Source organism: Meleagris gallopavo, chromosome 1 (genome assembly GCF_905368555.1).
Source record: "Meleagris gallopavo chromosome 1, MGAL_WU_HG_1.1, whole genome shotgun sequence".
Classification (NCBI taxonomy): Eukaryota; Metazoa; Chordata; class Aves; order Galliformes; family Phasianidae; genus Meleagris; species Meleagris gallopavo.
The window spans coordinates 87,248,755-87,487,259 of NC_139404.1; the positions used below are offsets into that span (position 1 = coordinate 87,248,755).

Genomic DNA, 238,505 nt, shown 5'->3' on the forward strand with positions numbered 1-238,505 from the left:
AATTGAAAAGTTATTATACAAAGAGTTCACATACTATGCTCCTGCTAACCTCTACCATTTTACGGGAAAACCTTATCATTTACATCATAAATTTACCAGATTTGTTACGCTTGGGAAAGGCTGGTTTTACATAGGTTTGGAAGAGTTATTTGAAAATTTATATTCTACTATTATACCTGAGGAATTACCAATTACTTGTATAGAGAAATTCTGTGTCTTAAATGATGGTAGTGACAGAACATGCACTTTTTTCCCCACTGTACTCAGAAACTGTAAACTTATCCAACCTAATCTAATTTCTATTATCATATTTTCCAATTACATAAGTAATTAAGTGAAGCATTTCATTCTGACAGTTCAGATTATGAAAGTCACAAATCACAGAAGAGTTAAATTTTATTTATTTTTCATTTTCAAATTCTGCTCAAAATAGAAGTATCGATTTTATTCATGGAATCATAGGATCATTAGAGTTGGAAGAGACCCATAAGGGTCATCTAATCCAACTTCACTGCAATGAACAGGGACATCTACAGTTAGATCAGGTTTCTCAGGGCCCAGTCCAGTCTGCCCTTGAGCATCTACAGGATGGGGCCCCCACATACTCTCTGGGCTGCTTACTCCAGTGCTTCATTACTCTTATCATAAAAAAAAAAAACAACAACAACTTCCTCACACCCAATCAAACTCTCCCCTCTTTCTGTTTAAACCATTATCCTATCACAACACACCCCACTAAAGAATCTGTCCCCTTCTATCTTACAGCCCTCCTGTAGATACTGGAAGGCCACTACCAGGTCTCCCCTGAGCCTTCTCTTCCCCAGCTCTCCCAGCTTGTCCTCATAGGGAAGCTTTTGCATCTCTTGGATCATTTTTATTGGCCCTTCCCTGGTTGTGCTCTAACAGGTCCACATCTGGATCCTTTATTGAGGACTCCAGATCTGGATGCAGTCCTCCAGATGAGGTCTTATCAGTGTGGAGTAGAGGGGTAAGATCACTTCTCTCAACCTGCTGACTACTTCATAGTCACTTAGATTCCACTAAATCTTCTGTAAATAGTCTTTCCCATTTAAAGACTACCAGTGAACTCCACAAACTATTGCATTAAACCAGGATAAAATTATCCAGGATGTAACATAATGGAATAATTCTGTATGTGACAGGAAAGTAATGCATTTCCCTTTCTGCCCCTCCCTTTACTCCTTCCCCTAGAATAGATACCTTTCACCTCCAAAATGTTTCCCTTTTTGAAACTGAAAAAAAGTATCTCTGCTATTCAGTCATTATTCTTTGTGATGGAAAAGCTACTACAAACATTCACTATGGTATAGCTCCATCTATGATGTAGAACTTCAAGCATTTGTAATTACTGAACATGTAAAAGCTTCTGTAAGTAAACTCCAATAATATCCCATCTATGGAACAAAACTGTAAACAAATGTTTGTAATTGCAGAGGAGTTCTAAATGGTTTCACTGTAAGAAAAGACAAAGCTCAATCCTCTTTTCCTTAATCTGGCTGTTGGAAAAGTAGCAGAAAATTTTGCTTAGCAACATCCATGTATTTACTCAAGGTGAGTATAATACTTTGTGTCTTATGGGCTACAAATTCCCTATAGCTAATCTGAGAAGTATGTTGTTCTACTTCTAAACTATGTTTAGTTCCACCATAGTTCATACATTTTTGTCCTCCAGAAAATCTCACAAATCTTAATTGTATCTAATGGTCTCACTTGCCTCAAGCAAACAGAATCAGAACCATATGTTTTCTCCTTATTTCCTTGAACTTGTTAACAGTAATGTTCTTGTTCATGCCACTATTAAAAACAACACTATAGTACTGAAACTTTGCCTGATATGTGTTGTCAAATCGATATTTGAAATCTGAACTTGTATAGCTTGCATATGAGTAAATATATAAAGCAATAAACATCTACATTCAGCAAATTGAATCAATGAAAATAAGGCCCAGACATTTTTCTTAAACTGTTAAAACAGTACAAGAGTTACTTTGTAGATGGGGGGAAGAAGTGGAAATGAGTGTTAAAAAGACTTGACAAACTGTGAAAGAAAAGAGTTGTGGTTGGACCTGTAGAAAGTAAGTTTATTTCTTGTGTGAAGCAACTATTCAGGTTAATTTATTTCATAGAAATAGTCATTATCAATATGTGGTATTCAGGAATTTCAAGTGACTTAAATAGTGGTGCAAAGATATTTGAGAATTAAAGTTGCTTTTTCTTTCTCTATTTTATTCTGCTGGATTCATATATTTAACCTTTTAGTACAGTTCAGATAACCCTGGAAAGTTTGTTTGAATTTGGAGTAAAGTTGCATCAAATGTAATTCTGAAAGATTAATGGATAATATTATATAAAACAATGCTGCAACCTTTCTCCTCCATTTCTGAAAAGCAGATTTTTCTTTGTTTGGCTTGCAATTACAAACATTTAATTTCATACATGATCAAAACAAATACATGAAAATAAGTTACTAAAACAGCCAAGGGAATGTTCTTAAAATATAAAAATCCACCGATTCTACCTTAGTGGCTTCTCATATTTTGCCTTCACCAAATAAAAATTTTTACATTTTTATGAAACTTAAGATTTTTGTCTGATTGTTATGCCTCAAATTCCTGAAAACAGGAAAAAAGTGTACCAGTTTTGGCCTAAAATCCAAGCAAGGTTTCATATGACATTTCTGGCTTAATTTCTTGAGGGAACTCAATTTTATGACTGGGGTTTGGACCAATAAAATACAAAGCCAGTTCTGTCCTGAAGCCACCAAATCTCAACCTTTCTTCATAGGAGAGGTGCTTCAGCCCTCTGATCATTTTAGTGGCTCTCCGCTGGCCCTGTTCCAACAGCTCTGTGTCTTTCTTGTACTGGGGGCCCCAGGCCTGGATGCAGTACTTCAGATGGGACCTCACAAGAGCCGAGTAGAGGGGGACAATCATCTCCCTCTCCCTGCTGGCCACTCCTCTTTTAATGTATCCCAGGATATTGTTGGTCTATTGGGCAGCAAGTGCATGCTGCTGGCTCATGTCCAGCTTCTCATCTACCGTGACCCCCCAAGTCCTTCTCCACAGGGCTGCTCTCAAGGGGTTCTTTGCCCAGTCCGTATGAACACCTGGGATTTCCCTGAACCAAGTCCACCACTGTGCACTTAGCTTTGTTGAATCTCATTAGATTCACAGGGGCCCACTTCTCTAGCCTGTCTGGGTCCCTCTGGATGGCTTCCCTTCCTTCCAGTGTATTGACTGTACTGCTCAGCTTCGTGTCATCTGCAAACTTGCTGAGGGTGCATTCAATGCCATCATCCAAGTCATTGATGAAGGTGTTGAAGAGTGCTGGTCCCAAGACTGACCCCTGAGGGACACTGCTTTGTGATAGGCTTCCACCCTGACACAGAACCATTAATCACAACCCTTTGGCTGTGTTCAGCCAGCCAATTCCTAATCCATCAAACAGTCCATCCTTTAAATCCATACTCTAATTTAGAGAGAAGGATGTGGTGGGCACCAGATTGGTCAGGCACAATCTGCCTTTGGTGAAGCCATGCTGACTGTCTCGAACTACCTCTTTATCTTGTATGTGCCTTAACATAGCTTCTTGGAGGACCTGCTCCATGGCCTTCCCAGTCATGAAGGTGAAGGTCATCAGCCTATAGTTCCCTGTAGCTATCAACTGAACATGAAGGTTTTCCCTAATTTACAGTTACATGTGAGAGACTGGTAATGAAACTCAGCAATCAAATTTATTAACAGTAGTAATGAAATTTGATCAAATACAGACAGTGTTACTTTCAGCTAGACTGCCAGCACAAAATATTTTTCTACATAATTTGGCAATTTAAATTTAGAGAGACAAACTAACAAACAGAGCTTTCTGATATTCTAAGGCATTGAAGTACAGCTACATTTCCTTTGTCTCTGATTATCTATTCTGTAGAAAATAGATTATAAAACTTGTCAGATCATTTCAATCAATCATTCCTATTCTTTCTAGATATTCTACTTTCCTTATGAGGTCACAAAAACCACGGCATGAAACTCAGGTCAACAAACAAAGGTTTGAACAAAGAATGTTTAATTTCATAATCTTCACATCTTCAGAGGAAAAAAAAAAAAAGTTAAATATAGTACAGTGAATCTCATACATGGTGATGTGTTATTTAACATGAGGTTAAAAAGGTAATGTTAGTACAAACATCCTTCAGACTACCCAAGGCAGAGGCCACGATACTACTCAGGATACCGACATTTGCAAGACCAACGGCACACAGCCTTGGAAGATCATTGAAATAATCTTTTGCCCCAGGCAGGGCCATACACATCCAAATTATTTCCACAAATGGAAGCATAATTGGTTTCCTCTCTGATATTACTGAAAATTGAACCTGCTCTGTAGAAGGCCTCTGTAGAATTGGTTTTGTCTTTTTTTTTATTAGTGTTATCACTGGGAAGTTTAGCTGGATTCTAACCCAGCTAACCAGAGGATTCTAACTCTTTTACCGTTCTCTACTTCTTGTCTTAAAAGCATGGAAGAGGACACTGCCTTGATCCTCTCAGCAACATATTATACTTATTTGAAGTCTTACACCTCTCCTCAGTCTTTTTCTTGTTTTTGCAGCATTTTCTCATAGCTGCTATCTGGACAGTAATTTGAGCACACCTCTTGAAGCACTGGGAATCAGAAAGGAAGGTCAAATTGAAGTCCTACACGTATCTTGTAAAATGCAAAATTGTCTACTTCTTTAATGCATTCTAGCCTAATGTTTTCTTCTGTAGAAGTGGCAAGACACTGTGTACTTACATTAGTGTGCAATTTTGGACCAGTATATGTAGCAAACACCGCTACAATATTATAAAATAACAAAAATATTCTGCCTCTTCCTGAAAGGGAAGCTCTTAAACAATGCCTGTATAATTATTCTGTAGTAAGGATTGCAGTTATGCAGAAAATTGACAGTAGATAAACATGAATTAACACCACAAATTAAGGATTTTCAGTGTTGCTCCCCACAGAATGTAAGTTATTGTGCATAGCCTGCTTCTGGTTTCAATCAAAGTTTCTGTGGATTTCTTCACTGCATAGCACTTGGCTACTCAGACAGACCTTCAGCTAGCTTATTGGCAAGCTTGTATCCTCAGTAACAGCTTAGACTTTATATGATCTTAATCTAAACTAGTGAAAACCTGTTTGAGTTTCTCACAGTATTCAGTCACAAATAAACAGCAGAATGAAATATTGTGAAGGAACTGGAGGTAAGATTTTCTTTTCCTTGACTTGTTCTGCTCTTAAAGCATAACTTACAGAAAAGAATTGAACAATGTGAAAGATACTGTAGGAAGGCTGAATTATTCCTAATCTCAGAAAGGTTAATCAGATGTCATGAGCTATTGTGAAAACATTTAGAGTTAAATAAATAAATACTACCCCTCAGGATTAATGATCTTGATCATCTCTTTCCTTCCTTGTCCTCAATGTTCATTCTCCATTCCAAAAATAGGTATATTTCTTACTTCAGCTGTACACATACTAAAAAAATGCTGCGCCAGTTTAAAGGAAGGAATATCCACAATAGGTTTCTGACCATGTTGTCCAGATTCCATGCTGTCCATCCTTATCAATATATATTTTTTTGTATGACATCTAAGTTACCAAGAATATTTTTTTAGTAAACACTCAAGGCAATATATTCTGCTGGCTTTTTCCTTCCCACCAATTAGGACTACAGATATTTTTAGGAGCTTTCAAGCTCTTTCTCCGTGTGAACACTATAGTTTATGTACTTATCCTGTAAATACACATTTTTTAACAGAATACTTAGTCAGAAACAGGAGCACCTTGCCAGGACCACACAGTATGTTCGTGATTGTGAGACAGGACAGCTTTATCAGCCTACTACATTTAATGAGAGAAGTAGGGCCTCGTGGCAGGACCACATGCCTTGTACTGATTGGAATTAGGTTAGGGGGCTGTATATTCACAAGACATTTGTTACATTTATGTTTAATATCTTGGCTCATTAGAAAAAGCCCACATTTCAGACTGTTTAATGACAAACTTTACAACATTTTATTTCACTTAACAAAGCTATATGATTTGTCTATTCTGTTCAAATGCTGTACTGTCTACTGTCCAGTTTCTAATTAAGAGCTGCTATACTAAAAGCCAGAATGCAGTCACCAGCTTAAGTAGAAACCACATATTTTGTCTTCTTGTGAGGTCTCTGTTAAATTGTGCATTACTGTTGTTACTCTAGAAATTAACATGGCTTCTTCCATAAGAGATGGAACTATTATAATCATTAGTAATCTGTTATGAATCTGTTGGCATTTTTGAGCAGACGGTAAGTTCCCTCAAATCAACAAGAAGCTGTCATGGAGTAATGTCTTCACAATGAGAAAGCTTGAGTCTTATCAGTCATGCATCTAACATAAAACTAATTTCTTCTCTTACTATTTACCTTAATTCACAATGGTCAGGAAATTTGCCTCCCTCTTGTTCTTCATTCCTTACTGTTTTTTCTACAGGTCATACTATTGCTTGCAGGGATTAAATGCAATTTCAAGTCTTGCTGAACTGGCAACTTCCAGCTTACACAACACAACAAAAGTGGAGATGGGAGTGTACGATTTCTGTTTCAGAAATGACCTGATTGGATTATTGAACTTAACGGTTCTGCTCTTCACATCTTTCGGTGAGATGCCTGCACAAAACAAAGTAAAAGATATTGTCTATATGGAAACTAAGGAGTTGAAAAAAGTGAAGTAAAATATGTTTATATACTATAAAAGCCTTTTTTCCTTCAATAGGCATCCTCTCAAGGATATTTGGGGAAAGAAGGTGAATTATTTAAAGGCATGATCTCTCAGGTTTTAGTTTTGTCTCTAATCACTCTTAACTTGTTCTTTAATGATGGATTTCAGAGGAAACTCCTTGATGCTGCATCTCTTATAGTGGGGAAAAGATATCAATACAAAACTGTTTGTCTTTCTTCCTTATAATCAGATTTCATTTCCTTTATAACCTAATTTCCAGAATGACTTCAAAAGATGACAAATGACACAAATCGTGTTTTGCATCAGTATTTTAACGTATATACTGGTCTACATCTCAAGTGAATGTGCCTGCAACTCCACAAGTACAGCACACTCTGTGACAAGATTATCCTAACTTTCAAGCAACAAACAGAACGTGCATGGAGCAAACCTTGATAGTTCAGGTTAAGTGGCTGCATGTTCTAACTCAATTTCTCTTCTCAGCAAGAACTTTTGGAATAGTTGAAAAGTTTCCATGTTAATATTCGAAAGACCATTAAATGGAAGAAACAACAACAACAACAACAAAAATTCTCATTTCCATATTTGAAATCTGTTTTGCCACTTTCTGATGTTTTCTTTACAGTTGCAATTTTCTTTAAAATGTCTTAGTTTGCACAGCAAAGATTTTTTTTTTAAATAGTGTACAGCATTAGGCCATCAAAATAAGTTTTTCAAATGCTATGTGAAACATACAGACCTTGAACATCTAGAAACAGCATCACAGAAGAGTTATATGGCTTTGTAGCTCTTTCTTGCAGTATTTCCTGTGTCAGGTAAATCACTGGATTCTTAAATATCTTATTTTGTCTTTCTGTCTACTTAAGATTAGTGCTTATGAAATGTAAGGACATTTAAGGAAAAATTTAGCAAAAATGACAGTAAGACTATGAATAATTCTGCAGTGAGTGTAAATTACTCCTCTTTCTTAATTGCTCACCTTCTTTAAAATGCCAACTGCTCTATCAGTTATTAAATTGGAAAAAAAAGATGGACAGAATCGTATTTTTGTTTGTTGCACACACATCTACAAGCTGCATAGACTCTATCATTAATATGGTATATCAACCATAGACCTATCAACTTTTCTTATGTGAAGATAGCATTTATTTATATATTTACATCTTTAACTACTGCTGGCACTTATCGCTTGGAACCATCTTACTTTCCAGATGTAGGTATACATTTTATCATTTCTCTGTACATCAGCTTCTTATCTTTATCTTGTCACTGCAGCAGATAAAAGCGTGAAACAAAAAACCAAACAAACAAAAAACAACAAAAAAGCCCCTCAAAACGAAGAATAACATTTTTTTTCCTCCTCTAGTGTTACAGACATACAAAGATTAAGAAAAAGCAAGAAAAACTGCTTACTAACTGAATAATACTTCCATAGAAGAGCAACTAGAGTTGGAGTGTCTTCCTCAGGTAGTATGCTTGGAAATAGAACCAAATCAAATGGGCTTCCTTCAGTTAATTTAAAAACAAAACAAAACAAAACAAAAAAAACCATATATGCACCTCGAAAGAAAACAAAAAATAAAAATTAAAAAAAAAAAAAATCCACACCAAAACAAAACCACTTCTCTTTTCTAAAGACAGAGTCAAAAGATATGCCAGAAGTCCCAGCCCTCCTTGATGGATTAAATTGCCTTAAGCAAAAAGAGAAGACCAAATGCGGCAAAAAAAAATCTGTGGCAATTATTGCCATGTGCTTCTCTGACTCAAGCTGCAAGCAACAGAAGAAAACTGTGCAGCTGGCAAAGGCATTACAAAGAACAATTATGCTGATGTAGTTAAATATTTTCCAGTTAAGACAGAAAGGAAAAGAGCCAATACATCAAACAACCTAACGTAGTCAACTCAAGTATTACCTTAATCAAGTCTTGAAATGTTTGTTCTGAAATAAACTATCTTCAAACAAAACTATAAAGGTTTTTGTCTGTCAGAGGCACCTATTCATCATTTCATGAACACTTAGAAACTACAGCCATTAAATTAAGAGAGAGTTTTGCGTTATATGTAGCATAATTTACAGGTCAGTTCAACTAGTAATATGTTAAAGCAATAAAAAACCTTCAACTTCAGCGTTTACAGTTGGTGGTAGAACCTCAGTTTCATGTTAACCTAAAGAAACATGATAACAGATAACTAATCTTATTTCAAAGCATAAATTTATCTGTTCTTTAAAGATATTAGTATTGTCCCCCGCGTTCCAAGGGAAACAGTAACTATGAGAAAAAGTGAAACTTAATACAATATTTCCTCCCAAAAATAAAAATAATATTAAAGTGTAAGTTAACACATCTCATTTCCTGAGACATATCAGGAAACCCATTCTTAAGACATTATGAAGAGCGTGTAAACATCTCACTTATTCTTTCATTCTTAAATTCCTACTTGGTGGGGGTGCAGAGGGAGGGCACAGTAAAGGAGAAGGACTTGGAGGTAATCAAAATATGACATGTTTTTTGAGGAGTACAGTGTACTGTGGAACTCATCCTTCTTTTTTGAATGTATGCAGTGCAATAAAATTTAGTTACCAAATCTAAACTCTTAAAGTATCAAATGTTTTCATTGTATATTACTTCAATGCAAAAACTAATACTGGCAAACTATTTTTGGCCTTGAAAATACTTACAAAAGTGGTTCTGCATTCTTTAAAGTAGATTTCGTCATAGGATTTTAAGTAGGTGTGAATCTGGAAACCCTCCAACATAGTATCTGATTAGTTTGGTTCTATACTCAAGCAAGGCTTCTCTTGTCCAAGATAGTGAGATATCCATCACAAAAATAAGATAATAGATCCAGTCAGAAACATTGTCATTTGAGAATGCAGTTTTGAGACTGTATTTCTGGAGTCCTTATCATTCAGTACTATTCGAAAAAGTGCTGAATTTGTTGAATTTAGTCTATGTGCACAGAGAACACTTTGCCACGAAAGAATAGAGCCTGATAAATGCCTCCTTACTACAAATCACTCCTAATTCCATTAAATTACATGAAGATGTCTTACCCGGTGTGTTTCACTGCTAAATCAGAGGCATTCATGAGAGAAAGCCACTGCCAAGTTTTCTTAAAAGAATAGCTAGAAACTAGCAAAAAGGGACCTCGACCAGGCATCCACACTTCAGCTAACAATAATTTCATTTCTAGCTTCTGTCTTTATTGTATAGTGTGATATAAGGTAGCTTGCCAGGTTGCTTGGTCACCTGCAGGACGACTGCTCCTAAACTGATCATTTTGATAGATTTTTAACAGTCATTTAATTTGGATAATTTCACTGTGTCAGTAAATTGCTAAAAGAAATGTTTTACTCATTCTCACTGTATTCCTTGAAGTTTAATGCTGCATTGGCACTTTCATAATATTTATCCCATTTCAGATGCACGCAGTCTGACTATAAAAATTTACCTTTCAGCCACATACCAGCATTAGTTTTTTTAGTTGTTTTTATCTCCTTTATTTTACATTTACATCCACTTAACCATTTTTAAAGAGTCTAACAGAAACAAAACAAAACAAAAAATGTTTCAAATGATAATACACTTTGATTTACTCCATTTTACAACATACTATGCCTGTTTCCATAGGTATCTGAAGGTCAGAGAGCTTAGAAAAGTTCAAAAATCTTTTTATCTACTACAGAGGAAAGCTGTAGCCACCAGCTTACTGCTGATTGAAAACAAAAGCTCGTGGGGTCAGATAAAACTAAAAAGATAAATGCAGGGAAGAATCCCAGTGAGATAACAGTAGTAATGTTTAATTAATTAATTCTAATGTATTTATGGATAAATGCTATTCTATGGTTCCAGTGGACTTTATCATTTACTTGACATGTTGTCACATTTATCACAGGAAAAGGGAGAATTTGTAGTTATTAAATGAGGAAGAGTGTGGATTCCTGTTACTTACAAGCCAGGATTTAATCCCTGTTACACAAAATCTGCCCAAAGATATGGGTACATACTTCAAACCCTTTTATTTCTCATCCATCACAGATGAGTGATAATAGTCAACAATCACAATAAGATCTGAAAAGCCCTTTTAATTCCCACTTCCAACTTTAGATAAACTTGAATGACAGTCAGATTTAGAGATGCAAGAGTGTAATTGCTATCCCATCACTCACTTATCTAAAATAACATTTTTATCCATTCTAATAAAAATAGAGTCAGACTAGTATCACTTCAATGTATATTTTTGTACACATACACAAGCACGTAGGTTCTGCAAGCAACAAAGAGCAACCAATTCAATTTAAGCTGTCCATCAGTAGACACATCTCTGTTTTCATCAAAGACTGTTTCTCCCTGCCCTTTCTCCTTCCTTTTCAGGTACAATGATTTTTACTACCACGGTTTATGCCAGAAACCTGTCAGACAAATAAAGTCTTACCTATTACAAGTTATAAATCTATGGTTTACTTTTCAATCCAATATGAAGCTGTAGAAAAATCTTAGAGGAAGAAGAATTTTTAGTACAAAATGAAATACGAAAATATGTAGGGCATCGTTTTGATATTTGGAGGAATATAAACAAATGGGCAATAGGCCATTTACCCACGGAGTTTCAATAAGAGTTTAGACTTTCAGAATGAAGTGTTATTTAAAGGAACATTTTTTTGTCTTTCCATTGACCCTTTATTAAGTAGCACTATACTTACAGAGAAAGGAAACTAGTAGAGACCTTAATGTACCTTGGAATAATAAAGAAATAACACACATCTTGAATTTTGCTTTCTCTTACAGTCTGTTATCACCTTCTATTTTCACTGAATACCCCTCACTTCATTCACTCTCATCATAAATCAATCAAAAACAGTGGTACATTACTTCTGGTTCTTACGTATTACACTTAGACTTTAAAAAAATAAATTCTCATGTTGCATAAAAATAACACAGAAAATCAACTATTGGTATTCACTGAAAACCTCAAAATTCAGAAAGTTGAATACCTTCATAATTCACCATTAAGTAAACACATAAGATATTTGTCAAGAATTTCTGCTTCAATATAACTGGAAGTTAAAATGAAAATAGAAAGATGTGAAAGAGAAGAATTTACCTTTCAGCAGTAATTGACAGACTCTTGTACAAAACGTAATAGCCATTTTACTGACAAAACAATTTTTCTAGGTGTCTAGCAAATACTTCTAAAAATTTTTTTATACTTCCCTGAAGCCCCAGTTAATTCTTTCTTATTTGTTGCATTGTACACAACCAACTAAATCTATTTTGCAACTATTACTTAGCACTTCTATTTTCATAGAATGGTTTGAGTTGGAAGGGACCATTAAAGGTCATCTTGCCCAACTCCCCTGCAATGAACAGGAACACCTAACATCTAGATCAGATTGCTCAGAATTCCATTCAATCAAACCTTGAGTGTCTCCAGAGGCTGGTCCTCCACCACTTCTGAGCAACCTGTTCCAGTACTTCACCAGTCTTAAAATATTTTGTATCTTATATCCAATCTAAATTTCCCCTCTTTCAGTTTGAAATCCTTCCTCCATCTCCTGTCACAATAGACCCTTCTAAACTATCTGTCCCCTTCTGTCTTACAGACCCCCCTTTAGACATTGAAAGGCTGCTATCAGGTCTCTCTAGAGCCATCTCTTCTCCAGGCTGAAGAGCCTCAGCTCTTTCAGCCTGTCCTCACAGAGGAGGTGTTCCATCCCTTTGGACATTTTTTATGGCCCTCCTCTGGACATTCTCCAACAGATCTATGTCTCTCCTTTACTGATGGCTCCACATCTGGGCACTGTACTCCAGGGAGGCCTTACCAGCACAGAGTAGCTGTGAAGGGCAGGAACATCTCCCTTGACCTGCTGGCCATACCACTTTTAATGCAGCCCAGGATATGGTTGACCTTCTGGGTTACAAAGGAAAATTTCTGGCTCATGTCCAGTTTGCCATTCATCAGTATTCTCCAGTTTATTTTGGCAGGGCTGTGCACATTCCTTTCCTTCCCCAGCTTGTAACAATAGCAGGAATTGCCACAACTCAGGTTCAAAATCTTTCACTTAGATAGTATCTCGTCCTTCATATGTGTTGACTTCCCCACACATCTTGATGTCATACATGAACTTGATGAGTATGCACTCAATCCCACTGTCAACGTCATTGGTGAAAATGTTGAAGAGCATCAGTGCCAATACAGACCCCTGAAGGACATCGCTTGCTACTGATCTTTATCCAGACACTGAGTCACTGACTGTTTCTTTCTGTGTACAATCTTACAACCAGTTCCTCATCCACCTAACAGTCTACCCATCAAGTTCATATCTTTCAAATTTGGAGAGAAGTTTGTTGTGTTTGATGGTGTCAAAGTCTTTACTGAAGTCCAGATAGATGACATCAGCGATTCTTCCTGTATCCATTGATGCAATCACACCATCACAGAAGGCCACCTACCTTTCAGGAAGAAGAGGGACACACCATAATTGTTTATATAATCTGTAAATAAGCAGCTGTATGCCATTGTTTTTTGCTTGGAAAGGGATGCCAAAGGAGCTTCATCATCCTAATAGTGACCTTCTTGAAAATTAAATCAAAAACTTTAGTCTAAGCAGCATCATTCAGTACCTTCTAAAACAAGCTGACTTTTTTTTTTTTTTTCTGCTTGAAGTGCTCCCCAAAGAGGAACACTTCAGTAACCAACATATAGTGGTTCCATTTTCACAAAACATCAGAAATCATAATGAAAATTATGATATACTAGAAACATAACTTAACTTCATGTCATTTAAGCACAAGCACTTTCAACAAAGCAGAGGAACACTGCTGTGATGTTTAGGTAATTCCCTTCCGTATTTTTAGAAAAACATCAGTGTTATTCACTTCCTTTCTACTGAACTACTCAGCACCATCCTCCTCCCAAGGACACATACAGTCCATACAGTATCCCAACTAACTGGTAAGTTAATGTCAGTGAGCACCTTCAGTACAGAAAGCATAGGCTTTGTTCAAACACTTCTGCACAATTCTACAATTCTGATTTTGTTGTTACAGCCTTGTGCAGCAGAATTGCCAGGTTACAGCCTAAACCAATCTTCGAGCACCAGGTGAGAAGTCATGGCTAACCTAGGGAGCTCAGGTGCAAACAATGCAGATGAGCAACTAGAAAGGGCAGAGCCTCAATCTGCCCCTCCTCCTTCATTCAATCCACCTTCATTTAAGAATTAGCAGCCAAAGGAGCGTTATCTTTCTTGAGAGCAGTTATGCTTCTCATGAGTCCTTGCTGGAAGAGGTGAGCTAATTTTCCTTCTTTGTTACCTGCTATTGTCTCTATGGTGCTTTCACTGCATTCCTTTGCTGCATATCATGCAAATTTGTTTCTTATTACTATATGATGCTTTCATCATGTTGTCTTTTCCTACTCTTTGTGTCTATACTGCTAGGTAGCCATCTAAGATTAATTGTGAATGTTTTAAATCAAAATCGCAGAATGTTTTTTCATAGCAAGTTAGGTGACACATGAAAGATAGTCAAGATCCTTTGCTTCTTCTTGTCAGAAGGACAATAGTCATGCAGTGCTTGGTTTGTCTCATTAATGTAATGACTCTAGTATGTATCTTGCAACCTTTGTAACTTAGTTGATAGTATCAACAGATTACAGGAAGCAGTAAGACAAGCAGAGAGAACTTTCAGTTAGAAACATTCAGGAGGACAAATATTTGCTTACCTGCTTGATTATTTAAGTATATTCATCCCACTACAGAATGGTTGGTGTTAGAAGGTACATCTAGAAGTCATCTAGTCCAACCTTCCTCTCCTTAAAGCAGAGCCAGCTAGAGCCAGTTAACCAGTACTGTGTCCAAGTAACCTACTGAATATTGCCAAGGATGGAAATACCTTAATAGTAATCAGTCAACAAATTAAGCTTAAGTACTTACAGCTCTTGCAGGTGCAGATTTTAAAAAAGACTAGACATTCTAACTGCACAATTTTCTATAGTAATTATATTTTTTACTGTTTACTTCAGATATGATCATGGTATCACTTCAAATGTGAAATTATCAGTAAGCATTACTACTCAAAAGGCAAGAGAATAACTAGATAATGTATTCCTGATTTGTTTCAACAGTAGTTTTTTTTTTTTTTTTTTGTATTGAAGACAAAGCTAGGTGAGTTCAGTTAATAACATAACACTTTTGTCTCATCCCTTTTCTTAAGGATTAAGCATTTCTGCAGGCTCCAAGTGTAGAAATGTAAGGACTACCACTTTGTCACTGTTTGGTCTGAAAATGTGTTTGCACAAATGCAATACAGACATTGTTATCTAGTAAATATATTTGTCGTTAACGTCCTAATATTCTAAGACACATTAAAAGGTTAGACATTTCACAATGCTGAACTTATGAAATACACAATGTGTCTTTCCTACCTGGCCATTCAGATTCTAAACCCAGACTTAAAATTTAAATGCTGAGATCTTACATGGGCAAATGATACTGGAGAATTTTCCTGTTGAGGCTTCTATATCTGGCTTTAACCTGCACTCAAGTCATTAATTCAATTTCTACATAACAGTAGAAAAATGCTTCAATCTTCTGAATTCTTGGAAGTTTGGAGAAAATTCACAGTTACTCATGTTTTATTTCCATTGTCTAACATGTTAGAACTGTACTTTGGTTACTGCTTTTGGATTCTGATCTGTTCAGTGTTTTCTCACTGTAAAGCTACCCAGTGGTTACTGAGGAAATCATCATTCTTCTGCTCAAAAGGATTTGAATTTCACCTTTATTCTGCTGCTGGGTATCTTAATACATCCTGCTTAGAATGTGAAGTCACAGTTCATTTCATGCTTCATTAATAGAGCAAGAGAGCTTATGAATTTACAAGATGCAAGTACAGAGCTATCCTAGCCTGTGCTTCTAGCTAATACTTTTTTTTTTTTCTTGTGAGCTCTTATTTCCTCCCTCCTTTATCCCCTTCAAAAGTGTTGCAAGCACAAGTTACAGTAATTGTTACAACTGCATGCCTACGTGCAGTTACTACTGCTATTAAGTACCTCAAATGGTACACCATTTCAATGGTATTGATAATGATCTACAATTAACCAGCTCACTTGCTTTTCTGCTGTTCTTTAATGCAGCAGGAGTAAACATTTCAGTACACAGTACGTCACTGACATTTAATCAATCACAGAACAGTTTGGATGAAAGTATCTTTAAAGATCACCTAGTTCCAGCTCCTGCCCCTCTTGAGGAATGTGGGAAAACTACTGATTCTAAGAAGAAAGATACTCCCAAAATAATAATGGAAGAATTACTTCTCCTCCCCTTGCCCCTCTTTCCTCTCCCTCCCCCCCAACATCGACTGTTCTTGAAGCAAGACAAAAACTTAGATAACGATGAACAGTTTCAGTATAAGGATGAAGCATTTGAAGTTTGAAACAATCTCAAGATCAATTAGAGCTAATGTAATCAGGTAAAAACTATGTGCGTTAAAGAATAGTCCTGTAGAAGGAGGGTGGGAAATAAAGGAAAAATATAGCAAAGAATGCTTCCTTTTCTGTCATTTGTCTGAAACACTGTAAACATCAAGCTGAACATCTTGCAGGTACATTTAAAATGCATGTGTGTATCCATATACACACACAGATGAAATATCTAATGTTTTTTGAAACTTTAAAAACCATTTTTAGATGAGCTAAATTGGTATTTTGGATGTGACAAAGGGAGGGACAAGGGCACTTGTCAGGCAGGAGGAGTACCTTGTGTTTGTCCCTGATCCTGCAGCATCTCCATGAGTGATCCTCACACCAAGGCCCACACCATTTGGGAGCACTGCAACTCCCTACACAGAGGAGCAGGTGACAGCAGCAGGGAACCCACTGGCTCCCTAAGAGATGGGTTGACGAGGACCAGGAGTCACATCAGCCCTATGAGAGGTTGTCCCCTCAGTGGCACTAGCAGGGCTTACACTTCAATTAAATAAACAAAATAGACTAATGTTATTAGAATGGGTGTATTTAGAGTGTCTCCACAAGCCCGCTTTTGACTCATCACTTGTTGCAAAATACCGAAAATGACAGTATGCACTCTTCTATTAGGTCATACTGAATAGGTTGAGAGTTAAGAGCCTCTGAAATGAGGTTAGCTTTTTTTTTTTCCTATTTGTAGCTAGCCAAAGACACTTTGACATAACATAGGAGGGAGCGTTATGTACACAGTAAAGTTCTTAGGCAAAAGGAAGTACTTCACAGGATATTCATCTTGATGTCACTTGTATTCTCTGGAGTAAAAATTTTTACTGGAACTAATAACATATGTTAAAACAAAATGCAATTGTTGCTTTTCTTACTTTCTCTTTTAGCCTTCTGAAAACATACTGCATACTAGAATTAGAATTACTGGTCATGCTGCCATTCATTTCTCATGGGTACTTTCCATCAGACTTTTCAGCCACATCAGTGTCAATATAGCATTACCTTTTTGTTAATTTCACATGGCCATAAACATGGTATTCAGCTCCTGTCTCTAATCATAAATGTTCAAGCAACACAATCATTAATATCTTACAGCACTCTAGTAAACACTAATGGATTAAACTGCTGATCCTGTTGTCTTGGATCTCTGTAACATTGTGACCTTGCTGCTATAGTTTTAGTGGCTGTTCAACCAATCAAGGATAACCACATTGTCATCTTGAAGCTTTACATCCAGTACAATACTTAGAGCTGAATACCTGTTGAATATATGCTGAATTTGGCATTGGTTTTCAAATGTGTTAATATTACTCATCACAAAAAAAAAGAGCTTTCAGCATGCATCTTTTACAGTAATGGAGTGACTTGCTTGTAAGAATGGCACTTAGCTAGTGAAGATACTTCGCATGTAAGATAGCTGTTTCTCACTACAATTTATCCAAGTCTAAGATTCCACGTACAAGCACATAATATCTCCTTCCAATTATTTCTAGATAGCTCCTCTGTCACTGAGTTTATTATGTGTTCATGAAGGTAAGAAACTTTCATTAGTTGGAAAGTGACCTATGTATTTTTTTTGTCAAAATTAAATAAATATTTAAGATATCACTGAGAAGTGTACTATTCGATAATTTTGTACTCTCACTCACCAAGAGTATCACTTCACTCAAGTGAAATTCACTTTAATCTTTGAAGTATAACAAAATTAAACATTTGTGGAAATCACAAATAAATCCATCCAAATAATTTTGAAGTGTTTAATGGTTAAAAACTTTCTACTGTCAGCTGATTTTACTGTAGCTGTCAGCACTATGGAAGGTTTCATTCTCTATTTTGTAAAATTTGTAGGTACTTCTATCAAATGTTCAAAACTAGTGCCAGAAAAATACAAGTTAACTACATTAAAAAGCTTTTATTTGTCACAAGTTACTGCTTGTCTCTTGGTAGTTAACTAGAGTAATAGCAAGGACAGTCATCTTTGTTGCAAGTATAAGCCACCCAGGCTTTAAATCACAATATATTCTGAGGCGTTTACAATGCTATTTAATGCTGTTCCTTTTAAATTGCTGATATTTCAAATACTGCATATAACTACACTTTTGCTAACCTCAATTGTTTACTTTTAATTTTGATGCCATGGAGTAAATGCAAGCTGACCTTAATTGAGTCCATAATGTAATTTCACTGCCATAAGCTGAAACTAATCTACATATCTTCGTGTGCTCCCATTTTATCTTCATCTAGCATTCATCAATATGTAATATACCTCTGCAAGATCTTCATTATTATTTAGCTGTACAAACCTTCTTCATTAGGGTTAAACTAAGAGCCAAGACTCTCAACCATCTTAAAGACATACATGTGATAAATGGGATGCTTCATCATCTTTTAGCCTTCTGATAAAGGCTCAGACTCCTTCTTACAACTTAGATTAGCCTTCATTACTAATTTCTTGCAGCATTTATCCTTTTCTGGAAGGCTTAAATGGCTAAATTGCTTCCTCTCTTCTTTCCCATTACAAACAGGTTTAGTGTTCGTCAGAAGGGCCCAGTGCATTTCATAATGAAACTCAAGGATTCTGTGCAGGGTAAACAAAGCTTACTGAGACATGCTACTTCAAACTGTATCAAAGGAATAACAATATCTAAGATTTAGATCCCATCACAACTAAAAAGAGCACTATCTCTCCATACTTAATCTTGAAGATATTGTCCTCTACTTTAACAGTCATTAGTACAGATGAAGTGTGGAAATAGTGTTAAAGTTAAGAAGATAGGCAGAATCACAGAATCAGCTGCTTACAATCTTCTTAATAAAAGAAAACTCATTGTTATCTTTTAGTTACTGATCATTATCATACAGATTTATTATTCATGTTTAGGAGCGGCAACTAATTCAAATAATTTCTAGTCACCACAAATGCTCTATTATTGGTGTGAAAATATCTTTTGCAGCACAGATATACAATAGGTCTTTCAGTAATTTGCCACAAAATGCCTCTGTAGGTTATTAGCAATTTGTGTTGCAAATACCTTTTGTAACTGCATCTGAAAATTTACCTGCTAGAAACAGAAGTTCTACCTCTTTTTACTTCTATGACAGTGTCATGATTTCCTCTTACTTTGTACTTTTAAGAAGTTTTAGGCCAAGGAGTAAACTGTAGGAATGGTTGGAAAAAATGATTCACACAGGTGAATGTATCCTAGGAATGTCAGGTAAAATATATTAATTTTGCGAAACAAAGCCTGGACTGAATTTCTTCTACCTGTCTAATACCTCTAGTGGCTTAGTAGTTTCACACCTACTTTCAGTGAAAAATAAAGGCAGTTAATGTCTTTAATTTCCACTAGACAAATCAAGAAAAGAGAATACTCTCATCGAAGTTACTAACATTTCTACATCACTTTGCTGCACTTAGATTTAAATACTTTACAAATAAGGAAGCAAACTGGCTGTACTAATACTGCTGCAGTAGGAACTGACCTGAAAACAGTTGGTACAGTTTAAGAGATACTAATGTGCTGACCTCACAATAGTAGATTTTCCGAATGGGACATTCCATTCAAATCAAGTAGCCACTCCAAGCGAATAAGTGCACAAGACAGTAGCCCTTTGAAGACCCTTTGCAACCTTAGCCAAAAAACACTCATAGCTATTAATTAAGTTTATTCTCACCAAAAGGAAAACTAGGTTACAATTATAGGTTTACTGTAAGTTTAATCTGCAGATGTATTGGATCAGCAGTCCTACGCTCCCACACTTTGAGAAGTGTGTATCTCTTTGTACAGACACTTTTTCATTCATTATTTTTATAATTGCAAGTTATTTGGGATTTTGTTAATGACTACTTTCATGTAGTAACTGGAATTAGCATTTAATTGAAATTAAAGCAATCAGTTCTTTTTAGAGATCAATATTTATCATTTTGCATTTGTGCATCCATCTTTATTTTCATTTCCTGCTTTCCTTAAGTCTTTTTTTTAGCCAACTGCTTAAAAATACAAGAAACCACACAAAGTATGATCTATGCTCATCAAAATCAATAGAATGTTCACAGCCTGAAGTCTTACTTCATCTGTTAATATTTCCTCTAGCTTTTATATAAGCCATTGGATATTGTATTCTTTTGGAATCCAGTACTACTATTTTGAGTGAAGGAATGGACATTCATCATATACCAGTGTATACCTGGTTTCAGATTTTGTAAAAGGTCTGCTCTAGAGCTAGTGCTTCCTGTTTTATTATGTTGGCCCATGATGTCAGTAGTATGGCATTACAGGCAGCATGGTAGGATAAGCTGAACCTTCCTGTCAGTATCCTGTTACTGTGTGACAGATGGTAGCAAAGAGGAAGTCTGACAAAACAGCATACAACAATGAAGTTCATATGAAGCAAAGATGTTGGTGAATTCCTCCATGTGGAGAAAATGGCATCATTTGACATTCATCAGTGCTTGCTGAACATCTGTTGAGACCAAACAATGGATGTGAGCACAGTGAGGCAGAGGCTGGTGTGTTTCAGTAGTGGCAGCAGCTAGGTACAAGACAAGTTACACTTGGGATAGCCATTTCCAGCAGCCACACCATGAAGTAAGCATCTCAGTCATCCATACAAGTAGGCTAATGGTGGTCATTGCTTAAAAAACAGCATTTTGTGCCTGAGAATTTACTCTATCAATAGTGTTGTTATTGTTCTTTATATCTGTTGTAGTTTCCATGGAAAAAAAAAACTGGAAAGCATTACTTTTGGAGCAACCTACATATCCTGTTAGGTTTTAATAAGGCAAAAAATAGGCCACGTGCAACTTCATAATTGTTGATTTCAGTGAAGAAATAAGGTTAGGGGATGTATAATTCTGTTTGTTCAATGCTTTTTCTTCATGCAAGAGAATAAGTTTAAAACTTCTATAGATCTCATAGCATGTAGTTGATTTCAGACTCTGAAAAGCAGTGTAATTGCAGATGAGCAATTGCAAAATAACCAAGTCACTTAGAATATTTCATGTGGAAATAGGAATACATAATACCAGTGCTACAGCCCAACATAATTAAGTTTTATTTCAGCTCCTGAGATATGAAAGATATTTAACAGGTAATCAAACATACTATTCAAAAATCAAGTGGCTGAATTTTTATCTTCCTTTTGGATCTTACACACTTACAGCATTTGTCATTTCTCCCTTGTTTCATAGTTATCTAGCTATGAATCTTGTGCAGATCTGTCCCCATCCTGCTATTTTTCACATTTTTTCAAAAAAGTTTTCTTCCATAATTTAGCTAAATAAAGGATACATACAAACAATGTAGTTTGGAGGAAAAAATGCAGAAAAAAATTGGGTTAAGTATATCACTTGCTAAAACTAAACACTTGTTCTATGACCTCAGTGAAGGATACATGATGAATTGCCTTTCAACCACATCAGACTTTCCAATTTGCTTTTGTTTTGTTATCTGACAATCTTAAATTCAAAGTGCAGTTTAGCATACATATCCCAAGTAAAATCAGACATCTAAACCAGAAAATATAAATCTCTCACAATGTTTCAAGATGTATACATTCCTTATTACTATTATATATATATATACACACACACACACTGAACACAATACCTTAGAGAACAAGGGGGGGAAAGGAAGGGAAGTTGTAAATTTCAAGGTTGGAGTGTATTTGCATTTGTACTATTTCCCTCCAGTAAATTTAAATATACTCTTTAAGGATAAAATGTTCTGTAAGAGTCCGTGGTCTGTACAATGTTCTATTTGCTAACAGTTCTTACTCTCTTAGGTCTTCCTTTAAGAACAGGGATATCTATATGCCATGCAGTGCTGCTTACAAGAAGCTCAATCTTCAATTCTGAGAGTCAGTTTTTCATATTCCTTAATTGTCTGTTTGAATTATTATCAAAGTCATTCCATACTCCAGGAGCATTTGTAAGATGATCTGTGATTTTTTTGTTACTTCAAACCAACAATGTAGTTTCAGAACAACTTGAAACTGTACATTCAGTCCAATCTGCATTAGCCAGTAAAGCCAAAGCATTTTCATATTGTATGCTCTCACCCAGATTCTTGAGTTAAAGCTGAAGCTGAGAGAATTGACAGCATTTTCAGACTAAAGGACAATTGAACTGAAGTTTGACAATAATCAAATGTATCTATATAAACATGGTTGCAACATTCACTAGCTCCCTGACTTGACAATGAAGTGCTAGCAGGTGACTACATGATCTGTATGTGTAATTATACCAACTAAATATCATGGTTTATATAAAGATAAACTTTTTGTGAGTTTTTTCCATATTTTAAAAGAATGGAGGTTTTTATGGATGTTTTGGTTTGATTAGACTTAAGCTGAATACAAAGACTTAAATTGCACTGGCTGACTATCAAACAGCCTGTAAATAACCACTTGAATATCAACTACCTGTAGTGTTGGGGTGTTGTTTTTTTTTTTTTTTTTTAAACTATTTCTGTTGCAAAGTACCAGTCTTTCAAGTGACCCAAGTGTCCTTCTACTTCACCTTACTTTCCAGATAGACTTCACTTGTGGAATACAAAAATTTTTCTAATTATTTTTAAATTAATTATTATGAAAATGAGACACTTTTAAACATGTGAAAGCTATTTTCGACTTCTGAGTGTTGAACAAACAGTGGAGAAGTGCAGGAAATTATAATCTTTTCTAGAATATTTCATTTAATAAGCAACAGAAAACTCAATGCTTATTTTAATATTCCTACTACTCCTATCCCTTCATGTTCCACACATGAGAATGACTAGTTTATGATCTTACTTGACAGATGACAGCACTAGACATGGATGAACTGTCTGTACCTGTCCCAGTCTTGGATAAAGTAATTATTTTTAAATATCAGGTCTTTATTGTTTTGTTTCTCCCTTCATGGGTGGGGTATTTTAAGCCAGAAGAATATTGGAATTTTCACTTTTCTAGTATCCATGAATCCTGAACTTTCTTCAAATTTAGTGAAAGCAAAAGATTTCAGAACTTTCATTACATTAGTTTGCATTTTTGTCTGCAATAAATTCTTTAAGTTGTCACTGTACAGATTTTTAGACAGAATTACTCTAAATCTTTACTTTTTTTTTTTAGATGATAACAAAAAGTATCAGGCAAGTACCACAACATACAAGACCTCTTTATTTTAATCATCAAGCACAAGAAGGATAGCATATAGTTTGTTGGCATTCACAATATTTGGCTTTTCATAATAGTTCATTTCCTTCAATATAAATATGTTGTGGTAAGATACTTTTTGGTTTAACGCTGTCTAGACAATGGAAGACTTAAAATGTACTTGAATCTTACATCATTCTGAAGATGTTCATTTCAGTTTTATCTCCAATAAGAAATTATTTCACTTGTCTCTAGAGAGAAAAATCTCCCTAGGTGAGACCCAAATATTTTCTTAATGTGATGGGCAGACAGCAGCCTTAAAACATTTCTTAGTTATATAGCTAAAGACTCCACTGTTGGAGTAGAACTAAGGACAAAACAAAATATTGCTGATGAGAGGCCTTAAATTCTTGCCTGAAAAAGATAGTTGAGTCTGGTTTTTATTATTATTGACTCCTTAAGAATCAAAAGGATAAACATAATTTCTGGGAAGTTGGCATCAAGATTTTTATGGTAAATAGATGTTATCATATGTTACCTGTTTTGGGCTATCCCTCCCTTTCTGTCTCATACATGGAGTTCTAGAGTTATGGCTTAAGACTTCCTTTACTGTAGCTTCCCCACTCTTATGCCTACACAAGTTTTATCTCATTTCTCCCTTATCATTGTAAGCTTTCTCAAACCAGAGCACCTTACAGTTCATGCTACCATGCAAATCAACATTACTTTTACATAAAGTCTAAATATTTTCTTCGTATTTTCCCATTAAGTGACTTTTTATTCCTTTTCTACTTGAACCACAAGAAACAGATGAGCATTAGGAAAGGAATGGTGGCATTGAAGCTCTTCATCCATGGTATTTTTTTTTTTCCTCTCAGAGCAAGTGGTAATCTTGAAGAAATGCTTATCACATTATGCTGACTGTCACAGAAGTTTTGACAATAAAAATCAAAAAGCCTCCTGTACAGCTTGCTAGCACCAATGTCATTCTTGTTCCATGTAGGACATACAGAACTAAGTAAAAGGTGGTGTATGTGCTTCTTGCTGTTGAGTGATTCACAGGAAGCATTCTACACACCTGAACTACAGCAAAATCTAGCTGCCTAGATCTTATAATTTATGAAGTACACACTTAACCAAAAAGAATTGATGTTGATATGGATTTCAAGAAGTTTTCAGCAATGTAATAACACAGATATGCATTTAAGTCAATTCCAACTTACTGTCATGTTTTACATTAAATTCTAGACAATTCTGCCTCCAAGCAATTCTTTCCAGGGGATGCCTGTGTAACTGACACCTTCAGTTTTTAAATTAAGTAATAACATAATTACCTCTGCCTGAAAATTGAACTATTAAATCTATTTTTAGGGCTAAAAAAAAATTATAGTTATTTTTATTTGTTCTACATATCACAGACCTGTTATAGGACCACATTGTTCCCACATCTTGATAAACAAGTGACTGCTAATTGCCAGTAAGCATTAATCACAGGTAATACAACGCTAGATTTTTCAAAAGCTAAGGTTCTTGTTGAAGCACCATATCACAAAGTATTTCTGATGTTTTAAAACAAAGTCAGAGTTTTTCAGACACCACAGTTACTCCTGTTTCCTTATTTTCATATGTTGTTGGCTCCTGTTAGCTCATATTTCTTACTCCAGTAAGTACATTACACAAGACAGGCAAGAACTAGTAGCCTATACTTGAAATAGATAAAAACGCAGGACTGGCACCCAAACTGCACTTTCTGTGCAGTGAGTATTACACCTCCTCTGTCAGCCTCCTTGAACTGCAGCCTTCAGAGTCTTGCAGCATATATTTGCTTCCATCCAGAGCTGCACTGTTCTTGCTACTTGGAAATTACTTGTTTCTTTAAAGAAGCTGAGGTCAGCCTTTAAATACACCAAGATGTGTTCAGACATGAGTGGCCGTGCCTTCTCACTCCATGGAGCAGTTGAAGTTTTCCAGTGTGAATGAGCAATTTCAACTAAATTATTCATCACTTTAAATGAAGTCTTTTGTTACTTGCTTCACAAAAACAAACAGCATTGTTTTTTTTCCCCGGTCTTTTCCTCAAGTTTGCCCTCAAGACTGATCAATAAAGTCACTTACTTACTAACACTTATTAAAGTATTCCACATCCCTAAACTAAAGGAAGTCAAGTAGTCCATATACAAAAAGCCCAAGACACAAATAACAAAAGATTCAGTAGCAGTTTGTCAGGTCCTCTAAAGGGGAAAACCCCAAACTGGATAATAGCTTTAACTGGTGGATATTTGGATTATAAAGGAGTTACATACAGACAGTTGAGCCTTTCAAGAGTCATAAGACCCGTACAAACATGAACAGCTACTCTTTTCCACTCCATTTTTACTTCTCAATTTCAGTAAGACTAACACCGTACATTCTTAAGGCTATCACCTGTAGTCTTCCACTCTCAAGACTCAAAACTTGTTGAAAATTGGTCTAGATAGTACATCCATTTGATAGTACCCGTATCTCATGTCAGAAATCCATATCCCATCTTACATTGCATCCAGGATTTCATAGTCTATTTCATACCTGTTATCTTAGAGAAATAAAGTGGTTCCCTTGTATAGAAGTTACTCCATAAATTATACAGTTCCCTGGTTGATCAGTGATTCATCTTTGAACAATTATTATAACTTTTAAAAGAATTATCCTTAACAACAAGAAAAGGATAAAACACTTGTTTGCTATTTATGTAGTCAGTTAACTTTTCATGACTGTGTAATCAAGACTGGGCAGAACTGTTTGAGCACTGCATATTGTTATTTATTTGGCAAATGGTCAAGAATTAACAGTAGTAGCAAGCAGTACTAATTATTCTTCCAGATTCCACTGTAGAAAGTGTGAACAGGGAACTGCTTTTTAATTGTTTCTGTAAACCAGCACAGATCACCTGAGCCTAGTTAATAACTTGTTGTTGCAAGCCATCTGTCTCCTGTAGAGTTGTTCCCCAACAGAGGGGCAGACATTACAGGACCTATGAAGAAGAATGACTTCACAGCCTTTGGAAATACATTAGGTTGATAATTACTGAACTTCTTATTTGACAGCGCTAAAGTCTTACGCCTGAAGATAAGTTAGAAATAGTATTTCTATCTTCTAGAGCAAGAGATGACTATGTAAAGCACAAACTTGTGAAGATATGACATTGTCCATTTGGCTGATGCATGATATTTTCATACATCTCTACAATTTTGGGGAATAGACCAATGCAGTATATTGATGTGAAAAAGTATCCAACAATAGGGGGAGGAACTAAACTGCTTAATTAATTAGTTCTTTAAGCTCCATCTGGTTGAATAACTCAGAACCAAGGCAGTTTCAAGCTGTCCTTCATATAATATGTCCTAGACATATTATTCTCCCAATTTACAACAAAATTAAATCCCCTGCTACCTGTCAAAAGAACTGTTTTAAGATCATAACATTTATGTGCTTATGATATTATCACTTAAGATATCCTCAATTAATTTTGAAAGCCTCGGACCACTGATCTGTTTTGGATCCTCACTAACATGTTTTAGGAAATATCCTCTTTCAATTCTTTCCTTGACTCTATTCATCTTTGCACACTATCAAAGTCACTAACAAACAGGGAAGAAAATAAAATTGAAGTTAATACATTATTTTCTTCTATTCAGTAGGTTTCTAGTACCTACTGAATATACTTCTTCATGGTCTTCTGAAATCAGAGAGAAGATGTCCTTAAAAGCCAGCAAATATGACACTTTTATGATAAGCATAGCATGCCATGGTTTTAGAGGAACTGTATAATTCTCAGTCTCTAATCATACTGTGAAAAATAAACTACTAATTAATGTAAAATATCACCACGTGGAAAAAATTCCACATATTTCCTTTGAGATAGCACTGGTTTCATTCTGTTAAAGCAAGCCTCTATACACCTTTCCAGCTATATAGACAAAAGCATACAAGTAGTGGCTGACAATGATATAAAGTCTAACACCAACACTCCTCCACTCTAGCTTCAGAAAAGCTATAGCAAAGAAGAGAAAGCATTAAGTTTGCACCAAAGAAAAAAGATCAAGAAAAACAATCCCCACACCCCAGTTACAGTAAGATGTTTTAACATACCATCTGTCCACTTCAAGACAGAAAAGCATCAGTTGGTACATAATTTCTCACTTACAGGATAAAACGTAGCAGTTATTCCTACACATAATAATTTACATCACTTGAGACTTCAAAAGTGAAACATTTATGATTAAGAGACTTCCAATTGTTTATGTTTCTATAAATTCTTTCCACCACTATGTAAAACACTAAGATCAGAGAAAACCAAAATCAGTTATACAGCTTCTAGTCCAAAACGATAATGAAATGATAATCCATCTGCTTTCAGAGGTAGAAAGGATGTACAGGTACTTATGCAGAAAAGTGTTCAATATGCTTTTTTTTTTTAAAAAAAAAAAAAGGACAGCATTCATGATAACTGAAATCTAATAGGGATTTCTTTTGTAATTTGTTGGCCTCACTATAGCAGTGTTAGCTCTTGTCAGAAGAGTAATTGTGCAACTTACATGTGCTTGTTGATAGTTCTGGCTATAAAACTGCACCTCTGCCTTTAGAACTTCTGACATGAGGGACCCCATAACACTGTCAGGGAGATTTTTGTCCCTAGCAGCTTAAGCATTGTATGATACATTATAACTAGGTACAGGCAGCCACACAAGAGACCTTTGAATCTTGTTCTACACTGCTTTATTTCCTTAAAATATGAGTTTCCTCCACATTTTGTTCTCAGAAACCTCTCCTCACTTACACAGTTGAGCATGGAGTATAGCCGATAAGGGATCACAGAGGCACCTGTAACTATTACTGTCCACAGCCTCTGAACTATCTGAAGAGCTAGAAATAGTTCTCCTCATTGAAGTGAACATTCAGTTCTTGAACTCCGCAAGATAGATAAGAAGCACCAAACTCTTATCCTGTAATCAATATAAGGTATCACACTGCTATACTGATATTTACATTAAAGCATATTTAAAAATATATAAAAATTGATATTCAAGCAGTAGTTCTTATTGTTTAACAATATTACTAAATTCTGCTAATAAATTCAAAATCTAACAATCTTGTCTATCACACGGTACTTAAGGGACATTGAGAATAGCATAAAATTTAGTCTTCATTATTACCAGTCACTATTAAATGAGGAATCAGCTAAAAAGTTTGTTTTTTTATGGTGGAGAAGAACTTCATGTCAGAAGAAAATTCATGTTTTGTTTCATGTAATTTTGCATATTAGTAACTTCTCTTCCAGAACCACCATAATTTCCTATTGTCATTCCAAAAATATTAAGTGATATAACAGTTCAAAACCTCTTCCGTGTTTGTTTTTCCTAAATCTTTCTCTAAAATATATTGGTCAAAAGCATTAAAAATTTTTGTGTAATGGAAACTAAGAACCTAGTTAGAACAAGTATCTTTATTATCTTTATTAGAAAATTCAAAGACTCAAGACAACAAAAATTCTGCCTGACATCTTACAAGCAATAGAAAAATCCATAAAGGCTCATTGATGAAGCACATGTGGAAAGCAGATTTCTCTCAATTCTAACATAACAAGTCCTCACTGTAACATATAAGCTTCCACAGTAATATTTTACTGTTAATTAATAGTCCTATAGTGTTTTCCTCTGATTCCTCAGCAATTAATTCTACCCACTTCAACACAGTCAGTACACGGTTAGGAGTCTGACATTTTTCAGAGGAGCATGTTACTCAGGTCAAGTTATGCCTTTCTCATGGCATTCTCTATATATACATTTTTAATAAGAGGATTAATATTAGGGGATTTTTTTTTTTCTTATTTAGCTTTTAAATCTTTGGTCAGTTCCAATTCTAATGCAAGTCTAAAAAATGATAAAGAACTTAAGGTAAAAAATTATTAGAAGCTTGAATGCAGGCATCAGCTAAATATTTAATTCATACTGGACAATATTTGAATGAACCATTCAGGAAAACTAAATAGTTCCTATGTTAAAGAGCTGGGAGCAACTAGAGAAAGAATGTGAATCCAATTATTTTCTAAGTTTAAAGACACCTGAATTCTTACCCAGCTCAGCAAACACTACCCTTCAAGATTTCTTGGAGAAAAAGGAAGGAGGAAAAGCATTCAATTATACAGAGTAAGGGGGGGACTTGCTTACTTTAAAAATGCATGCATGCATGCAGATATATATTTATATATATATATGCACTCTAACATTTCCATTTCTTTTTCATGCTTGTTTAAAGCTTGCTAAGTGACCAGCACATTGTGGTGTTAAACTGATACAAATAGTTGCTAGTTCTTGTTCTTTGAAAATTGAAAAGTGACTGAAAAGTAGTAGGGCTGGCAGTAAGAAGTGTTAGTCTGAAAGTCACTCATTAACATGTAACTCCTACCTCCCTTTGGTAGTAAACATTTCAGAGCAAGTTGAGTTTTTCAGGTCACAACTCTATACCTAAAAAATGAAGTATCATCTTGAGAATAGGTGTTATATTATTATTATTATTTATTTATTTTTAATGAAATGGCAACATTTGCCCACTCCTGGTCAGTACTGTACTGTACTGTCAGTACAGGCTGAACTTTAAGATTGTTAATATCATACAAATTTACTGAAGTAAACCCTTATGATATTACACTGTTTTTCAATCAAAAATTATGATATAGAAATTTGCTGGTATAAAGCTGCATTTTGCAGTTCATTTTTCCTCTGCTTGGGGAGGCTTAGAGATTGAAATAACAGCTCTTCACATGTATTAGTAATTAATAGAACTCCATGTACCAAGACAGTGATATGACATTTAAAAAAAAATTTTGTCTTGTCAAGATTTGGAACAGCTAGTATTAAAGTTTTACAAGTTTGGGAACAACTCATACAGCACCACATTTTTATGGTCTCCAGACTTAGTGCTTAGATTAGACACTTTCTCAAAAGTAATTTTTTGATTGATCAAAGCCTGTTTTCTCTCTGACCATACCATCTCCCCCTACAAGTATGTTCCACCCTAATCCCAGCATGCAAATCCATTTCCACTCACACACCTTGAAAACCAATGCATTGTTTCCAAGCACTGCAATTGTAGCTTGGGTTTACAGGTCGTACTTAAGTTAAACTTCTGAAGCATCCCAGTATCATGTGATAATCTCTTCTAACTCAACTGCAATAAAAGGTGAATCTTTCATTCTGGAACATTTCTTTGGCAAAGAGTAATAATTTTAATATATGTACGTATTTTGGGGAACATAGAGAAAGAAAATTAGTAGAAGTGGATTTTTTCAAGGAGAAAACAATGACTTTTTTGGAGAAATTTCATGAACAGTTTTCAAAACCACAACTAGTACACTTGTACCATAGCCTTTTTTGATTATATTTCAAGTAGCAACAAAAACAAGTAGAAGCATTGCATATGTCACTGAAAGTTTAAGGTTTGCATAACCTACAGTATTTCAAAGATTTTCTTTTTACAAGAACTGTTGCAGAAGAACAACATATAATGTTAAATTCATATTCCTCAGAATCATTTCTGAAAAAAATTAGAAAAAAGGAGGAGACAGAAGAGTTCTGTCTGCATGTTCTGAATACAAAGTTAAATGCTTCCGCAGATGTGTTTTCAACACTTCAGTAGGGTAACTAGTTATAGACTAAGAAAAAAGTTTTGAGTCTATATCAGAGGTAGATCAAACCAAAACATGCGTAAATCCTTTTCCTTGTCTCACCCAGACTAGCTATGCTGTCATCAATAAGATTTTTTTTAAGTGTGTATTTAAGGATAATCTAAGTATTTCATCTTGAATGAAGCCACAAAGTCAGTACCCAATGACATCTTACTTCACCACCTATATGGAATCTAATAGTATTTTAGCACTGCCTTAAAATACAGACTTATAATTAAGTTAGTCTGCCCATGCAGAAAATACTACGCAAAAGTGGCAACTCATTTCTTGGAAATGTTTCTTGAGTCGTGCAGGACAGTTTCCCTGTATTGTTAGCTCAAAGTATTTACCTCTCCCCAAGTACAATCTTCAAAATGCACACTGTTTCACAGAATCAAAGCTGACTTAATTACAACTAGAAAAATCATACACGACATCTATTTTCTAAAGGACAAAGTGGTAGAGTAATTTCACTCCCTTCACCTCAATTCAACACTCTGTTCATCCTCACTGCATACCCAGCACTGGTGAGGTTGCACCTTCAGTACTGTGTTCAGTTCTGGACCCTTCTGTTTTGGGTCTGGTGCACAAAAATCATGAGGAACAGTTGAGCGATCTGAGTTGGCTCAGTCTGGAGAAGAGGAGGCTCAGAGAAGACCTTACAGTTCTCCACAGCTGCCTGAAAGGAGGTTGTGGTGAGGTGGGGTGTTGGCCCCTTCTCACACATATCTAGCAATAGGACTAGTGGGAATAGCCTCAAGTCACATGTGGAAGAGATTCAGGTTGGATGTTAGGAAAGATTCCTTCTCTGAAAGAGTGGTCAGACTCAGGAAAGGGCTGCCCAGAGAGATGGTTGAGACACCATCCTTAGAGGTTTTCAAAGATTATTCAGATGTGGTACTAAGGGATGTGGTTTAGCAGGAAAGTATTGTTGGTAGGTAGACGGTTGGAATGGATGATCTTGGAGGTATTTTCCAACCTTGAAGATTCTTTGATTCTGTGTTGCCAGTGGGCTTGCCGTGGGGAAATTATACATTGGTGTTAATAAGACAAAACATGGACACAGTATCATCATACACTAACACACTGAAAATTACTGACACAAGTGATCATTTAACCTTGTGCCTCTTACACTTGACACTGTTTTCTTTCTCTTGGCTTAGAGAGAAAAGAGCAACCATATTCATAAGCCTAGGAGAAACATTCAAGTGCTCAGAGCACATTATTGCATCACTCATCTAGGTAGACAAATTCCCTTCCAACAATCAACCTGAAGTTTAGTCCATTCTCCAAGCAGCTTGATACAAACATCAGCCTTGGTCAGTCTGTTCTGGACTGCCTCCTACCTACCCTCTTTAAGCATTTACCTACAGCTTTCATTCTGTCTTAATCCACAAGGAACCATAATCACAGAATTTCTCAGGTTGGAAAAGACCCTAATGATCATCAAGTCCTACCACAGTCTCAGCATACTACCCTAACAACCCTCCACTAAATCATATCCCTGAGCACCACATCCAAATGTTTTCTAAATACATTCAGGGATGGTAACTCAACCACCTCCCTGGGGACCTATTCCAGTACTAAATAGGACCTTTCTGTAAAAAGTTTTCCTGGTATCCAACCTAAACCTCCCCTGACACAATTTGAGGACATTACCCCTTGCCACCCGTGAGAATAGACTAGCCCCACTCTCTTTGCATTTGCCTTTCAAGTATTTAAAGGTCTCCCCTCAGCCTCCTCTTCCCCAGACTAAGCAGCTCCAGATCCTTCAGTCACTCCTCATTGGGCATATTCCCCAAGCTCTTCACAAGCCTTATCGCTCTTCTTTGGGCCTGCTCCAGCACCTCAATGTCCTTTCTGTACTGAGGTGCCCAAAACTGAACACAATACTCACGGTGAAGCCTAGCCAGTGCCAAGCACAGGAGCAGGATTTCTTTGCTAGTTCTGTTCACCACATCATTCCTGATACAAGCCAGGATGCCACTAGCCTTCTTGGCCACCTGGGCACACTGCTGGCTCATATTCAGCTAAGTGTCCATCAGGACAGAGTACCTTTCCATCAGGCAGCTTTCCAGACACCCCTCCCCAAACCTGCAGGGCTGTTATGACCAAAATTCAGGACCTGACACTTAGTTTTATTGAACTCATACAGTTAAGCTTGGCCTATTGATCCAGTCTATCTAGGTCTCTCTGTAGTGCCTAACTACCCTACAGCAGATGAACACTCCAGACTTCACGTCATCCATGAACTTATTTGTCTGTAGTCCAATGTGGATATCATCCCAACTCAGTTACTTATGACTCTAAAAGTAGTTTCTTTCTGCTGTATTTCTTAAGAAATGTGTTTTAGGTGATCTAATAGTAGCATAAGAATTACTTGTTTCTCTAACTCTTAAAATAGAGTTTGTACATTCATTTCAAGAACTGGCTTGAAAAATCAGCTATAAGATTAAGTTTGAAAGATCCCTGTCAGATGACAATACGTAGTAAGTTATTTTTCCCCTTCATTTAAAAATACTGTGGACAAGATATAAATTAAATACTGTTTCTGCTTATTTCTCAGTTGAACTGCTAGTGCTGTCTCAGTGTTCATTAATAAAGAATCCTTGATTCCTCAAAGCAAGACATTTTGCTACGCACCTTCCTTTAGATCTTCTGACAGATAGCTGATTCAAGGAATGCTTTCTCTGGAGTAGAGAATATCTTCATACAACAAGACATTTCAGAACCTCCACTTCATTATAAACTCTCTGCCAGATCCTCCCATTTAAATGTACGTTTGAATTTAAAAAACAGTCGAAACAACAGAACAAAACACACAAGGTAGGTAAAATCTTGCAGCTCAATTCCACGTGAAACATTTCCCAGATCTAATTTAAGTATCATATTTAAAAAATGCATGAATTTTTCAACCCACCTTCCTTCAATTCAGAGGAAGTTAACTAGCTCAGAGCAAATAAGTGTCAGAATTGTGTAAGCATAAAAAAACAGGAAGGAAATATTCTGTTGCAATATACAAGGAATAGAATCATATATAGAATGAAAGACAAGTAGTAAAAGCTAGGTTTCGGGGTTTTTTTTCCTGCTATTCATCAGCACTACTTTCTGCCAAGATCTGGCAGCTGGCATAAAAGGTGGCAACACCTGTTTAGATCCTGCAGATGAAAGAATCTATTTTCTCCTTTGGGAATTTTTCATCTCTGTAGTGTGACCCCAAAGCCCCTTGAGCATAAATCATATGTTTTATTTCAAGGAACAGGTGTGACCCTGTAGCCTTCTCTCTTCAGAGACCACAGTAGATACAACAAACACAGAAATTTGACAAAGCTAGGAGGTTTACTTGGAGTTATTCAAAATTTATTTAAAACTAGCAGATGTGTATCTGCTTTCCTAAGCCTTCCTGATAAACTACATTCCTGAAAAAAGAAATCAGGAGAGATTCACAGACGTGTCCTTTAAACCATGGCCAAAAGTACCAAAGAGCACAGATTATTGATCTTATTTGGGGAATGACTTCTTTATAGCACAAAATAAACTTCCTGGAGAATTTTCTCCTTTTTGTAAGCAAAATGCAGAGTCCTCAACTTGTCTATAGTACTTGTTACCAAGGAGACCAGGTTTAAAGTGTTAGACTTGTAATGCTAACAATGAAAAAACAAATATCTACTTATGTCATTTTAACAGTATATCAATAAAATGCTATGGCAACATTTTAAGAAGCCTAGATGGGTCACCCAAAGAATTGACAGATGTATCAGAATGGAAATCTAGAAAACACAAGTTCACTTTGATACACTTGGAGAAAGAGTCTAGAATAATAGATATAGAATTGGTTGGAACTATCTGTTAACTCCTATTGTGTTTTAACAGATCTGGAGGAGAACAATTTACTCCAGACCATAAATTAACTGTGTAGTCCTTTCCAGATAGAAAGATCCTAAACACGAGTCCTGTGCTACTGGATGGCGCAAACGATCACCAGCAGCTCCATTCTTTGCTCTTGAGCATACTCATATTCATCTTTTTAAACAAGATTCTGAATGGTCTTGCTGTGTGTGAGATACCTTCATCTTTTAAGGAGACAATATTTAACAAGCATACCTAAAACAGTCCATTATTTCAGGAAAATGCATCTAACTAATGTTCTCTGACCACTTGGTCTTAACTTGGACAAGTTAAACTTCATTTTTGTCCAGTGCAGAGCAATTTTATATTACTTGACATGCTTAGAAATATCAACTATACTATTCATACTTACTGCAAGTTTTTGCACCAAGATTTAAAAGATATTTCCACAAAGACTCATGTTCTGCACTTTTAATGAGACTCTCATAGAAGGGGCACATGCTTCCATTACTGAAATAATTACGTTTACAAGTTGCCAAACAACTTTCAATACCCCTTTCTAGTAATCTCCAGATGTGAAAAATGTTTCCAGCCTGAGAAGGAAATCAAGTTCCAAAAATCTAGGATTAACATCTACCGCACAATGATAGTATGCATTTGCAACAGAATACACAGATGTAACTTGTAAAGTATGTTGGCTTATTTTTAAAGCTTCAATATTCATAAAGGGAAGAAATTTCTCTTGGGACTGAGAGACTGTGTATAAATAGTGGCTGCAGTCCCACCATGTGTCTTGCATTTCTTCCATAGTGGTAAGGCTGCATTTTAAGAAATAGCTTGACAGCTGTTTCAATCTCCCTATCTGGTTTCAAGATACTTTGTACCATTTTTGTCACTAAAGCACCTATTCGTCTGTTGTAAGCATCATCCTTAACAGATAACATACACACATTACTACACAGTAATTTGCACATATGTGCTGTCACTTCATGTACACTGGTACTTCAATGCAACTTTTTTTTTTTTTTTTTTACATAGTAGTAGTAATGTAACCATAATGACAGCCTCAGACTGGCATCTGTGTAAAGCAAACACAATTGTATCCTAGTTGAAAGGTCTGCAGGAAGAGAAGCAGTTGTTAACCTATATTGGAATCATCTAATCATAGAATGTGAAATACTCTTTTCAAATCATTGTTGATTGATAGACTGAAGTAAAGGTGAGACAGCATGAAACCAACCAGTATTGTCACAGGACATGGAAACAAAGCTAAACACTGTGTGGGCAATACAAGCATTTAGGGTCATAAATGAAAATGACCTTTTGTGTGGGCTCTTCCCCTTTCTGTCCTCAGTCACTCATCCCCATACCATTGCTGCTTCCCTTGTATTAATGCAGCTGACTTCACGGCACTACAGCAAATTGCACTTCAAAAATTATTCACATGGAGTTATAACTTTCACACAAACATGGTCACAAAAAGAAAAATAAATCACAAGACCAACCCAGATTATTTCTCTATTTATCGCATTAACCTTCCTGACCAAAGAACAATAGGCTGAGGTCTAGTAACTGGCAGGGAATTGGACAAGGGAGGGAGACTGTAAGCTTCCTGCAACCTTTAAGTGCTGTTACATTATTCTCCTATTTAAAAAGAGGATAGGATTAAAATTCCTGACCACTCTTAAGGATATATCAGCTTTTAAATACCTAGATGTCTACTGAATATCATATAAATTATGGCCCAACTGAGGGGAGAAATGCAGAAAGAATAGAAGGGAGCAAGTTCAGAACCTAAATTCTATCACTTTGTTATACATTTAATTCAGCTGTTCACAACTCAGGAGAATGCATGTATACGTACACCAATGGTAAGAGGACATGTGGCTGCACTGAACATACAAACTCAAAAATTACTCATTACTTTGTAGCTTGGCTTCTAGTTACTTGCAACAGCATTGAAAACTTCTCACTCCACCTTTCCCTGTATTTAAATACTATTCCTGATTACAATAGTTAAAATATTAATTGCCTTTGCGAGGAGAGTAAGTAAGTGTATACAAGTTAATTCACTTGTATGCTTTATCTTCTAATGACTTGCACCAGAAAAGTATCTGCTTATTATTTGATTATAATTTTCTCAAGGTGCAAACAAGGCTGCATACAGTTTGTTCCAGATAAGAAATTAGAACCATACAGTTAACTTTATTCTAATTGCCATCCTAATTACTGGTAAGGTGTTCCTTCAGATATGAACTAATCAGAAGGAGATCAAGTTAATGGACAATATTCAGTTTCATAAGCAAACTTGGAATTACTTAAATTTAGCCAACTGTGGTGTGAGATCCTCCAAACAAGTTATCTGGCCATCAGATAACTGGTGGTTATTTCCTCGCTCATCATGAATGAGAACAGATAGGAACCTAGACAACAGGAACGAATACACCCATGTTATTTTATGTCATATCACACTCAATTTGAATAGCAACATACAACCAAGTGAGTTGAATACAGAAACAGAGCAGTTACTATTGAAAAGTCACTTTCAAAGCTTTGGCTCAATATTGACACCAATGATTATTTTGATCTAGCAGTTTCCATAAGTGCTATGCAACTCCAACAGCAAGCAGAATGACAGTCTTGAATATAACATCTTTTTCCATCCCCTGGATACGTTTTTGCTTCTTACATTCCCTTCAGTGGAAATTCAAAAAAATGTTGAATATTTTGATCAAATATATTAATTATGAGTTATAATAGACTAGACATTTGTAAGGCAAGTTTGGTATTATATACTACTACAGAACTATAATAAGCAGCAAGTAAATTAAAGGAAATTTCAGCCAAGTCAAATGATCTGACTGTGCCTGATTAGTCAAGGACCTATGTTAAGAACAAAATAAGAATGGTATCTGAACATTAGACTTAAATTAGCAAGTTGCTGCTTTCTCTCACATAGCAACAAAACACGACAGCATTACAAGACAAATACCAGCCTGTGCATTATTAGCTCATGAGTATCATTTCATTCAGTCCCCTACAGCATGAAACTATTTCATATTTTCAAAAACCATAAAGGGACATTCATGAGTATAAGGCTAGGTTAACTTTCAAGTGGTTGTAATCATCTGGAAGAAGAGTGGGCTTAATCTCCATTTTACACTTCATATAACTCTTACCAGCTAGAAACCATTTTCAAATACTATAGTTACAATTTGCTCTCTGAATAAATTCAGACAGTGCATCACAATATAGAACTTCCATGCCCTGTATCAATTATACTAGTTATCATGCACACAAGATTTAGAATTCCAGCATTATGAGCCAACATTCTGTAAAATAAATGCACTTCCATATATCAGTTTGTATTTTCTTAGTAAAGAGAAAGAAAAGGAAAATTTAACTGTTCCAACCATACAAATATCTACAAATTGTGCTTTTACGTATAAAAATCAAAGTTCCTGACACCTTTTAGTTTACAGCAATTTGCAATAGTCTTGATTAGCTACAGATTGTACTGCCTAAGATATGGCTTAAAAAAAAAAGCAACAATTTAACTGTCAAACTAAGAAAGATTCAGTGTTATCTGACTGTGAAACCATCCAAGAGCAAAGAAGTTTAACATCAGCATCTGCATTTCCAGTGCAAGACTCCTGTGTATAGGCTGCACCAAACAAATAAACTACAGTAGCTCATTCAAATTACGGCTATGCGAACATTGCTCTACTTCCTTCTCATTAGTCAAGCCCAAATTAACAAGAAGTTAGTATTTGAAGAGTTTCCACATTGCTATCAGACAGCTGGCACAAAGAATAAAAATATCTTTTGTGAAAATTCAAGCGCTGTTTAGTCATCTAAATCAAGTAAATGAGCTGCAGCTCACTTGCTCATTGTAAGCCCTAGCAACTTTTGTATTGAGTCAAATTAAGTATCTCATTAACAGAAACTATCAACAAATTATTAAGCAAAATAAAAAGCCTAAAACATTATTTGTAGAGTGTATGTACATAGAAAACACACAGGTACAGAGAAGGAGCACTGGTGGAATCATTTCTACTTCCAAGCCTGGGTAAAGGTATATCTAAAGCACCTGCCTGCATCTATGGATGTAAACTCTATGAGGGAAGTAAACAATATTTGAAATTGATTAAATTTTTGGCTTCCAATTCATACCATGGTAGCCACTTTTCTTTGTACCTTTTCAAGATCTATATTATTTGGAAAGAAGGAGGAGTGAAGGCTCAAACTATACAGTTTTTAAGACATAGACAAATAACATGCTCAGCAACTTCAGTAGTAAACACTGTACCCACTTCCTATCAACTCTAATACTCTGTTTCTTTTCTAAGAACATATTCACATTGCCGAGGAACACACAGTAACAACTAAGACCTCTCAAAACAGAAATGAACCCATTTCTGCATGTTTAATTCCAACTGCTTCCTTTGGCCTATCTCCTTTCTCTTCAGAGCACTCTCTGGCTGACCTTGAACCCCTCTACCACATTTGATCAGTCATGATATGACAACACATTGCGAGTTCTTCAGAGAATCCCTCTATCTGAGGATGAGCTTTATTACAGAACTTCCCCCCATTGTGTATATCCACATCTACTCATTTTCTTTAATCTTTCATTCTTAATCCCACCCACAGATCAGCCTCAATTCCATAGTTATTTCGATCTGGAATATATTCAGAAAAACTGTGTCTCCATTTTTTTCTCTGGAATAAAAAATATTTATGCATGATACTGCTTACTATGCAGATTTTACAGTGTCATATTATGGTACCATCTGGTCCTGTTCACTTGGTAAAAATCAGCCAGTGGACTAATGTATTCCCTCCCAGCTGTTCCAGATTATTCTGTCCTAAGGAAATCGTATAGGAATAAGTTAATTGTGTTTCAAGAGCTCAAGAAAGAAGAAAAGACTCATCCATGTTAACAGCAGTTAGCATGAAGTATAGTACAAGTTCATTTTCCAGCATTATATTACAATCCAGACTTTTTCTTATAACTGGTCTGTTCATGGCAAGCATGTCCAACTTCGTATCCCACACTACAAACTGAATCTACTGCTCTAATTAGTCACTAGATGCATAAGCTACAGGCTACACTAAACTGAAGAAAATTATAGTAGTTCACTAAAACCCAGCAGTAACACACACTAATCCTATTATCAACATCTTGACCAAAAAAAAAAAAAATCAAATGAATGAGCATACAATTATTTTAATTGGTTATGTGGGGAAAAAAAAAAAAGAAACCATGTCAAAAGCTATTAAACCAAACCTATTTAAAAAAAACATTTACTGAATTGATAAGATTTCGTGTTCGCAAAAAACATCAAACAAGACAGCAACTACAAACTTAGCCCTTGATGGGCAGCTGGATTTCTGGTTTTCAACCAGAATAGCTTAGTTTGTTACAACAATTCCGTAAGACAATAGTTAGTTCATTCCAAACATTTAGCCCAGGATGGGATTTCAGAACACCGTGCTGTTTATCTGGTTATCATGTAAACATTCAAGTCCCTCTTATTCTCTATGACTCAGGGCAGGCTGAGCCAGTTCTTTCTATTGGAGGTACCAAGTCCACCCCAGTGAACTGCAACTGCACGTAGATCTAAAACACTGTTACAGTGCTTTCCTGCTTTGTTTATAGGATCTAACTCAAATACAAACACCACTATACTGGACAAATATAGGAAGCTACTATCTTCAGCAGTTCACCTAGAAGGATGGAAGGTTTGAAAATGCACCTGAAGTAGCAAGATTGTGTGTCAAGCTTTCAGTTTCTCTTCTCAAAAACTATATTCATTCTACACATATCACATGTTGTCTTCTTTTCAGTAGAGTGCCACATAGTGTGAACACACAAGCTGGAAATTATCCAAGTAGCCCTCAGTGTGTTGAATTCATGTGATGGTAATAAATTCTGGGCCACGAGTATGTGCTTAGGGTGTGTATCAAGTAATTAAGTAATAAAAATTTAAAATAATGGATGGTAACTCAAAGCTTCACTGTTAAGTAAACATTTAATGTGCAAAACAGAAAACCACAAAACAAAAGGACTGAATGTGTCATCGCCTTGTTACCTGCACATCTGAATTCAACTTCCTGCTTCTTATACTGCCCAACTAATTTGGGAACTATTGGATTTTGTCTGTAACAGCTACTCTTGATAGGAAACAAACCTAGTTAAGGTTCACCACTAGGTAAAACTGTTAGTCTGTATTAGTGATCAATTATGAGGTAAGGTGTCTATGCAATGCATTTATGTCATCTCTTGCATATTTATCAAAGTTCGCATAGAATCTTGGTGCAATTTTATATTAAGATATCAGAGGGAGAGCAAGTTTTCTAATACTGAGAGCTCAATACCACTTTTTCTTCTCTTTTGCGATATAAAGACTGCTATTAGATCTATGGCACACATTAACTGGGCATAGGGAAAAAAACCCTCACACTGAGATCCATTGTCACTGAAGCCAAATAATAAATTATGCACAGGGAAAGCTAGTCTACATTAGAAGTTCCTGCACATCTCCTCTAATCATACTGAGGATGTTGGGCAATAAATCTTTGGGCATATCCTTCTACTATGACACATGGATGCATCAACCTCTTAAGACCTTCTACTTCTATGCAAACAAAGTTCATCTACAATCTGAGAGAGCATGCGAAAGCCAACTAGTTGAGAATTTTGGCTAAAAAAAAGTTATTAATCTGTTGTGTACTGCACACTGCTAATAATGGATTCTCTAGGAGAACACAGACAATTCTAGCTGATTCAACCCTCAATAATCTTTTCTCCCACCTGCTACCAAATCCATTATCCAAACGTGCTGACAACCTCAGATGCCATGCTGGCTATCAGTACCAAATGGTAGGAAAAGGTCTAATATTCCTACAACAATCCTCATGTAAACATTTAGAAATGAATCTGTTAGACATCTCTATTGCATGATTATCTTTGTTTTGTCACTTGGCATTAGGTGGTTACAGCTATTAATAAGCTTTATCAGTAAGTATTTTTGTTTAAAATTTTGATATAGAGGCTCCAAAAGCAAGAGGAAAACTTAAGTTCTAAGAAGCAAAATAGCATGGAGAATGGGTTCACTTGGAGTGAAGATACACTCTCCACTGCCATTTCAAAGAAAATTTTCTATTTGTTTGTTCCTTTCACAGTACACTCGAACGCCTCTCTCAGTATTCACAGGTCAGTACTACACTAGCAGAAGCTTTCAGCTGCATTCTAATTTTCCCCATGAACATGAATTCTGAAAGACTGTATTCCTGTTGTGATAGTATAACTGATCAAATTCAGATTTAGAAAGTACACTTCTTTTCTGACATTCTTAGAGAACACTTAAGAAAACTACAGGCAAGTAATTTTGCAGCCTGCAATCATTAACAATTGTGTGCAGCCTGTTGCACGTTAATGATCTTATTCTTCATCGTCACTGCTTACAGGGAACCTGTAAAAGTAACTACTAGTACTAGTTCTACAGCATTTAGAATTTCTCTTATAGTAGACAGGGAAGTTCTGGTATACAGAAACCTAAGGTGGGTGGAACTGGGAGGAAGGGGCACAAATAAGGACTGGGAGAGGAGATATTTGCATTAATGAGCAATTTGGTTGAGAAAAAATATTTTCGGATTGGCTGAATTGAAATGACATCACTTACTCACCAGCTCACAGCCTAGAAAGTCACAAATGGACCTAAATAGAGGTGAAGCTACCATGGGCGTTACTCCTAGAAAAGTTACTTAGCAGTTACCTCCAACACTGAGAAATAAACATATCTGCTTGTAATCAGAAGGTGTTTAATGTTTCTAAAACAAACCTTTTAAAACAGGCAATTGTTACATGTTATTAACCCTCAACAATTTTTCCACATGGCTGCTTTCACTTTCATGAAGTAGACATATTTTACAACTATTGTACTGATTCTAGATGTTCATCTCACCATTTGTATTGATATTCCTGTGAGTCTGAATATATCAGTAAGTACTATCATGTAAAGGTTTGGAACATACTTAGATCTTGACAAGCATTAAACAGAAAGGTTTTTTTCAGCTTAACAAATCAAAAAAAGAACAGTTTGAAACTACCTTATCGCTATTCTCTATCTATAAGTGGTCTATAAATAGAATAATGACTGTTGTATATTAAGGCAGTTAGTAGAGAATACACAGGATAAGATCACTATGAACTGACTGCTTTTTTTTTGCCATACAAGAAACAAAGACTTATATAGAAACATGTTGCCCAGAAAAAATACCTAATCAGTAAATAATATCTTAAATCGATAAGAATACTCACGACTGAAGATAAGCTAAAAAAGTTATTTTCATAGTATTATATGCAACCAAAATATTTCTTGAATGGCATATACTTTCCTACCAGCTTGAAGAAGCTATTTTAAAGACTCGTGCATGTCTACAGTATGCATAGTGGAAAAGGATTTTCAACAGCCCTCTGTGATTTCATGTACTGAAGGGTTATAAGACCTAAAAATTCAATGTTCTATATAAAGAACTGCAAAATACATACACCATATAACTCTCAGTAACTTATTTATGTAGCTCTCCTTGATATTTTAGTTCATTTAGATACAAAATTAAGTGCATTGTATTTCCTTAAACATCCTCCTAACATTTCTTCCTATAACATGGAAATACATGAACATCACTTAATTTGAAAATTTGATAGGTTTTAGCATACTTACAATTTTTTATTTTTAATCAGATGTTCAAATCAGTATGCAGGCATCACAATGTTTTTGTAAGTTGGATTAATATGCTAATTAAGCAGAAATTACATAATTTCAAAGGCAAAGAATAGCTTGAGAGGTAATGCCCTATGCTTATGTAAGGAAAGGACTTCTCATCTTACGGGTACTGGTTCTCACAACTGGTTCTTCATATTACAGTTCATATTAGTCACCTATATTTAGATAAATAAGTTTTTAGGTTGATTTCAAACCGCAGAAGGTTGATGAGCCATTCTTTCTTCTAGAGAGCCTTTGGAATTACTTCAAATATCCCTTATAATGACCATCCAATTTTTTTAATTTTAATTTTTATTTTTTCAATCCATCTCACAAGTAAGTAAAAGCTCACTTGAAAGTTTTGCAGATCAATGCTGTTACACAACACATGATTAGGCAGCACATTCAGCCTGAAGAAGCCGTATGTTCACAAAAGCTCCCTACAGATCTAAAAGCAGCTGAACTTCTGCTACTCTAAATCACATACCTGAAAGAGCTCTGTGGATCTAGTTTTGTGACTGAGGCTCTAAGTATTAAAATACGTTGTATTCACAAGTATTCCATTTCTACATTTGCAGTTCAGCTTCGTAAAAACCTATAAGGAAAGAAAAGAAAAAAGAAAAAAAAAAAATCAGACAAATGAAGAGATCTCTTAGCACTTAGAATAAACATTTCTAGAAGGGAAATCTAGTAGTAGTACTCTTCCTGGAGATTTGCTCAGAAAGGAATATAGAATTGGGCTGAAGGCTTCCTTAAAGCCATTATTAGAAATCCTGCTGAACTGAAGACTTTCCTAGAAGAGGCCACAGGACAAAAACAGTCAGATCAAGATGTAAATGCTCATTCCCCCTAGTGACCTTACAAATGGCTGAGAAACAAATGTTTCACAATCACTTCCTCACAAGCGAGAGCGAAAGGAGATGACAACTGTAACTCCTAACAGGCCATAAGCATCACAAAGCAAAAGCAGATAACAAAGAAGAAAAATTAGCTCACCCTTTCTAAAATTCAGTGATAGTTCAAGAAGACTACAGTCTCCACCCAGAGAGATACTGTTCTCTTTGCTGCCAACCCTTGAGTGAGGATAAGCAGAAGTGGATCAAGGCTCTGACCTTTCTGGTCACTTAGCTTCATTGCTTGCACCTGAGCTCCCTGAATTGAGTTACCCATACCTTCTCACCTGGTACTCAACCATCGGTTCAGGCCGTGGCCTAGCAATTCTGGAGGACCCTTTGGCAAACAGATCTTCCTTCTTGTGGATGTGAAGATTGTGTTTCGAGGTTGTTACATCACAGTTTAATTATGGAAGGAACAACTTGAAGGCGAACATATTTTTAAAGCTGCTTGTGGAGGTATTTCAGAAAGCCTTTTCCAACAGAGACAGCAACACACACAAACACAGCAGGCTAAGGACACAGCAAGGCTAAGCATCCAGTCCAGGAAGACCAGATTTGGTCTGCTTTGTCTCAAGACAAAATGGTATTTTAGTCTTTCCCATGGCCTAACTCACAAGACATCAGCCAGACACAGACAGTGTGTAACAGTGAACACAGCCACATGCCTCTCCTCTTCAGGTGAGCCCAAAGCCATAGCACAATAGGCCATCAGCAACACAGGTATTTCTACCAGGGAAAGAGGCCTCTCTCTGCACTGTGCCAAAGCACTACCAACCCAGCCCACCTCAAACCACCATCGGAATTACTAAACCAGAGCTGAAATGGTGCTCCTGGGCCAGCAGAGTGGAATATAATCCCAGATGAGGCTTGTCAGGGCAGTTAAGTCTATCAGTGCACTTGACACAGCTATTAAAGTATTCACAGTTAAAATAGCATTAAAGGAGTTATTAAAGCACTGGGAGAAGAGGAATATCCCATAGTTCAAACACACACATTCTTAGTAGCTCACCTATTACAGTGCAATGTAAGGATGCAGATTTTTTTTCTACCTGGTTTTACTTGAAAGTAAATCACCACTGTTTCTATATGTGTTAATCCTGGCTTTCCTTCTTTTGTTCACTCTTATTATATATAGAGAAAAATATCGTAAAAATGGCGGAAATCAAAAAGACAAAATCTAGTAATAAATTAGCCTAAAATTCATTTTCATTTATAGATTTTCAAGCTACAGAAATAGTACTGATTACAATTTAGTGACTGTAATTTGCGATATCCATAATAAGCCACAATGAGCTTATAATAAGCGTGGGGTCATGTTAGAGGTCATGAGAAGGGATAGAACAGATCTAACTACTCTATAGTCCCTGAGTTGTGGATGTAACCCCACACCCAGTACTTGTGTGCTCCCACCTGATCTCTTGTTTTCAGTCCTTGTTGTCAAAACTCCCCAGTGCCATCAAAATGGGAGAGAAAGTGATGCTTCTGCCAGACAAATCAAAATTATCAGTAAGAAGCAAGTCTTTGAAAGCTGTCTCTGCCATGGTAGTCTAGACTTGTACCTGCAGTCTTCACTGACCTTTAATTTTAGTGTCTTGGGTAATAATTGTTTACTAGGAGCTTCGTCAGAATCCTACAGACATAGACAATGATGGCCTCATACCACCATGGGTACTAATACCAACAGAAACTCATGAAGTAAGTGCTTTTTTCAGCATTTGTTACGTACAGCAGATAGGTTTTCTGCTGCAATTTAATTACTTTGCATAATATTAAGTGCACAAAATGATAAAACTTCACTCCATAGTTCCAACCAAAAATACACATCTTTCACGCCTCATCTGTGGACTGTCCTTTGCTTGGGTCCAGATTTGTTCCTCTCCCATTCATTATGTCTCTTTAAACTGCGTGCAGCTCCCCATGGCTGTGAAATTTCAATGACAAAATGTAGATTAAATTTCATGCATGATATCCAAAAGGTCTCAAATCATAAGCTATAAATGCTTTTTTTAAGCAGTATGGTCTACCTACTATGATAGGAGCTATCAAATGCAGATAGTAGGACAGTTTGCACAACAGTTTAAACATAATAGTAGCTGTAAGTATCAGATTTAGAAGATTTTTTAAGAATAAGGAAGTTTGAAGTGTTTCTCAGTAACTCCTTTTGATACCAGTAGTGTATTTCCTTTTCTAATTTATGAGTTAAAAAGTACAGTAATTTGATCAAGGTAAAAAATTGACCCAGTTCAAAGAACACAGTTACATAAGCACAGTCTATCTAGCTCTTCATATGCACTAAATGAACAAAGTTTCTTAAGGATTAGCTCTAAAATTATTGTTGAAATTACATCTGATGTTTCTGCTCATTCAATGAAATTACTGTTTTCCTTCTCTGAATGTTACTTGAGATTTTAAGGTTTTCAGACGTCAGGGTTTATCTAGTCATTCATTCCTCAGCTATATTGTGAACAGAGATTACCCAGGTCTCATACAGCCATTAATATTTTAGCAGAATTAAACTGATCCAGTTTTTAAACAAAAAATTTGAAAATAAAAAAATCTGACTGAATCATGTCAAAACATATGAGTCATTTCTTCAGCGTAGTTCAAACACAGCATGGCAGAGCAAATGGCTGAAAAAAAGCTTTATTATCCTGTAGTCTGAAGCTTTTACCTAAAGATACAAACTGTTCATTTAGTAAGTAATTTTTTATACCTATTAATTTATGCATGCATATAGATTAATAAGATAACATGATTGAGTTCATCATTTTCCTTCTGAGACAGTAGTGGGCAACTTGATTGTACTATCTGTGCTGAATTATCTTTAAAGATAGTAGAATAACTTGCCCATCTTATTGTGGAGTTGGAGACACCTGCAATGTAGACAAAATGCATCACATTCTGTGAACTGTGTCAATTCAAATATGCAGGAGAGATGTAATGATATGGACAAATTAGCAATTCTTGTTATTTTGTTTGGAAGAGAGCAGGATTAAACTATTTCACTCAATGTAAGCATGTTTTGTTTTATTGCAAAGTAGGAAGACCATATGTATTTTTCAAAGTACAGCAGATCAATCATACCTACAAGTAGCAACCCCACCAGAGAAGTTCAGCCCCACAGGCTGTAATCCCTGCTGTTGACACTTGCCAAGTTCACCTATTAATTAACTGTCACTTGATAAACCTTCTATGGATATTTATTGTACCTGGATTTATAGAAGATTTTGCTAAGAAATATTTAGTTTTTGATTGCAATATGTTTATAGTAATCATTGTGTTTGCTTAGTCAGTATAGTGTTTTTGGTGGATGTTTATCATCCATAATTTTCCATAAGGGAGTTATGTGTTTAAGAAATTTTAAGTTTATTGTATTAGTGACGCAAAAGGTATATGTTGAATAGTAGGCTTTCTTAGCTATAAGAAAAGCCACAGTTTAAGATTTCCAGGACATATCCCCTTAAATGTGTTGCCTTTAAGCATTTTATGTATCATTATGTATTTGTATCTGTGAGGTAGAGGTTAATCATTTTGCAGCATGTCATAAAAAATGAGATCAATGCACACTCAGTAAGCTGAAATATTACAAATGGAAATTACTTGCTACTTACAGAGTAGTTAAAGATCAGCCTCCAAGTACCTTCTTACTGACAAATAACTTTGAAATGCCAGCAGCAGCTGAAGTTTTTTCCTTCTTCAAAAGTTACTACTTTTCTATGAGTAAAAGAAAAATGACAGTAATCCAAAGTAAGATCATTTTCTTTTCTGCGTTAGCTTGTATTTTTATTCCTCTTTGTTTGTTCATTATGTTATTATCTCACAAGAATGGAAATTTACTTATTTTTATCATTTACATTGCTATTGAGTGCCTACTTTCTTATGCCTATGCAAGGGACTTAGAACCATGGATTCATCTGAGTTGAAATGGACCGTCTAGTCCAACTCCTCTGCAATGAGCAGGGACATCTACAAATAGATCAGGTTGCTCAGAGCCTGTTTCAGCCTGACCAGAAACATCTCCAGGAATGGGGCATCTATCATCTCTCTGAGCAATCTCTTCAAGTGCTTCACAACCTTTATTGTAAAAAACTTTTTTCTTCTATCCAATCTAAATTTTCTCTCTTTTAGTCTGAAACCATTTTCCCTCTTCCTATCTCTGCAGCCTCTGATAAAGAGTACTCCCCCTTCTATCTTATAGCCCCCCTTTATGTATTTAAAGTTTGCTGTCAGGTTTCCCTAGAGCCCTCTTGCAGCTGAACAGCCCCAACTCTCTCAGCCTGTCCTCACAGGGGAAGTGTTCCATCCCTTGGATCACTTTTTTTTGGCCCTCCTCTGGACACACACCAACAGGCCTATGTTTCTTCTGTACAGAGGACTCCACATTTGGACACAGTACTCCAGGTGAGGCCTCACCAGGGAAGAGTAGAAGAGCAGGATCACTTCCCTTGACCTGGCCACACTAATTTTGATGCAGCCCAGAATTTGTTTGACTTTCTGATCTGTGAGGCATACTGCTGACTCACGCCCAGTTTGCCATCCACTAGTATTTCCAAGTCCTTTTGGCAAGACTGTGCATATTCGTTTCCTGCCCAGCTTGTATTAACCTGTGACTCAGGTGCACGATCTTGCATTTGGTTTTGTTGAACCTCATGAGGTTCTCCTGGGCACACTTCTTGAACTTGTCTAGGTCTGTCTGGACAGCAATCTGACCCCTCAAGCATGTCAACTGCACCACGTGGTTGGTGTCATCCACAGTCAAGGGTGCACTTGATTCCACTGTCAGTGTCATTGATGAAGATGCTGAAGAGCATCAGCACCGATATAGATCACAGAGGGACACTACTCATCACCGATCTCCATCTAGGCATTGAGTCTTTGACCACTAGTAGCTGGGTAGAATCTTGCAGTCTGTTCCTCAAATAGTGAAGCCATCAAATTCCTATCTTTCCAATCTGGAGAGAAGGATGTTATGTTTGACAATGTCAAAGACTGTACTAAAGTCCAGATAAGTGACATCAATGGCTTTTCCCTTGTCCACTGACGTATTTATGTGATTATGGCTTGCACATACAGAAGCCATCTTACTAAAACTGTGTCCACTTGTCTGAATGGTCCTGGGCTAAAGGACCATTAATACATTCTTAGTTGCAACTGAGAGAGATCATCCATAATGATGTAAACAGACTCCTTCCTTTTTTAAAGTTGATCAGAGATTGAAGTGAGATGACTTATCTACGAGACCTGAATTGACCTGGGAAGGAGACTGAGGTTCCCCCTGTGTGATATGCCTTTTTTCACTAGTACTGTAGCTTTTTGCTCTCTTTGGATCTCACCTCATGATTTGCAGCAATCCTGAAAATTAACTATTTTTCTTTCCATTTGCTCTACAGATAGATTTTCTTTCTGATTCTAGAACAGACAAGAAGGGCTGCTTCAGACAACATACCCTCTGGCTGAAAAGGAAAATATCACAAACATTTTCATCTGCTTATAGCCCATGTTCAAAGCAAGCAAGACTGGCCAAACTTCGACTCTGAGATTAATATAAACTAAGAAGTGTTCTTGAGTAACTATTCCCTCCAGCATGAAGGACCTGAGAACTGACTAGGTATGCTCTTTTAGAAACATCCTAGTTATAAAGAGTGATCTTTTGCAACTGCAAGGGCAAGCTTGCAATACTGTTGTCTACACTGGCAACATAATAATGTCTTTTTATAAAATCATTTAAATCTAGATTTTTTTTTAATTTATGGAGAGATTTATGCAAAGGTGACAAAGGACTGACACTGTTCTTTTCATCACAGATCATCTGTAATTGAATCAGAGCCCAAAAGCTACAAAAAAGTAAACAAAACAAAACAAAACAAAACAAAAAAAAAAGAAAACCCACCTGAAGAACAAATATTTGAGTAGGTTGTCTTAAGAGGTGTTCTTCAATTACTACATTCTTCAAAGTAACTGAACCTTGATTTAAATATCTCTATATCTAAAGCAGTTTTCTGTAACACTCACAACTGAGATCTTAAAAATTGCTTGTTACAGCTCTTCCCTTTCTTGCTTAAGTGTACTCTACCCTAAAAAGCATTAAAAATGAATTCACCATTGGTTCACATAAAAAAATAATATTTGTTCCTGCAAGATTTTTTTATCTGTTCCCATTTTTAGAGAGCTAGGTGGTAGTCAAAGCCTTTGCAAAAATTGGTCAAGAAAAATAAATTTCTGAGATACCAATAATACATTTTCCTCAGTTACAGAAATCAATAGTCCAGGTAGTACTAGATAAGTACAGTAATTACTAGATTGCACAGTAAATCCTCCTTTTTCTTATAAATAAATAAAAATAAAATTTTAGCTATTGGCTACTATGAGCTCTAAATATGGTACTATGCAGTGAAATAGAATCTGAACATTTCAGTGAATTTGGAGACTTTAACCAAGAGTAGTATCATACTTAGGCAAGTTTGAAAGTGGTGTTACTTGATTATCTTTAACTTCTGGTGTGAAAATAAATTTTATGTAAACAGAACTAAAAGTACCAAACAATTTCCCCTAAAGCTCTGTTCAAGCTGCTACTAGCACTGAAATGAATTCTGTTTTAATTCCTAATCTTTCCTCCAAGAGCCAGGATAAAACCTAAATAACTACATAGCGCATTCACCAGTTAAGAAATGGACACAGCTAATTGACCATTTTATTGTCCACAATGAAGTAAACTTCTTGCTTGGTTTCTGCTGTCAAGGCAGTCTCTCCTTGTTCAGCTTCCAAATTCAAGGTTGTTGTTTCCATTGCCAAAGCTCAGTTATTTCCTTCTAATTGCTTTTGCAGTTGATGAGAAGCAGTCAGGAAGTCTAGGATATATGAATATGAAACCACTGGAATACAAGGTAAGCTCTGGGGTATGATAAAGTTTAGAGAAACCAATCTTCAGATGTGCACACTTAGGGTTAACAGTCAGTTTGCATTTTCTTTTCCCACTCTCAGCTATATATTCATTTAAATAGGTCATCTACTGACATAATTCGACTGAAGTTATCACTTAAACCATGCAAGACCTGAGGGAGAATGGATACCCACTATTTTGGAATGTTGTCCAACAAGATGGTTGTGCTTTGTTCAGCCTTTCTCAGAAGAAACTTTTACTGAGAAAGCAGAGAGTAAATGCAGAAAAACAGGTTACCACTTCCTATTTCTCAGCTTTGAACAACAAACAACTGATTTGATCTATTGAAAACAAAGTACTCCTCAGTTATCCAAGTCTTAACTAGTTTCCAGCAGCCATCCATTATCTAATGTTCCGAGCACAAACACAAAACTGCAAACAATAAGCAAAATAACAGAATTCACAGACATATTAATTCTCATAAACAGTTTTTTTTTTTGTCTTGGTGCTTGTCAGTGCTAAAAGAGGGCCTTATCTGGAGGGAAGGATCCTCAGTGCAACAATACAAATACAGTAAAGCAAATGTTTGCTTCATATAGATTTGGGCAATGGTGAAGAGATAATCTTCAATTAAACTGCACAGGAACGTAGATTATTTTCATTTCAGACTGGATATTTACAGCAAACTTTCTAATGACTGAAAAAAATAAAGGAACACAAGAATAACAAAACCACAAACAAACAAAAGAAAAGATTTCACTGAGCAGCTGTTCAGAATATTTGTTTGAAGTCACATATTGATGCTATTCCAATTTGCCATTACATATCAGTAAAAGCATTGTCACTTTCACGGAATTGATAATTGTATCATCTTTTCATTTTTCAAAAATGAGACTTGCTTCTCCTGTATATTATTATCTGTTGTTTGAATTGTTACTTTATTATTTTACTGCTGTTATGTTTGCAAGGACATATAAACTACAAAGAGAGTTTGCGTCTCAAAGTACTATAAGCATGAATGAGCATGTCAGAGAAAAAGAAGGTAGAATCACATAAGTGGAGATACTTCATGTAATACAAATGATGGTCTGAATTTCTGAACACACCTCTTTTCAAAGATTTACTTCATTATCTCCAAAGTACTGATGATTGAATCTAATTTCACTCTTCATTTTCATTCCTCATTCCCACCATGGTCCATCAAATAGAAAAATGTGTTCTTATGTTTCCTTCAGAGTTGACAGCACAGTGTGTGAGGCTATCCTTAAAGTTATCTTATAATCACAGGGAGGTTCCTCCTGACAGAACAATCATGCACAGCTCCATTCCCATTTAGCACATTCCAACTGCACTCTAGTTAATGTATTCTTTTCCTTTTGCATCCTGTATTTGGCAATGCCAGCAGAAATTTATATTCTTGTAGTAGTCCAACCTTTTGTAATGAATCATCTTCAGACAGAAATCTTTCACAATTTGGCACAACCCAGGCAGTCACAGGACTTGGAGCATAAACACAAAAGGTGTAAATGAAGACACAGCAGTTGCCTCCTTTTTCTTTCTTGGATGAAATGTACTTTGCTTCATCATGTTTGTAGATGGACATTCAATCACAGAAACCTCTTTCAGAAATTACGTTTTAAAAACTCTCCTTCAGTTTTGTTTGGATTAACTGGCTCTTATCCTTATTTCAAGGTGCAATGATTCTTCATAAATTTATGTTGTGATTTCTTAAATGTAGAAACTTGCTTCTACTCTTTTGCCAAGGATGCATATCATGTAAAGACATTTTCTCTGTGATAGCATAAAAGTAATGTAATTTCAGGCTGCTCATTTCAGTTTTGCCTCTCAGCCTCCAAACTGATGCTTAAGGAATGATGATATTTATTTCATTGTTCTAAGAAATTATCCATAATTCAGTGATCAAATTCAGTGATTATATTATGTTTTGATCAAAAGCTATGGTATTAAATTCCAACAAAGTGGTTGTTTGGCAAATAAACTCAGTGCACTGCTTTATTCTATCTGATCTGAACCTGCACAAACACCTTTGCTGTAAGCAATCAACAACAAATTTTTCTACTTTGAAATCCTTAGTCTATTCTCTGCCCCAGACTAAACATGGGACACAGCTTCATGATGCTATTGGAAACTCTCAGAGTGAAGTTATTGCCTGGGTGCTTCGTTCAGTGTCCCTTCCATATTGAAGTATAATATTTAAAATCACAAAATTCAAAACCTATAGTCCTACTGCAGATGAGTACATGTTCATGAATTTATTGACAAGGGCTCATTCTTTCAACTTTTGAGCTGAAATTCCTTTTTGGAAGTCTGTGAACCAGTGTGCATCTCTTCAGTTTTGCATTCTTGGCTGCTGGAAATTACTAAATTGAGTGACTCTCTATCACAGAATTCAGAAAGAACTGTCATGTATGTTCTATGAAAAATCATATCTGTCTTATGCCTACAATAACTTGATGGAGCTTTCATTCCCACCTGTGTTTTCATCATCAATATTCAAGAGCCATCTAGTGAACACAGGATGTGTCACCCTCTATTTTTCTGCTATTAAAGATGATATATTTAGCTAGTTGAAGTAAGAGAGGTTCTGTAATACGTAGTTATGTGCATATAGGGCATCTTCATGAGGTAAGAGGAATGCGTAATATCTAGCATTATAGACATTAAGTGTGATTTCAGGCTATGACAGTACAAGAAAATCATAAAAGTAGTGATCAAGTGCTCTCCATGTGATTTTGAAATGGAAATAGAACCACAAATGAAAGCGCCATATAGTATTTGTCTGCAGCTATAGATATCTCAGCAGTAAAAAAGCAGGCTTTGCCAAGGTCCATGAAAATAGGCCACATTGGCTCTAAAAACCTGAAAGAGAAGTCCAGATAAATATAGAGCTCTGTATTAGTCTCTGTTCACAGTCAGTATAAATTCAGTTTTTCAGGTTTTATTTTTATAGCACACAGGATCTTAACCAATGGAAACTTTCTCTAGTTTCACAAAGGCATCTGAACTGTGACAACTCTGTTATCTGAGTGTGATTTCCTATCTCAGATGGTCTTTAAATACTAAAATAATGTGCATATGGTGTTCCATTGATCAAAATAAAATATTTATCAGATACTATATGGTACAGAAATAAAAATGAAGGAGAACTGAGCAAAATAAATAAATAAATAAATAAATAAATCCAGCAGCACAAATCATATTTTAAAATGCTCAGTTAGTGTGAAATAATGGTTGAATACACTGTGTTGTCCAGTACTCAATTCTGCTGCAAGTTTCAAGTGCATCCACTGGAGGAATAGAGTCCTTTCCATTGCATGCTGCAAATAATGTTTTCACTAGCTCCAGGACAGAGAAACAGTATTTCACACGCAATTCTAAGTCAGAACACATCTGAGATGGTTGTGTGGCTCATCCTGAAAAGAGCTAGTGTCTTTTTGCTATTAAGTGGTCTGCTTTTTCTGCAGTATAATTAATATCCATGCCATCTCTTAGCAGTTGAATGGCAGTATGCCCATTGCTTATTCCATTTTTTTGGGTACCAGATTTTGATACATTTCTGACAGCCAGTGTTAATATGGATAACAGGACATCACACCATCTGTACAGAACTCAGATTTTTATCTGCAAAATCAGTTTGTTGTACAGCTGATTGTTGCCATTTTTTATGTCTAGGATTTTCATATTTCAGCTTTAGCTACGGATACACAAGAAACAGGTATATTATACTGAAAAAAGCAGATGAGCAGTTATTCACTGGATGCAATTTTGTGTTCAAGAAAAGACTTTTCTACCCAGCTCAGCCACCAGTCCTCTGAAACATCTGCTTTCTAGTGATATTGTCAGCTCAACTCCTCCAGATAGAAAATATCATCTAGATTCTATAAGGTTTGGCAGCATTTTTCTGTTTTATCCCTGGAAAATGTTGTTCAGAAGACCATTATGATTTTTCTTCTTTATTAGAAATTATTTCTCAAATTCAAAATATGTTACCAGCAAAATTCAGTGTATACTATAACCCTTTATATAGGTTAAATCATTAACAACTGTTTACATGGGTGAATCGTGATAGGACAAGGTGGAATGGTTTTAAATGAAGGTGGGAGATTTAGGTTGAATAATAGGAGGAAGTTTTTCACTCAGAGCGTGGTGAGATGCTAGAACAGGCTTCCCAAGGAGGTTGTGGATGCCCCATCCCTGGAGGCATTCAAGGCCAGGCTGGATGTGGCTCTGGGCAGCCTGGTCTGGTGGTTGGTGACCCTGCATATAGCACGGGGGTTGAAACTACATGACCATGTAGTCCTTTTCAACCCAGGCCCCTCTACGATTCTATGACTCTTTGATTTAACAGTGATAATATGTATATATCTTGCTCTTCTCCTTTTCCTTACATTTTTAAATTTAAATTTACAGAGACTGTAAACTAAGAACTGTGACTAAGTTCTGATTTTGAAGACTCAGAGGGATAAAATTCTCAGTAAGATTGTCTGAGCAGTATTGGCAATCGCTTGGCACCAGAGAAAACAATAACCAGTCTGTTTTAGTGTATGAATTACCCAGATACACTAATGTAGTATTTTTCCTACCCATCAGTAGGTTATCCCACCTTGTTAATGCCTTTCATTTAGCGTAAGCACAGAAATAATAAAGAACTTGTGCAGCCGGATTGTCATTTACCTTGGATAATCATACATGAAAGATAAAGAGTTTGCCACAAATAGACTCACTCTTTGGAATGGAGCTTGGAGAAGAGGAACTAAATTTCCTTGAACCAAGACTATGAACTCTGTATTCCTGTTACTGCCATATACTAAAAGGTAAATGAACACTTACCATTTAGACTTTTACATATGCTTCATGTTACTTTTATTCTGACAGCAACAATCTTAGCTGTGTATCTTAGCTGGGTGGCAGAAGTGCTGTTACTCTTCAGTCTGTTTCAGAAAACTGATAAAAGCAAGTGAGCTGTACCCTGTGGCAGAAAGTTTTCTTCCTCTTATTAACAGGATTCTTGCTACAGTTTCTTGACTATCCCACAGCCTGTATGCTATAAGCACTCCTCCCACCTTTCCTGAAGTGTAGGAGGAGGACCCTATTGCTACAATTAGTTTCACTGTCACCATCATTTTCTCCCTGGCTGGCATTGTCAAGGAATTTGGAGAATTTCATGCTTTTTTGTTTGTTTGTTTTGTTTTGTTTTGTTTTGTTTTGTTTTGTTTCAGGCCATTCTGTCAACTCAGAACAGACAGATACCTACAGTTTCATCACTGCCAGCAGTGCACTGCTGGGTTGGCATTTACTGATCAAAAGAAACTTTGCCCGAAGAATTTTCTCTGTCCAAAGATAAAAGGGTTACAATACTTCCATGGTAAATTTGTCTGAACATGTTCAGTTACTGCTCTTCAGCCATGAAATAAGAAACAGTTTGTAGAGCTCACATTCCCAAACAAATTGTACTGTGGGAAAAGCCAGATGCTCAAATGTAGTTTAGTAGCATGTCTTTATAGTAGACGTCACAACAGCTAGAATATATTTTTCAGTTTCCCTAGACTGAACTAGTTTCTGCAGCTATTTATCACTTATTGGTCGAGTGCAGTCTCTTCCCTAGAGTGCCTGAGTAAAAAGCCTACAAATGTAGAGTTTGCTTGCACAGTTGGCTTGGTGGGTCTACAAGGGACCCTCGTTAAATACTAATGCAGCTTTTGCTGTGAGAATTTGGAAATCTTCAGCTGAGAGTCAATTTCTGGAGGCAGTGAGAGCTTCTTTTACTGAATTCAAAAGGATTTTGAAAGCCTAGGGGTTGGTATAGCTCATATGGAGACATGGTTCTTAAACCAAGAAGGTTTATTTCCACGTTTAGTATTTGCAACAATTTCAACACATCTGAGGATTGTCTTTTGTTATCTTAGTGATAGGGCTTTGTTGGAGACTCCCAGCTCCCCTTCTGAAAATCCCATTGGTAGGAAACTGAATCAGACATTCATTTCAGGAAGGATTTGGGGGAACGAGCACCTGTCACTCTGCCTCACTATTGTGACTAAAGGGAGCTTTTCTCCTTCAGTATTTTCACATAAGATATATAAGCTCTTGGGTTCACAGCCTTTGAACCTCAGCAATAAGACCAACTGCCTGAGTCATTTAAAACCCACAGCAGAAACAGTATAACCTTCTGCTATTCCATTTAAGCTTTATTTCAGCACACCACATTTTCAGGTAAACCAGTGGTAAAACAAAGTTCATAATTAGTTTTTCTTTTACATCACTTTGATTTTGAGATTCTTCATTCCCCCATTTAAATATTTTAAGAGGTCCTCAGTGCCCACATCTAAGTAAGAGCCCTTGTATGATTGTTTAATATATCTGTCTGTAAAACAGAAGATTGGCTGCTTACAAAAAGTTCATCCGAAAATAGAACCATAATGAGTAGCACAGTTATCGGTGCAACTGCTGCCTAATATCGTAGCAATCTAATTCATATATTTTAACACATTCATAAAGACCTAAAGAGGATCCATTAAGTTTTAAACAGAGCTGTGATAACTATAACTGGGTAAATTCAAACACTTTCCTGATATGTGACCCCTTGACTCTATGATCATATTTAATTTCTTAAAGTATTTCAGGAGATCTAGAAGCTGTCTCCATGTGCACAATCAGTAGATACAAAAGTTGATTCTATAATCTGCCTTTCTAACCTTGTTCCCAGCTTTTCCCAAGTTTTGCTTGTTTTTTTTTTTACCTTCCATCTTCTTGTGTTTAGTTGGCAGATGCATTAAACATGAGGACTAACCAACACAGTCATGTTGATACTGATATTCTCACAAGTATTTTTCTGAGATGCAATTACTTTTATACATATGGTACATACTTGCATGTATCTTGTTCATTTGTACTGAGAAAAATGATGGAAAATAATTTAATTCTTGTCATAATCAGAAACTGAATCAGTACTAGTACTTAAAACATTCTGGTCACAAAGACATATGATGTATCTTACTAAACCCTTCTGTTCCTGCTATTTTTACCTAAAATATAGAAACATATTTCAAGACTTGAATTCTGTCATATTGATGACACCAAATTTCAGCCCTTTGGTGTGTATCGTGTCAGAGGATCTTAAGCCATTTCAGCTGACACACTTATTCAGATGACTGCAACTGACATGCCTTTATCTCCTCTACCTTCTCTTCCCTGTTTAGAAAGAATACATTGCCTTGAAAAATAATACAATACTATTAAATCATGAGAGAATAAGTTCTAAAATCTGGCTGCTGAATGATGATGAACCATTAAGAAAAGAAAGAAATATTCATCCAAACATCAATCACATTTAGGTTAACCCAGGATCAATTTCTAGAACTGTAAACGCTGTATTTCCACAGCTGAAAAATCATGTTTATCTTCTGGGGCAAGCTAAACTTGGATTGCAGCAGCATTTGTTTGAAAATCTCCATGACCTTTTCTCCAATCAGTAGCAATTTCCCAAACTGCAGGTGTTTGGCTCAGACTATCTTTTTTTATTATTTCTGCTCTATTCTTGCCACAATTAATTTAGATAATTACTCTTGCTTCCACTGTCCCACACAATGTATTATTAATTTTCAGCTCACCCTTGCAAATTTGCAGGTGCTGGTAGGACTAAAAACTGTAAAGTAGGCCCAATGCCTATGACAGCTTACTTGCTACTCATGAAGAGCACAAACTATGCACACGTGCCAAGGACACAGGCTGTAAATATCCATCAACTACCACTGAAAAGAGCATGTCAGCAGGTTCTTCCACATCAGGTCCTGTCTAAAAGTAGACCAGGATCTAGACAGATGCTTTTATGTTCTTTAGCACAGACTTGTAACTTAATACAGTATGTGTTTTAGGACACTTGTACATAACTATTTTAGGTACATTATAGTATTATTTCAAGTAGCAGATATAGGTTAAGAAATACAGTACATAAACTTTTACTTCACTCTGCATAGAACCCTCCAACTTTTTTGGAGATTGGAGTATAATCCTTTGGCAAAGTATGCCTGTAACTGGATATTTTCTTCTATTTACATTATGCTTTTCTACTGAATATTATGTTATTTTACGTCTATAGAACTCAGACTACGCTAAAAAATGAGCATATAAGTCTCTGTAAGTCTCTAGCTGACTGTAACTATTGTATCTGCTTTCCTTGTGAGTATCCTTGGCATAATGCTTCCTGAAGGACGCATTCCATCCTGAAGGGTGAAGCAAACAATAGAAGCCATAAGGCTTCCCAAAGAACTCCCAAAGAACATTTTCAGGTTTTGTGGAACAAAGTTTGCATTTTGTTGACCATATAACCAGTAAAATAAATGCCTTCAAGCACTGATTAGCAGTAATGCTCATGAACAGAGTTTACTCTGACATGTGATTTGCTAAAGAACAGGAAACTGTTATTCCCATTTCTTTTGCAAAATCGTTCTTTAATGACCCAGAAAGGGCCATATTTGACACCAAGCACCTTGATTAAAGCCGACTACCCCCTTTGCTCTCTAATGTCTTGTAATTAGTAGTTTCCAAAAATGCAATTTTAGAAGCAGAGCACTACTTTTCACCATTTTTCAGAGTTAGTACAATACCTGTAGAAGTTGTATACTAGTTCTTAAACAAACTAGATCTTTCAGTGTTCAAGGTCTTTCTCCAGAGAGGTAGCGTCTGTGTCTGTGGAGATTTTTCCTACAGAAGAAAGGAATTATTTTTGAATCCTTTGTATTCAAAATCAAAAGTGTCCAAGTCTTAAGATCCGGAATGACTTCATTTTTTAATTAGACATTACCCACCAGAGAGAAAGCTTTCCTTGGAAACATAGTCCAGTTTGTTGTTTTCCCATCAGGGTGCCTCAGAACTAGTGAAGTGAGGGAGGTCCTAATTACAGAGCACAGTGACAAAATATCACTCTTCAAGGCAATGCAGAGGGATGAAAAGGTTAGAATGACCTTTTCATCCCTTTCCTGCATCAGTCTCAGATAACCTCCAAAAATGAGAGTTGAAGTCTGCTCTGCTTCCAAGTGGGACCAAACTGGAGGAAAGCAGCAACCTTAAATGACCTTTTGTTGAGAAAGAGAAAGGTTATCAAACCAAAAGATGAGGCTTTATTTACTCTGAGGTTTGAAACAAAACACATGTAATTGGTTCAAATGGCGCTTACCTCTAGATTGTCTCCACAGTTTACTTAAGGTTCCTTTGATCAGCTCAAGTACTTAACTTTACGTTTACAATGTAGAGTGTTTAATTTGTTGAGAGTTTTTATTTGTGTAGCTAATATTTCATTACAAATAAAATCACTTTTGGTACCTCGTGGCAGCACTTCAAATATATTTTAGCACTAAAATCCTGCCCGTCTCAAGTTTTGATTGGTACAGTATCCTGACCATTTTTGAAGAAGACAGAATTTAAGTAATTAAATAAATAAAATAAATAAATAAATAAAATAAAAATAAAATAAAAATATTGAAGTCTTTACTGCTTTTACATCCAACAGAAGCATTCCCTCAATGTGCCATCTTCAATAGAGATTACAATTGCATTTACAAAAACTCAGACCAGAATGATAATTAAGAAGATGCAATAAAGCTGAAAAAATACTTTGTATTTACTACATAATTATCAGTGTAGCAAATTGTGTGATAGCAAGTGAGTTTGTGAATTATTTCATTTGTGGAGTTTACCAAATAATTAATACAAACTAATATTTCCGTACCTTGTTTTTTGCCTCTCTTTAGGTAACATGCAAGATTTCAATATGTTCATTTTCATACCTGTTTTTCTGACATATTATCATTAATTAGCAGCCACATGAATTTCAAATGGCAGACTGAGAACTAACATGAAAATATGCTCTGTGTAAAAGACGTTCTCCCTCAATGAAAAAACATCTAAGGTATCATATTCAAGAAAAGGGTGCTTGCTAATTCAGCCTTATCAGAACTGTTCATAAGTTCCTGTCTATGTGAGATACAGCTGAAACTTTTATAATTTTTTGTAGCTTAAATTTTCTAATAGCTATAATTAGGAAATAGTTTTTACTATATCATTTATTTATTAAATATACCTGATCCTAAGAAATGCCAGGGAAGCTTGTTACATGGATAATAGTGTTAAACTCAAAATAATTAAAGCTGATAGGGACCTATTAGTATTCACTTTCTAGTGAGACAGTATTTACTCTTATCCTAAGGGCTTCCTAATTCATTTTCTGCATAATATTTTTGATCTGTGGTCTTGCCACTTGGGAACAAGTCTGAGCAGCCAGCTAAGAACACCTCTTATCAAAAGACTCACATCATGTGGCAGCAGAGCTGATTATTTTTTCCTGTTCCTTCTACTGCTTAGAAAAAATGTGATGCGTTACGTAAAGGATCCACCTCTTCAAGTTTCAACAAACAATCTTCAGTATAAGAATAACTCACAGAATAAATTTTCCATTACTATTTCTAGTTCTTGATATTTGCTTCAGGAACTTGTCAGCAACAGTATGGGAAAAAACAATCGACCTTACTGCATATATATTTCTTGATAATACCTTCCAGTAGAGACACTTCAGATGGCCAGTGTTTCTGAAAATAAATAATTTAAACCTTGATCCTGTCCAGATTCACAGAAAAGAAAAAGAAACTGTACAACTAAAGGAATATTTCCCATCACAAACTGAAAACATGAGACCTGTGGCAATATCTTGGGGACTGACTGCAACCAAATGCAACAGGAGTTTGAAACTGTCTTTGAGAAAAATTACTTAAACCATCCTGTAGAGCTGGTGCACTAGCAAGCTGTTCTGAGACACTCCTCCACAAAAGTGAATGGACATCAGCACCTCGCTGTTACAGCTGGCTCTTAGCCAGGGGATCTGCAGTGCCATGAGAGTGCCATCTCTCAGAGAATGTAACCCTGGCTGCTGCCCAAGGAGCATCATCTTCTTTCATGCCACAGGCTGAAATTATGCTCTGAACAGCACAAGGACTGGGTGACTAGATGAGTTACGCCCATGTTCACTCCAGGAGCTTGAATAGATGCAATGATACAATGCCTTTTTGATAAATGTTTGTCAGGTGTCATTCCTGAGAAAATCTGTTGCACCTATAAGGAAATTGGCTTCTCCCTGGTGTAATGTCCATAGGCTGGGTAGACTGGAGTATCGTTACCCCTGCTTCCCAAAAAAAAGTCATTCTAGTGCCAAACATAACAAAAAGTGATGCTTATGGTACATAACTGAACAAGAGGGGAAACCTAACTATCTTTTCAGCTATCTTATGGATTAACTACAACTCATATTTGAAATCTACTTTTTAAAAACCTTGGTTTTTATATATATTTCTCAAATTAGTCATTTTTTTTCTGTTCAAGAGTGAATTCTTAAATCAGATTTTCTTTGGAAAAACATGTGCATGCTAATGAATTTTTTGTTTCTGGGTATTATTCATGTCCAATCAGACACAAGGATATTTTGCACTCCTATTCTATTGCATGGATATAAGATTGTCTGCTGCAAGCTTTTTCACAATGAAGATAAAAAATGCCTGGTCCATATTAGTTGGCACATTGCTATTCATTCACTCACCAATCTAGAAATTCTACTTGTAGCAACATCACAGAATCACAGAATCACAGAATGACAGAATCACAGAATTGTAGGGGTTGGAAGGGACCTCTAGAGATCATCGAGACCAACCCCCCTGCCAAAGCAGGTTCCCTACACCAGGTCGCACAGGTAGGCATTGGCTTTTACAAAAATTTTCATAGGAAAAAAAACAAAACTGAAGTCATATTTAGGGGCTTACCTCTCAGATTTTTCATACAGTTAAATGTCACACCGGTCACACTTAGAAGTTTGCCTAAGAAAAATCATTAACCACAGAAAACTTTCTGAGCTCTCCATGTCTCACTTATAATCTCTATTCAGCAGATCTGTTTCTTCAGACAAGAATAAAAAAGGTAATCATACAGAAATCCAAGTCTAAACAATGCTACTCAAGGACATGGTACAGGACAAACAGTGAATTGTGAATCCCTACATAAATTTTACATATACACTCAAGTCTAAAACATTGAAGACATTGTCTTTAATCTTTCCAATAACATAGGTGAACCTGTTTGTGAAGAGGTACACAGCTTTCATAAAAATGTGTGTAAAGTCTCTACAGAGTCCGTCAGAGCTGACAACACAGATAAGTGAAGAAGGCATAAGAACACAATCATGGTTATAGTAATTCAGATGAAGGATCCATACAAGCTAGTATTCATTTTCTAGCAGTAGTCATAACTGAACACAAAAAACATAAAAAATACAATGTGAGAACTAAAGTCGTAACTGTTTTTCGTTTACTTGCTTATCAATGAACAACTGTGAGAAGGAAAGCACCTCAGCAACTTTCTTGCCATGGATGTTTCCATAACTTCTAAGTGGTCCTTTATTTCCTTATAGAGATACTAAATGTATGCACTATATATTTTTATCTGCTATACTCATTTGATTGTGGATTATGGGACATAAAGTCTGGGACAAGTGATTGCGGTACAGGAGGTGGATACTTTGCTTCTCTTGGTGAATCTTCATCAAACTGAATCTCTTTCCTCATTACTAAGATACTTTATCTGTTGAGTAGATATATTGTTAATGAGACATCTTTTCCTCATTTCATGCTGAGGTTAGTATCACCTGCTCCTACATGATGCTGACAGTAGCAGCACTCTTATTTGCATTACACTCTTTAAGCTTGGATGTAATACTTAGCTTTACCTGAATAGTGCATTATTTTCTTGTTCAATTAGTGAGTGCAAAACACAGCAATTCTGAGCCTTTCACAAACTTAATTAAAAAAAAAAATAAGGTTGGATTTTTCCTCCATAGATGTGATTCTTCTTCCAAGAGTTCCTGATTGAAGTATTAAAAAAAAAAAAAAAAATCACTTCCAAAATCTTCAGTTCATTTTCTAATATATTATGCTGCAAATGCCAAAGACTTGCTTTTACCACTGGATAATCATTTTTTTATTTAAAGGATTGATGTGTTCCCTCTAATTTTTTTTTCTCCATGGAGATTAAATAGAGACAGCTGATTGAAACACAATACAACGAAAAATTATGCATTGTATATTATGTGGTGTATTTTAGCCTTTTATTATAATGTTTGTTCATGACAATGTGCTTTTATATTCTCTGGTTTATTCTAAGTGTAATCTTTGTTAGAGCAATATGCGATACCTTTTAATGTATTTTCTCCAGTAAAAATGTCATTGCAACTTGAAAACAGTAGCTACAATAGTCTCAAGGCTTCTTTAAAATTCTAGTACTTTCTCATTCATAATCAAATTTAAAAAAAAAAAAATCTGCACACTAACTTCAGTTTTGAAACTATTCTCAGAAAGGTCTGCAGAGAGGAAAATCAGTCGTTGCTACATTACAACAGAGTTTGTGATTATAGGCTGCAAAGCTGACTTGAAAGTAATCACCTAGAACTTTCAGAAATAGAGAGGTGAACATGCATAACTTATTCCCCAGGCTGTTCTAGCTGCACTTGTTGTATATTAGACTCTGTATGATTTCCCATTTATTTAATCTAAAAACTGTTCTTCCCTGTAGTTGTGAAGTGGTGTCTCCTGCATATAAGAGTTTTGTATTTGCCAGTTAGGAAAGAGTTTGCTTGTTTAACCAAGTAATATTTTTAAGCTGGAATTTTGTCAGTCAGCATCTCATTAACACATACACAACAAGCTCAGTAGTATACTAGGACAAAAACATGAAGACATTAATTGGTGCTGTTCTTATATCATTAGCCACTTTCTTTGAGACTTACTTTCTGTAAGCCAGTATTATATTCCCACCAAGAGGCATGACAAGATAAAATCTATGTTGCTATTAAAATTGTCAGACTAAATCAAGACACAGGTCTAACATTAATGCTCAGTAGCAAGATAGCATAACAGTTGCTAACCTACTTGTGAGATGTACTGACAATTTTGTGACCTACCCTATAAAATGGCAAAGGCAGCTACTTAAATGCTTCACGTGAATGGTATTTCTCAGAACATCAGACAACAGATAGAACTTGGGTAATTTCTTCATTTTCATTGTCAAGATATTATCCTACTTTAATATAAATTTCTGATAATGCTTTCTTACTTTTAACTACACCAAGAAATCCTGAAGTGTTAATTAAACCATTGTATTTCATTCATGGAATAATCTTATAAATTCTTCAAGCAAAAATCCTTCAAATCATTACAGGATGAGACGAGATTTCCTTCACTTGTGAACTTCCCTTGTCTTTATCAAAAAGCACAATACAATGTTCACCTGGAAACATTGCTCCATATCCTGGTATTCCATGTACTCAGTCTCATGTTTTGGTTTGAAAACTTTGCCCTGTTATTCTCTTATGTTCTTGGGAAACAAGCAAATCTGTTTTCTTCAAAACTTCTGTTTTTTAAGAAACAACTAATGTAAATGATAGGTACCCAGCTTGTCAGGTTACTGCAGCTATTCTGAAAAAAGACAGTCAACGCTACATTTATTCTCAGAAACAGAGGACTGAGCTCTTGATCAAAACTTGGAAATATTACAAAAGTACCTCAAAGCACTTTTTCTCTTAGAGGAAACTTAAATATATAGCTGACATTGATTTCTAACTCCAGCAATCTTTTCTATTTGAGATAACAGTTAGCCATGGAAATAAATGACCAAGTCAACTACAGCCTATCTACAGAGGGCTACTTTTAGACAGGGACTGCTACTTTGGTTTTATAGATCCCATTTGCCTGGGGGCATAAGTTTTAATTGCTACAGGAGCAAACAAATCTTTACATACTTCTTGGCATTTGCAACTATGCTAATGAAATGCTTTTAAAGTTTGTCGGAAACTGATTCCCCTCTCATGTACAAAGGGTTGCTTGTCATGCTGCTACTTCTTCCCACTTATACCTCCTTTTAGTAAGACAACTGACACTGCAAGATTGCTGTTATAATTAACAATCTGCAAAATTGAATGATGCATTTCTCACCATACAACTGATTATATCCTCTTGTCTACTAACTTTCAGAGAAACCAAACATCAAACATGGAAGTGTAATGACGAATAACTAACACTTAATTTTAGAGATTATTTTATCATAGATCTCATCTTGTTTTTTTATTTCCTTTTCTGGCTTTCATTCCTCTCCGTTTTGGTTAGAATTCTACTTCTTAACCATATTCTTACAGTCTTTGTAATTTTTTTAGTTCTCTTCTAAGTTACAGTTGTCTGAAAACCTAATAAGATATTATCTTTCTGAAATCTTGCCACCTTAATTTATTTTTCATCCAAAGAGGCTCAGAGCTAAGAGAACTTGCCATTCGATTTGCCTGTGTCTGAGGTAACAGGGGCCAAAGGTGGTGAGCTCATCTTGTTTTGCAAGTGGGTTTTTTTGTGTCCACTGCACAACCTGACCTACCTTAAATTTTCTTCATTACTTATCTGGTTATAAATCATTTTAATCATATCAAAGAAGAAGTTTTGATTCAGAAAAATCTTTGGTGGGTAATTGGAATGTGTTAAGTTGCCCTAGTTCTGTTTAGATCTTTTTATTAATAATTATGAGGCTGGTTTTTTTTTTTTTTTTTTTTTCCCCCAATAAAATTGAAGTTGTGATTTATTATCAATAGTATGCTTGGAATTGCTTCCCTCTTCTTTCAGTTGGTTATATCTATTACAGAATTCTTATTTATAGGTACCATATTTGAGGTGATTTAAATATATTAATAAATAACATTGATAGTGCTGGGTGCTGGTACTCCTGTAACATTTAGCAACAAGCCCATCAGTTATATTTTTAGACTAGCAAGTACAAAATTAATAAATCCATTTGATTGAAAAATAGCAGCTTGAGTGAGATACTAGACAAATAGCCAAACAGTTTTAAGACATTTGCATTAACAGCAAAGTCTTTCTGTATTACCTAATACTATCAAAGATCTTAAACTAAATTAGAAGCCAGGCATATTTTAAAAATACGTTAACTTGCAGGTGACTTTCACTGTCTGAAATCTTTAAGTGGTTCCAAATAGATTTTCTATCCATTTCTGGGCAGGCTTTCAACTATCATCTTCACTATATGATTTTCCTGTATTCCTCAGATATGGAAGATTGCATTTATTCAGAGGTAATCTTTTCAAAGATTCAGTTCACCAGGCTGATTTTACAAACTTAGACATGGATAGGTATGTACTGTGTGAGGTACTAACTGCCAATCAGCTATGAGCTAATGGATTTCACCGTTTCCAGTTTAATTAAGTATTGTAGGTGTACAGAATTAAGTAATATATTAATAATGAATATTAATGAACTAAGGCCTTCACAGTTTTTAATTTAGCAAGATTATCTCAAAAAATCTTTAAGTATTAACACAAAAACTTGAATGGAAAATAGCCATGAAGGTACCCTTTCAGCTATGCTAGAATACATTCTACCTCTCTCTCAATTTGTTGATATAACTGCAAAGAGATTTCAGAATCACTTCATATTATGTTGAGTAGTTATGCTTTTCATTTGGTTCAGCCCTTGACAGATTTTCCTGTACCAAGAGCACAACTGTTCATCAACATGAGGGACCCTTGCGAGCACAAAACAATTCATCTGGTAGGTTGCACTGTCAACACTGAATAAAATGAAGGCCAGGTACCTCATACCGGTTTTCAGGAAACAGTGTTTGTAAGTCCATAGATAAGGGCTGTTGATTAGTAGTGACTAATTCTCGTCATCCATCCTTCAAACCACAACCTACAGTTTTTTAAAGAAAGTCTTGAACAGCTAGCAGAGAAACGTGTGTGCATATGTTTGTATTGTGAGAGGAGGAGGGAAAAGGTAGAGAATCAGTATTGTAAAAAAACAGAAAGAATAATTAGAAGCAGCACTATAAAAACAAGATTTTTTATTTATATCCTTGCTTACAGCACCTTCTGTACAAAAAGTCAAAAAGCATGCAGGGCTTTTCTGAAAGTTTACAAGTTTTCTAAAAGGTCACCTTCTCAAAGTTGTTCCACAGCTCTCTGAAGCATGAAAAGCATAGAACATAAAGGCTATAATATGAAGGTAATACTGTAAGGGGAAAAGTACAGAATGATCTTTTAAAGTGGTCTGGTTAGACTAGATTCACTGAACTAAAGGAAGGCTTTTATTCAGAAATGGGCTGATACAAAGATACTTAAGTGAAGATTTTGTACGTAGGGCTCTGAGGAGAACTCTTTGTTCCTTATTGTCTAGGAATTCAAATATGAGTATTTGATCAACTAATTTTATAAATGGATACTGCCTTCAGATGTTAGAGTAATTAAGTTAGTTTTCCGGAAGCACAAATATGAAATTCAAATAGATTTAGTCCTCACTTCTTAAAGACACATAAGTGAGGCGATACACTTACCTTAATATGGAGAAGACAAGATACATTTAGAAAGATCTACTTATTTGTACTGCAGTTAACATACCTATAGTTTCTACTTTCCCGAAAGAATGAATGGTGGTGGAGAATATAATGAATATTAATGCAAAAAGAACATGGTATTCAGAAGGAAAGATTAAAGAAGAATAATTCAATGAAATTCTAGATCTCTATAGATGAGAGTTGTTTCCTCAAAGCAGGGATATAACTGGAGCAATAGCAAAACCTTTCTATCTTCAAGCTGCCAAGAATCATGCATCTATTGATAGATGCTGGCAATAAAATAAGGAAAGATAACTATTTGTACATGCATAACACTGAGAGTCCAATTTGGAGATGAGAAATTAATAAAGATTTGGCAAATTGAATCAACCTAAAGGGATATTCACTTGAGTAAAGTTGGGTAAACAGTTTTTACTCTGAAAACAAGCCAAAAGTTAAAGGGACATGGAAAGGAAGTGGTGAAAGACTGGGTTGGCACATAATAATCACTTTCTGAAAAGTAGAGTTGGCTTAACCACAAAACCAACAGACATGGTTCACATAAAGATCCTTCGGGAAGAAGCTGTAAAAGCAACACGAGTTTATGAATATGCAGACAGGTTGTCTGATTTAAACAGTCTAATGTTTCAATATTTTAGTAAGATGAATACATTGGGTGGCCTTGAGGTAGAATGCCAATGGAAAAGTTCAGAAAAAAAGTTGATAACCATAAGGGCTAATTCTTCATAAAGCACATGTAATCCCTAAGCAGCAAATTCAGAAATTCAGTCCTTGTAGTCTTGTGACAATTTATGTGCATTGATTAGGATCTTGACTGGCGATTGCAATTAAAGGAGAGATAGAACACCAGAAACAGAATTTCGCTTACAGCTTTTTAAGATATCCTTTCTGCTGCATTCTTAAGTTGATTTCAGTGCTTTCACTTGTCATCTGTCCTCCAGATCAAATTGTGCAGGAGTGGAATGTTCAACATCTTATTTTAAAATGGAATAAAATACTTACATGATGTCCTTAAATGACTCAAAACTGCAGTGGAAAACTAGTGGCCATTATTTCCTTCTGTGCATTTTTGAGTCACATAACAAACTTCTGAATACATGTAAAAGGTGATAAAACTGCTTTTTGAGATCAAATAGTTGATTTCTTAACAGATGCAGAAAAGGAAAAGAAATACTTAGCAGAATCTGTTAAATTTTACTAACTGGATCAAAATATCCTGTCTCCATTGTCTAAACAATAGATCTTGAAAAAGTGGCAAAAAAAAAAAAAAAAAAAAAAAAAAAAGAAGGAAGAAGAAAGATGTAAGTATAGTTCAAGGGACAATATTTATGTGTTAATGTAAAAGACAAAATAGGAGTGGAAGTTGTGTGTCAGGGTCCTGATTCACCAGTAGTTATAACTGGAGATACACAAGGCATTTCTTCCACTCTCATCTAGGAAACCTTAATGAAACCTATTTGGTTCTGCTATCACAAAACTTGAAGTGAGCACTTATTAGAAATATGCAATTTTAAATAGTTTTGGATATGAAAAACTTGTATTAAATTGTATCTTTAAGGAAAAAAAGTGGATACTATGAAAATCAGGAGCAATATACATGGAAACCTGAGCATAGAAATGAAATTAATCTAGTGAGCATAGACTTTTCTTGAAACTGTTTGAATGAAAACTGGTTCTTTATTTTAGTGTACATCTTTTGTATGTGGGATAGGAAGAAAACCCTAGAAATAATTAGAGTTTACTAGGTCTGTCAAAACTGTCAGCAAAGTGAGATCATTCAAATCCTTCCCTGTTGATGATTTAGATGTATGAATGCAAGGGATGTACTGATAAGGAATTTAAAATAAAAAAGTAGCACACATGCACACACACACACACACAAAAAAAAAAACAAACAAAACAAACTACAGCAATAGATTTTCTAGAATAAAATTACTCTAATGTGATAGTACAACTTAAAACTTCCTTTCTATGGAAAAATACTTCTTGTATCTTGCATGGGAGGAGCTTTCAGGCTTTTCCCTAGAAAGGCTTTGCCTGTCAGATCATTTACAATTTGGAAATGACAAATATCTTGTCATTTCAACACTAAATGTGTTTTATTCATGCAGCCTAAAGTTATGCATATAGCTTTAAAAAGTAAACTGTGTTTTTTCTCCTCACTCCTTTCCTCTTACATATGTTTGCAGCTAAGGGGAGGACTCAAGAAAACCGGCCAAAGTGACTGTTTATTTAATGGAACTAAAACACTTCTAATTTGGGCAACAGAGCTGAGTCACTGCTCACATAACTAATTAGCTCTATTTTCTCTTTGTCGTGTGATGTTATTTCAACTGACACTTACACTGAATAAAAGTTTTATATATATATATATATTATATAAGTTCAGTGGGACCCCACCAGTGGAAAAATCTCAGGTTGGAAACTCATACTAAGAGTCTATTGTTGTCAATGGAACAGACTCATAAAAGTTTGCTTTTTAAATGTCTCCACAGGACTGAGGAACTAATAGGTAAGCTAGCTCCTTAAATGAAAACTCCTAAGTATTAGAACTACGAATAAATCTCATCAGAGATTCAAAATCTGAGTTGTTTCTCTCACTCCATCAACAAGAAAAGATCCTAAATAATTACTTATCTATTTACTCCTAATTGTGTATCAATTGTAGAATAAAATTTGAGCATGAAAACTTCACTCTAAGGCTTGCTGAGCCTCAGGCAAGCTATTTGATGTACCACTGAATTTGCAGTCACAATGTACTAAAGACTGGGTATGTGGAGCTACAGGAATGTACTGTGCTGTCAGGTGATGCCCAGAAATACCTCCTAGTGTTTTGTTTCAGAATAACAATGCAATGAAATGTAAATAAATCAGAGTGAACTGGCTTGTTTCAGAGTTTAACTAGAAAATATGTCTCAAATCTGTTTCACAACTGTGCTGTAGATTAGCAGAGCTTCAGAAAAGCACTTGAATTTAGAGGACTGCTCAGACAGCTGAAAAGAAACAGTTATTGGTTCTCTCTATTTCTTCTCTGAATTTGTACAGGAGCATTCTAGACATTTTCTTCCTACATTAGGAAGGTAACAGGCTGGCCAAGGATAGATTGTGTATAGCTGGTGATACATGTCTGAGCTTTTACACCTGTGGGAAAAAACGCATCAGACTGTGGGTAAGTGTCAAGTTAACTGCTTTTAAAGTCTTACATGGTTTTCACAGATGATGCCATTTTTAATGAGAGTCTCCTGTATAGTGTCAGAAGAAGAAAGGGAAAGAGCTCTCATGCTGTTTAGAATGAGTTATAGATGAGTCAGTGTTACAAAGAAAACTATGTGGCTTAACAGTTTTGATACAGGTGCCACACGCATCATACAGGATGTAGCAGATGGGAAGGAACTGTTGACTTTAAGCAGACTCTTGATGGGTAGCACCAAACAAACTGCAGCAAGGCTGCTATTAGTTATACTGCACTGCAGCATACAGTTTTCACTTCTGGCTTCTGGGACTAGAGCACTGCAGCTACACTGCAGGTTAACCATGGTAGAGACAAATAAGCATTTTGTTTGTTCTGTTTCTTGTCTTCCAGCTTGTCTTCCAGGCTAGCATTTACAGATTTCCAGTTTATCACAGAACTGACTATTATTAGGGATGTTAATAAAAGTTCTGATGCAATCTTTTGAATACTAGGAGTAAAAGAAAAGTTTAGAAATGACATTGAAAAGGGAAACTCCTCCAAACTCAACAACACTTCTGTGAGTGACCACTCTTCAGTTTCTCCACAGAAATTCATCCTGGTGTGCACATCACAGGGAGCTCTGGTGAGTAACCAGCTGTCATGTTATTGATGTTATCAGTTCACTGTACACAGTGGGCATTTTTAGCAGCCCACCACTATTAAAACAAAGCACACTTTATGAAAATGATTCAAGTATACAGTGGGGGTATAAAGATGAATAAATAAATCAGATATGCTGCAGTGCACTGTGCTCCATTATAAAAGAACTGTCAGAAATGTCTAAGCCAACACCAAGTCAGCAGACTACTGCTCCAAGATCACTGCACAGAGTGAAATGGAGTGCTAAATAAAACAGCTGAGATATGGATACTTGTTATGCATGCAAAGCTTGTGGTCACAGTGACCAAAATTCAGTCAGGTGTACATCAATACATAAAAGAGTCTGGTCAGAAATTCTGACCATCGTTCTGACACATGGATTAGCAGACAAAAGGCATCAGAGAAGTCAAAAGTTCAAATGTGCATTTCTCCATAGCTAGATATTGTTCTTGTCTGTGCTTTTGATATGTTTCTTTTTATTACTGCAAATCCTTTTTTTTTTTTTTCCCCCCCAGAGAAATTATAAATTAATAGTGAAGGTCATGGAAACTATTTTGATCCAAGATATCCTTTGATTCACTTGCATTCTACAAAGATTACTATCTACTTTGTTCTCCTTGTCACTTATTCCAACAGGGATAAACAGTCCTATTTTGTTTTTACTCTACCCAGGTCAGATTATCATAGCATTGTTGAAGAAAAAAATCCTTTAAACAACAAGTGACCTTTGGTTTCATCATCACTACAGCAGAAAAGGGTAGCAATACAGCTCATTTTCAAAACAATTCATCACTAAAGGGTGTACACAAGATAGTCATTCCTGCACACATGGCTCTGCATGTAGATTTCTTTGCTTTACTTGACATTGTGTTTCATTTATGAGATTTCATAAAACTCGAATATTAAGACAATTTTAAAAATGGAATGAACAACTGAGTGAGATGACATATCGGTTGCTTCTCTCAAAGTTACTCTTCCTCTTTTTTCTTCACTCTGTGTTCTGGGGTGGCTAGATGAAGGGAGAGATTGAAGTTAAGAAAAATAATAACTAGCAGTAAAAATTGGTGAGCAAAAATATAAATTGATTTTAAGGAGATCTCCATTAAAAATTTAAGTTGAGTCAAGCTTGCTTACAGTACTTGAAAAGGATAAACAGAGCTGCTGTCAACTCTCTCTTAGTTTCAGTTTTGTGCTTGTTCAGTTGGTCCAGAGTTATTCATATGTTATAATTCACAGACTGAAACTTTTCAATTCTTTGTGTACTTAGCACACTTCCAGTACTTTAGCATTTTATTGGTACATTTAGTAGTTACAATCAAATGAATGCTATCATTCATGTCTAAGTGTTCTCATTTAATCTGTTGAGCATAGTATGGGGGCAGTTGAATTTTCACAGACACGGTTGATCACAATTGATAGGAAGTTCTGTGTTCTGCTGCTGCTTTTCATCTGTACAGGCATTTTTTAGTGCAGGATGTTTCTAGCAGTAGGTGCTATTTGTTCTACTAGCACAAGTGAACTTGAACTTGCCCTTGGCTTTCCTATATGAAAGGTTTTTCTAAATCCTGTCTAGTTGACTTGATTTGGATAATAAGATGAATTTAAAGTTAGCAAGAGGTTAGCTATTTGTCTTTATTGAACATCATACACATAAAGTGATATTTCAAACATACCCAATATCTGGATTCCTTTCAATTGCCAAAGCGAACAGAGAGGAGACTATGAACTACTATGAAAGGCTGCCTAAGCTAACGGGACAAGTCATCAAGCACCCATGCGTACAGTGTGAAAGCATGGCTTTCTGGGATTTAATTCTGTTTGCTACCCTCCAGTTGTTAAACAAGTGCTTCATTTTGCGTGACCTGCTGTGTTTTCCATGAAAAGTGAAGTTTACAGGGCTAGTTTAAGCTTTTATGCTTTCAGTTGCCAATAAACAACTCTTAGTTCATTTGACTTTTTACTACATTAGCAGATTTTACTTCTAAAATTCATTTAAGCTGACCACTGATTCACAACTGCTGTTGGCAGAGTCATTTTTGATAGAGTGGCTTCAGGGAAACAAGGGTTTTATAAGCAGTGTATTTGGAGAGGTACACTAGTAAAATTATCCAAAGGTTATGGGGTTGCTGTGGTGTGAATACCTGAACAGGTTGAGGAATGGAATTTACACTAATAGGCAGCTGAATAGTCATCTTTATATTTACTACAGAAGGCTACCACAGTAGCTTGGTGACATCACGGAAGTTTGAGCACAGTCAAAAGTTTTGTGTAAATTTTGTAACACAGAAAAACAGCCATGGAAAAATACCGTTGTCCATCAGGCCATCAGGTAGGGAGAAGGCAGAAAATTATTAATTTGTTCACTAGGCCCAAGGGCAAGCCTCAAATAATAATTTTTCTCAAAATAATAGGACAATATTTTATAATTTGTGTAATTAGGAATCTAATCCTTTATCTTTGCCAGAAAATGTGTGATTTTCTCAGGAATCTTGTGTAAATATGCAAAACATAATAAAAGAAAACTGACAGGTAATAAGCACTCCTTGTTTTCCCAACACTGTAAAATTCAAACCTGCAAGGATTGACACCTCAAAACAAATTAGAGGCTCTCAAAGATTGGTCTGTCTCTCCAAAAAGGAACAAGAGTCATTTTGAAATATAAGCTCATGAATAATTCTGATCTCCAAATCAACTACTTGTCACTTGGACAAGCTGTCAAAATGTAAGCACTACTGTTTCTTCAGGAGATACACATTCTGCTCTATTATTAACTTTAAAAATATTATTAAGATATTAATTATTGAAACTTTATCATTTCAATTCTATAGCTCTTTTAGGTACTCCATAATGGATTGTCTATTTGTGTGAGCACTGAACATGCTTGCTGCATAAACAAGAGCATGGTTAACAATACTATGGTTCTTCTCTTCTTAGATATCACAACCACATTTGTACACTAATATAACCTGATGCTCAAAACGCATACAGCAAAGCTGTATTTTAGGATTTGGATTCCAACTTTGACTTTTCAAATCTTTCTTGTCAGTCATGTGATTCCTGATCTCATACTAAATATGACATTTTTTTTCAGTTCTGCCAGAGGTCAGTGAACATGGAATAGGCTGCCCAGGGCGGCAGGCATGGCCCTGAGCTGCTGGAGTTGAAGGGACATTTGGACATCACTCTCAAGTTTGGATTTTGGGTGGTCCTGTGTGGAACCAAGAGTTGACTCAATACTTCTGAGTCCCTTCCAACATAGGATAATTCTATGGATAATACTAAAGTCTCAAGCTGATATTTTTTCCAAGGCTCAGTAGTAACCTAAAACAAGAAAGCTGGAATTGCAGCTCTTGTTCTACTGAACCTGAGTGAAAGCGCTGTAGTATAACCTGAAATGTGATAGAACTTGCATTACTTCCACCAGTTTTACAAAAAGCGGATGTTCTTTTCCTTACATTTTTAGTTGCAGAAAGAAAAAAAAAAAAATCAGCACAATTTCTTTTGCATTAGACACATGCTAAACAGTGACATCAACTTACTTTTAGCTGGAGTGTCAGATGGCTGCACCCTTGGATATCTGTACAGAATCTCTTTACCATTACATTTCAAATAGTCAATTTTTTTAAAAATACTGACTTTCTAATGGGAAACAGCATGTAGCTTTGTTAAGCTTGATTAGGCAAATTTAATTGGCTATAGTTAATGTATTTATGTGAAAGACAACTACTCAGCTTAAGCATGGTTCTTAATCTTTCAGTAATTCAAAGTAATTTAACTAACCATAAAATCTTTAACTTTTAATGAGCTGCATTTCAAGTAACTTCCCATTTTGTCTCTTTATCTGTTCCTTAAACTGTGTGATTCACAGTTTTCATGCCTCAGATAGATATGGCTATATGCCTTTCCACTACTTTGGTTGTTTGATCTCTTTCCTTGTATATGCATCTTTTCTGACAATCAGGCATTACCTAGTTTAGAGTTTTACCATTCTGGATCACATACTCCATAGATGTAATTAGTATCTCAGCACACCAACAGAGCTTTCCCTGATGTTTATCTCCTTCCTCTCCTTGTTCATTAAAGCTGCTACATTCACATAACTGCAACCACCACAGGAGTCAGCAAGAACATGGTAATCAGAAAAATCAAACCTTATACCACTGAGCTGTGCCACTACAACAGATTTGTTTGAGAAGTATTTTAACCTTTCTAAAAATGTCCTTCCCTCTGGGAATTTCATCGTCCTTTTTTTCTGCATTTTCTGTTTTGTTCTCAGTTTGGCAATCTCTAGTAGAGAAGTAAAATTCAATAGGATGTTCAATACATAAATGGCCAATGGCAAACATTTGCCAAAGAAAATCCCTTCTTAAAAAAATAATTGTTTTCTTGATTCTTATTTCACACTTCAGTCCTACCTCTTATGGCACATCTCAATGCATGTCCACTCCAGCTACTCAACTGTAATTATTTCCTCTCAGCAAATACCAATTATTTTGATCTGTCTGTGGTTCACCTGTTTTTCTCTGATAAGTTTTTCTTAATTCTCACCTAATAGTTAAAGATGTCCAAATGCTTCTTAGGCCTGTAATTTTCACTTTGTTATATAATGAACACTTCAATCAATTTACAGTTCATATTATTTGAAATATGCAGTGTGGAATCTAAAGAACAAACAGCTGTTTGAAAAATGTATATTACAACCTTAATCACATCCTAATTGAAGTCAAATTTAAAGAATTTCAGAATTTTACTTCATTGTTATTGTTATGTTCATGCCTGTGACTTTTGAAAGTAGGTCTTTTTTGAATTTTTTTCAAAATCTTTACCAAATCTCTCTTCAACATCTACTTTAGAAAGTAGAAAAGATAGTTAGTTGCATTTACTACTGAAGAAGACGAAGTTGACTGTTGTTAAAAGGTTGAAGCATTTCATTTAGATGGAACTGTCACACAACTCTCAGAACCAAGCAGAAGACTTTGCTGAAATGTAAAAGTTCTCTAGTAATCATACACATTTACAGTTCAGAATGGTATGTACAATATGGTTTGTCAGAAAGATACATCAACTCATGTTGTTACACTAGAATGAGAATGAAGAATACCAATGGTCGAACTTGATGATCATTGTGGGTCCCTTCCAGGATATTCTATGTTTCTACATTTCTCTTGGCTTTTTAGCTCAATAAACTGTTATGGCTACTTAGAACCTTGAAGTTAAGGTTTATGAGATGTAAATCAGTTAAGAACAATTCCATTGGATTACATTTACCAAGGTAAATTATTTATCAAAAGTCTGCTCACATAGATGGTATGGCTTCATTTGTTCTTTAAGACGGCAATCAGTTGTTAATGTGTTACTAAATGTAATGTGTCCATAAAGCTTTGAAAGATGCTACTTAATCCCCTAAATTCAACTAGTCACATTCATTTACTTTAAAGTTTACTATTAGATTATTCTCGTGAGCTGCAAATTTGCACATAAATGCAACCAAATGCAGCAGAAAACTGTTTTCTTAACCTTAACATTATCATCTGATCTTTACACACTATTCCTGCTGATTGTCTGAACCGAGCAATTAACATTTAAAGCCCATACCTCCCCTTTGGACTGCTCCAGATGTCTAGCTGTAGGTAACTCATCACCAAGGTCTCCTCTAAGCAGCCTGCTTGATGAACAGAGACTTTTCAGGCCTCTGAGCAGCCCCAGGCTTTATCTACTGCTTTGACTGGCTTAAACTCTTATACTTAAGCAGCAGCAAAGACGTTTAGAGATGGGTTGTTTTTTTTTCAAGATAACAAGTTGAAGGCTATTTATTACCACACTGGTATTTTATTGTTAGAAAAACATAATGCAGAAAGCAAGGTCTAATGTTTATAATCTCTAACTCCCACTTGTTGAAGTAAAATGCTAAATGTTAAACCATCATTACGATACTACAGATGAAAAGGTTAGAAGAACCTTTGCAGAAATGCAGACTTATAACAATTTTGAGTTGTGCTGATGATATTAACAACTAGCTCAAATGATGCATTTGGACTCAATCCCAAGGCAATCATGAGTTAGGATATATATTTTAGCTAAATTATATTTCTTTAAGTTACATATCGCATACTGAAAAAATTTCAAGCTTCTGAATGCCCAAGATCAGGAAGAACCTGCCAGTTCTTCTTTGTGGCAGCTAATATGAGCTTCATAGTCCTAGCTGCATTAATAGCTAGCTAGGTGCACCAATCTATTGTTATACTATTATTATTATATTATATTATATTATATTATTATTATACTATTATTATTTTCAACTTAATTCTAGTAAATTATGGGGAAGTTACTTTCTGTAGTATGTTTACAGGCATCAAATTCAGCTTGTGCTATCACAAGATAGAAAACCCAAGCTAGAAAACAAAGTACGTTCCTTAAATCTGTAGTTATTCTTGCTGTATAATTTTACAAGAAAAATGTGCCTACATTTTAGAGACCTACAATCCTTATCATTTCTGCAAGTTTTCATTTCTTTATGAAATGAAGTTTCTTGTGCTGCCTGCCCCTATTCCTGTGTAAATGAGCACCCTAAATTCCAGTGCCTTAGTTTCTCTAAATTAGGTTGAAGAACTCTCCTAAATGCAACATACAGTGCCATTATTCATTCTCTACAACTGGCAAATTAAAGCATTTTCTGTTATAAACTGAAATACATTGTCACAGGCAGGCATTTCTCTTTTATGCCACAGCAGACTGAAGAGCTATCACCTTACAATATTAATATAATGCAAGTAAAAGGCCTTGCCCACTGTACTGTTAATTTTATTCTATTTTTGCTATATTGATTTTGTGAAAAATATCCTAATTCTGCTCCTACTAAGAATGCCTCCAAGCTTTCTTTTAGTGCATTTCATCTCCATGCTACTAGTTATTTCATCAGTTTTTTTTTCCATGTTCGTATTTACTAGAGGTCCCATGATTGATCTTTACAGAATTTAACTAATTAGCCCATGACAATTCTACCATCTTTCATTCCAGGATTACATTTTACATTTCTTTTGCTAATCTCTATCTTTGTCTGCCCTGCACCTTTTTGATTTCTTTGGTTTTCTTTCTTGTACAGAGACAATGCCTTATGCTAACATAATCCACGTTCATTCCTTTGTTAGCACAGCACAAAAATGGCTGGAAGAATTTTTGTCAAATATCCAGCTTTGTCACTTAGTTTCCTACCCAGTTTGGAAATACTTCTTGCAGCTTTACAATGGGTTAGTTGATCAGATCATTTTTAACCTGAATTGTTTCTTTAGGAACAATTGCAGATTTTTTTCTCAAAGACAGAACTCAAATTTATGGTAAATGCACTTCCTGAAAGTAATATTATATGTTATATTCCTTTCATAAAAGACTTCAGCAAAGAAATGCTTCATTAGTGGTTTTTGATGCCTCTGAAGTAAAATCTCTATGCAACTCAGGAACATCAAGGTGTTGTAAAAATGCAAATCCTCTAAGTGAGCTAAATGTTTCCCAAGAGAAATAATGAGCATCCAATCATTCTTTTTTAAACCGAGCAAGAAACTGTTTTGTATCTTGGTATACTTAATAAGATCTTGATAGGTCAATTTAAAACTTCTGATGTGGATTACTGTTTCAGGCTTTAAAGAAGAGTATCTAGAGGGGAAACTTTCTTTATATTCCTGTATGATGTTGTCGCATGTCTTACTGTCTGATCTTTAACGCTTTCTATAGTCCAAGGCTGTATGAAGGTTACTGCCAGTCTCTCCTTCCGTTTTATTTCCTCTCCGTCTTTTATTAAACACTAGCTAACATACAAATCTTGATTTTAAGCTATGAATCTAGTTTTGAATTATGAAGCTTCTGCTTTTTAAAGAACAGTTCGTTCCATCAGTCTACTATACTTCACACCCTGTCAAAAGGAAGTGATTCTTATTCAACAAAAGTGTATATGTTATAGTTTTAATTCTGCATTTTCTTGAAGGGTTGATATCAATTGCTTGTCTGGTATCAAAGAGTTAGCTGTTATCAAGAATATTTCCCTTATCTGAGTGTCCCGTCTAACCCTAAACTGCAGCATGAATTAGTTTGCCAGTCTGCACTGACTTAAAGGCTTATACATAAAATCAGTTCTATGTATCTCTCATACAAATATACAGCATCCACAATACTGTGAAAAAAAAAATTCTTGAAATGTCACTCAGAGATCAAAGGTGGGATTTCCTCTGACAAAGAATTGTCACATTGCCATTAAAATCAAAGGAAAAATATAAAAGAATCCCCTAAAAGACTAAGTCCATCAAGATTCCATAAATTCAGGTGCCATTTTTGAAACTCATGCCCAGAGGACTGTAATCACGTTTTTATTCTCTCCCAAACTTTCTCACTGCGGTCTCCAAGACTGATGGAAAATAGCTTGCCTTTAAGCAAGAAATGGACACGAATCAAAACAGGTCATTATCCCTGTTGGTAGCAACTACTCAACTGCTTTTCCAAGCACTGTAAGGCAGAAATGACCAAGTGGCCTATATCTGGTAGTACTGACATCTTTTCTGCAGGCTTCAGCTCCTTCACTCAAGGATGATGGCTGGCTCAGGACCCTAATAGATGATCACTTATTCATTTTTCTTAGATCAGCAGAAATGGGGCTTTGACGTCAGCTCCCTAAGAGTCTTTGATAAATGCCAGTATTAAAGGGTGCACTTTCTGGAATAATTTACAGGTGGACTCCCTTCCCCATCATTACACTAAGAAAGCACCAGCAGAGTCCTCTGTCAGGATGTTTCCTCCATCCTGCTTGGCACACATGGTTGATCTAAATACCTTGTGCACAAATACTAGACTCTATAGTTTAAATATCTTGCTGAATACCACACAGTCTTTTGTGTGATAAAACACTGGAGGTTTGCATTTCAGACTCCTTTGTCCTTCCCACTCTGAAGATAGCCCTTCTATTCATTCTCACTTTTCTTGATTTGCAATGTACCCTGAAAAACCAGTTCAGCTAGTTTTTCAGTTTCATTGACTGATTAACTTTTCTGCAACCAAGCCAGGGTGAAGACTTTTTTCCAGCAGAGCTATTTCTACTTGCACACTAAACTTTGCAATAGGATTAACTGCACTAATGAATAAACTGGAGAATAATGGTAAAATATGCACTGTTTGTTGGCCTGATGTCTGAGTGTAACCTCTTTTTGATCAAGTTCTGTATAATCTGAATAAAGCCTTCTCAGAGCAATGAATTTAGAATTCCATCTAAAATAAATGGCTGTATCTATCTGCAGAGCGTTGGTGTCTAGTTTTTCGGTGGAGATCTTAGTATATCACCTTTGAACAAAACTAACTTTATCTTCTGCCTTGCCCATAGCTTTCTTGCCAAGCAGAGTACCTAGAGCACATCATGACAGTAATTGCCATATTCTAACAACCAGAATAAGGAAGGATCATCCTCCAGGCAGCCTAACTCCTGTCCTCCTGTCCACAGAGAGCTTTTAACTTTTTCCAAGAAGGGTTCTAGTCAGGCCATATTGCTATCCAAACCTGTATAAGCAGGCTTTGATGGATGTAGCAAAGGTGTTCTGCCTGAGTGGCCAACAAGAGACGTTGAAGGCTGCAGCTAAACTTATGATACTGGCATTGCACAGATGTGATCACATCATTCTGGAAGCAGCAACACAAGTGATGTGATGAGCTTGCTGAGCTCCTCTTGCCTCTGGATCCTGTTAGTCATGTCTTCTCAGCTCAGAAGTGTGGGCTGGTTCTTACCTGGGTGGACCAAGAATTTAAATGTTCTCTTCCATTCCAATGTTTCTAGACGTCAGTGCATTCAAAGATGGTCAGCTATCTATCTCCATCAGTAGTCAGCCCTCATTAGTTCTCCTCTTCTAGTGTAGGCTTTTTATCACTCCCTTAACAATGTTAAAAAATACTTATTCATATGCAGCCAAGTTTTTACCAAAGGATTTAAATTTAGTTTAACTTAATGACATAAAGTCTAGAAATATAAATGTATGTTCCTGTAGAGCTTTTAGGGCTGTCAGATTTAGCAGCATTTAAGTGTGCATTGTTCCAGGCATGTCATTTTCAAGACTTAAAATCTGGCAGTGTAAATTTGACAAAAATTGCTTTTTTTTGTGACTTGAAGTTTAAAATGCCTGCCTTCTCCTGCTCTGTGCTACTTCATAAGTAGGGTCAGTTTGTTTTTTGTTACTTACATGCACAAAGCTCTATTTTTAACCTTCCCCAGAACTAGTCTACAAAATAAAAGAAGTGGCACAAAAAAAAAGTGGCATATTTAAGTTTCAGCACTTTGTGTCATGGGAGGGCAGGATATGTTAATCTTTTAGTTTAACCTCTTTTGCAGCATTATGAGAAAAATTACAAGACATTTTGCTTTACTGGGTATTAAAGCCTACAAATTTTTACCCTTGCTGCAACACCAGTAGTCATTATTTTACTCTTGTTAAGTACAAGGAGTGTCAAACCATATGGTTCTATTACTTCTAAAGATGTAAGAGTATGGGGAAAAAAAATTGTTTGCTTTTTTTTCATGTCATGTGGGGGAGGGAAAGACTAATTTGTCTGAAATGTAGCTCATGGTGAAATTTTGAGTTGTAATTGGGATGTTCTCTAAAAGTATACTGGAAACATTAAGCTGCAAAAATCCTCAACTCACAAAGTGTGAAAATCATAATGAATGCAACAAATTCAAGTTTTAAATTGCTCAGATATACAGTGACTGGAGGAGTTAACAAAGAAAACATGAAGTATGCTAGTATTATTGAAACAGGAACCAAAATCTTTATGAAATGTCTGCTATCTGGATACTCATTTGTTGTTAAAGAACCAGAATTTTTAATTAAAAAAATAAATACATACTACTTTTGCTAATCTTTAATGTAGTGCTGTGTTAACTAGAGTACGGTATGCAGTATGCATAACATGTATAAATACATTTCAGAGGCTTTATCTCTGAAAAAATAGAACTTTTTTTTATTATTTCCATGCCCATATTGCTGCTACTTACATATTATTTCTAAGTTCTATAAAAATGACACCTCTTTGTATATATGCCAGAAATATTGATAACTTTTTTTCCTAACATCACTTCTTTTTCTTTTTTTTTAATGAAAATCACTCAAAACTGCAAACTTACATTTGGTATTTCAATTTTAAGTACTGTTTCATCTTCAGTACCCACACAATGACCCATTGTATCAGTCTCTATGACAGTGCAAAAGAAAACCACCCAGAAAACATACCAACACACACACACACACACACAAATACTGTTTCAGATCTATGCTTTGTGTGTGTAAAATATAGCTAATTAGCTTTAGAGTCAAGTTTTGTTAAGTAATTATTATACTTTCCTCCTTTCTCCACCAAAACTCTTCCAATCCTCCTGGAAACCTTCCAGCACTGAAACAACAGTTCCACCATACTTCTCCTGAAAAACATTATAATAGGTATTCTGAGGTTTTCTTAGTTACAGGCTTGCCACATTCATTTTCGCCATATATTAAAACACTTACACAAACTTTCTGCAACTCTAGATTGCATTTCAGGTCTTAGTATATCTATATTTTAGTTTTCCTGAAAGCAAAGTCGAATTGAACAGGTGCAATTACATTGATTTGGTTGTTTCTCTTCTCTTCTATTATATTCTCTTATATTACGATAGAAGAATAATCTTCCTATACTGTTTGTTCACACACATCACTCTCGTCCCTCAAACCGTTTTTTTTACTTGTACTGGTTTTTTGGGGGCCTGGAAAGGAAGTGGAAGCCATGTAGCTCCTTAAGGGCTGGTATATGCAGAATGCTAATTTTTGGCTTTTCTTTTGTGCCCCAAGGATTATTCTGAGGTGTCTAGGGGGATGGGACTGATTTTTTCTCATGCCTGCTTTTCAGATTTACAGTACGAGAAGAACGAAGAGATTTGCCTTCTCCTTTCCTCTAAGAAGAGGAGGATGTAGTCAAGCTCTTGCAGAAAATAGACATCACATACTGAGTCATGCATACAGTGACTGTACAAAGTCATCAGCAAAATGATGGGCCAGGGACAACCTGACCTAACACAGGATTAAAAACCCAAGATCCATCCATCCTGCAGTACACTGCTTGACCAGTAGAAAATATTAAAGGAAAGAATATAATAAAAAGCCAAGTATAGCCCAATAATCCTGATTATAGCCTCCTACATTTCATCCTTAACCAGTAAAATGCAATCAACTATGGTTTCCCAACATTTAGCTCTGCAAACTTTTCACCTCCAAATTATATCCTTTGGATTGCTTTTAAACATTCTTCCTGATAATTTAATTATCCAATTATCCAATTTAATTGTCCAGACTTCTTGTTCTAGCATGTGACAAATAAATAAGTAGCAATCTCATCTTCTTTTTCTCCATGATATCAATGATTTTACAGGTCTGAACTTTTGCAGGGGGGACAGTATAAGCTACTGGGAAACTACAGAAAAAAACCTGCTTGTCAAGCCCAGATGTGCTAAGAGATCATGGTAGTTCTAAAGTTACTTTGTTTATTTCCTTAAGTATCATATTTCACACAAAAAATGTAAAATATTCAGAATGGTAGGCAACTGCAAAACATTTTTTTTCCACATTACCATTACTGCAAAGCATTTACTTGTCCTTTTATTGCACCGTAGGTTTTAGAACTCTAATGTGACAGCCTCAGCATTAAAATTAACTTTTGACACGTACTATAGGGTGAAATATTCTCAAATGAAGGAGCATGTAATTCTCTATTTTTCCAAGATTAAAGTATTAATTACACTGCTGGGTGACAAAATAAAAATCATAATAGAGATATAATTAATTGTGGGCTTGCAAAAGAAAAAAGTTTTAACAGTTGTTTCTAAACTCATCCATTTATGACCATGAATTACTGGAGTTATTAGGATTTGCTTTCCCTTGCAGTAGTATTATCTATCTATTTGTAGGCAGACATTTTTCTTTTTTCAAAATTTCTTCTGTGTTAGTTATCAATGTGAGAGGAGTAACTCATTTTTGAAGCTTTCAGTTAGGGTTTTCGCTGGTTCAGGTTCTTGCTACATGTTACTCATTTTTAAATTTGTTTTGCTGCAAACAGATAACAATGCATAATTTCTGAGCTTTCAGATCTCAAGGACAATCTGGCATTTAAGGGCTGGTCTCTGTTGCATGCTTCTTTGTGCTCAAGGAATGCTATGAGCAAAGGATAGCTAAACTGCTACCTAACCAATGATCCTTTAACTTATAGCAAAAGTGACTTTCATCAGATCCAGAAGGAGAATTGTAACTCATTGTGATTTAGCAGGGCTTGCATTTTAATCTGAATGTATGAAAGTAATTGAAGGTTCTGTTTTTATGTCAAGATACAGCATAATGTACAGTTTTCTGTGGCTGTTTTATTGTGTGGATCTGAACTTGGGCAGCCACTGTCTCTGTCCCTTTTGTGCCTCAGTGTTTGTTAATTGTGAACAATGGGTCACTGTCTCTGAGAATGAAGAGAGGCTAATGCTTCCTAAGTACATTATTGCCTATTCATTTGCCCCTAAAATCATTTGGCTGAATTTCATCTGCTCTTCCATCTGTGAAATCATCATTTAGCCAAATGATGATTATGCAGAGTTGCTTTTCAGTTCTTCATTACTGTTTAATAGCTATGTTGCCTTTAAAATATTGCCTTATTTATACTATAGTTCAAATACTTGAGTCAACCATGGCTTCATTTATGACAAATCATCTTCTTTTTCCATCACTGAATTACACCGGTAGCAGCCTTAGTGCAGCTCTGGCACTAGAAGAAACTGGAGAGTTTGTTTTTTTTGTCTCCCTATATTCAGATATGGAATGAGAAAACTTAACATTATCCCGCTACACCAAAGCAACTACCATGGCCCATTACCATGAGCATTGAGCTATAAGTAATTCTGAACCATGATTGAACACATTTATAACAGCAAATGGTTACATTTACATAATTCCATGTAATTTGTCCATCATTATATTTCTTCTTAATCACAGTGACCTTCTCTGGCCATAGATAACCTCAGATAAAATAAAATAACCATGGTTTTGTATCTAGTTCTATGCGCTCATGTCTGAAAGCATATCGAGACCATACTGGTAAGTTTTTTTGTTTTTTTTTTTACTATATATATCAAAACTACACCTGCAAAAATATCTTATCCTGGTCATTCTTGGCATGTATCATCATATTACTATGCTTTTGACTGCAGTTGAAGTTAATTTAAATTTCTAGTATCCTTTTTTTTTTGCAGTAGCCATTTCATAATGCATTACATTTTTCTGATAATAAAACTAAACTGTCATACTGATATCTAAGAACACAAGTAACAAAAGCAATAGCTGTATTGCCCTACTAGTCCTAGAACAGGCAGGGCTGGGTTATCCATTACACCTGGCCAGATTGTAAGAGGTACACTGCACTCCTAAGTCACAGCCCAACTTCAGCCAACAATCCCTCCCTTATATTTTATAATAATTTGTCTCATGGCTCATTTCCATTAACAGCTTCAGGGTACTCTTTCTGCATGGACAAGGATGGGTATTGTCTTTTAAAGCTCTTTGGCCACAGCAGAGATTTAAATTTGGCAGTCAGGTCTCCATTTTCCAAGTGCATGTCATTAGTAATTAACAAAAAAGTAAAATTTTTGTTAAAGTTTTATATAACTGAAATTTCAACTCACCACAATTCAATCTTACATGTGAGAAGTGATAAGAAACCAACTGCTTTTCATCTCTTTCAAACAATTGAGCTACAGTTCTCAGCTGTGGAAGAAAGAGTCTCCATTCTGGAAGAGAGATTGAGTCACTTTTTTTCCTGCCGAATGGAATTCCTACTCAAATGGAATTACACAGTAAAATCAAACCAAATATGGTTGTAGGAGAGCTAGGCACATCTTACACAACATCCATAGATGTGGTAAACCAGGCTTAAAATTCATAGAGGATCCTGGAAACCAGCTCTGGGAACAGGTTCTGGCAACTTCTTTTCACTGTTGTAAACACAGTGAAGCTGCCATAGAGCTGGCACAACCCAGGTTTATCTGTATGACCACAGTCCTTCATTCTGCTGTCACATCAATGGCCAATTATGTGCGACTCACTTTCATCATATTGAAAAGAATCATCAGTACTACAGTGCTTCTTTTCATGTTCCCAGTGTTAACTGAGTGTAATCAAATTTTAATCTTAACTGCTTTACTCTTTAACCTACCTTTCCCTTCCCTTGTTACCAACAAAAAAGTTATCCTCAACTAAAATGATAAATCTTCTCTGGATGAGTCTTTTTTTTTACCCTTTTTTTTTATCTTTACAGAAATAAACATAGATGTTGAAGTTCAAGTTTCTCTAAATTTGAAGACAAAGGTCTGTGTTTCCCTCGTGTGAGGGCCTGTTATAAAACCAGTGGCACCATTAACAGCTCTACAGGTTCAGATTGGCTTAATCACTATTACTCTTGACTAACATCTATCTAATTCTGCTAGCCACTCCTTTAATTAAACCTATCTACTGTCAATATTAGATAGGCTTCATATCAACAATGTAAGCTGAAAGTGTCCATTGAAGACATCTATTTAAATTTATTACTTTTAAGTTAAATATAACTGGGCTAGTTGATGTTATGCTTGTAACAGTCCTGAGAAAAGAGTGCTAGTAGTGATAATTCAGCTCCCATCACTAAAAAATATCTTCTCACATGCTCTCACATGCTCCAAAAGAAGAACTTTAAAGAGCTTCTTAGGAAGGCGTCCACTCTTCAACCATCAAAACAAGATTACTAGTATTCCTCATCCTTCTTAAATAGGCATAAAATTTTACTTTGTCTTCCTAACATCTTGCTGAAGACCTCAGCAAGTTTAATAACAAAAGGCTACTCATGCTGGTTCAGAAACAGTTTGGTGGGATGTATTTACTTTCCCTCTAAAGATGATTTTTCACTCATTTCAATAGTCTATCAGCAATGTTATCATCTGTTATCCAACATTTACATCAAAGGGAAGCATTTCTTAACACAGACAATAGTATTCAATAACCTTCCAGACGAACAGTGCAGATCGGCATATCATAATGCTGAGTAGCTGCCTGACAATATTATCTCTTTCTTTAATCTCTTTTGGGACTTATTCATGGTCATACTATGCATTAGCAAGAGCTTGAATGTATTTAACTTTTATGATTTGGACAAAACAATTTTTTTCACTCAAGAATAGTACTGTCCAGTTTCAAAGTTACCGAGATAATCACGGACTGGAAAAATACCTGAGTTTGTAGGAGTCTTGTGTTTAGTATATGGCACTGTGAAGCACTGTGGTACAGACTGTTAGTATTACCAGAAGGGGGGAGATGAGATCTATTGAAAATACTTTTTTCCTTTAAGATTTGTTAACACAAGAATTCACAGAAGTATTAGTATATTTATAAGCTCTAGCTCACATTTTTTTGTCTACAACCAAGAAAGAACTATTGTTGAATATTTATATAATATCATAAATTTTTGTATGCGTTACTTTTAGGAGGCCTAAGAGAAGTTGGGAGCTTAAAGTCAAAATACCTAGTATTAAGTTAACTGCCATTCATTATATCAAGTAAGCAAGCCAACTTCCAAATAAAATTAGCATTTTATCAAGAATAGGATTGCAATATTTACTTCCAGTGATACCATGACAAAATGTTGAAGTTCAAAGTGTTTCAACACCACTTTTAAAACCTCTAGCAATTAAATGGCAATAGATAACTTCCTGTTAAAACTAGTGGGGAAAAAAAATGAGAAAAAAGCAACAAACAAAACAAGAAAACAAGAACAAACATGCCTATCTTCCTTTTTCTTCCTGATTCTCTTGAAAGCCTATTATCTGTTCCTATCTCCTTCCCGATGCAGAAAAGGTACAGTTAACTCTGTCAGTCTGTCACTCTATCTCCTCAGTCTTTTAGTAGGTTGTTTGGATATGAAGCCAGCTGTTAAGCACAATAAACAAAGTTGTGTTTTAAAGTGAAATGGGTGTAATTGTCCATTTAGCCCAGTGAAGTCACATTACTAAAAATGTATCTGCCAATGTCAGCATATTTAAATGATCAGATCACAGAATCACAGGGGTTGGAAGGGATCTCAGGAGATCATTGAGTCCAACTCCAGTGCTAAAGCAGGTTCCCTACAATAGATCACACAGGTAGGTGTCCAGACAGGTCACCAGAGAGCAGAGCTCAGCATCACCCCTCTTGTCCCCTTGTGAGGAGCTGCAGACCACTACGAGATGTCCACTGAGCCTACTTTGCTCTGGGCTGAATAAAACAGGGGACCGCTCAGCTGTTTCTCACACACCTTGCCCCCCAGACTCTTTCCCATTTTTGCAGCCCTCCTTTGGACACTCTAACAGTTTTATGTCCTTCTTATATTGCGGCACGCACAGCTGCACCCAATGCAGGAGACGAGACCACACAGCACAGAGCAGAGTAGGACAACCCCTGCCCCACCTGTTGGCAGTGCTGGGCCTGATGCACCCCAGGGTACCGTTGGCCCATTGGGCTGCCAGGACATGCTGCTGGATCACGTTCAACTTGCCATCAGCCAGAACCCAGGACTCATTCCACAGGGCTACTCTCCAGCCTCCTGTACTCCAGTTAATACAAATATCCACTCCTGCCCTATCCTGCTGGAGCAGAATCCGGCACTCGGTCTTTTTAATCCTTGTGTAATTGGTCATTGCCCAGTCCTCCAATCCTCAAGGTAGTGGCTGCCCAGTCCTCCAATTCCTGAGTCTTCTTTGCCCTCAAGGGAGCCAACAGCTCCTCTCAATTTCTTTGTAATACATTATTAGTTAGAATGTGAATGGAAACTTTGACTTGTGTGTCATTCCAGAAAAAGAAATAGCATGAGAGAAAAGCATATGCCATAAGAGGCAAACAAACCAGAACATTTTCATTAAAGAGTACTGCCAACATGATCTGAAACAAACAAACAAACAAACAAGCAAACAAACAAAAAAAGATTTTGGTGATTAAGTTGACAAAGCTAATGTATCACTTTATGATGATCTTTAAGGTTTTTTCTAACCTGAGCAATTCTATGATTCCATGATTCTATCACATCTTACTGGAAGAAGAACAGGGACAAAAGTAAATGAACAGTCTTAAACATCACTTTTTAGCAAAAGAAATAGAAGTTGTAAACCCTGTCAGGAATAAATTAATCCTATCCCAAAGTTCTTCAGCACAACTTTTCTTTCAACACAGGCTTTGAAACTTCCAGACAAAAAAAAAAAAAGAAAAAAAGAGTCAATAATTTTTTATTAATTTTAAGAAAAAGAGCAGGAAGTCTTTGTAGTAGTTCTACTTTGTTATATCCAAGCATACTGTGCTTACTGAAAAGATAGATGTTCCTTTTGTGTCTGTTTCTTGGTAGTACAGGTACATCTTCCCTAAGCACACGTTGGGATCCACTTTTCAATTCTAATGTCAGTCAATTTCTAATGAGCACAGCCCAATATTTTTAGGATGAAGTATACACAAGTGCTTTTGCTTTCAGACTCCAGTGGAGGATAATTTATTATTTTTTTAAACTTCTAGTTTTGAGCAAACAGCTTTCTCACCAGAAGCTTTGTTGTTTCAGGCATGTTTACAGAGAAAAAGAAAATGTTTTAAACATATTAGAAGGAAATCAATTATAATATCTAGTGAAAATTTATGAAATATGCACACATCTCCCCTCAGACAGATGGTCAGCTTGGGGCAGAAAAAAACAACTACATATGTTTCTGATTCTGGTGAAGTTTCTATCTGTTTAAAGGATATATTTCCCAAACTAGCACATACCTCCCAAACAAACTTGAACATAGATTCTCACTGTAAGATTTCAAAATATTTACATCTTAGAAGATAAACTATAAAGCCTAATAATTCACCTCCACTACAACGCTCAGGGAAAACTGACTTCCAATTCTGATTAATGAAGCAAGTGAGAATAATTCTGCAAATGTAGCATCACTTAATTTCTCTGTCAGTCATTTTAGCTGACTGGTTTCCTAGGGTATGCAATGATTTCCAGTCTACTGTCTCCATCAATCAGATCAGACATGCTAGTCTTTTATGTGCTGGGTGCCCTTTGCAGGATTGCTCTGTTGCAGCACCCCAGGGAGCATCCTGGCTATGGCAAGGATGTACTTGGCGCTTCTGCTGGAGCTGTCAAATGCCCAGGTTCCAGGGCTCTCCATCTTACATAAGTATCTTGTGCTCCTGATATTTTCAATTTTATCTTTACTTGCAAACCAGAAATGATGACTTAAACTTTAACTGAAATATGTTATAGGGGTCCTTTTTTTTTTTTTTTTTTTTTTTTTTCCCCTGAAGAAAATAGAAATTTATTGAAAAAATCGATAGGTAACATTGTAATTATATTGTTCTAACATGTACTGTACTTTGTGTAAACAGCTGAAAGTGATTCCCAAAAGAAGAAAACTTTCTTAACCTCCTCCTACCAATGATAAAAATTACATAAAAACACAGGATTTCCATTTGCTGTAGTAAGCAAGTAGTATTATGATTCTTCACTGTTGAAAGAGTCATACTGTTACTGTTACATCCTTGAGTAGAGATACCAAGAGAGAAACACAGATCCTTTCAAGTAGTACACGAACTACATTCATTGATCGGAGAGCAGAAAAGTTATTATGAAAAATGAAAGAGGAATATTTCACCACAAAATAAATCAAAATGAGATGAGGACACCTCCTTCAAATCAGATGGATACTTTTTATTGTAGAGTGAAGCTAAGGGTCTGTTTAAAACCAAATTCAAAACAGTGGGCAAATCTTCTGCATCTAAAACAAAACCTAGCATACTGAGCATTATTCTTAAGCAAGAAAAGCCTTTTGGCATTCCTTTGTAACATCTGGGAACAAAATTGCTATGTTTTGCTGTCCAGACAGTCCTTGTCCTGCTGTTATGCAAAGTACACACAAGTTTGCTCACCTGAGCAGTGAGACAAGGCAAGGTATACATCCACGTTGCACTACTGAATCCAGTCATGTTCTCCCTTTTAGCAGGTTTTAGCTCAGACCAATGGGGAGATTAGGAGAGTGATCACACCTGGCTGCCCAGATTATGAGGTTGAATCTGTGAACATCATTCTGTGTGGAAATATTCACAGATACTCCCATAGATGTATCAACATCCACTACGTTATATCTGTGGAATACTTTTGATTCTACGTTGAATTATTCAACGCATCTAAAAAGCTTTCTTTACCAAAGCATTGACAATTTTTCTTTGCTTTCATGCTGTTTTTCACCCATGTGATCCAAAATTACTTTTATCTCATATACTTACATCACTTAGTCTCCTCTTAAAATCCCTGTGTGAAAAATTTTGTATGTTATTTATAAATTTCTGTTGGCTGTCAACTGAACCCCAAAGCATTTCCAGCTTTTCCAGGTGAAAACACCCTTTCATGTTGGACTCAGCAGTTGATGTCCCCCTCAGGCTGTCATCTGTGGTGCTAATTTCCACGTCATTATGCACAGCAATATTCTTGTGAGACTGCAGTACAGTCTCTGGGAAGGAGGGGTTACATAGCAGCGGGACAGGCAGGCAGAGCTAGTAGGAAAGACAGGCACAGCACTGACAGATGACTGGTTGCTCTGGGGCCAAGAGCAAGCTACAAGAGTTTGCAGTCTCTTCCCTTCAGATTGCTGCAGAACTGTGCTGGAGAGGAGGAATATTATTTTTCTCCACTCTGAAAGAAGATGCAATTATTGTTCACATGCGTATTGTATCATGTTCCTCATCCACATACACTCTGTGTAGAGATTTCTCAGGCAGATTAACAACCAGGTTTTAATATCCTAGATTAACAACCTCAGAAACAAACATTATATAAATACATTTCTGAAATTAACAGAAGCACAACTTCACAAATTTACAAGACTACAGTAGACCAAATACAGAACATAAATCAGAAAAAAAGATTTAGTGTCATTTATGTTGTCAGTATTGTCCAGTCCCATTTTGAAAAGATATTGGCATATAAAAAGAATCTGTCAGAATGTACTGACAAATGAAATTTGTAATTGAATATTTCCTTGTACTGGAAGTTGGACTGGTTGCTTTTATCAGAACTGATTTATCAGTAGGTATCAGAGGCATCTCCAGTACACTTGAAATGATGTGCTGTCTTTTATTATCTGCACAAGTACATCTTGTAAGATTCCAAAATGAGAGAAGTATTTTACTACTGTACATCAAAAGTAATCCATCTGTCTGCAGCAAGTGTGTGACAAGGAAATTACTCAGCCCAAACAACTCTTCCAAGTATAGTTTATTGGAGATTTTGGTTGGTGAAAAGTAAAATCAATGCCTAACAGTAGTCAGAATCCTCTTCTGTCACCCAGTGATAAAGTGCATGTCAGGACATACTAGTTTTCTGGGGTTACTCACAAAGTCCAAGAAGAGCTTTTCTTCTGGGGGGATGCGGAAAGGAAATCTCAGGGCTGGCAGCTTTAGATCTCATCAACTTGACCCTGAGAGTCACTGTGAATCTTCAACATATTTGGACTCTTTCTTTCCACTTATGAATATTTAGAATCACCTTATTTATGGATTACTGTGAGAGCTTTGGAAAGACTAACATCACCAAGTTGAGAGCTCTTTAAGTATTCTCAGCTTGAAACTTCAAGGAGACCAAGTAACTAATGCAGGTGGAAACAAAAGTATAAATTAAGCTAAGAAATCAGAAACAGTTTCCTGGCTCTTCAGCCAACTGTTGTAGTGAGATAGATAGCCTAGAAAAAAACAAGGGAAACTCCATAGGCTAGAAAAAAAAATTAAAAAAACAAGACACAGAAAGCATGAGTAAATTAAACCCCATTTGGCTGATCCTCTATATCTGCATCTCCTACACTACCTTAAGTCTACACTCAGGAAGTTCTACTGATAGTCCGTGTGGAAACAGGACACATTCTGCTTGACACTGTGATGCCAGACAAAACACTATTGTTTACAGTTGTTCAAAAGAAAAGATTTTTTATATTATTTAGGTAGCTGCCAGAGAGATTAACCATAACTGAGCAACTCCTAGTGGCCTGATTGGGATTGTGAGGCTTTGACAGCATGGCTATGAGGCCTGGTCCAAAAGTAATTCCTCCAGTTTTATTATGTTGGCCCATGATGTCAGAGGCAGATGTTGGCAGTATGACAGTAGAGGCTGAATCCTCCTGCAAATATTCCATTACACTGTTACCATGCAACAGATGGTAGCAGAGGGGCAGTCTGACAGAATGGCATCCGACAGTGAAGTCCGTATGAAGCAAAGGTGTATCACTGAAATCCTCCATGTAGAATAAAATGGCACCCACTGATATTCATTGAAGCTTATTGAATGTTTGTGTAGACCAAGCAGTGGATGTGAGCACAGTGAAATAGTGAGTGGTGCGTTTCATAAGTGACCATGAATATGATCCACAAGACTATGGATGTACCTGTCCCCCTTAGGAGTACAATACTGTACAGTAAGTTGGTTAACACAGTGAGAAAAGTATTCCTGGCTTTATGCAGCCCTCTAATTCATCTACTACAGAACTACAGCTCAATTCCTGTACATGTCAAGCCCTGGCATTTTAGCATAATCATTTATATGCAGTGGTGATTTTAGCAAGATTGGTAAATACACACAAATTCTCCACGTAAGCAATGAAACACTGACAGGAGCTTATGAACACTGTGATGAATTTACAATTTAAATCCTAGCTATGGTGTATTAGTGTAACAAGAGTTCATAATTCTTTCCACAGGCTAAGGAATGCCAATAGGCTGCTTCATAAAATAATGAATGTTTGTTGTAATAATGTCATGGGTTGACTGCAATTTAATAGCCTTTATTTCCAATATAAGTTTATGAAGGGTATCAGTAGTAAACAGTTTCACATGAAATATGGTCTGTCAGAATTGCTATTAAGCTATTGTTAGTATGTTTTTTGCACTTTTTTGCATGCTATTACTGTTTATGTGATGATCCAGTTTCATAAAGCTTTATGAGGCAATTAAAAATTGTACAGTTGCAATGGCTTTATTAAACACTCTTTTCAATCAGTTGGAAGCTGGTGTGACACTAGGCTGCATCAGTTTTATATCTGTCTTATATAAATTGCTTCCGAGTACCTTTTGATCTACACCATGGTGCCCAACTTTTCAGTTTACTTGGGCAGCATACACAAGGTCACTCCAAAAATAATGCCTCCTATTTATTTCCATAGAAATTACAACAGATACAAAGAGCACAGCACGATTTGATAGAGCAAAATCTCAGCTACAAAACACTATTTTTCAGTGTAGTAATCACTATTTGCTATACATTTTCATCAGCAATGTACAAGAGGCTGCATGCCATGCTGACTGAAACATGCAGTAGCAGAGGTGGCCATTGCTGAGACACAACACCTGGCACCTCCCTGTGCTCACATCCACTCTTTGGCCTCCAGAAGCATTCACAAGCATCAGTGAATTTTAATGAGTGCCATTGTTTCTGCATGGAGGAATTTAGTGACACATCTTTGCCTCATAAGCACGTTCATGTCAAATGCCATTTGGTCAGAATGCCCCTCTGCTGCCATCTGTCACACGGCAACAGCATGTAAGGGAAGGTTGGTGAGAAGGTAATGTATGTAATGTGTAACATATATAAGTAACAAAACTTATTTTAATCTTTAGGATTTTTTATTAGAACATGAAAAGAGAGTAACAAAAACACAGAGCTAGTGGGATAAGTGAACCTCTTTTTTTGAAACTAAATGCATCAATCTGATTTGATGGCAGTGGGTGCGATTCTCAGTGAGCTCTCAAGGTGTTCATCAGAGATTTTTGATGAAATTTTACTCCTCCTTTACTTATTTCATCCTTGAAACCACGTGCCCCCGTTGCATCTCGGACAAACGCTAATAGCACCCCAATGTCTGACTGCTGCTGAGCAGTGGGTGTGCTGCCAGAGCTTGGCAGAGCTGCAGCGGTAGTGGGGGCAGGTGGAGTGGGGTGAGTGCTAGGCCGCATCGCCTGCTGTGCCAGGCCTCAGGTCGGATGTGCCTGATCTACACAGTGTGAATCTATGCACAAACACTTTGCATTCTTTCCCTCCATCTGCCTCTGTGAAACTGTGGTGTTGGAAGGTGTCCCGTTCACTACTGAAGGGATTAATTTTCTAATTGTTCACCAGAGACAAAGGGAGAAGCAGCATCGTATGCGCAGACCTGCCAATGTGCTCAGTCTTGACCCGCCTCCAGGGCAGAGGGGATAATGCATTCCCTGTGCTGCTGCCTCTTTAGTAAGAGCATTGAGGAGAGTGAAAATCAGCGCTATTCACACTCTTCCACTAAGAAATGGACCTCAGATCCTGTGATTTGAACTAGTGACCTGAAGATAAAGGCCTTGTATGCTCTTATCGAACCTTTGAGATAGCCAGGTTCAGCATTTAAATGCATGGTTGTTTTATATTCACTATAACTAGGACAAACAACATTCACTGATATATTCATGGATTTCCTTTTCAGTAGCAAAGCTGGTCAGGGCAGTTCCTGTTGTCCACTGACACTCCCTCTCTCCACCCACTCCCTCCATTGTGTGTAAAACAACTATGCAGTGAACCGCATTAAAAAATAGAGAGCCAGGAAAGTATTGAAGGAGAGGACAATGTGAGAGCTATGTACACTAGTGTTGACACCAAAAGAAAAATATGTGTAACTATGTTCCTGCTTTATCCAGTACCAGTTCTGATAAAGCTGGTCCAAAGTATTTAAAAATTAACTCTACTAAATAGCACAGGAATTACTTTTACATACTGAAGCTCATAGGATGAATCCAGACAATGAAGTAACTAATCATTCTGCAACTGCTTTAAATTATGAAAACTATATGAAAACAAGAAAAGCAAACAATAAACTATTGAACTGGTAGGGAGGAGGATGGAGCAAAGTGCAACAATGAGAAAGGAGACTGACCTGAGTTCTGACTCAAATCATTGTGCAAGTCACTTACAACTGCTTCAATTATTCCTTTAAAATATAACAAAAGAAAAAAAATAACCTTTCACTGTTAAGAAGCTCTGAGCCGCGGAGGAGATGAAAGGAGTTATATAAGTGCAAATTACTGTGCTTACTCATTTATATTAAGAAAACGTCAGTTTTTCATTAAATGTTTTGCTTTGTTCAGAAGAATGAGATCCATATCTCGATGTAACAAACCTTTTTCAGCCCACTCAAATGACCGAAGTGTGTGATTCATTTGCTGTGTGCAGAAGCATTAAGCTTTGCAATAGCTTTTTCTTTCCCCCATAGTGAGATGGGCTATGATCTCAAAGTCTGGCAGCTTAGGACACAATTCAAGCTTGGATGGGAGATCTTTATGAATGCACGTTATATAGTCTTTTGCTTCAGGAAGTGTCACATTTCCCTGAGTCAGTATTGAATTAAGAACTTAATTTGGCAGTAGAAGGGAGGTGTCCTTTACCCAATAATAAAGTAATACCAGGAACCCATCCACAAGGGTGTACTTCATTTGCCCTGGTGGCCTTTTATCAGTTACCTGTAGGGCTCATAAGCCTTATTAGCTGCAAAGCAGCATCTTGCAATTGGTTTCTTTTTTGGGAAAATTCAAGTATTATAAGGTCTTAATTATATTATTTTATCTTAATTCTCTTGAAAAAATACTTCTTGCACTGTGGGCCTGGCCAGCCTGTTGCTCAGTGTTTGTTTGTTTCTTCTCTCTCACAGACTTTGATCTAATAACGCCACTAACTGACTAATCAATTAGCAACAACTGTAAGATAAGGTCTAGTTTTCAAGGCAGCTGTTGCCAGCTATCTGAAGGAGAACTATCCAGAAGGCCTGTCTAGAAGTATGTATGGACTGTCCATTTCAGGTAGTCACACATTGCCTATATATACATATATTTTGATTTACAATTGAGTACCCTTTTAAGCGGTGAATAGTAATAATGCCCACAGTAAAAATGAGCTGCATTTATTAGTATGGGGAAAGGAGGAAGAGAAATTCAACAGAAAACTTCTCCATAGCTAGCTACTTCTCCATAGTTAAAAAGTGCTGAAGATAGAATGGTGAGAAGCAGAAAATAGTTTGAACCTGCTTTGTGATCTTCCCTACCCAGAAGCTGATCTTGACCCTAGTCTGTCGGAATGGCTCCCATGCTGCTAATATCAGCCACTCACAACTGAGAGGAGTGAATCAACTCTACTGGTGACATCCTGTTAAGACGTTCTCACTAGTCTGGTGACAGAAAAACAGTCTTGAAGCTGAGTGGTGGCTCTGGGTCACCTGGAAATTCAGCAGTGAAGGGACATGCTCTGAGGGATATTGTACATAGAGAGTTGTAAAGCAGTTTATATTTGACCTATAAATCTCTAATGTAACATGTTTCAGAAGAAGAAAAGTTATATAAATGTAATGGATTATCAGGTCTTATCTAGTGTTACTTAAATTCTATTGTGTTATAAAGGTATTAGATGTTCCCAGTATGCTAACAAGAGTAATTAATGCCTACTTGTCATTTCCAATGACTTGTTTGGCATCTGAAAGCGCATTCTGTTACATGAGCTCTAGAAAGTATATATGTTACCATTTCTTTACATAAAGCTTGTTTATCAGAGCAAATAGTGCTTAGCTGTTTAACACTTGCTGTGCGTGTTGTTCAGCTTGCTAGCTTTATAAAAGGAAGCCTAAAGGAGATCTAAAATCCAGCTTAACAAAAGCCAAACACATGCAAAATGTTCCATGTCTATTAAACCAGTGTATTGACAAAGCCTCAGTCAGTGGTAAAGCTGGTGAGGCTTTTGCAAAGACATCAGAAAAACTGCACTCCTCACTTTTTCTTCTTTAGGCTTGGGAAGTATTCCCATCCTTACAATCACAGGCACTGAGCAGGAGGCCAAGGTTCCCGATGGCTTCATTGAGATGTTTAGATGAAAGTTAACAAAACCACCCATGACAGCATCCTCTAAAATTTTGCATGACTTTACCTGTCACTTCTGAAGTTGAAGAGGAGATTTATTCTCAAGCCTTGAACCCAGGTACAGGAAATTCCTTTTGGCTGTGTCAATATCACAGAGGATTTTGAACACGAATTACATCAGTGAAGAATATAAACAAATCTTTCAAAAGGATAAATGAGTATAAATAGCCACAAAGGAATATCGCTGTGCACTTCAGTTTCATGCAGAGTTGAGTTTGGAGTTATAAATGGAGTTTTGTATCGTTTGTCATCTGAAGTGGATTCTGAAAAGAATCAAAATCTGAGAGGTTTCATCCTGCCCTCATCCACATCTGCTTTCCTGTCTGAGATTTTGTGAGGTTTGAACATCGCTGCACACAAGGCTTTGTCCTGAACAGGCTTCAGACTCAGACTCTTTGACACAGACAGCAGAGATATAAATGTCAACTTCATATGCCAAAATGCCACCATGGCTGGGAGCAAAGTGGCATGGTTTCTATCAGTCAGCTGAAAGGCTCATTTATGGCAGCTTAAACTGACCAGAAAACCATGTTGTTGTTGTTGTTATTGTTTTTTCTTAAATTTAGACTTCAGTGGCTTTAAAATGAAATGATTGTACAGCATGATTCAGGTAAATAGTTCAGTAATGATTCACACAGCTGAGCTCTGGATCAAGGCTGTGAGTTTTGTTAAGAAATTGAGTTAAAAACATTCAGTTCAGTGGAGGAAAATAAATACAAACATAAGCACCCAAACGAATCCTAGGAACAGGAGCTCTATGACTCTACAGGCCAAGTGACCCACTGAGGGTCCTGAGGACCTCCTGTCTGTGACTAAAATTGCCCAATATGTTCAAAAACTGTTCAGCACAGTTGCAAGTTGTGAAGCTGTTAAGTTATTCCTCTCTGCTAAAGATTTTGGACTTGTTTTGGTCTAAAAAAGAAATTCATCCTTAGAACAAAAGCCCGAGGCAATCTGACAGGGTTAAGAATTGTTTGTAAGCGCACGCACATGCCACTTCACTGACTGCTCCTTCATTGTTACTGGCAGCAGGAACTTGTCGAATCGATGTGATTCAAACATATCAACCCACAGACTTGTGGAGTTTATATTTTTATTAGGAATACATATGTGTGCGCCTTAGCTCATTTTTTTCACAGTAGGAATTCTTTTAGTATATTTGGCATGGAGGCATATCAGCACTGTACCACCTCCAGCAAGTATTGATAGGCTTTCCAACATGAAGCTGATGAATCCGCATGACTCAAAAAAATAACTACAAGAGGGGAAGTGTGGTTCAGTTTCATCGTGCCATTCGATTTGGAGACCATTTCGCAGGCAGAAGGAAATGTCTTGCCCCATCCCTCCCACTGCTGGAGATCCTGTGCCAGGTTGCATCTTTCTGTCAGAGCACCACTGGGATGATGGGGAGAAAAGGAGCAATTTCTCATTTGCAGTTAGGGGAACTTCCGAGAGATGCTTTGTGGCAGTTTTTTGCCTTGGGGATGACCTGCAGCAGTCTCTGTGCTGGAGGTCTAATTTATTGTTGCCCTCAGGGTAAGTATTTCTGCCACTGGAAAGATCTTTGCACCCTGCAGTTCTCAGGAGAAAATAGAAAAAACAGGCACCGGCTTGGTCTTTAGCCAGTCCCTTCAGATGTCACTATACTCAAAGTGCATTTCTCTGCTGAAACAATCCTTGGCACTTCTGAGAATTCCACTCAGTCATTTCCTCATGCTTTACTGTTTTTTTTATTTGCGCTCTGGTGATGCTGCTTCATTCCTTGTATTGTTTCCTGTGGGGAGTGGAAAAGGCATGCTGCCCTGCAAGCTAAAGGTGGTGCAGGCTGTACTCAGCATCACTTTTGTGTAAACATATACAGATAGAGATTTTGTTATATTGTTTAGAGCTGCAGGGAACTTTCCTAGATTTGTTGCTGCCACAAGGTGTGTAGCTCTGAAATTGCTGTCTGCCTGTGCTCTGAAATTGCTGTCTGCCTGTTCCAAGCTTACTTTCAGAAGAGAAGTGGTATTTAGCATTCCTGGCAAGATGAGATTTTAAAAGAAAATACGATTTTTATTATCATTTTCACATCCAGATTTCTATTTGTCCTCCCTACCTAAAACAAAGGTAAAATTAGACACCTGCAAGCTGAACACGGCACTTCTATCGCATGAATGTTTTATGCTGCCACCACTTAAAATGGATGTTTTTCTATTGACCACTTCATATGAAGACTTAGTGATAATAAGCGACTTTTCTTTTCTTTTCTTTTCTTTTCTTTTCTTTTCTTTTCTTTTCTTTTCTTTTCTTTTCTTTTCTTTTCTTTTCTTTTCTTTTCTTTTCTTTTCTTTTCTTTTCTTTTCTTTTCTTTTCTTTTCTTTTCTTTTCTTTTCTTTTCTTTTCTTTTCTTTTCTTTTCTTTTCTTTTCTTTTCTTTTCTTTTCTTTTCTTCTCTTCTTTTCTTCTCTTCTCTTCTCTTCTCTTCTCTTCTCTTCTCTTCTCTTCTCTTCTCTTCTCTTCTCTTCTCTTCTCTTCCTTCCTTCCCTTCCCTTCCCTTCCCTTCCTTCCCTTCCCTTCCCTTCCCTTCCCTTCCCTTCCCTTCCCTTCCCTTCCCTTCCCTTCCCTTCCTTCCCTTCCCTTCCCTTCCCTTCCCTTCCCTTCCCTTCCCTTCCTTCCTTCCCTTCCCTTCCCTTCCCTTCCCTTCCTTCCTTTTCCTTTCCTTTTCCTTTTCTTTCTTTTCTTTTCTTTTTCTTTCTTTTCTTTTCTTTTCTTTTCTTTTCTTTTCTTTTCTTTTCTTTTCTTTTCTTTTCTTTTCTTTTCTTTTCTTTTCTTTTCTTTTCTTTTCTTTTCTTTTCTTTTCTTTGTATGTAGGGAAAAAGAAAGTAGAGAAAGAGAAATAAAAATGAAAGTAAATGACATCTAAATAGTTGCATAGGAAAGTTAGGAAGTTTGAAAAATAAGAGTATTGAATTAGGAGCATATGCCAAAAATGGTTCAGTAATGATTCACACAGATGAGCTCTGGATCAAGGCTGTGAGTTTTGTTAAGAAATTGAGTTAAAAACATTCAGTTCAGTGGAGGAAAATAAATACAAAAATAAGCACCCAAACGAATCCTAGGAACAGGAGCTCTGTAACTCTACAGGCCAAGTGACTGAGGGTCCTGAGGACCTCCTGTCCGTGACTAAAATTGCCCAATATGTTCGAAAACTGTTGAGCACAGTTGCAAGTTGTGAAGCTGTTAAGTTATTCCTCTAAGAGGCTAAGTGAAGCAAAGAATTGAGGAGATAGCATTATATGTTAATAATGGTTAGAGAGAATAAATGAATAGCGAGGCTGAGTTTGTTTGGACTGAGCTAAAGAAAGAATGAATGTATCACCTACTTGTGGTATGCTTTCCACACGAATGCAGGCAAATGTGGATCTGAGGAAAGCTGATGCAGTGAGTCAAGGCAGGAGGATGAAAAAAAAGAATAAAATCACCGTATTCTACTTGCCTGCCTTTGCCACTGAGTTCGTAAGCCCTCACCGATCCCTTGACACTTCAACAGCTTCAACACTGCTATGAAAAGTGCAGGTGGAAAACAAACCCAGGCTCTGAAAACACATGAACTGCTCAGGGGGCACAGGCAAAACAAGGAACTGAGTCTCTTGTAAGCAAGAAAGAGATACATTGGTCAGGGAAGGGAATGACTTTCATTTTTTCATTTCAGTTGCTGTCTGCAGTTCTGTTTAATCTATGGTTAATGTAAAACCTTCTGATAATATTTCCAAACTTAGGTGTTTAGATGAAGGGTCTTACATCCATTTTCATCACCAAAATAAAGAAGGCCTTGTTTTCAAAAGCAAATACTTCAGTGAGGTTTATCGGTGCCCCATCAGTTCCCAATCAGCTGTCAAAATAAGGATTTAGGAGCCCAGACATAGTATGAAAAGTTTGGCCACAAATTCTGCTGTTGCAGTCTGGGTGCCCAAAGAAAAAAGCCTTGGAGGAAGACCAAGTTCAACAGCATTCCATTTGCTGTTTTCACCTGCTCGAAGCATGTGACCCTTGGGAATATAACGTGTGACAACTTCTAGGACTATCTGCTCTATATGCACATAAATATATTTTTTATTTGTATATACTGAAGCAAGGTACCAGCAGAGGGTACATTAAATGGTTATTTTGTTTTCTGAATTTCATTATATTTGTACTACTCTTTGGAAAATTAACAAACCCATAAGTTTCCCTTCTAATCAAAAGGGAAAAGTATTTATGATACTGAATCATTGACAAATTAAGTGAAAAGATTAAAAACACACAGCACAGGGGATACATCATTTAATTCTTCTGAGACAACTGCCATTAATTTATTCATTGAACTTCCTCTTTTAAAAAACTTAGGATGCATGCATTTGAGAGAAAAATGAGATTGTAATTTCTTGTTGACTCATGATTTTTTGCATAATCAGCACAAAGCTCAAGTTGCAGAAAAGTTTGTGAAGGTTTTTTATAGGTACTCCTATGGTTTATCTGAGAGCACTGTCCAACTGAAGACTTTACAGTTTGAAAGTCACCCAGGAACATTGAGCCATTTGAAGTCAACAGCAACCATGATGGGGATCTACGCACAAAAAAAAATCAGAATTTGGTCCTTGGTAGCCAGTGAGCAGTCTGCATAATATAATTCTGTGGCAAACTACAAGTTACCTTACTTACAGGTTCCTAACAATACTATAAAGAACTCACAGGAGTTAGAAGACAGCTGCAGAACTGCCTCATTGCTCTTGATGGATTGATCACTGAAAACTTGGCAGCCTTCATCCTACGGCTCACACTGGTGTCACTGCATCCGAGCACATCTTCCCTCAGCCTCTAAAGGTCCAGATTAACATATTGCTTTTGCATATCATCAATCGAAAATCTTTTGGTGAAAGGGCTGAAGGAAGTGCCGAGCACTCGGAAGATAGAAGTCTGAAGAGAGATATGACTGTCATGTAAATAGCTGGTGGAGGATTTTGATAGAGACATTATCCACATAAATGCATCAACAGACGCTGAGCATCCATCAGTGTACTGAGCTACATGATGCATTTAAGTAGCTAATAGCCAGGATGTGATACCCACAGAGGAATCTCTGGGTTAGTCCTGCAATTTACATGAGGTAACTCCTGAGGTCCACTTTGAAACTATTTCTCATCATCCAAGGATTTCCTTTGGATTAATTAAGAGATTAATGTCTGGAAAACCTTTGAATTTCCTTTCAGCTGCACAGGGCAGCAGTGAAGTTATTTTCCCAATTAAAAATCTCCATTTGATGTTTCACCCTCATTTTAAAAGTGTGATTTGGCAACCTAAGTAAATGTATATTGATAACAGTTGTCTTCCCTTCCCTGGTTTATCTGTGCTTCATCATCAGCTGCTGCTGTTACAATGATTTGGGATTTTACTGGTATTTAAACTTCGGTGAATGCAGACGCAAATTGGACACAAAGCTGCATTTCCTGACCTGCAGCCTGAAAAAACCTCATTCCAGAGATGCTTCTTGTTGAATAAACAAATGGGAACAACTTGCTTTTCACAAAGTCTTCCTCAGACAATGAACTACGACTTTCCTTCACAGATTTCTATCAGAGGATCTCTCAAACTGCTGACCGCTATAAAATCCTGCTATTGTCTCTACCTGCTACAAATAGCTTACTGAAATAAAACTAGAGTCTTTTCACTGGATTATGCGTTGCCAAAGGCTTTGGATTATTTTGTATGACTAGACCCCTTATTTATAACAAAGAAGATTATGGTATTAAACAATAAAGAATTTTTGGACTCATGAGGGGTTCAAATCTTTAATTATTTTGCTAAAAACTTCAGGACAGAAGGCTCTTGATAATCTTCCAGTGCAATTGATACCACAGCAATCGGTACATTCCTGAACACTTTAAAAATTACTGTGTGCAGCCCCTCAATGTGGCTAAACAAGAGCCACTCATTTGTGTTGCATTAATACTACTGCAGCACTGCAGCTGTATTAAAAGGACTCTGACTGTGCCTTGGCAACTGCTTTAATAAAATTGCCTGAGAATCAATACATTTCAGCACTAATTATTATTTTCTTGTTATTGGTATTTTATTGGTATTTGTAGAGCGGGCTGTCTTGCACTTTCCATTTATTTGTTCACTGTTATGTACAGATGGGACTTAAGATGCAACTCACTATGGTAGAAGAGAGCCCCCAGTAAGAAACATCAAATGGGACATCCCACAAGTACCAGCCTAAGGAAGCTTATTTTTCTGTGAAGAGTTGTCTTATTATTGTCTATTTTTGGCTTTTTTGTTTTGAGCTCAAAGTGAAATTTCTGCCATAGGTGGGAATTTATCACACTCTGATGCATGCATTCTCAGATACTAGTTTGATGAGAGTTTAAATGGTAGAATTTGGCATAAAAATGCACAAATGGTCTCGTTCAGCTCTGTGAACACTTATTTTCTTTAAAGATGTAGGAACTGAACTATCTTTTAAAACTTCTATCTCTCTATCAATGATCATTGCAATTGCCTTATTATTTCAAATCTACTCAGTGGAGGCAAAAAAAATGTGGCAGAATTACATTATCTTGTTTCCGTAGGAAATGGAGTTAAAATTAAGCATCCTGTTTTACACCACTGTTTTACACAGATGAAGTATGTTCCAGGAACATGACCCTCCTGAGGTTAGAAACAGGAGATGCTGAAGTCGGATCTGATGTGACTGCGGGGAGAGGACGAAATCTGCAAGAACTAAAGGTGTCTGTAAACATAGGTGAGTATCCATCCATGTGGGCAAGAGGAAGCACACAGATCCCCGAGGCTCAGGAGACCTTTGGGAGCCAAAATTTCTCTCTGACTTTTCCCAGCACAGACTGCAACAGAAGAGATGTTAAAGGAAGAATTAACAGTGATTAAACAAGAGAGGAGCTGATTGGGAGTGAATGCAGTCAAGGACTGTTTACACAACATCTGATTATTCTGGTACCCAAGAAAGGTATTAGTAGTGGTAGAAAAGAACTTTTTTCACAGGAGATTATATGGAGTAAATGCAGATGCCCTTCAAGAGCACATATTACTTTATTTACACCAGTACTGAATTCAGTTCATGGCTCCTTGCCCCATAGGAATTTTGGTCCAGCCTTCACTTTAATGAACCTGGCCCACGCAGGAGAGCGACCTGGAAAAATTTCTATTTACTTGTAGTAAAGTGCTTCCAAGCCATGTAATCTTCATTGCCTGACAATGTGTTCTCCTACTGCAATAACCAGTGACCTTGGAATGATTTGAACTGTAAATAACTTCTGGGGCTTATCAGACAAGGAACAGCATAGAGAATAGTAAAACAGTTACTGTACTTGATACTCTGAGAACTCACCATTAGTCTCACCTACAGTGAGGCAACTACCTCTCCATGAAAAATAACAGCAACTCCCTTCTCTGCGACAAGGATCCATGCTTTGTGAACAGATGGTGCTCCTTTGCGTGCCAAGAATTCTGCAGCTCACTATTTATTAAATTGGACAAAGAAGACCGTAATAAGACCAGTTCTCAGGCATTTCACAGGAGCTGTGAGGCATGCATTGTTACGCTGAACTCCCATTTACTCTGAGGACATTTTACACTTCTGAGGATGAAGTCTGGACGTGACAAAATCAGTCCCACTGATTTTTCCTTTAGCTGATTTTTTTTTGAACCCTGACTCTAGTTTATTCCCTTTTTCCTTTTTATTTAACTAACTTCTGGAAGATAAGAGCAATTGCTTTATTAGGCCACCAATGCAGATTGTGTTAGTATCTAAAGCTGGTTAGAGAGAGGAAGCACTACTGCTTTGTCTTCATGCTCTTCTGGTGTCTCCTTTGAGTCCCTCCTGTGACCTAGTTACACAGTTCTTCATGATTGCTTTACTTTCTCTTACTTTAAGTGCTCATACTCCTCTGTCTTCAACAATGACATGCCAATAGCTTCCAGCAAAGAGGAGAGCAGACCTTCTAGCTTTCTCTTGACTCATCTCTCCACTGCAAACCAATATGCTAAAGCCCAGGACAACCCAATATGGTTCAGGATGTTCGCTGTTTTACAGGGTGGACCTGAGATCTTTAGATGTGTGGTATTTCTCAGCCTAGATGCTGATGTATTGATCTTCTCAATTTCAATCACCTTTTCATCCCTGTAATATACTGCAATATTATGATCTCCACAAAAAAAGAGGCCAAACTGAGCTAATCTCTGTGAAGTTGCTGTTTCCGCAAAGAACAATCCCTGCTATTGATTTTGGGTATTTGATATTTCTGTGTTTTAGAGAGCGCTCTGAAAGGAAAGTATGACCCTCAAATAGGAGTTTACAGCACTTCATAAAGGCCTAAAGTACTTGACAAACGCAGTTATGTATAACCTGTAATCACCATCTACACAGGAAGCCTACTCTGCCCCTAGTTGTGAAAGAGCATGTACAGTGTTTCTGCACAAATGCCTGCAATTGCAGTAGCAAGGCTCCTGAGAAAAGCAGCTAAGGGCCACAGGTACTAGAACTTGGACTGTTGTATTTACTGCCAAAAGACTGAAGTTATCTGACAGCAGCACACATCATTTTTTTCTGCATTCACTGTTTAAGCTTCTCAACTTTTGTCCCCTTTTTTTTTTTTTTTTTATTAAAGAAAAACTCTGCATTGTGTTACCTTAAGTAGCAGACTTTATCTTCACTTTGAAGACTGAAAATGGATTTCATCTTACATACATCTTACATACATCCTTGGACAACTTAACTCCTAAAGTAAATGGATTCCAAGCCCTCAGAGATCAGAGTAGCTAAGAAAATGTTAGTATAGGGAAGTTGTTCAATGGTCAAAGTCCTATGTTTACAAGCCATAGGATCCTGCATAATCAAATCACGTTTCTTTACAGTTCGTTCCAAAGTCACTTTCGGCAGCTGGGTAGAGAAACCACAGAACTTGTTCATTGAAATTCCAGTGTCTCCAGAAATCGGATACAGCACTGGGAGAGGAAAGAGAAGAGAAACAGCCCAGTTCCAATTCATGACTAAAGCATAGACAGAACGTGAGACAGTGCACTGGACAAATGCTTGTTAAAATGAAAAGAAAAAAAAAAGTATTGGGATATTGGCAGGGTGGTGTGCAGATGAGGAACCAAATCTTCCAAGTAGGACAATGGGTCGCAGTCCAGCAGCAGTAGGGGTATTTATTGCAAGGGTCTTTGGAGAAGTGTCTTCAACAAGGTTAAGAGACACTCCTTGAACCACTGTTTTGCTCTGGTTTTATAATCCAGCAGGACATGGTCCTATGTGATTGACCCAGTACATTAATAATTTGTCAGTACTCATGCACATTAATTGTGTAAAAAGTACTTCTTAAGTATCCTAGTTACAGATCTAAGAAATGGCATACATGACCATTTCTAGAGCAATAGTTTACTATATTTACATTAGTGTGTTATTTATGTGTTTACTATGTTATCTGTCACTTGACCTGGCTATCTTGGATGCGAGATGGTGAAGATGTGGAGATGTTTTCCTACCCTTAATTTTATCATTCTTTTCTGAATTAGAATGTGGGGTTGTTTTTTTTTTCAAATAATTATTTCTATCAAAGCCCAAGGTGGTAACTCAGATATTGGTCTGCCCTTCTTGATACTAGTGGAGATTGAACTCTGAGCTGCAAGCTGAAATATGGTTTCTGACTTTGTCTGCACTTTTAAGGTAAAATTTCAGTTTTAGCACACCTGTTATCTCCTTCAATTTGCAAAAAAAAAAAAAAAAAAAAAAAGGAAGAATTGTGAGTATGATCTGAACTTCCATTTGGCTGCTTTTAACTGAAAGCATATTGAATCTTTCAATTCACAGCAAGATTGGAAGAAAACTCAAATTCAGTCTCATCATTATTCTACTAGAGCTATGATTTATTAGGATGAAGTTAGCTTCTTCGTATTTGAGAATTACAGTATCATCTAAAGTCTATTACTCTTGATACTCATATTTCATACAGAGCACATTTCTAAAAAGAGCCACCCAGAAAATGATTTGAGCAGAGGATAGTGAAGTAGAAGAGGCAGGGAAGAAGGCATTTGCAAAACTACATTGTAAAACACTGAAGGGAAATCTTAGTTGAATTGATATAGCTGCAAATCTAAGCCTGTATTTATCACCCAAATCAATACCTAAAATCTCAAAAAGCCAAGTATCCGCTGATCTTGGCATTTGCTTCTTCTATATGCATGTAGGTAAAACAATCATTAAAGATTTTCAAGGTAGTATATTTAATTCTTCCTCTCCAAATAATGGCATATACATGATAATTCTTATCTTCAAAGCTTTTATCCCAGCTTTACAGGATTTGCATCACACAACAGCAATGTTTACTGAAAGTGATCAGCAATCACGTAACTCATCTGTAGATATTCCAGTAAATGTTCTTTGGAACGGTTTCCTGCTAATGTAACCGTAAACATGAAATTAATGGGAAAATGTTGTGGAACCTCTTCCCTTGGGTCCAGACTCTGCAAACACTTGAGCACCCCCAACATTGGTTGACTGACACAGGAACACACAGTGCTCAGTTCCTCAGTGGAAATGGTCTACAGTTCACAGAATCATGGTCCTTTGCTTGTTGAAACTATTTAGTAGTAGTTTATCTGCTTCAGTAATGCAGATAAAGACAAGTAACAAGTGCCTATTTCCATATTGTATGATTGCTTTGCATCAAAACAAGATGTTTTCTTAACAAAATCTTAACTATAGGTATTCAGACAGCTTTGTCTTTGTATGAATATTCAAGATATGCCAGAATGTCCTATAGCTTTCCTGAAAGATTAATGATATATAGCTAATAAAGCATTAAAATAAATTGCTGAACTCAAAAGTAAGAATAATTCTCAGCAGTCTTCTTCTGTACTGTGCAATAATCTGTGTACAGTCTTGCATGTGACTCACAGCTCTTCACATCAACTTCTTGGTTTCACTTACTGACAGCACCATAAGATAGAATCCATTACCTTAATCACTGGCAACGTGCTGATCTAAGAAGTCAGTCAAAGCTACATACCACACTTTCTAAACACATCTGGATTTGTCCAGCTATGAAGAAAGTGTAATCATTAATTTATTAAATCACTTCAGACAAAAAGACAGACTTTATTGGAATGAATAATGTTTGTGCCAGTAAAACAGAGCAGACCTTAACGTTTATCTGAAAAGATATTTTTTATTATTTTAATGTTTTTGCTCTACGAATAAACTCATTTTTCTTACTTCGTGACTTACACTCAAGACTGGTGAAGGCTTATGAAGGCGATCTGAGTCTCCGCTACTTAGTTATCTTAACTAACATTCCTTCAACAAGCTTTAGCTCCTGCTGTTCTGCCCTTGTTATAACAAACACCTTCACATTTGAAGTAATAAAATGCCATGCATTCCCATGGACAAAACGAGAGCTTAAAAAAAGCTCAGAAAAGATTTTGCACAGTTCACAAGTCAGACAAACTTGTGTAGGCTAAAATTGCAGCAGAAGACAAAGATCAGAGATTCCTGGAGGGTCTCTGTGTGTGCCTTCAGTAAAGATGTCTGTAAACCTTGAGTAATGCTGTTTCAGTGCCGAATGGCACAGACGAAACAATGAGCATCTTAGAGAAATCTGTCTTACCAGGAATTCGAGGATGAAAACAAAACAAAACAAAACAAAACAAACAACAACAAAAAAGATGAGAAGTCTGCATGCATATTTCATAGTAATTTCAGTCATGGAAATGCAAACATAGGTCAGTTTTGTTTTTCTGTCAGATAAAATGAGAGGATTCATAATACAGAGATCAAGTAAGAAATAGCATGGCTTTACAATGACATACATATAAAATAGTGAGAATTATATACAAATTTTACTAGATGAAAAAGAAATCTGAATTTCTCTTGGCGAATAAATGGGCACATGAGTGTATGGGAATCACATGCAGCCTCCTCCCCTGATCCCAAGAAGAGAAAAATCTACACATTATTATTTTCTTATAGTTTTTACTTTAATTTTTTTCTCGTATTCGGGTCACCTTGTGCCACATTCTAGTTTCCATAGAGAGGTGAAAAAGAAAATTCTATCATGAAAAGCTAATCTCACTAAACTGAATGACAAAAACAGAGCTGATTTTCATCCCACAAAGAATTTACCACTTCTGCGACACATGTAATTGGAATGATAACTGGTAGCATGAGGAGACAGACCGTCCTTCCTGTGGCCATAGTAAGCTGTAAAGTGCTTCAAAAACATGGTCCACTGTAGGGCTGAGGTCCTTCATCTCTCTGCTTTCCTTGGTTCCACAAAATTGCAGCTCCTAAGGAATTCAAATTTTGGAATTTTGAGCTTTGCCTCACTTCTGGCACTTGGTTGTTGGCCATCCTCTCCTCTTCCCCAGCACCACTGCATGATGGAACCTGCCACCAGCTGCCATGCTTCCATGACACAGGAAATACTGCAGATATGATTGCAGCTGCACACTGCATAAGCTGCTTTGTACATCTCCGGGGTCTCAGTGAATGACAAGATACTAAAGCATTATTCTGTAGAGCGCTTGAGTATGAAGATATGTCTCCTGCCCTTATACTAAAGTCTTAGACGGGACTGTGATGTAATTGATGGTGATGGTGATGTAAATTACAGTCTGCTATAACTCAAAATATCTGAGATAGAAATTATGCTTATTATTGATGTGGATTTGAAATCATATCAATGCAGTTTCAGAGGTATGATAAATATTGATACTCTAAAACCTGCAATTGCTTTCTAGCACAAAGATTCTGAAGGGAACATAAACCAAGCTTTTGGACTGCACTTTTCTTTCTCAGACATATGGCCATTAAGCCACGCTAGACACTGAATTACATTTTCAAACTCATACTTTTGGAATTCGGCCACTTACTGCTTCATCACGAGGAACATAAATTAGACAGTTTTTTACAGAGTTATTCACCTAAATATTCATAATTAAATCACTCCCTTATTTTTGCTTACCACCACTATGTGGTAGGTTGTAATTCTGAACAGTCAGTACTTTGAATAGTAAGAACTCATTAAAAAACTTTGAAAGAGTATATTACTTGATAAAGTTTTTATCTGCTATGCATGAGACGTGATGACCCAAACTGCCATAACATAAATAAGATCTTGAGTGATGCATGTAACAGAATGGTTTTAATTTATTGCATCAGAATTTTGCATGATTTTGCATGAATTCTGAACGAAAAATATTATCTACTTGAATATCAATACTTGTATATATATATATATATATATATATTTCAGTCTGTATCTAACTTTAAGGTTTTTGAGTAAGCAGTGACCAGAAATAGTAATGAGATAAAAGATTTTAGAGCATACTTAAGTAGCTATAAGAAAGTCAACCAAGATATCTTTCAGAATCAATATTTAATTAATTATTAATCATGGCAACAGATCTTTTCCGTTTAAATTACCACACTTTCCAGAGCAGCTTATCCAAAGAACTCAAGCTTCTGGTCAATGATGACTACAAAAGCACCTAATAGATTAATTGCAAGTATAGATCTCAATATTCAGGTCAAACAGTATTTCAGAAAAGTACGTCTCACAGAATCAGAATCACAGAAACGTGGGGGTTGGAAGGGATCTCTGGAGATCCCTGAGTCCAACCCTCTGCTAAAGCAGTTCCCTGCAGCAGGTCAACAGCTAGCCATCCAAATGGGTCTTGAATATCACCATAGAAAGAAACTCCACAACCTCCCTGGGCAGCCTGTGCCAGTGATCCATCACCCTCAAAGACGTCCTTTAAAATTCTCCATAGGGTTTTTAATTTTTACTTCCTCTTTTAAAATATCTCAACCACACCACCCCTTCCAAATGCCCTGGCCTTAACTCTGCAGAGTTGATTGGTAAGGATTTGGACATCTGCAAAACATCAACAGATTAGATTGTTGTTTGGTGAAATTTTCATTATTTGACTTTCTGCTAGTTTCTTTGGTAGATACTTTTTCTTCTTCAAGTGGTTGCACTCTACCAAAATGTCAAGACATTCCACTGCTCCTCTCAGCATCGATCTTCTCTGTGGTAAAATGGATAAAATACTTCCTTTCGGAAAATTCAGAAAAGATATGAAATCAGCAGTGAAGTCAGTCAACACTGAATAGCTTTGATACAGCTATGAAGTTTTCAGAATAAACTGACAAATATTACATGGCTCAGGTTCAGGACCTGTAACTCAGTGTCTTGTCAGAAGTCTTTTTGCATGGCACTAAGCTGGAAAAGAAATTAACAGCAGGTCAGTAAAAATTACTGTGATCATATGTCAGTGTGCGTAGGTTTCAGAATCTTAATCTCTCCTGAGCTTCATCCTTCAGAGGAACTAAAGTGTTTGTCATATTAATTGAAAATGTGGGGGTATGTTTTACAAGTTATTTTGCTAGTAGGGTAGCATAGAGCAAGAAAAAAGCCATGAGATTTCAAATTTGAGATGGAAGCCTCTGAAGAGAGAATTCTTGGAGTGGAAAATGGGTTTGCAGTGCCATTTTTGTAGTCAGTTATAGGCAAATCTCAGGAAGGAGTGACTTCAGACATTAACTTGTATGCTTATGTTCTCATACACACGGATAATACAGTACCAGCAGTCATCGTTAATTACACCAACACCCAAACAAGCTTGTGCATGCTTCAAAGCCCAACTCTCCTAAGTGTTTCTCATTTTAGAAGATGCATATACAAACACTGCCTATACACAGCTATGTTTGGGATACATGTCAGAGAAAACCTCAACACATAAAGACTGATTGCTATTAAAGCCTCTGAGCTTTCAACATCAGGCTGTTAGTCGCTTCTTGTGCAGTCCATGATGTTGTCAGCCTCAACAGCTTCCCTTGGTGCTGGTGATATGTTCTAGGAGACAGCAAGGAAAGAAAATTTGGAAGAAGTTTAACTTTAGTTAATTGGAAAAAAGTAAGCAAATTCAAGATTTACAAGAGGTATTACAGCTGAGAAAACAGAAGTCACTTTTGGCAGTGTTAGTGGAGTTAGTTCTCCGGTACAGAGCAGTGCTGGGAACAATATCAAATAAAATTCTGGACTCTCCGTTCTGAAGCTGTTCTGAGCTCAGGTTGGTTAACATGCGTGGTGCCTTGTGATACAGACACCACATAATGTATCACAGCTGGCCTTGTGATACAGTCAGCAATGAATGAACAAATGTGGTTGTAACAGAATTTACTCAAAGACTGTGCAAGGTCTCTTCCTTTTGTCCTGTAAGTCATTGTGCCAGTTTTTAGTTGAAGTATGTTCAAGCACTTTACAGTTTCCCTTTTTTTTTTGCCTGTATGGAGGACACTAATGTGCCTCCAGTCACATAAAGTCTGCTTAATGCATACATGGTACTTAAGAAAATGATATAGTCTTGCAGTAATTATGATGAGTCTTAGTCCAAAATACATTCATGAGAAGTGGACTTCCTCTTCACTAATTTGTATGCCTATAATGCAAATGCCACAACTGAGCTAATTAGCTCAGCCTTTCCAATTATTCAAAGTAAGAAGCAGACACTTTTAAGGGTGAATCTACCCACCCTACCTCAGGATGAGCTGAACAACACCACAGAAACAACTTTTCCTCTCCAGAATCTGTGGAGAAGATCCAGCATGGTGAAAATACATTTACTTTTCATTAGATTAATCCTCTTATGCTTTTTAAGTCCAAGAATAGTTGGAGAAGAGGGGAGGCTGCAGTGCTTATTAAAATTTTTTTTTTTTTTTTTTGGAAGTGATCATCTGTTACATGGCTGTCACAAAACTGTGTCATCTAAGGGAGATTGCCATTCCTTTCCAAAACAAGGTTAGCCATCAACTACATTGGCACTGCCAAGCACTTTTGCAAGACTTCCTAATGACATCTGGATATGGCATAGGTATACAGTCCATAGGTGCTAGAAAGCAGCTTCTCTAGCTCAGTGCTCTCCTTCACCCCCCCCAGGAAGTAGCTGTCTCAGACATTCAAAGATTGCAACCAGATCTGTTGTGTAGCTGAGACTTGATCCATTAATTACTCAGAGGATTATGTCTGAGGTCTTCAGCTGACTTTGGAGATGGTCTGGAGCCAAAGGAAGGAAAGAGGCAAGAATCTCTTCTACTTGCAAAAGTCTGATGCTAATCAGCATAAGGTGCTACATTTCCAACATAGTGATTTTACTTGTCATCCTCACATAAAGCTGCAGGTTCAGTGAATTATAGTAATCATGCATGGAAATGAACAGTGCAAAAGTCACTATCCTCTGTTTCTTCAGTAAGTTTGTGATTTTTACTCATGTATCAGAAAGTTATGCATTCATAGGGACTTTGGATACCACTAGTATCTATTCTGAATGATTCTGACCATTAGCTGAACCTTATGTGGGGAGCTAAAACTAAATTCTTCTTGCTACTAGGAGAGCAGATTTTGAACATTCAGATTCTTGTTTGGAGTGACCAATGGTTACTTTGGAGTTCCAGAATGGGAAGGATTTTGCAGAAGATGCTTGGCTGCAGCTGCTGCAGCAGTAAATTTCTGCTGTAGATCTCCAAAAAGGCATATCTAAACAGGGAAACTGAGCATTATATTTCAGAAACACATACGAGACATGACAGCATCACAAGTGACAAGAAGCCATTATTTCACCTGAGATAAATGTAGAATCAAAGTATGCCATGAAAGTGGATTCTGTGGTTTGAAAATGGAGAAAAACATAATTAATACTGTTTGTATATTTTCAGTAGTCCTGCTGTCACCTTGTACTTAGTGTTGGCCATGAAAGGATGACAGAATCAAACTCAGTAAATATTTATCTAGCTCTAAGGTATTAAGACTAATCCCCTCAGTTTTCTTTACACACAAATGTGAAAGAGTTGGCACATGCAAACTTCAATTTACTACTGATAACCCAGGGGGATATAGAGCCATTTCAACTTACAAAGGAGCTTGCATAAGCAGTTACAAAATAGCTATATTTTTTTTTTTGCTATAATACAGGAGGAAGAGTTGGAAGAATGCAGTATAGATACTCTCAGTAGAACAGGGTAACACAGGCATTCTGCACAAGGGCCTACCACAGGGTCCCTGAGCCCCACCATTTCATGAGAATTCTGCACTGGGGGTTTCTGTGCTGTACCAGGAGCCAACAGATGCTTGGTGGAGCATCATAAACAATTCATAAAAAAAAATAACTGAAAGAACATGGTCCAACCCCCTTTTTTCTTCTGCATCAGCACAGCTTCTTTAATACTTAACACTTGTATACCCTGGAATTGTGCCATGCATCTTAACTCTTCTTTGCCCAGTTTATGAGATCTGCGTATTGTGCTTCCATGCCAAAGCTCTAAAACATGGCTCTGGTGTATTTCAAACACATCTTCCAGAAATTCACTCTTGAGCACATCAGGCTTTCTACTTCTGTAGCTGCCCCGTTCTGCTTCTTCAGCACATCTCCAAGACTGGAGGAAATAAAAAAAGCCCACGCCTTTCCTTATAACTATATATATTGTATGGCGTTAAGCCAGTCTTGCAATGAACTCTGGGCTTTTGATGAGGTCCTTGCTATGACAGCTGTTCCTGCAAAGCTGCCACATATGGCAGAAACAGGATTCATCAGAGCTCTTCTGCTAATATGCATTGTCTCTCAGGACCTTGTCTGGACAGTCATGCACTCACAATTGGTGTAGCTACCTTTATTTCTTTGTGTGGCATGGCAGCGTTATGAAAATATACAATGGCATTGACACACAGTTCTGTTGTTTTTCTTCTTTCCAAGAGGAAGGAAGTAGGTCTAAACTGAGATGCATACATTGGGTTATTGACATCTACAATCATTAATAATGCAGCAGAGAAAATGATGATTTTTTTGTTAGATAGAAAACTAAGGATAAAATTGTCTGCTCCACTGAAATAAAAAAGAACATTTTGTGTGTTTTTCATTTAAATGTTCCATTTTGTTCTCAGAAAATGTACCCCTAATTCTTTCTTCCTTAAAAAAAAATAGACTACTTACCAATACAAAATGTTGTTTGAAAGAGAAAGGAAAAGCCAAAATGATTCATTAAAAAATGTCAAAATAAGCAGTTGGTGTTTCTGAAATGAAACATTTCAGATCTTTTTATACTGCTTCCATATTTTTTCAGTCATAATTATTTGCCAAATTACACTCACTGGTGTGAACAATTTTGGTCACTTTATAACTACACTTTTGGTAGCTTCTCCAGTAATTGAAAAAAAATATATATCCTTGCTGTTATAACAATAAAAGATATAAAAATATTCACTCTAAAATGGAGCAGCAACAATAGACACAGTCATAACAGCTGAATAAGAAACAGCATTTCACTTTAATGGAAGTAACCTAGTAGGCCTTTTTCAGTCTGTCTACTGAATATCTACACTTAACAGTGCTGCCTCTGAAAGCCAATCTTCCTGCTGCTTGTTTTCCTCGTTTCTTCACCACTCAGCTTCAAGCTCCTTTCTTGCCCAAGCCAGAAGCTGCACGTGGACTTCAAGTAGCACATGTGCATGTGAATCCTCACGTGAACACTTCAGCGACTTTTTCCTTCAACAGTTCAATTGTTTGTCTGTCTACTTAAGAGGTCTCATCTAGCAAGTGTATTTCAGGAAAAAGGCCCAGGGGTTTGCACAGCCATCCTGCAAAGCTACTGTTCACTCTTAGACACCTCTCCCAATGGAAATTTCAGTCTTTCTGAAACTGGTACATGTGTTTTAATGGGAAGTTTTGATTTAAACTCACACGTGTTTTCTGACTAAAAAAAAAAAACACAAAAACTACACAGTGTCACTAAAACTAATATAAAATGGCCACTTCAGCTTGAAACAATTAAGTGAAAATCCCAGCTCACTCAAAGCTAAAGGCAAATCTTTGGTAGGAACATGGAGTCTTCTTGGAAAACACAACTTATGGGCTGGATGCTGCCCTTCCTCGACCACACGCAATCATTTACACAACCAAGATGTAAATACTCACAGACTTTTGTCACTTATCTAGGTATACAGTGCTAACACAAAGTCATGCAATTTCGTCCGTGCACATATGCTGCAGAAGCATAAGATAATGGGACTTTAAGCTCACACTAATGACAAAGTGAACTCAGCCACTGTTGTGGCTCTGCACGACTGGACAACTGGAAGAAAAAGTCTGAAAAACAGGATATGTCAATTACTAGTTGGCATAATTCTTTGTGTGCGTCAAAATGTTTAGGGAGCTAATCTGAAGCACAAAGAGAAACAAGATAGCATCTGGTGCAAAAAGATCCTCCAAGAACATTTGATAGACTATAGATGTGTGAAAAAGCACGGCTCTTTGGCTGAGGGAAGGAGAATTTCAACAAAGAACTGAACTTATTATAGCTATGCTACCTATTATATCTGGGATTACCTTGAAAAACAAAGAAATAATGCATTTTTCCTTTCAAGTGCAAAGCAAGGCTGTGTTTCATTATGTTGTATTCCTTCCGCAGATTAAAGCCCAAGAGTTACGAATATGTTTTCACGCCACAATATAGATATATGAATAAATCAGTAAATAAAAATGATCATCTGCTGCAGGGCAGATGTTAACAAAGCACTTGTGGTACAGAAGTGAAATTGATATCAAAAACATTTGCAAACAACTCGACGACTGGCAACCGTCAAAAGCCAAGAGATTCATATTTAATGCTGGTGCTTGTCTCTAATTCAGATGCATAAAAGAAGATACCATATGCTCATGGGTGGGAACAGGGTGGATATACCAAAGTACGATTACACAGAAACTATAATAAAATCACTGTCAAAGAATTGATCCCAGCTGACATCCTGTTGATTGTAGTTGGATGTAAATGAGCTGACAGAAAATATATAATCAAACATATAATTAGACCTTGGAAGTCATTGCTGAAGGATATTATTGAGGATGCAACTAATTTTACAAGGTGTATTAGCAGGTGTGAGTTTATGGGCAGGAAAAATACATTTTACTGTCCTTGTTTAGCAAGGTATTTACATGCACATACAACTTAGAGCAAGTTTTCTTTTTTTGCAATTGGGTTCTTCTCCTACCTAAAGCTACACGTGTGCTTTCTACCAGTTTAGTCTATATTTTTCCTTGATTGTGTCTATTAAAGGAAGAATTACAAGCAAGTTGGGTCTCTCAGTATTGTACACCTGAAATAAAATATTCCTTCAAAATTATTGTTCAGCATCAGCTTAAAATAGACTTTTGTATTTTCATTGCAGCACAGCCTCTTTTGGTTACCTAATCCTTTTTGAGCACATTACAATAAATCCAAAGAAAAAAATTCTCAGACCTTGTGAACCCTTCTGTAAGGTGTAGATGTATCCTTGCCTCCTCCCACCTTGCTTCTGACAAAATAATCATAGAATGGCTTGGGGTGAAAGGGACTTTCAGCATCATCTAGTTCCAACCCCGCCGCTATAGCCAAACCTAATTTTTACAGAATTGGAAAATGTGAATTTGGGACAGCTTCCAGCAAATGGTAGTTCTGGAGAACTGAAACAATATTTCCAAACTGAAACACTGATACTTCACGTTTAAAAGGTGCTTTTGTCCAGAAACTGGCCTAATTTGAAGGGGGCAGAAACATTCATTAAAAAAGCCATATTCTCATTTTTGCACAGATTAATGTTGTTATTTTTTTTTTTCTTTCCATGTTTTGGCTGGACCACCAAAGAAAAAATCCACTGTTCACGTGCCCTTAATCTACAGAGATTTTTGTTTCTTGCATAACAGGTTTGATCATGAGGTAAAAGCATTACATAAATGCAATTTAGATACAGTTATTATCAATAAAAGCACTCTTTTCTGTTCAGAAAAAAAAAAAAAGGTTATCCATACCTGTATAAATGCATCTTTCTTTTCTACATGGGAATAATTTAAGTGGTAGAAGATACAATACAGATGAAGACCTCAACTTCAGTAATGTTTTCTATGTGGACCAGTGTTCATCCCCTGGTTCAAAGGCACACCTTCAGACAGACCAACAATTGCTCATGTTAAAGTAGACATTATCGTATCGTATCATATCATATCATATTGAGAATTGTGTATAAGAGCATCTATTGTAAAGCTATATAGAAATGAAGCACTCAGTGCACAGAGACTAGTTTTTAAAGTTTAATGAGATTTCTTCAGTTTACAAATCTTTTTCAAAGGATCAAAGGCATGTCAGCACCTTCTAGGCTACTCTTTCCAGGTTGAAGGCAGAAGGGCAAATTCTGAATTCAATTATACATGTGTAAAAATAGCTGTCTAAAATTAATACACACTTCTCTTTCCCACTCAAAGTTTTAAAAGACCTGATCTGTAAAGGATTGAAGATATACTTAAAAATTATTCAGAGACTGAAACCTTAATTTAGTTTCAGGCCAACACTAATTCTGACATACATTCAAAAATGCCATTGTAGAATCTGCAAGGTACGCAGGCTTAATGCTTAATATAGCAGAAATCTACAGGTATGGTTAAGGTGAAATTTTCTTAGTGAACCATGGCATATTTTAACCTTTTGCAGGTCTTTGAATTTGCGGAAGTTAATATGGTTACAAGTATAAAATGAGGATGTAAACAGTAGGAATATATATATTACTGCAGTTGCCTTGTGACCTTATCCTGATTCATTTTTCTTACATTACATATACAAGCTGTGTTCCTAGGATACATGCAGGCACAACCTTTGGGTTAGTGGACCCTGCTCCTGAGGAATACCTGTTGCATTTAGAGATCAGAACACAGAGGAAAAGATGATGGGAAAGAAAAAAAATAAGATTACACCTCTTACAGCAGTTAAAATCTCATGAAAATGTGCTTATTTCTAAGCTAAGTATAAGTACACACAAGGAAAATTAAAAGACTAAGGGAAGAGAAGCCGAGAAGACAAAGAGACTAAGTCTAAGAAGAAAAAAAAAAAAACAAAGAAAATTTCTCTGGGGAATTGTAAGCCTGCTTCTTCTCTCATAATTAAGTAAAGCTGGTGTAACAGTAATGATACTAAAAATGAATAAAAGATCCCATTTAAATGAATGCACAAAAAACTGCTTTTTCCTTGAATCAAGAGCTAAGCTCTTGCTGGAGCTGGGACCATGTCAGTGAATAGGAACAATAAGAAAATCACTGTGAAAGGTCGACATGCACGATGAAATTGTGACCTCACTGGGATAAACATTTTTTTTTTCCAGGAACTAATCTTCGCTCTTTTTGACCCAGCAAGAAAGCAGATTCCTTGAGCCATGAGCAAAACACTGAGAGGGATGGCAAGCATCCTCTCACATAGCATCGGGACTACTTTGAGTGACAAACTTACCATGTTCTCTTTTTGATCATCTTAAATATCAACTGCTCGTGTCTTGGAAGGAAATGTGATCGTTTCAAAATGATATACACAAGCTGTGCATTTGTCTGCACAGCTACAAATTAATCAAGGGGTATTTCTGTACTTATTAATGTAAAATATCATATGTACGTATCAGTGTAAGTACACCTAAATAGTTAAAGATGAAGAGAGAGAAAGCACAGAAAACAGGCTCACAGAATGAGAGCAAGAGATTACAGTAAAGGGAAGCAGAGCAGAAAGAAAACAGAGGAAGCATTGTCTGGCTTGCAAGCGTCCTTCCAAGAGGAATCCTTATGTTTTCTGTCCTCTTTCTCGGGGATGTAAGTGGTAATCAGAGAGATGTAACTGCAAACCGGACCATTTCCTTGCCTATTTTTTTTTTTTTTTTGCCTGTCAGAAATGGATAAGGAATTTGCTTGTTTGGCTGGGAGTCTAAAACCTCTTGGCTGAGGCAATGGAGCTCTCCATTTAATTGAAGAGGGGATGATGTGTACATCTGACCACGGATATGAAACGTAAGGTTAGGGATAATTACTGTCGGGACCTACTTTACTATGTTGTGAAATGAAGAATGAGATCTCAGACTTTGCTGAGACATGGAAAAGGTCTTGCACTAACAGATGAGAGCAGGGTTGCTCTGTGTGCAGGAGAACCGAAGTTTTCTTAATCGCACTCTGCAATACAGAGGGAGTCAGTCACTCAGACTTCTCCTTAAAGGTACAAGATTTAAATGCCATCTTCAATTAATAAAATATTTGGCAAAATAATTTTTTAAACATCATATACGATACAACTGTATGTATGTTGTTCTTGGCTAAGCTTGCTTATGATTTAAATCAAAACATTGTGCTGGAATTTTCTATGAGATGACATAACAAACCATTTTGCATCACACTGTATACAGAAAGCAGGAAAAAAAAAAGTAAGAACAATCCAACTTTAGAATTTATTTCTAGTTTTAGTCATCTCTTAGTAAGAAGTGTGGTTATAGAGTATCCTTTGCCCAAAGATTCCTAAGCATACCCAGCACTATTAAGAGCACATTTCAAAAGCAATAAACAAAACTTTGTGCACTGCAAGGAGCCCTTCTAAGCCCTTCCCAAACAAGTTCACGGACGATCAGAGCACTGAGCCCACAGCAGAAATGGGAGATGCATGCAGATAAATATGCAGCCCACGTTCACTGCACCTTTGACCCTTCTGGAATTGGCATCAATCATGCCTGCAGAGATGCATTTCCGTGGCTTCCTGGAGCAGGAATTGGACAGACGTTTGTCTCCATACACACTGTTAACCCCGTCTGAAGTTTTGCATGGACGGAGACAGGATGACTCCAACTTCGGTGAAGATGCAGTGATGGTCTCACTCCCTGTGAAATGCAAGCACCTCATAGCAGATCACAGACACTCTACCCAGCAGCAGGCAAAATGTCTCATCCAGTGGATGGTGCGTGGAAAAGGGCAGGTTTTCTGTTGGGCTGTTTCATTGTATTTTTATTTTAAAAGGCCATAATGGGTGGTGGTGCAGAAACATTGCTAGGGAGGCCCCGTCCCATCCATGAGAATGGCAGCGAGAGTTTTCAGAAAAGCGCATTGGTTCTGTTACAAATCTATTTACAGATTCCCACTGAAGTGAATGGCCCTTCATTCCAGCGGGAATTTGTGCCGTCACTTCAAATGTTATGCATATAAATTAATTTCACACTGCTTCAGAACTTTGTTTTCAAATGACCACAAGGGTTAAGAACAGAGAGGAGAAGCCTTGCCAAAAACCCGGTCTAAATGAAGGGGAAGGGCTTTTCTTCACGGGGGGAAGGGCAGGTGGGTGTACAATGGTGGGGGTAGGGGAATGGAAAGGGGGGAAAGCGGGCTGGAAAGAGAGTCTGGTCCTTTGTGTCTCTGCAGCACAAAGATGCTTTCGAACAGGACGGCTGCCAGCTTTGGAAAAAACATTTCTTTATGAGAAAATATGCCAGTAACAATGGAATTACAAAAAGTGAGCCAGTGTGTCCTATATGCATTTATTCAATAATATGCAGGATTAATTGTTTGGAGCATCATACCTTCAGGAGTGTTCTAAGCATTGGAGAGCCAAATTTAGCTTTGATGTCATGAAGTCAAATTTCCTCTCCTATCACAAAGTCCCCAGGATGCCTGATTACTACAGCGCTGAACCTGGCACTAGCAGCAGTTACCTACAGACTGGGCACAGTTCTGCTGAAATATGACAAACTGCATTTGCTTCCTTAGCCACGGTGAATAGATGCACATATTTTGGTGTTAGCCCTTCAAAACATTTCGCTTTAATGGAATTTATGCCATTTCTTACTTTGGAATGAGTAGAAATGAAAATAATATAGCAGATGACAATTAGATTATAGCTGCCACAAATAGGATTTTAAGGGTTGCACTTTCAGTTACATTACGGCCCCATTATATTTCCTGCCCGGCTTAAGAGTGCCTTGAACTTGGTGTAAATGTAATTATGAGATGTAATTTGATTCGATTGTTAAGCATAAAGGGGGATTTAAGGATTTATCTATATAGGACTTGTCTATGCAGGGAAATGGAATAATTATGCACAATTAATACATCTACCTGGAATGTTATATCAGCAAAGCTGTATTAACGTAAATTATTCTGCTATAGCAGATAGCTCATCAATTTTCCCATGTAAAAAGGCTCTAAGTATAAAAACAAATTAGACTCTAATGATTAATTCAGTATTATATTTATCCAGATTTATTGGCGTGGAGGGATATACTGGTTTCCATGGAATCAAAACGGCAAAGATTCCAGCAACAGATGAAATGATCAGACTTTGAAGCTTCAGCAGTGGGAAGACCACTCCACTGCATATTCCTTCTTCCTTTAAGCAAGCTGTCCCCAAAACTTGTTGACAGTTTTGGACAAGATCCTATGCACCACCTGCATAGTCCAGAATCCCAGTCTCAGGTGAAACTGGTTTGAGAATTTCATATGAGCTGAGCTCCGGACACAGGGAATCAAACTGATTTGACAAAACTCTGAGAGTATTCTCAGTTATGTTTGTTTGCCCTCCAAAATGGTGACGAATGTACAACATTCATCACTGCTAACAGTTTGCCTCAGTAACTCTTTGCCTGAATTTGGTTTTGTTTCACAGCTACAAACTAATGAGGGCAGTTAACTGGCAAACGTTCTGCATAGCTGAGGACTGGATGAACATTCCTTTGTGAGCATCTGATAAGCTTAGCCATGCATGGCTCAGGGAGAAACTGTATAGTGGTCTCCTTCTCTGGAGGTGAATTCAAGACCAACCTAATGCTTTCCTGTAAGGATCCTGCATTAGCAGGTGGGTTGGACTTGATCACCTCCAGAGGTCCTTTCCAACACCTATGATTCTGTAATTATGTGATCCGTGGTCTTATAGGGAACCCACTGCCAGTGGATATCTTAGCACCAGGTATAGGATGATTGGCCATTCAGTACTTTTCTTGCACTCTTGCAATGATAACACATCTGAGATGAAAAAGCATATCCAGATTGTAAAGACACCACTCTCAGCCTAATACTTTCAAGCTCTGCACGTGGCTATCTGATTTAGGGGTGCACCCAGCAACACTGCGCCCAAATTCAGTTCAGTACGGGGATGCAGCAGTGAAGCTGTGCTGCCTGCAAGAGCCACCCCCAGCCGTCCGACCCGGTGGCAGCCAGCCCTGGGACGGGCCCCGGGGACCTCAGGCAGGGGCTCGAGGCCCCTTCCCCCTTCGCAGCGTCACCAGCCTGACCCAGGGGACAGCCGGGCACTGTGCCACAGCCCAGGATCCCCGCCGCTTGTGTGACAGAAACTCCCCGAGGGCCCCGAGGGCTGCGTAGGGCCATATTTGGCGTTCCTCGGTGCCATCTCCCGCCCAGCCCCGGGGGGCTTCGGCCTCCACTCCGGACCCCCTCGTTCCCCCAGGCTCCCGCCTGTTCGTCCCTTCTGGACTCCCTCGGTGCTCTGGGAGAAGTTCGTGTCGAGGGTACCAACGCTTGCGGACACAAGCTGAGGGCTTGTGGGCGGCCGTGAGGGTTGTGGCACGATCCCGCCCAGGCGACCCATGAAGGAAGGAAGGAAGGAAGGAAGGAAGCGCCTTTCCCTTCCCTTCCCGCACGGCCTGCCCGCACGGCAGCCCTCAGGCGCGGCACCCGGACTCCAGCCGGCGGCTCGCGAGGCGCAACCTCCTCCTTTCCCAGAGGACCGGGCGGGACGGGGAAGGCGGGCAAGAGCCGAGCGGGACCGCCCCTCCCACTGAGGAGCGCGGCGCCCCCGGCCCGGCTCGGGGCGGTGGCGGGTGGGCGGGCGGGGCGGGGGAGGGGGCGGAGCGGGCCGTACCAACACCCCCCCGGGGGAGGCCGCTCTCACCCCCTCCCACCGGCTCCCCGCGCCGGCCGCATCGCTAACGGGAACCCCCCGTGAGGCGGGCGCGGTTCGCGGTGTCCCCGAGCGGGGCGGGAGGCGTGGGGCGAGGCGATTCGCCCCGGGGCGGGGAGGAAGGAGGCGGGAGGCGGGGGTGGAGGTGGGGGCCCGGCAGTCCCCCCGTCCCCGCGGCGGGGTGGTGTGGCCCGCTCCGGAGGGCGGGGGGCGGTGCAGCGCTTGCTGCTCGCCGCTAAACGCGCCCGGCGCGGGGAGGCGGCGGCCGGACCTGGAGCGACTCAGCAGCCGAGCCCGGAGCATGGCAGTGATCGGAGCCGCTTCTCGCGTCTCGCCGGCTCCTCTCGGTCGCGGGGAACTTTTTCCAGCGGCCGGTGCCTCCCCGCGGTGGTGGCGGTGGCAGCGGAGACGGCGCCGGGTGGGTTCGGCGCTGCCCCCGGGGTTGGGGCTGCTGGGACTGGTGTTCTCCCGCTTCTGCTGCAGTAAGTGTAACTTTTTCCTCCCCGAGGCGGGGGGGCGGGCGGAGAAAGAGGAGGAGCGGGGAAACCCGAGCCGCTCCGGGGTCGGGGGCTGCGGGAGAGTTGGGGGAAACTTCGTGCGGGAGCCCGGCGGGAGTGAAACGGGGCGGCCGCTGGGCCCCGCCGGCGGTGCGGAGACCGTTACTCGCGCGGGCCGCGGCCCCCTCCCGGTTGCCCGCAGCCTCCCTGCGGCGCGGTCGGCTCCGCGGCGGCACTGCCCCTGGCGCGGCGGGGAAGTTTGTGCGCCGCCGTTCGGAGCGGCGCTTCCCGCCCCGGTGCGTTCCCCGCTGCCTGCGGGCGGTGGCGGTCATCGGACGGGCAGCGCGGGGGCGTCCGTGTCCGTGGGGTGCCCTCTCGACTCCCCATGCTGCCGGTTTTGTCGCTTTCCCTCGAACGAGGGGTGAAGCTGGTGCTGGTTATGGTGTAAGGTGGCTCTGGCCTCCTTGGGTGCGTGCAGCCCGGAGTTGGAGTCGGCGATCCCCTCAGCTCCGGATATCCCGTGTGCGTACGGCTCAGCCCCTCCGGGCAGGTGCCGCAGGGCCCTGTGCAGAACCCCCCTTCCCTCCCCCCCCTCCTCACGTCCTCCCGCTTTGCGGGTACTGAGGAAGTTGGGAACTAAATCACGGCGCGGTTATTCTTTTATTGCATGGGAGCCCGTGTGCGCGGTGTGGTTTTATGGCAGTGGGAGCGGCGGGGCCGCTTTTTTCTTCTCCTTCAAAAGCACTTTGAGAACCGTCGTTCTGCCGTTGTATTCCCAACGCGGCAATGAGGAGTTGGCAAGGATGTTTTATTATAGGATGTGCCGTGTCCTTCTCCTCTTGAAGGAAAGAGGAACAAGTTAGGAAGAAGCCTCTGGAGGTTGGTGTGATAAAAATACTGCGAGCAGCCTGTAAGCCGTGCCATCATAAAGCAGCTGTGGAGGAGCTGCGAAATGCTTTTTCAGGGAGGGAGTTGGGGCAGTGCCGCTGCGAGATGGTGCTCTTGCATGGAATAGTCTCCCCCCTCTGGCAATGGTGTAGCTTTCTGAAATAGATGATTATTACTAATTTAAGCCTAAAAACATGTGTTTGCTGAAGAAACTATGTGGAAATTGCATGTGTTCTCTCTGTCCCTAAAGAAAGGCGGCTGTGGGAAAGACAGAAGGGTGGGTCTCAGTGTATGGTGGGTTGATTCAGAGGAAGAAAAGCAGTTTGCCAGCGCTTCTTGCTTTGACGGTGAGCCTGTGGCCGTTACAGTTTATTGAGACTTAATGTGCTTGCATGCGTTTCTGTTGCGCTGAATAACAACTGCAGTGCTTCATCACGACACAGGAGTTCTGCATGGCTAGGAGGCTGCTCAGGCGAGAATCACTGGGATGCTTCCTCCTTAGAGAAGATGAAATGCTTGTTAAAGAAGTAGTCTAAAAGTTGAAGCGCTTATGCAGAAATTTCTCTTTGTTGCTCACAGTGAATATGTCTTGGCTATGGAGTTAAGTGTCTGTATCAGTGTCTGTCTTATTTTTTTTTAATGGTTCATGAGCTGTTGTACTACACTGCTGCAAAAGTAACTGAAACAAGATGTGCTGCCTTACGCTGTGTTTTCAGGAGCTACTTGGCTGAACACTGTAAGAAGTGCTATAGATCCAAAGAAGTGCTGCTTTGAAGTGCCTTCAACAGTTAAATGTTCTACATATAAGACTTTAGAGTACTCGATCAATAGCAGACACTTTTTATTAGTATTTGCTTGTATTTGTTGCGAATTGTCTCCTATATTAATAAGGTGCCACATCTCAAAAACTCTAAGATTTGAAGACTTAGCTTTCAGAGAGATGGTAAATACCTTGCACTAGCACACTGCTCTCTCCCTTTCATGAATTTGTAAAGGTTGAAGAACCACCAAAATCATCTAATCCAAGCAACAACTCATCACCACCGGGTGTTGGGGTGACTTGTGCTCCTTGGAGGTGAGAAAGCTGGAGCTGCTGGCTTGATATAACCTTGCCTAACTAATTGTGCGTGTAAAAATGTGAAGATAGCTGTAACAATGAAGTTGAGAGCTGTGTCATGTGGCAGCTTACTATTTTAGTCTTAATGAGTGTAAATGAGACGTCAGTCCTCCCAGATTGCCTTTGGCATATGTGAACTTGACCGATAACACTTCAGAACATCTGTCAAAAGTTAGAATGTTGTCTTGAAATAATGCTCTTGAAGCAGAGGGTTTTGATGTGTGATCTATGGACAGAAGGGGAAATCTTCAAGTACAAGTGACCTGTGGACTGTGAGGTCAGGAGCAGAAGAAGATAGATTTTGGTTAGTATCTTACTGCTTAGGCAACTTTTCTTCCTGCCCCTGAAATTCCTCACGGTAGTTTTCGTTATCTCCCTAACTGTCACAGGTAAGTATAAAGGGAGAAAAGTCTACACAGTGAATGTGGCTTTTGAGGATGCTTATGTCATCTCGTGTGAGTATGCTTCAGTTGTGATGAGATGTTGACAGAACCCAAAGCTGCTGATTACATTTGATCACTGTTCTTCCTTCTCATTGGTCAGTGCTGTAACACCTGCAAAAGGCAGAAGTGGAAAGAGCACCACCAAAAAACCCTAGCGGAAAAGCTCCAGTATAAAACCAAATTTTTATGAAATCACTTTGACAGTCAGAGGTGCTGATTTGATGTGCAATTCCTTAGAGAAATATTACCCCCAAATAATCAAATAGGAAGGAAAGGAGAGAATGCATGTGGAATCTGAAACGACTTCTGGATTTTTGATTACAGATAGAGCTGCATTAGTAAATACTGCTTTTTCAGTAAGGTGTTGAGGTGAGTTCAAGAAAACAATGGAATGCCTTTTATGTACATCAAGGGAAAAAGTACAGTGTTGTTTAGAAATTCATGTTGGAATATGTGTGGGTTTTTTTTTTTTTTTGGAGGTGGTGGGGAGAGATGTGTTTTAGTAGATCCAATAAGGCAATGTTAAGAGGAGTAAGGATAGCATACAAGGGATTATAATGGTTGCAGAGGGTGAAATATTGATCAATTATGTGGTAGGTTTGGAGGTGTGAAACTCCTACGTGAGGAAATGGAGCAACAACTGCGCTGGGAGAAGTAACTTACCTCAAGTAGAGGGAGAGATCAATCTGGTTTGTTTAGAATCAGCTAAGGTGGAACCAGAGATTTGTCCAGCTCCTATGTGGAGAAAACTCTACTTAATATGCAGTATACAGTTTTGGAATAGTCCTGAGCTCTGCTCTGTTTCTGAATGTTTGTTATTGAAGAGCACTTTTACAGCGTGGTAATTAAACTCATGTAAAAAGGAATGCAAAAAGTAACCGTAAATGCTAACATCTTAATGGAATATATCATATTGACTTGACTGCTATTTAAATTTTGGAAGATTTTATATTTGTAACGTTGCATGAAGTAGTGTCTGAGTTGTTCTACCTGAAAGAAGTGATTATAAAATTTGTATGGACAGGGAGGAAGCAAGTGGTAGGTTTTATATCTGTCAATGTCAGAGCAATCAGAAATCTTAAGATGAATGAGAAGCAAGGGTACCAAGTATTGTTCTTGCTTCTGGTGTGCAAGAACATTCCTAAGCTTGTTGAAGTGCAATTTAATGTTATTTTGAGGTGTTAAGATCTGAACACTGAGTACTCTGAAAGTATTGTGATGGTTGTTTACCCATTAAAGATTGACTCATTTCTTGATTCAGTGCTTCTCTTCATCGCCTCCTTAAGTAACTTAATCTTATGTCATGGAGTATGAAGATTATGTTGAACAAACGAGGATTCTAGCAGGACTTATTTCTTGTAAGACTAAGCAACCTTTTCAGAAATAGTCGGGTTTAGGTTGTTATTTTCCACCCCTTTGTGCAGCATTGCTCACAGAATGGTATTGGGAAACAGGACTGTTCTGTTACAGGAGGAGCGAAGTCTGTTGTTGTCTTTACAGAATATCTGTACCAGCTGATTATCTTTTAGGTGCTAGTAGCTTTTAAGGTACACAGCCTTGCAGATTTAAATGCGTTGGCTCGGGAGAGGGCATGAGGGTATTCTATTTCGGTAAGCAGTGTGTGAAGCTAATGAGAAGATGTTCTTAGAGCCTGCTGAGAAGTTGAAAGCTCTAGATCTTCAATTTCAATGTCTAAGCTGCAATTTTTGAAACAAAATCCACAGTGAATAGAAGTAAGGTGGCTGAAATGCTGGGTATACAAACTGGAAAAAGTTAGTCTTGCTAAGCAGTGACTACTTGTAGTGCTCCAAGTAAATGTTCATGGGGTTTCTTTGAGTTAACTCAGTTATCTATTGGATAGCGGTAGACATCAGAAGCATTACATATTGTTGCTATAGAGTTAGTCTTGCCCTGTTGTCTTGCAATAGAAGACAACCTTTGTTTGTTGTTTTTTTTTTTTATGTGCAAACCAGATGCTCTACTGGAATCTATGACTATGACTACAGACTGACTAGATAAATCTGCAATGAGCTGAGAGCACATATTAGTCTCCATATTTAAAGGGGATTATAAAAAGGAGGGGACTCAACATTTTTCAAGGGTAGCCAGTGATAGGGCAAGGGAATGGCTTTAAGTTCAAGAAGAGAAGATTTAAATCGACTATCGGGGGAAGTTTACTTAGAGAGAGTGGTGGGGTGCTGGAACAGGCTGTCCAGAGAGGCTGTGGATGCCCCGTCCCTGGAGGTTTTCAAGGCCTGGTTGGATGGGGCCCTGAGCAGCCTGGTCTAGTACCAGATGTGGAGGTCGGTGGCCCCACCTGTGGCCCGGAGTTGGAACTTGATCCTTGAGGTCCTTTCCAACCCAAACCATTCTATGAGTGGTCATGTTGTGTGCTTGTGCTGTAGTCCTGGTTTATTTCATCTTAAAAGAGGAGCTCTGTGATAAGATTCCTTTTTGCTAGTACTATTTGTAATCTGATTTCTGCTTTCCGGCTTTGAATGGCTATATTGTGTTAAAGGATGCTTAAAGGATGTTTAAATGTTTTTTTTTTCCTGATGACCACTTAACTTTGTGGTATATAGATACTGATACAGAATTTCTCATGAGGAATTTCCTTAGGACCTAACTGGCCAGATTTTCTCAGTTGCACTTGAAGAGCAGCTATAAGTGCAATTAATTAGTTACTCTTATTTTATGTCACTTGTTACAAGGTTTTGTTCTTGTGTGTGGGGGGGGATGTGTGGGGTTATTTGTATAAGTAACCTATCTAAAAATGGTGCTTATTTAGGGAACAGTGGCATTCAGTGCCTCAGAGACCATAACCAGGAATACATTTTCTTGGGAGGATGATGAGTTACTGAATTAGGCACGAGAGAGGTTGATCAAACCTCAATTTATAAGCTAAAAGGACTGTAAACACTCTTCCTGTGTTCTGAGTTGGAGAGAATGTTGTGTAAGTCTAGGGAAAAAAATTCCAAGAAGAGTTAAGGGAAAGGTAGGAATAGATAAATGTAGATGAAATAGAGGGAATTAGATGGGAATGAGTTAAACAGCAAATCACGCAGTAATAGGCAACATCAGTGAAAACAACTCTTCCCAGTCTATAAAGGAAGAAGAGATGAAAAAGTTCTTAGCTAAGAGCTTGTCTTCCTCCCCTGGATGTAGGGGGCAAAAAGTGTAGGTGTGGAATAGCAGATGGCAATGTGCTGCAGGCATGTATAAGTCAGGCTCCTAGGGAACTCATGACTACTAGCTACTTTGGGTTTGGAAAAGGTAGGCTTGTGATTGCTGCCACTTGACTTAGCGTGTAGTCTTATGGTAAAGAACGTCAAGCACAGCCCAATGACTTCCAAGTCAAGTTGAAACAAACAACTTCCTGAAGCTATCAAATAGATGAATCCTTTGTTATTTTTCTCCATTTCTTTCCTTTCTGTTAATTAGCTTTTAAACTTTGGGCTGCTTCAAATGCTTACTGATAAGCTTGTCAAGTTTGAGTTACTAGTAGAGTAAAAAAAAATAAGAGGAGCAATAAAGCACTACTTAAGTGCTGCTGTCTTCTATCCAGCTCCCAGTGTTTTCCCAAGTGTGGGAAACCAATCCAGTCAAGTTTTCACATCTGGACACTAGCAAGAAGGTCACTGTTGGATTCAGTAGTGGAAATAACAAGCTTTCAGACTCTCCTCTTTAATCACTACTCCATTCTTAAATATTTTTGTCCTTTCAGCTTTCTCAAGTAGTATATGGAAGTAAAATAATTTTTAATGTCGTAATAAATACAATAAGATAGCATGTCCTTACCTTCTCAGCACTAAAGCCAGTCAAATGGAGTTTATCTAGAGTTGACTGGAGTACTAGAATTTCTTAGAGCAGTGGATGGCTCTTGCTTATTATTTATTGTTCCTCCTGTATCAAATTTTCATTTAAGATACAGATGATCTTTCTCCCCTTTTCTGTGTCAAAGTTATTATTAAAGCAACACTTCAAACTTGTCTTCAGTATCTTCCTGCAGTTAGTCTGAACTTTCTTTCTTAATCCAGTTTTTTTATGGGTGTTCTTTACCTACTTCTGTTGCTGCAGTGCCACTCATGATGCATGTGATTAAGCTGAAAACTAATTATTGTTGGGACAAGCACAGTTATGAACACCCTATCGGGTGAATGGATGTTGGAGATAATATTTGTACTGTACAAATGCACCAGACAGTCTAAATAGTACTAATTCTGTGCATTAACATTTTTGATGCATTTCTGTTTTCCTAAGAAACAGAAACAGTATTTCTTTATTAAGGTACTTAAGCATTTATCAGTAGAGCTAAAGAAAATAAACGAGAATCTGGCTATGGGCTTACTACTAATCATTTCTTATGAGGTTTCTGAACACACTGTTGAAACTTTCAGTGTGTTGTCAGTAGCTGAGATAGCATGGAACAGCCTCTTCTGCTAGCCAGCACATGCAGTATAACAACTTACTCAGGATATTGTATGTAGGAAGAAGTTGACTAAAGATAGGTGGCATTCTGCTGTTTCAGCAGTTCATGGTATCAGGTGTAGTTTAAATGTGTGCACCTAGCTTATGTTTAAGAAAGCTGTTAAGTTCAGTGAGTATAAAATAGGTTTTTGACTCTTGCAAAATGTCTTGATTATCAGTTGATATGTCGATGTTTTCACAAATATCTAATAACTTACATTGCCTTCTGGCAAATAGTAAGTTAGTCTTGTTGAAGAAATTGTTTTGTGTAAGCTTCATTTGGGACTTCGTAAAAATTCTGAGTGTTGTGTCTCTCAGAAGGAGGCGAGGATTGTAGAACCCAATGGAAATGCAGTGGAAATTCCCTTGGTTGATAAATCTCAAGAGCCATTTTGTAATTGTGTTTCCAGAGATTTAAGAGGCAGGTGTGCTACACTTAGTGTAGGTGTGCTAAGCCAGTATAGTTTTAAATAAGGTGAAAACTAAGGGAAGTGAAGAAAAGGAGTTACGGAGTCGCTGTGATTTGAGACTGAACTGTGAAGAGGTCCTGACCTGATTGCTGCAAGTATATGGGACACAGCTATGGACCAAGGAATAATTATTATTATTTACTGCAATAGAGTAGGAAGGCTTTCAATGAGACTTTTAAAAATGTCCTTGTAACCAAACTGTTGAATACTTGATGCATTTTATAGTCTACTTGCCTAAAAGAAATCTGTATGTACAACTGGTCTGGGAAAGTTTTGATCATGTACAAAGGAAGCTGTTGGCTTTCCTCAGGGGTCTGTACTAGGATGGTTTCATACCAGCCATTCATTCAAATTGGTAATGCTTCCATCAAGCTTATGAATGATAATAAACTGGGAGGGACAGTGGGTATTCTGAAGGCTAGGGCCACTTGAGTGGGAGATCTGCAGGCTGAAGGAATGACTGGCAGAAACGTTATGGATTTCAGCAAAGACAAATGTGAAATTCTCAGAGAGAGGAGGATGAGTTGGTACAGCAACAAGTGTGGTGTGTACTGGCAGAAAAGTAGCTTTCTAGGAAAGAGCTTAGGGATGCTTGTGGGTTAGCAGTGTGTGTTTGTGGTGTAAAAGGTGAAGAGCATACTGAACATAGCCAGTCAGTTGAAAAAAGTAATAATTCCCTACTATTCTAAGCTTCTGAAGCTGTACTTTGGAATACTGTATTTACTTCTGTATGCAAGGTACAAGGCAGGTGCTGATGCCTCTGTGGAGGTCCATTGAGATAAGGAGACTGCAGTGTGTTGTGTATGGAGGGAGACTGAGAGTGAGGGGATTTTTTTCAACCTTCAAAGAAGTCTAAAAGTATGTGGTGGGAGGAAATAATAACTGCTGGCTGTAGTGGCAGAGTGCAAGGGGGGGGAAGAAGTGACAGGAAAAAAGGCTTTTCTTAAAGGTGCTCAGGGAAACAGCAAGAGACAACAGACAATGTACAATGAGAGAAATTCTAATAGCTACATTATTTATTTTGTTATTTATTATTAGCAATGTTTTTTTTTTTCTACAACACAAATGGAACACTGAAACATATTGTGGAATCTCTGTCCTTGAGGATATTGAGAACCTGACTATGGTATGACACAGAACATGATCTGACTTCAAAGTTGGCCCTGCTTTGAGTTGGGGATAGGGCTGGATGACTTCCAGAAGTCCCTTGCCTTCTAAAAGAGCCTCATATTTTGTGCATGAGTAGGTAGGAGCTTGTGTAGTGTAGTTGCTAGCCCTTGAAGTAATGTAGAAGTGCTTAGAAGTCTCTTTCTATTAAGCTTGAGATGTCCAAGTGCAAGTCTGAAACTAGATTTTCTTTTAAAGCTTTTTCACTTGTAGGTTAAGAATTGCTAAAAGCTTGCTTGAACATTGGTTCTCATTGTTAACCCCCTGAAATAAGTAACAACTTATAAGGGTTTTTTCGCCACTTGACTGTATTTCTTCTGTTAGTTCAGTAAGTAGCCAGTAAGACATACTACAGCTGAGAATAGTGCTGGCAGTGTGACAAATACTGAAAATGTACTTTGGCAGTTGCTATAAAGCATTAATTTGTTTGGCTATCACTAACTTTAGCTTACTGTCTTGATGCGTATTCTGTATTAAAAGGGTTAACTTCAGGACTAATTTGCAGTTGAGGGTGGCCTTAAGAACTTTCAAGTCAGCGATGTAGGGGGCAGCAGGCATTTTCATAGCTCTGTAATGTAACTGGTAATTCATCAGATCTTGTCATGAACAGAGAGGATCTAGGTATTATATTTTACAATTTGCTGCTGCTGAATGTGTTCACTTTGTTTTATAATAGGATTGCAGTTGTTAACTATTGGCAGATAACGCTGCAAATTTCTAAGTAGGTAGAAATGTGGAGTCGATGCTTAGCTAAATCAGAAGTTCATAAAGATAGCTACTTAATATAGTACAAAATGCAACTTAATTTCTCTTTCCCTAGACCTCTGTTCTTCCTAGGATAGGTGTTACATGCCCATAAACTGACAAGACTGTGTACAGACAGGGAAGGACTGGATGAATAGTTTCCTCCTTAAGGGAATTGAGGCTTTCCTGAGGATTGCAAGTCTTGCTCCTTCATCTAGAAAGCCATTGCACACAGTACTCCTCACCATTTTTTTTAAATGATTTTTTAATCCATGTGGAAGGCGGAGTTATAGGAACACGGAATGCTGAATATTTAGAATGCTGAGTGCTTAGAACTGTTGCTATGGGATTCCCAAAACTCAATTGATTTTTAAGAAATTCAGAAATCCTATTTGTACTGGTTTCTCTGTTAGATTAACCTTAAACTTTCTGGAAGTACTGTGTACTCTCAACACCAAATTCTGCTGGCATTCTGAGTATTCCATGTGCCTAACTTCATTAGTATTGGACAAGCCTGTCAGAGTAGTGGTGACTCAACTGTCCTTTGCAAAAAATGTCAACTGAAAGGCATTGGAATAGCTTCTTGCTTAAGAAAGCTTATTAACTTGCTGGCTGCTAACTGGGATTAGTCTTGATAGGGATATATCTTAAACTGCGATCACAGCACTTCTAGTCATCAAATAAAAGACATTAAAATTAGTTTATGATTTCATTTTATGCTTTAACTTTGTTCTTTGCATCATAATACCTTTGCATTTTGTGTAAAATGTCACTGGAAGGAATATGATAGGTAATCAGGTTCTTGTAGGTTTTGAAGGCATTTGCAGATCTGACTTGATGTGAAGCCTTCAGAGACATCGCCTTTGGATCCAGGATGTTGTGGAGAGAATGTCTGGTCTCTTGATAACCATTCACGCAGATATCCCTGTGGTCACTAGTGATTCTTTCAAGGGTATTCACTGTAAGCATAGAATGACCCTCAGTCATAGAATCATCTGCTTTGGAAGGAACCTGAAGGATTATTTAATTCCAACTCCCTTTCCTATGGCCAAGGTTGCCACCCATCAGCTCAGGCTGCCCATCCAACATGGCCTTGAATGCCTCCAGAAATGGGGCATCCACAGCTTCTCTGAGCAGCCTGTGCCATAGCATCGTCACCTTCTGAGTAAATTTTTACCTGACATGTAAATTTTTTCCCCTCTTTTAGTTTAAGACCATTACCAGTTGTCCTTTTACTATCAGACTCTGTAAAAAAAAAAAAAAAAAAAAAAAAAAAAAGTTGGGTTCCCTCCTGTTTATAAGCTATGTTTAAGTACTGGAAGGCTACACTGAGGTCTCCCTGGAACCTTCTATTTTCCAGGCTAAACAAGCCCAGCTCCGTCAACCTTTCTTCATAGAGGAGATGCTCCAGCCCCTGATTGTCTTTGTGGTTGTTCTCTGGACCCAGAGTGTGAAGGACATGGTGCTTTTGTAATCTGAAGTGCAAACCTGAGGGACAAAAAGGAAATAATTCAAGAGGGATGTGATGTGAGAGGCTCCTTTTTTTTTTTTTTATTCCCACTTGAGTCAGCACAAATAATGACCCCATCCCTACTGCATAGGTGCAAGTGCAGCTATTGTGGAAAGCAAACTGGATGGATTGCAAATCTATGCCAAAAGAACAATATAGCTGGCCAAAAAACATCCAGGAGATGTTTGGGCTATGCTAAAGACAACTTGTAGAGCAGGGGAGGGAGCCCTCAGTGCTGCTTGATGGGAGGAGGTGGCAGAGATGGATCCAGGCTCCCTTCAGATGTGTGAGGAGAAATAGACATGCTGGAGTGTGTGAAATTCTAAGTCAATATAAGGGGAAAAATAGATGCTAAAGGACAATCGGTTACTGAAGCAGATGCCCTAAGTGCTTGAAGAATATGATTGTGGTAATAGGCAAAACTTGACTAGATGAGATTCCATATGTGAAATAACTTTAAATCACCATTAGAGGTTGTCTAACTTCTGATGAGCAGTGTATTATGAAGAAACCTGCACATAGGAGTTCTCATGTTTATGGTAAGGTTTTTTTTTTTAAAAAAAAAAAAAAGCATTTGTAACAGCATTAAATACCTTTTCTGATTAAGGAGTGGAGATGCTTGGAATCTTGAAAGAGATGTTGGGAGGTTATTTTTCTGACCAAGCCTTCAGTTAGCAGTTGCTGCTATTTGCTTTTTCTATAGAGATTCATATGGTGGAAACTGTAGAGCTGGGTGGTGCTGGTGGGCAGTGGGATTTCATTCATTGTATTTTTTTTGAGTTGGAGGTGCCCTTACTCACTTGGTATGGGTAGCAAGTAGTTAAATTTGAATGAAGTGGATTGCATAGAAGCAGTGATTGATTAATGAAACAAGTTGGCTAGTATAGATGAATGTTGAGTGATGCAACTGAGGCATCATTCATGGAGTGGAGGAGTAGGCTTGCATACATTATGGCCTCCAAACTATTTTTGCACTTGGAAACAAGATCTTGAGAATGCAATGGTCAATTCCTTGAAATATAGTGGCCTTATGTTATCATTAAAAGGGTGTTGGCAGGCAGGGCAGCGCCAGTATGCTTACATATAGAAATAGACTGTTTGCCCATTCTTCAAATACTGTATTCGGTTTTGCTCCCTTGGTCATAAAAGCAAACAAAAAGCAAAAATAAAACACCTTAGGGTTGAATAGACTAAATATCAAGAAGAAACTCTTTACTGTGAGGGTGGTGAGACACTGGAACAGGTTGCCCAGAAAGGTTGTGGATGCCCCCACTCTGGAGGCATTCAAGGCCAGGCTGGATGGGGCTTTGAGCAACCTGGTCTAGAGGGACCTGTCCCTGCTTATAGCAGGGAGATGGAACTAGATGATCTTAAAGGGCCTTTCTAATTCAAATCATTCTATGAAGTAAGTTCAGGGAAAGATCAAAGGTATGAAAGTGAGCCCCTATGTTATGCAAACAAAGACTTTTCAGTTGAGGAAAAGATATGGGAGAAGAGAGAGGAAGGTTTATTATTGTATCAATGAAATATTGAGTGACTTTTGCTTCTGCGTGTGGCTGTTCTTGGTAATTTTTCTTGGATGAGTGCATAAACACAGGTTTTCTGTTACAACAAACTATGCTACTAGACTGCCAGGTCATGAGGAAGTACACATGGAATGAACGGAAACAGTCACAGTACAGGTCTGCCGTCCTTATCAAATGGTCTTCCCATTTTTGCAGCATTTCTGATAATGATAAGAAGATGAGACTATGGAGACGGTGTCAGTGCTTTTTAACCTCTATGGGCATACTCAGTAATATAAGCGTTCTTATTTGGCAGTGTATGTAATTCAGGACCTCTCTTGGGTTGTGTTCTCTGAGAACAAAAATGAGTTCTTGCAGTTCTTTCTTGTAGATAATACGTGAGGTGTTTGAACATGCTTTGTTTGCTTTGAGACTCCCTAAACGGCTAATACCTGTAGTATGATGTTCAAGGTGAATTTCAGATCAATCCTGACTGATGTTACCCAGAGCTGAGTGTTTACATGAAATGTTCTAAAGTGGCACTTGCAATTCTTGAAATATAATTACTGTATGTGTAAACTTGCTGTAATTTCCAGCAATCCCCTGCTACTTGTATTTGTTCCTGCTGACTACTGTTTTAATTTGGCCCCGTTAGAATTTGGAGTTGTATCTTATTTCTTTAGACTTAATGTGTGTGTTTTGTCTCTAACACGGTTTCCTGGCAGCCCTACAAAGATACAGAACAGAGGCACAATATAGTTCTGACCTTCCTCTGTATTTGTTAGCATTTCAGTTTAAGCTGGATGCCACGTAGGAGAACCTCTGCCTTTACCTTCTGGTAGGTTTGTCAGGACTGTTAACTCATGTTGTTTTAAAAGGTTTTGAAGATGTAGAAGTACTTAAACATTTCCATCAAAGATTTGAGTGGTAATGTGAAGAACTTCCCTTGTAATTTCCCTTGCTTTTTATTTAGTGTTTGTACCTAAATGCTACACCTGAAATTAAATCACCTTAAAATGGGACTATGAAGTATTTAGTTTTTGGGCTGGAACTGGAATACACAACTGCAACAACGCTTTTATTAGTGTATTTGAGGGAGCAGGACTAAGGATGAGATCTTTTCCTCTAGTCCTGTTTTTGAGCCTGACTCAATTCCTGGAAAAAGGGTGTTTTGTCTTGCTCTTTAAAAGTAATGGAATTGAAAGTTTTGTCTGTTTTAAACTGAGGTTGGAATGTTTATTGTGGAAGACCATACAGCTGCCTTGTAGATTGCCTCAGTCATTAGTTTTGTAAACATCTGAATGCTTAGTATCAGAGTAAACACAAGTGTCTTAATTTACAGTATACTAACATACACAGAAGACAATAGTTCAGGAGTGTGTTAAGCAGACGGTGAAGCTAATGTAGTTTAAGTTGAAATTCCAGAGCAAGTTTTCAAGTTGCTGAGGCTCTGTAAACATTATTTATGAGTAGTTGGATTTAAAGCTTTAACCTTATAAAATTGGCTTACTGAGACTGTCCTTGACAACTCAATTTGAATCATGAGCTTAACCTTTTTTAAGAACTTAGCTAGTATCTTAGATTGCATTTAATTTTCTACTGCCTGATACAAAAGGTCTTCAGAGTGTGTAGAAAGCAGTATAAAGGGCTGTATGAGGAGTTAGCGTAACTTGTGCTTCTGCTTTAGTTTCATGTGAGGAAAAGCCCTGTGAAATAAGAATGGTGGCTTAGACGTGGACTTCTAGCTATGGCTGTATAAGTTGAGATATATTATGTTAAACAGAGTTTAAAATGACTTGGTATTTCATTGGAGTAAAACAGCACTTAGCAATAGGTTACTTTGCTTCCCATGATGGAAGATATCCATCTAATGAACAAAATGCTTCATGGGTTAGTGGGTGTTAAAGAGGGGTACAACTGTGTAACTTGCTGACACGGGGGAAAAATGTTAAGGTCATCAAGTTTGTAAATGAAGCTATTTGTATAGTAGTGGTTTTTGTCCAGTGTTGCATTATCTGGCCTTCTGAAAGGAGGGAATGAAGGAGCTGCTAACACCAGTCTCTTGGTGGAATGGTGTGATGCATTGTCAGTTCTATTCTTAGGAGCAGAAGGTGGAGGTTCAAAGTAGCTACAAATTCTTCAGAACATTCTGTGGTAATATTAAACTGAGAGTTTATTTCTTGAGCTACAGTTGTCAATTAGACATGGTGTTCCCCTTTTTGCTGTAGCCCTTGTAAACATGTGGGCTGTAGCTCCTAGGGAGTGCTGCTTACGTGTTGGAATTAAGACTGGAGTTCAGTTTGGGTCCAATTATAGATAAAACAAATGAACATTTAGAACTTAATCTACACATTTGAAAGTAAAGAATGCAGACAGCTGCATTAGTGCTGATACATCAGTACTGTAGGAGAGATCTAGGAATATGCCATTATTTTCAAAAGTTTGGGGTCCTTTGAACCCTATTAAAATGAAGGGGGGGAGACAAAATAACTCGTGAAGGTAGGTAAGGGCAGAGTGAATTTCTTTTGCCTTAATCCAATACTTTTCCTTCTGTATACCAAATTTCCAAGTCTTTGTCTTATGGTAGGCATTTCCATGCATATTGCACTATTGTGATCAACACTGAGCAAGGTTTAAGAATTCAAAGACAGAAATGACATACCTGTATTTTCTTTTTTTCAGAAAAATCTTCAAAAAAAGGAAGGTGAACTTGGGTAGTGAACATAATGGTCATAGAAGCCTACCTCATCCTTCATTTCTGCTCTTTGCCTACCTTGTTGCAAAGAAACTTCACTTACAAAGTAGCTTTCTGCTTCAAGAAAGGTTGTGACAAAGCAAGTGATGCTGAAAGAGGAATAAGGTCATGTTAAAATAGTAGCTCATTGGTGTACATTCAGGTTTTTTTTCCTGAGGACATGGTTAACAATTTGAAACACAAGCTGATGTTGAAAAAATTTGTGCTGCCTTAGTTCTGATCTTTTTTTGATGTTGTACTTTGTGTTCTCTATACTAAAGATGTGCACAGACTTCTTCCCAACAATTTAAACATGTAATTTTATAAAGCCTCAAGTGGTGATTTCAGGTTTACTTTCTGTAGAGTCCTTAAGTGCTTTGAATCTCTAGCTAAACATATCTTAAAGTGCCACCAGAATGTGTGGCTGTGCTATTGTTGCCACTGTTATATTTCTACCTGTAATTGACTAAACAAGGGATAACCTAATATGGGAGGTTGGTTCAGAAAAAAATAAGTGATGTTTTTAATTATTTTCTAGTGTGAGCTTTCTTAGGTAGCTGATAAACACTGATGCAGTGGGGAAATGACTAGAAGAATGAAACTGGTCTTTTGTTAGCTGAAATTAGGCTGACCTCATGATGTTTAGTCTGACCTCGAAACTGTTCTGTGGTAAGTTCTGCTGACTAGCAGCTTGCTGTCACTGAAATAGGATGTCTTTATTGTTTTGGTCTACTCTTGATTTCAGTTCTTGTTTAGTTGCTCTATGTGTTAGTGGGTGCTAAAGCAGGATGCATCCTTAACTTTCTGGATAACTTGCTGATGTGGGGAGACACTGTAGGCTTTCTGGTCTTGTGGTGTTTGAGTCTACAGTCTTGTGGAGCCAGTTGAAAGCTAGTGCGGAATAAGTGGCTAGGAAGTGGCAAGGTTGTCTGTCGTCCTTAGTAGTGTCAGACTACTAAGTAGGTCGCAGTTCTTTAACAGATAAAAAAAAAAAAGAGCGTTTCGGTAATTGTGTTTGACCATTCCATATAGAAACATCTCTATTCGGTTTATGGATAACAAAGAAATGTGGAGACTAATCTCTAATGTAATAGCATGAGCACTTTGGTGTATTACGGTTGCTATATTTTCATGATCCTATTGTCTATCTTTTTTTTTTTTCCAACTGATAGGAAGTTTAAGAATTATCAGCTTTTATCATCATGGTCAATATTTGGTAGCCTCAAGTTCTATGGCTCTTAAAATCTAAAAGCAAGTTGTAGATTCTTTAAGCAGCCTAAACCTGGAGAGTTGTTGAACTGAATGTGAATCTTAATTTTAAAATTCAGTCAAGGTTTTCTTTTATCTTGGTTTAAACATATCTAGGCACAACTAGCTTATGCAACTTGGTCTAATACACTTGCAGTACTGTGCGTTGAAATCTGCCCTCAATTTAAATGTGATACCAAATGTGATGGGAAGAATGAAGAGAGATACTGCAGCTTGTTTGGGAAGGGAGCGGTGTCAGATCTCAAAGGGCCAAAGTGCTCTTCCAGAAGGTATTTTAACAAGGAGTTTATGCTTTCTGTTCCTGCTTTTACAAAGGAGCTAAGTCTGTAGCTTCAATTTTGCAGTAATATGCATGTTGAGACTTCAGTCTGAGGTAGGACAGTCCTGGAGCATTAAGTATAGAACCATGACTAGTAAAGGAATACTGATTTGTAAGTCCTCAAAGGTTGTAAAACTGGAGATGAGAAGGTCTGTAGTAGTTTGAGAAGCTCAGTTGATTGTCATTTCCTGCGTGCATCTTAAGATTTATCTGTGAAGTAGATTGAGAGGATTACTAACATGCTTATAAGTAGACTGGGGAAGCGGGTACTTCAAGTTGTAGATCAGTTTTGAGGGAAATTCAGCTGCTTAAATGCTGTTGCTTTTAGAGGCAGGGTAGTTTTGTGCTAGAAATGAGGTAATCTGATCAGCATGGGTCAGTGCTGGAATACATTAGTGACAAACTCTAACTGATCAAAACAAGGTAAGCTCTTGGTCTGTTGCCTGTACAATCTAAATAGTAGGATGAACACTCATTAAAGGATGAACACGGAGACAAAGGTCTAGCTAGCAAGAGCCTGTCTGACTGGTGCAAACAAGGGATTTTCCAACACTTGTACAGGCCAAATGATGTAATTACTTTGAAAACTTTTGCATTAACAGCATTGGATGCCATCTCACAATAAGATACTGAAGAAATTTTTTGTAACCCATCAGTAGGAATTATCTATATGGTAGTGTCTTCAATTAGACGAGTTGCAAGAAAAAATCCTGTGCTCAAAAGACATCCTGGAATGTGCAACTTGTCAGTATATATGATTGAGGAAATCAGAAGGGAGATTAAAAAAAAAAAAAGGAACTTCTGAGAGAAAAGAAAACTTATCGGCAACAGATTTGAACATAAAGAGTAAACACAGTAATATTTGGATTTGAGCTGAGAGTTTGCAAATCAAGATCTCAGTTTGAGTACTAATTTTTTCCTTTAGGGATGTTGAAAATGATGGTGAAAATCCAGCATTTTAAGTATGCAAGCAAAGGAGGTTGTATTTCAGTCTTAAGTTTTGAAAGGAGAATAGCTAAACACTGTATCTTGTGTATGGGTATCTTCAATTTAATTAAGGAGATAAAAAAAAAAATGTGGCTTTAAAGTGACTTGTGCATTATAAGCTTATAAAACTGTGTTTTGGAGTAGACATGTGACTTGCTCACTATTTAACTACAGTCTTTGAGGAAAACAGATTCTTGAATGGAGGTATTTTGTGTCAAAGGAAATGCTAACCTTTAATAAAGAACTTTGGAGTCATGGAGAGCCCTGAATATCAACATAGTAATTAACTTGCTAGTTTAAACTCTTACCTTGATTGTTCAGCAACCAAAAGAAGTTAAATAATGATAACCAGAGATATGAATGCAAATAGACCATGTGGTTGTTTTCACTTGGATTTGGGAAGGACAAAGTAGGCTTACAGATACGAAAGACGATGATTCTGAGAACTATTAAAGTAATTTGTAAAGAAATGATTTCTTGGCCTAGGAGGAACTGCAACAAAGAATGCTTGTCGATTCTAATAAACTTTAATGAGTAATTGCTTTCATTACCTCTATGTGGTCTGTTTGGGAGGCAGCCTATTGGTTTTTTTAAGAAGCTTTATAGCCATCCTAGGCATAGCATCAAAACATCAAGTGATGCATGTAAGACTTAGGATGCCATACTTCAGAATCTTTTCAGATGACTTCAATAAACTCTCTTCAGTATGCATGCTCTGTTTTAATCTGCTCTATAAACAGAGAAGGTGGACAACAAGAGCTTCTGATACCTTTAAGTGCTCTTCGACACTAACTTGGATGTGTGATTGTCTTCCTTTATTTTAAAACAGGTGGCTTTAGTAAGAGTTGGGATTTTTGCGTGGAAATGCTTGAGGTAGTGCCAAATCTGAGTTACTGTGGTTAACACAAGTTCCCTGTCAGTAGGCAGTAGAACCTCTTCACTAAACAAAATTTATGACTTTTTTAGTTGCTTTGATTCATTTAACAGGAAGTGCTAATTTCATTTATTTTTTTTCTCTTCAGCTAAGAGGAGATGGGCATCATCAGAACATGACCTTAAAAGAATAGGAAGGAAAATACTGTTGCTTGAAATATGAAACTGACTGTGTAATATCCTCCTCGTGATGAAGTAACTGAAGTCTGGTTTTCCTACATGAATTGTTACTTTGTTGGGATCGGAGAGTCTCACACAGTCATAACTTTTCTTTTATGTTCTGCTCAGACCCAGCATTCAAACACTAACAAGACTACTTAAATGAGAAACACAGGTTTTCATGTTTTAACAGTTTTTTTCCAGTAAAAGATAGGCTCAAAACTTCCAGTGCAACTTTGTTCCATATAAGCCTATTAGATGTATTCCTAAAATCGTGCATTAACTGTTAGGTTTTGGGTGACTTTATAATGATGAACCTTCTTATAATTGAAGAGAGCCTGCTGGCTTCCCTGGGACTCAGTATTCTCAGCCATGAAAACATGGAGCATGTCCAAAGTAAACACACTTACTCTTGCTGTAAGATGGGTGTTTGCAATTGAAGTGAGTGACAGTCAACAGTGAAAGTAGAATATTGTTTGATAATGCACGTGGAATTACAAAGAGAAGTTTTGTGCTGGATTGCACTGAGTAATGTATTGCAGTCTGGAAAAGAAGAAAGTCTTCTATGTGAAATCTCTACAACAATTTTAATAGAAAAACTGGATTAGTATAGGTGAGTTGGTCTTGTATTTGGAGTTAGAATGTGTCAAAAGACAAAATAAACATGTAAAATTGAGGGTAGTGTTCTGTTGGCTCTTCTCATGGAACAGGTAAATGAAGAACAAAATATAACTGATGAATATTCTGTGGCTGCAGCTCTACTTGAAGTATCTTCCTGAAAGCCTGTAAATCTTGAGAGCGGCAACAACAAAACTTCACTGCTAAAAATATCTATGCAATCAGTATAAGAAATGACAGTGTTCTCAGTGCACAAATGAGCTGTTGGAAGTACTGGTAGTTAAAAAAAAAAAAAAGTTCCTTTTCACTACTCCAAAGGAGGAGTAATGGCTAGTTGAGTACCAATGTGTAATATGTATTTTCCTAAAGTGCCATGGTCATCTTTATGTAGCTAATGCCTCTGATTATTAGAAGTAGACTTAACAAAAAAAAAAAAATCCTGACGAAACAACAAAAAATCTGAACCCAATTTAAATGGAGACAGAACAGCTTGTCTGCTACCAAGTAGAATGGGTCTTTTTTTAATGCTGCGGGAAGTCTAAGCAGCTTTCATATAACTTTTCTTCAGGTGCTTTTCTGTCCTAGTAGTTTGTTGCAGTTAATACTGCTGATTGTTCTGTTAATCTTCAGTACAGAGTAAGATTCAGTGCAAACTGGAACATCATGAATGGGTAATTTCTGAACAAAAATATTTTCTTACATTAATGGCAGTACAGGTATGTATGTTCTGAAATATATTAGTTTATATTTTGAGATTTCAGAAATAAAGTGTGAGCCTTCTATATAAGGTAAAATTGTTATCTTTCAGAATTATCTTTCTAATATTTCACTTCATGCTTAGATGTAATAATGACAAGTTGAGAACGATTTGAAGAAAAGTTTCAATTAAGTGTTCGCATAGGCACTTCAGAGAGGGCAGCATTCTCAGTGATGCATGTTGATTACGAAGGTGTGGAAAGAGTAGAGGGAACATTCTTTCATTACTTGTAGATTAAAAGTATTAAATATTCTCTTCCTGAAAGTTGTTTTATTGGTGTTTTGAGATTTCTGACTGCTTTTCCCTTACCATCCTTTCCCAGTGACTGGCCTACTAGCTGTCTTGGTTTCTAGTTCTGTTTTAGTTTGATTTATTTGTGCTACTCAGTGTTTTCATAGAATTCCTGACTTATTTCAGTAGTATACCGAAAGAAATCTTTATCTAAATCTTTTAATCACTTCTTTAAATTACTTCATTGACTTAGCTATTACTTAAGCACTGAAAAATTGTTGTGAAATAGACACCTTCCAAGGATGGATTAACATAAAGATGTATAGATGTTTTTTTTCCAGAAACGGGATTTCTATTTTATAAAGGTTTATTGACTAAAGTGGTAGTTATTGTATCCATTTGAATGATTTCTTTGCATATGAAAACTGGGCTATTAAAAGTTGAGCTGTTACTGAGAAAGTTAATCCAGATATAGTCTGGGTACTGGTTTGACAACTGAAGAAAAATTGAAGCATGCAGAGCAGTTAAAATAGTGCCTTGAGTACACTTGAGTACAGTAAAAATAAACACTGTGGACTAAGACTTTGCGGGTTGGTTTTATTAGTTTACCTGAAGAATGGATGTCTGAAGTTGCTGGAGCATCTGTTTAGCAAAAGAAGTTGAACCTGTGTTTTAATGAACTTTGCGTGGTTAAAAACTGCATTGTCTGGTGGGTTTCTTTCTTGAAAGGAGGTGGTGTGTGATGCTGAAGCTACAGCTTGAAGTGTTGTAGCTACTATTGAAAGTATTGTAGGCCTTAAACAGAAATAAAATATAGTATGAAGATGTAGCACCACAGTGTAGCACAAAAATTGCATTTGTATGATGATGCTTATCTTTATTGGGATTTAGGATCTATAGGTATCATAAGTGATAAAAGGCTTAAATTATGCCTTTCTTGTTAGGAGGTCTTCATTAGTGTCATCTCAAGAAAGCAGAAGTAACTGAAGTATTTAAATTTTCTACCTGATGCTCTAGATCAGTAATCAAGCTGCAAAAATACCATGTTGGAATGTTTTCCAGTAAACATGAACATATACAGTGCTTATAACTAGTTAACTTCCTGGAAGATCAGTATACTAGTTATGTGATCTTCACCTTGCTTTATAGAGAGCTGCATTTTGACGTTTGTGTTCTCAGAAGTATGACTGGCCTATATTCAGTTTGGTTTCTCCTGAGGCAAGCTTTCGTAAGTTCAAGCTGTGTTTCCACATGGCTGTGGATCAGGTAAAAGAATACGGTTTCTCAGAGGAAAGTAGGACTTCTCTTTGTAAAAAGCAAGCTAAACGATGAAGAGTTAATGTGAAGACCTTATTATGTACCAACTAATACTTGTGTGGTTTTTTTAGGTGCCTTAGCTGGACCAGTTGTTGATCCACATGTGACAGCAGTTTGGGGGAAGAAGGTTGCACTGAAATGCATAATTGATGTAAATGAAACAATAACACAAGTTTCTTGGGAGAAGATCCACGGTAAAATTTCAGAGACTATTGCTGTTCATCATCCTGAATATGGAATTTCTATTCAAGAAAAATACCAAGGAAGAGTGTCATTTAAAAACTACTCACTTACTGATGCAACAATCATCCTAAAAAATGTAAGCTTTTCTGATGCAGGAGAATATATCTGTAAGGCAGTTACATTCCCTCTTGGAAATTCACAGTCTTCAATAACTGTAACAGTATTAGGTAAGTAAACTTAAGGAAAAGAATTGGAATTAGTAGCATCAACTTATTAATATGTTGCGTCTTTTAACCTAATTGCCCTGCAAAAATCTAATCACTCATCTTTTGAAGCAATAATATTTTTGTATTCTTACTATCTTTGAGGATGTCCTATTGGCCTTGCTTCTTTAAGAATTTGTTTTGATTGTCCTGATGCTTAGGTCCTTAATAGGCATCTTGCTAATCCAGATATTTGGGCAGTGCTTTTTAGCTTTTTAGAATGTAGACTTGGAGACAATACTGATTCTAGGGATCTATGTGTGTGCTCGCTGAGAAGCTGTTGAAGACAGTGTTAGTCTTCATTCCTTCCTAAGTTTGCTGTTAGTATGGTAAGTTAATGACATTGGTTGGGTTTGTAATATAAATTGTTTATTAATTAATGTTAATTAATGTTAAATTAATATAAATAAAGTATACTCCTTGCAAGTATAGTTGCAAGTAGAATTATTCAGACTATTTCTGGGAATTCAAGCCCTTGTAGAGTTGTGTAGTTATCTAATGTGAAGCTTATATAAAACTTGAACTTAAAAAGTAATTTTGTCTACCTCACTGAGAGTTCTGTGTTGTTGTGCTTGTGTTCTGTTGGAAGGACCAGTACTGAATACCGGGTTCACTTAAATAGCTGTGCAATATGAAGTAAAACAATTACTTTGGCCTAATGACTTAACTGTTTGTTATAACTTTTATCTTCTAACAGTAAAGTTATTTACATATCCATTGCAGGTACTCAAGTGCTGTTTTGTTCAGCAGAGCTGACCTTCAATGACTCTTTCTGTATATAAGTTTTGATTTTTAGGATATTCTTGGTTTATGATGTCTTCCAAAATAGTTGAATGCCCTATAAAATAAATCAGATAGATGTAACATAGTATGTAAACTGGCTTCCACCACAAGGTGGGGCAAAATAGATGCATCAAAGCAAGTGACTTAATCCAATTTAATATCATTAACTTCTTTAAGGAAGCTTTGTTTGATGCAAAATATGTGGTCTTCTGATTCTTTCCTGCCTCTCTTTCACCTGTTACGATTTTGTATGTGACAAGCAGTTACATCCACGGTTACTAAAGCAGTCTCTCAGCTTTTGGGTTCGTCTCTATCACTAAATGCTGGGAGGTTCTTATTGCTATCCCTCATCTTTTCTGTTTAGTCTTACTCTTATTTTTTTTTCGCACCGTACTAGTAGCTAGTAGTCTATTTTTGCCCCTTTGAGTCTTGTTTTTTGAAGAAGCATGAAGAGTCCCTGCAACTTGGAAAGCAAATCTATGGTTTGTGTGCTCATTGTTCTGCATCTGAAAATGTAGGACTGTGGTCCTATATAACGTTTGTTAGAATAGATGAAGTATAGTATGTCAGGTATAGCGGTCTTGGTCATGGCTTTTTTCTTAATGATGTGGATAGCTACTGATTGTTGTAAGCTTGTCAGTGGCATGGTGTCAACCTCTGAACTTCAAAACCTCAACCAATTCTTTGCAAAGTTAGTAACAAACATGTGTATTTGAGAAGTAAATCTTCAGCAAAATACAAACTGTTATGGAAGTGGGATAGGGGTATTAGAAGGATAAAAAAAAAAAATATAGGTCAAGCCCCTCCTGACAGAAGTGAATCTAATATTTTTCTTCCTTTAATTTGCTGTCTTAACTGCTTGCATTTTCATCCTGGTTAGCAGGTACTTAGCTTACACACAGGGCTGGGTAACTTGGGATTGACTCTGCCTCAATGTTTTCTGTTCTTCTGACAGTTTTTTGCTACAGTGATATCCAGAGTTGAGTAGTAAAAGCAATAGGGGAGTGGTGGTTCGGAGTGGTCTTTGGGGTTTCAGTAGCTTGAGTTTAGCTACCAGAAGCTCAGGTCTGTTTTAAGGCATAGAATAACTCCAATCAGAACTTAAAATCCTGATGTGACTTAATCAGCTTTATTTTGACTGTTTTCCTGCTGTTCTAAAAAATTGTTCCATGAGTGATGAAAGTCCAGCTGAGGCTGAAACTGGTTGTTTCCAGTAGAAACATCACCTTTTTACCTCCTGGTTCCTATTTAGTAAGAATTGATTTGCTTACTATGTATAGCAGGCACATTAATTTAATCTAGTAATAGGTGCTATTAAAATGCAAAGGGGAAAAAAATAACTACAAGGTGATGTCGTATTTTGCCACAATATATTGGTCACTTAAGTTGGTGTTTAGAACCTCTATCTTATGTTCTTAACCTTAACAGATGTAAATGCAGTAACTTTGCTTAGTCTATTTGCTTAGCTTAGTATTTTGTTGCTTTAAGGAAAGGCGCTATAAGAGGAGAGGTAAGATGAAAAAATGTAAATACTTTTTGGGTCACAGAGGCTAATTAATCTATCTAAAACTATAGTTCTTTAAGCTCATCTTCTATTAACTAGAGCAAAAAAGAAATTTGTATGTCAGACTGTGTTGTGTACTTTCCATTTCTCACAATAGTGACTAAACTGGTCAAAATGGTCTTTGAAGAAAGAAGAGATGGTGTATAGCAGAGGTACTTCTGTTGCTAGCTAATCGAATACTGTATATGATGATTAAAATAATTGGTTTGGCTTTTATCCCACTGTCTTGCAAAGCTAGAGTTCAGAATTGCAAAAAGCAAAGGCAAGAACTGAGAGAAGGAAGATCTGCCTTCTGTAAGTGAAGTTCAGATTTGAGAAGATCTAAAGAACCTGAAGGTGCACAAGTCCATGGGATCCATTCATGGGTTCTGAAGGAAGTGGTGGATGAAGTTGCCAAGCTGCTATCCATCATATCTGGAAGATCATGGCAGTCTGAAGTTCCTACTGACTGGAAAAGGGGAAACATAATTTCCATTTTCGGGAAAGGAAAAAAGATCTGGGAATTACAGGCCAGTCAGTCTCACCTCTGTGCCTGGCAAGATTGTGAAGCAGATCCTCCTGAAAGGTCTACTTAAGACACATGGAAAATTAAGATGAGGTGATTGGTAACAACTTCACCAAGAGCAAATTGTGCTTATGAAACTGGGTGACTTTTTACAATGGAGTTACAACACCAGCAAATATAGGGAGAGCAACAGAAACCATCTACTTGTACTTATGCAAAGCATTTGCACTGTCCTGCATGACATCCTGAATAGGGAATGGGCTGTATGGTCACACTCAAAGCTGTGGTAAATGGATCCGTATCCAAATGGAGGTGACAAATGGCATTTCTCAGGGATCAGTGTTAGGACTGGTATTAAATAACATCTTTGTAGGCAGTGTGGACAGTGGGATCAAGTGCACCGTCAGCAGGCTTGCAGATAAGACCAAGCTGAGCGATGCAATTGACATGATAGAAGGAAGGGATGCCATCCAGAGAGACCTGGACAGGGTTGAAAGGTGAAGTCATGAAGTTCAACAAGGCCAGGTGCAAGATCCGGCACCTGAGTCGGAGCAATCCCAAGCACTCATACAGATTGGGTAGAGAATGGCTTGAGATCAGCCCTGAGAAGAATTTGGGGGTGTCTGTTGATGAAAGGCTCAACAGGAGCCAACAGTGTGTGCTCCCAGCCCAAAAGGCCAACTGTCTCCTGGGTTGCATCAAGAGAAGTGTGACCAGCAGATCAAAGGAGGTGATACTGCCTCTCTACTCTGCTTTCATGAGACTCCACCTGGATTACTGCGTCTAGTTCTGGGGCCCTCAATACAAGAGGGCATGGGAGTTGTTGGAATGGAACCAGAGGAGGGCTATGAGGATGTTCAGAGAATTGGATCACATCCCCTATGAGGACAGGATGAGAGAGCAGGGGCTCTTCAGCTTAGATAGGAGAAGATGACAGGGGGACCATATAGTGGCCTTCCTGTACCAGAAAGGAGCCTACAGAAAAGCTGGGGAGGATCTTATTTTATAAGGGCATGTAGCAACAAAGAGAAGTGGCTTTAAACTGAAAGAGAGTAGATTTAGACCAGATATTAGAAATTCTTTACTGTGAGAATGATGAGATACTGGAACAGGTTGTCCAGCAATGTTGATACCTCCCATTCAGGGCCAGATTGGATTGAGCAGAATGGTGTAGCGGGATGTGTCCCTGCTTATAGCAGAGAGGTTGGAACCAACTGATGTTGGAAGTTGGACTAGATGACCTTTGAAGATCCCTTCTAACACAAATTATTCTATGATTTTTAAGCTTGAGTAATAAGGTACTTCTTGTTCCTCAAGAGACTTACTCTTAAGAATGACAAGCAGGATTTAAAACCTGTGAATCAAATGAGCTGCACATCACAGAGTATTGAAAGTGAATTTACATCTGCCACCTTGGATACATCCCCAGACACACTGATGTACAAACTAATATGATGAAAACTTAAAGGAAGGTGGATGTCTGTATGAAGCTAGCTGATGTGGAGGTGGAGAGGAAGTAATATTAAGAATACTTCTTTGGAAAAATTACTAGGTACATGTAGGTTATGATGAAAAATGGCTTGACAGTTCCCAGTGTCATGTTGTGACTAATTAATTAGTGAGTTTAATGGTCAGTCAAAATAAGTTTGCATTGTATTCATGCCAGTTACATCCAGACCTTCTGCATACAGTCAGAGAAATATTTCTTTCAGAAAAAGCAGAGGAATCCAACTTCCTTGTAAATCCAAGAAACCTTGTACACTTTCTCTCTAGACACTGTTATATTGTCTTTTTGTAATGTGTGAGAGCTTGGTTAATGGTATCTGATGATTCATGTGTGTAATATAAAGCTAGAGTAGGTAGGCTTAAATTAGGTAGCAATTGTGAAACAGAAGGATTGACATGAGCAAATGAGTTGAGCATTCCTAAGTAGGTGCAATTTCATTTAAATATGACAATGGCTTATAACTGAAATGTAATCAAGATTGTGCAATGGCTTCCAATATGTGTGACCACCCTTCTTCAACACAAACAAGGTAACCCATGCCCATTGACCTTTTGATACCCTGTATCAATCAGTGTCTCTAACCTCCTTGATTATTTAACTGGGCTAATGGGGAACTGCCGCTTCCCTTTCATTCTTATACTTTGGAAACAGGTCCATTCTGCTTTTGAGTCTTTGTAGGAATGATTTTTTCTCCCCAGGTAAATATTGCCTCCACCATATTTTCTATTTCACTTAAGCAGAATATGATCATAGAATCAAGTATAATGGGGCATAGTATTTCTAATAATGGTGAAAGCAGCTTCTCTAATATTCTCTCAGCTTCTTCTGTGCAACATCTGCTTTTGGTCATCCTTTTTCTAAGTTTTCCAATGTGAACAGCATGACTGGGAGATGGCAGTAGAGCCTTGTAATTAATTATTCATTCAGAAGATAATTTTCTTAAGCTGTAGGTAAAACAACCTGAAAGGCTACAGAATGAGTAGCTGGGTTTCTACTATTAATTGGCTTTGGTTGCTGGAATGGAGTAATTGTGAATGATAACCAAATGGGCAGCTAACTCCTTTGTATTTCTTTTAGTTGGTATGTAGTTCAAAAGCCATGATTTATGGAAGATGTAACTAAACACTTAAAAAGTATGCAACAATAAAGCACCCAAGCACTTTGGACTAGAAAGAGCTATATTTTATCAAGATGAGTAACTTACCAGTTTAACTTCTTATTTCTGGTGAGTGAAGGACTAAGAATTACTCTGTCAGCTGAGGCTGTTTAGTCTTAAAAGTATCAGATGTCACCTGAGAAAGGAAGCTTACCACTTGAAGGAAAGTTAATATTAGGAGAAACTAAGCTTTTAAAATCCTGTATCCTGTTCTTTGGCACTTAATATTCAAAGACAATTTATTTTAATGAGCTTAGTAAGTGAAGCATCATACTGAGTAATCTGTTCTGGGTTTAGAGATACACTGTTAGACATGTGAACTAATAACTACTCCTTCATAAATAGTGGGGAAAAAATTACGGAGTTTCTTCTTCAAGGCAAGTTCGAAGAGATGAAATAGATGAACATTTTTGTTCCATCTGAAAGTTTTGGTGAAGAAACCTAATACTAATGGTGAAGCTTTTTGATTTTGCTATGATGGAGACCTTATGATAGGGGGATAAGAGGGGCTTGGAGGATGGTACATTAAAGAAAGCTTCAATTCTCAGTGTCAGGGAGTCGGACATCAAACTGAAAGAGAAGCTCTATTACAGATGTTGCAAATCTAGAACAGTGAATGTAGAATTCAGTGGAAGAACTTGTGCTGTTGGTTTATTTACAGTAGGGTCATTTACATAGCACAGCAGGAAAAGCAGTCAGACAAGTGATGCGGAAAGCAATTCAGTCTTGATGTTCTTCCCGAAACAACAGCCAGCCTTCAGTTTGAGGTTTATTCTTCAAACACTTGTTATATCCTGAGCATAGAAGAGAGAACAGATGTTTTTTATAAGGTTATCCGTTTAGTTGTGATCTTTCATTTAAGTGTAACTGGACGAATAATCATACTTCTTCCGTGACAGAGAAGTAGTATAAACTGACCAGCAATCAGTCAAACTGATTCTAGAATCCCCTCACACAAAAATAAGTTGTTTCTGTTATGTCTTTCAAGGTATTGTTATCTTGAGAATATCTTGCCAGTTTGTGTGAAGTGTGCTTTATTACATTTTAATGGGTGCTAGCTTCAGGTTTTTAGGAACAAGTGCTGTGAACTAAACCTCTTCTTATGGGATATTGAAAAGTATGCAAGTGGAAAGAATTGCCATTGCTCTTGTAATTGAGGACTAATCCACTGAGATGGATTTTGAAGCGTAGTGATGACTTTACTTTGGAGAGCTCATCTTAACTGAGTCAATGCACAAAGATTTTGTAATCGGGTACTGTACTACTGAGAAGCCCAGATGTCCCAGTATTAGAAAGGGAAATGAACCATCCTAAAACAAAATCTTAGTTCATATCAGAAACAGAAGATGGTCTGTGGACTTAAGTTGTAACTGGTGTCTATTCCAGCTTAACAAGATTATACTAGTGAAACAGGAAGGAGTATTTAAAGGCTTTACAGCCTGTGGCAGACCTGTAGATCAGTAACATAGCTTCTTTTTTAGAAACGAGTTTGTTCTCTAAGTCCCTAAACTTGTGGCAGAGCAGTGGATTTACAAGGATGTCAGATTCTTTTGGTTGAGCTTCTTGAGTCTTGGGCAAATATTGAGGTCAAGTTTTTAATGTCTATAGGTGAAAACATCTGTATGTACATTTGCAATTTGATATATAAAAATTCTGTAAATTATATATATGAATAATTTAATGCAAAGTTTGTACTGTGTATATGTCTACATTTTAAATCTTTAAAAAGGCAATTCTTGATTGTTCTTACTTTTAGCCTGGAATTTGTTGTTGCACTTAAGAACTGTAAGAAACTTAAAGTCTTAATTTCTGGTATTAGAACACTGAATTAAGTAGTGCTGAAATAATCAAAACTGTCAGTGTGGATTAATACTTTAAATACAGTACTGTACTTTGCAGTAAAATTCAGGCTTTCTTTAATATAGGAGTGTATTTTCAATCTAATACATTTAAAAAAAAAAATCTATTTGTTGTCAGACATTAGAGTTGAAGCGCTGTAGTTTTGTGCTTTGAGCCTAACTCTGGAGTTCTGTCAGAGCATTAAATGTAAGGAATGAGCATAATTAAACTTCAAGTCATGAGCAAATGCAATATTGGTGGGCCAAAGCACTGCAGAGTTCTTATCTTTGGTAATGATTTAATCTTATTTATATATTGCCTGATCAGTGTGAGCTCTGTAAAATGAGTTAGATCGTTGTTGCTATGTAAGAGAGTTAGGTGAAAGTTCTGAACTCTTTCTGGCTTAAATTTACCTTTTTTCTCCCCGGTAGTTGAACCTATTGTCAGCTTAACAAAAGGACCAAACCCTCTGATTGATGGTGCAAATCAAACAATAGCAGCCATTTGTACAGCAGCTACTGGAAAACCTGCTGCAGAGATTGACTGGGAAGGAGGTCTTGGTGAAATGGAATCCAGCTCTACTTTGTTTCCAAATGAAACAGTGACAGTCATAAGTCAGTATAATATTGTCCCTACACGATTTGCAAGAGGAAGACGAATAACTTGTATTGTGAGGCACCCAGCTTTGGAAAAGGAGATAAGATTCTCTCATGTGTTGGACATACAGTGTAAGTATTTTTAAGTAATTGTTGCTACTTGATGAATTTACTATAACTACTGTCTTTATCTGTGTTTAGGTTTGATAGGGACATGTTGAACATGTAATTCTTCAGAAAAAGAGAAAATAAAAATGCTTAAAAAAAGCATGTGATAAGGGATCAGCCAGGAATAGAAGTCTAGGGCTTCCTGTTGTAATTAAAAAGAAAAAAAAAAAAAGTCTAGTAACAAAGCTAAAATAGCATTATGTTTGTTTGAGATACTGGCTCATGGGTGAACTTAATATTCATAGTGATAGTCAATAATGAAAAAATTACGGATGAGGTTTGGTCTATAAACAGCTCACAGTGTCCTACAATTTCAGCAGTATTAAAGAAATCAAAGGTTTATAGTTGTAATGATGAGCTTAAAGTATGACTTAAGGGAGGAGGACATTCAGTAAGTTTTTAAAATTTTACGTAAATTTTTTTTTTTAATTTGCGTAAGAAAGCAAGATTTTAATATATTCAGTACCAGTACTTGTTACTCAACTTTAAATTGTTCAGGTATCGGGTTTGTTTAACAAATTTGTTTTAAATCATCTTTGGAAGATACGAATATGAAGCAAGTTGGTTTACAATTCTGCTTAGATTAAAACTGCTGAAGAAAACAAGCCTTAAGTGTGTGATCTGTTTTTTGTTTTTTTTTTTTCTTTTGTTAAGCAATTTTGTTAAACAGCAAAATAAGCTGTTTTTAATTCTTTCTTTGATATTCTTGTGACCAAAGGACTTCAAAACAGCATACAGCTGAAGGCTGACAGTTCAGTGGGAAGAAATCTAATGACTGGAAAACATGAACTTAGTTACATCGGTGTGTGACTAAAGTCTCTTATGCATTTGTTCTATTTGGCAAAGCTTTGTTCAGTTCGTGTAAGGATACTGCTTTGAACTGAGGCAGCCTTTGCTGCTGCACCTCATTCCCCTCTTTCTGGAAGTAATGTTACTATTCGGGACTTGAGACTTGACAACTTCCTTGCATAGGTAGTTTAACGCTTGGTGGGTAAAGGCTTTGAACTTGTAAAGGATGAACGTTTATTTATTGTCTTGTATGCACAAATGTCTTCTCTTTCTTAACAGAAACGAGCAATTGCTCATTTGGACATACAGATCAGTTCTAATCACTGTTTTATTATCAGTGTTGAAATGTCTCAGATTTAAGTGAGACCAAAAAAGCAAAAGCAAGAACTCATTGCCTTGACAGTGAATGAGATTGAAGTTCTGTATTTAAGAGAAGCAAATAGACCTTAATATCTGAAAATTACTGCTAACACGTAATTCACAACCTGTAATGCAATTGCATATTAAGCAGCTTAAAAGCAAACGAAAATCAGAGACTCTGTGTGTTGTAGTCTTTTCTTCCCTTCCACTTGCAGCTTTTGGAAATATTGCTATGCCTTTGCTGTAGGAGCTGTTACAAACTCCTAACGATGGTTCTTTTCTTTACTGTTTTTTTAACAATTCCTTAAGGTCTCTCTCACTTGTTTGAAGTGGTCCTCTTGCTTTTTTAGTTGCAAAACATAGTTGAACGTTACAATGGCAATGGATAATGGTTAACCTTTTCAACTGGCAGGTGTGAACTTCTTGATTGCCTAATTATGTTGCTTTTCAAAACACTGCTTCTGATCATTTGCTAGTGATCTTACTAGTGAGAAGTAGCTTTGAATTACTGAGGCAAAATTGATTCTTTCCTTCAGAATTTCTTCCACTTTGCTTAAGTGCTGTTTTTTGTGTTTTTTTTTGTTTTGTTTTTTTTTTAAAAAAACAACAATGGAACAGCTGCACCAGTTAAAACAACTGTATTATACCTTTTCTAATTTACTGTTACGTATTGTGCTTATGGTTTAGGACTATATTTTTTTTCTGGCGATTGTGGCTCTTAAAAATCAAAACTAAAACAGCAAAAATGAAAACCCTTTGCTTTTTGCATCAAGTTGATCATTACTCTGTGTTGAAAGAAAATACTGTGGTTACTGATAGGTAAACTATTTTTTGGCAGATGCCCCAGAAGTTTCAGTAACTGGATATGATGGAAACTGGTTCATTGGAAGAGAAAATGTTCAGCTCAGATGTAATGCTGACGCAAATCCATTACCTATGGAATTCATGTGGACCAGGTAAATATTTACAAAAGAAGGACTTGTGACATGATTATGGTGGTATAATCTGAAGTGGTATTGTAAACTAAACAGACTATGTGACTTGTATTGGGTAGGATGTAATGGTGTTAACCAGTCTTCTAAAAATAGGGTAGAGGATTTGTGTGTTGGAGAGGGTCCAGAGGAGGGCCACAAAGATGATCAGAAGGCTGGAGCACCTCCCCTATGAGGACAGGCTGAAGGAGCTGGGCTTGTTCAGCCTGGATAAGAGAAGGCTGCGAGGTGACCTCATTGCAGCCTTTCAGTACCTAAACAGGAGGGGAGTCAACTCTTGGAAAGGGTAGATAATGGCAGGACAAGGGGAAATGGTTTTAAGTTGAAGGAGGAAGATCTGGGTTGGATGTCAGGGGGAAGTTCTTCACTGTGAGTGGTGAAGTGCTGGAACAGGCTGCCTGAAAGTTTGTGGATGCCCTGTCTCTAGAGATGCCCAAGGCCAGGTTGGATGGGGCCCTGGGCAGCCTGGTCTAGTATGGAATGGGGAGATTGGTGGCCCTGCATGTGGCAGGGGGGTTGGAGATTCATGATCCTTGAGGTCCATTCCAACCCTGGTCATTCTGTGATTCTGTGAATATGGATGGATATATATTTTTGAAGTTCACAAGCCTAGACAATTTATTGTTACCATTACAATAAAATCTTTGGTAGCTAAATTAGCATAGCCTGTGTGTTGTGTTACATTGGGCAGTTTGATACATCTAGTAGGGAATCGACTATTTGATTAGCTCCATTTTAATATTACATGAAGTAGATTCTAGACATGTGGAAAGACTTATCAATACCTGCATTTTAAAATTTGTAAACTATAGTTGAGAAGGCAACTACTTCTTACTGGATTGTGGAACTTGTCATGTTTTTCAAGAGTGTTTAAGTAATTGTCAAGACTGATAAATGCAGTATTCAGCTTAATGGAAGCTAAGCTTTGAATGTATATCTCTAGTTTAATTAAATAAAACTTAATGTAGATGACTGTTCTGAAATAATAGCTTAATTTAATGAGTAAGTGGATTGGGTGACCCTACTCTGAAATTTACTGTGTAGCTTTTGCAGTCATGGTTGTATATCGGGCAAGAAACAGAAGAAGATGATAGAAGTAAACACAGATCAAAATTGGCACTGGATGGAGGTGGATAAATAAAATAAAGCTACTTGAAATTCATTTGGTGCTTGTAGAAATCAAAGAAATAACTTCTTTGAGGACAATATGAATTCATATGCAGCAGTGATTAAGTGCTTCTGTTGGTAAAATCATTGGAATATTTACTGTTCTTCAGTTGTAATCCATTTCCTTGCATTCCCAGTGGCAGTTAAAAAATAGCATATAAAAATGATAATCATTAAAGGGTCGAAAAATGGAAACGATAACTTGAGAATAACTGAATGGTGGTTTAATAGGAAAATGAAGCATTACAGTCACGTGTAACAGACTTGATCCTAAACATAGGCATTGACGTATAGAGTCAGTATTGCAGAATGGTGTGATTACACTTAAATGTTTTATCTATATGCTTAATGTAAATTTAGTACGATGAGAGATTTCAGCACAAAAAAAACCTATTTAAAGTAGTATGCCAGGATTTTGAAAGCACTACTGCCTTTTTCTTCAGATGAGCCAGGTACTCACTACTTTGATTTAAATTTAAGAACTAGGCAATACAATTATTTACAGAAAAAATGTGTATAGCTTTTAACACTTTAAGCTTTAGAAGTCACTATTAAATCAGTAGGGTAAACAGTGAACCAACCTATACATGAAAGACATAATTTACTGGAGTAAAAGGAGCATGCTTTTTTGCTTTAGTAAATATGAAATTGACCCAACTAGCTGTAATACTAATGAATGTTGAACTTTTAAGAAAGTAAATATGTGTAAGGAAAACTTGAGTTGTTTAAGGAGACAAACTAGATGTATTGAAAGTGTGTGCTTCGTAGTGTTTTTCAAATCATAACTTTTTTTGGTGTGGTATCATAGAATCCTTTAATTGCTGCAAGTGCAATGTCATCTTTGCTTCTTAAGGTTGTAAGGAATATTTCAAAATGCTGTGTATATTGAAAGCTCTATTCTACTGTTTACATTTGTAACAAATTGACTATTTTATAATATTCTTCAAAATGAATAATTTAAAATATATTGCTAATCATTCGTATCAGCTTCATACAGGTGAATAAATTCTAGGCAATAGTCTTCAGAAAAAAGGAAGACTTCACAGGTTTATAGCAAACGTAGTGTGGTGTTGAGGTGGCTTTTGTTTTGATGCTATTTATCAAATCTTATTTGCTAAATGCTTGTATGGTATGCAGGCCTGGTGGTCATACTTGATTATGGAGTTAGTTCTACTTACCTTGCTTTCATTTAACCATTAAAAGTTGAGATGCAACAGGATTGATTTAGGCATTAGATTAGGCATGTTTCAATAGGCACTTGACAGCTATGCTAACATAGTTCAATTTCTGTGTCTTTTCCCTTTCGTTGTTCTCTCACAGTTATTGAAATTATGTTTAGGATGCTTTGGGAAAATAGTAGTTTTGGAGAAGTTGGTTGATTTTTTTTTTTTTTGAATGCTTTTTATCCAGTTGATTCCTGAAATGGATCACTAAGCATCACATTGAATTAAGATGCTGTAATGTAGAAGAGACAGATATTAAGGATAAGGGAAGGCAGGTTGAGAGAGAAGAAACTGTTTCAGCTCCTGCTGGGAAATGTTAGTGATTTTTATCCTGTAAATTAAGCTTGCACTGCCAGAAATATTCTTTAGTATGATAGCTGAAATAGCTGAAAAAGACAGATATACTATCTTGACAGCAGTGTAAATTCATCCTAGTTTGACTGTTAACTTCTACAGCTTGATTTAGTTTGTTCCTCCATTGTTTGTTTTGAGATGGCTTCCTTAGTTGTATTAATTTGTAGGTATCTTGCTAGTGCCTTACTAGCCTAGTACTAGATTTATTTTAACCTAATTACTTTATGACTTTGGTCTTGAAGACTTACAGCTGAAGTATAGCCAACTGTTTTTGTTTTAGGCTGGATGGACAGTGGCCTGAAGGACTGCTGTCTGTCAACAATACTCTGCAGTTCAACAGCCCATTGACTTACAACTACACTGGGACTTATATCTGTAAGGTGACTAATTCCCTTGGTCAGAGAAGTGATCAGAAGACCATCTACATACTAGGTAAGTCTTATTTTTTAGCAACAACAATATAGTCTAACTTCTATCAGTAGTTGAAATAGTGAATTTCAGGCATCAAGTGGCTCTTCGAGTTTTTTCATTCTAAGGTAAATATGGAGTTCAGAGCTACAGTGAAACTTGGGATTAAACTGGCTCTTCATAATGGCAACAAAGAGTGGCAATTCTTGTGGTTGAGTGTGTTGCCGTAGTGCTTCTGAGATTAACTTCTTGGTAGATTAACTTGGTTTTTCCAAATTTACCTTGTGTTTTAGTAAGGCTTTGACTACAATAAACAATACCCGGTCCATAATGAATTGAAACAGATGTTAATTGGGAACAGCTGTCTTCAGAGAAGTAAAAGATGCTCTGTATTAGGGAAGTTGAGGTTATATTCAGTGCATGTGCATTGCTCTTAACTGTCTGCTTTTCTCAGTGTGAAGATAATAGTAATCATAAAGATAAGTATTTCATGCAGAACTTGCTCATCTGAGTGGCATAATATAGGAAACTGGTTCTTCTTTTTACACTTGTTCTGTTGGGAAAAATACTTGTATCTATATAACAAAATACTGTGACACTTTCTCTGAGAGAGCACCATGACTTAACAAGGTATACTTGAGTAGCATTGCGCAAGTGTGAAAAAGCTCTCCCAAACTCAACAATGGATTGTTTAAATTAATATATTAGCACTTATTGATCTGGCTAATTATTAGCTATCACTTAAGGAAATAAGACAGGAAAAACTAGTATTTCACTTCTGTGTGTTGTTGCTTTTCAGTAAGTTCCCAACAGTAGTTATTTCACAATATGAAGGAGCATTAAAATGTATTCTGACAGGTTACAAGCTACATGAAAGGAAACATAAATGATTTCCTAACAACATAAAACTAAACATGAACGTTCAAAAGGTTGAGATGAGATTGAAAGCTTCAGATAAAAACTGAAGATAGAGGATGCCTAAAGTCATGTCTGTAAATTCATTTTGGTTAGATAGCAGCATTTTTAGAAGGGACAGTGATTCAGTTAATCATACTGATGTAATCATGCTGCATGTCAGTCTTTGCTCCACGGAGGGCCTTTGTGGAGAGCTGTTCTAAATAACTATTTAATGAGCTAGTTAACTGGAAATATCTAAGTACTTGCAGACAATGGAATTACTTAAAAACAGAACATTGAATATTACATGAAACTTTATTCATAGCTATGCAACAGTCTGAAGATATTGTTCTATTGTAAGGATTAAATCATGAAAATTAGCAGAATGTCATTTGATTTGATGAAATATGCTCCTGGAATGTAGCATTCCAGTACTCTGTCATGAGCCCTGTATTAATGTTAAAGAAGGGAGAACTTGACCCAATTTTGTAACTGTTGCAGTTGTCAATTCTGTGAATGCTGTATGCTGTCAGTAGAAATTTTTCCCATGACTGTCACGCAAAAAATATAAGGCTGCAAATATAATTTGAATGATAGTTTACTAACATACTAGAAGGGCAAGTATGAATTCTCAGACTAAGTTTTCCAAAAAGTGAAGTAGAAATGCATGCCAGTTGAGCTGTAGTTTAAGGTTTCTTATAGCTCATGATAAACATAATTAGAACTAATTTACAGCGAAGATAGTTAAGCTGCGTTAATGTTTTTTATGTGTCTCTGTCTCAGTTTTACTTAGTACTTCTTGTTTTTTGCAACAACTACAGTGCAAGTCTTAAATTTTTTCGTAAGGTTCAATTTTGGGACTTCCTATCTAGAGGTCATTCAAGACTATAGTTCTACAGGTTATGTGAACCAGTAATAAGAAACATTTTAGTTGATGTGAATTAAATCTCGCTTCTTAAAAGCATAATCATTACAATCTTGGGGCATACAACATCATGAACATACAAGAAAATGTGGGTGACTTCTCAGGCAAATGAGAATCTGGTGCTACACGAGTGCAAATAGTGTTCAGATAAGTCATATGCATTAACTAAGTATCTAGCATATTTGTAATCTCTTCTAAACTACTTAGAACAACAAAATAATTAAAAGCAATGTGTATCAACTTATGGCATAGTTGATTAAAGAAGCAGTGAGGCATTCATCAAGTACAAAAACTGTATTGCTTTCAGAAATTAATATCAATCTCATTTAACCATGACTATAAGAGTAGCTTTTGTGTGTTAGCTGGATTATTAAACAACTAAAATGTGCTTGAAGTTATGTAAGGTGAGTAGATTGTATGAAATGTCAGTTATTATATAATAACCATTCTGACTACTTTGTGGAGTGGTCAATCTGATAAGCATAAAATGAGACTGAAATAGTAGAAGTAAGCTGTTCACTCCCTTTTTACTCTTAATTCTGTACTTAACTGATCAGGTACCATCTAGTCATGATGAGTGACACCTGTGAATGTCCTTCTCTCACCATGCAAGCATCATTTAAATGATTGTTTCTCCATCTTAATCATTTTCTGCTATATAAGACCTGGTAAGAATGTTAATTGAAGCTCGGAAGCTAGTGGACGAAGCTATGTTATCATATTATCTTTCAAACTTTAATAATGAACCTGTCAAAGGTGATTTGTGGAGTTAATGTTTCTGAGCAGTCATGGTACTGGTAATTGTAAAGCTTTAGAAAGTAGATAGCTATTGATGTGTCATAGGTTTGGAATGTAACCTGAGCAAAAATATTTTTTGCCTTAATGTGCATTAGTATTCCAAAATTTTTTAGAGGCATTGTTTTACTTTGACCTTTAGCTTTGAATTCAGGAGACTATAAGAGTACCTGACAAGGATTAAATTATAGATTCATTACATTGTAGCTACAGTAAATGATCTGTCTTGATGAATTGAGCAATATTAAAATGGTATTTGAAGCCAGGGGGGTTTCTTTAATTTACTGGTACAGATATCTTAACTTCCTAATATTTTGTTTGGTGATGTGAAGATACTTTCCTTTGCTGAACAACTATACAGAAGAAGTCATGCTGCTTATGGGATTTGGAGGTGATCAAGTATTGTTAAAGTTCCTGATCTAGCACTACAACAACAAGACTTCCAAAACTAGTTTACAGCTTAATGTGTCAACCACCTAATCTGGTAAAACATACTGACTTCCAGTACTTCGTGTAAAACAGGATTCTTATTTTCCTAGCAATTTGTTCCCTTGCTTACATTGTTGTGGCCTAATTCCTTTGCATTTAAGAAATGACTGAGATTTATGTTCAGATAAGCTTATACTTGCTTCCTTCGTCATCTCCTTCAAATCTCCTTTGAGATTGTTAAAAGTAAAGCCTGCTTTACCTAGCAGTTCTAGGAAGATGTGGTTTGTAAATACAGAGCCCCTTTATTGTAGGGTGGGTTTTGTAAGAATTGAGAAAACAGACTTTGTTCATTATTTTAGTTTTTTGTTCTTTATACATACATCTTTATGAGGGAAGCTCTGTGAATAGACACTTTTTTTATTCTATTAAATTATAAAAACACAAAGTAAAAAATGCAAGAGATTAGGAAGTTCTTTTCCTGCGATATAGTAAAAGGTTTCAAGATATGCTAAGTGCAAACTTAAATGCATTTTTAAACTTCCTTTCTGAATACGTCTTGCAAGCTTGAGATTATGTTGTCAAAGTATGCTGAACTTGGAAAATAAGTGATTGACTCTGATTTAAAATTGGTCAGGAAGCAAATGACAATTCCAAATCTTCCAATCTATCACGCTGCTGAAGTAGAAAAGAGGAACAAACTTTAGAATCATAGAATCGCAAAGATTCGAAAATCCAAAGGAAAATGTTTATTTTAAAATCCAGTGTAGAACCTGTTTATGAAAAACTCTGGGGAGAGGATTATGGTCATTACCTACTACCTTAAATTTAGAGAGGGAATGGTTGGGTAGACAACAATGAAGAAAAGATAGTCTCAGACATCCAGAGTGCCTTCTTTTATAGAAAGGCTACTTCCCTGGCTGTAATAGGGGAGTTGAGAGGTAAACTTTTTAGCAGTTAGAACTATTTCTATAATGCTCAGTTATGTAATGCAGTCCAAAAGTATTGGCTTCCTATTTATTGGAGGCTACAGTGAATACAAAGAGCGCAATAACACTTACAGAGCAAGTTCTCAGCTGCAAAACATATTTTTCAGTATAGTCACCACCATTAGCTAATTTGCACAGATGAGCTGATTGAGATGTTCTTCATTTCATGGTGACAGCTGTGTGGCCATCCAGAGCATGGCTTGTCTTTCATGTTACTGTCACCACTGCTGAGAGTACCACCCACCATCTGCCTGGCCGTACTCTCATCCACTGTTAGATCTTCATAAACATTTAACGAGCATCAGTGTCAGTGGGTGCCATTTGTTTGCATGGAGGAATTCAATTATACCCTTTTGCTTCATATATACTTAATCAGATGCCATTTTGTCAGGCAGCCTCTCTTCTGCCATCTGCTGCAAAGCAACAGAATGTTGATGGGAAGGTTCAACCTTTACTGCTCTACCACCATCATCCTCCTCTGATGCTGTGGACTAATATAATAAAATAGGAGTCATTAATTTCAGAGCAACCCTTGTGTTAAATACAAAATGATTTACCATTGAAAAATATTGTGCTCTGCAGTTGGTTTTTTACAGTGATATACTGGTTGGTACTAAAACAGTACTTAACTTTTTGAAGGTAATGATCTGTCTGATTCTAAGGATGGCCTATCTTTTTATTTACATGTCCTTACATGACTTTGAAGATAAATCCAGAGCATTTGAACAGGGATATGCTGCAAGGAGATTGAGAAGGACAGATACAGTGTTTGGGACGTTAGGTGAATCATGTAGTTAGAGATCTTTACTGAACTTAATTATAGAAACTTGTCTGTCTAAGGTAAGGTACACGTATTAAAGAGGTGGGAAAACTGTATCAAGAATCTCATTTAAGGAAAGAATAACAATTATGTGACCAAAATAAAGCAAAACCACTGCTGAAAGATGCTACCAACATTCTCAGGGAATATTTGGAGACAAGTAATGAAGAAGAAACAAACTGTACTGTATCAGGACTGTGGTTTTGAGAGGGTACTAGAGCTATGCTTGATATAAAGAGTTCATCTCACCTTTCATAGTAGAAAATGAGTGAAGTCTTAAAGCAGAAATTACAGTATGCTGTTCTATGCATATGGAGGGGAGTTGAGGGATTGAGTGAGTTTTTTCAGCAGTGGTAGAATATAGGCTTTTGACTTTTCCTGGTTTAATCAGTTATGGTTTCTATTTTAATGAGGATAGTAGGTATATATAACAGAATAATATTTCTGTGCTTCTTCACTTGTCCTTACTACTTCAGCATGTACATCTTAAGGATTTGAACAAGGGCCCCCAACCCAGTAAGAGACAAAGATATAATGTGAAATGTTGTCGTAAGTTAGGAGGTTAAGAAAAATATCAGTAGGAAATAGTTTTAAAGTTACCGTATAAATAATTAATGTGGAGTTAAACAGTGTGTTGTGGAAAGCATAAAGAATGCAAAGAAACCAGCTGCTGATGAGGTGAAATATTACCATAGTGAAGACAACTAGTTGGCATCTAAGCATCTAGTTTTTCTAGGTTGTGGTGATCAAATACACTGGGGGGAATTGTCTGAAGCATGCTTTCTAAATTAAGATATGTTATACAATTGAAGTTTTATGGAGTGGAGGTAAGGAACTTCAGTATTCTTGTTTTTAATGTTGTTTTGTATTTGTGAAATATGCTTAGAATGGGAAGTATGGAAAAATTATATGTATGTTTTCAGAAAGCTCTGTGTAAAATAAGAAGGTAACTCTGCATGTTCTAGATTGAAATTAATCTTTCAAGTAAGGAGAGCTGTCATTCTCTTAAGGTAGAAGATACTGACGCAGATGGACAATAAAAGTTGCAATGATTATGATGATTATGCACTCCAGGAATGCATGTAAACAAATGCTGAATTGCTACTACAACCGTAGTGATCTGGAGATCAAGATGCTAACTAGGGTTTGTAGATAATGCAGTTCAACAACTTGATAATTTGTGAATAAAATCTAACAGAAGTACAAAAATCTTCTATATGAATAACAGCATGAAACAACAGTAACAATTACATGTGGTAATTAAACTTTCCAGGATGCATGTACTTGTGAATGTGCAGTATAAGACTTCAAACCTCATTATCAGAGGGAAATGGGTGAAGAATTAAGTTAGTGTAAGTTTCTGTGTACACACATCCTGGAAGTAAATATTGCTGGTACTGTCTGAAATTGTATGCTAAGCTAACATCTTGATCTAAAGTACATTTTTCAAGAAGGAGAGGCTTGAATTTAACTTCTTGATCTGTGGAATTGTAGGACATGGGAACCCTGGTAAATTTGGATTACTTAATCTCTACTTCTTTGTTAAATTATGAAACTCACTTTAAATCCATTTTAACTAAAATCACAACCTGAACTCCTCTTGTTCATTTTGGTAGTGCATCTTCCTTGTTCAATTTCCTGTCTTCTGTCAAATTAATTTCATTTACGTATGCCTCCCTAACAAATCACCACTTATACATAATCAGGTAATATAATTATCTGCTTTGAAAATCTATATAAAACGTAACATGTCAAGCTTAAAATGTTAAATTGAAATGAGATGCAGTCTGAAATACAATATGCAATGATGATGACCAATAAAACAAGTCTGACTAATGTGAGAGAATTGTCACAATCTCTAAATAGTAAAATTAAATCATGCCTTCTTAAGCTTATGTTTCATCAGATAACTGGATGCTTAACAAATCTCCAGTTCTAGCAGTTTTACTTTTTGCAGTGGTAAATTTAGGGTGCCTCTGTAATATTTAGTAGTTCGATGAATCTTGCTTATGTGCGTTTAAATAACATGGCTACCTGACTGTCAGTGTAATATTCTCTCTAAAATACTTAAGCTATAATAATATGTTTAGAATTAATTGCTTTACTTTTTTTAAACTACCTTACATTGGGCGAGGCAGAAAGTTATTTTTATTTACTTCACTGCTGAAGTAGAAACTGATACTGCGTGTCACCTCAAAGTTGGCTAGGATAGTTTCAGAAAGCATCTTTGTGTCAACAGTGTGAGACTTGAAACCTTGTCTTCAATACAGCTGCATACATCTCCTTCAGTAGACTTAAAGAGCAAAGGAAAAGCTTAGTGCTCGAGAAGCACTCAGTTTCTGGCAGGCTCTTGTTTCCTTGCATAATCTGACAAAAAATCTATCGGTTTTATTTTTTTTTTGTATGAATATGGAATTGTTTTGAGGAGTCAAATTGGTTTCTAGGAGGAATGGGAGAGAACATTTTGCACTGCAAATCTCCTAGTTCTAATCTTGAAATTCTGAAAGCTCCTTGTTCAACGTAGTGTTATGGAGTTTAATACATGCAATTTTAAATTATGCTTCCTTCATTAACCTTAAGGTGAAGCTGAGTAAGATATTAATGCAACAGATAATTTTGGAGAGAATAGCTTGAAATCAGTAGTCCATGTGCTGCTGAGTACACAACTCATAGTTTTTCATTCTTACAATACTTAGTACCTTGAACAATATCTGGTGGGGGAGTTTGTGAAGTAATTTATTCTGTGGCATAAACAATCTGATTGAATATTCCTAATTGCTTCCTGGAAAGGTAGGAGGTGGGTTTTGTATAATGAACAGCATTCTTCCACAAGGGAGGTTAATTCTGAACCATGAACATCTAGTAGAAAAGCAGCTTGCTTTGAGTGCAAGACAGCTACTTAAATACAATTTAAATACAATTTTTCTTGGCACACTTGAAGGAAACCTCCTATCCTGCAGCACAGATCAAACCAAAATATACTGAAGTGGTTCAAAGCTTGTAGAAAGTGTAAGACTTGATAGTAACATGAACTTGAGAATGAAAAACTATTCTTTAGAACATACCCATCAACTTTGCTTTCTTATAAACCCTTAACTGATTTAGCTTGCATTGACATTCTGTGCCTTTTCTGTGTCTTGTCTACTTCTTTGCTCTTTTCATTAGATCCTCCTACTACTACCACTCGACTGCCCACGGTTCCCTGGCATCCTTCGACTGATGGCATCACAGGTTTAGCAACAGAACCTAGAATAATAGATTTCCCATCATCAACTTTGCCAGCAATGCAGGAAGACAATTGGGGTACTGTCATCGGTAGTGCTGTGGGTGGGGCTCTCTTCCTCATACTGGTCAGTGTTCTGGTTGGAATTATCTGCTATAGGAGAAGACGGACGTTCCGTGGTGACTACTTTGCTAAGAACTACATTCCACCATCAGATATGCAAAAAGAGTCTCAAATAGATGTTCTTCAGTCAGATGATGTGGATTCTTACCCTGACAGTATAAAAAAAGAAATAAAGCATCCAATGAACAGCTTAATATCTAAAGATTATTTAGAAGACCCTGAGAAACCAGAGTGGAACAATATAGACAATATTAACAGGTACCAGGAACGTTATGAAAGACCGATGGATTACTATGAAAGTGGAACACTGGGGATGAAGTATATGGGTGGGGTTTGTTACGATGACAATGAAGAAGACTTTGTTTCTCACATAGATGGCTCGGTAATATCCCGGAGGGAGTGGTATGTGTAGTAGCCACTGAAAACAAAACTTGTATTCACAGTTCGTTTCATTGGCTGATCACTTTCAGATTGTTTATACTTACATATGGGGAGGAATAAACTTTTTGAAATTGATTTTTTTTGGAAGGTTTTTATATTGTGACTTGACAACTGCAAATATTGAATTTGGGAGAAATGTATTTGAGCTGCTTTTTTTCCCCTATGTTGTACTACTGTCTAAGATTTGAATTTGAAAGCGGAATGCTTATAATACTGGTTTATGTCAGAGGTTAAAAAAGAAAATCTAAATTAAAGTTACCAGTCAAACTTGTTAATGAATATGAAGTGGCTGTCTTGGGTCTCTGACTTTAAAAAAAAAAAAAAAAAGTTTACAGAAGTGATTGAATAAAATTTTGTAGGGCATTTATTTTGCAGATGTAGTAAGTGAATTACTCAAATCTAGCTGCCATCTGTGGTAATCTTAATGCTTCTATAACAAATAATTTACCAGTTACGATGAGTTACAGTGGAATCAAAGCTTTATTTTTCATTTTTTTTCTGCACAAAAATGAATACCTCTTAGCATTTTAATGAGCCTTCTTGTAACGATGTACTTAAAAGAAGTCATTGCACTGAAAGTAACTTATCTATGAACAAGGTTTTGAGGAGTAACTGTAAACTACTAAAAGGCTTGTTTGAATAAGAAAATTATTTTTGTATAGTCATTGATTGATAAATCCTAAGCTTGTGTGTGTGTGTATGTGTATATATGTATATGTATATGTGTGTGTGTATATATATATATATACACACATACATACATACAGTATGGCATTTTGTTAAGCCTGTACTTGTCAGGATGCCGGAATCCTTTATTGAACATCAGTCTCCTTTTGCAAGTACAGTGAACCCTTTCTGAAATGGGTATCTCAAATTTAAACTGGATGCAGTTAGTAAGAAAGGTCCAATGGATTTCTAAGCTGGAGGTGGAAGCGAACTTGAATATTTTTCTGGGATGCCAATAAACATTGTGTGCAAGAGGTGTCAAAATGTTCACTGGAGTTCATACAACCAGAAGCTAAAACAACGGTTTTACTCTGCTTCTGTGTAAGTTAGAATGTTTCCTTTGTTGAGAGTACCTAGAACTTCAGATTATTATTAGGGAAGTGAACACTTGTGCAGCTGCTTCACGTAGTGAAAACATGCAACGCAATGATGCAACTACAGAATCTAGTAAGACACAGCAATTGAGATAAAAATGTGCAGTCTTTGTACTGCAGTGGATTTGTTTTTGCTGCAAACAATTTAGTGTTTTAACAGTGTGCTTGAATTGTAGAAAAATGGAATCAGAATGAGAAGGAATGGTGTGAAAATGCCATTTTAAAATGTCTAACATGGAAAAAAATGAAGCTGAGAAGTCTATTAGGATTTGAAGCATGAAAAAGCAAAAAAAAAAAAAAAAAAAACACTGAAATGAAATGTGTCACATGCTTGCAGCTACTTCATGAGTGGAGTTTCTTGCTGGAATTACTTTGCTATCCTCATGATCTCTGGTAGTTTTAAAGCATTTAGAGCTTTACAAAAATAGCTGTTTTGAGTGTTGTAGACAATACACTGTGATTGCATATGACTGCATGTCTTCAAAAAAAAAAAATTAAAACAGTTTTAATTGAAATTCAAATGGAAAACCTTCCCTAAACAACTCAAGTTCACATCTGGATTAATGGAATACTGATGCATAAACCAAAGTCTCGAGAACGTTAGAAAATCATATTGTGTCAGTAGCTAGAGAGCAAACTCAGTTTGTTTCTAGCTGAGGGTTCTGATGCAAATTATTCCTAGAATAAAGAGACCATACCTCTCTTCAAATAACAGTACTCGATATGTCATCTTTAAAAGATGGTGTTACTTAAAAGCCGTACAACCATAAACATTTTCTGCACATGGGTTATCTTTTCTCTGTGGAGTTTTTTGTTGGTGTTTTTGCTTTTTAAAGAAAAACATATATATTTAATTTCCATTGGTTAAGAAGTTGAAGTGTTTTGGTGTTGAAGCTGATAATAGGTATAGGGCATACAAGTGTTGCAATGTTTTTGTATATTATGTCTGTTTAAAGAAAAAAAAAGATTGTAAGTATAAATGGCTGTTGTGAATAAACTTTATTATATTCTCGAATATAGGTAGTGTTTAAAAAGTTTGACAGACATACTTAAAAGCGTAAAACCATAGGCATTAGGAGCTATTCTAATTAGACTGTTAAAACAGCTTTTTAGCATCTCCTCTTGGAGACCCTAACCTTTCAAAATGAGTTAGAAATTATTTAAAGACTGTGAACCTTAGGAATAAGGGATAGTTGCTTTCCATACAATTGCACTTCAAGCACTGTAGATGTGCTATGTAGGATAGAATTCAAAAAAGAACCACAGCAAGAAAAAGCATCCTCTTTACTCAGCTGCTGTAGTTCTTCTTTAACTATGTTTTGTAACTTCATTCCCATCTACTTACGCCTATTGGTGGTGATCAAAGAACGATGTAGCTGGTGCTATACATCTTAAGTGTTCTCTGACTTGTTATCTTGGCAAAGTAGTCTGGGTTTGTTATTGTTCATCTTGTTACACTGAAAATCTGTTATCTGGCCAAAGCAGTTCAGAAAAGTAAATTAAGTGAGCACTGCAATAATTGCACATTGCTTTTTGTGTACTCGACACTTATTTGGATATTGCGGTGTTTCTTGGATGGAAGCAAATGGGTGGCTACTTTTCTCACATCAGAAACAGAATTCTGTGTCTAAGCTTTTACTGAACCTAGTCCTATGTATTAACTTCTGACAACACTTCCTTAAATAAGATGGCACTGAGTGTAATCTAAATTTAAATCATTTAAAATGCAGCAGTTGAGCTTTCTGCTGTCTGATGTGCCCATTTTTTTTAATGAGAAGAGGGGAATTGAGGTTCTCATATATGATTCTTGTATATATACTGATATGTGACTGGCAAATAAGGCTTGTGTTAGGAAAGCTGGATGGTAAAAACAGTTGTCACCTAAAGCGATACATTACACTGATTTTTTTCTGTAATGTATTTGTTAAAATTAAGGGATAAAGTCATAAATTCACAAATTAAAAAAAAAAAAGCACACAACAACAAACACCATCTTCTTAGTTCTTTTTAATACAGTTTTTTCCTGTTGCTTAAAAATGTAAGTGGTTCCAGGGGATTATTGTTGCCAGGTCTTTCATATGCTTTTTTTCTTTTGAACTCAGGGATGAGTAAAGGGGTGCTTTAGTCCAGTATAAAATGATATTTGAACTGCTGAAGAGTAATTGATAAAACAGCTTATATAGTTGTTTTGTTTTTGGATATTTAGGCAGGTGAAAAGGCTCCTAGAGTTCCCTCAGCTAGGAAGCTAAATTCCTAGGATTGTTCAGTGTTCAGAGAAAGGATACGAGTATTTCTGAAGGGAAATAAATGGGGTACATTGTGTTAGAAATGTAATTGCAGACCTGTGTTAACTTGAAACGCTTTTGCTGCTATCTTTCTAATTCTGTATCAATACAGATCTGAACAGTTGTTGCTGTATGCCACTAGTAATTTACATGTAGTGGTTTTAATGAAGCCAGTGTGAATTATTCCTGTTGCACAACTTTTGGATAAATTACTGGAAGCTGGGAATGTTGAATGTAACGTTGAAGCAGAGCATGCTAGCAGGTTCACACTTACTTTTAGAAATCTTTTTACAACTTAGTGAATTCTTGGAGTAGCGAAACAAGTGCTGTTTAATGGCTGACGTGTGCTAATTCAATATGACAGTTTGTTAAGCATAAGATGTAGTACTGCTTTGGTCGAATGAAAAACGCTTTTTTAAAGAAAAAAAATGTTGCTGTTCTTCACACAGTCCCCCTTATAAAGTTTACTAGTACAAATGGCTGTTTCTCATAGCTTTAGGGTAGTAGAGAAACGTAGGTAGCCCTAGCAGTTGCTTTAAGTGTGAGCCAAGCATAAGTGAGTTTGCACTGTTCTTCACAGTATTTATTTTCTTGATTGCATGTTTCACTTTTTCCTTTCTGTAGACTTAGTTTGAAGAGATCACCGGTAATGTTATAGTGTTTCCAGTTTTTTTAATTAATACCTCGTACATGTAAATAGTGTGTATGTTCATCTTGCCTTGAAATTTAAAATTGGAGCACATAGCTAGTACTGTTTAAAAGTAGTCAATGAAATGCTAGAATTGATATTTGTGACTTAAGAAATTGCTTAATTTCACCAATTTTTGAAATGGGCGGCTGGAGCAAGGATCACAAGAGTGCTAGTACAGGAAGAGGCTTTCTGTTTGGTGGTGGAGAAAAGAGACCTTCCTCAGAGCAACACTGAAATAACTTGTTTGAGCATTGAAAGTATGTGAACTTCATAAAAGTGTAATCTGTGCTATCACATTGCAGATATGCCATTTAAGCAGACATCTTCTGTTGCTGTAGCAGGGGCTGTGATTGGAGCAGTCCTTGCTCTTTTTATCATTACCATCTTTGTGACAGTGCTGCTGACCCCAAGGAAGAAAAGACCATCCTATCTTGACAAAGTGTAAGTACGTACTGAATTTTTTTAATTGAGCACAGTGTGTAGAAAACACTTAGTCCATTTATAATTCAAATGACTGAGCTTCTTTAGAGTCTGTAAGTGATCATGACTTTAGGACTGTATTCAGGGTAATCACATGTAAAAATTATTTGCTTTTTTTTTTAATGAAGAAACTGAGGATTTGTTTTAAAGGTAGTAAATATTCGTTTACATATTCTTCATCTTAGTTCTGTTTTCTCTTATATTTTTCTAATTGCTTAGAGTTTGAGCTAGAGGGTAGAGGGAGATCCATCTTGACTTGCCACAGACATAAGACTACTGGTTTATCATAACCATAGATCGGATATGAAAGTAAACGTTTGCTCTGTAGAAATAAAGGTCTGTTAAGATTTATCTTGCTGTGCATGTAAAATGAAGCAAGCCTATAGGTATGTATGCTCAGGAACAACTGACTTAATGTGTTTCCTGGCGCATTAGTTGTTAAGTTTCTGATACAGGCACATGGTTTCTTGTGTTAAGCACCTGATCTCCAGAGGTCCATTTCAACCCCCAGAATTCTGTGATATCATTGATATCATCTAGTCCAAACCCTCTTCTAAAGCAGATTCCCTGCAGTAAGTAGCACAGGAAAGTGTCCAGGTAGGTGATAAGGACATGCAAAACTAAGCAAACAAATTCTGGAGGGATTTAGTCCATGTAGCTACCATGTAGACCTGATTTGGAGCATGCATTAAAAAGTGATGGTGGTGAATATCTGTAAATAAGTTCTTGGGTTTTTTCCACATATACTGTAGACAGTTAACACTTGAATGGGAAATGATTATTCCTCATCTTTTAATGCTTATTGATGACTAGAATAATGTGCTTGAATCTCGATCTTGGAAGAAAAGTCAGGTGTTACCCTATAGATGAGAAACTTCTAAAGTGACTAGAAATAAGTGTTTGATGTCTGTCTCCATTAGATTTTTGTAGTTAAAGAATGTTTACATGAAGTCCTAGGCATTTAAGTTATTAACCTTTTGCTGAGAAAGCTCATAACCAATTATGTGCAAGACTTTGGTTACAAGCTTTTTCTGACCATTCAGCAGACTTTACAAATGTGGCTTGTCATCCTGTCATACCTTGATCTTTTTTTAATACAGGATTGATCTTCCGCCCACTCACAAACCATCTTCACATGAGGAGAGAGCATTCTCTCTACCACAGAAAGAAACTATGATTCAGGTGAGTAAGGGATCATACGTAGAGATAGAAAGCGTTAACTTTGCTGAGTTACTTTGAATTTGCCTTGCTGATAATGTACAGAGACTGGTTGTTCATAACTGAAAGGTTTCTCAACAGATATGATATCTGAATGTTTATGTTCTTGGTGTTAATGTAGTCTTCAAAGATTTGGGAGCTGGTGGATAGATCCTTTTTGCATCTCTAGTACTGTTTGATAGACTTTGTTAATCCTGAAGTAGAAGTTACACTTGAGATTCTGTGGCGATTAAGGTAATATACATAGCTTGATTAAAAAAAAAAATCTGTTGTACAAGGAGCAGAGAGATATATTGGACTTCTCAAAAGACTTGAGCACTATGATCCTTTTTTGCTGGTAACAATTGCCTTTTTGTAAGCTACTATGGTTTGAGTGGTTGGAATATTTTGGTATTGTGGCTTTGTCATTAACTCAGAATATGCTTTTTTGATTCTCAATGAGAATCACGAAATCACTGAAGTGTCTGCAATTATCTATCTGCTTCCTTTTTTACTTGAATATTAAATCAGCAACAAAAGATTCTACATTAACTCTGTGACAAGTACTTGAATTTTTAGTGATGCTATACAAATGACATTGGTCTGTGTTTTTTAAAACATCTGGCTGTTCTGGCTGTAGGCTGAAATGGAAGTCTCAGACATTGATGTTCTTAATAGCACTGGAAATTCTGTTGAAGAAGATCTACAAGTGATTGCTAGATACTAAACCTTCCAAATATGAATTGCCAATAAAAGCTTTCCTCTATTGCAAGTAATGAATAAAAGGAATGTTGTGCATTATAGATAAAAACCAGAGTAACAGTTGCTAGTGTTGTTGCTGAGTGAAGTGGGAATCTGAAATCTACCATTGCTAGTACAAAAGTGATTATATTGATCTGAAAGTCCAGAAAGTTTAATTGGCAAGAAACACAGTGAGTTTTCATCGTTTGGTCTTAATGATGGTGTAAAACATAAGGTAACAAAAACAATGCTTTTTGCTCTTCAGGTTGAGTACCTTCTTGTGCTTACAATGATGTAACTCTTCTGACATTACCTTAGTGAAGGCAATACTGATGGATCATACCTGTGTTAATACAGTCCTATACTTGAATTATGGTGAAAGATTATCTTGTGTACTTAATCAAAGGTATACACATATATCTTGTGTACCTATATCAAAGGTAACTATTTTGAGTTAACAGCACATCTGTAGTGCTGCCAAACAGTGAAGTGACAACAAAGAAATGCAGTTCTTTATCCTCTACAGGGATACTCAGAGTTTAGTTTATAATCTTTTCATGAATTTTCTGTTGTCTTTGAATTCTCTGTGGTGATGCTAACTGAGGATTCTGTTGGTGAATATTTCAGAACTAAGAAAAACTTCAGTTGACTAATTTTTGTTCAAAGAACAAAATGTTTTATTGAAATACATTTTACATATAAAAGAAAGTACTCATTTTCCTCAAACTGGGTATGTTTATAAGTTGGTTTGGGATAGTGGGGAGAGATCCAGTTTTCTTTGAAGCCAGATGTTGATTTTAAAAGCAAGAGATGTTGACATAACATTGTTAGCATACTTGTTTCTCTTTTCTGAAATTTGGTAAAGCTGGAAAAAAACCTGAAGCTGGAGGCTGTCTTCCTAGCTGTTAATGATACTACTCATAATCATGTACTGTCTGTTATGCTTGAGGCAAGTGCTTCTGCTTAATCTAACAGACATGTCAAAATACTACCTGTAGTCAAGAAGTGATTTGGTTGTATTGTTTTAAGAAGCCAGTAGTTGAATAGCTGTCAAGAGGGGGAAAAAAACAAGTTAGCCTGTTACTGTGTCTTGTCTTGTTTGACAAAGTGTCTGTGCTAACCGTGCCATTGTTCCAAGTGCTGTCTGATCTGCAGTATCTGGACAGATGTGAGAAATGTGCTGGTGAGCCTCCACATAAAATATGTTCAGGTGAAAGCTTCCAGTAATGCTGAAAGGAATGGTGGATTAAGTGTTGCTGCATTGATGACAGCAATAGAACACATGAAATCTAAGCAGAAATCATAGACCACACAAAAGTGCAAATATAGAAGGATAGTGAATTGAAATGGTGTCTTCAGCACACTCCAGTAGCTGAGCATTGTTTCAATTTAAGCTAATTGATATAATGTGCAGCTTTGTAAACTATCTCTATGGTTATTGTTCAAATCAAGCGCAGTAGTGTTTTGGGTCACATGAAGTGTTTCAGATGTAACTGAATAAGCTGAAGTTATCCTCTTTGTGTGGCAATAAAAGGTCTTTGAATTACATTTTATCTATATGGGAAAATTATTATTGGAAGTCATTTTTTCTATACTGAAGTTTGTGGATACCAATGTGTACATATTCCTATGATTCCTTTAAGAATTGAAGAATTATGGTTGGCCATGAAAGAGTGGTGGAGAGAAAAGTCCAAATCAAAGCGATATTAAATGGAACAAAGGAAAAAATGACTTATTTTTACTTGAATATATTGCTAGGAACTGAAACTTAAAAAACATACCTGAGACAGGAACTCCTTTCTCATTGTGAAAACAGGAGTTATGTCTGGCTTGACAGACCTTTCCAAAAAAAAGATACAAAATCACAAATGATGTATTTTATAATGCAATGCATGAATATTCAGATCTTGATGTACCAAGAAATTATTTGGGCTTTTTGTAGCAACAGAAATAAAGAAATACACTTCAGTACGTAATTCTGTATCTAGGGGTATGGCTTGAGACTTGAAACATCTAAGAGTACCTAATATACTTAGTTAAGTATTGTGGTTTAGCCTGAGAGGTGGCTCAGCACCACACAGTTCTTCACTGACTTCTGCCCCCACTCCACAGTGGGATGTGGGGAGGAAACAACCAAGTAGAACTTGTGGATTGAGGAAAAAAACTATTTACCGAGATAGAGGAAAGGATAATTATGACAAATAAAGATATGTATGTAGCAAGTGATGCAAAAGCAGTTGTTCACCTCCCACAGGCTGATGTTAAGCCATTTCCCCCAAGCAACTTGAGAGAGAGGTGAACTTCAAAGACCCTTCAAAGCAGCTTCTGTGTGATGTCATGGTATGGACTATCTCTCTTCCCCTGTTTTGAAAAGGAATACTTCTATTGCCATTAAAGAACTTTAACATTTGGTTGGATAGCTTAGTGTCTTAATTTCAGCTGGCACAAAAGTTGTTTCCTTCATAGACTCTGGCATAATGCTGTGTTTTGGTTCTAGGAGAAAAAACAATGTTGATAACACAATGGTGTTTATAACTGCTAAGCAGTGTAGTTCAGAGCCAAGGCCATTCTCAATGAGGGGCCCAAGGAGCTGGAAAGAAACAGAATTAGGACACCTGACAAACAGACTGTGAGCTTGTATAACACAGTTAAAAGCGTAAAATTGTGTAATGACCCTGAATAGATGACGGTATTTTTGGATCAAATTTAAAAAATAATAATTCTTGGTAGTCTCAATTAAATAGCATAGTCTTTGTTCATTTATAGATTGACTCTTTTGCGTTCTTCTAGTTTTTTTCCTGATGGTCTTAATACAGGTGGGTCTTCCTTGAGGGAAAAGCAAGCATTGCTTTAGACAGAAAGAACTGTTCAGGCAAGCAAGATAGAATAGAAGAAAACGGAAAACGTAAATAGATAGTCATCTATACTGATGAAGGATCCTAAAATAGGAGAAAAACATTAAACTGATAGGGAGTAGGTAGGGAGTAGCACTGAGTCTTCTATTAATGGACTTTGAATGTATGAAGGCAATTTATGCTGTATGGGATGGATTCCCATAAATAAGAATTGTTAAATGTTGTTGGGATTAGATAGGACATATTTATAATCTAAATCAGAAAGGATGAGGGATAGAAAAGTGCAAGATGAAGATGTTAGTGAGGTATTTGGTTTAGTTCTTTAAAGGACTGTTTGAGAGAGTACAATTAGAGTAAAATTCAGTGCTCTGATGAAACACTGAAATACATGAAGATAAGCAAATGGAAGCTAGTGTACACAGAAGAGTTTAAAGCACCAGGTATGTAGTGTACTTCTTTATGTAAGCACTGTTGGGTAGATCAGCACTAGTTCCCTTTGACAGAATATGATTCTGGACTGTCACTTGCTCCATGGCAGTAACATGTGGAATTCCAGTCTCTTGTAGTAAGTGTTGTTTTCATGCCCTTTGAAAATATTTCCTCTGTCAGCGACTTTAACTGAATAAATGATCCCAGTGGAACTTTCTGTTCTGGCTTCCTAGAGTTAGCCTTAGTCATGTCTAAATCCACTGTTGGTAGAAATTCTAGGGCACGTGGATGGACTTTTTCTCCTCCTAGAACCACTCTTTATGTGGTGAATTCATGTTGTTAGCACTAATGTGAAAGAGCACTGCATTTCCTAGTTAGCAGTAAATCATAGTTTGCATTGAACTATGGATTACAATCTGAGAATTTAAGTTTTAAAAAAAGTATGACTTTGCAGTGGTGGGAAGGGAAGAGTTAATTGGAAATACAAAGCAGGAAACTTGACAAAAGTTTGGGGAAAAAATAGGTCTGTGAAGACAGTGGAAAAGAATAGTGAAGGAATAGGGGAAAAAAACATGATATTTTTCAGCTTGTTTCACCATGCATTAGCAGATTAGGTTATAAGTTAAGTAGGCCAAAAGAACTTAAGGAGTGATTATACCACTAAAGTATCATATATCACTAAAGGAGTGATTTCCACTAAATGTGGAAATAATAGAGAATTGAATTGCTTGCTTAGAAGGACATTACAGGTTTTATTTTTTGTAAACCTAAGATTAAGAGGGAAAAGAAAAAATGGAATAACTTCTGGATATTCTATATCACTTGTTATATTTTAAATCTGTAAAAGTTTGAAGAATGGGGTTCCAAGGGACTTAAATACCTGGGCAAATGTGTTCTCTGTAATGTGTGCAATGTATTTGGTGAAGCACAGAAAAGGGGCAAGTAAGCATTTGTTACTAAAATAGCAGAACTCTGTCTTCCAGATATACTCAAATTAAAGGTAAGTATATAAAAATACACAAGATGAGAAGTGGCATTTTGCTTGAAAAGGTATTCTAAGTTAAGTCTTAGTTTAGCAGTTTCTGTTTGGAAGTTTCTTGTATGTTCCTCTTCAGAATAAAGTGTTCCTCTCTTTTTTGTGCTTTTGTTCTTTGTTTAGGGGTAAATCAGGCATTTTTAGACCTGGACTCTTTTTCTTAGTCCAAAGCTCTAACTTTCTGTGAACGTTGTGTTTTAACTGATGAGTGCTGTAACTAGTAACTGCATGGGAATATTTTTCAACTTGTGTATGTACATAGCCTGCTCTGAACAGTGCCTCCTATTTATTGCCAAGGAAACAGCAACAGAGCACAGTAACGCTACTTGATAGAGCAAATTCTTCACTACAAAATACCATTCTTTCAACATAGGCAGCACCATTAGCTGTGCATTTTTGCTAGCGATGAACAAGAGCATGTGTGCCTACCCTGTCAAAATAGGAACTAGCAGAGGTGACTTGCTGTTGCCACTGTAGAAACACCACCCTCCACCTCACTGTGCTCACGTCCACTGTTTGGCCTCCATCAATGTTCAGCAAGTGTCAATGAATGTCAAGGAGTGCTGTTTTTTCCACGTGGAGGAATTCAGTGATACATCTTTGCTTCATATGTACTTCCATGTCAGACACCACTTGGTCAGACTGCCCCTCCGCTGCCATCTGTCACACCGCAACAACGTATAATGGAATCTTGGCAGGAAGGTTCAGTATCTACTGCCACGTGATTAACAACCACCTCTGATGTAGTGGGGCAACATAATAATGTAGGAGACAACAGCAGTTCTTATAGGCAGATGCTAAGAACAGTAAACTGTTTGACTTGAAGTTGTGAAGAGGAAGCTGTATCCAACTAAGTAGTTTTTTTTATGAACAGTACACAGTTATAGCCTCTTTGTACTTTGTTTTGCAATGAACCCCTTTATAGAAATTAGCTCTATATAATTTGATGGTTATTTGTTAGCTTTGATAATTTTTAATGATTCTTTTGCTTCCTGTGCAGTGCAGTTGCCATTGTCCTGTGGAGATAGTTACAGGCACCATATCTTTGTCAGCTGTTTCTTTCTTTTGTCATTTAATCCTATAATTACTAAGATTGTGCTCTGGTTGTCCACAAAGTTTCACTTTTCAAGACCTTTCTCTCAGGCCATTGACTACATAACCTCAAGCTACATTCTGGTTGCCTTTGGTCTCATAGCCTATTCCATGTTCCAGTAATGTTTTTCAGCTGTTTGCCTGTTTGGTCCCCTGGAAGTTGCTGATGGCCAAACAATGGTGAAGCTGTGAAATGGACTAGTGACAGACTTGCACTAAAGCAAGTAGTCACTCTGCCTGTTAAGACAGAATATGTATTTGCAGAAATGTGCTTAAATATTAAGAAAGCTTGCAAATAGAAAAATAAAAGGTAGCCCACTGTAGGAAAATTGCTTGTAGTCCAAGCAGGTTTTGAATAGCATCTCCACTAGCTGTTCAGGCAAGATATAGGTGATTGTACTTTAACCAAATGTCTGGATGAGCTCTGGAAGTTCAGTTCTATCGTAATTTTCTAGCTTGTTTTCAAGAGCATGCTATATCACTATATCAGCCTGCAGTGCTGGTTTTCTAATAATAGATGATACCAGTAACTTTTACTTGCTCTATATGTGCATGTTAACCATATGCTGTTAACTATTGATAATGAGCTAGCTACATTTAGCTTTTTCTTCAGATGTGTAGGTGACTTTAAGCCTAGCTTATTATGGAGTATTTATGTACTTCATTATGGTTTTAGTTATCATTAATATGTAATGCATACACTAAATAAACCACAATTATGTCCTACTTATAGCAGTAGTAATAATCACCATCTGTTTCAAAAGCAGTATGACAACACATAGCGACTTAGTAAAATAGTATTTTCTTTCATTGTTACATCTTCATTCTTTAAGATGTTATTTATCCCTTATTGAATATTCTAATGGTCAGGTGTAAAATCTTTGTTTTAGCATTTTTTGTGCTTGTGTAACTATTGATACTTTTGCTCTGTCTGCTAGCAGGTACACTTAAATCATGAGGCTTGCTTACTCTAACGTTTGTTTGCTATGTATGTTGCATCTGAAAGTATGAAAACAGACACGAAGCTCCTAATATGTGCAGTAACAGTTGTTGTGTTATGAAATATATGAGATACAAGTAGGGCAGAGAGCAATAACTGTATGCTATCGGAGAAGCTCTATTTTCACTGCTTATCTTGGAGAAAAGTGTTGGATAGGATAGTAATCGTCCAAGTCTTTGATAAGTAGATTGATATAAGTTTTAAGACTGCTTTATTGCTGTAATATGTTTGTGGTGCTGATGAGCTTGGGAACTTCAGTGTTAAGCTGTCTGTAAAAAAACAAACAAAAAAAACTGTGTTAATCTTGGTCATGATGCTGTTCTTCAACCAATGAAGGGCAGAACTGCAGAATTGATTTTAGCTACTTTTGAGAGTAGTATGAGTGATCAAATCGGATCCAGTCAAGTAGACAAAGTTGTGGGTATTCTTCTGTTACATTACCAGTGTTCTAAAGGACTGGTTAGTTTAATTAAGCAGAGGGCCCTTGAGTTAGAGAAGTTCTTACTTCTGAATATGGTTAGAGAGAAGGGATGCCATCCAGAGGGACACCTGGACAGGCTTGAGATGTGGGCCTATGACAACCTCATGAAGTTCAGCAAGGCCAAGTACAAGATCCTGCAGCTGGGTGGGGGCAATCCCAAGCACATAATAATTTGAAGACAGACTTTAAGGGACAAGTTTTGGCTTTGTGGAACAAGATCATAGGAAAAGATCTAGGTAGCATGGATTGCCAATAGGAAAACTAATCAGCAAAGCAGACTTAAGTAGATGAGCTACAAATATATCTATGCTGCTTTAATCAACAAGGCAAAAAACAATTTGATTTGTTTGGGATACTGCCACTAGAAAATTGTATTTTTCTGAAGAGAAGGCTCTACTTATTTGCTTCTCAACTTGATGAAATTATGTTGTTCCCTTCGACTTTCGGTAGTATACAGTTAAATTGCTTTTCTGTTAACTACTTCTGTGTATTGTCAAACTCAGCATTTATCCATATAGCTGTGGAAACTTTACCATGGTTTGAATTTCACTTTAACCTATTCTGTCTAAGACAGATGTCATAAATTAAAGCTTTTTAATCTCTTCAACATGCCTGTGTTGAAAGTAAAAATAAAATACATGAAAATAACATTTCTAAACTGACAATAGCATTTTGCTTCCCAACAGAGACAAGTTGGTAAGAAGTATTTTAAAAGGTGTTAAGACGCTTTGCAATGCCAAATGCATTTTGTGATGAGTAGTGTTTTTTATGCAAAATGAATCTGTTCTACAGTGTTGAGTTTTGACTTGCTTCCACTATAACTTGTTTTTTTTCCAGAAAGAACATCTTGCTTTGCAAAGTCAGTATGGAGAGAAAGATGCTGGAAACTTGCAGCGCATGGTAAATATTCAGATATCTTGAATTCTAAATCAAAGCCTTGATTTCATCATGTTTCTTAAAATAGGAAGATATTTCCTGCTAGGAAAAACAAAATATTTGGCCATCCTAGTCAGTAACTATTGGGTACGTGGATCTGCTATCCCTCAGTGGAATGGGTCAGTATCACTTCAATATCCGGTGTGTCCTAGTTTTGCTGACTAATTTAAATGCATGAACACTAGAACTTCCAAGTTCTTGTTTGAGGAGAAAAAACATAACAAAATACAGGAATGTTTGACAGATGCTTTCATAATTCTGTGTTTTGAATTAGAGTTTGAATTAATGTCCTTTGAAACATATTTTGACATCAACTAAATAGTTACTAACATTTTTTGTCATCTAACAGTCTTAGTGGTTGGAGTTATTAAGTTCATGCTTCTGAATTTTTAGGATTATTTTGGAGATCATTGGCTTTCATTTTCATTAAAACTAACGACATTAGGTACTGTAAGCTCTATACATGAACTATAAAACTGTTTACTACTTGTGTGTGCTTAGAAAGCTGTGAATGAAAGGCAACTTATCTGCGAGGCTGAAGAGCTACAGGAACAACAATGTCTTCAGCATATGTACCCTGTTTATCAGCAGACGTACTACAAAAATTGGAACAGCGGACACCCTCAAAACTCTGGACCTGGAAGAGTCTACATCAATCCGAGGGAGCACTATGTATGATTATGTATACTGATGCTAACTTTTAAGATGTGAGGTTTTGCATACTTACTGACCATAGGACCAATAAGTCTTGTTGGCTTCCATTTCTAAAACAATTGCTTCTTTTTTTCCTGTGGGGAAAAAATTGCATGGCAGTTCTGTATATGGAATTTGTGACTTAAACTTGCTTCTAGCGTTTTGTATGTATTTTATTAGTTACAGCACAATGTCAACCTGCCAAAAGAAGAGAGAGCTATCTAGCTTTATTATTTATCCCTTATAGACTTAAGAAGTATAATTTACAGTTCAGTTAGTTGACAGACAACAAAATGTGCTGCCCTTGTTATGTATGATTCCATAGGGAATGTTTTCCCTTTAAATGGATATTTTGAGATTACTAACTTTTACATAAGTAAGATAAATACTGTCAAGGGAATTGGATCCATGGTGACATGAGTAGTCTTAGGCTGTGAATCAATTCCTTTGCATCTTAGAAAACTTGAGATAATTACCATTTTGACTAGCCTTAGCAACTGGTTTTTCCACTGCCTCTACCTCTCTGAGTCCAATGAGCAACTAAACTACCTCTCAAGTACTAAATTACTGTTTTATAAAATGTTAGGTGTCTTCTCACCTTGTAAAAATAGATGTGATTTCCTTACATCATCAGAAGCTTTTCTCCTTTTCATCTGGATCTTGGCTGTGAATCGATGTACTTCTTTATTATAGTTTCAGGTAGATCTATATGAAATTTATTTGCTGGACGAGGATTAGGAGATAAAACTATCTGAAAGTGTCTTACATTTAAGTGCATATTAACTACAAATTACTGTTTAGCCTTCTTCCTTAGTGAAGTGTTGTGGAGTTTCTTCTTGCTTGGCAGTCAATACATTTTATGCTCTTTGTGGTAAAACTACTGCCGTGAGGCATTCTCATGTCTTAGCAAGATAAGGAGAGCTTTTCTAGTCTTCAAGTTTCCAGCACCATTTTCTAATCTTAGCCAGTACTATGAAATAACTGCTGAGTGTCCCAATGCCTCCAGTGCTAACGTTATTCCAGATAAGTTTTTATCATTGTGGGTAATGGTTGAAAAAACTTGCTCAGGATCTTCTTAAGGAGGGGGGGAAAAAAAACAAAACAAAACTTTCAGAGTAAAATAAATATTCTACAGGTAAAAAAAGTGTATATTTGTATTAATGTCAAAATGAGGTCATGGGACTTCTTATTCTTGCTGTTTTAAAATACTTCACGTTGTTGACTGGAATTACTCAGAGAAACTTGCATGTAAATACAGAACGATGATTTTCAGTCAAATTACTTTAAGACAACATTAAGTATGTCTCCTTCTGGACTAATTGTTGTAACAGATTGAACATTGCTTCTGTAATATTTGTGTTTTTTTCTCAAAGGCATTTGAAATTTTTGACATAGGAAAGAGTCACCATTGTAGAAGCAATAGAATTGAAAACTGATAGGTATAGTTAAATGTGCTACAAGCAGAATGCTTTTATGGAAATTGTATTCATCTCCATTACAGTGAAGCTAATGACATCACTAAGTACAATAGTGTTAGGTAAATACGTCTAGGTTGTTACAGGAAGCAGCTAGAAGCTGATGGCTCATATGTTCATGTTCTGGAACTGGATGTTCATTCTTTTCGTAGAAAGCAGCTTGCTTTTGTATAAGTTGCTCCAAAAGTAATGTTTGCCATTAATTTACATGGGAACTAAGATGGATAAAAAGAGCAGAACAACACTATTTGATAAAGCAAATTCTCAGCTATAGAACACTTGTCAACAGTCATCACCATTATCTAATTAGCATGGATGAGCTAATGGATGAGTTAATGGAGGCACTCTTCATTTCATGGTGTGGCAGCAGTGCATGTCTGTCTGGAATGTGGCTTCTCTTTCATGTTGTTGTAGCCACTGCAGAAACGTACCACCTACCACCTCACTGTACTCACATCCACTGTTTGGTCTCCATTAAATGTTCAGTAAGCATCAATGAATGTCAGTGGGTGCAATTTTTTTCTGCATGGAGGAATTAGTGGCGGACCTCTACTTCATACAGACTTCCACATCAGATGCCATTTTGTCAGTCTGCCCCTCTGCTGCCATACCACCATCTGCTCTGGTGTCATGGGTCAACATAATAAAATAGGAGGCATTATTTTGGTGCAGCCTTCATATATGATGTAGTTTAAGTTGATAGCTAAAGGAGAGGTGGAGTAAATTGTTGGTAAAGATGATGTTTGGGAGCTGTTTTGAACAACTGAAAACTTGCTCTTATGGACTAATGAGCGTGCTCATTTGAATTCTGAACTATTCTCAGCTTGAAACCTACTATGTTTGAGACTCGAATAAGGTCTTTTGCATCCACAAACTTTTCCAGTGTCAGTTGTTTTCTGATAACTAAATATCACTGAGCAAAGCTTCATATGAAAATGTTTTGAATATGCATTACAGGTGGTTCAGAACTTGTATTGTAGTAATGCTTACACTAAATTTGTTAGTTCAATATGATGCTCAGTAGCTGATAACTTCCTATTATGTTGACAGACTGGGATTCTGAACTTACACTTTATTTCTTGGTTGCAAGTATTTTGTTATGAAGAGTTTGAAACGGTAGGGTGAGGAGGAGAATAATGTTGTCAATGAAATTTTTAATTTGAAAAGAGTACTAAGAATGTGAGTGTATCCTTAAGGAAGATGTAGTCTGCCTGTGTTGCTCAAGTTACATGGGGGGTCTGGGTGGGGGGGACCCATAGAAAGTCTTGCAAGCTGCCTGTTAGCATGTACTTTTCCCTAAAGTAGTCAGGAAAATACATTACTATGGTTATTATCTGTGAGGACTTCTTTTTGTAATCCATTCAGGGATGTTTAGAATAAGTTTTCTGAGATGTTGCTTACAGTCTTGTGTGTGGCTAGATGTTGTGGGGTGGAGATTTTGCAGACAGCTCTTTAAATATGAGAGTATATAATAGGTAGGATTTTGCACAGAAATTGCACACTTAGAAATTTCTGCCTTTTTAAGGTTTAGAAAATGTCTTATTTTTGTACATATTCAAATGTTTGTATTTTGGACTATGGCTTAAATAAAAAATATACAAAATAAAAGCTTTTATTGTTGTTTGGATTTAAGATTAAGGTGTTAAAAATGCAGCCAGTTTCTTGGCATATGTTTCTTCATCTCTGGTTGTGTAGTTGAACCTTATGACTTTTTTCTAGCAGTACCACTTGTGAATGTCAGTGATGATGGATACTGAAATGGAATGCTTTGTCAACATTTGTTTTATTTAATAGGAGTACTTGTGTAAACTCAACTTTGATCCTCAAATCTATTTAGTGAGCTTTGTATTCTCTATACATCTGTGCATTTAACAATTTTGTTTGTTGCATGCGTCTAAGTGTGATAATGTGCGAGCATATAAATCACATGATGATTCTTGATTGAGTGCATGATAACCACTGACTTTGGGATGACAGTTGATACCTGATATTTTCTGAAGATACCATAGTATTTTGCGTCACTGTGGAAAATAAAGTGGGAGGAAAAAACCCACGCAGCTGACCAAGTAGGAAGCTGATAGGAGCTTCCATACAAGTGTTGAAAGCCCAGTCTGAGGCTAACTGAGGTGTTGCTACTCCTTACTCGAGGAATGAAGTGAGGCTAGAGAATATTAATTGTTGAGGATTGTGCATCTGGGTAGTGCTTGCTCTCTCAGAGTTGTTTTAGTTCTATTATAGAGCTTGTTTTGTTGCTCTGATTCGCATCAGTAAATAATTAAAATATGAACAGACTCTCTTAATTAGAGGTATTATTGAAACCTTTCAAATAATTGTTTTAATTATTGAGTGTTCCCATAAGCTAACAGAATGTCTTCTGTTCTTTCTTCCCATGCACTGGTCTCTGAAATCAGAATAACTACACACTTGTTTTAGTGCAGAGTGAGTGAAATCTTATGGGTATTTATACAGACACTTGGGAAAAGACCAACTTTTCTATAAGGAATTCTATAAGGAATTCCAAAAGGTTAGTATCTGAAGAGAGCTGGTCAAGGGATAAGAGATGGAATTCAGCCTGATACATTGTTTATTACAGTTTAATACATTGTTTAACTCTGCATGCTTGGTACTCTAACAGTGATGATGTTTATCTTCTAGCTAGTCCCTAATTTTAAATCTCTGATATAGACGTGAAGTTACCAGAAAAACACCTTTTTGTTTTGTTTTTGCCTCATTTATTCTGCTGTTATTAAAATGCTTTTTTTTTTGTTAATAAAACTCAAAGCAAACACATGCAGCTAGTTGCTCTACCAATAGTATTATTTCATCTTCAGTTGAAACAGTAAATATTGAGATGATATTTTCCTAGTAGGACTGAACAGTTAAAGAAAGCTGAAGGTTACTGACAGGTAAGTGGTTACTACTAATGCGCTCATTAGGTCTGCAATTGATATAACTGTTCAGTGGTGTTCAATTTGTACAGTTGGTTACAGGATACATTGAGTAATAAAAAAAAAAATGTTATGACCATGGTGATGTCTTGGCAGCTGCATCCTTTCAAGTGATTTTCATGTCCTTAAGAATAACTTCTCCCTGTTTTTTTGGTTGCTATTTGAGAGAACACTGCGTGTACTGTGACGTTGATTGGGACAGAAGAAAAGGAAACACTGTTTCCTGAGCTGTGACCCTTTGAAAAAAGATAAATGAAATTGTAATGTGCCTGGAAGCAATCTGACATTGTTCCAAAGAAACCTAGGCTTCCTTTTAGCCTTTGTGAAGTCTGAAGATGCATGGTTGTTTAATTGTTAAGTGAAGCATTGTTGCATCTCAGTCAAGCTCCTGTTCTAATCCTGCATTTTCTTGTAAGTATCCTGCAGATAACAAGAAAAAAATATCCTGAAAGGGGAACAAATTTCTTTTATTTCTGTCCTGTTTCAAATTTGTTCTTGGTCAATATTGTTACACATTTTTTTTCCTTTAATAGTTGTCTGGAATGTAATTCAGCTGTGATTTTTTGTAGTGAGCTGGACATTATTCTGAGTTGTTTCACTGGATTTTTAGTAATAAATGATAGTAATAGTCTAGACAGAGAATAGATGACTCCTTAATCATATATCCGTTGATAGTTCCACTTCCTCCATTTGCTGTTGTGTGACACACGCTTTAGGATGCAAGGGTGAACTTAGGAAAATGTCTTTCGAAAAAAATCTTTTGCATCAGAATGGAGGTACATCCAGCAGCTGAAAATATTGCAGTGGTCTTTGCAATAAGTCTGCAGATCTAGTTTCTTGGACCTCTGTAACTGTATGCAATAGAAGCTTAAAAGATTCTTTTCTTACTGTAGAATGTTGCTGGAAGATAATGGTTGTGTGAAAAGTTCCAGCTTTAAAAATAAATGAATAGGTTAGGAGAAATTGGTTTAATTCTTAATACTGTAATAGCACTGGTTGTCATAAAAGCATTTTTAGAAATAGAAATAATTCAAATGGAAGAAGAAACCCTCCTAATGACCAAGTTCACAGTTTATAAATTATATGAATAACTTAAAATGGGAGGAATAACTGGTAATAATATTGTCTAACTATCTGTTTGAGTCAGGGTGGTCATCAGAATTGCATCAAGTTGTTCAGAGCCTTGTTCAGTAGAATTTGGAGCAATTGCAAAGATGGCAGTTTTACAGGTTCTGTACAGCTTGTTCTGGTGTTTGACTACTGTCACAGCAGAAAAAATGCCTTCTTAAATGTAATGAGACTTCCACTTGGAGCTACTGTTGCTTATTGCAAAACTGCCTATGTAAAGATTTAATCTGTCGTTGCTATAACCCATCCCTGAGGTAGCTTTCCACCTGAACAGCCCCAAGCCCTCAGCTGTTCCCCGTACATCGTGTGCTGCAGCCCTTGACCTCCGTGGCTCTCCCTGGGAATCATTCCTGTTTGGTCACCTCCCTCTTGTACTGGGATTGCTAAGGCACGCAGTGAGGCTTCACAAAATTTCAAAGAGGGAAGTAATCGTTTCCTTTGACCTGCTGGCTACAGTCTTCCGAACACTGCCCAGTGGGCAGTTAGTCTTCATTGCTGCAAGGCCACACCGCTGGCTCGTGCTCAGGTTGTTACTCATCAGCACTCCCACATACTTTTCTGTAGAGGCCAACTTCATCTTAGTTTGTGTATTTTGTGAAGATGTGGCTCAAGTTAAAAGTTTCTATAGCTGAGGAATTGAATCCTACTGTGTACTGAGTTTAATACATCTGTGCTCTGCACATAGTTAAGATAGGTAGTCATCACTAAACTTTGACCTCGATTTTAAAAAAAGTCTCTCATATGAAGTGGAAGACTTAATCTTGTTTCTCCATAAATTCCATATAAGGACAGAATCACTTCAGTGAGTTGTCATATATTCTGTAATAAAGACTAACTTCTAGTAATGATACTGACAACATAAGAATCTAATTGGTCATTTGCTTTTATCAGTGGCTTCTATTAGGTAATAAATCTAATCAACGCTTCTTAGAGGACTAACATCTTCAGTTTTCAGGAAGGTGTTCCTAAGTAGATGTGTACAATTCAATCCTGTTATCTGTCTGATTGTTGTGTTTGGAGCTAGAAGGGAAAGGTGTTGATAAGATACAGCAGTCTGTTATAATGAATTCTATCTGATGTCCTGCAATTGTCCTTCTCTGTTAGAAGAATTTGTCATCTGCATTGGATTAAAGCATAGATGGATTTTTGTCCTCTGAATCAATGGAGCACTCAGATTTAGGGCTCGGAAAAGGAAGTCATACTGAGGGTTATGACTGAGAAGATACTGCTTACTTTTTGTCAGGATGTAGACCATTTCTTCATGTATGGCAAGTCTAATTAAAAAAAAAAGCAAAAACAATTTGAAACAGTGTTCTACACACGCTCCACCTCACTTTCTTCTCGCCTTCCTCTCAAGGAAAACAACCCCAGATGGTAGCATGATGGGATTTGCTAACAAATACTGAGTTGTTGGCTTCAGAAGGAATTAAAGGAGGGGGAAAGCATGGTCTGCTTCTGAACAGCTTAAACTGTTTTTCTGTTAGCTGTTGATCCATGCTGCAGTTTCTGAAAATGCAAGACTTTGACCTACTCGGAAAGACAAAGTTCTTAAGTGCTATTTGCTTATAGGAGTAAGCAACTCAATATAATCTGATATAGAAACTTCCATCACGTTTGTAATGCTAATTGTGGAAAACAGCAATTGCCAGACTTTACTAGGGCTGCCTAAAATTGGCAATGTTAACAAGCTTGTAAATGTGATGGTTGGTGAAAGATGACAATTAGTTATATATCAGCAATTAAATATCCTAATGCCCAACAGACTTATTTCTACTAGAAACTGAACTTACGTAACTTTTATGAACCTGCTGAAAAATGCTGTCTGACATCACAGTAGCAAATTAAAGCTGCTGAATGACCTAAGCTGTAAATGAAATTGGAGGATAGACAACTTTTTTGCATTAGATTTGTTGATTACTGCACTATGTCTGCCTCAACTCATGCCGAGTGCTTACTTGCAACTTCTGAATCTTTTTGTCTGCTCCTACATTATTTTAACTGTAGAAAATGTGGTCACTAGTTACCTACACCTATGCCAGAGAGTTCAAATGCTTTCATATTCTGTTTCAGGTAATAGGCTGCTGTTTCCATGTTTTAACAGTGCTTGAATTCTGAAACTTTGGTGGGTATGTGTAAAATCTGCTGGGACATATGGAGTACTTGAGAACTTCAGTATTAGAATGGAGGTACATTTCAGGCTATGAAATTAAGTTACCCTGCTGTCACATCTCGTTGGCCTTATATTCACCTTAACGGGCTGACACTGCTTCATCTGTGAAGCTGTGGTTTAGTGCTCACTGCTCTAAATGAAAGACTCAATGCTTGAAAGTTCTGCTGGCTAGGGATCTCCAATTTTCAGTATACAGGTGTATTTGGTAAATCCGTATCACTTAATTTTATGATGAATTTGTGGTGAGTTTGAAGCTTTCGTGAAGTTCCTGTTATCCTTTCAGTGCATCTGCAACATCCATTTTTGTCCTTGCCCTTCACTGTGCTTAAAGTCAAGCTCTTTGATAACTTTTGTACGTAACCATCTTAAGAGATGCATAGCTCCTGACCATTCCTCTCCTCCTTTGTCCTGAGTGTTTCTTAGGCTTTCAAATCTCTTACTGAATACCCCCATCAAATCTTACACCCAACATCTATACTTAAACTAGTAGTGTTGCTTATTAAAAATGTAAAGAGTTGTTTCTTCGGTCCATTCAGATATGTGGGAAACAGTGTGGTTCCTTAGCTGAGGGTAGTTCTTGCATGGTGGCACTGTACATGTTTCTAGTGGCTGGCAGAATAATTAACCTTTTTAACTACTTGAAATGCTGTATTTCTTGGAGGAGGTTGCATCGTATGAAAGCTGAGACTTTGGGATAAAATTAATTCCATCAGAGCGACCAGGAAGTCCTGCAGGGAAGTGATCTACTGCACTTGAAATCCTACCAATTAGTAGTACCTTGAAATTTGCTAGTTGAACAGAACATCTCAAATTTAAGTCAGATGTTGCCGGAGATGTAATGGCCTGTGTTTTCCTAGCTGATAGTTTTGTGGTGTGTGTTAGTGGTTTGTGCTGTTCTTAAAAGCCTAATTATTTTTGCCTGAAATAAATACTTAATGCTTTACCAACAACAGGGGTGTGAAACTAGTAATTCTGGTAGGTTTTGGATGAGAGCTAAATAGAATGCAACAAAGCAGAACCCTATTGTACTGTAACTCACTAGGTTATATTGTGCACTGTTAAATGTGGAGCTAAAATGAGTTTTTCCCTTTTACCCGTGCTGGCATTCTATATGTTATTGGTAGAGTGATGAGCAGTGATTATCCAACACTGTACAGACCTGTAGGTTTTGGGGACGGGGGAGCTGTGTATAGATGCTGTTAGAGCACTGCTGTGATCTGAGTTTGTACTGAATTTGTTGGACTTTGACTCTTCTTTGACTGCCACAGGGCCACCAGGTTCTGCTCATGTCTTCTGAATCATAGAATGGTTTGGGTTGGAAGAGACCCTTAAGACCTTCTGGTTCCAACCCTCTGCTATAGTCAGGGATACCTCCCACTAGACCAGGTTGCTCAAAGTCCCATCCAGCCTGGCCTTGAATGCCTTCTGGGAGGTGGAGGGGGTGGCATCAGCAAACCCTCTGGGCAAGCTGTTCCAGTGTCTCACCACCATCACAGTAAAGAATTTCTTCCTAATATCTAGTCTAAATCTACCCTTTTGCAGTTTAAAACCATTTCTCCTCATCCTATTGCTTCATGCCCTTATTAAAAGTCCCTCCCCAGCTTTCCTGTAGGCCCCCTTCAGGTACTGGAAGGCTGCTATAATGTCCCCCTTGTACCTTCTCTTCTTCACACTGAAGAGCCCCTACTCCTTCATCCTGTCCTCATAGGGGATGTGATCCAACCCTCTGAACATCCTCATGGTCCTCCTCTGGACTCACTCCAGCAGCTTCGTGTCCTTCTTGTGTCCACCTCCAGAACTGGGTGGAGTCTCAAGAGAGCAGAGTAGAAGGGCAGAATCATCTCCTTTGACATGCTGGTCACACTTCTTTTGATGCAACCCAGGATATGGTTGGCCTTCTGAGCTGCAAGCATACATTACCGGCTCAGGTTGAATCTTTCATCAACCAACACATCCAAATCCTTTTCCTCAGAGTTGTTCTCAGGACATTATGTGCCCAACATTTGTGTGTGCTTGGGATTGCCCTGACCCAAGTGCAGGACTTGGCCTTGTTATGCATCATGAGGTTGGCATGGGCCCACCTCTCAAGCCTGGTCCTTCTGGTCAGCTGTGCTCTTTCTGCTTCTACTATGAGAGTGTTGTAGGATTCATAATGGAAAGTGATCAGGGATCCAAAGGCTTTTTTCTGGTAGAGATGTGTTTTGGACAAACAAAGTGCTCACTGGATATGAGAGAATTCACTGTCTTTATTATCATGGTGGGGAGAAAGCAAGGCTTCTGTCACTGCTCCCAAAACAGACTGAGCAAGTGCTGTGAATTCCCATGTTGAAAGGTCTGTGTACAATAGAGTGAAACAGAAGTTTGAAAGTGGTGATTTAGTTTATGGTATTAAGTATTCTTACTTGATTTGCTGACTGTCCTGGGTTTTTGTCATCTTACAAAATATCAATGTGTGCAGTGTGTCCTTGATTCTTTGAAAAATGAGAAAGTACTGGCAACTTACCATTTGGAGCATTAAAAATCCTTTACACCTCAGGTTTGGTGGTAGTGGCTCTGCCTGATTTTGCTGTGCCACTTAATGTTTTGTGGCTGTTTTAGCATCCACTGCTAAGCACAACTTTCACAGCTCAGAGGTGTCCACATTTCATTGCTGAGTAAGTTATTAGATATCTTGAATGCATTTCACAAAATGTACAGAATGTCTTGGGACCTTCCAATATTAGAAAACAATCTAAGGCATAGATGCTGCTATTTCTTATTATTACAGAGTAGGAGGTGTTAGAGGCATGATTAAACCAGGCAACGGGGTAGCTTAAAAACAAACAAATGCTGTTTTAACACAGGAGGTTACAATGGTGCCTTCATAGTAGCCCAGATCTGATTAAATGAGGATGGACCCTGGGTTGTTATAAAGCCCATGCTGTTCATTTCAGCTGTTTTTCTAGTATGTTTGAAATGAGCCAACAGATGACTAATCAGCTATAAGCCCCCTAGACAAGGACCAGCTAAGCACTGGCCAATGCAAATTTCAGCGATTGCTGAAACACAGCAGAAGTTAGGCAAACAGCTAATGTCTCTTAAAATTTGCAGCTTGAGCACTCTCATTGCTGCTGCTGCCAGAAAATTTGAAGTCTGATGGTTTGTGGATTTCTTCTCTCTGTGAAACTAAGCTACATAAATCAATGTTGCCATGGAGAAGTGCCATGTAATCGTGAAGGGCAGACGATGAACTAATTAATTGTAGAAATCTAACTGCAACACTGATAATACCCCTGGGATATAGAACAGTTACCATTAAATTCAAATAGGCATTTTTAGGGAGCCAGTATTTCCTTGAATAAAATGTAGTTCTATCTGATCAGCTGTTACAAGTGGAAGTTAAGGCAGCAGTGGATGTAACCCAGAATGCACGTGCCTGGCTAGGTATGAATAACCAGCCACACTGGCTTTCTGCTGCCTCTTGTACAGATGTTAGAACAGTCAAATGGGGGAAAGGTTCAGTTACGCCCAGAAATGTGCATGTGCTTGGTTCAGAAGCCATTTAGCTGAAGATTTGTAAGAAATGTTAATTGTTTGATACTTCATTGGTCTGACTATGATACTTTAATGAAACTAACTTGCTGATTGCCCTGTGACTTTCTATGTATCTCCGTCTTATTTTTCATTTTTACTATGTTCACTTTGACTAGAAGAGTCCTTAATCCTGTCTTCCAGCTCTAAGCCGTTTGAGAAAGTGCAGTATTAAGTAGCAGCCTTTAACCTTAACCTAAAGGTGCACCTTTAATAGAAATGATTGAAAGCAGTTTCCAAAATTCATAAAGAAGTTAATTTGGGAGGCTGCAATGTGAAGTGTGAATTTTAGAGATACGTCTTGTTAGCATGAAGTCACTGATCACTGTTTTACCAAGAGCATAACAGAAATCTCAAAAGGCTAGAGACAGGGAAGATGAAGTTGTTTTGTCTTTGAAAACCAAGCTGTAGTTGTTAAGGAAAGCAATCAAGCATGAGAGACATCCTGCCTTGTTCTGTGGTGGTTGAGGGAAGAGGGAGATGGGCGATGCCACAAACAGCTCATAAGTAGTGTGTCAGAGGGGACTTGAGATGCCCTCTTGGTGTACGCTGCAGCTCAGAACGCATAAGCTCATCGGTCAGCATCAAAAAGAGCAGAGAATATTTCTTACATCACATTCAGAAATGCCTCTTGTAAGGACACATCTCTGTGCTCTTCTTGGATATAAGCCTCAGTAGGCACATGCTATGCTTGCCTTGGTCTGCTTAAATGCCCTGTGCCTACACCACTCTGTAAGAAGTGCATCAATTATTCTGTAGTTACTTGGGCCAGGATTTGTAGCCTGGAAGAACCAGTAAAGCAAGCATCCAGGCTCATTTTTGAGTAATAGGCTAATCAGGCATCTAAGAAGTCCTTCACAGTGTCAAGGAGGACACTAGGAACATTCTTTCAAGTGCTGGGCAAATTGAGAGTTTACCCAGACTTGCCAGAGATTTATTTCTGCGGATGCTTAAGCTTGATTTCCAATTTCAGAAGTGAATTTGTAAAAGCCTCATGAGATCTGCCTGGCCTCCAGCTATGTTTGTTGCTACAGAGTTGACCTGCTTTCTGATTGTGCCCAGGAGAAAAACAGGTCCCTCCATGAGGGGTATGGCAGTGTTCCTGCTCTCCTTGGGCAGGTAGTAGGGAAGGGAAGCTGTGTGTGCAGTGAGATGTTGTCTACCTTGGACCTGCAGAGAATGCTGGTAGGGACAGCATTTGGGCCTTGGGGGAGGATATCTTCCTGGTGAGAATCTTGAGCAGATATCTTTATTACACTATGACTGTGTGGAAAGTGTTTAATAGGAAGGGCAGGCTGCTATGTTTGGCACTGGTAAGCTGCATCTGGGAGCTCAACATCTTGTGTGTTGACTGGCCTGAATGAACCTGTTTTAATCCTGTTCTCCTCTGTAGTGGGGAGACTTGGCTGTAAGGTTACTGGACTGGATTGACCAGCAGCTTGAACTAGGGAGGAAAAAGCTGCTCTCTCAAGGATGTTTATTGTATTAGTGCTTGAGAAGTGAGTGTGTTTGTAGTGAAGTACAACTGCAGGGGCACGTGAGGAGAGCTGGTATTTGCGCAGCAGCAAACCTTCCTATTTGTAGGTTATCTTACTTCTAATAAATTGCTTTGACACTGAATGAAAGAGCAGCAGATGCTTCTTTCTACTAGTTGTCTGTTTACTTGCCCAGTTGTTGAAGCAGTGCCCGAAGGGAACGCTGCCAAGGGGGTTCATTTGCACAGGGTCACTGTTTCTTATTGTCTATAGCAGTGAGCTCAAATACTGGAGTAACCATTTCTGGTACGACACAAAGGGTGATGCTTGTGTCTTAGTGAATAGCTATTGGAGTCATTGAAACACTTCTGTGTTAGTTCAGCTATGGCCACCACACTTGAATGCAGATGACTAAATAACAGAGGAGTTAATCTGCAAGAGGCGGCTGCTTGTGGTTAAAGAACTGTCAAATCAGCAAGGAATGAAAATGAATAGATATAAGAAAGCTGAAGTTGTGTTTGTGCTGATCTGTGGATAGGAAGTGTTGAATGTTTCTGGCTTCCAAGCAAGGTGGAAATGTTGGGAGGTTACCTACCTGTTACCTAGAGGTGTTAAAATGCAGCCTTTGTGCTGCCTGCATTGGTCTGAGTTCAGAGTGAGGAATTAGCTCCTTTGGATGAGCTACTCATGGAAAATAGTAATGGGAATGCTAAGCACTACCTCACCCAAAAGAAGTCCCACAGCTGCATGTAGTAATGTGATGTGAAGTAAGACTGCTGACACTGCTCACATGTCTTTGTCAAGTACAGTTGTGATTAACTCTGTGGGCCTACTCAGAACTTAAGTCTTTTCTCCTGTGCTTCTATTTCTTGTCAAGTGTTCAGACCCAAATTGAAACTCTTCTCTCTTCCTTGCTTCAACAAACTGTCAGTTTCTTCTCCTTCTTCTCAATTTGGTTACCTGGCATAAGAAGAAGCTGTAGTTTTAACTCAGCTGTGCAAAGCTGGTCCGGTCTCCTGGTTGTTTTCATCCTCAGTGCGAGAAATCCAACTGTTGATCTTGCTTGCTGTCAGGAATCTGAAGATGAATCAACCCCAAACTAATTATGCTCACTGTGAACACTGTAGGGGGCTGTATTTTTCAGCTGGGTTAAAGGTCTGCACTGCAGTCACTTGGCTGCTGAATCCAGTTAATGGGAAGTAGTGAGAGTATTAGGTAAGAATGGGTGTTGTTAGTGAGATGGATCACCTGTCTGGCAGCATCCTCCTGTTTGGCTGTATTAGACGTATTCAATCTGAAATATAAAGCTGTTGAAACTTAGGCCTTGTATTCATATTCGCTCAAGAATTAAGCAATATAAAATCATCTCAATAAGATAAACGTAGAGAGTTCACTGCTACTTCTTCTCAAAGAGCAGACTGTCACTGGAATGTCTAGTCTTCAAAATCTTTCTATGAGGGAGACGTGTAATTACTGGTAGAAAGACATGGAACACGGGCTTCAGCAATAAATGTCTACAGAGTTAAATTCAGCTAGTTAAACTGGCAGGAATTAACCTAAATCTCTGTTAGAACTTGAAAATATTCCTTATATTTGTAAGTTTTAAACAACTAAAAGCTGTTCTGCTTCTCAAAGTAAACAAATGTCATTGATCTGGTCGTTTGTCAGGTTTTTTGTTCCTGTACGCAAGCAAATCTAGCCAGGAAAAGCCGGGGATTGTATTAAGTGCAATTAGAAGTGAGGTGAAAACAAGAACATGAAATGGGGAGAAAAAGGAAGTTTCTGTGAGTACACCTGAACTCCTTTTCTGAAAAATTTCTGAATTTCTGGAAACTCTGGCTCCTTTACTCTCCGAGTGAGTGGAAGAAAAGCTAAGCATGTGTTGACAGGTCAGATTTATTCTCTGTGAAGAAACTTAATACTCACTGGAAATCACAGAAAAGCTCTTGAGAGGACAAAAGTGGCAACAGATAATGCGTTGTCTGCATACACATTGGATTTGAATACCTCTGAATTTGACTTAAAAATCTTTCCTACAAAAGAAATGAATCTGTTTTATTTATATAGGCCTGAACCTGTAACAGTAATCTCTCCTAAAGCTTAGCAGAATGGTCTGCTAAGAACTCAAGAGACCCAAGTATGCGATTGCTCTGTACGGTTATATGGTGGACCCTATAGATGATACCTGTGGCAATGGTGCAATATGTTAAATGTGCAGGTAGCACAGATGTCCTCCAAAGAAGTTTTCCCATAGTCTCCAGTGAGCCTTATGACTTTTTAATTTAAATAAATTTTAGCTGAATTGTACATTTGCCATCTCTCCCACTGATTTATTTGCTTCCAGCATTTATATGCTCATTTGAAGTCCTATGCTGTCATGTATTCATCAAGGAATCTGTCTTTTGTGCACTTTGAGCAACTACTCAGACTTTCAGTGTCCAACAATGTATTTTTCCTGGGTGGGAGTATGTTTTGGAAGAGTGTGTTCCTCTCTCCCACATCTTGGGTCTCTTAATTCAGTTTGGAAACTGAGCAGAAAACACGGCACAGAAGAGTAATGGACTTGTAATCAGAATGGAACTGTTGGATCATGCGTGATGCTGAGGCCCTGGTGGATTCTTGTGCATCAATCTTGTGAAGTGATCATGATGGTATCATAGAAGTGTCAGAGAAGGGATAGCTATGAAGAATCAAACCAGATATTCAGAAATTCACCCTTGTGTGGCTTATAATATGGTAAATGGGTAACAGGAAAATCTTAAGTTAAAACTGATGTTACTGTTGTTAATCCTGCTGTCTGGTGTTTAATTACCACAAGGTAATTACCTCATGTTTTTTGATTGAAATTCTGAACCTGCTTTCTAGTTTTCTGCTTGTTTATGACTGGAAACAGGTGCACTTAATGTTTTCCTTGCTTTTCTCAATGTGCATTTAAACATTATTGTGATAGCTTAAGTACCTGTTCCCAAATCTATTTCCTATCATTAATATAACGTGTTATATATGTATACCCATGAGTCTGCAATGTCGGTTCTGTTTCCATTTCCTTGGCCTAAGAATGGGCTGCACCCTTTTTCATTACCCTGCTGCAAACTTCTGCCACCGAAGACAAGGACAAGACTAGCTCAAATGTCAGTATTAGGGCATAGGCAGGAAAATGGAGAAAAGCAGCAGGCTTGATGCTCTCCTTGTTCCTGAGCCACTGATTGAGTGTGACTAATGGTTGGACATGTTCACAACCCCAGTGGGCTTAGAATGTGGGTCTGAGGGAGGTCAGCTGTCCTGGACTGACAGCCAATGCTGGTGTAGGGGCTGAAATAGCCCCTGGCTGTGGTATTGGGCTGCTTGGCATGCTTGTAGATGGGGTTACAGCCAGTAAGCTGGCTAGCAGTATATTCTGTTGCATGAGTGGGAGTTGAAATGAAGACTTTAGTAATCAATAGCATCAAAAGCATAGTGTCAAAAATAAGGTATTTCAGATTTCCTACTGTTTTTCTGAAGACTCCCTGCCCTATTGAGAATGGTGATGCTGTCTGTTAAATTTTACCAGCGCTATCAAGGTACCTGTTTGTATGCTGGGCTTATGTGTAGAGGGTTCTTTATATAATTCTGATTGAATTCTCATTTAAATAATCTAAATAGATAGCAAGGTGATATATTTTCTAGCTCAGATGAGAAGAAAATGATACCCTGGTAGAACTCCGTATGGGAGAAAATTATAGTGGCATAAAAGCATCCTGAAACAGCTTTTACCTGCACTTAGTGGCTTCTGGGGTTTTTTTGGTCAGGTAGTTGTAGGTGAAGCATGCCTGTAAGCAACACAGGAAGCTGTTAGATCAGAGAGGCAAAATGCAGCTCAGCAGGTGACCAGCAATGTGTGCCCTCTGACCCAGGCTCAGAGCAGGCTGAAAGCTGGAGGCGGCTGCCTCTCCCCGCATGCCACAGCTTCCACTGCCGCAATGTCACTCCAATCTTGTCACAGTCTGTTGGCCACATGTGCTGGTGGCGGCGGAGCCCGGAGGCTGCTGTGACTGATCTCTATTCTGAAGCTATATCTGGAACAAATTGCAGCATGGAGCAAGTTGCCAGAAATGCAGATCTTAGTGTTCATGCGTGCGGTTCCCTGTGTGATTATGAAGTCAAATAGAGCTGGACGCTTAAACTATTCAGTGAACTGATGCTCTGGCCAAGATGAATTTTCCTTTTCAACCTTAGAACTAACTTTTGGGGGAGAAAAGTAAGCTTTTCAGTTGAAATAAATAATATGGAAATCATAGGTCATTCCAAAGTCCAGGCACATCTTGAAGAGGGTGAATCATTGTGGCTGGCTTCTTTAAAAATGATTGTTTTAATGCTCCCACTGTGTATTGACATAATCTTGTGGAAGTTTTCCAGCAGTGTTTCATCTCTTGCATTTACAGATCAATAGCACCAAATTAGACATTGTAAAGCTTTTTTTTCCTAGTGGCTTTTGCTGACGGGCTCAAAAGGATTCCAGTCAACTAAACTTACTCGTAAGCTACTGTCTCTAATTGGAAGATGCTGATCAGTTATAATATGCAGATGATCATTGAGTCATGCCAATAGTCAAATCAAGAGGTTTAAACAACAAATCGAAATATAAAAGATACAAAGAAATTGAAAAATCTGAAGTCTACTGCCCAGAGCATGCCAACACAGCTGTTGAAATACATGGAGGACTATAATAAAAATTTGTTTACAGTATGAAAAATCCTGCTGTCTCTTACAGTGATTAATCTGGCAAATAACTCTGACTTCATGCTAAGCACATTTTACCTGTGCAATTTATACTATTGCCAGGGTTTGTCCACTTGCTGTAGACATGTTCTTTTTTTTTTTCTGTGGAAGGTGTCTGGTGCACAGTCATGAGTGAAGACAGTGCATGGGAGGGAGGAGTTGCTGGCTTTGGTATGGCTGAGACATACAGAAAGAGTACTGAATCTAGAGAGCAGCTCTCTAGTGTCAGTGACAAGGTCTAGCCATAGGTCTTAATCAGCTGTTGTAGGTCACAGATAACTGTGGCTGCTAATAATCAGTAACACAAAACCTGATGGACTCAGGATAAAGAGCAAGAAAGACATGCTAGATACTAAAATTAAAGCAAAAATCCTGGAAGAAACAAAATCCAAATATAAGTTGGTTAAGGGTAGGAGCAGCTGAGCTGCTGGGCCAGCTGGTAAATAGAGAGAGGAGACTGGAATGATAAACTGATGTTTCCTATGTACTAGTGGGTGCAAGAGTGTCCCTGCGCAAGCAATAGGAGCAAGAGGCTAGAACATGAAAAATGCACAACTTACTCTAGCAAATGCGTATTTGCTAACCTGACTAAACATTACAGAAATCAATACATTTGAAAATGTATTCCCTAGTATTCTAAGTAAAGAGATTGTTTGGATCCAGATGATACTTCTGATTCTTTAGTGTCACACAAAAAAGCCAAGGACCTGATAAGGAAACCATTCTCCTGAAACTGAGGGAATAAATGGCTTTTGAAGTTAATTGCACAGTTGCTTTGGATGTTGTTACTATCTGTCAACCTTTGGCATCATTGCAATAGAGATGGCTGGCTAGGTGCTATAATAAATAGCAAGGAGAAGCCTCGTTTTCAGGAGTTTTTTCTTACAAGATCTACTATTACTTTGTTTGATGACTTTTGAACTGTTCTTTCCTGGTTTGTTTTGTACTTCCACTTAATAATTAAAAATCAGCTCTAATCATAAAGCATCCTTTACTGCGTTATCCTGGATTTGTACCTTTTACCAGTTCTTGTATCTTATTAAAGCATTAGGAGTCCCTATGAAATCCTTATATCTTTTGTATATAAGGCAGTTTATAGATGTTCCCGAGTCATGCCTGCAGTTCTTTGATTCCCTCCTTTACTCCTTGTGCAAGCTACTCTGCTGATAGCTGTGTGTCATAAAGGCGAGGGAAAAAAAAAAGGAAAAAAAAAAAAGAATTGGGTATATCATAGCAAAATAGAATCATGGAATATCTTAAGTTGGAAGGGACTTACGAGGAACATCGAGTCCAACTCCAAGCTCCACACAGCACCACGCAAAATCAGATCGTATTTCTGAGAGCAGAGTTCAAATGCTCCTTGAACTCCAGCACTTGGGGCTGTGCCCACAGCCCTGGGCACCCCATTCCATGCCCACCACCCTCTGATGCAGAACCTGTCCCTAACCCCCAGCTGCCCCTCCCTGACACAGCTCCATGTCGTTCCCTCGAGCCCTGTTGCTGTCTCACAGAGCAGAGGGGCTGCAGCCACCATGAGGCCTCTCCTCAGCTCTTCTGCGCTGAGCACACCCAGGGTGTGTGTTATATGCTTGCACACTCAGACTAGAGCATTACACCCCAGTACTGGGGCAGTGAGGAAAAGCAAGAAAAGGGCAACGTGTCCAGAGTGTGTTACACTTAGAGTGGCATTCACAAGACACAGCCATGTCAATACTTCTGTTTTAAGTTCTTAAAGGGATGAATATAATCAACACTATTGTAAAGGAGAAAGTAATTCAGAAGGTTAGTTTCTATGTACATTTAGAACTTTATGAAGTATGGCAAGTGCAAGTGACAAAACCTTTGAGACTTCAGTACAAAATATAATACTCTTCAGTAAGAGTAAATCTGAAACTGTCTTGACAAGTAAGAATATTATGAAACAGTACCTTAAGTCCTGCTAAAATGGCTACAAGAGAACTATGCAGCAGTAGGAAAAACTTTGCTGTGAGCATGTTAGCTCAGATTATCCAACACAGGTGCAAGGTTTGTACAGTTTAACCCAGGGATGGCTCAGAGCAACTCCCTTGCTTCAAGAAAATATCCCAAGATAAATGTTTGACAGAACAGTTCAGTGGTTCTTTAAGTGCTGGAAGAAAGAGATAAATCCCTCAAAGCTTCAGTTAGACAATAGGACTTTCCAGAACTTGTGCCCCCATTTCTATTGTTTGAGAGTGGCATTTCCAAGTCTTTCTTCCCTGAGAAACAGCATCTGAAGAATTTGGGAAGGATCCCAGATGAATCAAACTTAAAGTGAACTGGTCTTCAGAAAGAGTTCTCTGTGCAATGCCTTCTGAATAGGAATATGATTTAGCTACAACAGCATGGGTGCTTTCTGCATGACAGAGTACCACAGTGGGCTGAAGCTCAGAGATTGCACTCATGAAAGCTGGAGCAGATTTGCTGAAAAACTGATAGTCCCAAAATAGATGATGATTGCAATGAAAAAAGTGCTACACGTGTCTGTAAACAGCAAATGAAGCAGAGCCCTAAATGCTAAAGCAATGAGAGATTTCCTTGAGCAGCCCACTGATTGCAGTCCAATGTGTCAATGGTTTGTTGTAGCTATTTTGTGCAGTGTTGTTCACACCAGTGGGTTGAAAGAGGGAGAGAAGGAATGATCACTCTTACCAAACTGTTTCACATCGTGGAGGAACTTCTGTGAGTGTCATATGAAGTTGAAGTATCTAAGGACTTGTGGGTGGTGTGACAATTTTGACAGCACTCTGCTGACGGGAGACAAAATGTACTCCTTGGACAGCCACATGCCTTAGTAGCGCTGAGACATTTGTTTTATGTACTTAATATTCAGCATTGTAGATAAGGGGAAGAAAAATATGTACTAAAGCACTTCCTCTGAATGTTACTTTCAGTACACACTGCCTTGTATAAAGAAAAAAAAGGAAGATGTTAAGACAATAAGATAAATGCTATTCTTAACTGTCTTGGGTCACTGTTAAGCAAATGTCTCATTCATTGCTTCATTTCCACCAGGGGTCAATGAATTGAATTACAGTACTTTTATAGCTGCATCTGTCTGAGCCCACTTTGGAAATGTTAACTCATTAGCAGGAAAATTCTCTGAAATGTTCCAGTTTGCTTATGTGTGGCTCAGCACAACCGGTATGCAGGAAAAGCATAATTTTTTCCTCTTAAACTGCAGAAGTAGGACTACTGTGAGCTTTCAGCATCTGGATCGTACCATGGGATCTGGACCACATAGCATGTGATGGATTGCAGCCAGTTGCAAAGCAGTCCTGGAGGGTGAGTGTTGTCTGTGTGTAGGAGGGTCCACACAGCTTGATTGTCTCACAAGGTTGCTGTTGTTTGTTTTTTCCAGCTGAGCAATTTATACTATGAACTCTCATAATATTATAACATGTGTGTTTCCCCCATTACTTTCCTCAGAAATGAAGAGAGAATTTACTTGGCAAGTATTTGGAGTCTCTTACAGTGAAGGAGGAATGGAAGTGCATGATCATATGAATTATCCTGCTTTTGTCAGCAACGGATGTTGTCAGCCTGTTATTGCATTTGATCGTGAAGCACCAGAGCTAAGTACAGTGCAGGTATAAAGTCATACCAACAGGAGTAATTATTTGCTGAAATGCATGCCCTCTGGGTTCCCAGATTGAGGTTGAAGGTAGTGCAGTTGGAATTTTCAAGGTGTGCTCTCTTTTTCTGGTTCTAGAGGTTGCAACTGATGTTCTACATCAAGATGTTCCACTACATTTAACATTGGTGCAGCTTCATCTTTAATATTGTAAGCAGTTCTGGGCCACATGGTATTAAAATAATGTTAAAGTACTTGAGTGCATTCAGAGGAAGGCAACCAAGCTGAGAAGAGGATGCAGAGAAAAGTGCCAGGCTCTGCTCATGGGAACTTATGGCAGGGTGGGAACAGCACAGAGCTGCACCAGGAGGTTCAGGTGGGTATTGGGAAACATTTCTTTATTGTGTGGATGGTCAAACACTGGAACAAGCTTCCTGAACTTATAGAATCATAGAGATTGGAACAGACCTCTTGAGATCATCTGGTCCAACCCTTTGCTAAAGTGAGTTCCCTACAACAGGACAACATCCAGGGAGGTTTTCACTGTCACCAGAGGAGACCCCACAACATCTCTGGGTAGCCTGTTCCACTACTCTGTCACCCCCAAAGTATAGAATCTTTTTGTCATATTCAGATGAAATTTCCTGTGTTCCATTTTTTGCCCACTGTCTCTTGTCCCATTACTGGCAGAGGAGACAGGCAGGATCACCTCTCTTGACTTGCTGGCCATGCACCCCATGATACCATTGGCCAACTTACTGTCCACCAGGGCACCCAGGTTCTCCTCTGCAGAACTCCTCTCAAGCAAGTCAGCCCCTAAACTGATCTGATGCATGTGGTTATTCCTCCTCAGGTGTAGCACTCTCACTTGCCCTTGTTGAACCTCATCAAGTTCCTCTCCACCCAACCGTTTGGGCTCTATGAGTCAGAAATCTCTCAGTCACCTTCCTAGTGAGGCATTTGGACAGTGCTTTCATTAACAATGCCCTCTTGAATATTCTTTAACTTTGATTGTTGGAGTAGATTATCTTAGAGCTCTTTTCCAACTTTAATGATTCTGTGGTTTTGGTTAGCACTGAAGAGGTCAGGCAGTTGGACTCGATGATCTTGGAAGAGCCCTCCTAACTATGCTATTTCAATGCATTACTGTACATAAGCCAGACATGCAGACATCTGAGTGTTCTCATACTTGCTGAAAGCAGTTTCCAGCTGGAGGAAAAGAAATTATACTGAATGTCTGAATGACAATCAGCACATGTCAGTCATAGTATTGCATATTTGCTGATCCAGCTGTGGTGTGTCATTGGCCAGATATGACTCTACATCTTCTGAGTGTGCATGGTCACTGTGAAAGTGCTCACAGAAATGAGGGCATGCCTGTGTTCATACATAGGCTCAAATCAGATCGTACTGGAAAGCAACTTGTAGAGAAAGACTTGAGAGTCTTGATGGATAATGAAGCACAGAACAGCAATGCACCCTCATGGTAGAGAAGGCCAACAGCATCCTGAATTCTATCAGGAATAGTGTGGCCTTTTGAGGGAAATGAACCTTCCCCTCTGTTCACAATTGACAAAGATGCATCTGGAGCAATAGGCTTAGCTTACAGCAGAACAACTGGTCTTGTTTTGTGAATATATAACAGTAGAGGATATTCTTACAATCTTCATCCTTTTACAAGCAATACTCCGTGGTAATTGACATGAGGATGTTCTACTGCAGCTCCTGCTGGTTCTTAGAACAGTATGTTCTTCATTGTCTATCTCCTTGGAGATCTCATGAGAAAGTTGTAGGCAATTATGTGTTTTCACAAGTTAGACTTCCGTGCATTGCACCAAGTATTCTACTATGCAGCTCTCTTGATACATATGTGTCACGGAGTTAACGAGATCAATCTGCACCCGTGACAGGGGGCGGTAGGCCCCTGCCCTCCCCTCCCCAGCCCACAAAATGGGAAGGAAGGGAGGAAAACAAAAAACAGCGGCAACAATCTATGGAGGAAAACTTATTTTACTAATTATGATATCGGAATGCAAGATAACACAATATAATACAATCTGATTGAAATTGAGACTAATAAATCAAATAAAATAGGAGAGAGAGAGAGAGAGTTCCCGAGACCGATTCAAACCTGAAAAGCTTGGAACGGCCAGGTAAGCACCCTCCAGCACCCACTGCCAGGCAGTAAGAGACCGCCTCACCCGGAAGGGCCAGATCCCATGACTTCTGTAATGATAGGGATAGGTGCCTGGAATTGGAGCATTAACACTTTAACTCCCAGTACACTACAAATGATGTTTTGATGCGGAATACTGAGAACCAAAACAAAAAAAAAAAACATAAAACCATGACAATATGATGGGTCTGTTTTGCCAGAATGTGCATTTTTTTCTTTGCTGAGAAGTGGTAACATCTGATTCTCTAAACTATGTTATAGTTTGGGGAGGAAAAAATATATATTTTTTTATTTGGCTTAGGCTCTCAAGACTTGACAGACTTTCACAGCGTAGTAGACTAGGATCCACTATATTTGCTGGGAAAGCTGGTTAGTCTAGGCAAAAAAAAAAAAAAAAAGAGAGAGAGAGAGAAAAATATGCAAATAATTCACAGATTTCAGATATTGTCCAGGAAGAACCAACATAATCAGTAAAACAGCCCAGCTGCTTCCACTCCCACTCATGCTTGGGGATGGACATTGAGGGGATGCTTAAAAAGAGCTCTACTAAGGCTGCAGTTCAGTTTTCCGTGGTGCATTTCAACACACCCATCAACAAAGGAAATGCGTAACTGGCTATGTAATAATGGTGACAGGTGTACAGTCAGGAACAGCATACATCTGATCAACTTGTGCTTGTTGCTTCTAGAACAATTCTAAAGAGCTGCACAATTCTCTCATTGCCAATTGCTGAACTTAAGATCTCTATCACTTTCAGTCTCATGTATGCTTATAGAAAAAACAAAACCAATGATTCTCTGGAACAAATATTTCTAATCATAGAACTCTGCATTTACATCCATTAACAGCTGGTTCTGTATTTTTTCTAAATCATCTTTTAATTATCTCCCAAACATTTGTTTATGTGGTGATGTAATTGGCCTTGTGGAATTGGAAGCCATACGGAAGTGCACACTACATTTCAATGGCAGCAGACTGCCAAGTCTGAGGCTTGAGTTTTTATGCTTTGGAGAGACTGGCATCACCTGATCATTACAGCTACATAGTCCATTTGCTTTGTAAGACTGCTTGCTTCACAAGACCTCAAGACTGATCCTCATCAGGCTTTACTTGAATTTGTCTTTGCCAACATAGAGTGTTAGTTTAGTTTGCAAGATTTTTTTTAAGGATAAGGAGGCTATTGCATAATTTGCTCTTGCTTAGTTTTCTATAAGCACATGGAATTATCATAATTTTATATTGATTATTATAGCAAGTAGTTATTAAAATGAAGTACCTGTCTTTAGCATAATGTACCATGGAGAAATGTAGTCATTGTGTGATAGGAGATGCTACCAGGAAGGGCACTGGAAGTGGTGTAGGGGCACAGGGGGGATAAAAGTGTCAGAGGATGAGTCTGGAGCCTTCAGAGCTATCAGCACCTTAACAATACTTGGTTAAATAATAATTGCATAGCTTGACAAAAGCAGTTCTAGTGGTAACAAAGAAAAGGGGCAGGTATACAAAATATTTTAGATCCGCATATACTGGAGTCTGCTTATAATGTGGAGTTCAAAATCAAGAGTGAAAGGTTAAGGAGTAATACTGTGTTAGGAAACGTAGAAAAATTCTTAAATATGGGCTTATACAGAGAGAGAGAAGAAACCATCACCAACATAGTGCTCAGCAAAAGGAAATAAACAAACAAATCCAAAGCATTATGAGCATCATGCTCCTCCTAGCAAAGGAGTCAGGATGCTAGCAAATTTGTTGCAGCCCCCACAGTTTATTTTTCCAGATGACTTACTGTCACACTTAGGAGCTGAAGGAGCAGAATAAGGGAGAACATAGCACCAAACAGTGCTTTTGTGTAGCAATCCTTTACTGTATTACTGAGATGAGCATTGAATTATTTAGATAATTTGTAATCTGAGTGTTAGCATCATTATAACTGAAATCTAATAACAATTTATTGTATTTTTGTAAGGCTGTTAAGATTTTAATTAGTCTAACAATAAGTGCTGGGCTTTCTAAATGAAGCATTTCTCCTTTTGCCCATAATAAGATTTTGAGTGCAATAATTTGTCACAAAGGTGCTACAGGAATTGAGGAACGATGAGCATGTTCACAGGAAAACAAAGGGCTGTGCTGATGCACTGAAAGGAATCACGGAGAGGAATAGACAAAGCCAGAATGATCTTCATCTGAGGTGACTAATGATAGAATGCTTGCACTGTATTACTTATGTTATTTTAGCAATCTCCCGAGAAACCCAGTGGGAGGTATTCCTGGTGATATATGAAAGAAGCCAAAAGAAATAACAGCTGTCTAAAAGAATTTTCCTGCATTAGGTAAAGCAGGGATATGATGAGGGGAAAAAAATGTTCAGTTGAGATAGCTTGCATAATTCATTCCAATTTCTGCTGCTAGTTTTGTTCACAGTTGATTTGCTTCGTACCGTTTGCAGGAGGGGAAGCACTAAAGACCTGTTTCTTTAATGTTCCCTGTATATTCTTGGTAACTTTATTCCAGCTGGGTAGTTTCAGCAATGTGATGGAGTTGGGAAGTTGCTTTGAAGCTGGCATCAAGTAGTGCCAGCCACAAGCCTAAACAGCACCATCTGACAGATTCAGTGCCATAGTGTAATAAGACTGTGGGGAGATATGAAGGAAATTCAATCCATCATCATCTATACATAATCCGACCTTCTTGATAATTACTGAAATTCCAGGCCATATCTTTCTCATGGAAGCATGATCATACAATTTAAAATAGCCACACTGCTTTAGGACAATTTAAATCACACATACCTTATTCTGGCACCAGAAATTAGTTGTGTTTTTGACAATTCCTGAGCGGCGATGAAAGCCTGTTGTGTTACTTGGATGTAATAAAATGCTTTAAGCTTTACACAGAAGCTTAATCTTGTAGAGGTTTTTTGGCTTTCACTGAGACACTCATCTAAAACTGATGAGTGTGACTTAAGGCCATGGGGAGTGAAAGGTTGCTTGTTTACCTTGCAAGTATTTGGAAACCAGCCTTTTTATTCTTAATATCTGGTCTTGGACTTGGGGAATGTTTTATCTGTAAGGCATAAATACATAAGTAAACAAAACAATGGCATGAAAACTCAAAAAATGAACAAGTAAACCTGAAGACAAATGGAATTGTGCTTGCTGATAAGCAAAAAGCACAACCTGGGACTAACTTGCATACATGCGGATATTTTCTTGGTGCTTACAGTTAAATAAATTTCATATTAGTTCACTAAAATCTTAAATATTTAATTTGAATTATTTTTTTCATGGTAACATTAGGGAAGAAAGTTTTTGTTGTTTTGGATATCTATGAAAGAAGTTTCAGTTTATTCTGAAACAAATTTTAGGAAAAGAAAGAAATCTAAAAGGTTTTAATTTGTTCAAATCAGTTTTCTGTTCACACCCCCAGGAAAATACTGTTCATTTTACCAGTGATGGAAACCACTCCGTGGTTCGATAGTTCTCATGGCTTTTGAGTTTCAGTAAAAGCTAGCAGCACTAGAGGCATAACAGTAAGCATGTAGCTGCCAAGCAGGAAGAGAAATGAGGTTGGACATAGCACAAACAAAAATCCCATGTCTCTTCCGGAACACACTGGTATGGAAGGAACAGATTTAGATTGTGTTCTTCATGAGCATTGCTTTAGACCTCACCTTGGTGTTGGCTCCAGGGGGGCTCATATTTCAGATATTGTATGACTCTAAGAGAGTGGCTGTCTCTTCTTGGCCTGTACAGCTGATGCCTGGGTAATGTCCTTGTTCTGCTTTGGCAGTGGTAGGCTTTGGGGTAGCAAACAGCCCAGCTGCTAACTCTGGAGCAGCAGTGTACACAGCTTGGAGTGGTCTGGAGTGGAGAACTTGACTGTCCTGCGGTTGAAGGCAGCTTAGTTTCAGGGGTGTGTGGCAGGCTGAGGTGAGATTAACCCCATGCCATGCTGTCCAGTATCCCTAGGATTGTCACATGGTATTATCTTGTTCCAGCAGCCCTTAGCTTAGGGGAAAGACAAGATATGGGAAAAGGGACTGGTGCAACAGCACCAAGTTCTCAGCTGGGTCTGGTGTTTTGGGGAGCTGTTAGAAGTAGTACTGAGGGTCCCTTCTGGTCGTGGTAGCAGCTTCTGAGCTTGGTGCCAGGCATGGAGACTCCTAAGAGCATTGCTGTCCTCTGGTATGAGGGAAACAAGCATCCTCCAGGAGAAGAGTGAACTTCTGAGTGCTGAACCTGCTAAAGGGAATGGCTTCAATGTAAATGTGATGCCCTAGCAGCATAAGCAAATAGGACAAAGTAGTGAAATCCAGAGAAGATACTTGTGCTTTAGGTTGTGTTCCATGGATTGAGGCTCCATACTTGAAACAGAAGGGCTAGAATATAGATTTTCTTTGCTTACAAAGCAGGCATTCGCCTAAGGCACAAAGGAATTGATCTGATTTGGTAGCAGTATATGGTGCTTCTTTGCTCTGCACAGTGGAATCTGTTCAGTTTTAGGCCAGACAGTTTCACCTCACCTACAGGTAAAAAATAAAAAAAATAAATAAAAATAAATTAAAAAAAAAAACAGAAAGCACTGATTTGTTTTTACCTTATATTCAGCCCCATTACACAGCAGATTTGTTTGTCATGTATTCCTCACTCCCTTCCCCAAAGCAGAGATGGACTTCTGGACCCAAGCTCTGAGGTGAGTGAGTGCTCTTCTGCTATGAAATGAGATGCCAACCTCAGCCTGCGGTGAGGTGATCTACAGAGTGGCCTCCTCACGCATTTTCTCTAATCTGTATAAGAATTCTGCCTTCCAGTGGTGCATCTGTTTCACTTTTCGGTGTTGAGAGCTACGTTGATTGTGTTATTTGGTGCTACAGGAATGCAAAATACAAGAAAAAGGACTCTAAATGGTTATTAATCTTTTGGCATCCACAGGTGAAGGTAGGTGGTAATTTGATCTCCTCCACTGCATGAATTATTCACAGATTTGTTAGAATTAATAGGTAGGCATTGAACAGTTCTGTATCCAGATGAGATGGATGGCTGAAACATTAAACATCAAACAACAGAAAAAAAACAACACCCCTTATATCTGCTCCAAAGTGAAAAATCAGTACATATTCTCATAATGATTTTGGAGGTCTTAAAGCTTTGGCTCGTTTTAATTTGTCTAGTAAATTTGAACAAGTGGGAAGGGGTGAGGATACATGACGAAGGAATGCTTATGAAAAATATACTGAAAAATAAAGCAGGGATAAATGTATTTGGTGTTCACTAGTACCTGGAGGCCACGGTAACTTAAATATCTATCCCCTCTGCAGGTAATTTCTTGGAAGAAGTCTACTTTACAGGGAGACAGACCTTTAGGGTCTAAAATTGTCTCCAGCCTGGGAATACCATTGATTTATCATTTGATTATGTTCTGATGATGTTTTGGAAGATGAAGTGTTTCTCAATACAGGTCTGACCCTTGGCTTTAAATTCTAGTGGATGACAGTTACTGGGCATATTGTTTAGTGGACACTGAGAGTCTGGCAGGCTGTAGTCACCATGAGGCAATCTTAACTCAGTTCAGTAGCAAATTCTGTAAGAAGCCAAAGGAATCTCTGACTAAGAGATGGGCATATATCAACAGAAATACCTTCATTCTTTACGGTAATAACTTTGATATTTTAAAATCTCTTGGTCTCTTTCTGAGAAATTGTGTTATGTGAGGTGTTTGTTCTGTTCTTTGTCATTCCTTCTGGTTCAGTTTCTGCTCCTCCTGCTATCACTGCTATGTTCTAATGCAATCTGCTTTGCTTGAAGTGCAGAAGGTACTAATCTTTCCCACCTAATCTTTGAAGATAAAAATACCTCGTTAGCAGCAGCTGTGATTCTTTGAGGCCTATCGAAACATGTCAGATGTTTGTCATGGATTTCCTCTTAAAATAAGTGCTGAACAGAATATTTATAAATCAGACACGTTTTATAACTCCATCCCAATACCACGACAACCAATAGGAATGAAGGTGACCTACAGTCCCACAACTGCTACAACAGTGTTGTTGCTGGGAAAATGTGCATGTAGTCCAAATTTCACTGTGCTCACATCCACTGCTTGGCCTCCATTAAACATTTGGCAAGCATCAGGGAGTGCCAATGGGTGCCATTTTTTTTTTCTAAATGGAGAAATTCAATCACACCCTTTTATTTCATTCGTACTTCCATGTCAGACACCATTCTGTCAGACTGCCCTTCTGCTGCCATCTGTCATACAGCAACAATGTGTAACAACACATTGGTGGGGAGGTTCATCCTTAACTGCCATACCACCAACATCCACCTCCTACATCACTATCTGGGCCAACATAATAAAATAGGAGGCGTTACTTTTGGAATAGGCTTCGTATATTCCTTCATATTCCCTCATGCCATTAGTGAATAGGGGGGGACGTGATACAGCAACAGAGCAGATTTGGAACAGGTTTGAGTAAACGTTGCTAATGATAAAGGTAGAAAAGTCCTGGTGAAAATGGGGTGTAGTGAAACAGCTTTTAGTGTCTAACTTAATAAAAGTTGAAAACAAGCCAGGCAAAATTCTGTCCAGACTATCTGTAATTAATAGATGTTGTTAACTCTGTCTTGCTGCCTTCACTCCTTTCTTAAAATTCGATACAGTATTTCTCTATTATATAGAAAGTGTTTTTCACTTAGAACATGGTTGGTAGATTGTGTTCAATTACAGTAATTTATCTGTAGATTACCCTTCTATATTCTGCTAGTAATACTATGCAGCTCTGAAATGTGAAGGCCTTAATGCAATACTGGGAGCTTTAGCAAGTCATGAAAGCCCGTAGGAAGTATTCGTGCTAATAAGCCTACAGCCTGAAATAGGCAGGTGAAAGGCATGAGAGAGAATATGATTTTTCTGTAGAAGGCCACATTTTCCATAAAAAGATGTGACCTGAAAGATATCTTTTAAGTCCTGTTATCAGTTTGCTGTTTCAGCAGAAGAAACTTCTAGTAGGGCTGGAGGTGACAGGTTTTACAGGGTTTCTTTCTGCGTAGTGACAGACTACAGCTGAAAAGCTTAGAGAATTTCTGAGCTCAATTTTTCTATTGAGAGAGATAAGAAGAAGGAAGTATTGTTTGTAGTAGTGAGAGAGAGAGCTCTGCAACTCAGCCATATGGGCTCTGTGCTTACACATGGTTTGGCTCTGCAGGGGACATCATTGTCCAACCTGTCAAAGCTGAGGATGCAGCAAAAATTACTGATGTAACCATTTCTTTTAGAAGAACAATCAATTTGTATGGAGCCTTAGCCTTTAAATCTGGCTAATGAGAGTTCATTGGCGGACAAAAACAACACTGAAGTTTTAGATATTTTTGTCTCTGAAGGATTTGAATTTTATTTACATCACCTTGATTTTAAAAGTTATGCTTTTAAAATTGTTTTAGTTAAGTGTGCTTGTTTAGCTGCTTTCTGGCATATGGAATTCACAACTCTACCTGGACACTGCTTAATACTTTGTATGCCAATGCATATATCAGCTGATCAATTTGAAATCACCTTCTATAAAGAAAGGTCAGTAACAAAGATGACACTTAAAGAATAGGCTACTAACCTCTTTTTAAATGTGCTTTCACCTTTAGCAGGTAGTATTTGCCTAATTTGCAAGCCCCAATATGCTGGTGAAACATCACTTGGGAACAAATGGGACAAAGTGTGGACAAACAGGGTCTGTACTTGAGACAAACTGCAGCTAGACTCAGTTGCTCAAAGTATCTTCATTGGACACAGATCCTCCACGGTGACAAAAGCATCTGATAGACAAATGTCTCCAGTCCTAAGGGGGAAGCTTTCCGTCCTCTCTGGCAGCTCCACAGCCTTGATTGTGAAATGGGAGTAAATACTGCCAAACAGGGGTAAAATTTCCAGTGCAGCTTTCTTGTTTCTTAATCTACACGTCTTGCTGCACCTTCAGTAATAACTAATTTCTGAACTGCAATTTTTGAAGTCCTCTATGGAAAAGACAAAAAAAAAAAAAAAAAAAAAAAAAAAGTGGTTTTGAATAAAGGTCTTGTTATTAGGAATTAACTATTCGTAAAATTGAGAGTTCTATCTGCTTCTAGTTTTGATCCAACTTGCCGTACAGTTTAGAGGTTGATGAAAATGTTACTCTAAGTCCACCTTAGCCGAAAGAATATAATAATAGTTGTGTTTATTGATCATTACATTGTTGATTAAATAGGTATTTATCATTCATGATTGAGTACACTTGTTGAAGTCTTAGCTGAAAGCCTTTTATTCTTTCTTTAACTGTGGGGAAGGGAACAGAAAATGGGAGAGAAAGCAAGTAGATTTAGTTTCAGCAAAACCTTATGTTTTTTGAGTTTTTCTGCAGATAAACTAAAATGATACTAAAAGCTGCCTTTTGCTTTCTAATGTGAGTAAATCTGAAAAAAAAAAAAAAATTGAAGTTTTGGGTAATAAACGCACACACAATTGTTGGTGTCAATCATTCTTGAGTGAGGTTTCCTCTTTCAAATTCCCAGCAATGGTAAAGAAGTGCTGCTTCTTGGGCTTTTCCATTAGCTCTGAATAGAGTATTAATTACATGGATTTGACAGCTCTTAGACATTCTTCATTTGTACTTGCTCATACTTTAGGTATTTAATTTAGTTGCAAAATAATAATTCTTGAATTTGTTATTATAACAACAACATATTTGTCCTAGGGCATTAATCTGGGGGAAAATGATAGTAAGATAGCTCTTTTCTGAAGATGTTGCCATCCAGAGAATATCATAGGAGTGTGAGTGAAGAAGACTAATATCAGGAACCAGGTCATGACAGATGTCTTGGGGGTTTTCTATTGGGTTCTATGTAATGCAGTAGTCATTTGGCTGTCAGGCAAAAGAAATTGTAAGGAGTATGAGCAAGATAAAGGCAGAAGAGAGTGAAATGACAAGTGTTCAGAAGAAGAAGAAATCTGTGTGCTGAGAATGACATCAATGTTGGCTGATGTGACAACAGAGGAAAAAAAATAAAATCTGTCCAAAGGTAGGCTTCTATTACAGCTGGATGAATAAATTGTCTCTGTGAGAGTATGATGCTCCAGACAGCAAAATGGGCTTTCTGGCTCCTTCTCTGTTGGTGGTCTGATTCTAATTTACCTACCTGATGGAGGGCCCAGACAGAGAGCAGCAGGAGCAAGGTTGCCAGGATGTGAGGGTAACCCTGAGCTGGGAGCAGTTGTAGAGTCTTTCAGTGGCCCCAAGGTGATGCCCAAGGGGATTGTCAAGGCACTGTGGCCTTGCACGTGCAAGGTACCACTTCAGGCAGAACTGGATTTTCGACCAAGTCAAAATGTTGTCCTTTAGCCTTAAAGGAGTTGGAAGTGAGGCAGGTCAAAGAAACTAAAGCTTTTCAATACTCCTAGGTCCTATTTTGCATTAAAAAGTGTAAGAGACTTATACCTGAAAAAGTGACCCATAGATACCTAGGATGTTGTCTTCCTTTACTGTGTACATCTTTCTGCCTCTGCTTTTCCTGTGATGCTACCTCAATTGCAAGTGACTTTGGAGAATGCAACTCCAGAATGTGGCTATGTGTGAAAAAGTACATGGAGTAGCTGTGGGCCAGAGATGAATGTTATAATTCCAAGTAACCTCTGCTATTTGATAGCTGGCTTCTCTGCAGCTTGTCATGAACATAAATGAGCAATTGATGGTGGTGTTGTAGGTCAGTGAGTCACTGGACCATTGTGCTGTCAGTAGTTACTTAGTCATACTTGTTTCTTCACTGCTCCTCAGCCTTCTCAGGCATGAATCAACTGTAACAGCATTTGAGTAAGCAGACAGTTTCTAGCCTGACCTTTTTTTTTTTTTTTTTTTTTTTTTTTTGTCATTTTTTTCCTTGTTTACTTTTCAAAAGAAGGTAATTTTCCCCACCTGACCTTCCAGTTTATTTTGTGTGATGACTAACCAAGCAGACTGAATATGGAAAAAGAAGACTGTAAGAATGCATTACAGGACTAACTTGGTTCTAAGAACCAGCACAGTAAGAACTTGTACTGTGTGGGTCGGTAAATAGAAGGCAGTCTTGGCAGGTTGGCAGAGGAATGCTCTTTCTCAGCAAGATTGTGCTTCAGGGGTGGGAATGAGATGTGGAAGGCAGTTTACTTAATTATAGGACTGTATGTCAGACAGTCCTTCTGTAGGTACAATTAAACTTCGATGCAGCACCTCGGACAGTACCCGCGTTCCTCGGCTTTATTGACACGTGCAGCATTTCCCTTCGCTCTGTCGCTGGCCTCTAAAATTTATCTCCTAACTTCTAAAGCCAGTGATCGGTCCAGGCACAGAAATCCCTGTCCTAGCCGTTGATCTTCTCAAAGTAATGTTTATGTCTTAATTAGAACTGAGACGCTTTTTTTTTTTTTTTTCATTTGGTGGAATCAGAGTAAAAATGTCAGGAATCATCTAATTTTTCTAATTTTAAAAGCAGAATTTGAAGTATTTTCTATGAGGGTTTTCATCCCATTAATATCAGTTAAGAATCTTCCTTAATCACTCTACGAGGATGGAAAAAAATCAACTCCACGCAATAGACATTGTCCGGATAAGCTGTGGATGCCCCACCCCTGGAGGTGTTCAAGGCCGGGTTGGATGGGGCTCTGGGCTATGCTCTGGTGAATGGCTCTGTCAGTGCCAGTGGAGTTGAAACAAGGTGGTCTTTAAGGTCCCTTCCAACCCAAGCCATATGATTTACTAGACTGTCAAAGCATGTGGGAGCATGACATAGAGATTGTCTTGGTGTCTAAATGCTTCAACATTGGCCACAAAGGAAGATAAGTGATCTATTCCTTCTTCTGCCATTGTTTCATTTGTTGTTAAGGAACTCAGCCTTTTGCTGTACTAATGAATGTTGAGGAGTTGGAGTAATAATCAATAAATGCATTTTCCTTTGCAGAAAGTTGCAGAGTGCTACAGTATTTGAGTAGCAAAATCTTGCTGGAGAATTTCAGGAATCTCTTTCTTACTGAAATGAATGGAATTAAAATATATTTGTAAGTTTCTTTTCAATAGATGAGCTGCTATATGTATGTCTTCATTTGTAGCACAGTCATTTGAATTTTGGACTTCCGATGTGCATATGAAAGAAGTAGTGTAAAAGGAGCTAAGATAGAATTTTTACTGGAATATGTACAGAGCAAGTTAGTGGAAATGGTTCACTGGCTTTTAAATCCAAACTAATGGCCACTCATGCTTTCATCTAGCTGTTGTTTGTGAACAATGGAAAGTGATTTCTTATGTTACAAAAAGAATGCAATCTTTGAATAAAATTTTGTAATGAGTCATTCTTTAATGAACATGCACACATCCAATGAAACACTTAGTGTACCTAGCATTATTTTCTTCCACCTGAACAAATAGTACCAATTTGCTCTTGGAAATGTGTAATTTGCTTATGCGTAATTTCTATTTCTCCCCTTTTACCTCACTTTACTACATGACAAGCATTTCTTGATGAAAAGAATTATTTACTGAAATAAAAATCTGATCCGGAGAATAACTCCTCAAAGAGTAAGACTGTATTGCAGGAGAAAGTTGACAATTGCACAGCTCATTGCTTTAATCTGCTGCAAAGTCAATCAAGCCATGAAGCAGAAAACAAAGGCTTTGATTTCTATTGCTCCCATTCACAAGTATACACAGTGAGTTGTCTCCTATCCTTGAAACTTCCTGATGTGTCTTTCTCCTGATGATTCAAGCCCTGAGAAATAAACTTGCAATGGGAGCACAAAGCACTTTTATGTATTTTGAAATCACATTTATCTAATCATTGCTCAGATGCAAGATTTCAAGAAAGTAAGATTTTCTGTCCTGAACATTTGACAAGAAAGACCTTCTATGTGTTTGTAGACTCGACTATTTTTGATCTTTATAGGAGGCACGTTTTGTTTTCATTAATTTTTACCCATTGGCACAATCATATCAGTTGGTTTCTGTAGGTTATCAGGGACACGTTCAGATAGAAGGCAATTTTTGAAAGAAATCATCGTATTAAATGTACAGCCAATGGCTGATCTTTTCATTCTAATATACAGTGCTTACAGGATCTATATAAACTCTTTTTTCCTTTCTTGTGAAAGGAAAACTTGTCGAGAGGGTCAGTGATGCAAAACTGAGTCAAGTCAGCAGAAGGACAGTATTTACTGCTTGACTTTGGGATGTGTGTGTTAGTCTCAGCTGCTTTTAAGGAGAGATGTGAGAAGCTTTTTGTATCAGCATGTTTTATGTTAATAAATCTACTTATTAGAAACCTCACAGAATAGTCAAAGATTTTTAGTGACTGAAGTAAATTGTCACATTGATGACTTGACCACTTATTGACCCAGACTTGAGGAGGGGTAGAATTATAGATCTTTTTTATTCACTCTGATAATAAGCTGAATTTTCTAGACATTAGTGTCAGACATTACTAGACAATTTGAGAGGAAAATCTTGGGTATTTGTGTGTGTGTGTGTGTGTGTGTGTGTGTGTGTGTGTGTGTGTTTGTGCTGCTTTTCAGGGAACCAGGTGGGAATGACTGCAGCTCATATGAGCTTCAAAATACACATACTTCTGTTGTTTGGACCAGACTCTTGGGACTCAGCCTACACCAATGTTGCCCTGTGCATATGATTTTGCCACTTACGAAGAATCATAAAGAAGATGGTTGAGGTTGGAAGGCATCTCTGGTTATCATTTAGTCAGCTACTGCAGATTGTCTAATAGGATTGTGTTCAGTCAGATTTTCAGCGTTTCCAAAGATAGACATTCCACAACTTTTCTGGGCAACATGCTCCAAAAACATGTTTCAAAGTTTGATCATCCTCACAGTAAAACAAACTTGACTTCTATGTAAATGTAACTTTCTTTATTTCTGTTTGCAATCATTATTTCTTGTTCACAAATCTTGAAAAGCTTCTTTAATTCTGACGCATATGTTAATTTTTGATGAAAAAAAAAAATCTGATTATTGCTACTTGCACTTCTAAACTCTTCCTTGATTTCTGATTCTACTTGTTCTTTGGGGCTATAAATTTTTCAACATAAATCTCCTTTGTTTATCTGGAATTTCCTGCCCTGTGTGAAAAACTAAGAGAATTTGTAAAATACTTTTTACCATGCATGAGCAGCAGGCATTGAAGGCTTACAAATGAGTTGGTGGTATGTAAGAAATGGCATCTTTGTTAAACTTGTCAAAGTTGCTTCTTTGCCAACATTTTACTACTTGTCCCAACCTTTTACTTTTTCTGTGTGTGTGTGTGTGTGTGTGTTTATTCCTCATGTACCGTATGCTTTGACCTTTGTGTATGCTCATGCATTTTTTCATTTGGACTAGAAGAGACTTTTTTTTTAATCAGCTTTGTGGGATGCACATTTACATTTTCTATATGTGGCCATACTATCCAGTGTGATGTTGGACAACAGCAACGACAAAAAAAAAAAAAAAAAAGGCTCCTTTTGAAGTACATCAACATTTAAGGAAATCGAAGAGGACATCTAGGAAAACCCTGAACTGATACTTGAAAATGGTCACCTACCAACTAGAGGTGAGACAAAGGTGAAGACCCTTCTTGCTCTTTTGGGCTCAGTTCTTAACATTAGTGATGGATCTCTGGTTTCATGGTAAGAACTATGACTGGAGGAGCAGTGACTTTTCCATTTGAAGTCATAAAAACTGTAATGGACCATTTTCATCAACTAAATGTTCACAAGTCCATGGAGTCTGATGGGATTCACTGTGTAGTACTGAAAGAGCAGATTCTTCTCAAAATTTTTCAAAGGTTGAAGGAGTCTTGGGAGATCCCCACTGATGAAAGTTAGATAAAGCTGTGCTATATTATATAGGAAGGCCACGAAAGAGGACTTGAGAAATTTCAAGTCCCTTAGTCAAACTACAGTCCCTGGAAAAGTTATGGAAATTATCCTGAGTGCTACTGAAAGGCATTTAAAGGACAAGGTTTTATCAGACATAGTTAGTATGGGTTCATCAGGAGATATTTTTGCCTTACTAATTTGACATCCTTCTCCAACAAGTTCACCCACTTAGTGAATGAAGGGAAAGCAGTAGATGTATTATTTCTGGATTTTAGTAAAGCCTTTCACGTGGCCTCTCACAGCATCTTACCTGATAAACCATCCAACTGTGAAATGAACAGGTTCACAATATACTGGATGGTAAGCTGGCTTGATGGTAGAGCTCGAAGAGTAGTATTAAAGGGGCTTCATCTGGCTGGCAGGCAATCACAAGCAGTGATCCTCAGGGCTCAGTTCTGCTCAACACTTTTATCAGTGATCTGGATGCAGGAGTTCAGTGTGTCATTAGCAAGTTCCTTGATAATACAAAACTGGCAGGTGCTGTTGACTCTCTCAAGGGTGGAGAGGCCATGTAGAGGAATCAAGAAAGATTGGATTCAGTGGCATGAAGTTCAACAAGGATAAATCTCATCTCAGGTACTCCACCTGGGACAGGGGAATGTCAGACACGGGCACAGACTGGGAGATTAGTTGCTGGGGAGCAGCTCAGCAGAAAGCAATATGCAGGCTCAACCCGAGCTAGCAGTGTGCCCTGGTAAAAGAGGTGAATCTCCCACTGTAATTTAGCATTTGTTCAGCCTCACTTTGAATACTGTGTGCAGTTCAGGGCTACACAATATAAAAGGGTATTAAAGTCCTTGAGAATTTTCTGAGTAGGGCCCCAAAGCTGGTAACAGGGCTGGAAGGCACAACATGTGAAAAAAGGCTGAGGACATGGTGCAGCCTGGCGTGGAGGAAGCCACTTCACTGCTCTCTACAGCACCAGAGGGAGGTGCTGGGCTCTGCTCCTGGGAACTGATGGATAGGAATGGTACAGAGCAGTGCCAGGGGAAGGCCAGATGGGCACTGGGAAATGTCTTTTCACCTTGAAGGTGGTCAAACACTGGAACAGGCTTCCTAAAGAGGTGGTTGGTACTTTGTGCCTGTCAGTGTTCAAGAGGCATTTGGACGAAGCACTCATTAATGTACTTTAATTTTTGGTTAGACCTGAGGTAGTCAAGCAGTTGGACTCAATCTGTGTGTATCCCTTCCAATTGAACTGCTCTAATTTCTAATGAGAAATTTCTGATGCTTATTTTGAGAAACCTTTTAGTAGTTCATAGATAACTTTGAAGACTGACCAGTCCAGGGAAATTATCTCATTTAAAAACAAGCAAACAAAACAACAACAAAGAAAAACAAGCCCACTGTTTTAAAAAGTACATAGAAAATTCTACTTCTGCTTTGAAAGCTCTTGAAAAACTGTTCCTCTCATGAAATGGTGTTTGAAGAAAAATCGCTGCTTAGATTTCATCAGTGATTCTGCAAAGTGCTAAATATTTCTTTAAATGTGCAGTAGCCCTCATTCTGGAAATCACCTCAATAATATAAAATATTTGGAAAAAAAATGCAAAAGCTGGAATGATTGCTTTCTTGATTTTACACTCTCTAAAATCTTAATTACAAAATTCAGCTATTTGATTTTTAAAAGATACTAATCTGTTAATCTGTTAGTTTGGAGCTATGTTCATGTTCTTTTTCCAGAATGCTGTTTCTTTTTGGAGGGGGAAAAAAAAAAAACAAAAAAAAAACACGCCAGTAACTTTTTTTGGTGGCTTAAATACCATTTCCCCATCTGTGCTTTGCTTATGCTTTATCCTTTGTGAGAAAACTGAAGTCACAGTCCAAATGCCTGGCAACAGAAGGGATGGGCTTGATATTCGTATTAGAATTGTAACACAAAGACATCTGTTCTGTCTACCCTTAAAAAGCTATTACTTCCAAAGACTAATATTTAGCTTTTTCAGATGTGGGCTGTTTCTGTTAGATGAGACTGAGGGGGGAGCCTGGGAAAGGACTCAGCTGGTGACCAAAAAAGCAATGTCTGCAGCCCACAGGCTCCTGCCTTGTAAAAGCCATGGTGTGAGTGGGCAGAAGTGTCCCTGTCCAGTTCTGGGACCAGGACATCTCTGGGCTGGTCTTGTAGTTGCTGGTGGGTAGAACTGAGTGGCTCAGAGCTCACTTCCAATTGCCTAGAGACAGTTTGATAAAATGCAAAAGCAGGCTGCACCCAGACAGAGCATTCTACCCTGCAAAAGGTTTTGATTGATTTTTAGCTACTTGTTGTTTCTGTAGTATTTCTGGTTAGGTAAAGGTGTTTTCAAGAAGTATATTGAGACAAGCAAGGGATGGCACAGGGAAGATGGGAAGTACATTTCTCCCAGTTTTCTTCCTCCAGTTATTTTATTTTGTTTTCAAGTGCTAAGATAGCATTAACAATTATGATGCCAAACTATTTGTCTAGCTGGGTTTAGCTCCTTCTGCCTCTATTCCTTTCCTCCTAACTACAGCACTGTACATTTCCACCAGCTCCACATTACTTTGTGGCTAAGAATGGCGAGCTGTCAGACTTTGACTGAGCTGTATGTTAATGCGCTAAAAGTGGGTGAGGGGAGAGAGAATTATTTCTGTGCACTGGAGGGTGGGAAAGATAAACCATTTCTCTATTGTAAGGCTTGCTTGCAACACTTAGGCAGTAGGTAGTACATACAGCAGTAGGAAAGAAAAATGCTGCGCAAAAAAAGTTAAAGGCATTCTGCAATGACTATGACTCAATGATGATCTTGACCTGTAGTGTCTGAGCATTTTGGGAATTGAATCATGGATCTATGACTCTTAAATTACAGGACAAACAAACAAGCGAAGTTAGACATCCAGGCTGTGCTGTGAGAAGTTGTTGAAAGCATTGATGTGCTGCTTTTCTCCTTGGAAAACTAAACCTCTTTCCTGGTATGCACATCCATACCAGCCTGAGCTGACATGATAGGTAATTGCCTGAGCTGGAGATGTACCACAGCCTGCCACCTCCGAGACCTCCATCTGATTCACAGGTTAGTGGTTCCTAACTGAGTTTCTTAGAATTAAGAGCAGGCAATGCAGTGAAGCACTTGGGGTGGACAAACAGTCCCTTCCCAGTTCAGAAACATGTTGTAATCATTTGCAGCTATTGAGAGACTCCTCGAGCCATTGCTCTCTTGCCAAAGGGAAACTTCAGTTTGCATCCTCTCAAGCATGCAGCAGAAGGACTCACATGTTTCCCATCCAGTCCTTTAAAACCTGCCTAGAGCAGGGAAAAAGGACATCATCCATCAGTCTCTTCTTTCCTTTCTCTGGTGAACAATGCTCATATTCTTTTTATTGCATTGTTTTGTGTCGCAATCATCAGCATGGAAACAGAGCACTTTATTTGCAAACAGAACTAAACTTGTTTGTTTTCATTTTTTTTTTTTACAGAAAGACAAAATAATAACCAGTCTAATTAGACAAAAATTGTTTAAGTTAACAACAAAGGTGAAAAATCATTTCTATATCCCTATTTCATATTACCACTGCAGTTGGTGCCAAGCTGTTTTAGTTCAATTTCATTAGCAGCACATTCAATCATTAGCCATGTTAATCTTGAATTTGATTGTTGATTTTGAACCTCTTCTGTAATTGGTAAATTCCTTAGGAAAAAGACTATTAGAGAAGCTTGTATAAATTGAATTCACATATTTACAGAATTATAGGTGTTGGAAGGGACCTCTGGCAATCATCAAATCCAAATCCCTGATACAGCAAGTTCCCTGGAGTAGGTCTCACAGGAAAGTGTTCAGGTAGGTTTGGAATATCTCCAGAAAAGGTGTCTTCACAACCTCTCTGGGCAGCCTGTGCCCATGCTCTGTCACCCTAACAGTAAAGCTATGAAGGTGACTTCTGCTAGGACACCCTAGCAATGATCTTTAGGGTTGTATCTTCTGCAGCGTGGTGTGGATCCTGCACTGGGATCAGACATTCATATCAGATCTATTTAGCTTTCTATTATTTGTCCTGTGCTATGTCCTGCCTTTGCAAAACTGAGCTCCATCAATTCAGTCTTAAGGACTTACTAAAGATTTTCATCCTCTCTTTGTCTTCTTACATGGAAGAATGTTCTGGAAGCTTAGCTATGTTTGGTCCTCAGAGTATTGCCACTGTGTAGGTACCTGTTAGGAGATGTAGAGGGCAAATAACAGATTTCAATTCTAGGCAACAGCAACTTCACTACCAGAAAGAAATACTTTGACGTTATTCTACCTGTTGGTTTTATGATTAATGTATCTTCTTCCTGAGAAATTTCTTATGTATCTAGCTTATGATATCCAAGGTCAGATATTTGATGAAATAGACTGATGACTATTTAAAGAAAACCAGGTAAATATAAGACCGTTTCCTCTCAGAAACAGATTTCTAGCAGCTGGATCTGCACACCTTTCTCCCTCTTTTCTTCAGCAGCTGGTGTAGTCATTTTAGTGAATCTCTTCCTAATTTTCTGCAGTACAATTGTGATTTGCTTGTTAGAAAGTGCTGTTTAGATGGATGTGACATCTCTGACAGCAGCTTAGGACCAATCTGTTGCTATGAGGTGTGAAATACATCCTACTCTATTACGATTGAATGATAGGGGTAATGTTTGCAGCCAGAAGTATATACTCTTGGTTGTTTTTTTTTAATTTCTTTTAGAACCTCTGCCTGAATTGCTAATCTTCAAATAAGCCACCTTCTGGGAAATCACTGATGACACAGCCACTTGTGTCAAAATTCAGCTTGATCTTTATTGAGCTTTACAAGCAAACATTTAAATGATAATTGAGTTACTAATTAAATGTTGTGCCTGGACTCCTGGTTCAGAATTGCCAGAGAAAACTAAACTATATAATGGCTCCAGGTCCAGATCTACATCAGACTCTGCTGCTACCTACTTCTCTGATTATTTTCGTCAATCTTGTCTTGGATCTGGCTTTACCTGGGTGTCACTAGGATTGCATTCAACAGTTTTAATGGGGGCAGGAATTTTGTTTGCTCTGAGGGGAAGGGAAAAAGTGTGGGACCTTGTTTTTGTTCTGTGCTTTCTTATAATTCTCACCATGCAATCTTGACATTATTAAACTATGTCTGCATTTATAAGTTTTCACCTAGTTTTGAAAAACATGTTCTGGCTCCTGGCTACAATCACGATGTTTAGTTTATTATTTCAGGCTCATCTCTATTTCCTTCATTTTTGATCCTAAAAATTATTTGCTTGTTTCCACATTTTCCACTCTGTCCTTCTTTATCACTGTTCATATACATCTCTGAATTTTCACTCTTTCTCCCTACAGACATATTTATGACATCTGCTAAGGTAGTTATGCCATTAGACCTTATCAAAATGTCTCAAGCTCTTTAGTGAGACACATATAACTCTATTCTCAAATGACAATAAATGACTTTCTCACAGCTTAATCATGTATTGTTGCTATCGTGCACAGGAACCAGACAAGTGAGAATCATGCTTGGCACTTCCACGGAGATCTTGGAGAAAGGGAAAAATTTCATCATTGTCAGTGATTTGTGTCCTGCGCAAAGCAGACTTGATCAATGGGGCCTAAGCAACATTTATGTGCTTAATGTAGTTCCAATTTTGCTTCCTCTCTTCTTTTCCCATCCTTTCAGAAACAACAATATGCAGCAGACCAATTTCCTTCGCTGAGGGAAGTCAGGAAATGCTCCGGGAACTGATGCTAGGGAAGCAGATGGGGTAAGATTTGATTTGGAGCAGTGACAACTCTGTAACATTTTGGTGCAAGACTGAAATTGCAAATTCCCTGAGTAATCCCTAGTAGAAGGCAAGTGCAGGCCTCACAAAAGCATGGACTTACACTGTGCGTGGACAGTGGTAGCTGGCAGCTGGGCTTCTCCAGCACTGTAAGTTGGCCCTGAAGAGGCATTTCCTGATGGAATGAGGCTTCGTCTGTCTTAATGTCACACAGCAGCCGTTACTGCATTTAGCATCTCAGGCCATTCAAAGAGTTCAGTCTGGCAGGGCTTGTCAGCTAAGCAATGGCATGAACTCTATTTCATACACTCTGAAACACAGACTCCTTTGAGAGGTAAACAAAAATCACTTATCTGGTAAGGGACGTTACCAGCATCTACTCTGCTTTGAAAAACTTGAATGAGAGAGGTGTACCTGAGATCAGCCAAAAAACCAGAGCAAAGACAGCAGTGGAATGGAGATGGATGGCCTCCATTCCACACATTGTGGTGTGGAATGATACTGGGTTCTCCTCCACTTCCAAGAGGGTGAAATCAGTGTTTCTTTGTTGGGGGGCAGAAGGATGTTTAAAGGATATTTAGTGGGATTGGTTGAGAAATAATAATAATAATAAAATAAAAATCCTGACTCTCCACAGTGGTTTGTTTGGATAATTCATAAAATAGCAGAGAATTCATATATACTCCAACCTGCCTTGACAAAAAATTCCCTCCAGTGCAGCACTGTGTTCTTTTAGTTGTACTTTTGAAGCCTCCATTGCTACAACATGCAAATGTATACCGTATATGGCATAGAAGAGTCATAAAACTAGTCTAAGCAAGTCCTTGGAAGCCAATTTAAATTTATTCAATTGAGTAAGATCTCATTTTAGTTTACTCAGTGGAAAGGGGTTTTTAAAACATTTAATGAGGTTAAAGGAATTTTTTTTCAAATTATGTATCCCAAATTTCCTGCATGAATTCTTCAGGATGCTTTAAAAAAGCTTGATTATGGCAAACTACAGGGCTAGGGTTGAATAAGTACTTTTCAGATCATGTATTTATTCTTTCTGGTGATTGATTTTAAAAAATAAATAAAATTGTGAAGAGTGAGAAGTCTCTTGCCTTTTATTTCAAAATGTACGGTAGAACAAGGCCAAAATCATTTATATTTTTCAACCAGAGCTTTACCTTGAAATATGTTTTAGATAATGGATTTTCCTGTTTTGAACTTGACTGATTGTTAACATGGAATGTGACTCAAAAACTACTTTCTTTTGCATGATTTATTTAGGAGAGAGTCACTGTTAATGTTAAAGCATGCCTGAAGATTCTTGGTCCCATTCTAATGAGAAGGCTTGAAAACAATGCTGTGAGTTGGGTGAGACTGGAAATAAAATTATGCTTAATTGTATACTTAGTGAACTTGTTCACAGAAATCCAAGAGTTCTTCCTTATTAAGTGACTGTCACTTTAGCAACAGCAGATGAATAAAAATAGACAACTTTGTACAGCAAATCTTGTTTTGCTGCATTACTTTTCAGTGTAAGATTTTAGCTTGCACAAAGAGCCATATAAATGGTACCCAAAGGAAGTGGATAGCTATTTCTCTCACGCCAGTTTCCTGATGCTCTTTTTATGTGTGCCCGTCTGCCCTTTCCTTCCCCCCGTTCTTGCTAAAGACAAAGCTAAACTAAACAAGAATTCAATCAGATACTTGGCTGAAATGTTTTCCAGTACTAAATATTTAGACATAAATCTGAGACTTTTATAGGGTACTGTGTGTTGGAATAAAATGCTGTCCAGCTATTGTTTCTGCTGGCAGTATTTGTAATGTGTACCAAACCTCAGTTTTTTTTCATGGTACAAAGTGGAAAGTAAATGCTAAGTGTGTCAGCACGTGTTACCAGCTGTGGAACTGTACTGGAATGTGTTGCTAAGGCAGTTCACTGTAGGAAGCTGCCCTGTCAGCTGGGCTACAGGGTGAGTGCTGCATTTTGTTGTGAAGGACAGCAGGCCAGGCTCCTCTGAGCTGATATGAGCAGAGAGATCACTGAGAGTTTGGCAGCCTGCTGCAGTGGTCACAGACCCTAACTTGTCACCAGCCAACTCAGAGCCTGTGAGATGGAATATCAGTTTAGAAAAGCATGAGGAGAAGTATTACAGTGTTATTACAATATCTAATACTATCATGTCATGTGTTGTTGATTGCTCTTGCTCCAAGAAAGACATCAAAGCCCCAGAACACATCTAGAGAAGGGCAACAGAGCTGTGAGGGGTCTGGAGCACAAGTCTTATGCGGAGTGGCTGAGGGAACTGGGATTGTTCAGTGTGGAAAACCAGAGGCTCGGGAAATCTCACTGATCTCTACAATTGCATGAAAGGAGGTTGTGGTGAGGTGAAGTCAGTCTCTCCTCCCACGTAACAGCAATACGATGAGAGAGAACGGCCTGAAGTTGCACTAGGGGAGGTTCAGGTTGAATATTAGGAAAATTTTCAGGAGTGGTGAAGCATTGGCACAGGTTGCCCAGGGAGGTGGTCGAGTCATCATCCCTGGAGGTGTTCAAGAACCGTGTGGTTGTAACACTGAGGGTTGTGGTTAGTGGGCATGGTGGGGATAGGCTGATGGTTGGACTAGATGATCTTAGTGGTCGTTTCCAAACTTAATGATTCTCGGCTTAATGTTTCACTGCTTAATACAAAATATCTTAACATACTGCTGGGAGGGAAGGCTGATTTCATCTGATTTTTCAATCAGATGAAATCTCAGATTGAGCTGATTTGCACTATTCTGAGAAGCCTATTCTCATCCTAAAAGATTGCAGAGGGACGAGGATGGGTCATCAGTTGGTTCTTTGGAGAAGAACAGTCATGATTTGTGAATGTTTTCTTATATCAGGAGTGCTAGAAGACTGAGATGGTAGTTTAGAGGAGAGAAAAGAGGCAAGCAAAATGGAAAAGTCTTGAATACCATTAAGTCCATGCTCCCTTGCTCGTGCTCTTTTTAATAAGCAGCAACTAAAATTCCAGCACTTCCTCTCTAAATCCTTTTGATTTCAAAATGAGTCGCTGTCTGCACGTTTGCTGGAAATTTAGTCTTCTATGATTGCTTTACTCCTTTGCTGGTAGGGGTGGTGGTAGACAGGAGCAGCCAGACATACTCCTACATGTGCCACCTGCTCTGCTGTGATCCTTGCCCCTTGCTGAAGCCACCAGCATCTTCATCTTTAGGATAACTCCCTCATGTCGGTCTTGGTTCCTCTCTTAGAAGTGTAACGGTTTGCTGAGCCATTTGCCTAGGCAGCTCTTGGTAGCATTAGGAAGCTGTCACAGGTGACTGGGGAGCTGACAGATGTGTGTTCAGGTAGTATGGCTGTGTGCCCTTTTGTGCAGAATTATTTCCTACCTTGCGTGGGCCTCTGGGGTATGTACTGTGTGGTTGACAAGGCCCTAGAGCATTTAGCATTGCCATAGAAGGTTTAGCAAGGAAAATGTACTAGCCCAAGTCATAGGCTGAAATGAGATGCTGAGGGAGAGGACTATTACAGTCCAGCACGTATTAAAAATCATTCTGAGACCTGCAAGGTATTGTGCTGTGCTTGTTGGATTTAAGACTGCCAGGCAGCAGCGAAGGTCACTTTGTGCCTTCATCTTTAAAGCAAATTGCTGCTGTTTCTATTAACAAGGGAGCAGTGGTGCTGACAAACTCCAGGCAAGTTAACCCCTGCCTCTCATGAGGGCCTGGTCTGATGGATTCCCATAGGATGTGTGTGTGTGTTGAGAGCTGTATACCATGTAGGTGTCAAGTGCAATCTGAGCTCCCTTGTCATGATACGTTAGGGCAGCTGTCTGCTGTTTGTGTGACAGTGCACATCTTTGCCAGTAAACTGCTTTTGCTCTGGGTAGTGCTGTGTCTGCTGTCTGCAGGGCTACTGGGAAAGCTGCCAGGGAGAGAGTGACTGCTCTCACTGAGGTGGCTGGGCAGCACCTCTTGTAATCCATGTTCTGTGCGGCGTATTGATTGAGATTATGGATAGGCCCTGGGGTATGAATACCAACACTGAATTCCAGTGCCTGACTTTTTAAACAGAGGCAGGTTTAGCAGCTGGGAGCAGCTGGATAATGTCTGCTAAGGAAAAAAGAGTTGTATCAGATGAAGCCAAAAACTGTAAGGTAATTACTGCTTTAGCAGCTATACATAACTAAATGTAACAAATGAGTAGCCTATGGCAGAACTGAGAGCACTTTGAAGTAAAGCTGGACAGTTGAGAAATGACCAACCCAGAAATAACAGGGAAAGTTATCATGTAACAAGCTGCATAGCACTGAGGATTATCCTTCCTGTGGTGAGACCAGGGATCCCAATACAGTTCTGCCTACAATGACAGTGGTTGTGATAGGTGACTTTCTACCTGCAAAATAGAAAGTACCACTTACAGGTGTGAACGATGCTGATGTCTGGTCCAGGGGCAGACTTGAAAGAGCATTCATCTGCGATGGGTAAAAAGACAGAAAACTGCAGAAGTTATTCCCAAAGTGCTGCCTGCCTTCTAATTGCTGGCCAGCTCCTTTTGTGAAAAGAGGTAAGAAAATCAGTTCATGCAAATGCGAGTGCTTGCAGATTTTTCTTCTGGGGAAAATGTTCTTTCCTCTCTCTCTTTCAGATGTTTAAAATCAGCAAGGCACCACATCAGAGCTGAGAGAAAGGAAAACCGGTCAATGTCACCTTGGTACCTGATGATGAAAGGTATGCTCCCCCTCCCTTGTGCCCTGAGAAGGGCAGCAAGTATTTTCTATGAAGAGCACTGAGCTCAGAACTGGGAAGGCCCCTTTGCTCATCACCTTGCACAGAGCGGGACCCGCTCCTGGGCACCCTGGTCTCGTGGACCTGTGTGAGCAGGGGGTGCACCAGATGGCCCAGACGTCCATTCCAACCCCAAGCGTGCTGTGGGTCTGTGCCTGCCTTTGTGGAACCTGTGAGAGAGCTTTTGCCAGTAGAAAGCAGGCAGCTTAGCTGGTATTTCTCTGCCGATGAAGAACTAAGATGTGTCTCTGATTATTTCCTGGGTAGTGACATGAGTGACATATATTTTCTTCTGAAGAACCACAGTGGGCTGCAGTTATTAAGTAGTGGTAATTTACAGAATTCATGACCAACTTTACCATTCAATTTCTTTCCTTGATTTTAAAGTCTGTGATTTTGTTCTGACTACTATATTTTAAATGCAGAAAATAATGGAAGCTAAGAGAAAAACTGTTTGTTCTTTACATTCATTTACCATTTTACAGTTTCCATTTTAATGTTCAAAACATACTGGCTGCTGGCTGGCATTTCCATTATGTCGGAGTGCCTGTATTCTTCTCAGGTTTCTAATGAGTCACAAAGTATAGAGAACATAAATGACAGGAAAAGGCTACAGGTTTTAAGGACCACAATCATATATATTTTAAAGTACTTGCCTAAGGTTATAGCACAACAAAGCAGGAAATGTCTCTTTCTTCTGCAGTTTACTTGGAAACAAGGACAGAATTACCTCTTCTCCCTGGGTGAAATGTACTCTTTGGTACAAAAGCAAAGACCCAGCCATGCACCGTCCTGTTCTGCAGAATCCATGCAAGTTGTTCTGCAACAATCTAGCTTTTCCCACTCTTTGCAGGAACAAACCAAGTAAGGGCAGGACTGTCAGAGAGCCAACAAGACAATGGGAAATGAAGAAACAACCTTATCGCTCTCTACAACTCCCTGAAAGGAGGTTGTAGCAAGGCTGGGATTGGCCTCTTCTCCCATGTAACAGCAACAGGATGAGAAGGAATGCCTCAAGTCACCCCAGGGGAGGTTCAGATTAAATATTAGGAAAGCTTTTTTCTCAGAAAGAGTAGTGAGGCATTGGCACAGGCTGCCCAAGGGAGGTGGTGGAGTCACCATCCCTGGAGGTGTTCAAGAACTGCGTTAATGTGGCACTGAGGGACATGGTTAGCGGGCAGCACTGGTGGTGATGGGTTGGAGGTTGGACTAGATGACCTTAGTGGTCTTTTCCAACCTTAATGATCCTATGATTCTATGAAATGAGGCAATATTGAAAAGGTATTAGAAGTGACTGTAAGGATATTCAGTATTAGGGAACATAACCATAGCATTTTTCTCCCACCTCAGAAGCAGATGGCTGCACTGATGTTGCGATCAGAAATGATGAACAGCATCAATACTTCTAAGGTCTTAATATACATCACACCTTTTTTATGAATTTTGCCACAACTCTAGAGTGATTTTCTGAGATGAGAATTATATTCTCCACCTGCAAATTGTACTTTTGTGAGATATTGAATTTAGGAGAAGTTAGGCAAGATGCTGATGGGGTGAGCTGGCACATTGAGACCACACAGCTGACAAAAGTGATTTCTGACAAGGAAAGGTGTAAAGGAAAAATAAAAAAGAACAAAGTTCAGTTCCTGGTGATTCAAACAGACTGGTGAAACTGCAGCTGTCATCAGGAAAATGCTGTTTCTCAAATACAAATGTACAGGGAACAGAGAACACTGACATGAAAATACCAATGAGGGTCAGTCTCTGAATTAAATTGTTGGGTGTAAATAGGCTTTGCTTGAGTCTTGGCAAAGTGCTGGGAACAGGGTTTTTCAGCAAGCTTGCATTAAGGTGGCATTTAAAGCCATGTCAAGGACCCATCATAAAATTTCAGATTTCACAAGCCGTATACATAGCAGGTATCGTGTATGTGTGTACACTTCTATGTACGTATGGATATATGGATATATGGATACATGAATGTAGATATTTGACAAGACCTTTCTGAGAATCAGTTTGGAGAGATGAATGACAAGAAAGGAAATAAAAAGAAATGGCTCATTTTCTATTCGGGGAGCTGAAACTGAGAAAAGTGAAACACAGAATCCTAGAATGCCTTAGCTTGGAAGAGACCTTAAAGATTATCTATTTTCAACTCCCTGCCATGGGCACAGTTGCCACCATCCAGTCTGGCCCTGAATGCCTCCAGGGATGGAGTATCAAACACTGCAAAAGTCCAGAGTATGCATGTAGAAAGTGGGAAATATATATCTTGTCCATTGCCTTTGATATTATCTCTTTGTCAGGTGTTTTACCAGAAGATGTTGTTGGAAACTTTCAGTGGCAAAAAGTTTGTGCAGTTTTCAGGATTTCTTTAAGGCACAGCAGAGGTTCAGTACGATGTTGGAACCAATGCAGCCTTTTCATATTGTCTGGGCGCACAGAGTTAGTGCACAGATTTGTTCCTCAGGCTCAAACCTCTATTAAGTCAACTAACTTTGAAGCACTAAAACATAGCAAAATTGAAACTGGGGGAGGCAAAAATGATGGGAGATTTGCTGCTACTTGGAGTGTGACTTAGACCTTTTCCAAAGCAGTGTTGCAAATGTTATCAAATGTTAAGTACACCGAACGCGTTGATCACAGAGAAAGTGAACCTCCCTGCTGTGTTGCAGCTCAGATCTGATGTAGGGGAATTCCTGACTGTTTCAGTACTTCAGCAGTTGTCCACAAACTAGTAACAAAGTGAACAAGCTGAGGTGCTTTTGCTGATTTTGCAGGACAGTGTAATGATAACAGCTAAAGATGTACGTTTTGATATCAAATAGTGCCATTTGACGGAGCCTGCTGGGCTTAGTTTATATTTAAGTAATGTCTCGGGCTGTCATTTCTGAGATAGTTTGATGTCTACCTTTGATGTGTGAAATGTGTTAATCTAATGAGTGGGTAGAGGAAATGAGTTACCATGGGAACAACATCCTTCTGTGACTTGCTGCCCCAGTTGGCTCCTCCATAAATGAACAGGCAGCAAAATGGAGCAAGGCCACCAGAGAAGATCTTGCATTTCAATCTGAGACAGATCTATTGAGGTCAGGGTTGCAGATCTCTAGGATCTGCATTGTGTTTGAGCAAAACAAGAGGAGGATGAAGAGGGAGGAATCCAAACAGGACAAAGAAAAGACCCAACAAAGCAACAGTTGTGGACCTGGATGTCTTCCTCTGAAGGAGAGAAATGCCTACATGGACTGTTTATGACCTCTGGGAATGAACTGTTGGCTGAAAAGCAGCACATCTTACTGGTACTATGTTTTCTGTCTGTACTTTTCTGAAAAACACTGCTGAAAATAGCACGTGTGGAATGGTAAGAACTAAATTCTTGATTATTGCTCATCTGATTAAGGGGATCATTTCTATCAGAGTATAAATGTTTTAATCCTTTCTTATTTGAATCCTCACTGGCCTACTGCCTCAACTAAGCAAAAGGAAAAACATACAGTCATCCTCAGTCCTCTTGGCTTACCAGCTCTCAGCAGCACATGAACATCAGGTGGGTGCTCACCTCAGATTCAGCACCTACAGGTGAGCAGGAAATTGTTTTCCTCAGATTTTAATTACTCACTATGTACTGCTTGCCATCTGATTTGCCTGCTGTCTCAGGAAAAAAAAGCTGCACAATTTAAGTTGTTATATCAAGTCTTCCAGTACTTGAAAGGAGCTTACAAGCAGGAGATCCATTAATGACAGAACAAGGGGGAATGGCTTTAAACTAAAAGTGGGGGCATTTAGGTTAGACGTTAGGAAGAAATTCTCTATTCAGAGGGCAGTGAAGTGCTGGCACAGCTGCCCAGAGAATCTGTAGTGCCCCATCCCTGGAGGCATTCAGGACCCTGGGCAACCTGAGCTGGTGGCAGGCAGACTTGCCCATGGCAGGGGGTTGGAACTGAGTGGGCTTTGATGTCCCTTCCAACCCAAGTCATCCTGCGATCAAATAAGGATCAACATAGCTTACTGATTTTGTAAAAAAATTTTAAATTAAAAGTAATAAAGAACAATCCATGAAATATACACTCAAGATCAATACCCATAATGTAAATGATAATATTAGACTTTAACAAAACCCTAAGATATGCCTATAAATTTCTGAGTTTCTCATTGGAATTGAGTGACAACCTGTTACCACTCTCTCACTTCAGCAGTCACAAATTTTTGCACATTATTTCTATTCAAATTAATTCCTGCTCTTATATGTCCCTTGGGAGTCCCTTGATTCCTGTGTAATCCACTTAAAGAAGCTTCACCATTGATAACCTCCTTGCAGCATTGCCAACTCAGACAGCTGCAGGTCTTCCACTGACCCCTCTCTTCTCAGCTGCTATTACCTGGGTAGCATCTCCAATGCTTGCGCTCAGTCTGATGCCCACTCCAACTTTTGTCACTGACATTGCATCACTTGGGCAGTTGCCTCTGACCACAGTGCTTTGATTTAAACCAGTTCCAATTTGACCCTTTCTGATGAAAAAAAGTAGCAGCAATTAAAGTCCCCTGCT

At 37.7% G+C, this 238,505-nt stretch overlaps 1 protein-coding gene and 1 long non-coding RNA gene across 9 annotated transcripts; both read left to right on the forward strand.

The window, feature by feature from the left end:
• Nucleotides 1–13,875: 13,875 nt before the first annotated feature.
• Nucleotides 13,876–123,908, forward strand: LOC109369748 (uncharacterized). Of its 7 annotated transcripts, none has more exons than XR_014887319.1 (7): nucleotides 13,876–14,075; nucleotides 50,005–50,222; nucleotides 51,440–51,498; nucleotides 68,069–68,149; nucleotides 71,997–72,120; nucleotides 72,636–72,766; nucleotides 106,455–123,908. It is a non-coding gene; the product is annotated as an uncharacterized LOC109369748 (long non-coding RNA). The 7 variants fall into 7 exon arrangements; XR_014887323.1 differs by lacking the exon at nucleotides 106,455–123,908 and adding an exon at nucleotides 84,691–89,868; XR_014887324.1 differs by lacking the exon at nucleotides 106,455–123,908 and adding an exon at nucleotides 75,875–84,679.
• Nucleotides 123,909–126,705: 2,797 nt separating this feature from the next.
• On the forward strand, nucleotides 126,706–189,302 carry NECTIN3 (nectin cell adhesion molecule 3). Of its 2 annotated transcripts, XM_085239566.1 has the most exons (9): nucleotides 126,706–127,057; nucleotides 148,779–149,117; nucleotides 156,939–157,235; nucleotides 159,259–159,376; nucleotides 162,437–162,588; nucleotides 175,582–175,720; nucleotides 176,860–176,941; nucleotides 185,428–185,490; nucleotides 186,028–189,302. In XM_085239566.1, the coding sequence occupies exons 1-9, from the start codon at nucleotides 126,877–126,879 to the stop codon at nucleotides 186,202–186,204; spliced, it is 1,548 nt and encodes a 515-aa protein (XP_085095692.1). In that variant the 5' UTR covers nucleotides 126,706–126,876; the 3' UTR covers nucleotides 186,205–189,302. The 2 variants fall into 2 exon arrangements, with proteins under 2 accessions (XP_085095692.1, XP_085095683.1); XM_085239557.1 differs by lacking the exons at nucleotides 175,582–175,720; nucleotides 176,860–176,941; nucleotides 185,428–185,490; nucleotides 186,028–189,302 and adding an exon at nucleotides 170,582–171,482 and having other exon boundaries at nucleotides 126,708–127,057.
• Nucleotides 189,303–238,505: the final 49,203 nt, after the last annotated feature.

Bases quoted from the DNA above. Each gene is read 5' to 3' on its own strand.
- NECTIN3 (XM_085239557.1), top strand. From the start codon at position 126,877: ATGGCAGTGATCGGAGCCGCTTCTCGCGTCTCGCCGGCTCCTCTCGGT. The intron at 157,236-159,258 runs GTAAGTATTTTT...ATTTTTTGGCAG, and splicing joins TCATGTGTTGGACATACAGT to ATGCCCCAGAAGTTTCAGTA. The intron at 162,589-170,581 runs GTAAGTCTTATT...TCTTTTCATTAG, and splicing joins GAAGACCATCTACATACTAG to ATCCTCCTACTACTACCACT.